We start from the raw sequence: 288,358 nt of genomic DNA on the forward strand, positions 1-288,358 counted from the left end.
AGACCGCCTGCTGCCAATTACCTCCAATAGACCGATCAGATCCCACAGATTAGGCCTCCTCCGAATTCCATCCGCCGGCCAATGCCGACTGGCGACTACCCGGAGGAGAGCCTTCTCTGTGGCTGCTCCGACCCTCTGGAACGAGCTCCCTGTGGAGATTCGAACCCTCACCACCCTCCAGGCCTTCCGCAAAGCCTTTAAAACCTGGCTGTTCCAACAGGCCTGGGGTTAAAGAGCTTTTGCCCCCCCCCTCGAATGGTATGGTTGTTGTGTGCTTTTAAATTGTATATTGTTCTGTTCGTCTTTTTTATCTCTTATCTGTATCTCCTTCCCTGACTTGGATTGTGAGCCACCCTGAGTCCCCTTCGGGGAAAAGGGCAGCATATAAATGCAATAAATTCAATTCAATTCAATGCCAGAATATCAATTACGCTTTCCTCATTCTTGAATTGACAGGAAAGCAATAAATTCATATGGTCAATAAAGATTTGAATCACTTCCCCAAGTAGTTTATTTCGGGTGATAATCAGCAGCCTTTTCTATGAGCCCTCTTCTGCTATCTGGAAAGCTACATCTACTCTATTTTTTTTGAATGCACAAATTAAAATTTGCAGAAATTAAATTAGTCATTGATATATAAAATGCTGAGAAATTTTTCTTAGTGTGACCTTTGTTTGTGTTTTTCCAAAAATTAAAATGTGGTTGTTAATGAATGCAGAATTAATTTTGTATGAGATATAAAATTCTACGGATTATAGAAGGATAAATGCCTGAGTGTGGCATCTGTGAGACTTGGTTACCTCTTTGTCAAAGGTAAGCAAAAAAAGCCATTGGGAAGCTGCCATTAGAGCACAAAATTGGTATCAACACAATGCAAATAACAGCAGAATGAAATGTGTAGGGTAGGCCTCGTACTGTGTGTTATAGTCAAAAGTGGACAAATAACCCCAGAAATCTGTCTCTCAATCTTGCTAGAAATTTCTTATTTATGTGATTTACCATCAGGATGAGCCACAGAGAGAGTGAATGCATGCGAAAATCAATACTAAGAGGGGGAATAGAAAAATGCGGTGAAGGAGGAAACTATTAGTAAAGAAAAAAATTTCTTCCATGAGGAAACTGTTGATGAAGCTCTCAATCCTGGTCTACCTATTCCAATAGTAATAGAGATATGAAGAAAAGTGGATGTGGTTATTCATTTGTGCTTGAGGTGACCCTTTGCGTGGTATTATACTGGTTCGGAGCGGTTCTTCCAAACCGGTAACGGAAATTGTGGGTGGCCCCACCCACTCATCTCAGCTCTATGGCATCCCATTTAGGTCCTTTTTTCGCCAAAAGGATGTGCATGAGCAGAGTGGAGGCACGTGCTCACATTTATGAGCAGATAAGGAAGGTAAATCAATACCACCCCTGGTGTTAATCCACTATTTGTGAGTAATGTCTCATAAATGAAAAGATTTAACTGAGAGGAAATGCAAACATTATTATTAGCAGGAACTCTTCTGCATATTTCTATGTCTCATACGATAACTTCCACTCTGCATTATACTATCAAAGTTAATAATGTTTACTTTGCCCAGTGTTCTTTCTTCCAAGCAGATGATGCTAGGAATACCAAGTAGGAAAGAAGGCAAAATCTTTCTCCAACTATCTCCTCAACAAGTCTTCATAATTGTCATAGTAGCAAGGCAAAGGATGCTCCTATTATATTCTTATTACACTTCTGATGATATGATATTTCTGTTAATTTCTTATTCTCACGTTCAACTAGAAACAAAAGTTGACCTGGATATATAGCAGACCATTTCAGAATCTGCCATGGTAGCTTTCATTTCCTTTGAGTTCATCAAACAGCCAAAACTGAGTATCAAAAGCAGTGAAATGATTGTCAGAAAAGGCAAATCAATATTTTAGCTTTCCTTCTAATGACACTCATTTTTGAATGCTGACGTTAAGTTAGTGGGAGCCTGCTTAACCTTCAAAAACATTCTGCAGTTTGTGCTCGCTTTGGCAGCACATATACTAAAATTGGAATGATACAGAGAAGATTAGTATGGCTCTTGCGCAAGGATGACATGCAAATTCGTGAAGCATTCCATATTTTGGGGTTGGGTTTACTTGACTGGGAGCTATATTACCAGGCAACAAGTCTGATGTGGATTAAGGAATGGATAATATTAAGAAATGTTAGGCTTTTGAACTTAGAGGGTCACGACTTGCTGCTGGGATGGCATGCATTCTTATGGTATAAGAGAACCAAAGCACATGGTTACTTTAGAAGACATTATTTAAGAGAGGCTTTATTATTAAACTGGGAGAAGGTTAAGAAATTACATTATTTAAAAATTCCAGTCGGATATTAACCATTGAAGCCTTTTCATATTCAATAATATACAAAAAGGAACAAACACTTAGATATGCTGAACTATTAAATTACAGTGGGTGAACTTAAATCCATTCAAGATTTGAAATAGGAAGGAATCAAAATTAATTGGTATTCATATGTGCAAATACATTCTAGATTCAATGAAGATTGAAAAATGGAGGGTTTTTATGATAAAATGACTGAATTAGATAAAATCTTAACAGGTACTGATGAAAAAGTAATTTAAAAACTTTATAGCTACCTGTTGTGGCCCAGCAGGAGCCGTTGGAGCTGCCACCAGACTCCGACAGTGAGGGGCCCTATGAGTCGACTCTGGAGGATGTGGAGGACCCTGGACAGGGTTCCGACTCCGAGCAGGGCGAAGAGAGGCGGTTGGCCACCAGGAGGTGCCTGAGCCTTGGACTAGTGGGGAGGAGCCAAGGGAGTGTGATCCGGATGTCATGCATTGGAGTAGTGGGGAGGAGCCAAGGGAGTTGTTCCTGGATGCTCGGCACTGAAGAGCTAATAGCCGTAAGGAACAGTTGCGCAGTTACAGGAGATAATTGCACTCAGCTGGTGGTAATTAGGCTCCTCTCAAGACTATAAAAGAAATGAGTGTGCACACGCCCTTTTGCAGGAGTCAACATATACACTTGTGCTGGAGAACTCTTGGGGCTAGCTTGGCAGGCTGGATTGCTGCCAAGTTTAGTCTGTGCTGGACTGCTGCCAAGGCTTGGACTGTGCTGGATTGCTGCCAATAGTAATTTAGTAATTTAATAAATTTATATGCTGCCCAATCCCATAGGATTCTGTTGCCAGTTGCCAAGGCCTGGACTGTGCTGGATTGCTGGCAACGTCTTGTCTGTTCTGGCTTGCTGCCAAGGTCCTGTCTGTGTGTCAATAAATCCTTGCAGTATCTTTGTCTCGGTGTGCTTTGGGTGTAGGATGAGGGGGGTCAGAACAGATTGACTCCTGCCCCAAATGAAACTCCATCAAGCTAGAATGGAGCAACTCTGTGCTGAGAATGCCCAGTTGGCTCAACAGATTGCTTTGCTGGCTGGTCAAGTCTCTCCGAATGTACAGCCTAAATGTTGGAGGTGTGGTTCTCTCGATGCTACATATTATCATATATGGTGGACCTGCCAAAAGGTTAAGGCATTCTGGATAAAAATATGGTGGGTTATGCAAAATATTTTTAAAAGAAGGATAAAGTTTACTCCTCAGTTATTTTTACTAGGTATATGTACTGACTTTACAGTGGTAGAGACTAACTTGATTCTGCACCTAATAACTGCAGCAAGACTGTTGGTGGCGCAATACTGGAAGAAGGAAGACTTGCCTACAAGAGAGGGAGGGGCATACAAAAAAAATTGTACTTCAATGTTTTAATGATTGACGAATGATGAAATATTTGTGTTTTTTAAAAAGAAATAAAACCTTTGGAACCAATAAGTCTCTCAGCTTCAGGGGCCTGCTAACCCCCCCCTCCCAGCCATGGAGGAAATGTCCAGTGGCTACACCAGACAATTTTGATGGCAAACAAGCTATGTTTGCAGTGTTCTTGGGACAATGGCAGCTGTTTATCAGCTTGAGAGCGGAGGACTTTCCCACCGACCGGACGAAGGTGGGATTTATCATCAGCTTGCTCTCAGGCACAGCAGCTCATTGGGCTACTCCATTGCTATCTCAGCCTAACCCTTTGCTGGATGATTTCCAGGGCTTTTGTAACCATCTCAGGCTGATGTATGATGATCCCATTAAGGAGGAAACAGCCACCAGACTACTCAAGTCGCTGCTGCAGGGCCGTGGCTCCTTGCAGGATTATGTCAGCAAATTCCGGCTGCTTAGTCAGGACTCAGCTTGGAATGAGCCAGCCCTCATGGACACTTTTCAGGACGGGCTGTCCGATGACCTGCGGGATGAGCTGGTGAGAGTGGACAGATCACCGATGTTCGATGCGTTGGTCCACTTGTGTCTCCGGATAGATGCCCGGCTGCAGAGGCAGAGGCCTCGCCGCGCATCCCAGGAGACCACTAGGGTGCCGGTCCCTCAAGAGACTACAGTTGCACGGGAGGAGCCCATGGAGTTGGGTGCCCGAGTGTCACACACAGAGATGGACAGACGACGTTCAGGGAGGTTGTGTTTCTACTGTGGGGATCCTGGACACCTGGCTGAGGTTTGCCCCAAAAAGAGTAGGGGGGCTGTGCGGCCTGCGGCCTCCCCTCAGTGATGGACCACCGTGTCGGGAAACTGGCGGGGCCCGACCTGAAGGAAATTTTAGGTCGGGCGCAGGCCGAAACAGAGGTGAACTGTCCTCCACGGCACATGGTTTCAGCAGTACACATCCTCTTGTCGGGTAGTCCGCAAGGAATTCCGGCCCATGCCTTGGTCGATTCCGGGGCTACCACAAACTTTATGGATGCGGTGTTTGCTACAGCGTACAACGTCCCTCTGTGTCCGGTGGACCCACCGATGCGGGTTGAGACTATTGACGGATGGTTGCTTTTGTCTGGGCCTATCAAGGCCGCCACGCCACACAAGACTTCAGCTTGTCCAGAATGCAGCCGCACGAGCGATTGTGGGTGTACCTCGGTACACCCACGTGACACCTATCCTCCGCGAGCTGCACTGGCTGCCTATTGGACTCCGGACACGCTTCAAGGTGCTAGTCGTTACTTTTAAAGCCCTACATGGTATCAGACCTGGGTACTTGAGAGACCGCCTCCTGCCAATTACCTCCCTAAGACCGATCAGATCCCACAGATTAGGCCTCTTCCAAATTCCATCTGCCAGCCAGTGCCAACTGGCAAATCCCTGGGGGAGGCCTTCTCTGTGGCTGCTCCGGCCCTCTGGAATGATCTCCCGTGGAGATCCGGACCCTCACCACCTTCCAGGCTTTCCGCAAAGCCTGGGGCTGATGAATTTCCAGCCCCACCTGAAATGTTGCAACTGTTGTTGTTTTTTAATCTGTCTGTCTTTTGTCCTATTTGTATCCCCTTCCCCCCTTGGTTGTTAGCCGCCCTGAGTCCCTCGGGAGTTGGGCGGCATGCAAATTGAATAAACTACAACTACTACTACAACTATGCAGCCTTTGCGCCTGATCCTCTGGGAGCATGAGGAGGCCATCCCATTTTACGTGGCTTCGGGCCTGCATTTTCCCGTGGTCTTGGGCTTGGCTTGGCTTCGGGCGCACGACCCTCAGATCTACTGGTCACAAAATCTGATCACGTTTCCGTTCCTGCAATACGTTGACCACACCCGGCAGGTCTGTGCGGCCCAGGTACCCAGCTCACCCAAGGTGGCCATGCCGCCGTGTTTAGCAGAGTTCATGGATGTCTTCAGTGAGCAGGAGGCGGATCAACTGCCGCCGCACCGGCCTTATGACTGTCCCATCGACCTGGTATCTGATGCAAAGCTCCCTACAGGTCGTCTGTACTCCATGTCTGAGCTGGAGTTGGCTGCATTGCGGGACTTTCTAGACAAGAACCTCGCCCGGGGGTTTATCCGGCCTTCATCTTCGCCCTTGTCTGCCCTGGTTTTGTTTGTGAAAAAGAAGACTGGGGATCTGAGACTTTGTTGCGATTGCTGTCACCTGAATGCCATCACACCGCACTATCCCTCGAGGCCGCATCCCGAGCGTCAGACCCAGGGGAAGGGCCCTGCGGTGAGGGATAGTGTTGTGGCTCAGCAGGAGCCGTTGGAGCTGCCACCAGACTTTGACAGTGAGGGGCCCTATGAGTCGGCTCTGGAGGGTTCCGACTCCGAGCAGGGCGCAGAGAGGCTGGTTGGCCACCAGGAGGTGCCTGAGCCTTGGACCAGTGGGGAGGAGACAAGGGAGTGTGATCCAGATGTCATGCATTGGAGTAGTGGGGAGGAGACAAGGGAGTTGTTCCTGGATGCTCGGCACCGAAGAGCTAATAGGCATAAGGAACAGTTGCGCAGTTACAGGAAATAATTGCACTCAGCTGGTGATAATTAGGCTCCTCTCAAGACTATAAAAGGAATGATTGTGCACACGCCCTTTTGCAGGAGTCAACGTATACACTTGAGCTGGAGAACTCTTGGGGCTAGCTTGTCAGGCTGGATTGCTGCCAAGGCCTGGAGTGTGCTGGATTGCTGCCAATGTATTGCCTGTGCTGGATTGCTGGCAATGGCTTGTCTGTGCTGGCTTGCTGCCAAGGTCCTGTCTGTGTGTCAATAAATCCTTGCAGTATCTTTGTCTCGGCGTGCTTTGGTGTAGGACGAGGGGGGTCAGAACAGCTACCTATTAGAGGTAAAGCTACAGGAAGAACAAGTTAAAGAAACTATTAGCTTGGGGGGGGGAATTTTGAGCATGGGATTGACCTAGAGAAATGGCAAAAACTGTGGACTCAAAACTGTAAAATGACAATATCAACTGCATATAAAGAGAATTTCTATAAGATGTTTTACAGGTGGCACTTATCCCCAACAAGAATAGCAAGAATGTCTAAGAACAAATCTGAAAAATGCTGGAAATGTCATCAGCCACCGGGCTCATATTACCACATGTGGTGGACTTATACTGAAGCTAAAAGATATTAGACTAAAATTCACATGTAGTTGGAGAAAATGATACATAAACACATAGGCTTAAAACCAGAACTTTTCTTATTGGGAATCTTGCCAGAAACATACAATAAAGACTTGAAATATTTGATGGTAAATGTTTTAACAGCTGCTAGAATTGTATTTGCAAAAAATTGGAAAAATGAGAAAACACCAACACAGGAGGAAACTATTCGGAAGATAATGGAATGTGCCGAAATGAGTAGACTTACATTTGAAATTAGAGAACAGGAGGATGAGCAATTTTATAAGGTATGGGATTTGTTTTACCAATGGTTGGATAAAAAAACCTGGAAATGAAATTGTTTATTAATGTACTACCAGAAAGTTATAGTCATTGTTATGAAAGTTTTTTTTTGCTATGAGAGTGTTTGATCATATGATATATAAAGGACAATAATGTATCAATGTATAAGAGTGGGATGATTTGAATCCTATGTATAATTGTAAGTCTTGTTTATGTTATACTGAAAAGATTTTTATATGTGAAATGGACTAATGATGATGTAATGAATAATTGATACATATATGAATTGAAACTACTTGGATTAGCAATGGGAAACTATTTCTGGAGTTGAATATGCCATACTATAAGTATTGTATACTCTATGGATCAGTGACGTGCGGTGAGGATTACGGTTGGTGAGGCAAGAGCGCGGCAACGGCGGGGACGGAGGAGGCGAGGGGCGAGGCGGCAGAGTGAGGCAGTGGTGAGAAGCAACGTCCCCGCCACTGTGTCCGACAGGCGTGTCGTGTTTATGTCCACCATAAACGCCAGACGCCTGTCGAACACAGCGATGGGGACGGAGGAGGCAGGGGCAGGAGGTGGTGGGCGGTGGATGTGACGGCGCCGGGCAGAGAGACGTGCACCGACCTGGAGCGGGAGTTCAGGCAGGCGGGGCCAGTGCGGCGGGCAGTGGCCGTGACAGCGCCCGGCGGAGAGACGTGCACCGGGCTTGGCTTCATCAGCTTCTCCCTACCAGAGGACTCACAATGGGCCCTGAGTGAGATCCGCATCTTCGGCGGCCTCCGGGTCATGCTGGCGCTGGTGCGGCCCAAGAAGAAGCGGAGGGCAGCAGGAGAAGGCGGTGGCAGTGGCGAAGAGGCCCCCCGGGAAGCGCTGGAGCCCCCAAGGCCAGGGCACCCCCCAAGAAGGCCCAGCTGATCATCTGCAACCTCAGCTTCAAGTGCATGGAAGAGGAGCTGAAGAGCGCCTTCGCTGCCTTCGGGACAGTCCTGGAAGCCTCCCTGCCCAGGAAGCCCAATGGGAAGCTCCAGGGCTTTGCCTTCATGCAGTTCAGGAATGTCCTGGAGGTGGGAAAAGCCCTGAAGGGGATGAACATGAAGGAGCTCCACCACCTCACCCCCCCTGCCTCCTCCATCCCACCGCTGTGTCTGACAGGCCAGGCGTCTTGTGTTTATGGTGGACATAAACGTGAGATGCCTGTCGGACACAGCGGCGAGAACGTCCCTGCTGCTGCCACGCTCTGCCGCCTCACCCCCCCACCTCCTCCGACCCCACCACTGTGTCCAGGCGTCTCGCGTTTATGGCAGACATAAACATGAGACGCCTGTCGGACACAGCGGCGAGAACATCCTTGCCGCTGCCGCACTCCGCTGCCTCGCCCCCTCCACCTCCTCCAATCCCACCGCTGTGTCCGACAGGCCAGGCGTCTTGCGTTTATTGCGGATATAAACATGAGACGCCTGTCGGACACAGCGGCGGGGACGGAGGAGGTGGGGGGGGCGAAACGGCAGCTGGCAAAGAAAGGAGAGAGGAGGAGGAGGAAAGGGAGAGGGGAGTAGGACAGGGCTCCCAGTAGGGGGAAGAGGGCTGCCCCTCTCTTCTCAAACAAACTCTCTCTCAAATTGAGAGAGAGTTTGTTTGAATGAAGTGAAGAAAGAAACACCCGCACACACACAAATTACTCACAATAAAAAATTACAAATTAAATTACAATAATTTTGAATTCCCCCCTCCTCCCTCTGTCTGACCCACATACCTTTTCCAGCTGTGTCACAGAGGATTTCAACTCTCCTCTTGTCCACCCGCCATGATGAAAATGTAAAAAATGGAAAAAATAAAAAGGCAAGACCTGCTGCTGCCAGAGAAGGAGGCGAGAGAACCACTGCCTCCTTTGCATAAGGAATTTTTCACCTTTTAACCCTTGCTCAGAATTAAGCAAGGGTTAAAAGGCAAAAAATTCCTTATGCAAAGGAGGCACGTGGTTATCTCCCCTCCCCCTGCAGTTAGCACTAAGCAGAGTCATTCTGGCAGCAACTACCTTAGCCTTTTTCCTTTTAATTTTTCTTTTCATCATGACACTGGTAGGCCCCGTCTCCCCTGCCTCCCCTGACTGCACGTCTCTGCTATGGATGATTAATATTAGCGATAACTTGAACACATAATGCTCAATGATAATGATGTATTTAGTTATGTTTTATGAATTTAGTTATGTGATCTTATTTTTAATTATAAAAACTGATGCACAAAAGTTTGTAACCAAACGACAGGCTTGAAGAAATTGAGGAAAGTTTTTTGTATGTGTTGTTTTGTTTTTGTTGGTTTTAAAAATTAAAAAAATTAAAAACAAATTCTGCAATAATATAAATTTTCTAAGTTTTTTGGACAAAAGATCAAAAGAGAAATAAAATCCTATATTTTTATTCAGTGAATCCTCATGCTTTTTACAAAATTATGTGTCAGTTTGTTTCTTTTATATCGTTGCACATATTATGTTTATTCTTTAAAATGTAATACTTTTTAAAGAATAAACAATGGGAAAAAAATCCTGGCAAATGTCAGTAGTGGGAAATAGAAATGAATCTCAGAAAACACCAGGAGTCAATCATTGCTCCCTCCAGCTGACCAACTGGAGGATCCAATAATCACATCAGTGTCTCCTAGTCTGAACTGGGATGGGAAAACTCACTTTAGCCCAATCCACATGGGAGGAGGAAAATAAATTGCATGTTTTCAACATATTATGAGGTATTTGTCCAATCTGTTTCAAAAATTCGGAACAGTTGCTATGAGAAGATTCTGCCCAGAACAAAGATTGGATTCCTTCTATTCTAAAGTTATTATAAACTGTGAAATCAAAATAATCCTATTGTATGTTGCTACTTTTGCAAATGGGTGCTGTTCACAATAGCTGTTGCTATTGCTGTTTTTCAGTCAGGGGTGTCAAACCTGTGGCCCATGGGTCATGATGTGTCATGCCCTGGCCATGCCCACCCCTGGTTTAGCAAAGAGGGGAACAGTTGTAATACATCACATGATGACAACGACATCACAAGTTTGACACCTGTGCTCTAAGTAGTATCTCATAGAAATAGCATGCCAGGCTTCCCTGTTGTCCATTGTCTCCCAGAATTTTCCCAAATTCATGTTCATTGCATCAATGACATTATATAACCATCTCATTCTCTTCTCCTTTTGCCTTCAATCTTTTCTAACATCCGGGTCTTTTCTGATGAGTCCTTTCTTCTCCTTTTGTGATGGCATAATCCTTTGTGCCAGAAGAGGTGGATAGTGCTACTAGAACTCATTTAGCAATGTTGAATGAATATCCTTGTAACTCTTCTCTGAGATATGACCAATCATGTAAAACTGACAAAGCTAAAAATGATAGAGTTTCATGTTTATTTCTCTCTACTTAGCTACAAACCACATAAGAGCTCAGTGTTTTGATATGTTGCATAGAAAACACCCATTGCTCTTTCAAATATATCACAGCTAAAGCATAAATAAATTAACTTGCTTCTCAACACTGCCAACTTGAGGCATAGCTTCTGGACCTTAGCCTAATACCTCTGGGGTTGCCATGCAAGAGTCTTCACTACTGTTTCTGAGAGCTAAAAAGGCTGAGGAAAGAGATAGATAATATAGGCTTCCAGCCAGCCAACAGGAGAGTAGAAAAATTTGGGCATCAGCCAGGACCTATCTTCCACCTTATTATTTCCTTACTGTGTTAGCCTTCTCATCAAGACAAACTTGGACAGGACAATAAGGCATCAGGAAGTGGGAAAGCGGAAGTGGAACTGTGATGGGAATTCCTACCAATGGGAGACCTCTAGCTCACAAATCCAGAGGAAATGCTACGAATCTTTACAACAGCAACTGAAGCTTTATCAGTTCTATTTATAAAAACTTCAGGCAGGTCTAGAGCTTCTTTCAAAACCTCACTGAAAAAGAGGTTTCAACTAAGCTAACTGAGGATGTTGGGAACCTCAGCAATGATATAATTCTCTTTTATTTGCTAATGTTACTTTTATACAGTATTTCCTAAACAGTTGAAAAGAAGAATAAGGATCTGAGCCTGGTGAATTCCTCAGGAACAGGTGCTTTGTTTTGAAAGGATGATTAGCCCCCTTGAACAAAGCAAGTTCTTCATGGTCAAGGTGTCCTTCAAGCAGGGGTGAAATTCTGCAGGTTCTGACAGGTTCTGGAGAATCGGTAGCGGAAATTTTGAGTAGTTTGGGGAACTGGCAAATGCCACCTCTGGCTGGCCCCAGAGTGGGGACGGAATGGGAATTTTGCAATAGCCTTCCCCCAGGAGTGGGGAGGGAATGGGATTTTGCAGAATCCTTCCCCTGGAGTGGGGTGTGAATGGGAATTTTGCAATATCCTTCCCCAGGAGTGGGGAGGGAATGGGGATTTTGCAGAATCCTTCCCCTGGAGTGGGGTGGGAATGGGAATTTTGCAATATCCTTCTCCTGCCATGTCCACCAAGACACGTCTACAGAACCGGTAGTAAAAAAATTTGAATTTCGGCCCTGCTTTCAAGTTTCAGAAGGTTACAAAATTCTGTCCCAAAATGTTGATTTTCAAATCTGGACCTTGAATATGAAAACAGAGGTGGCTACAGAACATAACAGACCTACAGTCTCATTTCTACTGGTACCATGAATAGTATCATTGAAGATATTAAAACTTTAAAGCAAGAAAACGGACCCCCCCCCCCGCGGCCCTTTTACCTCATTTTATAAGAAAAAATGACCTAGTACCATAGAGCTCCAGGAAATACGTGGCTAGAGAGGTAGCGAATGTTACTTCCTGGATTTTCCGGAGGGGAGGGGCATGGAGGTTGGAGGTCGGCTCGTGTGAAAAAAATGGTGGCAAAGTTTCTTTGAAAAATATTTTCCTGACTAATTTCACCATTTCAATTTGCTCAGTTCTTTGTATTAACATCTATATCATTCTTGGTTGACTTGGAGTGCAAGCCTGCTGGTAAGTGAGCTGGATTTTTTTCTTTTATTTTTTTTAATGTATTTTAAAATAATATTTTATTTATTGTGCATAGGATTTTTTTAAAATTCTGTGTGGATTCTTTTTTTAAATTGTCTTAGACTATTTAAAAAAAGATTCTATCCAAAATAAATTGAAGTGAAACCATGTTTAAAAATTCTATGCACAATACTTTGAAATATATTGTGCATAGAAAGAATAGTTTGAAATGTTTTACTTCAATTTATTCTGTGTGGATTCTTTTTTTAAATTGTCTTAGGTTATTTAAAAAAAGATTCTATCCAAAATACAAAATACCAGCTGCAGTTATTCACTTAATAACTGTGGCAAGAAAGGTGGTATAATGGGCTTAGTGATCAAAGTTACAATGGCATTGAAAAAAGTGACTGATGACCATTTTTCACACTTAGCGACCATTTTCACACTTAGCGACGGTTGCAGCATCCTCATGGTCATGCGATCAAAATTTTGATGTTTGGCAACAGATTCGTATTTATGATGGTTTCAGTGTCCTGGGGTCATATAATCACCTTTTGACAAAGTCAAATGGGGAAACCAGATTCACTTATGTTACTAACTTATCAGCTGCAGTTATTCACTTAAGAACTGTGGCGAGAAAGGTGGTATAATGGGCTTAGTGCCCAAAGTTACAATGGCATTGTAAAAAGTGACATGACCATTTTTCACACTTAGCGACCATTTTCACACTTAGCGACCATTTTCACACTTAGCGACCGTTGCAGCATCCTCATGGTCATGTGATCAAAATTATGATGTTTGGCAACAGTTACAATTTATAGTTGTAAATTGTAGTTATGTTAAAATAAAAAAAATATTACAATACTATTTTTGCGTTATATAAAAAATTTTGTTGCCCCGTATAATTTTTTTTTTAATTATTTTTATTTTTTATTACACAGACAACAATGGGAAAGGGAGAGGATGGAAAAAAGAAAAGAAAAAAGGGGGGGGGAGGGAAAACCCATCTTCACATATAATATGTTTTTGGACCTTTTTTTGCCCTTTTTGGCCTCCCCTCCTCCCCCTACCCCTTTTTTCCTTTTTTTTTTCTTCTCTCTCTCCCTTGTTTTATTTTGCTGTTTTTTGTTTCTTAAACCCTAGCTTATTGTGGTGCTTATCAAATATACAATAGAGAGATACGGGATGTATAAACTTAGTAGGGATGCACCTGTGATTAAACGCTCCGTATAAAATTTTTAATCAAGCCCCCCCCCCCCCCGGGTCAAAGGTGTCCCTCTTTACCAATCTGAAAATCTGGTCACCTTATACTTGGACTTCAACACTGCCAGACTTCAGATTGACTCTGGCTAACTCAAAATATAAAAACATAGATACAATAAATAAATAGAAAGACAATATGGGAAATAAGATGGCAAATCCAGACAACTATATCAGAACATATCTGACATATGACAAACACCACCAAAAAGGGTTCAACCCTCCAACCCCCAAATCTGGGGAAACAATAAGTTTTTTAATGCCTTCCAGAATGTAGTGAGGGAAGAACTTGTCTAGATTAGGAGTGGGTGGGTTATTTCATAGGGCAAGTCACATCTCTGAGAATATATACCGTATTTTTGGAGTATAAGACACACCTTTTTCCCTCAAAAAAGAGGGTGAAAATCTGGATGTATCTTATACTCTGGTGTGTCTTACACTCCAAAAAATACGGTACTTCCTTAGTTTCAAAAGATGACACTGTTGATGCTTACTGGCTGAATAGAAACCATAGAATAAGTGGTCCCTCAGATAACTAGGCTCCATACCATGTAGGGCCTTTAAATCAGCACCTTGAATTGTATTCCGCACAGTGGCAACCAGTGCAGCTTGAAAGCAGGGTGTCATATGGGTATGCTGAGGCATGATGAAGGAATGGTCAGTGGTTCACCACATTGCTGCATTCCGAACCAGTTGAGGCTTCAGAATGGCCTTCAAGGGCAGACCTCTCTAAAGCACGCTGTAACAGATGGAGCTGTGCAAAAGCTCTATTTACATTAGCCATGACTAATAATTGCTCTTTAAGTAAGAGTTGTGAGTCAAAAAGACCTTTGGTTACATGCCACTCCTTAATGGGGAAGTGCAACTCCACAGACCCAACTACAGGTTATGCCCCCACCTGTCTTAATGCACCAACATGGGGCCTGGATGCAAAAAACATGTGGCAGAACAAACACCACAAAGAATTCTGTCCACTTTCTTAAGAGTCACCAATACTTCTAAACTTTTTAAGGGAAGTAATTTCCTGGTCGAAAATACCAAAATAAGGAAGCCCAATTGTTTTACAGGAAGTCATCTAAATTAACATACTCTTTTTATGTATTCCTATAAAACAATAACTCAGGATAACAGTCAAAGCAAGGAGGAAATTTTGAAGGACAAGTAAGAAAAACTTGAAAAAGAACTTGTTTTGGGTATGTTTGTCTCTTGTTTTGGTTCATAATGCACACTTTGTTTTATTCCCCAGGCTGTATTATAGAAGGAAATAATACGTAATCTTTTTTTGCTTAGGCAAATTGGAAACCCTTCTATTCTCTAGAGCGCCCTCAGAAACAAAAAAGAAGAAGAAAAGCACCATTGTATTATCAACCCAGAAATGCTAAAAAGAAACTTACAATCTTTCCTAGCTGTCAGCTTAGGAAAGAATCAAATCAGGTTCTTGTTGAAGAGGAATAATTGTGAGCATTGCCCCTAGCACCTCTTCCACTACTTTAGTTAGGAGAAGCAATTAGTCTATGTAAAGTTTATGAACCATTACAGACAGAGATGGGGACATCTGGCCTTTCAAAATTGTCTATTAAATTTGTTGGCAGATAAATCAACTTCTTCAAATTTCTCTAAGGGAAGGAAAAGTCAGTCAACAAAAGGTCCAGTAAGGAGGAGGTCCTTCATAATGTTTTCTGTTGTGTTTATCTGAATTGTGGGAAGCCAAAGGAGGCTGCAGATAGTTTGAAAGAATTGAATGAAATGTGTTTGAATATCAGTAGATTGGATTGGTAGTTAAGCTGCTGGTTTGATGTCTGAGTTTGGCAATTTGGTTGCAAACTTTTCATCACCATTCAAGGAGACATTCAAGGAGTCAGTGCATTTTGAATTGTGCTCGTCTGTCAGAACACATGTCTTTAAATACCTAATTAAATTCAAGCCTAAATTTGAAAGGTTAATGCACAATTAAAGGAGGGTGTCAGCCTCTGCTTTGCTATCGCTTCGGCTGCCATGAAACGGGGAGGGAGGGCATGGTATTTGGGAGGGGTTACTCATTGTGCTGGAGGAAGGTTCTGGAGTTCACCGGCTGATCGGACTACGCATGCGTGGGTGTTCCCGCCAGGACTAACGGCACCGACATTCCATCTTCGTGATGCCTTTTGAAGTTATCTCACACCTGACACTTGGAAGAATTATGATTGGACTGGAACTGTGATGCCAAGGGGTGGGGAATGGGTTATTCTATATATCAATCGCTTTCGCGCCTAAATAATCAGACTTCGCTTCGCTATGCCTTTAATCATTCTTAATTAGTAAAAGTACACTTGATTTCCACACATGGAGTCTCGTGGTCTTTCTTTCCTAATTAATTAATGGAGAGGTGTTGACACTGGGGCTTTCTCATATACATCCGAATAAGTGCAAGGACATCTGATTCTACCCTCACAAATTTCTCTGAAAAGTTTTCAAAAGCAAATTCAGAAATGAATGAGAATGGAGGGGGAAATTGCAGGGATTTTTTTCTCTCACAATGAAAATGAAATACCAAACTAAGATTCTCTTAAAAGGTTAACACATTTTTACGGAGACATTTAACTGGCCACATCTGAAAGCCCTCACTGCTGATTCATAGCCTCTGACATGAAGCTCCTGTTTGTCATTTTAACAAGACAAAAGGTTTGATATTTATAGGAAAGTGATCCTGTTGGATGGCACAAAAGTGATGCGGCTGTCAGTAAAGTAGGGGCACATAAATTCATTGCAAGGAAAACATGCACATCAGGGGCGGGTTCCTGCCAGTTCTAACCTCTTCTATAGAAGAGGTTCCACAAATCTACAGTACCATTTAGATCCGGTTCCAGTTCCCTCCCCCTGCCCATCTGCACATCATCAAGATGAAGAACGAAAGGAGGAATTCTGGGAGTTGAAGTCCACAAGTCTTAAAGCTGTCAAGTTTGAACACCCCTGGGTTTTTTTTTCTAAAGAGTTAGGGTGCAAGGGCCTTGTAACTTGACAGCTTTAAGACTTGCGTGCTTCAAATGCCAGAGTTTTTGAGCCAACATTTTGGTTGCTAAGCAAGAGTGTTGTTAAGTGAGTTTCACCACATTTTACAAGTAGGCCATGCCCACCCAATCACATGACTGCCAAGCCACTCCCACTCAGTCACATGGCCAGCAAGCCACTCCCACCCAGTCACATGGCTGGCAAGCCACTCCCACCCAGTCACATGGCCGGCAAGCCACTCTCACAAAGCAGGCCACACCTACAGAAGAGGTTCTAAAAAATTTTGAAACCCACCACTGATTCACATGCAGACATATATCGTTCGAACAAAACAAAAAAGACAGGGTGGTATCAAGAGATAGCATGTCAGGAAGAATTCTTAACCCCCTTCTGCTCACAATTAATCCAGAGTCAGTTCCATGAGATGGGAAGTGGATGTCTCAGAAAAGTATTGCAAGGATTTAATATTAAATCCTTACTTTTCTAAGTATAAGTACTTAGTAAGTAACTTATGGGGAGCAAAAAAGAGAAATTCAAGGGAGGGTTACTCAAATAAATCAATGAAGAATGACAGGGGAAAGCCAGAAGATATACAAAAGGAAAAAGAAGAAAAAAGGTAGGAGATAGAAGGAGAAAAATAAAGCTGAAGAAAAATAGAACATCAAAGAGAGCAAGAGAGAAAATGGTTAAGGAGGAAAATGAAAAAGAGAGATATTGGTAGAAAATGAAATAAATGGATATTGTTGTTGAAATATAGCTAAACAGAATATTATTGTCAGGTGTGGATAACCAATTAAGTGAAATGCTTGCAAAATGAAATTTGATGATATATGCTACATACAAAAACTAGAAATAATAACTGAAAAATGAAATGATAAAATTGATATTTAAGGTATGGAAGGGCAAAAAACTATTATGTTTATTTGTTAAGAAAAATCAAAATACAAGATGATAATTTGGAAAGAAAATGTGGGGCCGAAATTAGAAATGATGTGATGTAAAGTTAATTATGTATAAGAGAAAATGTAGAGATGGGGGAAAACCCGGTCAACAATCTGTTTGTAAAGAGACTTTGAAGTTTGTAACAAAAAATTATTTAAAAAAATATTAAATCCTTTCTTTTCTGAGAAAGTAATCCATTTTCCACCTTATGGGAACTGACTCTGTGTTCATTGGCAAGAAGGTGTCTTCCCACACTGCAGTAGGCAGCAAATTATTATCCCCTTTTCCCCAAGAAGGGAATGTGTTTAAGAGCTTTTGTCTGAATGAGAATCTGAAATTTAAACTAGATTATGGCGTCTGTCCCTTTCCTCCATAGTAAAGTAGTGATTAAGGCACTAGGTCAGAAACCAGGAGAAGGTAAGTTCTAGTCCTGCCTTAAGCATGAATACCAACCGGGTGAATTTGGGCCAGTTACTCACTCTCTCAGCCCAAAGGGCTGTTGCTGTGAGGAAAATACCTCCTTGACCCATTTATAAATATAATATAGGAGGAATAAAGGTAAAGGTTTCCTTGTCTAGTCTTGTCCGACTCTAGGGGAAAGTGCTCATCTCTGTTTCTTAGCCGAGGAAGCAGTGTTGTCAGAAGACATTTCTATGGTCATGTGACCAACATGACTATACACTCAGACTCTGGAATGGTGTTACCTTCCCATAGAAGTGGGACATTTTCGTATATGCCAATATTAATCTATTTTCATTTGCATACTTTTGAACTGCTAGGGGGGCAGGAGCTAGGCTAGGGCAAGTAATTTGAGTTCACCTCTTTGTGCGGCACTTGGGTATTGAACCCGCTTTCCCGCTGACAAGCTCAGCATCTTTAACCGCTGATCCATTGTGGTCCAAAGGAGGGATATAAATAATAAAGTGATTGAATATCAATGTCCACTCTAGACTGCTTAGTGAGAGACATAGTTTTGAGTGTGAAACACAGATGCCTAACTTAATATTTTATTTGTGGATCCATTACAATGGTGGACGTGATTTCCTTTGGCCAGAAATACTACACCACAGTGGTGAACTATGATGAAATGCTTTCAGTACCTTTAATTGGATGGGCAATGGATTATGTCCTTACTTCATATATATATATATATATATATATATATATATATATATATATATGTATGTATGTATGTATGTATGTATGTATGTATGTATGTATATGTGTGTGTGTGTGTGTGTGTGTGTATATATATATACATATACCACACACACACACACACACATACATACATATATTTCCAATGGGATTCATGCATCTTGCTAAGCCAATTTGTTTGACCATGATTTGTTTAATAGATCACGTAAAGCTGAGTTCACACATTATGATAAATTGTTTGGGGGGGTGGTCACATAAGAAGTTAAGTCAAAATCAAACAAACCAGTTGTGGTATATGAACCAGGTCTTGATTTACACTAGCATTTTGTTTCTGTATGACTTGGTTCACAGATTTTACCAAACTATGCTTTGTTTAACTAATGCACCAAAGACAAATTCCTTGTGTGTCCAATCATACTTGGTCAATAAAGAATTCTATTCTATTCTATTCTATTCTATTCTATTCTATTCTATTCTATTCTATTCTATTCTATTCTATTCTATTCTAAGCTTTATTGGACAAACCATAGTGAGATGGCTGTGAACAATATACTTTCAGCACCCAAAAATAAAATACATTTTAGGTTTGTTTTTTTTAATGGCCAAAGCCTATCACTGATCTCATAGGAGGTATTTGAGGGTACATGCGTTATGGGTTAGTCAGATGCACATACTGTATACATCTAAATATAAATATTTCAAATTTGAAAATAGCAAGAATCTTTTATTGATAGAGCACACGAGAATATTCTGGCATACCAGAGTAAAGGTCTTAGATTTTTACCATTTGCAAAAATAAAATAAAAATAAATTAGCTGCAGAAGATGATTTGAACATACACAATATATGTGAACAATATTTGGATGGAAAATTGCCACCCACAATGTCAAAGCTTGCCCTGTGTCTTGGAAAAAACACCTGGATTTGACCAGCCCTGTGCAATATGGACAACACTGAACCAAATGAACAACACTGAAAAATAGTCCTGGTAGATGTACAGATGACCTTTAGAAGTGGGGCAAAGTGCCATCACTGAATTCTGACAGCAGAGCTGAATAACAAATTATCCAACATATAGTGACAGAGTGCCACAATAGAACCTAAAATGGAGACATTGCTGATTTCCTGGCTGTGACAAATGAAGCAAAAAATTATATCTCTAAGCTAAATGTATGTTTATAACATTTTAAATTTTATATTTTTATCTCTTGTGTTTTTAATTGAAATGTGATGTGAATGTACAATACAATAAATCAATGATTGACGATGATGATGATAACAACAATTTCCAATTGCAGAAGAGCAACATAAAATTGTCAGACGCTGTTGCATGAGTTCCTCAATTAAAAGGCAAGAGACTATCTTACCCATATTTAATCTGCTTGCCCAGTGGGAGAGGTTCCTCAAGGTCCAGTCCTATCATGAAGCAAAAGGAGTGTGGACTTCTCCCCATATGTTGAAAAATGCAAGCCCAGAGATGAGCCTAGTCTCCCCTCTTCCATATTCAAGATGTGATAAAGCCTTCCTTTTGGTTCTTGTCAATGGTCCATTAAGTAGATTTTGTAGCTGTGTTGAAATGGCTGAATTAAGACAATTGTAATGTCACTTTTCTATTTTATATTGCAGAGTTTTAAGATTGGGTTGTATAGATATTTTTGGAAATAAATCAATATTACTATTTATGTAACGGGACTTTCAAGGGTTATATTGCAACACATGTTTATCTATAAACCATGGTTTATAAATCACAATAGCTTCAATGCAGAACATGCTAAACTAATGCCGGGCATGGAAGTTTATTGAATACTCTGATACAAAAAAGCAGAACTCTGTGTGTGTGGGGGGGAGGTCAATTTGCATATAATAATTCACTTAATTATAATTTACCAAATAAACCATAATTGACTGGAGGTGAACAATATCCTAGGATATAAGTATAAGTATAATCTTTATTGTCATTGTACTTAAATACAATGAAATCGGTTTTAACCTCACTGGTGCAAAATTATAACAGAAACTAAAAAAGAAAGAAAAAAACTAGTGTGCATGGAGTGATTGTGGTTGTATTTAAAAGTCTCACAGCCCAAGGATAGAAACTATCTTTAAATCTATTTGTTCGACTTGCTATACTTTGATGTCTTCTTCATCTCTGAGTATCTTCCTTACCCTGCTAAAGCAGCGAGATCTGGCGATGTCATCCAGTGGTGTCAGAGGCCAACCAATGGTTTCTTGTGCCGAATTGATCACTCTCTGTAGTGCCTTCCTGTCTGCAGCTGTTAAACCAGCATACCATACTGTAACACAATATATGAGTTCACTTTCTATGGTGGACCGATAGAAAGAGGTCATCAGCCGCTGTTCCACCTGATTTTTTCGCAGGACTCTAAGGAAATGAAGTCTCTGTTGGGCTTTTCGAATCACCAGAGACGTGTTGTTTTTCCAGGTGAGATCTTGACTAATAAGCACTTCCAAGAATTTAAAAGAGGAAACCCTCTTCACACAGCCACCCTCGATATACAGTGGGGCAGGCTCCTGTCTGTGTTTCCGGAAATCTAGCACCTTTGTCTTACTAGTATTTAGTTGTAAATTTTATCTTGAGCACCATGCGGATACCTTCTGGGCTTCTTCCCTGTATGCTGACTTGTCCCCTTCAGTTATGAGACCCAGCACCATTGTGTCATCTGCAAACTTGATTATGATGTTAGATGGATCAGAGGATATGCAGTCATATGTATACAGCGAGTACAGGTAGGGCTGAGCACACAGCTCTGAGGGGAGCCTGTGCTGAGCTTCAGCGTGGAAGATGTAAAGGACCCAACCCTTATTGTTTGTGGACGATCCATCAGGAAGTCTTTGATCCATTCACAAGTGAGGGGAGGGAAATTCAGGTCAGTCAACTTTTCAATGAGACTGCCTGGTAAGATGGTGTTAAAGGCTGAGCTGTAGTCTATAAAAATCATTCTGACATAATTCTCAGATTTCTCAAGGTGGCTCAGTGCAATGTGTAGAGCAGTGGCGATGGCATCCCCTGTCAACCTGTTGCTTCTATAAGCAAACTGATGTTGATCAAAATTTGGTGGAAGACAGGATCTGAGGTGTTGTAGGACCAGTCTCTCAAAGCACTTCATCACTATAGATGTCAGTGCAATGGGTCTATAGTCATTCAAGCTATTTATGGCTGCTTTCTTCGGAACTGGGATAATTGTGGCTGCTTTCAAACATGATGGGATTCTAGCCTGTTGCAGGGAGATGTTAAAAATCCTTGTCAGGACCCCTGTTAATTGGTGAGCTCAGGTTTTTACCACTTTCCCCAACACCCTGCCTGGACTTGCAGCTTTGTTGGGATTTACAGCCTTCAGCTCAGCTCTCACTTGATGTTCATCCAGGGTGAGTGGCTGGAGGTTAGAGGGCCTTTGGGCTAGAGCCACAGAGACTGATCTTTTGACCTTAAAGTGGGCAAAGAAGCTGTTTAGCTCCTCTACTAGCAGGGCATTAGCATTGGCTATTTTTTTCGTATTGCCCTTATAGTTAATTAGGTGTTGTAGCCCCTGCCACACCTGTCTTGAGTTATTATCTTCCAGATACTTCTCTACCTTTTGTTTGTATTTCTGGTTAGCTGCCTTAATGCCATCCAGGATTTACGATTACTGTAAACTCTGATGTGCTTATTCACTATTGCATTGTCTCTGTGTGTTTTAATGTATGAGAGTACAGTGTCAGTGAATTCTTGCAGCTCTAAATGTTCAAATATACTCCCCTCGGTAGTCTCAAAGCAGGCCTGCAACTGGCAGAGTGCTCCCTCTGGCCAGATTTTGACAGTTTTCAAGACTGGCCATATCCTTTTCCTAAGGGGGATATACTTTGGGCACAGTAGCAGAGAGATGTGGTTAGACGTACCCAGATGGCAGAGGGGGATTGCTCTATATGCCTGTCTTAAGTTTGAGTACATACAGTATGGTCTAGAGTATTCTTACCTCTGATGGTACACTACACATGCTGCACAAACTTAGGGAGAACAGACTTTAGACCGGCTTGATTAAAATCTCCAGCCACGACAAAAGCGCCCTCAGGGTAAGTTTGCTGCTGCCTCTCAATGGCGTCATGTAACTTAGAGAGCGCTGTGCTAACATTTGCATCAGGTGGAATATAGACAGGAGTGATAACTATAACAGAAATCTCTCTAGGTAAATAAAATGGCTGACAAATGACAGTTAAGAATTCCACATCTGCAGTGTGTATAAACAATTCTACTGTTAGTACACCAGTTATTATGTGTGTAAATACAAAGTCCTCTGTTGAGGACTCGGAAAGTCCTTGACTTACAACCTGGCGGCTGGCCACAGGCCAGGCAACGCTCTGATTGGCTAGGGCACGGCATTGTCTGTTGCTAGCCGCTAGAGGTGCCCTGATTGGCTAGGGCCCTGCGTCATTCGTTGCTAGCCGCAGAAGGCGCGCTCATTGGCTATCCCTGCTTGACAGCCCGTTTAAATAGCTGTCAAGCAGGGATGGTGCTGAATCGCCTGTAAATAGTTTTTTTGAAATAAACCTCTTGTTCTGGCAGTCCTGGCTCTCGTCTCATCTTTCTGTCGATCTTCAAAACTGGCGACAAAGGTGGGATGCTGGCGATTCCAATAATCAGTCCCGAGGACGAACGAGAGGACAATCAGCCGCGAAGCCGCTCAAACTGCGGAGCATCCACCAGCTCTTTACTACGAACAAATTTTCTCCTTCCCCGCATGTCGCGACTTGAGAGATGGCAGCGCTTCCACCATTTGCCCCCTTTGGAACCTCCAGCGAGTTGTGGGCCGGGTTCCTCAAGCGCTTTGAGTGCTACCTCATAGCCTCAAAGAATCATAATCTGCCACTGGAGGAGAAGTGCAGCTTCTTCCTCAGCTGCTGTGGCCCAGCTATGTTCACCTCAGCGAGGACCCTGGCCTCTCCTCGGCCGGTTTATCAACTCAGCTGGGAGACGCTGATGGCGAAGCTCCAAAATCATTACACGCCCACACCATCGCGCATCGCCCGCCACTACGTGTTCCGCCAATGCGTGCAGAAACCAGCGGAATCCATCAGCCAATTTCTGCAATCCTTACGCGTAGCGGCAATTCAATGTGACTTTGGGGACTTGGAGGACAACCTCGTAGAACAGTTTGTCTGCGGGGTCAAAGACATTCACCTTCGATGCCGTCTCCTGGCTCACCTGGAGACCACCTTGCAGCAGGCTGTGGACGAAGCCAGAGCAGCCAAGTTCTCGGAGCAGTCCACGGCCGACATGCAGCGTCTGCAGCCTCTCCCGCCATCTCTATCTCCCCCGCCTCCTCCTCCTCTACCTCCTCCATGTCCTCCTCCGGCTGCTCAGGCTTGCCTCATCGATGAGCTGGTGCCACTAGTGGAACCGGACTATGAGCAAGTGGCTCAGCTCCGTGCCCAACCTCGGCAGCCTCCCCCTATGCCGGCTGTTCCAACCTCATCTGCGTGTGTGGGCTGCGGCGGCAGACACAACCGCTCTGCATGCTCCTTCAAGGGCACCATCTGCCGTCGTTGTGGCAAGAAAGGCCACATCGCCCAGGTCTGCCGTGCCTCGCGGCCTGCGCCTTCCTTCAGCAGCCTGCTGTTTCTCAACCGCAACCGCGCTGCCAGCCTCCGCGGCCTGCGAGGCGGGCTGAAGATTGCTACACTGTCACCCAGCCTGATTTTGTTGGGGAGACCGTCAGCCAGACATCCGCGGGGGCGAGAAAGGTCTCTGCAGCCCTTCACCTGGAAGGTCAGCCCTGTCGCATGGAGGTGGACTCCGGCTCCTCCCGCTCCCTGCTGTCCTGGTCCATTTTCTCCCGCCTGTGTCCCCGCATCAGCCGTGACCAGCTGCAGCCAGTGGACACCTCCCTCAGAGACTACCAGGGGACTCTTATTCCCACCCTGGGTTCTTTCCCCATTTGGGTTGACTATGGGGACTTTCACGACCGCCTGCCTGTCCTGTTAGGCTTAGATTGGTTCCCTCCCCTGGGGTTGTCAATTGGGGGGATCCATCGGGTGGGTGCCTCTTCCCCCTCTTTGGATGACATCCTCGCGGAATTCGCAGATGTCTTTGATGGCCGGCTGGGCTCCTACAAGGGCACCCCCATCTCCCTCAACCTCAATCCCCAGGTTGCACCAATTCGGCTGAAGGCTCGCAGGGTGCCAAGGTTGATGCCGAGCTTGATAAGCTGCTGGTGCAGGGCATCCTGGAACCCATCGACCATTCGCAATGGGAGACCCCAATTGTGGTCCCTGTCAAGCCCGATGGGTCGGTCAGGATCTGCGCCGACTACAAGTCAACCATCAACCTTGGCCCTATCCAGTCCCTGTTGTACAGCACCTGCTCCATTCCTTGGGGCAGGGCTGCACCTTTGCGAAACTGGATATGGCGCAGGCCTACCAGCAGCTCCCAGTGGATGACGATGCGGCATCTGCCCAAACCATCATCACCCATCGTGGGGCTTTTCGTTGTCGCCGCCTTGAATTCGGTGTTTCCATGGCCCCGGGGATCTTCCAGAGCCTCATGGAGCGCCTGCTCCATGGGCTCCGTGATGTGGTTCCGTATTTCGATGATGTTCTGATCGCTGCTTCCAGCTGCTCAGAACTCATCGAAATGCTCAGGAAGGTCCTCCTCCATTTTAGGGATGCGGGATTGAAATTGAAGCGCAGCAAATGTTCCTTTGTTATGCCTAGGGTGGAGTTCTTGGGCTTCTTGATCGACGCCCAAGGAATCCACCCTACACCTTCAAAGGTTGCGGCCATCAGGAACGCCCCCACTCCCTCCTCCAAGGCGAAGCTGCAGGTGTTCCTGGTGCTCCTCAACTTCTACGCACCGTTCATACCGCACAAGGCGTCACTTGTCGAGCCACTGCATCGGTTGCTCGACCGAGCCATGGCCTGGCGTTGGGCAGCCACGAAGCACATGCGTTCGCGGCTTCAAAGACATGCTTATGTCAGCGGCTGTCTTAGTACAGTACAGCGACAAGCTGCTGCTGACGTTAGCCTGTGACGCCTCCCCCTATGGTCTGGGGGCTGTCCTGAGCCATGTCCTCCCAAATGGCTCGGAGGCCCCCGTGGCCGTCTACTCACAGACACTCTCCTCTGTGGAGCGCAATTACAGCCAGATTGACAAGGAGGCTCTGGCTGCAGTGTCCGGGATTAAGAAATTCCACGACTATCTGTATGGTCGGCACTTTACACTTGTCACGGACCACAAGCCTCTCCTTGGGCTTCTGACCGGCGACAAGCTGACCCCTCCCATCCTCTCCCCCAGGATGACCCGCTGGACAGAGTTCATGGCAGCGTATCCCTATACGCTGCTCTACCGTCCTGGCAAGTAGCTAGGGCACGCGGATGCCCTTAGCCGCTGCCCCCTGCCTGTCTCCGATCAGGCACCGGTGCCGTCCTTGTCCGTTCTCTCGATCGCCTCCTCGGGCCTTCCCCTCACTGCTGCTGATGTGGCCGCCCACATTAAGGCTGACCCGGTTTTGGCTCATGTCTGCTCCTGGGTCCTCCGCGGGTGGCCTCTGGGGAAGGTGGCTGACAGTTTCCGGCCGTTTAAGGCCCGCCAGGATGAACTGTCCCTCCATAGCGGGTGCCTGATTTGGGGAGATCAGGTGGTGATCACTCCCATTCTGTGCTCTCAGGTTCTGTCTCTGCTCCACTAGGACCACCCAGGCATAGCGTGCATGAAGGCATTGGCGTGCAGCTATGTCTGGTGGCCCTTGCTGGACGCCGAGATCGTGGCCTGGGTTGGCCGCTGGTCTCCCTGTCAGCTCTCCCATTCCGCTCCCCCAGCGGTGCCTGCTCAAGAGTGGGAGGCTCTGAGAGGCCCGTGGTCTCGGATACATATTGATTTTGCCGGCCCCTTTCATGGGCAGACATTCCTGATTGTGGTGGATGCCTACTCTCGCTGGGTGGAGCTTGTCCTCATGACTTCCACCACAGCCGAGAGTACTGTCAGGGCCCTACGCCGGTTGTTCGCAATCCACGGGTTGCCGGACATGGTAGTCTCGGACAACGGGCTCCAATTCGCTTCCACCACTTTTCAGGAATTTGTGGCCTTGCAGGGTATCTGGCACGAGCCCACCACTCCGTACCATCTGGCCTGCAATGGCCGGGCGCAGCGTGCGGTCTGCTTGGCCAAGGAGGCACTTGGCTGGATGGAACAGGGCGATTGGCCGGCGAGGGTTGCGGCTTACCTGCTAAGCCAACACTCCACCCCCTGCCCAACAACCAACAAAAGCCCCGCAGAGCTGTTGATGGGTCGGTGCTTGTGGACCCTCCTGGATAGGTTCCAGCCACTCTATTCAGGGGAGCAGCCGTGCAACCTGGGGATTTTCCCTTCCCGGTCCTTCCTAGTGGGGGACTTGGTCTGGGCCCGTTCTTTCTCTGGGGATGCTAAATGGGTGGCTGCCTCTATTCTGTCCATAACTGGTCCCTGTTATAGGGTCGGACTGGCCGATGGATCCGAGTGGAGACGCCACGTGGATCAGTTAAGGAAGCGTTCCCCACTGAGACCGGCGTCCCATCTGATCCAGGGGCCCACAACACAGCTGCCTGCCAGCTGCTCCAAAGATTCCAGTTTGAGGCGTTTCCTACTCAAATGTTGCAGGACTTCCACCTGCCCGTTCTTTCATTCAATCCGAGTTCGAGTGCCCAGATTCACACCCCCGGGCCTTTACCCAGGCAGGCCCCACCTATCCAGACGCCTCCTGCTGGCCAACATACCCGTTTCACCCTCAAGCTGATCCGGCCCCATTCTCCAGTTACCACACTGGTACATCACCAGTCGCCGCCTCCCGGCACGGTGACTCCTCCCAAATTGCTGCACCCCCAAGGCCTGGCCTACCTGCTGAGTTGCGCCCGCCTTCTGGGCCATCCCAAGATGGCGCCACTCGGAGCTCCACTCCCTTTAGGAAGGAGCTACACCGAGCAGGACTCACCCCTCCGACGACTCCTGTAGAACTGAGGCGTTCTGGGTGGGTCAGGCAGCGCCCCGCCTATCTCGCCGACTACGCATGCTTCAACACTGAGCATGCGCTCTTGCTCGGGGGGAAGGGGTGTTGAGGACTTGGAAAGTCCTCGACTTACGACCTGGCGGCTGGCAACAGGCCAGGCAACTCCCTGATTGGCTAGGGCGTGGCATCGTCTGTTGCTAGCCGCTAGAGGCGCCCTGATTGGCTAGGTCCCTGCGTCATTCGTTGCTAGCCGCAGAAGGCACGCTCATTGGCTATCCCTGTTTGACAGCCCGTTTAAATAGCTGCCAAGCATGGATGGTGCTGAATCTCCTGTAAATAGTTTCTTTGGAATAAACCTCTTGTTCTGGCAGTCCTGGCTCTCATCTCGTCTTTCCGTCGATCTTCAAAATTCTCCACCTTTGCTTTTACCAGAGTTGCTGTTTCTGTCAAAGCAGTGTGTGGTGCAGTTAGTTAGCTCCACTGACGCATCCGGTACAAATGGATGAAGCCAGATCTCTGTGATGATCATCACACAGCCGTCCTGAATGAGCTTATTCGCTGCCATCCATAGCTCTAGTTCATCAGTTTTGTGGACAAAGGATTTAGAGTTGGTTAGAAAAATGCTTGGTAATGCTGGTCTGTGAGGCTGCTTCCGTAACCAAACTAGCAAACCAGCTCTGCATCCCCGCTTCTGCTTCCGCTCTCTTCGCTGCCTTCTAGGCCCAACAATGATCCATGAAGAGCCTGGCAGTCTTACTATGGCACTCGGTATATTATGAGACTGCTGGAAGTCGCTGGTAATATCTAGTCGACTAGAAGATCCAATCTTTAGTAACTCCCTGTGGGTGTAGACTAGTTTTTGCCTAACTCCACTGTCATATCTTCCTCCTTATTACCATTTTGAGGTGTCAAAATCTATTGAAAGTGAAAGACTTTTGCCATTTTAAGACCCAAATGTCTATGGTTCTAATTTTTATAATTCTTTTTGCTTGCAATGCAGCCGAGACCAATGTAACAAAGACTGAAGAAAGTCTACAGAACCCTGAAATAATTGATACAAACATCATCTAAAACTGTGGTTCTAATGGCATCAAAAAAGCAACTCTTCTAAAAGAATTATGATTGCATCTCAGATGTACCTTTTGATCAAACTGAACTGGGTTTTGTTCTGTGTATTGTATACAAAAGCATATTTCTCTCTTGCTTGCTACTTAAGATAATATTTAAGATATTATTTCTGAAGCAGAAAATTACTTCCTTTATGGTCGGTTGAGCAGAGTTTTTCAAGTCATTCAATATTCTAATATCGAATTTCAACTCAGTAAAAGATAGAGTGTATAAGGATGAAAACAGTTTATTTTAAAAAGTGATGTTCTTGCCATTTTCATGGAGAAAAACAATTCATTACGTTTAACGACATTATAGCTATTAGTGACCATCAGATTAACTAGAATCAGTATCCTACAGTATCCATTTCCCTAAGGAGCTAGCAGAAATCTTTAGGATCTGTTTTTAACAACTGTCAACAGAGGATAAATCCTTTTGATTCCACTTAAGATGGACCGCTGCATTTAACAGCACATTTTTGCAAAAACACCGCTACCAATTTAATTGCTTTCTCTGTGGTAAGCAGTTGAAATCATTCAGTCTTCCTGAATTAGCTATAATAGCTTTCTGCCATTCCATTTTTTCCCTTAACTGTCAAAATGCATCCCAAGAACAAATAAAAATGAAAAGTAGTTTGTGGTTTGTTTGGTAAATTTAACATTTCGTAAAGTATTTTTTTTGTCGAGATTTCCAAGAAACTAGAGCTAGAGGGCTTAATTAAGAAATACAACTTTGGGCAGTTGTTTCATACCCTTTAATAATAGAGATCTGCTCAAGATACTTCATTATGGTAATTTGTCTTTTGGGGGGTAGTTGTTGTAGAGTATCTTCATGAATTGGTGACATAGTCTTCCTAGATACAGACAGCTTCAAGTCTGTTTAATAACAACTAACAATTATGGCTCCCCCCACTTCTATAGTATTCTTACAAATTTCAATAATTGCTGGATATATAGTGGTATTCATATATAGTAATATCTCAGTACTCAACTGCTTCAAAACTCCTTAAATTTGGTTCTTGACGCATTTTGACATGAAAATGTTGTCCCAGTATTCAGCCTTTGTTTAGTACTTGATATGCTGCTATAGAAAGAGGGGGATGGCTGTGGGGAATGAACAGGAAGTCAGCCATGCTGGGAAGGTTGCTGCTAAAGGAGGGGGACAGCCACAGAGGGTGGACAGGACATCAGTGGGAAGTTTGCTGACATAGGAAAAGGAACTGACAGAAAGTTCTTCCTGGCCGAAACAAAGAGTTACATGGTAAGTCACATGTTTGCTTAGAACTTGTTCTAAACTAGACGGTAAACTAAACGGTTCTAAACTAGAACCGTTTAGTACCGGTCTCACCTCCCAGAATGAATTAACACTGAGTACCAAGGTATGCATTCTTAATGCTTTCATTTTTTGTGTGCCATGCTGACTTTAATCAGGATGTTTATTACAAACAGACTTAAAACGGCTAGTAAACCATCTCTATCAATGTTTGATGAGCTCCACAGAAGAAGGCTGTTATAACAAAGCATTTGCTTCTTAATAGGAAAGTCTTCCTTCTTTACCTTAGCCCAGGCTGACATTTGGGATAAATGTACTGGCTGTTAACTGGATGACTAGGTGTTCAACAGCAATCATGAAAGAAGCACCATAACAACACAGTCTTGTGATTTTTCCACTGCTGTTAAAATGCCTACAGGTAGTCCTCAACTTAAAACAGTTCACTTAGTAACTGTTCAAAGTTACAACAACATTGAAAAAAGGAACTTATGACTGCTTTGCACCCTTATGACTGTTGCAGTATTCCCATGATTATGTGATCACTTGGAAACTGACTCATATTTATGATGGTTGGCGTGTTCTTGGGTCGCGTGATGATCTTTTGTGAGCTTCTTACAAGAAAAGTCAATGGGAAAACCAGATTTACTTAAGAGCCATACGACTAACTTAACAACTGCAGCAAAACAGGTTGTAAAATGCAAAATTCACATAACAACTGTCTCGCTTAGTAACAGAAACTTTGGTCTGAATTGTTATCATAAGTCAAGGACTACCTGTATTTGCAGGGATGGCCAAACACTAACAAAAGAGCAACAAACATCCTATTTTACAAAGAGATTTATCTTAAACCAGAGTGAGAAAAAACAATCCCTTCACACGTTTTACAGAATTTGCACCTAGAGTATTTCACTATTTTCCATAGTTCCACTTTTTTTCAATACAATACAGTTCTTTCCTAATAGTTTTGAGACTTGTTAGATAAGACCAGCAAGTGCTGTACCCCGCAAATACTTGGAGTACAATTATTTTCAGCTTTCTTCAGAAGCCCATTGAGTTCAACAAAGCTTTTTTTCCCCACCAGCAGGGCATAAATCTTTTTGGAGGGAGAATCATGCAGAATATTTCACCCAAATTTGCATATGTATTTCTCCACAGTGAGAAAAAGTAGTTTACAAGTAATATAATTCACTTTCTGACTAACTTTTCTCCTGTCCAATAGAGAGCTTATACCAACTTAAAACTCTGAGTAATCATTTGATCCATTTGGATAGAAGTTCTTTTAACTTCATTTGATGGGTTGCAAATTGCACAGTGGTCAAACCACAAAGGAAATCATGGAAGGGTTCCCTCATGACTATAAACAAGCAGACTATACAGGCTAATTTTAGGTATACCACATGAAACATGATGACCTTATTGGTTTGGGACAACACCATTAAAAATTAACAAATAAAAAGATGTAGCATTTCATTTGAGGCATATTTTCACTGTGCAAAATATAGGATTGCATAGTTTGTCATTCAGCAATTGCCTTAAAAGAATCACCCAGCTTTTTGATCTGATGCCGGGTGATTGTTCTCCTATACAGTGGTCTAATTGCACAGCAATGGCTGAATGATGCTGCAGGACAGCACAAATTATTAGTGTGAAAACTGTATTTTCAGCTGTGCAACAGCCCTTTTCATATGTGAATACCCCCAAAGTAAAACAGCGGAGATGTTTTTAAAGCTCTGGCCTGAAATTATGGGATTCCCCTCTTGTTCTCATTATGGTATCTTAATATACACTGTATATTAATACAGTACTATTACTGCCCATTCCTGCTGAACTAAAATAGCAGTTCAACCAGGTGATCATTTAGCTAATATTAAAATGGTTTATCGCCTCTCTTGGAGTATCAGTGTGGCATAGTGGGCGAGGAATAGCAGGGATCAAGGAAAAGTAGGACATCTTCCCTTAATCAAAAAGCTCACTAAGTTAGTTGGGACCAATGACTAGCCCTCAGTCCAATCTCTTGTATTTATTGTTATCGGAATAAAATAAGGAGACATCTCTATCCCAATGTGTGCCATTGTGCTGCCAATACAGTTTCTACGCTAATGGCAGAAGAAAGATGAAATATAAATGCAACAACTAAGTTAATCTCACATTTAACAAATTGATCTATTACAATACCTGTACATTTGCAGTCATTTTCAGAAGTACAGGTAGTTCTTGGCTTCCAACAGTTTGTTTAGTGACCAACTGAATGGCACTGAAAAAAGTGACTTATGACCATTTTTCACACTTATGACGGTTGCAGCATCCCCATGGCCCTGTGATTTACATTTGGATGCTTGACAACTGACTCACATTTATGACAGTTGCAGTGTCCTGGGGTTCTATGATCCCTTTTTGTGACCTTCTGACATGCAAAGTCAAGGGGGAAGCCTGATTCACTTAACAACCGCATTACACAGTGATTCATTTAACAAATGTGGCAAGTAAAGTCATAAAATGGGGCAAAATTCAGGAAATCTTTTTACTTAGCCAGATAAATTGTGGTTACACGTTGAGGACTACCTGTGGTTTCCTTGGGGCAAAGGATAAGAACTGGCAACCTTAGGAGTAGTTGAGTGGCGATGCCTTCAGAGACTAAAGTACAAAAATAAAAAAATTACTCCCTTGCACCACTGAATTGCTACAAGAGTCCTGGCATAATTTCCTGATTTGAGCAGCAGGTGGACTTTTAGATGTCTTCCAGCTGTATGATTCTGTAAGCAGCCTTGCCATTGCTGTCTTGCTTAAATGATATTGCACTGGTCCCTGTGAAAGAGGTCAGCTTAGAATGGATTATCTTTAATGTTCCTTGACCTCTATTTCACATGGACTATCCTTATGGCCAACAAAAGAATGTGTCTAGGTTACAGCCTATTAAAATCTATCCAGTTCAATTCAGAAGGGTTAACCGGACTTTGTTTTTTCCTGTCAATATTACAATCTAAACTGGCTCTAAGGCAACATTAAAGGGATTCCTTAGGCCAAACTCTACAGTTATGCTCTCTTTTTTGGGTGGGTGGGTGGGGATGGGATTGAGAAATGTAAATATTGAGTATTCCAAGTGATAAGTCACAAGCTACTATACATCCAAGTGTTCACGTGTTTACTTTGACGTAACTGCCAATCTAATGAATCAACGTGGGTGTATTATGTATATACATACATACATACATACATACATACACACATACATGTATATGTGTACATGTACACAGGCACATACATACACATATATACAGACATTCATAGATGGTATATATTTATCATAATTCAAGGCAGCTTGTAGTGGCACTTGTGAAAGTATATATATATATATACCATATATAAATAAATGAATATCTTGATCAATTTACTCAGGAGATAACTATCAACATACATCATTGATATCAGTTTAAATAGGATGGCTTCCTTAGAACAGTCTGGCAATTGTATCTTAGTGAGAGTTGTGAGAAGGCGCTTAGGAAACTCTGACCTAATTCATAGAACTCTAGTCCTAGGCTGTACACCATGATTTTTAACTATGGCTGGTGGAACAGGACATTATGGCCTAATCTGAACACAGAGTAAGCCAGTGTTTTTCAACCTTTTCTATTTGAAGACTGGCAGATAGCTGGGGAATTCTGGGAGTTGAAGTCCATACAACTTCAAGTTGCTAAGGTTGAGAAACACTGCCTTAGGCCATGTTGTGTGTTCACATATAACCTTACGTTGAAGTCAAACAAGCTGAATGCAATGAGTAAATCCAGATTAAATTAGTTTGCCAATGCAATCCTGAGCATGTTTACTTAAAAAACCCCATAGGCCAGAAAAGAGGGAGGTACTGTAGGTGCTAAAACCCACAGGGTAGATTAATCAGAACTCCAGCTTCTCTTAAGTACAACATTTTTGATGAATGATTAAATGGAGAAGATTCCAAAACAACTTAAATGGCTGCAGAATGAAATCCAAATGGGTCCCGCCCCCCCTTTTAAACAAAAAACCAAAAAAACAAGACAATCATAGGGAATTGTACCAAATTACTCATACAGTGAAAAATGAATTGGCTTTGCAGAAAATGGTTGAAAGGTCAAGTAGAAAATTTGATATGGGAAAAGCCCATTTCGACAAATTTTTAAACCAAATGTCCATGATGAATCATTCATCTGTATCTTGTGCTTTGTCAGTTGTTTACATGCTTGTGGTTCAAGGAGAGAATTCCCTCCCTTTCTCCTCACATCCCATCAAAAGGAACTGCTAGCTGATTCTATCTGGAGAGGAAAAAGAACCAGCAGGGCTATGTGCTATGTGATAAAAGCCTGGGCAACGTTATTCACTTTTATAAAACAAAAGCAATCAATGAATTGCAATTTCAGTTGAACATCCTGGGGCACTCAAGTTGGCATAGGCCACAGAATAATTTCTGTATTTGAATACTTAAACTTCTGGTTAATACATTTAAAAAAAAACCCAGACGTACCTTCTTTCCCTCTTCCTATATGCATGTGTTTGGGTGTGCAATTCTTTAAAATCTTACTTATTCCATTGTATACATGACAAATTAAACCCTTCCGCTCCCCCATGCCCCTCTTTTAAGGACTTGGTCCTAGTTCACTGTTTGCAGTATATATTGCACTTCGTTTCACAGCCAAACTTTTAACCTCTTTTTGTGGTGAGCGGCTGGTCTGCCTTGCCCCCTCTTGGCTGGGGAAAGGCCTCTTGTGCTCCTTGTGCCAAGATGGCATGGGGAGAGGGCAGAGAGCCCACATGCCACTTGCTTTTGAGTTCCTTTCCCACTCGGTTGCATTAAGGCCTCCTAAATACTTTAGCTTAAACTGTTGTGACTCTCATGACAAGCTCTCTGTTTGTGCTAGAATGGCTTCTCTGTTCATTAGGCCTCAAATGGCTGAGTATATGCAAGATGGTATAAGCACAGTGATGATCAGACAAAGTACCCATGGTGTGACCAGCTCCTCGGGCAACACTGTCTTCCACAGCGGAGTTGCTGGCTGCGCCATTAGTGGAGGATGAATGGTTGATCTGAGAGGAGTTTCGTTGATTGCTCCTAGACCCTGATTTTTGATCCTCCAAGTCCTTTGTTTTGTCATAGTTCAAAACTTTCCACTGTTGATTGACTGCTTGCCACCTTTTAAAAATTCGGTAAACCGAGGGTCCTTCATGTATTATGAGACCTGAAGGATAAAGAATATATGGTTAGTAAAGAAAGGCAAAGGAACAAGGATCAGAATTTACTGTATTTCTCATTGGCTGGTTTTTCCCCTAGCATGCACAGCCTGGGGCAGCTTTCCCCAACCTGAGCTTTTCTGGATGGAATAGAAGTCCAAAGTTTGGGAAGGTGTTGAGATAGGGGAAGCTGTGCTTAGAAGCTTCTCAGAGCATAAATCTCCCAATGTCATTATTTGGTAAGGTTGGTTGCATAAGTGCTTCCCAAAAGAAGATTCCTAATGCTCATAATCAAAAGGCATTCAGCCTTTGCATGGTTCTCTGGGGGAAAAGGAACAAGACAGAATGGGTATAGGAAAACATAGTAGGGTTACATATAATAGACAATATCATCTTTCTTCTGTATAATTTCATGAATGAGGTAGAGTGACTTCTAGCGCTTCCTTGCCTGGAAGCAACCAAAGTCTTAATTCATTGTATTAAAATAGTGAAAGCATATTGCAGAACCTTGAAAGCATATTAATTGCCTAATTGCCCTACTAGATCAGATAAAGTGCCAGAGATGGCACGCAGAGCCCACTCAATAGGCACACGTGCAGTTACCAGCTGCTCTTCTGGTTTCCAGCACACACATTTGCCAGCTGGTCTTCGTGGGTTCTGGAGCATTGGAAAACCTCTGAAAAGTCCTGAAAAACATCCAAAAAACAGCCCGAAAAATGGCCTGAAAAAGGGCAAGAAAATGGGCATGCCCACGCCGGCCAGCTGGTCTTCGAGTTTCCAGTGTTCAGGCACACACACATGCACACATGTTCTGGTTTGGGCACTCGGTGCCAAAAAGGTTCACCATCACTGCTCTAGATCAGTGGTTCCCAACATGGGGCTCAAGCCCCACAGGGGGGGGCAGTTTGATTTTTACTGGGGGCAATTTGAACCTTATTTAAACCAAGTTAATGGCCTTTTAGGCTTGTGTGAGTAGAGTTCACTTTTTGAGTAAAGTAAGAATTATATGTCACCGGGGGGAGGGGGGCATCAGAATTTTAGAGATGCTTAAATGGGGCATGGCCAAAAAAAGGTTGGGAACCACTGCTCTAGATCATCTTTTTTCTTCTTCATCCATCAAAATATCTCCTGGCACTTTAAGTAAGGCATTTGTTCACCAACATTCAGTATTCAGAAGAACAATGTTTCAACATGGCATATATTAAATCCAGCCATCATTTTTTGTAACTATAATGGTAATTCCAAAAGAATGTGGGCCAAGAGAAGGACACACTTTCTCCAATTTTTAAGATGATTGCTTTTACCCTTTACCAAGTTATAGATTTACGGCTCTTGTTGGCTTTCTTCAGAGAAATATATGGGTTACAAGCCTTAAAGACGTAAATAGATTCTCATTCCATAGTCCCTATGTGAGTATACAATGTACAAAATAAGTCTTTTCAGAAATATTCTTCTAGATCATATTACTATTTCACTACCCAGCTATTTTTTTAAAAGTTGGCCATAAAACACTGCTGCATAGTTATAGATAAAATAAGTGATAAAAACTGCATCATGATATTATAATCCAAGCTCCATGACATACATATTTGTGGGGTGCAAGTCTAAAAAGCTGGTGTTTGTGATGCCATGCCATACCATACATTTTATGGTGTTTTAGTTATCTTAATTTATAGGGAATGTGCTTTGGTGAAATATAAGTAAAGGTTTAGCTAGCCTGAACTAGAACTGAGAGAGAGGGTTAAGAAAGAAAAGAGAAAAACGATATTTTGACAGAGTAAACATACTCAACAGATCCTCTGAATAAATGAGAGACTGAATATAATATCTCCCTATATGTATCTAAGGTACTATGCTAATGAGAAAGAATAGGAGGAGGTCAGGAAGTGGTCTCAATATAAAAATTATCTTAACACTGCGTAGGTGGTAATGATATTTTACATTATATTTGTAAATCTCCAGCATAAACTGAGAAGAGATTATGCCACATGACCAAATAAACTTGATTTTGCTTATGGTCAATTTAAAGAGTTTAGATATTCATCACTGGACTAACGCCCCCCTCCAAAAATATTTTCCCCCCTCTCAGAATATAATTTCTCAGGTCAGATTTTGATTGCATGTTGTTTTGTTTTTAAAAATTCCCATGTTGTTACATATACACTCTTAACTTCCATCTCTTTCCTCTGGAATATAGGATGATTATATAACTAACACTTTCCATGTATGTAGAAACAATAGTAGATTTGTTCCCAAATTCAAGGTCTGTAAATAACCAAAAACAGTATTAGTCAAACATGTCTAGACTTTAGAACCTAATTTTGTGTACCTACTCAAACAGCAGACCTCATGATGTGCCGGACTACCTCAAGGTGTGGAAAGTTGCAGTCCAATCTTTCTGGTGCTGAATATTTATACGTCAAAAAACAGGAAACGCTATGCTTTTAAAGCAAAGTTTGCTGATAACAAAGAGACTAACTGAGCTTCCTTGTGGCAAGCAGCACACAAAGGACTAGCAGCAACAGTCAGCCTAAGAAGCAATAATAACCTTAATTTCTCCCGGTGTTCAACTACCAAAACTTTACAAGTAACGTCACCTTAACTCCTTTCACAATACACAACTTCAGAATGCTGTGGCCGCGTATGCTATGTGCTGCTCCTATACTTTCAGTTTCATCTTTAGTACACAGCTAGTTATGCACATCATTAGGTGCAAACAACTCAAAACACTTTCAGAGATGCACATTTGTAGGGCTTGAACAAAACAGAGAATTTGTTACTTGTTTTGGATACCTAAAGTTTATAAAGCAGTGTCTGTTCTGAATGATCACTCAATTTATGTAAGCTCCATATCTACAGGGAAGGTGATTCTGCAAGAGACAGATGTACTATTTCAGTAATGTTTCCATTAAGAGAAACAACATAGCAGTTGCTAAATACATCAGGCATTGTGTATTCCAGATAAGAAATATAAGCCATAACTCACAAAGATCTGTGATATCATCTATCCATTTCCCATTCTGCTGAATAGATCCAACAGGTATGCATTTTAGCAAATCAGTAGTTCCCAGAATTCAAAAATTCATTTCAAGGAGCCAAATACTGATACTGAGGCAAGATTCTACCTTCAAAATTAATGGGACCATTCCTACAGATCAGTTAAGAGTTTGATAGGAAATTGTGAACTCAATTATTTAAATTCAAATACATGTTCTTAAGAATCTGCTTCACCAGATTATGGATTAGCTATTGAAAGTTCCATTAATTTTATTCCTAAAACTTATGACAAATATTTTATGTTTATTTCTTTGTTTGTTTCATTTTCTAAACAAGCGTATATGAATTCCATGCAATTTATAATACAGTGTTGATGAATGGGTTAGTATATGAACTAAACGCCTGTTTTCCCAGATAAATCAAGTTTCAAAATATTTACTAAAAGTGAAAAACATAACTTTCTTCTCCTTTGCCAGGATCCAAATTACTTATTGATTTCCTAGCACTCAGCTCAGGAAGCTGTAAAATTAAAAAGGAACAAGCAATGAAGTCGGCAGAAAGATGGAAATAAGAATGCCAATCTATTTGCACTGTAAAAGATGAAGATTTAGTAGGGACATCTATCAGTTTAACAATCATTAGCAAGAAGTCCCAAGATTTCATCAAAATAAGCAGCTTTAGCAAAACAGACCTCAGATTTCACCAAGTAACTGTGGCCTTTAATACTGAAATTGTGTCCAGATCTTTTTTTAACCTTTTGCTTCATTTATAGATATCCACCTCCATCTCTATCATCTCTATTATTTCTATCTATCAATCTGTTTATCTGAAAATTTTGTAGGTGGTCTTTGACTTACAACCATTAATTCAGCAACTGTTTGAAATTATGGTGGTACTGAATGAGGGGCCTCATGACCAGTTCACCAAATTATAGCTGTCGCAGCATCCCTGCTGTCATTTGAACAAAATTTGGGCACTTGGCAGCCTACTTGCACTTACCTACACTCACAGGTTGCTTCCACTCTTCCCACACCCTACCTCCCCCTCATCCATGTCCTTTTGTCCCCCTGCAATCTGCAGCCCTTGCCACCGTAGCTGACCTTCAACATTTTCTTGCCCCAGTTTCTGACAAAGTATGTGTGGAATGGTCCTTCATGAGGAAGTTGCTGGCCACATGAGGCTTTCTTTTACAAGGTTGCACATGGAGGTTTCCCCACAGGACCTGGGAGAGATGGTCTCATGTGGTTTCCTCATGGAGGGCCAGGACGAGCATGCCTCATCAGCAGTGGGAGCAAGAAGAAGACAACAGTCAACAGGGACAGTAGGGGTTTTGGAGTGCAGAGCGGGGAGGGCAAATATGGCTGGGTATAAAGCAAGGTACTGCCCAGATACTGTGGATTTGGGCTGTGGTGTTAGAGCTTCTTGGGGCATGGCGGCTTTGCACTGTGATGCTGGACTGTGTTGGGGCAGGTGCAATGTTGTGCTGCGCTAAAGCTCAGGAGCTTCTTTCAGGCCCAGACACATGGTACACCAGGAAGCCTGTGAGCAGCAGCATGGCAAGCAGCCCCAGAGCAGTGTGTTTCTAGACCTGCTTACTGCCCCACAAAACAAGGTGCAGGGTGGTCAAAAGGGCAGAGATCAGAGGTGGTATTAAGCAGGTGCTGACCAGTTTTGGAGAACTGGTAGCAGAAATTTTGAATAATTCGGAGAACCAGTATATACCACCTCTGACTAGCCCCGCCCCCATCTGTTCTCTGCCTCCCGAGTCCCAGCTGATCTGGAGGAAACGGGAATTTTGCAGTAACTTTCCCCTGGAGTGGGGAGGGAATGGAGATTTTACAGTATCCCTCCCCTGCCACGCCCACCAAGCCACGCTCACCAAGTCATGCCACGCCCACAGAACTGGTAGTAAAAAAAAATTGAATCCCACCACTGACAGAGATGGTGAGGAAATAGGCAACTGTAGGGAGCTGAAGAGGAGGCAGGCCCTTAATTTGGAAGAACCGAGGCTGAAGTTTGGGAGGGATCAAGCCTGGATTGGGGCAGGTCCTCACCAAACAACCAGTGGCATTCATTTAGTGGCAGCAACAGGGAATGCTCAGATTGTCATTGCTAAGTGATGTGGTCACATGACATCACATTTTAGAACTGCATCACATAGCAATGGAAATTCTGGTTCTCACTGTAGTGGTAAGTCAAAGACTATCTCTCTACCTCTACCTCTATCATTTCTTTATCTCTACCTCTATCTCTGTCCTATCACCTAATTCACTACCCCTATAACTACAAGTGAACTCTGATATGACCATAGGAAGTGGTAACAGTAGGGAAGTGTTTCACCATTGTTGGATATTATTTAACTTCCTACATTACGTTATAGCTCCAGGGCGCCAAGGTGGTCTCCCACTGAATCCCAAAACAGGTTTGACCCTGTGAAAGTCATCCTGGCTGCCCAGCTAAAACCAACAGGCACCTATATCTGGGGGTAGCAATACAGCAGCAATATAGTAAATGCTGGAAATTCGTGATTATATTTCAGTGACAACTGTGAAGGTATCATTTCATACTACACAGAGGAAGGCAACAGTGAAACACTCCTGTATTTTATATATACAAAGCACATGGTTAGCAATATAAAGTGACTGATGACATAGTCACAGATTATGAGTTGCTGAGGTTGCATGGCAGTCAACTTGCTACTAAGGAAGAGCTGAAGATCTTTTGGAGTACTGACACTATTTATGAGGCAGATAGATTAATGCCTTCTGGATGTCTAGTTATCAATATTGCAATGCAGAAAAAGAAAATCCAGAGAAACAACTATAGTGGGAATATGGAACAGAGAAGGCATGAGCACCGGAAAAGCAGAAAAAAGATGAAAAGAATTGACTATACATTAACATCTTAGGCATCAGTGAATTTGAATGGATTGAAATTGCACAGTTTCTGTCAGAAGATCACAGGGTTTATTAGTCAGGATGTGAAAAATAAAGCAGAAATGGCATTACTTTTATAATCAGGAAAGATATGGCAAAACCTGGGTACAATGCTGTCCAGTAAACTTTGTGGATATCCTTTTAAAATGATAGTTGTTCAAGTTAATGTTCCAGTCACTAATGCAGGAGAAGAGTTGGTTGATGAGTTTTATAAGAAGTTCAAACTGAAATTGATAGAATGTGCAAGGAAAATAGGCTGCTTATGACTGAAAACTGGAATGTTAAAGTAGGAATTACTTTCGGTCCGTTTAAGACAATTTTGTCTCCTGGGAGCTGCCTGGAACCAGTCCCTGCAGTTTTCTTGGCAAGATTTCAGAAGTGGTTTGTCCTTGTCTGCTTCCTAGATCTGAGTGATTGGCCCAAGGTTCCCCAGGTGGCTTTGTGTCTAAGGTAAGACTAGAACTCACAGCTATACCTAGTGGGCTTGTTAAAGTAGGAAATAGTAAAGAGGAAAATGTAGTTGGACTGTACCATCTAAAAAACAGAAGCAAGAGAATGACTTATTAGTTTCTGCCATCCAAGGATCTCCTCAGTGATAACATAGCTTTCCATCAACTCCAAAAAGGCTACATCTATAGACACTGATGAAGTATCCAGAGGTCAAACTAATTATATTATGGATAAAAAGAGATGAGAAAGCTCAAGTACAACAACAAAGATGTCAACAACAAAGATGTCAAAATCAGAGATCCATTGTGGTACAGATCATGAGGAGGAGGAGGAGGAAGAGGAGGAGGAGGAGGAGGAGGAGGAGGAGGAGAAAAAGTAGAAGAAGGAGGAGGAGGAGCAGGACTATCAGTTTCCAAGATAAAACTGGCTAAGGATAGATTGCATGAAGGAAAACCTATCTACATGGTAAAAAGGAGTCGATAGCACCTAATCAATAATCAATCAATATGCCAGATTGGAACAAGATGAGCATGGTTTTAAAACTTGAGGAGGAATAATCAATAACACAACTCATGCTGATGACAGTGTTCTGTTAGCTGAAAATGCAAATTGAGAAACTCTACAGTGGAATTCATGCTTGTATCGCAATTCAAATGTCAAATGCAAAGCGTCACCCAACACAACTCACCGTGAGAGAAATTCTGAACAGGTTGAGCTGATATTTTATATATTGACAGGAAGGTCACCAATCTGAATGCCAGTTGTGCCTAAAAGCTATGGAAGCTATTGCATTGGATGAAGTTTATACAAATGCTGATACTTAGCTGGACTTTAGGAAAGCAGGACTTTTTTTAATGAGTCTTTTTAACAGTAAAATTGATTTACTTAAAGTCAGATTGCCCTAACCTACCCTTAGCCAATTTAGGCCAACCTTAATTCTTGCGAGCACTTTGTTTTACTCGTTCAATTGACAGATACCACAGGCAATGCATTCAATACACATTAGGAAGAGTCCTTTATTGTGCTGTTTACGTATCAGTTATGGAGTTCTCTGCCATGGAGTGTGATGATCACCAATTGCTTAGGGACTCCGATCTATACAGGATGACTCTATCAATGCTCACTGATCATTATGACTAAGTGCAACCTCCAGGGGAAGGCTATTGCCTTTGCATGTTTCTCTAGGTCATGAATTTCACAGAAAGACCTTTTGCAGTGAAAAATAGGATGCTGGATTAGATGATTCAGCCCAACATTTATTTTCTTGGAACCATTTCTATATTTGTCAGATTGATTGTTTCTTAAAATGGAAGGCTTCTAAATATTAGCCTAGAAGAACATTTCTTAGAGAATTTACTCATTCTTGGCTGACAGTGAATTGAGAAAATAGATAAATACGTCACTGTGGAAATGCAGGAAGTTACATTTTGACTAAGTGATGATATGATCAAATTTGGGAAATTACGTGGTGAAGTTTTTAACTTTGGTTGGTATTTCACATAACCCTGAAGTACATAACTAGGCACTTTTCATTTAAGCAGTGTGTCAGCCTCTGTTTTGCTGCTTGCTTTTCGGCTGCCATTGAAACGGGGAGGGAGGGCATGGTATTTGGGTGAGGGAAATAATCTGTACAGGAGGACTGTTAATTGGGAGTTGTTCTCACCATTCGTTTGCGCATGTGGAAGGAGGGGAGTTTCCCGCCAAGGTCAACTGTCCGGTTTTAAGAACGAGGCGCTGAGGTAAACGGAACAGTTTTTATTAACGTGGAACAGGCAACAGAGAACTCAGAACACGAACAACAGAAGACCGCCTGACAGCTATTTATATTTGACAGCTGTCAGGCGGGTAGCCAATCGGCGGCCGGCATTTCTCTTGCTGGCCGGCTGGCGTGCCAGAGCCAATCAGGAGCCTGAGGCTCTGGCCACACCTGCCTGCTGCGTCAAGAGAAGGCAACACCCCTTCCCCCCAGACAGCGCATGCGTAGTCCTTTAAGTAGGTTGGTCTTCTGCGCACGCGCTGCGAACGCCTAGGGATGGGAGTGTCCATCATCGATGGAAGAGGAGCAGAGGAAGCAGATGGCAGGGGCCTCGGGTTGCGAGTGTCCCCCGGAGCGGAGCGGCAAACGGCTGCCATGTGGCCCTTCTTACCACACTTGCGGCAGAGAGCCGTTCTGAAACGGCAGGAGGCCGAATGGCGGCCACCACAGCTGAGACACACATCGCCATCCCAAGAGGGCAGAGATCGGAGGCGGTCAATGGAGGAAGCAGCGTCGGCATAGGGGTCATTGACCATCATTTGGCAATGGACAGCCGAGTGAGGCAGCGCTGGCAGGGCTGACGGAGGGAATCAGCGAACATCAGGGGTGGACTGGCCGGCCATCTCATATGCTCGGGCTTCGTCCACCGTGATTTTCATGGACAGTTCAGCGCGGGACAATATGCGGTGGTGTAAATTAATATCGAGCAGCCCATAAATAAACTGCTCCAAAAGGGCATCTTCAAGGTCGGCGAATTCGCAATTTATTGTGGCAGCTCTCAGCTCAGCCACGTACTGGCTGATCGTTTGTCCCTCACGTTGGATGCAGCGCCTGAAGAACTGCCGGCGCAAATACTTAGATGGCGTCGGCTCATAGTGGATCTTGAGCCTAGCCATGAGGAGGTTGAGAGGCATTGTGTGCACCGCGGTCGGCGCGGAAAGAGCCTTGGCGGTGGCAAACATTTCTGGGCCGCAGTAATATATGAAGGTGCCCCGTCTTCTCCCCTCAGGGAGATCGGAGAGGTCATGAGCCTGGAAAAAATCCTCGAACCTCTCGAGAAATGCATCCCAGGATTCAGCCTCTGACCGAAAAGCGGTGAAAACCAAAGAAGGAGCCAAGGCTGGGACGATAACGGGGTCCGTGTCGCTCATCCTCGTCGCCAGTTTTAAGAACGAGGCGCTGAGGTAAATGGAACAGTTTTTATTAACGTGGAACAGGCAACAGAGAATTCAGAACATGAACAACAGAAGCCCGCCTGACAGCTATTTATATTTGACAGCTGTCAGGCGGGTAGCCAATTGGCAGCCGGCTGGCGGTAGAAATGCCGGCTGCCAATTGGCTGGCCATGCCTGCCGGCTGCGTCAGGAGGACGCAACATCCGACATACCAACCTAATGATGCTTTTTGAAGATGTCTCCCACCTGACAGCTGTGGAGATATATGATTGGACTATGGACTGGGGTACCGAGGGGAGGGGAATGAATCATGTATTGATATCTAAATGCTTTCGCGCCTTTTTGCTCAGATCCAGCTTTGCTTAGCTTCTCATTACTTATAATCAGTAAAAGTACTCTTAATTCTGTAAAATGGAGTTGAGTGGTTTCTTTCTTGGTTATTAAGTGAAGGAGCCGTGACACAGTGGATGCGTTCTTATTTTGGGCGATATTATAATATGACTACTAATATGCCTCTGTTACAAAATGTATGGTCAATTCCTTCCACCCCTCCCTGAATTCTTCTAAATTTGGGAGCCAATAGAAAGATAATCTAAAACTAATTCAGCAACTTAACTATTTATTTTTTAAAAAACACCATAGCATTCTATTCCTTTACTAATTTCTCTATTTTCTTTCAGATCTACTAATCTGCAACATTGCAAATAAAAGTAAATTGAGGATTGTCTGTATCTTTTTATGAATGCTCTGTGAGCAGACATACTGTATGTACTGCTGTATAATGGTAAAATAATACTAAGAACATTTTATCAATTCTCACAAACACACAGGGATCCTAGGAATGTGCTGCCATTTCTGTGTATGATTATACTAGAATCTTCTCTAGGTTATCAATGCATAAGGGGGCATTAATGGGATTTCAGAAGAGGCAATAATGAATTCATACCAACCATACTCTTCCCCTTTGAAGCAGCCGTGTTCTATTTTCAGTTAACAGGGTAAAAAAAACAGAATGTATAGCTAATCTGGTTTATGCCAATGTTATTCATTATACTTCTCTATAATTTTCTTTTCTTCCTAAATATATACAATAGAAGAGAAAAAACTAAAATATCAGAATAGAAACAAACCTTAAGAATATTCAGTAGAAGAAAAGGTAATAAGAAAAAAATGGATTGTGGAATAATAACCAGTTTGGTAGCTCTAATATGCAAAGTTACATACTAAGATTCTATCATATATCCACATCACAATGCCATTTAAAAAAAACAACCCACAAAAATTGAATTTGGATTAATTTCAAGGGTAATCTTTGAACTTTGGATGTGGATTTTTTTTCTACCTAATTGAAAATGGGGCACTTTATTTCAGTATGTGCTTGAATCAGTGGTGGGATTCAGCCAGTTCGCACCTATTTGTTAACTTTCTAAGCAGTTCAGAGAACTGGTTGTTGGAAGAAATTTCCTTTTGTTTTTTCCCACTTTACAGGGCTAATCCTGTAAGGAAGGCAGGAAGGAAACATTCTGGTGTTGTTTCTAGCCTAATCTTTATTGCCCTGCTTACAGAAACTGCCTCTCCGTTTAACCATTATTGCATTGTAACAACTAAGGCGAAGCACCCCCCCCCCCCTGAGTGACATTGAGTTGGCCACACCCACACAGTCACATGACCACCAAGCCACGCCTGCCCAGCTGTTCATTAGGGCAGAGGAACCAGTTGTTAAATTATTTGAATCCCACCACTGGCTTGAAATGAATGGCATAGTTGGAGTTTATTTTAACAGAAAGGAATTCAGACCTATACAATACAATACAATAGCAGAGTTGGAAGGGACATTGGAGGTCTTCTAGTCCAACCTCCTACCTAGGCAGGACACCCTATACTATTCCAGATGTATCCAACATCTTCTTAAAGACCTCCAGTGTTGGGGCATTCACAACTTCTGAAGGCAAGCTGTTCCACTGATTAATTGTTCTGTCAGGAAATTTCTCCTCAGTTCTAAGTTGCTTCTCTCCTTGATTAATTTCCACCCATTGCTTCTTGTTCTACACTCAGGTGCCTTGGAGAATAGCTTGATTCCCTCTTCTTTGTGGCAACCCCTGAGATATTGGAACACCCCTAGTCCTTCTTTTCATTAAACTAGACATACCCAATTCCTGCAACTGTTCTTCATATGTTTTAGTCTCCAGTCTCCTAATCATCTTCGTTGCTCTTCTCTGCACTCTTTCTAGAGTCTCCACCTCTTTTCTACATCGTGGCGACCAAAACTGGATGCAGTATTCCAAGTGTGGCCTTACCAAGGCATTATAAAGTGGTATTAACACTTCACATGATCTTGATTCTATCCCTCTGTTTATGTAGCCTAGAACTGTGTTGGCTTTTTTGGCAGCTGCTGCACACTGCTGGCTCATATTTAAATAATTGTCCACTAAGACTCCAAGATCCCTCTCACAATCATTTGAAGACGTTTCTCTGTATTTTTTTTTTTAAAAATATGTCCATGAGTATTTTATTATCTTATTTATCAAACCACTTTACACATATAACACACAAAAGTTAGAAGGGGTCTACACTAACGTTTTATCACAGCTCTGGACTTTTTAAACAATGCACAGTTACAATAGCACCACCATTAATCTTGATCCAGGACCTGAGTTGCAAATGTCAAAAAGGCAGCAATTCCATTAATTACCCTTCACATCACGCCACAAATGATCAAATGCCACATATGAGTTTTAATTGGCTATCGATCTCTTCTTCTATTGCCTGTGGTCAGACAGTAATATCTTTGGAATTTATTGCATGACTCTGGTTTCACTCAGCAGTCAACAGCCCTCAGATCATGCTTTGCCTATGATTTCTATCTTGAGACAGATTATTCATTATTCTAAGACGGATCATTTGTCCGAATAGTTCCATAAATGGCAGTGGCTTTCTAGGTGGGACTCTATCCAAGGCTAGTTTGGAGAAGATAACAACTGAATCTGGATCCTTTTTTACATGTATAATAACTTTGTACATGTGACGTACATTATACGGTAGTACAGTGGTTAAAGTGCAGTACTGCAGGCTACTTCTGCTCATCACCGGCTGCCTGTAGTTTGGCAGATTGAATCTCACCAGGCTCAAGGTTGGGGCCTTCCATCCTTCCGAGGTGGCTAAAGGTGGACCCAGATTGTTGGGGCCAATAGGCTGACTCTGTAAACCGCTTATATAGGGCTGTAAAGCACCGTGAAGCAGTATATAAGTCTAAGTGCTATTGCTATTGCTATTGCTATTATTGCTCTGGATTGATCCTTCATTAGATAGAACTCGGGCAGTGCAGCTTTACAATTCTTCCTCCTGAGCCTGGTTGACCAAGAATCTCTCTTTGAGAAAAGGGTGGGCTATGCATAACTTGAAAAAATTTTCAGAAGCGCTTTGGCTCTTTGAGTCAGCAAAGTACCTCTCAGGAAGCCTGCCTTTTCCCAAGCTTCCGTGCAAAGATGTGGTTGCTTTAAGAGTTGCATTCATTTTAAGATAATTTCTTAAAGCAGAAGTCTGAAAAAAGGTTACTTTAATAATGTGCAGAGATCCTGTGCCCAGTTTACACAAATCCAAAGATTTTTTCTCCTCCCCAAAAATGCACATCCCTAGGGTAGAGTTGTTCTGCGTTCCCTGAAGCAGGGCTGGATTTAGTCTTAAGCCAAGGAGGAACCAGTATAAAAGTGCCAAATTTCAAGAGGTGACAAAATTGAAAAGTCTTCCCAAAACCAGTAAGGGTACACAGTCTGTGAATCAGCACACCCACATGAAGGTTAAATGTAATTTTGCAGAATTGTTGCCATATGAAAGCAATGACTGCTGTTGTAATTAAAATTACTTACTGTGCAAGTAGGGAAAAAATGTCTTAAGTTAAAAAAAAGAAGAAATTCCTGGGGCTGAAAATCATAAGTGTGAAGCTCAAAACCTCAAAGGAAAAGAAAAAACAAGCAAGGGTCTTTTTTCGAACTTCCTAACAAAATCAGAAGATGAGTCAAACAATAAGGGGAGGCCTAGAGCGCCAACATAGACAGCTCTATCCTGAAATTCAGGTAGTCCTCGTTTTACAACCATTTGTTTAGTGACCGTTCAAAGTTACAATGGCACTGAAAAACAACAACTTACAACTGTGTTTCTGGTGACTGTTGCAGCATCCCCATGATCACTCGATCAAAATTTGGGGTGCTTGACAACTGAATAACGGAATAACAGAGTTGGAAGGGACCTTGTAGGTCATCTAGTCCAATCCCCTGCCCAAGCAGGAGACCCTACACCATTTCTGATAGATGGCAGTCCAGGCTCTTCCTGAAAACTTCCAGTGATGAAGGCAAGCTGTTCCATTGGTTGATTGTTCTGACTGTCAAAAAAGTTATCCTTATTTCTAGGTTGAATCTCTCCTTGATCAGTTTCCATCCATTATTCCTTGTCTGGCCTTCAGGTGCCTTGGAAAATAGCTTGACCCTCCACTCTGTGGCAGTCCCTCAAATATTGGAATGCTGCTATCATGTCTCCCCTGGTCCTTCTCTTCACCAGACTAGCCATGCTCAGTTCCTGCAGCCATTCTGGGTACTTGAGAGACCGCCTGCTGCCAATTACCTCCTCTAGACCGATTAGATCCCACAGATTAGGCCTCCTCTGAATTCCATCCGCCGGCCAGTGTCGACTGGCGACTACCCGGAGGAGAGCCTTCTCTGTGGCCGCTCCGATCCTCTGGAACGAACTCCCCGTGGAGATTCGAACCCTCACCACCCTCCAGACCTTCCGTAAAGCCCTTAAAACCTGGCTATTCCGACAGGCCTGGGGCTAAAAAGCTTCTACCCCCTTCTCGAATGGTATGACTGTTGCGTGTTTTAAATTATGTATTGTTGCGCGTTGTTTTAATTTTTTGTCTGTATCCCCCTCCCTTGGTTGAGTTGTGAGCCGCCCTGAGTCCCCTTCAGGGTAAAAGGGCGGCATATAAATAAAATAAACATTCAAACATTCAAACATTCTTCATATGTTCTAGCCTCCAGTCCCCTAATCATCCTGGTTGCTCTTCCCTGCACTTTTTCTAGAGTCTCAACATCTTTCTTTTATAGTGTGGTGACTAAAACTGAATGCAGTACTCTAGGTGTGGTCTTACTAAAGCTTTATACTGGAATGTATTTATGACAGTTGCACAGTCCCAGGATCATGTAATCACCATTTATAACCTTCCCAGTCATCTTCCGACATGCAAAGTCAATGGGGGAAGCCAGATTCACTTAACAACTGCAAGATTCACTTAATTGCAGTGATTCACTTAACAAAAAAAAAAAAAAGGATTGTAAAATGGGGCAAAACTCAGTTAACAACTCTCTTGTTTAGCAACAGAAATGTCAGGCTTAATTGTGATCATCAGTCGAAGGCTACTTGTAACCTAATCGTAGAACCCTTTTCTCCTTCTCAGCGGTGAAGAAGGATCTTGGCAGAGGGAGACAAAGAAGTCACAGCACAGCGGTGGTGAAATTCAAATATTTTTACTACCGGTTCTGTGGGCGTGGCTTGGTGGGCGTGTCAGGGAAGAATACTGCAAAATTCCCATTCTCATCCCATTCTGGGACCAGCCAGAGGTGGTATTTGCCGGCTACCCAAACTACCCAAATTTTCCGCTACCGGTTCTCTAGAACCTGCTGAATTTCACCCCTGCAGCACAGTGGAATCTTGGGGGGTGGGGTGGGGCAGGTATGTGTAACACGGTCAACAAATGTTTAAAACATTTTGATTCTGCAGTTTTGGCCACCATCTTAACTTTTTCATCCTCACCCTCCTGAGGCGCTCCTGGTGCTGAGGTGTTATTGGCCCTTTTATAGGAAATAGGAAAATGCTCAGCTCCATCCAGTTGTCCTGACCCTACCCCGAATTAAGGATTACAGGATCCTAAAAAGGGACTTTTATAGGGAATAGAAATAGTATTCTTTGCACGGTGTCTTTGGTCGGCTCTGCTAACCCCCAGGTTGCTTTTCCCTTAGATAATTATGGCACTTACAAAAACTGCCAACTTGCAGGGAGAGAGAAAGCTGATTTATGTTGTTTTCCAAACTGCCAGATTCGGTAAAAATGTTTTTATAAATAGGTAATCTTCTGACTCAAAGAATGTGTATTTTGTAGGTGTATACATATCACATATGAAAAGATACAGAAATGAAAATGATGGGTGCTAGCGAAAGGTGACTGAAATGTTATTTACTCTGAGAGTTGTTGTTAATCAGAGTATTCTGGGTGGGCAGGACAAACAATCTGATCAGGTATGAGATGGGTTATATTCCTTATAACTTTCCCAAATATGGTGGTGGTGGATGGGTTGAAAAACACATTTTATAATTGGAGAGAATGTTATAAGCACTCAAAGAAATTACTGCCATAGGAGGTTTACTGCCCATTTACAAAATGTAGATGTGGTGAATCAGTCAAACAACACTGATCCACAGGACCAGTTCAAGCATGTCTCTTTTTTCCCCCTGGAAAGAGGAGTACATTTGCAAAGCATGGGCTGCTATCATAAGGTGACCAGATTTTCAGATTGGTAAAGAGGGACACCTTTGACGCGGGGGGGGGGGGGGGGCTTGATTAAAAATTTTATACGGAGCAACAAAAATTTTCATACAACGCAAAAATAGTATTGTAATATTTTTTTATTTCAACATAACTAAAATTTACAAATATAAATTGTAACTATTGGCAAACATCAAAATTTTGATCATGTGACCATGAGAATGCTGCAACGGTTGCTAAGTGTGAAAATGGTCGCTAAGTGTGAAAAATGGTCATCAGTCACTTTTTTCAATGCCATTGTAACTTTGGTCACTAAGCCCATTATACCACCTTTCTTGCCACAGTTCTTAAGTGAATAATTGCAGCTGATAAGTTAGTAACATAAGTGAATCTGGTTTCCCCATTTGACTTTGTCAAAAGGTCACAAAAAGCAAATACATGACCCCAGGACACTGAAATCATCATAAATACGAATCTGTTGCCAAACATCAAAATTTTGATCGCGTGACCATGAGGATGCTGCAACAGTCGCTAAGTGTGAAAATGGTTGCTAAGTGTGAAAAATGGTCATCAGTCACTTTTTTCAATGCCATTGTAACTTTGCTCACTAACCAGCCATGTTCCTGACTTAACAACCACCATGATTCACTTAACGTGGCAATAAAAGGTCGCAAAATGAGGCAAAAATCATTTAACAAACGTCTCCCTTAGCAACAGAAATTGGGGGATCAATCCTGGTCGTAAGTCGAGGATTACCGGTAGCTAATTGCAAAAGGCAACTTTACTTGGAACAGGTGAGATTGTGCCCGGATCCCTTTCATGCCAACATCCCATCCTGTCCATGGGGAGAACTCCACAGGCGGACAAAAGCCCCCAATCCCCTCTCAACCTCCAGCTGACTCTGCCATCCGCCATAACCACACATGCCCCTCAAAGGCAAAACTCAGGGGGCTGAATTCTACAGGGGGAGGAGTAAGGGGGGGATTTGAGGGGCAGCCCAAAGCACCATCTGTCTAAATTTGCATCAGGCAGGCAGTAACATTTTCATAGACCATGATCAGAGGAGCAGCTGATCCTATGGAGAGACTCCTCCTGCATTCAGTCCCAGGCCTACAAGTGGAAGTACCCCTTCCTTCCTTCCTTCCTCCTTTCACCTTCCTTCCTTCCTTCCTTCCCTCCCTCCCTCCCTCCCTCTTTCTTCCTTCTAGCCTTCCTTCCTTTCCATTCTTTCTCCTTCCTTCCTTCCTCTTGCCTATCTGCCTTCTGTCTTTCTGCTCTTTACATCTCTCTTCCTCCTTCCTTCCTCTTTCCATCCTTTCACCAAAAATCAGGATGTTTTATTAGCATCAGCATCATTCTGCTGAAAATGCCAAATTCTGTGGTACTTCTGGATGAGATTTAGAAAATTACAGAGACATGAGGAACCATTATATAATTTCACTTGGCAAAACTCTGATTAAAATAATAGCAACAAAATGTAAGGTTTTTTAATTTTAAAACTCTAGCAAAACATAGATTTATTTCCAGTTTAGTTAATTAATGTCATTATAAAAAGGAATGCAATTGATTAAATAAAAATGACTTTTTCTTTTATTAAGAATACTTATTCTACATTAAACTAGAAAATATTTCATAGGCCCTTCAACAAGTTTGTTACAAATTTTCAGGAATGCATGCATTCTTGAAACTGATACTATGTAATGTTAAAAAGCAGATGGCTAACTAAGTACACTAAAAACCATGTTTAATTATTTGCTACTTGAGGCCAATAGCAATGATGAAGAAATTTCTGTTATCCTCAGTGACAATATTTTTAGGGCCAAAAAATAAAACTCTGTATATTGGATCTGTTGAATGGAGAAAGGCCTGCCCCCCCTCCCCCAAATGAGACACTTTCCACGATAATAGGAGAGGAGAGCCTGGAGACAGCAATCACAAGGCAGAAAGTAGCTAAGAGAACGGGGCGGGGGTTGGGAGAAGGCATGGGACGGGCTCCCAGCAGCGGCTGCTCGGATTTGCCATTTGAGAGAGAGAGAGGGAGGGAGGGAGGGAGGGGGAGAACATGAGTGTGTGTATCCCTCCTTCCTTCAGCCCAACACTCTTGCTGGCATTCTGGCCAGACGAGAGGGACTGCAGAGGGTCTAGGGCAGCGAGTCATTCAATGGGAAACTTGCCTCTTGGAAGGAATGACCCGGTTTGGCTCCCACTTTCAACAATCGAACAGAGAAGCGAAGAGGCAGGAGAGACGAAGTGGGAGCCAAGCCGGGCTAGAGTGTTGGGCTGAAGGAAGGAGGGATACACACACTCGCGTTCTCCCCCTTCCTCCCTCCCTCTCTCTCTCTCTCTCAAATGGCAAATCCGAGCAGCCGCAGCTGGGAGCCCGGTCCCATGCCTTCTCCCAACCCCCGCCCTGTTCTCTTAGCTACTTTCTGCCTTGTGATTGCTGTCTCCAGGCTCTCCTCTCCTATTATCGTGGAAGGCGTCTCATTGGGGAGCGGGAAGCAAGCCTTTTTCCATTTCAAGGAGCTGCCGCTCCTCCCCCCCACCTCTTAGAAGTCCAGCCAGCTGCCCGCCAAGCTCTCCACGGAGACTCACCCAGAGTTTTCACCGCGATTTGCCTGGTGAGGGGAGGCGGCAGGTTGATGCAGACCAAATCCACAGTATAATAAATACAAGTATAATAAATACCTTCCTCCTCCTTCTCCTCACTGCGATCTGGATGCCCGACGCGCCTTCCTTTCCTCCGTGTTTGGCCCTTTCGCGTGGTGCCTCAAGATTACGAGCAATGCAGGGTTGCTACGTTAAGGGTGCCCAGTGCCAACTGGGAACTACTGCTGCTGCGGCACGCAATCCCTGCAGCAGTGGCTGGCTCTGCTCCCGGCCGCGGGCCCCTGCCCTGCCGCGTCCAGCGCGTCTTCAACAGCATGACCCGGCATCCCAAGCGGAGTCCCCCCCCCCCGCCTAGCTGCGTTGCCCACATGCACGGGGATTCAAGGTATCTGGCCAGATTCCTTGAATCCCCGCGGGTGTGGGCAACGCAGCTAGGCGGGCTCTGCTTGGGATGGCCAGGCTATGGAGGGCATAGCCTAGTCATCTCAAGCGAAGCTCCCTCACTCCGCCTAGCTGCGTTGCTTCCCTTCACATCTTTGGAACGGCTTGGCTCCTTTCTTTTTTTTTTTCGGGCGCCCCTCCGTTGGGAGGAGGTGGAGGATAGGCTCCAACTCTGCCCAGAGAAGGAGCCCGAGCGCTCCGGGGAAACGCGGCAAGCAAGCCAGCACTTCAAAGTCATGTTTCGCTGAATGGCGGGCGAGTTCTAAACTGCCGGCATGACTTTGAAAGGGCTGGATTGCCTTCCGCGCGGGCCGACGTGGAAGGCAAGCGGCAAGCCAGCCCTTCAAACTCATGCCGGCACTTTAGCGTGCCCCTCGGCCACCATTCAGCAAAATATGTTTCGCTGAATGGCGGGCGAGTTCTAAACTGCCGGCATGACTTTGAAAGGGCTGGATTGCCTTCCGCACGGGCCGACGTGGAAGGCAAGCAGCAAGCCAGCCCTTCAAACTCATGCCGGCACTTTAGCATGCCCCTCGGCCGCCATTCAGCGAAATATGTTTCGCTGAATGGCGGGCGAGTTCTAAACTGCCGGCATGACTTTGAAAGGGCTGGATTGCCTTCCACACGGGCCGACGTGGAAGGCAAGCGGCAAGCCAGCCCTTCAAACTCATGCCGGCACTTTAGCGTGCCCCTCGGCCACCATTCAGCAAAATATGTTTCGCTGAATGGCGGGCGAGTTCTAAACTGCCGGCATGACTTTGAAAGGGCTGGATTGCCTTCCGCACGGGCCGACGTGGAAGGCAAGCGGCAAGCCAGCCCTTCAAACTCATGCCGGCACTTTAGCGTGCCCCTCGGCCACCATTCAGCAAAATATGTTTCGCTGAATGGCGGGCGAGTTCTAAACTGCCGGCATGACTTTGAAAGGGCTGGATTGCCTTCCGTGCAGGCCAACGTGGAAGGCAAGTGGCAAGCCAGCCCTTCAAACTCATGCCGGCACTTTAGCGTGCCCCTTGGCCGCCATTCAGCAAAATATGTTTCGCTGAATGACGGGCAAGTTCTAAACTGCCGGCATGACTTTGAAAGGGCTGGATTGCCTTCCGCGTGGGCCGACGTGGAAGGCAAGCAGCAAGCCAGCCCTTCAAACTCATGCCGGCACTTTAGCATGCCCCTCGGCCGCCATTCAGCAAAAGATGTTTCGCTGAATGGCGGGCGAGTTCTAAACTGCCAGCATGACTTTGAAAGGGCTGGATTGCCTTCCGCGCGGGCCGACGTGGAAGGCAAGCGGCAAGCCAGCCCTTCAAACTCATGCCGGCACTTTAGCGTGCCCCTCGGCCGCCATTCAGCGAAAGATGTTTCTAAACTGCCGGCATGACTTTGAAAGGGTTGGATTGCCTTCCGCCCAGGGCGACGTGGAAGGCAAGCGGCAAGCCAACACTTCAAAGTCGTGCCGGCAGGCAGGGCTGGAGCGAACGAGCGAGCGTGCTCCGTCCCGGTGGGTGCATGAGCGGAGCACTTTTCCAGCGCTCCTGTGCCTGGAGAGCTCCCTCTGCATATGAGCCCAGGATCCGCCGTTTGCGCTCCCTTGCTCTGCCTCGCCACCCGCCTTCCCTATCTAGGGACTCCTCCAGCAGAAATAGCAGAGTCGCGTCGAGCGCCACTCTGCCTTTCTCTGCGCTCTTCCCGCCTGGACGCCCAGAGCCTCCCAGCCCGCCCGGCCTGGGGTGAGTCAGCTGCAGTGCAGCGGGCGGCGATCCCGCCACCCCCCCCGCTCACTCGCCCCGCCTGTCACTTACTCTGAGTTCGGAGAAGAAGCGGCGGCCCCAGGTGGCACTTTTCGCAGAGGTTTTCCCACAGCTTGTCCGGAAGTGGAGCTGGAAAGGCGAGCTCGCTCCCCGCTCACTCGCTACGCTACCCCGCCCATGCGAGCGGCAACGGATGGGCGGGGGACTCATGCGGCATGCTAAGCGGACTCCAGCCAATCAGTGAGCTGGCTGGGATGGAAAACTTTAAGCACGCCGCGTTTTCCATCCCAGCCAGCTCACTGATTGGCTGGAGTCCAGGCCAAACCAATCAGTGAGCGGCAGGCTGGGCTGGCTTAAATTTGTAGGTAGGTAGGATAGAGAACAGAACGATGAGCCAGCCCAGCAAGCTAGCAGCTGATGGGCGGGAGCTGCGAGCGCCAAAAAAAGTGTGCTTTTTAAAAAAGCGTGCGGGACGCGGGAAAATGCATTAAAAAGCGGGGGTGTCCCGCCAAAAGCGGGACTTCTGGTCACCTTATGCTATCACTCCTCATTCTTATTTTCCTCTTATTTACTTATTTTATTAAATATATATGCTGCCCATCACACTATCCAAAGCAATTCTGGGCAGTTTACAATGCATTTCTTAATTTCCATGAATGCTTATAAGGCTGAGATTCAATCCAAAGGCAATCATGGAAATAAAAATAATGTTTTAAAAACAGTTATAAAAAATAACTGTTTTTCTTGCCAGCATGCCACCCTGCTTTTTAATTAAAACAATCTGCAACAATTAAATAATAACAACAGCCAAGACTTAAGACATGAGGGTAGTATTCTCCAAAATTGATAGCCAGGGGAATCTCATCATTAGAAATCTCAAGTCTTCTCTGATTTCATGTGTCTATATGAGGAAAGGAATAACATAGAAACACATAGAGTAGCATAGAATAACAGGGACCTTGGAGGTCTTCTAGTCCAAGCCCCTGCTTGAGCAGAAGACTCTATATCATTTCAGACAAATAGTTGTCCAATATCTTCTTAAAAACCTCCAGTGATGGATCATCCACAACTTCTGAAGCAGGGGTGGGTTCCTACCGGTGTTGGTACCGCTTCACTTCACGTATGCTTTGCTTGTGCACACGCCAACTGCACATTGCTCGGCCACGCACAGTTCACTGTGAATTGTTTGCACATGCGCTAAGACCAAGAAAAGCTAAAAGAAATCATGGCAGCAATGGCAGCAGAGACCAGGGAACTGGTTCGGGGACATGGTGAGCCTGGGTCGCTGCCGGTTCTGCGACCCAGACCAAATTGCGGTTCACCCGAATCAGTGCGAACCAGTAGGAACCCACCTCCATTTTGAAGGCAAGCCATTCCACTGGTTAATTGTTCTAACAATCAGTAAAATTCTCCTTACTCCTAAATTGCTTCTCTCCTTGTTTAGTTTCCATCCATTGTTTCTTGTCTTGCCTTCTTGTGCTTTGGAAAATAGGTTGACCCCCTCTTCCTTGTAGCAGCTGCTCAAATATTGAAACACTGTTGTCATGTCTCCCATAGTCCTTCTTTTCACTAGATTAGACATACATGATTCCTGCAACTGTTCTTCGTATGTTTTAGTCTCCAATCTCCTAATGATCTTTGTTGCTCTTTTTTGCACTCTTTCCAGAATATCAACACCTTTTTTTATATTGTGGTGACCTAAACTGGAGGCAGTAAGTTGTCTAAACTAAGTAAGTTGTCAATGAGGTTCTCCTCATTTGCTCAATCTGACACCTTACTTAGTTCTATTCTGATTCAGGTCTGTCTAATTGCTTCATTGCCAGAGGCAGAGAATTGTTTCCGAGGGCACAAAACTTCTGTCTTATATTATCTTGTCAACCCAGCTACAGGGTTAATTTATGGTCCAACTCTCAAACACCTTATGCTTTGCTGAGTTGTGTCACCTTGAGTACTCCTTCCCCCTTGGGACAGCATGCTTCAGTTTCTGGAAGCATCTCATAAGACCAAAATCCACTGACTGCTTTGCTGTAGAAAGAAGACTAGATTCCTGGGACTATTTGGGAGCTGTAGGTGAAACCCTTCCACTTCAGATGAAACATAGTGAATCTTACTATTGTAAGCCGCCCTGAGTCCCCTCAGGGAAAAGGGCGGCCTATAAATGCTAAATAAAATCTAAAAAAAAATATCTAAAAATCAATGCACTAGTACATCTTTTTTCTTAATAAAGAAAACACAGGGGAAAGAAGGAAGCTAAGGGGAAAAAAGTCATTAAGAATAATTCTGTCAGGTTTTGAATCAGCCCCCTTCTACTAGCAAAGCAAAAATTATAGCTATCCTGCTATTTGAGCGTTCCTCATAAGGAGAGGGAAGATCTAAAAACATGACAAAGGAACAGAACCAGAGGTGGTATTCAACTAGTTCTCTCTGGTTCAGGCACACTGGTAGTGTTGTATACTGAAAGAAAGTCCTCGCAGTTACGAATGACAGCTCGGTAGCAGGCAGGCGCGTCTTAGCCAATCAGACGCGCCTGTCAGTTGCCGAGCTGCTGGTATATAAAAGGCAGGCTCTTCCAACTGTCAACTGATTCTTCAACTGGCAGCCGAACATACCAGTCTACCTGGAACTGCTTCGCTGCTTCTTCTCCACAGACTACCGGTCTAATCTTTGTTACAATTGTTTCTACCGTGCTCACAGCCGGTCTTCCTTAGATACTTTGTTAATAGTTACTGTTATATTAAATTGGTTACAGCGTTACCGAACCAGAGCCTCTGTCTTCATTCTTAAGTTACAATACTGGCGACGAGGACTGGGGACCTGTAACCAGAAGAAAATTCAACAGACACTTCTCTTCAAACCAAGTAATTCTTTATTATTATTTTTTCTTTCCCTTGTAATGGCTGGCATGCCAACTTTTGCCCCTTTTGGGGTGGGAAGTGAGACGTGGGAAGCATTCCTTGAAAGATTTGAATGCTTCCTGATTGTGAATAACCGTCAGGGCTACTCGCAAGCAAGAAAATGTGGTTTTTTCCTAACTGCTTGTGGTCCAGAGATGTTTGCCACCGCAAGGTCTTTTGTCGCTCCAAGAGCAGTTTACGACCTATCCTGGCAGGAGCTAACGGACGGTCTCCAGGCGTATTATGCTCCTACTCCCTCGCAAATTGCAAGACGTTTTGCATACCGCAGGCGTGTTCAAAAGCCTTCAGAAACAGTTAATCAATTTCTGCAGGCTCTGCGAGTCGCCGCAGCGCAATGCGAGTTTCCTGATTTGGAGGCAAACTTAGCAGAACAGTTTGTCTGTGGCCTGAAAGACATTTTCCTTAGGCGCAGACTTTTAGGTAAGCCTAAAGTCACATTGATATACGCTATAGATGAGGCTCGCGCCGCAGAGTTAGCAGATTCCTCATCAACTGAAATCGAACGCTACCTCGCGCAATTGACAGTTACTGGCGGTTTACCCGCCGCGCAAGCCTCAACCTCTTTGGCACCGCCTCCTCTGCAACAACCATCTTACATCACAAATCTCATTGATGAACTCGCTCCTCTGCCAGATCACTTACGCCAATTCCAAGTGGACAGACTTGGGGCACAGCCCCGCCGTCAGCAACCTCGTTCAACTCAAGCCATCAGCCGGCCTCTTGCAAGCTCTTCTACCTGCCTTGGCTGCAGCGGAGCGCACACCCGAGCGACCTGTCCCTTTAAGGCAGCGGTTTGCCGCCGCTGCGGGAAGAAGGGACACCTAGCCCAAGTCTGCAGAGCCTCCCTGCCTGTTCCTGCTGCAGCTATTGAACCACCGCCACCTTATGGTCCTCCACCTCCTCCAAGAAGTTCTCAGCCCCGCAAGCCTACACAGCGACAAGAAGACTGTTTTAACGTCACTCAAGATTCCTCGCCTCTTCCTGACATCTCAATCAACTCATCCTCAGAGGGTACGGACAAAATCTTTATCACCCCACTGATTGAAGGTCAACCATGCAAAATGGAAGTGGACTCCGGATCCTCCAAATCGCTACTGTCTTGGGACAAATTTTCCCTGTTGTGCCCCCATGTAAAACGCTGCCATCTGTCACCCCCTGATGCCATCCTAAGGGATTATCAGGGATCCAACATTGCCATTCTCGGCTCCTACGACTTAAGGGTTTCATATGGCAGGCATTGCGCCATTTTACCTGCATTAATTGTTCTGAAACCCTTACCCTCAATTTTAGGGTTAGAATGGTTTACCCCATTGGGTCTTTCCCTACAGGGAATTCATTTCACTGCGGACACGCCTTCTGATGTGGCAGCAGTCTTGTCAGACTACGCTGACATATTCGATGGGCAGTTGGGCCAATACAAGGGCAGCCCTATTTCCCTCAACTTGGATCCCCAGGTTGCCCCAATCAGACTGAAGGCCCGCAGGGTGCCTTTTGCCTTAAGGCCTAAGGTTGAAGCCGAGCTCGACAAGCTTGTGGCGCAGGGCATACTGGAGCCCGTCGACCATTCACAATGGGAAACCCCCATTGTCATTCCTGTGAAGGCCGACGGCTCCATTAGGATCTGCGCCGACTATAAGTCGACCATCAACCTTGGCCTTCAGGCAAACCCCTATCCAGTCCCTGTGGTGCAGCACCTGCTCCATTCCTTGGGGCAGGGCTGTATTTTCGCCAAACTGGATATGGCACAGGCCTACCAGCAGCTTCCTGTGGATGATGATGCGGCGGCTGCCCAAACCATCGTCACCCACCGGGGGGCTTTCCGTTGTCACCGCCTCCAATTCGGCGTATCCGTTGCCCCGGGGATTTTCCAGAGCCTCATGGAGCGGCTGCTCCATGGGCTCCCTGGCGTGGTACCGTACTTTGATGACGTCCTGATCGCTGCAAACAGCTGCTCAGACCTCATCAAAGTATTAAGGAAAGTCCTCGACCGTTTCAGGGGCGCGGGACTCAAATTAAAACGCAGCAAATGTTTCTTTGCTGTGCCCCAAGTGGACTTCCTGGGTTTCACAATTGATGCCCAGGGAATCCACCCTACCCCTTCTAAATTGGCAGCCATCAGGAACGCTCCTGCTCCTACATCGAAGGCGCAGCTACAATCGTTCCTGGGGCTTTTAAATTTCTACTCGCCTTTCATTCCCCACAAGGCATCACTAGCCGAGCCGCTACATCGGTTGCTCGACCGATCCGCGCCTTGGCAATGGGGCAGCCGCGAAGCGCATGCGTTCGCGGCTGTCAAATCCCTGCTGACGTCAGAGGCAGTCTTAGTGCAATATAGTGACAAGATGCCCCTGACTCTAGCCTGTGATGCCTCCCCCGTGGGTTTGGGGGCTGTTCTGAGCCACGTCCCGCCCAATGGCTCAGAAGCTCCCATAGCTTTTTACTCCTGGACACTGTCCTCAGCAGAGAGGAACTACAGCCAGATTGACAAGGAGGCTCTGGCTGCAGTGTCAGGAATTAAAAAGTTCCATGATTACTTATATGGGCGGCATTTCACCCTATTCACGGATCATAAGCCACTCCTTGGGCTTCTGGCTGGTGATAGGCCGACCCCTCCTATCCTGTCCCCAAGGATGACCCACTGGACGGAGTTCTTAGCGGCTTACTCCTACGCCTTACGCTACCGTCCGGGCAAGCAAATAGGGCATGCAGATGCCCTTAGTCGCTGCCCACTTCCGGACAAGGAAGTTAAAGCGGTTCCTTGCCTTTCAGTCCTGGCAATTGCACAGCTGGAGTTGCCTTTGACAGCTACAGACGTGGCTGCTCACTCTCGGTCTGACCCTACATTGTCACAACTATTGAATTGGGTCCTGAGAGGCTGGCCTGCGGGTGCCTTACCTCCGTAGTTCAAACATTTCAAAAACAGACAGTTAGAGCTTTCCATTCATTCAGGCTGTCTGTTGTGGGGCGACCGTGTGGTCATCCCAACGGTCCTCCGACAACAGATCTTGCAACGCCTTCATGAAAATCATCCTGGAGTCAGCAGAATGAAAGCTCTTGCTCGCAGTTTCGTTTGGTGACCAGGATTAGATACTGATATCGAAGCCTGGGTCGCCAAATGCGAAACATGCCAGCAGTCCCGACCATCCCCTCCTTCCTCTCCCTCCCGGGAATGGGAGATGCCTCGTGGACCATGGTCAAGAATACATTTAGACTTTGCTGGCCCCTTCCACGGACAGGTCTTTCTCATAGTTGTGGACGCGTACTCTCGATGGGTGGAAGTATTGCTCATGCACTCCACCACATCTGACAGTACTGTGCGAGCTTTGCGACGTTTGTTCGCAACCCATGGGTTGCCGGACACAGTAGTGTCTGACAACGGCCCGCAATTCACGTCCACAACGTTTCAAACCTTCCTGGCCGAGCAAGGGGTCCGCCACGCGCTGGTTGCCCCTTACCATCTGGCCAGCAATGGCCGAGCGGAAAGGGCGGTTAAATCGGCCAAGGAGGCTTTGGGCCGGCTAAACCGAGGGGACTGGCAGGCAAGGGTGGATGTGTACTTACTGGCACAGCATTCCACTCCCTGCCCCCTGACACAGAAAAGCCCCGCGGAGATGCTGATGGGCAGGCGCCTGCGGACCACCCTGGATAGATTGCATCCCGTCTATTCAGGAATTCAGTCTGGCAACCTGGGACATCCAACTCCCTCCCGCACTTTCAAGCCAGGGGACCTAGTTTGGGCTAGGAATTACGGAGGGGAAACTAGATGGGTTCCTGCAGTTATCACTGAAGTAACAGGACCCGTTTCCTACAGGGCTCGAATACCAGATGGATCCACCTGGAGGAGGCACCTGGATCAGTTAAGGCAACGAAAGGCATCCGGATCTACTCCTCAAGCCGACACGCAAGGGTCTGGCGTAGACGCAGCTCGGCCAGCCCTGAAACCGCAATCGCAATTTAATAATCAAAACACTCCAGCCTTCTCCAATTCAGGCCAGCCTAGCACATTGTTATCATCGAGGGGAGAAAACCCTGATGAGTTAGTTATTCCTTCTCAATCCATTCTCGCAAACCCCTTAGGTCAACATAGCACTAGTCCAACCCACTCAGAGGCCGCCTACAATCCGACACCATCCTCGGCCGCGCCCCCTTCGCCCAGCTTACCATACAGTTGCAATTTTCCACTCAGGGATTCAGGACCATCAGACGTCACCTGGAGCTTCACTCCCCGAAGGGAGGAGCTCAGACAGGGACGTCTTCTTGAGGATCCGCCTGCAATCCAATTGCGGCGTTCGGGGCGTGTCCGCCGTTCTCCTGCCTATTTAGAAGAATACACGTGCGCAAACATCAAGCATGCGCACAGCTGGGGGGGAAGAAGTGTTGTATACTGAAAGAAAGTCCTCGCAGTTACGAATGACAGCTCGGTAGCAGCCAGGCGCGTCTTAGCCAATCAGACGCGCCTGTCAGTTGCCGAGCTGCTGGTATATAAAAGGCAGGCTCTTCCAACTGTCAACTGATTCTTCAACTGGCAGCCGAACATACCAGTCTACCTGGAACTGCTTCGCTGCTTCTTCTCCACAGACTACCGGTCTAATCTTTGTTACAATTGTTTCTACCGTGCTCACAGCCGGTCTTCCTTAGATACTTTGTTAATAGTTACTGTTATATTAAATTGGTTACAGCGTTACCAAACCAGAGCCTCTGTCTTCATTCTTAAGTTACAATAGGTAGCGGCGGCTGCAGGAGGCTCTGCCCACCCGGCCCAACGTAATGTGTGGGTACTGCGCATGTGCAGAAGGCAGTGCACATGCGCAGACAAAGTGCATGCAAGCAAAGTGCGTGTGCATGCTCACATTTGAGAACCAATAGGAAAGGTAAATAAATACCACCGCTGAACAAAACAGTAAGAAAGTATTATTTGTATCACTGTTTGTTACCCCTGGCTACACAGTTTATGAATTTTGATTCTTGGTCCACATACATTCAATTTAACTTTACATACATATATACACGTTATATGGTATATATATCAAATAGATACATCTTATATTTGTGACCAGCAATATCTGTCCTTAAGGAGAGGTGCAACTGACCATTGCTTTCAAGTAGAGAAAGGTAGAGAGCACAACAGAAGCTACCAGTCAAAATGGCAGGTGTGGCTGCTCACAGGCTGAATATCTTGCAATGTGCCACCAAAATGTTTCAGAACAGGCCGGAATTTCTTAAAATGGCTTAGAGTTCAGCAGAGACCCTTGTCAGGGAAACAAAAACCACCATCTGATAGTCAGCAAGAGGAGAGCCTTGTGGAAGGATCTTTCTAGATATTCCTCCCAGCCTGTCTGGAAGGGGCCTGGGTCAAATGTCTGTATGAAGATTGAGAGAACTAACCTAGAATGAAGGTGAAATTTCCCAACAGAACAATTAATCAGTGGAACAGCTTGCCTCCAGAAGCTGCAGGTGCTGTGTCACTGTAGGTTTTCAAGAAGAGACTGGGTAGCAATTTGTCCAGAATAGTACAGGGTCTCCTGTTTGAGCAGGGGGTTGGACTAGAAGACCTCCAAGGTCCTTTCCAACTCTGTTGTTTTGTTATTTCTGTTATTTCAGTAAGAGCCTAGAGAACAACGACTTAAATGGTAAATATGGATAGGCTCTAAAAATGGAATATAGTGGTACAATTGTCAGAAGCATTTGCCTGAGGATATCTGTGATGGGAATGATTTGTAGAGAGGAAGATCTATTTCCCGACTTTGCTCATTAGAGACAAATTGGCTACACTGAGAAGGATCTTTGCTCTCTACAGTTCAAGCCTGTGACAAGCACCCTAGGGCAGGACCTTGTGACAACTTCACCAACTGCATTCCAATATATCTTCTTCTTCCAAAAAGATCCCTGTGCTTAACTTTCTTGCCATACAATCTCCTCTTAAGCGTGACACAAATTGAGTGAGCCTGTGTGTAAACTCTCATCCAGCAATGTTCTTTCACAAAAGGTCCTCACCTGAGGAGGTTCCATGATGTGCCATAATTTTTCACTGAACATTTTATGATTTAAGATGATGCATTTTAGAAGGGGGAAAAAAAAAACCCTCTCTATTTCATGCACTATTGGCTCCAAATGTATTTACAGGCATTTCCTTTCCAATCTGTTACTGCTTGTGGATGGAGAGAATAGACATTTATTTCCATTACTAAGGCAACAAGGCAATCACTCACTTCCATAATGTTCTACTTTGAGCGACAGGACCCAATTGGATGTGCCTCTCGCTACACAGAAAGGTTAGCTTGTCACATGGGAACCCCCTTTCATACAGGGCTCTCAGGATAACCCCAGGTACATGATGCAGGCACGTGAGCAGCTAAGCATTTTCTAGCTGCAACAGACTGTACATGGGAGTCTGCAGTTATGCCTGCTTTTGTAGATATCATGAAAGGAGTGTTGTGATTCATGCTTGCCATTTTTTCACACGTGTGCAAGATCACTACACAAAGGACGAGGTCTTGGGTTGCAGTAGTGCAATGTTGCTTTTGACCCTCATCTTCACCCTGAGGTAAGGTGACCAGATTTTCAGATTGGTAAAGAGGGACACCATTGACCAGGGGGGGGGGGGGCCTTGATTAAAATTTTTATATTTTGTCAAAAGGTCACACAAGGCGATTATATGACCCCCAGGACACTGAAACCATCATAAATACGAATCTGTTGCCAAACATCAAAATTTTGATCACGTGACCATGAGGATGCTACAACAGGCGCTAAGTGTGAAAAATGGTCACTAAGTGTGAAAAAATGGTAGCTAAGTGTGAAAAATGGTCATCAGTCACTTTTTTCAATGCCATTGTAACTTTGGTCACTAAATGAACTGTTTGAAAGCTAAAGCTAGCTTGCATTATAATGCCTTATGCTAGCTTATATTTTCAAGAGAGAGAAGCTAAACTCCTTATTAGAATTGAAATAGAAATGAATAGAGTAGAGTAGAGTAGAGTAGAGTAGAGTAGAGTAGAGTAGAGTAGAATAGAATAGAATAGAATAGAATAGGTTTATTAGCCAAGTGTGATTGGACACACAAGGAATTTGTCTTTGGTGAATATGCTCTCAGTGTAATCAAGAATCAGAAGCTACAACACTTAATGATAGTCAGAGAGAGAGACTCTCTCTCTCTCTCTCTCTCTCTCTCTCTCTCTCTCTCTCATACACACACACACACACGCACACTCCTCCTCTGGATTCACTGGGCTGTTTATAAATTTCCCCTCCTGTGCAAACACCCTTTCAGCCTCTTTCACCCCTCTTTCTGGATTTGCTCCGAAGTTTTTAAAATTACCTCTTCTGTATAGAGACCAGGTTATCAGCCACGTGAGACATACGCTGTGTTTCTATGGCACAGTAATCCCCTCCCCAAACAACACGCAATGCCAATTTAGAAGCCCCGAGCAGCCGAGGCAAAGCAGCAGTCCGAGGGGAGGGGGAGGGGCTGAGCTTGGACAGCCTCGGAGGCAGCTGCTAGCTCCGAGAGAGAGAGAGAGAGAGAGAGAGAAAGAGAGGGGGGGGAGGGAGGGGCTGCTCAAAGCAACAGAAGAAGAAAAAATCCATGAGGGAAGCCCGCGGTCTCCACATGGAGTAAAGTGTTCTCCTCCCTCAGCCATTGGCAACAGCTCCCAAGGATGCGCGGGTGGGAATGCGCTCGGCTCGAAGAATATACGCTCCCAGTTGCTAGGAGAGCCTCAAGGCGGCTGGAGGCTTTTTCGTAACTTAAAAAAAATCGGGACTTTTTAAAAAAAAACCAGGATGCGGGACAAATTGTTCAAAAGAGGGACTGTCCCACTGAAATCAGGACATCTGGTCACCTTACCCTGAGGTCACTGCTGAGCTTTCTAGCTCCTGTATCTCACCTCCTGGATGTCTTGAGACTATTCTAAGAAGGTAGATTACCTGTTATATGCCCAGGCAGCATCATAATCATTTCCTAAGTCCGTGATGGCAAACCTATGGCATGCATGCTACAGGTGGCACGCAGAGCTTGCAAATATGAGCCGTTGCCCCAGCTCAGCTCCACCGCGCATGGGTGCACGCCTCTCACCGTCCAGCTGATTTTCAGGTCTTTGTCAAGCATACGGGAGATCTGTGCGTGCATGCATGCATTGGGGAGGGGAACACGGGAGCAGTAACCCCCCCCGCACCCTGTTTTTGGTTCCAGGAGGCTTCAGGGAGGCCTGCTAAGCCCAAAATGGGGTGCAGGGGCACAGGGGGTGGGGAGAGCGTGTGGTGTCATGCATGCATGTGCGGGAGGTGGGGCATGGGGGGTGTCGCACGCACATTGCATTATGGATGTGAGCATGAGTGCTTTTGGCACATGAGAACAAAAATCACTGTCCTAGGGCTTCCTAACTCTGGCATGAAGCAACAGTCCTGCTGACCAAATAAGACTTTCTACCCGCCCCCCAAAAAAATTATTCTTCTTTTTGTATATAAACAATTTAAATTAAAAAAACAAACAAAATATTCAGAAATGCATGGCCCAGATCTTGGCAATATGACAGTAGCACACTTTCCCAGTTTTCTAACACTGCTATTAATTATTTTGCATGCAAGCCTGCTAAGCACTTAGCTTTGATACCTCACATTTCCAAAATTCTTTGGCCTTTGGGAAACAGCCGCACATATTTTATACCACGTGGAATTAAAAGCAGAAGCAATGAACTATAACTTCGAATTAAAATACCTTGCTAGCAGGATTCCTTTTCTGGCAACTATAAATGGAACAGAATCTCGTGATGCAATTTTTTTCTTCTTAAAATACCGCCTTACCTATCAGCAGTTTGTGATATATTTTTTTTAAAAAATCAGTAAACAACTTTACGCTGCATCTCTGTGCCAGATACAACTTTAATGCATGATCCAATTTTTAATGTTCTTCAGAAAACACATAAAGGTTGCAATCAAATGTAGCAGAAATTAAGAAATCACACCCAATTCTTAAATGCAATCAAAACATAGCTATTTTCTGCCCCCCCTCCAATTAAGTGCAGGCTTACTTTGCTCCTATGGCATCCAACTCATGGATGAAAGGGGAATGTTTACTTCCTGCTGACAGATGAGCTAACCAGCTGCTTCCAGCCTTTATCAAAGTTATGTTAATCATGTAACTTCCTGACAGCCACTAGCTACTCACTTACTTCCTCTGTGTTCCTATCAGCAATCAAACACATAAACACTACAGTTTTGCCTCTTTCCATTCCCTGAGAACCATTGGAAAGAGCTGCTGCTGCTGCTGCTGCTGCTGCTCCTCCTCCTCCTCCTCCTCCTCCTCCATGAGGCTGCCATGCTGCCTAATGGGTGCATCACCTCAAACAATCTGTGGTGGATAGCAGATGGAGGACAATAGTGCAGGGTGTGCAGCCTGCCTGATACCTTTCAAAATTAATCTCACCTCCATGGAAAAAAATTGCCAACATTGCAAGAAGACTCAACTGTTCATTAAATCAGTTTTTATATATGTTAATAGGAGGTAATACCATCTTATGTTTGGCTCTTGGGATAAACTAAAAGTGTTAGTTGGCCCTGCGCTTTGCTGTAGCTTTCTTAATGGAGAGCCACTATAGCGCAGTGGTTAGAATGCAGTATTGTAGGCTGACTCTATCCACAGCCTGGAATTTGATCCTGACAGGGCTCAAAGTTGACTCAGCCTGCCATCCTTTCCAGGTCAGTAAAATGAGAATTCAATCAATCAGAATAGAGGTGGAAGGAATCTTGGAGATCTTCTAGTCCAACCCCCTGCTCGAGCAGGAGATCCTATAAAATTTCAGAGAAGTGACTATCCAGTCTCTTCTTAAAAACCTCCAGTGTTGAAGCATCTACAACTTCTGAAGGCAAACTATTCCACTGGTTAATTGTTCTCACTATTAGGAAATTTCTCCTTAGTTCCAGGTTGGTTCTCTCCTTGATTAGTTTCCATCCATTGTTTATTGTCCTGGCCTCTGGTGCTTTGGTAAATAAGTTGACCCACTCCTCTTTGTGGTAACCTCTCAAATACTGGAATACTGCTATCATGTTCCCCTAGTCCTTCTTTTCTCTAGACCAGCCAAATTCAAATCCTGCAACTGTTCTTCATATGTTTTAGTCTCCAGACCTTTAATCACCTTAGTTGCCCTTCTTTGCACTTTTTCTAGAGTCTCAACATCCTTTTTGTAATGTGGTGACCAAAACTGGATGCAATATTCTAGGTGTGACCTTGTTGGGGGCAATATGCTGACATTCTAAACTGCCCAGAGAGTACCGTAAAGCATTATGGAGCAGTACATAAGTTTAAGTGCTGTTGCTACTGCCAGTACCCTGTAATTCCATGGCATCCAGGCTCCCAAAAAGAAAGGTGGTTGTTAGATACTAGTTTGCAACAAAATGGTTAGATATATGCAATTATACTAACTAAAATGTGCTTTGTTTCTGTTCACCATGGTATACAGTAGTCCTCACTTAATGACCGGTTGCTTAGCAACCATTCAAAGTTACAATGGACCTTTCCAGAGTTACCTAAGACACTTTTTCTAAGTTTTGAGGGACACACCTCCCTGCAAAATTACATGATTGCATTTGGGCACTTGGCAACCAGTTTAGCTGATTACAGCATCACATAATTTTTGGCTAGTTTACTTCCAGCAAAAAACACACACTGAGAAAAACAAAGTCATTTAACGACCCTGGCATTGGCTTCATGAGTATTGCAAAAAAGGTCATAAAATCAAGAGCGGTCACATGATGATCTGCTTAATGACCACCACAATTTATGACCATAATTCTGGTCATAACCACAGCTTTGAATATTAACTATCGTGTTTCCCCCAAAATAAGACAGGGTCTTATTTTCTTTTGACCCCTGAAATAAGCACTTGGCCTTATTTTTGGGGAGCTCTTATTATTTTTAAGGTGCAGGAGGTGGCGAGTGGCTGCTGCTGTGTTGCTATAATTTTGGGGAGGACTTATTTGTGGGGGTTATTTTAGTGCATGCGCTCAAAAGCCCGATTGGGCTTATTATCCGGGGAGATCTTATTTGGGGGGAAACAGGGTATTTCCTTTCTTATTTTATGGAATTTAAGAGAAAATCTATAGGCTATTCCAACCACTAGGAATTATCCAATTTGATTCTGAATTAATACATTTAGGTTTAATCTCATACTGGGGAAGAGTTTTAGATGGCTTACAATTAGGGGTGGGTTCCTGCCAGTTCTAACCCCTTCTATAGAAGAGGTTCCACAAATCTACAGTGCCGTTTAGAACCGGTTCCAGCTCCCTCCCCCTGCCCGTCTGCACATCATCAAGATGAAGAGCGAGAGAAGGAATTCTGGGAGTTGAAGTCCACAAGTCTTAAAGTTGTCAAGTTTGAACACCCCTGTTTTTTTTTTCCCTAAAGGGTTAGGGGGTGTAAGGATCTTGTAACTTTACAGCTTTAAGACTTGCGTGCTTCAAATGCCAGAGTTTCTGAGACAACATTTTGGTTGCTAAGCAAGAGCGTTATTAAGTGAGTTTCACCACATGTTATAAGTTGGCCACGCCCACCCAGTCACATGACTGCCAAGCCACTCCCACTAGGTCACATGGCTGGCAAGCCATTCCCACAAAGCAGGCCACACCTAGAGAAGAGGTTCTAAAAATTTTTGAAACCCACCACTGCTTACAATAGTTGACAAGAAGGACTACCAGTAGCAATGAGGTTGGTTAGTCTACTTTAATCTACATGCTTTAGTTAGCTCTAAGAAAACCACCTTAGTTTCTACTTTCTCTTTTTTTACACCTTGTCAAGAGGATATATAGCAACTGTTCTCCCCAAGGTCCTTTTAGAGTCAAATATTCCATTGGCTACTTCCCATACTTTGAAAGATTCATTGACCCACCTATACAGACAATATCCATGAAGCCATACATCCCATAACAGATCTGGAAGAGCAGGTCTTGGCGCTGCCACTTAGCGGACGGACTGAAAGTTGACCAGATAAGCCACGAGATACTGGCGATAAGGAAAAGGGAACCCAAGATGGCTGCTGCTATCTGAACTTTTTCGATGACGGTCAGAGAAATGGTCTGCCACTGCGTAAGGCCCCCGGCAACAGGAAGGCAGCAACAAACAAGCCAGAAAGAAAAAGAGAGATAAATGGAATTAGTTCTTGATTCATAGGCACCAAATCACACTAATTAACATCCAATAACATTTCCACATGGATTTTTTTTGGTACAAGTTTATAACAGCAATTTAAACAAAATGGACTTCATTGTTATGCAGTAGTTCCCAGAAGAAAGGGCAATTCTGAATTCGAGACAGCATCTGGAAAAAGACAGTATTAATTCCTGGCCTAGTTATCCCTCCAGCATTAGTGTTCCCTGTCCTGTCATTTTTCTAGACTTTTATCCTGCTGCTTTCTTAGTGATTGGTTAGGAATTAGTTGAATTCCATTGTTTTAAAAAATAATAAAACATTGATAATAATAGCCATGATTTTGTTGCATTATATTCTAATATATCTTAGTATTAGAGCTAAGTAGTATTAGAGCCAAGGTGGCGCAGTGGTTAAATGCAGCACTGCAGGCTACTGCTAGATCAGCAGGTCAGCGGTTCAAATCTCACCGGCTCAGGGTTGACTCAGCCTTCCATCCTTCCGAGGTGGGTAAAATGAGGACCGAGATTGTTGGGGGCAATATGCTGACTCTCTGTAAACCGCTTAGAGAGGCCTGAAAGGCCTATGAAGCGGTATATAAGTCTACTGCTATTGCTATATATTGCTATTGCTACTGCTATTCATACCTCTTTTGCGTCACCTTGATGTCCCAGCATTAAGCAAGGGTTAAACTATTTTTACTAAACAAATAAATATACTGTTAATTAGAGGAAATAAAATAGCATTTGGGACAATCCCTGGAGATCAGATTAGTCCTGACCCTGTTGGCTTTTGCATGGCCCTGAAGGCATAGCTGTGTTCCTGTGTTAGAAGGGAGCAAAGTGAATTGATTTTGCTGAAATATATGTAGTATATTGGTATGGATTTTTTAAAAATCTGATCTGCCAATAATCTATTTTTGTTGGCTTTTTCCTGTTTTGTTTCATTATTGTTAGTCATCCAGAATCATCATTTGTTTGAGATGGATAGCTATATCAATTGAATGCATGAATAAATAAAATAGACTTTTCTTCATTAGCTCATCTATTAACTTCTGTGATTTTTAATTCTGAAAAATGAGAAGAAGAAATTTACTTCCTTGGTTATGTTGGAGATATCCTACATCTCAGGCGTGGGTTCCGGCAGGCACTACTGCTGGTTCACTCATGTGCACACTGCACGAGCATGCACGTGCAATTAAAATTGTTCTGCGCATGCGCAGAAGCTAAAAACAAGATGGCGCCGTCTGGAGAACTAGTTCGGGTGTGTGGCAGGTCTGGGTTGTTGCCAGTTCCGCCAAACCACTACCAGTTCGGCCAAACCAGTCCGAACCGGTAGGAACCCACCCACTGCTACAGCCCAAACATACCATTAAAAGATTAATTAACACAGGAAAAGAAAAGCATGTCCTTGTTTTGGAGTACTAATAAAATAGCATTATGAAAAAAAAACCAAAGTAGTAGGCTGAAACAGTAGCACTCCTTGACCTTCGGCTCCTTTCCAAATTTACCATTTTCTCATGAACTGCCTCTTTTTGCTTAGGTGCCATCAGTAATTTTAGTAGGGAGCCTTCAGAGGTCATTATCTAGTCTTTGTCCCGAATTTTTAAAAATAGAATTGTTACACGGACTACAATGTAAAATTAAGATTATTAATTGCCTCTTCCTCATTCATTACAAGATAGGTGGTAAAAATCTCCCTTTCTCTCCCCACGTTTCTGCTTTAACCACTGTATTTGAACTGCAGGGGGCAGCAAAGTGATAAGAATAGCTTCACTTTTTTTACTGCCACCCAGTGGTCACCTGAATAAATGCAGGTTAGATATTGTATCTCTGCAATGTTTCTAGTCTTGGGATAACTTCAGGGCAAAGTCAATGGGGCAGGGAATGTGGAATCTGGTTTTCCTAAACTTGCATCATGCTCTCTACCCCATGACCTTGATACACTTGAATGGCTCCACAGGACCCCTCTCGCTGCCTCCCCTCCTCCCCATGGCACTCTTACACTCCTTACCTGGGACTCCCGTTACTTTCTGCTTAATAACCTCCATGTCTGGGTATTATGATGGTAACCAGGCCTGCTAGGATTCTCTTGCTAAGCAATACAGTTGTGTAACATTGCACTTTACAATGCATTGCTTAGCAATGGCAATCCTGATCTCAATTGTTATCGTAACCTGAGGACTACCTGTATCTTAAATGTTTCGTATCAAGCTAACATACAAGGGAGATAACGTGGAACTTAAAACTCAGGAGTCATTCTCCTTTTCATTCAGTATATCCTGTTTATTTATTTATTCCATGTTTATTGCATACAGTATAGTCCTTTGCTTATTTTTCATCCCAAAAGTAAACCGGGTTGTTGTGATAGCTTGATAATCAGGTGACATTAAATTTCTCTTTACAATTTAAAATTTTTCTCTATCCATAATCCTCAAGACACAATTTTAGTATTTTCCTAACATGCTACTTTGATTTTTTGAATTATGTTTTATCTTACTAGTTCCTTGCATTCAAATTCATATTTTATCGAACACTGAATAATTTATTTCACTGTAAAAAAAAAAAGCAAGGCAACAAAATTCACAGTTAGGAGTTTTATTAAAACAACACTTAGAAAACCGTGATCTAAATTATATGAAACAATCAGGATCCTTGCATTTGACTCTTTTGAAAATAACTTTTGTGTGCCTTGTCTTTGCTTATCCTAATCAAATGAATATAGAAGGGCTGCAAGGGACTTTGGAGGTCATCTAGTCCTAGGGCTTATAGGATTTCTGGATGGAAGAGAGAGGGAGGTCTAGCCCAAAAGGGGACCTGTTAGAATAGGTTGCAGAGAGCCAAGAGATACAAAGATCTATATCAAGACCAGAGACCCTGGGACTATTTCCATCTCTTGGAATTGATCTGAAAAACAAATAAAACGGCTTACAGAAGAAAACAATAAAAATGAAGGTGCATCTCTATCTGCAAAGGAAAGGGATCAGTTTCTCTCTTTCTTTTTGCTAAGATTCCTCTATTAAACATCAAGGTTAACTATTCACACTGGGCCAATAAATAATTCTGTTTTGTTCTGTTCTACTGTATTCCATCCCATCCTATCCCATAGGTTGTTTCATTCTAAATTGTCCCATAAGCCTTTCTCATTCCTCCTCTTGCTCCAATGAATATTGAAAGTACAGAATCATTCTTTGGCTCTTTGGCACACGTTTGGACCCAGGTATAACCTTTTGTTCTTTCATGAGCCTCCCAGTCTGTCATGCAGATGCACAGATAGCTCGCTTATTAAGATTATGTTCTGATTAGTTTCACCAGAGAGAAATGCAAGAACATTACCTGTCCCACAGATATAAGGGGATTTTTAAATAGCTACTTGGGCTAGAAAATGCTTATTTAGTTTGAGCATTTCAAGTTAAATGGCTACTTCACTGAAGCAAGGAGGAATTTTCCCAGTATGCTTTGCCTCATGTGCTACATGGCTATACAAAGCTACTGGGAAATGAAGATTTCTTGACACATTATGAAGTCACTGTGGAACCCATACAATCGGTTTTATTGGGAGGAGGGGGGTAATTGTTTTTTAAGTGGAAGCATTGTGCATTGCGGTAACCCAAGCTAATTTTTATCTCAAGCTGGGTATGTTTACAGCTTGCTATAATATCTCAGGCAAAACCAATTTCCGAGACTGAATTTGTACATTTCAAAATACAAGCAAGTATTATTTTGATCCTAACCCATGGAGCCTAGAAAAGGGCATTGAGATCATATTAAGCTCTACTGTTATTTTTGCTGGTTTAGAATACTGGTCAGATGACCAAAAATATTTGTTGTTAGTTGTGAAATGGTGACTGACCCATTGTGACCCCATGGACAACGTTCCTCCAGGCTTTCCTGTCTTCTACCATCCTCTGGAGTCTATTTAAAATCACGCCGACTGCTTCGGTGACTCCATCCAGCCATCTCATTCTCTGTCGTCCCCTTATTCTTTTGCCTTCAATCTTTCCCAGCATTAGGCTCTTCTCCTGTGAATCCTTCCTTCTGATTAGGTGGCCAAAGTATTTGAGTTTCATCTTTAGGATCTGGCCTTTAAAGAGCAGTCAGCGTTGATCTCTTCTAGGACTGACTGGTTTGATCGCCTTGCAGTCCAAGGGACTCATAGGAAGATTTTAACAGATGGTAGAGATTCTTAGTCATCCAGATCATGATTGTCCCAAAGGTGCTTTTTCAGGAGGCAACTGGACTTACTTGTTTTTTTCTTTTGAAGATGTTTCTCTTCTCATCCAAGAAGCTTCTTCAGCTCTGACAGGATAATTGAGGAATTGAGGAAGTCCAGTTGCCTCCTGAAAAAGCATGACCTGGATGACTGACAATTTCTACAGACTTTAGCTATACAATTTGGGGTGAACACCCTTTTAATGGTTTGGGAATAGGAATGGATTTCCAGAGGAAAAATTGCAGACTACAGGAATCAGGAGTACTACTCAAGTGACCCTGAAGACACAGATAAACCTCCAAGTGCTTCAGATTGAAACTATGCAGTGCCTATTTCCTTCCGATCATCTAAATTTTAAAGCATAAAATCTTTGTGTAATTTGGCAAGTTTCTTCTCAAAAATAATCATTACACTGTCTGGCAACGAACAAGGCTGAAAAACAAAACATCCACCCACTACTCTAAAACTGTGAAAAACATTGCACAAAACTCCTGTCACCCACCAATCAGAAATGTGCAAACTGTATTTCACACATGTGGCAACTTCAGCTACAAATGCAATTTAATACTATTTAATTTGTCAACACAGTTACAAGGACTTTCTATGTTTTTTTAAAAAAGACTTTCAAGATGATGTCATCAACAGTCACCCAATTCTTTCAAATTTCTCCCATTCAGATTTCGTCCCCTCAGAAAGATTGATGCTGCCTGTATAGTCTACCCAATTTTATTAACAAGTGTATTTATAGGAATGCTTAAGTTTGTATTCTCTTCTTATGGTGCTTAATACACTGCTCAGGGCAGCTAATAACAAGAATCAGTAAATATATGGGGAACAAGAAGAAAAAAAAGGACTAAAAATCAAGCAGCTAAAAGAAGGTATGAAGTGAACATTATATTTCTTCTAAAACAAAAAACTTCTGGAAGAAAAAGAATAGTCTCTTTGGGAGGACCCCAGCATTAATCAAGAAGACAAGATAGGGAACTTCTAAAGTACTGAGTAAGCCTTCATGGTATACTAGCTTCAGTGAATCTCCTTCACTGTCCCCTCTGATATTCTTCCAAAGCCATTTTTTCTTCTTTAACTACCTGATGTACTTGCAACATTCCATACCCACCTATTTGCCTTGGCAAGTCAACATTACTGCATGCGTGAAAGGCATGATTCATTTGCATTATTTTCCTGATCTTCCTATCCAGGGTTTTTAGTTCTGCTTGAGTCCAGTCCATTAATCCAGATTTGTATCTAATGACTGAAATTGCCCAGGTGTTAATTGCCTTGATGGTATTTCCCTCCCTGACTTTGGACTTCTTCATTCTCTTGGTCTATTCACTTCTAATGTTCTTCTTGACACTAGTGTCCTTGATATTCACAGCTTGAAGGATGCCCAGGCATTTGTACTGATCATCTTCAACCAGACCCTTCATGTTATTTCCAGAGGGAAACTTGATTTCTTCAGTTTTCACTGTTTTTTCCCTGTTGAGGGTGGGTGCAACACATCTGTCCATTGCAATATCTTGGCTGAATATATGACAGTGCTGAGCTGCAATTCTATTTCATAGAGTGTTTTTTTCACACAGCTTTATATTGTTCATGTAAAGGAGGTGTGATAGTCTGGCAGATGCGTTTGATTGCAATGGCCTGACTTGTTCAACATTGTTGACAGAGGAATCAATACAATAACAACCTATGTTAGTGGTCGTGAGTTAGAGGTGGTATTCTGCTGGTTCACCTCAGTTCAGGCAAACTGGTAGTGCGGGCAGCGGGAGGCTCCGCCTACCAACCCAGACATCATCATGGATGCTTTGCGCTTGAGCAGAAGGTTCTGAGCATGCGCAGAAGTGCCCTGTTCCAAACCGGTAGCGAAGGTAACAGGATTTTATACCTGTAGTGAGTCTATTATTATTAATCACATTGATGAAGTTTTGTTGCCAAATTTCAGCAGTATGATCTCTAGATGCTGCCCTCCTGAAACTCTTGGCAAATCCATTTCTGTTATTATCCCCATCAGTAGGCTTCTCATACAATTTGGGCCAGGTTAAATAATTAAGCCTTCTGGGGATATCCTAAGATGGTCAAGTGATGATGCTTGTTCTAGATTGAATTCTGAGTAGAATGAGAGTAACTTTTAATCAGTCCAAGATACATCAAGCATTTTTCTAAATTACTAAATCAAGTCCAAACCGAACCACAGAGCCACCCCACACATCCAATGAAAAACCTCTTCACTTATTTTCAGCTTCAACTGTTTACCTTTCTGTGAAATGGGCTGAACTTGGAGCAGAATCTCCACCACCTTGTCTTTTAGCTTAACTATTTACATTTACTTTTCTGTTTCTGTTTTGTCGCCAATAGTGCCCACCGCAATTATTTTATGAAATGATATCTTTCATGACAGAGTCAACAGACTGTTTTCAAACTTATAAAGGTACTAAACAAGACCCCAAAAGATCAAGATTGAAGAAGTCAAGCACAATCCTTTTATGTTATTTTTGTTAAATTCCTCTCTCAGTGGGATGGCATTTTTAATCTTTTTCTCTTTATTTTAAAATTAATTGTTTAGAGCTGTTTATTCTATGGAGTTAAGGGAAGCGGGCATGAGGAGAAACAAAGGAATATTTAGTTGATCCTGTAAATTAAGATGTTGATTAAACACTACAATGAACATTATTTGTGGAAAAGAGACCACATTCATTTGATCTATTGACTATTTGTAGACTTTGGTGTGTGTGTGTGTGTGTGTGTGGGAGTGTTGACATGTTATTGATCATTGACTCAGGTCTTTAATGGCATTCTAGTTCAAAATGACATATTCCTTAGTGGCAATTCCCCCCATTCTCATGCAGCTATGTGTTCCCGCATATATTTTTCCTCCATGAATGATGATGTGATATAGCAGACAGAGGACATATAAGAAAGATGGTTTCAAACTGCTGAGATCTGTTGAACACACAGCCACAAAATCTCCCTCCTACCCACCAGAGGTTATTATGATGACCCAATATTGACTTTGAACATATGTTTGCTTCCAACTCTTCGGAAGAAAAGTGGGATGCAAATTCAATTCATGAAATGCCTGCTGCAAATGAGGCAGAGGGCTGCTTCCTTTCATTAAGAATGACAATTTCCAGTTCCTGATACATTAACTCTGAATTCAGCGGGGAATTATATTCTGAACAAGTGAAATAGGAATAATATTGCTGAGGCCACTATTTTAAGCAGGAAGGCAGTTGCCTCCACACTGTGTGCCTCAGAACCAAGTGGAATATGTCTCAGGAGTCTCTGTATTTTAGCTGACTTGCAGTTTCTAATAGATCAAATTGTGCAGTTGCTATAAATTAAATTGACTGGGGCAACACAACGGCATGTATCCTTTCCACTAATTCAGTGCTGGCTTCTAAGTGAGCTACCTGGCTCTAGCTGGAGACGCAATGCTAAGAAGTCTGTAACATCAGGGCATGGGGCTTAACATTTTGCTTAAATATTACGAGTTTAGCACATTTAGCTATTTATTACAAACAGAAGAGAGTACCTGCAGTTCAGGGTTGAGCTTTGGCTTCTGGGTGCTCTCTGAGTGTGGCTATTTTCTTGCAGGTGTTTCATTATCCATAGCAGATAACATCATCAGTGCTACTAGCGAGTGGGTTTTGCTTCATTTTATAGTCTAGTGGCTAGGATATTCTAGGCCCGTGATGGTGAACCTATGGCACACATACCACAGGTGGCACGCGGAGCCATTTCTGAGGGCACGCAAAGTTTTGCCTTGTCAACTCCAGTATGCATGCATGTGCTGGCCAGCTGATTTTCGACCAAATAGGCAACCTGGAAGTCTGCTCCTAAAGTCTGGTTTGTGTGTTGGGCCATTTTTCGCCCTCCCCAGGTTCCTAGAAAACCTCTGGAGCCTGGGGAGGGCAAAAAATGGATCTACTGGGCCCCCGTAAGTTGGAAAACGGTCCATTTCTGGCTTCCAGAGGGCCTCCAGGAGACGGGGGAGGCCATTTTCACCCTCTCCAGTTCCTAGAAAGCCATGCGTGCATATGTGGGGCAGCAGGGGGGTCACATATGCATGCGCAGGATGGGGAGGTCACATACACATGCTCAGGGAGCACGGTGTGTGGGGGCATTAAATTATGGGGTTGTGCTTTTGGCACCCGAAGCTAAAAAGGTTCACCATCACTGTTCTAGGCTATTAATCCTTCATTCTGCTGGCCCTGGCTAAGATCTAGACCTGAATCAGAGTTCTTCTGTATTGTCCACTAAATGCAGACTGGTAATACTTCAGAAAATGGTTTTGGAGAATATGAACAGATGCTCCAGCCTTCAGCTCACCTCATCTATCCCAAATGTGGCTCATAGTGGTGCTTTCTTGCTTCACTGCAGAAATGCTGTGTTTTGACTTCTGCCACAGTATTTGACCATCCCGACAAATCGTCGAGATCACTTTGCAAAACAACAGAATTATCTGTAGTATTGAATAATTTTATGTCACCGGCAAAAAGGACGCAATTGCTTTTAAGTTGATCATATACATCGTTGACATAGAGCAAGAAAAGTGTGGGACCTGAAATGCTGCCTTGTGGAACACCGCTGTCAACTGATGCAGGGTTAGACAGCGAGTTCCCTATTTTGACTTTCTGCAGTCCATTAGACAGAAAAGCAGCAATCCACTTGTGCAAAGGTCCAGAAATGCTTTAGAGTTTAATTTCAACAGCAGTTTATCATGTACTACTGTATCAAAAACCTTACTTCATACTTAATTGGTTAGTAGAGGTGGCATGCATAAATGCACTAACGTGCCTGTCGTCCCTGTCATTGTATTTTCATTCTTTTATTCTTGTTCTCATTTTTGTTTGACAAATTCTAATAAATAAAATAAAATAAATTTGCTCTGAGATGAATCTTCCTAAGTTTAAAGGCGGAGAGAGGTTTGACCTGCTCCGAAGGGCCATCTGCAATGGACAACCCTTTTAGTCCTCAGCTGCTGGGCTTTTGGCAGGACTCTACTAGTATGGAAAAAAAAGGCATACCAGTTACATTCAGAACTCTACTTCTATTCCTCTTGCCAACTCCTGGAGAAATAAGGGGAGAGAAGAGGAAAACGGACTTCTTCTACTTCCCCGACTTCTCTTGCCAGCATTTTGGGAGGCAAGGATGGAACCAATTAATTGGTGGCCTTCAGCAGCCCATCATTACTGATGCTCAGACAGAACAGTTGCCAGCATCCAACATCATCCCAAGCCTGAGGCAGGACCTGAAATCCAGATTTTCCAACCGGTAAGGGCAGATTGGGCAGATTCAGACTGCGGTGCTGAACAGCTCTCAGTCTCCCCACCATTTCAGCCTCTGGGCCTACTGCTGACAATGGAAGGAAACTTTCATATGCACCAAAAGGATTCCCCTCCCCCACTGCAAACAGCAGATACTCTGATTCAGACCTGTGCAAGTTAGCAACTGTGAAACTAATTTTTACTGTGGATGGTGTGTCCCCTGATTAAAGCCATAGCTGGCAATCTTGTGGAGGCAAACGTTAGTGTTTGTTTTGCAAGATATTTTATTTCGAGATCTCCACTTATTTCCCCCCCTGGTCACCTTGATGTGTTTTCTAAAAAGTAACTAAAGTGAGTGGTCCGTTTCTTCACCACACGCAGGGCACCATATAGTGAAAAGTGACACACGCATAACCAACAGTGCAAATACAGGAAGCAGAGAAAAGCCGAAACGAGGAAAGGAAAGGACTTTGGAATAATCTCTAGTACCTTTACCTGCAGGGGGTTCTTTGTGCTTATGGCAATGACGTGATACTTGTAGTAACACAGCTCACAGCTCCAGCATCCCCTCTCGCTGATCCATTTGATCAGGCAAGGTTGATGTGTACATTTCACTGACCCATCACACCGACATGGACTCAGCAACTCACCCTGGAAAGAGAACATCACATACTTATTAAAATTCTTCACTGAAATGGCTCCCTCCAGGCACTTTTCTTCTTATGGAGGGGGTGGATTAAACAGTCATTGTGAATATGTAAATACAGTATATATTGTATAAATATATAAGCCAGTTTGGTGTAGCGGTTAAAGCACCGGGCTACAACCAGGTTCTAGACCAGAGGTTCGGCCCGGTTTGGCCGAGTAGGTAGTAACTTGGCCTGCTACAACCCTGAATGGTTCTATTGGCAGTGCTGTAGGTGGTGCCATCTTGTATTTTTACTTCTGTGCATGTGCAGAAGCATTTTTTAATTACTGCGCATGCACGTGTAGTGCATGCATGCCCGAAGCGGGTCCTTGAGCGAACCGGCAGTAGCAGAAGCTGGAACCCACCCCTGTTCTAGACCTGCTATAAACATGAAGTCAGCTTGTTGACTTTTGGCCAGTCACTCCTTCTCAGCCCTAAGAAGCAAGCAAGGGAAAACTACTTCAAAAATTATGTGGAGAAAACTGCAGGGACTTGTCTAGGGTGTCACCCGGAGTCAACACTCACTCAAAGGGAAAACAACAAACAGTTTAGATACAATGATGGTGTTTATTTACATAAGGATGGCTATGCTTAAGGGACTTTTCTCATGCTGAAATGCTACCACTCACCTTTCAATTGGAGGAAACTAGAGCAACTTTAAGTTTGTTAGCCTGCTCGGACTACCTCTGTTCTTCCTCATTCCCAGTCCTGCAATTTCCCTCCAATATAATGAATGACAAAATCTACCAGATTTAGCCCTCCCCCTCCCTTTGAAGCTGCTGTAGGTCAAAATTTAAATAAGAGAGAAAATACTACTAGGAATGACTTAGACCAGTTTCGCTCCTTGGCTGGGGGAGAAGACAGAGGGAAACTCAGGGGTCCATAGCAAGAAATGATATTGCCAAGGCATATTCACTTGAACCTAGCCATGCTGTTTTTTCCTGTGCTGTTTCTCTTCTTTCCTTTTTTATTGAGTCTAACTACACTTGGTTTCTTTTTCCGAAGAGAGCGAGGTTATATTTTTCTTAGCATGGTCCACTGGTCAGATGAGTTTGCTACTTTTGGCCATAAGAGATGGAATGTCATCTGACTCCATCCATCCATCCATCCATCCATCCATCCATCCATCCATCCATCCATCCATCCATAGTAGCACTAGTCTTAATGAACTGCTGGTAAGGTAAGGAGGCCACTCTTGAAATTGACAGAAGTTGAAAAATGGTTTCTACATGACTATGTAACCTGAGATCATGTGGTAGTATTTGCAAAGGTGAAGAGAGGAGGGGCAATTTATTTGAAAAGACCCTTTGATAGTGTGGGGTTGAGGTACAGTACGTGTTCATGTGTCTATATATCTGAATATGTGTACATGCAACCAGTGGTGGGATTCAAATTTTTTTACTACCAGTTCTGTGGGCGTGCTTGGTAGGCTGGCTTGGTGGACGTGGCTTGGTGGGCATGGCAGGGGAAGGATACTGTAAATCTCCATTCCCTGCCCATTCTAGGGGAAGGTTACTGCAAAATCCCCATTCCCTTCCGATCAGCTGGGACTCGGGAGGCAAAGAATAGATGGGGGCAAGGGCATTCAGAGGTGGTATTTACCAGTTCTCCGAACTACTCAAAATTTCCGCTACCAGTTGTCCAGAACTAGTCAGAACCTGCTAAATACCACCTCTGCATGCAACCCAACAATTTCAATGAAGATGGTGAAAGACAGGAAATGTTAACGTTGTTAAATTAAATAGTTAAACTGCTGGGTACAGGAAACTGGACTCTTGGAAATGGTAGATAAATATGGATAGAGATTTTGGAAAGAGAGGGGAAGCTTTCCCCAGGTCTGTTGATTCTAGGTTAATAGACCCCCAGCAGTCTAGGAAAAGTGGAGAAGAAAGGAAAGTTATTTGAAAGCAGCAGCCCCTTCCCTTGGCTGGCAAAAAGACTATGTGTGATCAAGAGGACAAGGTACCTCTTTAGAGCACAGATGTCAAACTCGTGGCATCACATTGCGTTATCACAATATTTTTCCCTTTGCGGAGCTGGGGTGAGCATGGCCTGTGACCCATCCAGGCCATGGGCCACCAGTTTGACACCCCTGCTTTAGAGGTAAAGGCAGGAGGCTCAGAGCAAACAATTCAGGTTCAACAACTCAAGCAATGTGGAGGGTCACAGGAGATGGACATTCAACTTGTGAAGGAACTGCCCATGGATCTGGTTGGAGGAAAAGTGGGAAGAAGGCCTAGTCAAGAAGATAATCAGAAGAGAACAGTTTTGTGGCACAAGTGCAATTACTGTCAGTGCATTTAAAAAAGAGTTGGGAGAGTGGGATAGTTTCAACATGTACTGGATTTTTAAAATGTCCTGCACCTTTTAGGAGACTATTCAATATACTGTGTGTAGGAGAGAGAGAGAGAGAGATTGGCCAAGCCAGGGGGAGGAATCAAACAAGGACTTAGTTTAGAATCCTTACGTGGGCACAAGAGGGTGAAGTCTGACCCCACTTGAATGCCATTGAACCTTATCTAGTTTCATTCAGGTGCAAACCATCAGTCAGAGAAGATAAAGGGTGTAGAATTGAGCAATAAAACAACTACTTGAACTTAAGTTGTTTGTGCTTGACTCTGTGTGTAAGAAGCTCTGAGCATTGAATTCAACACCCAGCATGGTTTAGAGTTCTTCTTATGCCTATTCCTATCTCTGTATCCTGTTTCTTAATGATAAAAGTAAAAACTGTAAGAAGTTCACAACTGGGTTATTTTTTTTCCTTTTTCTTAAAGGATGGCCCAGGGAACGAGGGGAAATCCCTCTTTCTGCTCGAAGATTTAGCAGTGGGCTTGATACGAATAAATTGTTTAAAACTGAAAAAGACTCTGTTTAGGGGAGTCTTTGAAAGAATTTAGTGTTCAAATACGGAACTGGCTTCTGTATTACACCCAGGGTTGTGGTGGTAGGAAGTTACACACACACATACTTACCCAACAATTATTTAAAACTTGGTTTGTTGCAGTGGTGGGATGTAACCAGTTTAACAACCGATTCGGTGAGTGCACACATGTGAACTTTGCATGTGCGCACACCTAACATGTGCTTGGTGCGTGCAGCGCTGCGTTTAAAAACCACCCATTTTAAGTTTAAAAGCTTACCTTCTATGTCAGTGCCAGTGAGTAAAACAGCTGACGTGCGGCAATCCGCATTGCTTGAGTTGTTGAACCCGAATTATTTGCTCTGAGCCTCCTGCCTTTACCTCTAAAGCTGAGCTAAAAAACAGGGAAATATAGAACAGGAAAGAGCAGGGGTGGGCGGATGGGGCCAACTGCTTACCGGACCTACTGGTTCGCCTGAACCAGCTGAATCCCACCCCTGGTTTGTTGCCCTTCAAATACACATCTCTTACCCAATTCAGAGATACTTGGGTTATTTTCCCATCTCATGCCAAGATAGCTAACACCCGGGATGCCTCACCCGACTGAAACCTCATTAATGCACACGGAACTTTGAGGAATTCTGAAGGAATCAAAACTCAGACTTGAGCCAAGGTTCAGACAGTCCCAATAACACTATTTATCACCCGAAGTAATTCTTTACTTCTCTAATTTATTGGCACTGGTGTTTCATCATCTGCAAGCAGCATGTGTCTTCATGGTTCAGTGTAAACACTGTAAGAGTCTACAGAGCAGAAGTACCGACGAGCGAGCTAAGCAATTTCGTTTAAATGAATATGAGGAGAAAACGTAAACCAGATCAGAAGGAAGAGGCCCAGCGTGACTTTCTCAGCTGTTGTGATTACTCTGCTGTGAAAAGAAACAGGAAACTTTCTAAAGTTTTTGCATTCCTAGATTCTTCTGCACACAAAGACTAGTCTCTTACTATTTTACCAGTAAGGGAAAGAAGAACAAAGAGGGTAAGGGCTTACACAATATTTGCTTCGCTACTTGCTTTCGGCTGTCATTGAAACAGGGACGGGGAGGCATGGTATTTGGGAGGGGAAGTCTTAAGTACAGGAAGGATTGTAAAAAGGGAGGTTTGTTCTCACCATCTACTGCGTATGCTGCAGATAGTGAATTTGCCCACCAAGGCCAACTGTCCGGCATACCAACCTGATGATGCTTTTTGAAGATGTCTCCCACATGACACCTGAGGGTTGTGTGGATTGGACTATGGGATGGGGTTACCAGGGGTTGGGAGCTGGGTCACATATTGATATCTATGATTATGCACGCTTTTGCCTCAGATCTTGCTTTGCTTAGCTGCTATCTACTCATAACCAGTAAAAGTACTCTTAATTCTGCAAAATGGAGTTAAGTGATTTCTTTCTTGGTTGCTGAAGGCTTGATACCCCTGTTCATTTAAATAGAGGTAGTCCTTGATGTACGGCCATAATTCAGCCCAAAATTTCTGTTGTTAAGTGAGACATTGGTTAAGTGTGTTTTGTCCCATTTTTCGACTTTTCTTGCCACAATTGTTAAGTGAATCACTGCAGTTCTTAGGTTAGTCACAATTGTTAAATGAACAATGAGAAAGCCAATTGTTAAGTGAATCCAGATTCCTCCATTGACTTTGCTTGTCAGAAGGTCTCAAAAGGTGATCATGGGACCCTGGATCACAGCAAAGGTCATAAATATGAACCCATTGCCAAGCATCTGAGTTTTGATCCAGTGATCATGGGGATGCTGCAAAGGTTGTAACTGAAAAACAGTCATAAGTTGAGATTTTTTTAGTGCCATTGTAACTTTGAACGGTCACTAAATGAACTGCTGCAGAGGTGGGTTGCAAATCCCGGCGCATGCGCATAAGCATCCAGCTTGGGGGGTGGCAGAGCCTCCCACCGCCTCCACTACCGGTTCGCCCAATCCGGGTCGAACTGGGAGCAACCCATCTCTGAACTGCTGCAAGTCCTGTGTATCACGCGTGAAATGCTACCGGTTTGGACTGGATTGCCCAAACCGGTAGTAAAAAATGCTACTGGTTTGCCTGAACCGGGACTAAAAAAAAATGCTATGGGTTTGGGCAAACCAATATTTCCGACGATCAGCTGTGATGTGCGATTTATATTAATCTAAATTGCGTAGCACAGCGGATTCCCCTCCCTCACAGTTCTATTTACAGTACCTTTGCAGGCATGCTCCGTAGCAGCCTCCGCCCATCCACCCAGATGTCATCATGTCTGTTTTTGAGGCTCTGCGCATGCGCGGAAGGTTCTCACTTTTGCATGTGTTCACATTTGCGAGCCGATAGCGAAGGTAAGTAGATTTCACCCCTGCTGTGTATGGATGCACATTTAGAATTAAGAACTATACAGTAGTTCAAATGGAATACAAGATCTTTCACCATAGCAGGGAAGGCACCATAGCAGGGAAGGCACTGCATTTTTGGCAGCAGGTACACTGGCAGAAGAGAAAGGAGTCCCAGGGGATTGTGGGAAAAATAGGCTTAGCATATGGCCCTTTATGCTAGGCATTGGCATCTTCTGGATGGGCAGCTGGTAATTGCTTTCCAATGAGTATAGTGCAAAGGATGGGATGCCAGTACGTGCCAGCTGTGCATATGGAACTATATATGTGCACAAACAGATCTCAGGTTATTTGGATTTCCTCCAAAATTCAATTAAGAGATGCGAACCATCAGCAGTCTTGGTAAGTCTCTATACTGGCCAACATTTTATGACCTGCTTCATTGAAAGCTTTTAAATGGTTTGCAATAAATTCCCAGGAAAGGACAATAAACAACCATGGTACCACTGTCCATTTTAAAGCCACGATTCATAGATCATTTTAAAGAACTAGATATCGATGTCTGACTTCAGAAACAAAATATTAATTCTTTTGCCAGAATTGAAACCCTGGCCTTAATTCTCTTTCACTATATTTTTCCCCCTGACTCTCTTGAGCATTGGAGAGCTTCCCTAGCTGTTACAATTGATATCCCTTTGCACGTTCATAGAGTATATGTTATAATTGTTCCTACTTCAAAGCCTGGTCCAAAAATGAACTCGCTGTTAAAAAAAAGCATGAGCTTTCCTGCCTGGGGGATTTGCAGTTGAACACGAATCGTCCTGGACCAATGTCTTCGGATGGTCCAAGAGAGTTTCCAATTATTTCAGCAAAGGAAAAAAAAAGGCTTATGCATGTTTAAATTTAATAATTCTGCTGCATTATAAAATGATTTGTGATCTAAATCCAACAGGGTTTTAGAACCAAAGAAGTCTCCTAACCTGATGAATATGTAGCACCAAATACTGATGTGGATAAAGAGGGGAGTAGATAGGCAGAAAAAAAATTTCTTACAGCTGGATGCAGAGAAAGTTCCTGAGTTTTACGCTCAAAGCTTTGATAATTTATTTGATGGATTTATCTCAAGTACAAAATACAACAACCCCAAAACCTACTGTGATTTGTGGTGGTAGGATGGAGCAACAAAGCCTTGAGCTAGGAATAAAATGTAATGAGTAGCTTTAATGATCTCCACAATGTATGAAAACCCATGCTGACTTTATAAAGAATGGCAAGTGGAAATGGGCCATTTTCTATGCTAAAAATATAACAATACGGCCTCTCACAACACTTCTTCTGCAGCCAATAACCATTTGTTAAGAAAGTGTCATCACTGAAGGTATTTGGGGATAAATGCAGGATTTCCCCCGCTTGCATCTAACCACAGCACAAATATATCTCGACAACATATGTCTTCTACATATCCTAATGTAAGGGTATGTGGGAATGATTTTGGGAGACAGGAAGAAGAGGTGTTGCCTAAACAGCCATCACACAAAAGTTATCTCAGCCCACAGAAGGAAAAGGGAAGTGGGAAGAGGCTTAGAAGAGATCCGGTTGTTTTGTTTCATTACTCAACCTAGGTAACATCATCAATGATACTAGATGATCAGTGGTGGGATTCAATTTTTTTACTACCGGTTATGTGGGTGTGGCTTGGTGGGCGTGGCATGGCTTGGTGGGCGTGGCATGGCTTGGTGGGCATGGCAGGGGAAGGATATTGCAAAATCCACATTCCCTCCCCACCCCACTAACCTGCTTTCCAGCTCCGTTCTCCTGTTCAGGGCAACAAAAGAAAATCAGCTGGGAGACTGAGAGACAGCGGGGATGGGGCCAGCCTATTTGCCAGTTCTCCGAACTACTCAAAATTTCCGCTACCAGTTCTCCAGAACCTGCCATAACTGGCTGAATACCACATTTGTAGATGATGCCGTAACACCAATGATGTTATCTAGTTTGGGTAATGAAATGTCTGCAAAACATCAACCAAACTCAGAGAGCACCAAGGACTCCTCATTTCAACCCTGAGCTCCAAATATTCTCCTTTACTAGTATCAGAATAGACCTTTCCTAGTTTTCTGGAAAGTAAAAATAGATGAAATGATATGTGAGAAAGATCTGGAGAAACAGGGTGAAGAAATGCTGCCTAGGGAACAGTCAGATAAGAGAGGGCATAGAGATGGATGAAAAGGCTCAGAAGGAAGTCTCTAACAGATTATGTTCTGTTTGGTTTCCCCCCTTTCCTATATAATCACTATTTAATCTAGATTTTTTTTATTCCGCTATTTTAACCAATAAAACTTTAAAAAATTCTGACAAAACTATTGGATTCTGCACATCCACATTCGTTGTATTTAAGTACAATGACAATAAAGGTTATACTTATACATGCTGGACTAGGATAGTGGGAGATCAAGTCCACAATGAACTATGACAGTTGTGAGAAACTGCAAGAGTAATATCACCTTGGTGTAGTTGTCATTTTTATCAGCCACTACTAATATAAATAAGTGACATATCTTTTTGCTGGACAGCTAATATCATTGCTTGTTCATTGCAGAGCCTGTCTAAAAGATCATCTTTCACTTAATCTAAATTTTCTTCAAAGAAACATACATTTGCTGTATGCTCAGACTGTGACTGAGTTCATACCTCACATACTGTATGGTTTGTTTAAAATACCATTTTTATCCATAGAATCAAAGGAACAAGGTGCAGAAAACTTGCTGAAGCTAAGCATATTCTAAGATCGTTTTTATTAAAGTAGAAATCAACCTGTCATAGAATCTTAAGAGTTGGAGGCGGCTATTCTAGTAATAGAAAGGCATTCACACAGAACTTCTCAGCAGCTTTTTGAAACAGCTTTGCCTTTTTCCAGGATACATCAGCTGCAGTGTATTGCCAGGAAAAGACATTTAAAGTTAAAACAATCTGCCACAGGAGCTACACACACGCTGTGATGTACTTTCTCTCTTTGGAACTTGAAAGCTACACTACTCTATTGGTGCATTTCTATAAAACATGCAATAAGACTTGTTTTTGACCATGCCAACCTAAAATTTGAAGATCTCTATAGGACGATTTTTCATTTTCTCAGGTACTGATATTAGAGTGGTTGCACTATAAGTCTCCAGGTGTGTCAAAATTTATTTTAATTTATTTGATTTGTCAATCGTTCACAAGAAAATAGGTATAAGAATAAACATGATTTTGAATGAAATGGGGGCAGTAGGACAGGGATGGTAGGCATGATGGTGCGCTTATACACGCCCCTTACAGACCTCTTAGGAATGGCATGAGGTCAATAATAGACAGTTTAAGGTTAAGGTTTTGGGGATTTGAAGATGTAACAAGAGAGTCAGGTAGAGCATTCCAGGCATTGACCACTCTGTTGCTGAAGTCATATTTTCTGCAATCAAGTTTGGAGCGGTTTACATCAAGTTTGTATTTGTTTTGTGCTCTTGTATTATTGTGGTTGAAGCTGAAGTAGTCATTGACAGATAAGATGTTGTAGCAGATAATTTTGTGTACTATGCTTAAGTCTGACTATAGGTGCTGTAGTTCTAGGTTGTCCAAGCCCAAAATTTCAAGCCTGGTGGTGTAGGGTATTTTGTTGCAAGCAGAGGAGTGTAGTACGCTTCTCGTAAAATACTTCTGGACTCGCTCAATTGTATTAATGTCCAATATACTGTGCGGATTCCAGACAGATGAGCTGTATTCGAGAATTGGTCTGGCAAAAGTTTTGTATGCCCTAGTTAGCAATACAATATTACCGGAGGAGAAGTTTCATAAGATTAGGTTAGGTGAAACCAAATTGTTTTTTTTAGAGAGTAGGTTGTTTGTCTCCAAGTGTAGGGTAATGGATTGGTTAATGATTGATTCCATGACTTTGCACATAACACAACACAGTGAGATTGGTCTTTTCAACTAGGCTGGGGTCTCCTTTTTTGAAGATAGGGATGAACGTTGCTAAGGACCATAGGTTGGGTAGGGAGCTAGTTCTGAATGATATCTCATAGATTATGCTTAGGGTTTCTGGCATGGCAGTGGAGAGCTTTTTTAAGAAGTAGGCACATAATCCATTGGGGCCAAAGAAAGGGATAGTTTTAGGTTACATAGTGCCTTTTCAACATTATCTTCAGTAAAGTCAATATGTAGTAGATCGGGCTTCCTGGGAGGAGCCTACTGGTGGAAGCAGCAAAAAATCAGCTGCCTCCGAATTCCTGGCTACGTACCTGATTAGAGGATCTTCCATCTGACGTCTTATCAGGTTTTCTTATCCTTCAGGCAAGAGGGAAAGAAGAAACTGTTTTGCTGGCAAATGCTCTTCGATTTTTGCAGCTTTTGTGCTTGCAAGGAAAGGGGGGCTAGCCCAAGGCAGAACGGCTGTCCGTGCTGGGAACTTCCAACTGCCTTGTGCAGGACAAAGTAGGTCTCTCCCACTCTGCTCTAAGTTTTGTTTGATTTAATCTTATCACGAGCTGAATCCGTTTACTGCGAGGACAATAATTGCTTATCAATATTTTAGCTTCTTCTCTTTTTCTCCTCCGAAAAATTATTTACTCAGAGGCTTTTAAAATGGCGCCGAGCAGGCTGGTTTCTCCGGTAATAACGAACACTTTTTGCTAATTCTCACAAGACTTCAAAAGAATTCAAAACAAAAGAGATAGCTTATCACATGTTTTGGTTTCACAATAGAAGAATTTTACTCCTTCATTAACTTTGCTTATTTGGAAGTTAAATGGTGATGAATCTGTTGAACGGTTTTGTTACAATGTTTACTCACTGAAACTTTTGCCAAGCCTTAAATTTCAAAATAAAAGCCTCTTTACTTAAAGCTGCATATTTAGGCAATAGAGTTTTATTAACTGCAGGCAGACAAATTTTGAAATGGCCTCAAAACCAAATATTAACTTGAAGACGTCACCCTCTACTTTCAGGGGCACATCCTCAGTGCCTGGTACAAAGCTGCAGCCTCCGCTTCCTACGCCCCCTGCTGGGGATGTGTTAACGAAAGAATTTTTTCTGAGTAATCTAAGCGAGGCTTTTAATGCACAGACAATTAAAATGGAAGATAAATTTAGAGATAATAGAGAGGAGAGAAAAGAGGAAATAAAAGAAATGAAAGAAGAAATTAAAAGTGAAATTAAAAGTGAAATAAAAGGACTTAAACAGGAGTTGTATGAGAAATTTGAGGCTAAGGTTGATAAAATTAGAGACGACATGCTGAGTCTTGTAACTGTATTAACAGAACATATTTCTGGAGTGGAAGATACTCTAGAGGTTCTTAATGATGCCAATGCTAACTTGACATTGAAAACAGAGGTGGTGGAACAAAAAGTGGAAAATGCTGAAAAAGAAATTATTATGATACAGTACCGACAAATGGAGTTCGCATTAAGAGTAAGGGGGCTGCGTGAGGAGAAACAGGAGAACCTGAAACAGATCCTATCGGAAGCTTTTGACCGCCTGATGGGAAGACCAGGGACCAACCAAGGCTGGCAAATTGACAAAGCTTACCGCGTTAACTCCTGGCTGGCAAAGCAGAAGCAGCTTCCTCGAGACATCGTTATATATTTTACTACAAGAGAGTTCAGAAATATGGTACTGCAAGCGTCTTATAACACTAAGCTTCAAATTGGCGGTCAAGACCTGGCTGTTTTGAAAGAGATACCACCTCAAATGTTAAGAGCCAGAAGAGACTACGCTTTTTTGGTCGAAGAACTCAGAAATCGTCAGATACAGTATAGATGGGATGCACCATTTGGCATCATATTTACATTTGATAAGCAAAGGTACCGCCTCAACTCTGTATGGAAAGCCCGAGATTTTTATTATAATATATTGAAGGCCGGACACCCTGCACCATCTGGACCTAGAGAAAGACCACAAGAAGGACAGGATAGACAGCAAACTACACAACCACCAGACAAGATGGAGCATCTCTCTTCTCTAGAAGTGCAAGGTGCTATGGAACCAAGACCTAGCCGCATGACTACTAGACGTATGGAGAAACAAGCTAAGAGGCAACAGCATCAACAATCATCGGCCATCGATCAAGGAACTACAACAACAAATCTGGAAGCAGTGGGAGGAGCTAGACCTAAGGTTAAACAGGCCGTGCAGGAAGCTCTAAAAATGCTTCAACCAACCAAAGATGACAACTAAGATTTTAACATGGAATGTCAACGGACTGAACTCTCCACAGAAGAGGAAGAAAATATTTCATTATCTTAAACAGTTTAAGAACGATGTAATTTGTTTGCAAGAAACTCATATCAAGTCAACTGATCAAAAATATTTGATCAACTCAAAACTTGGTCAACATTTTGCAGCTTCTGCTATGGAAAAGAAGAATGGTATAGTTGTATACTTAAGAAAAGATATGAAAGCTGAATTAATAGAAGCAGATCCCTTCGGAAGATATATTGCTTTAGACTTAATCTTAGAAGGGAAAAAGACATTACTTTTGGGAATTTATGCTCCCAATCAACAGCAAGATAGATTCTATAGAAATCTTCATGCTAAATTAGTACAGTGGGACTATAGTTCCTGTATACTATTGGGTGACTGGAATGGAGTGATAGATACTAAGAGAGATAAGAAGATTTCCCGCCTAAATACCAAGATGCGAGCAAAGTTACCCAAATCTTTCTTTGACATTATGGATGATTTTGAATTGAGAGATATCTGGCGAGAAAGAAATGCAGAGGAATATGACTTCACTTTCTTCTCGGACAGGCATCAATCCCTTTCAAGGATCGATTTTATTCTAACCACTAATGATTTGCTTCCTAGGGTCAAGAAAACAAAGATTGCAGCTAGAGTCCTTTCGGACCATAACCCAGTTTGGATGGAGTTGGGAAGGGTAGTGCAGGCAAGAAGGTCTTGGAGACTGAATGAAAATTTATTTAGATATGAAAACTATATTAATGATTGTAAAAAATTACTATCTGAATATTTTGTTTTGAATATGAATAAGGGTACATCTATGGAATTTGTATGGGATGCAAGCAAAGCGTATATGAGAGGAGTTTTGATGAATATAAATAAAACACATAGAAATAAGCAAGGGCTAAAACGAACAGAACTGGAAGAGGAAATTAAGAGAAAAGAGCTGGAGTTAACAAGGAAACCAGACGATACAAAGGTTAAGGAAGCTATTAACATATTAAAATCTCAATTTGACATGTTGATCTCTGACCAGGTAGCTACTAATTTATTATATGCAAAACACAATACTTTTTGTAATGCAAACAAACCTGGCAGATGGTTAGCTTATCAGATTAGGAAAAAAAGGAAAACTCGAAATATATCTAAACTGATTTACAGAGGGAAGGAGGTGTTCCAACAGGAAGAGATTCAAAGGCTTTCTGGGAATTTTTTACAGAACTGTATAAAGGGGATAAAATTAATGGTTTAGACATAGACAAATATTTAGACAAGGAGAAAATACCTTCAGTTAGAGAAGAACACAGGCAAAAATTGAATCAACCAATAACCTCGGGGGAAATCCTGCAGGTAATTAAGCAATTAAAGCCAGGGAAAGCACCAGGTACAGATGGCTTGACAGCGGTTTACTACAAAAATTTACAGTTAGAAATGGTAGAACCTCTTAGAGAATTATTTAATATGATTCAAACGGAAGGTAAAGTCCCTCCATCTTGGAAGACAGCGTTTATATCTTTGATACCCAAAGAAGATCAAGATACTACTCAACCCAAAAATTATAGACCCATTTCATTACTGAATGTAGATTATAAAATTTTTACTAAAATATTAGCAAATAGGTTAATGTTGGTCATTCAACAATTGATACATACGGACCAAACAGGTTTTATACAAGGGAGACAGATGAAAAGTAATGTCAGATTAATTATTAATGCATTAGAATATTTGGGAAAGAACAACCAGATCCCTGCTGCGTTTATATTTTTGGATGCTGAGAAGGCCTTTGATCGAGTTAACTGGCAATTTCTGCTGAAGATATTGCAAAAAATGCAGATAGGAGATAATTTTTTACAGTCAATTAAAGCAATATACCAACAGCAAACAGCACAAATCATAGTCAATGGAAGTTTAACAGACTCTTTTCAAATTGGAAAAGGTACAAGACAGGGTTGTCCTTTGTCCCCATTATTGTTTATTATAACTTTGGAAGTATTGTTGAATAAAATACGGGGCTTGGATGGTTTAAAAGGGATCAAGATTAGGCAGCAAGAATATAGAGTCCGCGCTTTTGCGGATGATTTGGTCATAATATTGGAACAACCGCAGGAATCCAGTATGGTTTTAATGAATACGATTAATCAATATGGTCAAGTGTCTGGCTTTAAAATAAACTTAGGAAAAACCAAAATATTAGCTATAAATATGAATATTAAACAAAAGGAAGAATTAGGAGTGATGCTAGGATGTGAGGTAGTTAAAAAAGTCAAATATCTTGGAGTTAACATTTTAACTTCAAATGGGAAATTATATAAGCATAATTATGAACCACTTTGGCATAGCATACAGACAGAGATGAAAAAATGGGAGAAATTGCACTTATCTTTGCTGGGCAGGATAGCGGCAGTGAAAATGAACATTTTACCAAAATTTTTATTTCTTTTCCAAATGTTACCTATACTTAAAAAAGATGCGAACCTTTTAGAATGGCAGAAGGGTATCAACAAATTTGTGTGGGCAGGAAAGAAGCCGAGGGTAAAGATGAAAATAATGCAAGATGTACGTGAGAGAGGAGGATTGAAACTACCTAATTTAAAACTATATTATGATGCAGTGGCATTATCTGTAATTAGTGATTGGATTCATTTAACCAATGATAGAATATTGAACATTGAGGGACACGATCTGGTATTTGGTTGGCATGCTTACCTGTTATTCAACAAAAAATTGGATAAGAACTTTAAAAGTCATATTTTGAGAAATGCTTTATTGCGGGTTTGGAAGAAATACCAATATAAATTAAATGACAAGATACCCATGTGGGCAATTCCTAGACATGCAATTGAAAATATGAATACAGCACAAAAACAGGATAGATTTACTTACAGACAGCTTCTTACCTCGGAAAGGGGGGTATTACAATTAAAATCTTTAGAGGTATTAAAAGAGGAGAAGGTAGTTCAAACATGGTTCCAGTATGGGCAATTACAGGCTAGGTGGAAAATAGATCAAAAAATTGGCTTTATTCAAGTTGAGGATAATCTGTTTAAACAAATAAGAGATCAAAGCTTAATGCATATAAAGAGGATATATAATGTATTAATACAGATGGATTCGGAAACAGAATTAGTTAAAGATTGTATGATAAAATGGGCTCAAAATATTGAGGAACCAATAATGTTGGATACATGGGAAAGAATTTGGGTAAGAAATGTGAAATTTACACAAGCTCAAAATCTGAGAGAAAATTTTTACAAGATGTTTTATAGATGGCATTTAGATCCTAAAAAGTTGGCTTCTATGTATCCGAATGTACAGCCTAAATGTTGGAGGTGTGGTTCTCTCGATGCTACATATTATCATATATGGTGGACCTGTCAAAAGGTTAAGGCATTTTGGATAAAAATATGGTGGGTCATGCAAAATGTTTTTAAAAAAAGGATAAAGTTTATTCCTCAGTTATTTTTACTAGGTATATGTACTGATTTTACAGTGGTAGAGACCAATTTGATTCTGCACCTGATAACTGCAGCAAGACTGTTGGTGGCGCAATATTGGAAGAAGGAAGACTTGCCTACAATCCAAGAATGGACATTGAAAGTAACAAACTTAGCTGAAATGGCTAAAATATCGGCATATCTTAAAGATCATTCAAATGAGAGATATAAACGAGACTGGAAAAAATGGATTGACTATATACAAAATAAATACGGGACTAAGAAATTCCAGTTAGCCTATGCTTAAGATCAGAAATGATTTAAACTGTTAAAAGTTAGTTCAGTAAGAAGAAGCTAAGTTCAATCTAGAATGTCATTAATTTCTTTATTTCTTTTTTCTCAATAGATTTTAGACTGTGTTAGTTAAAAATCCATACCGTGTACGGGTTCTGGGAAGTCGGGGGGGGAAGGAGGAGGGGGGATGGGGGGGGTGGAGGGAGGGAGGGGTACACACAACAAAAAAAATTGTATTTCAATGTCTTAATGATTGACAAATGATGATATATTTGTGTTTGTTTTTTTTTTAAAGAAAAATAAAAAAAGATTACATTTTCTTGCAATATGTAGTAGATCATTGCAATTAGATGTTGTACGACTAGGAAATGTGGGGCATGAACCATTGCTGTTTATAAAGACTGAATTGAACAGTGACGTGCGGTGAGCTTCATGGCTGGTGAGGCAAGTGCGAAAGCCCTGCCGAAGCCCCGGCGCCGCGTCCGCCATAGAGCGGGACCCTCACCAGCCATGAAGCTCACCGCACGTCACTCGGCAGTTCAAACTCTGCTCTGCAGCCCAAACTTTCTCCTCCCAGCAACTTGGCCTGTTGGACACAGTGGTGGCAGCGGGAGGAATGGGCTGGGTGCGCTGGCTGGCTGGGGAGTGGGGAACACTTTAAAGCCCTGCTGCCGCGTCTTCCCAGCAAGACTTCCTTTCGGCTCACAGTTTCCCTTGCCTGCCTTAACCAAAGCTTGGCGCCCTGCCTCTGCTTTCGCGCTCTCCCTCCCTCAGCTGTGCAGCAGCGTCGGCAGCAGCTCTCGGCCTACGGCGGCAGCGTCGTGCATGCTGTGGAAGGAGGAGGAGGAGGAGGGAACCAAAGAGAAGCTTTTACCGGGCGTGCGCCCCACAGCCAGGACCGTCATTGTGCCTCAAGCCAAGTTTCTTCCTGCAAAGCCCTTCGGGCGTCAGGCGGAGCTCTCGGGTTGCCCAAAGGGCTTTGCAGGAAGAAACGCGGTTTGAGGCGCAATGACGGTCCTGGCTGTGGGGCGCACGCCCAATAAAAGCCTCTCTTTGGTTCCCTCCTCCTCCTCCTCCTTCCACAGTCTGTGTGACGCTGCCACCATAGGCTGAGAGCTGCCTCCAATGCTGCTGCACAGCTGAGGGAGGGAGAGCGTGAAAGCAGAAGCAGGGCGCCAAGCTTTGGTTAAGGCAGGCAAGGGAAATCACAAGCCGAAAGGAAATCTTGCTGGGAAAACGCGGCAGCAGCGCTTTAAAGGGCTCCCCCCTCCCCAGCCAGCCAGCGCACCCAGCCCATTCCTCCCCCCACCACCACTGTGTCCAACAGGCCAGGCATCTCGTGTTTATGGCAGACATAAATGCGAGACACCTGGCCTGTTGGGACACAGCGGCGAGAACGTCCCTGCCGCCTCGCCCCCCGCCTCCTCTGACCCCACCGCTGTGAAGAAAGAAAAAAAAACACACACACCTCACAATAAAAAAATTACAAATTAAATTACAATAAATTTGAAACCCCCCCTCCCTCCATCCGATCCACCTTTTCCAGCTGTGGAAACTCTCTCAACTCTCCTCTTGTCCGCCCAACGTGCTCAATGTAAGCGTGCTCATAAGGCATGATTCTCTGCTCCCCAATCAGGAGGCGGGAGAATCAGTGCCTCTTTTGCATATGAAAGTTTTTGCTTTTTAACTCTTTCTTAACTTTTAAAAGGCGAAAAATTCCTTATGCAAAGGAGGCCCCGAGTTCTCTGGCCTCCTCCCATAGTTAACACTGAGAGCAGACACCAAGCCACTGTTACTTTGAATCTGGTAGCAACTACCCTGGCTTTAATTATTTAAAAAAAATATTTAAAATTCTTTCCTTTCCCTCAGGAGACTGGTGAGGCCCCGCCTCCCCTGCCTCTAGTGACTGCACGTCCCTGGAATTGAAGAACATGTTGAAAAGGTTGGCCTTAACGGCTTCATCGATACAGTCTATCCCATTAAGTCCTTTTATGGGTGGGATGGTTTTTGAGTCTTTAAGTTTGGTGTTTTCAAAATTATAGAAGGCGTGGATGGATTTTGTGTGTAGGAGGTTTTCCACTTTACGGCAGTGATAATTGGTGCATTCAGCCTTTAACTGGCGGCATAAGGTGTTGTATAGACTTTTAAAGTTAGCTACTTTACATTTACATTTGCTCTTTTCCAATCTTCCAGAATTTTACGCATTCTGCAGAGTTTCTCAAAGTTAACAGATTAAAGGTTGCATCAAGCCATCAGCAAGTTCCTTCAGTGCCTTGGGTGTTGGAAGGGGAATTTGAACTCATTCATTGTCAGAAGGTACTTCACAACTATGATTCTGTCAGGGTCAAGCCTCAACTCTACCCAACCAGTGCTAACAATCTTTTGATAGAATTAATATTATTTTCCTAAAAGAAAATCATTCTAACCTAGCATCTGCTACCCAATTTTTGGTTTTTCCTTTTATGTGGGATTGCTGTGAAAATTTTAAATTAACAGACAGTGTTAATTTGTGTTAAACCCACCCACAGTTTGGTAGATTTTGAATGCAATGGATGAAATTTTCATTTGACACTCCCCCAAATTCCATTGCATCTGACAAAGTCCAGATGAGGCATTAAAAATAACAATACACTTTTTAAAAAGATAAAATTGGTTTATGTATGCTTTTTATATCATTCGACAAATGTTGCAAACCAAGTAGTTCACACTGATTTGTATCATTTGTGTCAAGAATACAGGTATATGCCCCCTTTCACTTTTTAAAGAAGAACATTGTCAATATGATAAGTCATGTGATTATCAAAAACTTTGCTTGAATTTCAGTGTAGGACCTTAGATTGATTGATCATACAGCATAGTAGGAGAAAAAGTTTTCTGGACTGGTCTTCTTCAAATATGACGTTTTTAAAAGTGAACGAGTTTCCTACCTACAGAATTTCTACTTTGTGATTTATCATTTTTGTTCAAGAATTTGATTTATATGGAAAAGAATCATCTTCATGTGATTTATGCCAACATATCCTGTTCCCCGAAAATAATACATTCCTGGATAATAAGCCCAATCAGGTTTTTGAGTGCATGTGCTAAAATAAACCCTCTCCGGAAAATAAGCCCTCCCCGAAAATATTGCAACACAGCAGCAGCCGTGAGGTGACCACGCTCGCCGCCTCCTGCACCTCAAAAATAATAAGACCTCCCCAAAAATAAGGCCAAACGCTTATTTCAGCGATCAAAAAAAAAAAAACCCTTGTCTTATTTTCGGGAAAAGTTGGTAGTCAATTCGTGGCAAAGGTCTAGAAACATACAAAGACATTTTCCCACCAAAAACCCTTTCTGCCTTCAATCATACATTTATCATTGTGCTGTGCATCTTGTCTCTTACCTACCTTTCATACCTACAAATAGCTGCAGTTAGATATGGTTAAAGCCATAATCAACCTTTTGTCTAACTTCCCTCTTCATAGAAAGGAAAGGAACTCTGCTAGGACTAGATTGATATATTATGTCATGTCAAAGCTGATGATGGATCTTCAACCATACGTTCTTCTTCCTAGCGTATTTCCACAGGTGCAGGATCCATTTTTTTGATCACTGAATGCCATAGTCAGTTGCATCTCCAGGGCACAGGCCCGCAGCTTGCATATATTTGTTGATGGTGTCTTGCCATCTCAGTTTTGGATGCCCGCGAGGTCACCAGCCATTGACTTCTAGTTGGTAGGAAGTCTTGGCAACAGTGAAAGGTGCTGCTCTCTGGACATGTCTATTATACCAGCAGAGCCATCCTCAACCATAGGTTGAACACGGAGAAATTTGCTGTACCCAACATAATGAAGAATGCTAAAATAAGTTGTTTTTGAAATATATTATTTTTATTAAAAACTTTTTAAAAGAAAGATAAAAACTAATACAAACTAATATATACTATGTTTCCCTGAAAATAAAACAGGTTTTTATTTTCTTTTGACCCCCCCAAAAAATAAGCACCTGGCCTTATTTTTGGGGAGGTCTTATTATTTTTGAGGTGTAGGAGGTGGTGAGTGTGGTTGCTGCTGTATTGCAATATATTTGGGAAGGGCTTATTTTTTGGGGGGGCTTATTTTAGCGCATGCGCTCAAAAGCCCGATTAAGCTTATTATCTGGGGAGGTTTTATTTTTGTGAAAAAAGGGTAGTAAAAAAAAAGAAAAGAAAAATAAAGAAATCAAAGAGAAAGCTAAAAGCACAAATAAAAAAGAAAAACAGAAAAAAGAAAATCAGGAAGAAAGCAAGAAGAGGCTTCCAATATTCTTCACAGCCATTATAAATACAATAATATTTTAAGCTCTCTTTAAATCACGGTTGTATTCTTTCTATAACCTAATTCTGTTTGATCAAGAGCCTAAATCATAATTTCATTTTTTTTCTTTTTTATGCAAAATGTCTCCTGCCTTGGGTATGAAAGCCAGTTGGGTGACTTTGGGCCAGCCCCTCTCACTCCTTACAGGGTTGTTGTTGTGGGAAAGAAGAAATATTAATCATATTTGCCACCTTGTAAAAGTAATGATACACATAAATATAAATAAACAAATTCTTTCATAGTGTAATCCATGTAATAATTATGTCACTGTAATCATATATTGAAATAATCTTCCATGACTATTTTTCTAGTTTATTCATCAATTTTTTTTAAAAAAAATCTGGCTTCAATAGAATATTAATCTTTAAAATCATTTGTATCAATATAGTACTGTATTTGAATCCATTTCTTAAAGATGCTAATAATGTCTATCTCTGTCTGACATAACTGTGCATTAGAAATCCATCTGTAGAAAAGGTTGAGAAAATGCCTTCATTCTATGTGGAACATGACACAAAGAAGAATATATGTTCAAGGGAGATAGTATTTACGAATAAAGCTCTTAAAAAATGTAAGAGTACTTTTGTCGAAACATTTGAGTTACTCCTCCCAACTACTGTTCCCTCTAAGGTGCGCGCGTGCGCGGCCGCGCACGTTGCAAGAAAATCCCGCGCAGCAGTTTTTATCTGCCGCGCAGAGATTTCTTAAGGAAACGTGTGGAAGTCCTTTGCAGGCGGCTGCAACTGAATCCGGCAGTGCTGTTGCCTGTTGGAGGAGGAGGAGGCGAACCAGCCTGCCACCACCGCCCACCGCCAGCCCCCCTGCTCTTCCCGCCCCCTTCTCAGCCCCACAGTCCAGCGGTCGCAGCAGAAACTGCTCCGGGTTTCTGCTGCCGCTCCCCGCATTTTCTGGACAGGGTCTCGCAGGAAGGAATCCCCTCTCCAAGGGATCCCCATCCAGAAAATGCGGGGAGCGGCAGTGGAGACCCGGGGCTGCTTCTGCTGCGACCGCTGGACTGTGGGGCTGGGAAGGGGGCGGGAAGAGCGGCAGGGCTGGCGGTGGCCGGCGGTGGCAGGCTGGTTCGCCTCCTCCTCCTCCAACAGCACTGCCGGATTTCCGCCCAACGCTGCGGGGGCGCCAGCGGGAGCTTCGGCGGCTTCACCTCAGCCGCAGCGCTGGGCAGCAAATGTGTTGGTGCTGTTGGAGGAGGAGGAGGAGGAGGTGGCAGCAATAGCACCTGAGGACAGGACAAGAAGCAATGGAAACTTGTCAGGAGACTCAAGATGGAAATAAGGAGAAATCTGACAGTAAGAACAATTAAAATCAATGGAATCTTAATTCATTTGCTGCAGGTTTTCAAAAGACTGGACGGCCATTTGTCTCAGATGATATAAAGACTCCTGCCTTGGACAAGGGGCTGGACTAGAAGACCTCCAGTATCCCTTCTGATTCTATGATTTTAAAAACCACAAGCTTTTTACAGCTCGCTTGCAACTTTACCAAATTTAATTCAGCCATTTCCTTTTGTTATTAAATGGGTATTGCTAGTTCAATGCACATGCGCTCCACTTTTAAGATGCTGAAAAAATCCCCATGACCTGCAACAAAATTCATTCTTCCACTCTTATCTTGCCCTAACTTCTGATAGGTTCCTGAAATATAGATCTACAAAATTTAGTGAAAATATTTCTATCTATTTTAATACAGACTCGTAAAACAGATTGGGACAAATGAAATTAGTGCTCTGGGATAATAGCAGGTTTACTCTATTTGGATTTTCAGATAAAAGGTATCTTTTGTGCTAAGTTCTAACAATGTAGTTCTCTAATGTAACTATGAAACAGTCCAAATATATAATTCCCCTCAGGGAGGAATTCTGGGAGTTGAAGTCCACAAGTCTTAAAGCTGTCACATTTGAAAACCCCTGGGGTTTTTTTCCCTAAAGGGTTAGGGGTGCAAGGGTCTTGTAACAACAGCTTTAAGACTTGCGTGCTTCAAATGCCAGACTGTCTGAGCCAACATTTTGGTTGCTAAGCAGGAGCGTTGTTAAGTGATACTGATATTATATAACACTTTTAATTAAGCGGGTACCTTGAATAAACATAACTTTGAGTTTCAAATAATACTGATTTTGTTGTTGTCTTAGGTGACATATGTGAAAAAAATTCAGGTGCTCAGGCATGAAAATGTGCCGCTCAAACACTATACTTTTCTGTTCACACTGAAAAAAAATTAGAGGGAACATTGCTCCCAACCCTCCTTTTTTCCAATGGTTTTCCATGTGTCTATCACTTTATGGGAGTTGGCTTTATGTGAGGTTTAGGGGAAAATAACTCCTGCATAAAGTGTGAGAAGCCTATCTATGCCTTACTATCTCCAACCTGCACGCCTTCAATTGTTCCATTTTAAATGGGATCACTGATGCATATTTTAAACGTTCAAAGTCTAAAGTTAATGCTTTCGACATACAAGCTCCTTATAATATGCTCCTTATTGCCGATGCTTTTGCAACTTCACCAAATTGAACTTTACAGCTACTTGTACGGGAAGTTGTTAGCAAAGAAAGCCACTTGCTAATGGGCATTTTGGAAAACATTACATGGGTTGGAGCGCTGGAAAAAAAAAAAAAACAGCCGAAGAGAATTTCAGAAAGGGATACTTCTTAATGGCCTGCAATGCCAGCTCTCCATATACCAAAGAGTCAAATGAAAGCAGCTCAATGCTTCCCCTCTTTCTTTTGTGGAAAGCTGGAAAACTGTTTGATAATAGAACACAATGGATCATGGACGAACCTCAGCGGGTGCCCAGTCTGTATTCTTTCATGCTTGGTTTATGTTCCCACTTTCATAATAAATTATCTAAGAAGACAGAGCGAGTGGCGATGCAGTAGCTGCTTGGGTGGTTCCATCCAAATTTTACAACTACAAGGAGGTCTGCTTTTGCTGCCACTGTTTCACTGCTTTTAAAAGCAGCACAGCATCTGCTAACACATCCCAAGAGTAAGAGAACGGGAGGGAAATGAGTTTTGTTCAGCTGAGCGATGGCGAGTAGCAAATTTATGATGAGAGACTCTGGGAGAAGCCACAGGAGGCTTTCAATCCTGATTTCTCTGGCTCCCTGGTTGCCCTAATTCAAGGGCTGGATGATGGCTTCAATAAAGCTGTTGTACTAGTATACACACTTACCTCCAGCCATTGTTTGGATTTAATGGCCCATACTTACGCTGGGAAGAGCACCAGAATATTTTGTTGGGTTTAAAATAGTTAGCCTAACCACTATTCTTTTTTAAAATAAATGTTCATTAAATTTTATAATATAAAATACAAATGAAAGTAAAAATAGTAGGGAAGAAGGAAAGGGGAAAAGAAGAAAAAAACATTAATTACAATGCTTTTCAGCAGAGTAGGATGAAAATAGCATGGCACAGCCTCACATTTTACAGTACTTCTACATATTGCACACACTCGCTATTTCTATAATAACAGACTTATCTTACTAGCAGATCCCAAACTTTTTTGGTGTCTTAAATACAAAGTCTAGAAGCAGTTTCCAAATAGAAACAAAACTATTGTTTTCTTTCATTACAGAAGCTAATTTGGTCATCTCTGCAAGCTCCATCAGTTTTTCTGTCCATCATTCTTCCATTGTGAGGATTAATATCAGTGATGGGATTCAATTTTTTTTGCTACCGGTTCTGTGGGATGGCTTAGTGGGCGTGGCATGGCTTGGTGGGAGTGGTTTAGTGGGCATGGCAGGGGAAGGATAAAATGTAAAATCTCCATTCCCACCCCACTCCAAGCGAAGGTTACTGCAAAATTTCCATTCCCTCCCAATCAGCCAGGACTCGGGAGGCAGAGAATAGATGGGGGCGGGGCCAGACAGAGGCGGTTTTTACCGGTTCTCTGAACTACTCAAAATTTCCGCTACCGGTTCTCCAGTATTGGTCAGAACCTCCTGAATACCACTCTAATTAATATATAACCTACCCACTATTCTAAAGATCTCAGGGAACATTATAATGAAACAACAACAAAAAAACCCATACATTTTAGAAAACTAACACAATAATACAGAAATACACATTTGTTGCCATTTTAACATTCATACAACTTGGGCCCAAAGGACCAGATCAATTGAGGTAAGGAAGTTTTGCCTTGACTTCATCCATGAGGTCTTTCTTCTGACCTCTAAAAGGTAGGGATGAATAATCTGGGAAAGATAAATTAAGTCAACTTTGGAGGCTATGGGGACACCTCAAAATGCTAGTTGGCCTAGGGACCAAATGGGGGAATTCTACAATGGCAGTGGTTGCTGGAGTGATGGCAGATGCCACCTTCCCCAACCCCAGTTTGTGCTCTGCTTTCCAACTATCTATCTTTTTGGTTATCGTATCAATTTATTTCCATTGGGTTGTTTTTCATTGCCTATTTTATTGTTCTATTAGTTTATTTCTGTTTACACCTTTTTATGTTATTGTAAGCCACCTAGAGTAGCCCCACAGCAAGAGAGATGGCAAGTAATTTTAACAAATGAATAACAAATAAATAAAATATGGCTGCCTCGTGATTATCTTGGACTATTCACTTAAATAGGAGAACGAACCGATGTAGTGTAACTAGTGTCCTCTGAATATAGCTGTTATAAACCTCTATATCACTATTTGAGATCACAAAAAGAGAATCCAGCATTGAACTGTGGAGTCCTTGGTGGTCCCTAATGCATCTTCTTCTTGGTGCAAACAACCAAGCTCAGTGTCAGCACTCCTTCATTGAGTAATTAGGAAAGAAAACCACGAGACTCCATTGATAGAAATCAAGTGTACTTTTACTAATTATAAATGATCAGAAGCATAGCAAAGCGAAGACTGATTATTTAGGCGCGAAAGCGAGTGATATATAAAATAACCCATTCCCCACCCCTTGGCATCCCAGTTGCAGTCCAATCATAATTCTCCCAAGTGTCAGGTGTGAGATAACTTCGAAAGGCATCACCAAGATGGAATGTCGGTGCCGTTGGCCTTGGCGGGAACCTCCTCCGCATGCGCAGTCCGACAGGCAGCAGAACTCCAGAATCTTCCTCCAGCACAATTAGTAAACCCCTCCCAAATACCATGCCCACCCTCCCCGTTTCAATGGCAGCCGAAGCAGCAGCAAAGCAGAGGCTGACATCCGGCCGTCCTCCGGAAAAAGGCGGTCAGGCCTGGAAAACGACAAAACACAAACAAACAGACGAACAACAAAAACAGAAAAAGAAAAGGATGGGGGGAGAGAAAGTCAGGAAGGAGAGTCAATCAGGGTTTGTCAGGATAAGTAGAATAAAACTGGTGGAGCAGCTGGGGAGCATGGACGTGGGACTTGTCCATCCACTCGGCATGAGATGGAGTAAAATGCTTCCAAGCCACTAGGTACTGAATCCGATTCCGCCGCCGCCGAGAGTCCAATATTTCCCGGACCTCAAAATGCTGTTCACCATCAATCAATAGGGGGGCAGGCAGTGGGTCCACAGGTGGATGTAAAGACGAGAAACGAACAGGTTTAATGAGATTAACGTGGAAAACCGGATAAACACGGCTGAGGTGCTTGGGTAGCTGCAAGCAAACCAAAACAGGATTGATGACCTTGATTATGGGAAACGGGCCCACTTCTTAGACTTTTGTGTAGTTTGAAGGAACTTCGTGGATAAATAAACTTGGTCACCCACCTTGTACTGATAAGGTTGTGCATGTTTCTTATCAGCCTGTTTCTTATGCGCGCGATGCGCAGCATCCAAAGTACTAAGTGCCAAAGGCCAAATATGCCTCAACCGCTCACTCCATTCGGAGACGGACGAAATCTGTGGCTGCTCAAGAGGAACCTCGGGAATAGGAACAAAGTCCTGGCCAGATACAACTCGAAAAGGAGTGAATCCAGTGCTGCTATGTACGGAATTACAGTGGCGCAGTGGTTAAATGCAGCACTGCAGGCTACTGCTAGATCAGCAGGTCAGCGGTTCAAATCTCACCGGCTCAGGGTTGACTCAGCCTTCCATCCTTCCGAGGTGGGTAAAATGAGGACCCAGATTGTTGGGGGCAATATGCTGACTCTCTGTAAACCGCTTAGAGAGGCCTGAAAGGCCTATGAAGCGGTATATAAGTCTACTGCTATTGCTATTGCTATTGCTAATTATTATAAGCCACTTCCGCGTGCGGCAACAAGTCCACCCAATCATCCTGCTGGTAATTGATGAAACAACGTAAATATTGTTCTAGAACAGAATTAGTCCTCTCGCAAGCCCCATTAGTCTGAGGGTGGTGGGAGGAGCTTAAACCCTGGGCGGAGCCAATGCGCTTAAGAAATTCCTTCCAAAAAACAGAAGTGAATTGCACACCTCTATCAGAAATGATGTGATCAGGCACGCCATGCAAACGGTAAATGTGAGAAATGAAGAGTTTAGCAAGTGTCTTTGCAGAAGGAATCTAATGGCACAGAATAAAATGAAGTTGCTTGGAAAATAAGTCAGTTCGACAATAAAGTCCATAGAAATCTCCTTCCAGGGGGCGACAGGGCGGGCTACAGTCTGGAGTAAACCCTGCTGTTTCCCCGGCGGGCGTTTAGCGGCTGCACAGACCGGACAGCTGGCAACATAAAGTTCAATGTCCTTCTTCAAAGATGGCCACCAAAACTGCCGTTTCACCAAATGCAGCGTCTTCACTAATCCAAAGTGCCCCGCTAACTTGGAATCACGAGCCTGTTGGAGGACAACAAGATGAAGAGAGGCAGGGACGTAAAGTTTCGCTCCAATCCATGGCAAATCGTCTCTCATTGTGCATTCACCTTGATGCTGCTGGAACCAATCATTCTGGGGAAGGGCCTTTTTGAGATCGGAGAGAAAATCTTGAGACACTTCCACCTTTGAGTGTGACTGCTGCCTAGTAACAACAGGAGCAGTGAGGCTGGACGTGGGAACCACAGGCTGGATAACACTGAGCTTAGAGCAGTTGTATTGAGGAAGTCTGGACAAAGCATCAGCCATAAAAATTTTTCCTCCTGGGATGTACTTGAGTGTGAAATTGAACCGATTGAAATGCTGAACCCAGCGCATTTGCTTAGGGGAGAGGCGCCTGGGAGTCCTCAAAGCTTCCAAGTTCTTATGGTCAGTCCACACCTCAAACGGGTGCTTAGCGCCCTCCAGAAAGTGGTGCCACGTGGCCAAAGCCCAACGTACAGAAAATGCTTCCTTCTCCCAGATTGCCCAATGTCTTTCCGTGTCTGTGAGTATACGGGAGGTATATGCACACGGTTGCAAATTACCTTGGTCGTTAGTCTGAAGCAAGACGGCCCCTACTGCCACGTCGCTGGCATCAACTTGAACGACAAAAGGCTTGTCCATCTCCGGATGCTTCAGAACTGGTTTCACGGCAAAGAGTCGTTTCAACTTCTCAAAAGCAGCTTGACACTCCATGGTCCAATTCAATGGCTTGCTAGGCTTAGGTTTAGGCCCACCTTTGGACTTCAACAAATTAGTGATGGGAAGCGCAATTTTGGCAAAAGAAGGGATGAACTGACGATAGAAATTGGCAAAACCCAAAAATTTCTGTAATTGCCTACGTGTACGGGGCGCCTCCCACTCAGTGACCGCCTTGACCTTAGCGGGGTCCATCTCAATACCAGCGGGGGAGACACAATACCCAAGGTAGTCTATCTTCTCCTGGTGAAATTCACATTTGGATAACTTGGCATAAAGTTCAGCGGCTCGGAGCTTCTTCAGGACAGTGTGGACCAACTTGACGTGTTCGTCATATGTTTGAGTGTAAATAAGGATATCATCTAAATATACAATAACGCCCTTGTAAAGGTGGTCATGCAAAATTTCATTAATTAATTGCATGAAAACTGCAGGCACCCCCTGCAGGCCAAAGGGCATCAACCGGAACTGGAAACAACCCAGGGGGAAGTTGAAAGCCGTCTTCCACTCATCCCCCTCCTTTATGCGGACCCTATAGTATGCTTCTCTGAGGTCCAATTTAGTGAAAATACGGCCCTTTCCCAGTTGGGCCAGCATGTCCTTCATCAGTGGTAATGGGTATAGGTTCTGAGCTGAGATGCAGTTCAAGTTTTTGAAATTAACACATAATCTCAGGGAGCCATCTTTCTTTTCTCTGAACAACACAGGCGCTGCCACCTTGGGCCGTGCTGGCTCAATGAAACCCCTTTTCAAGTTTTTATCAATGAATTTCCTCATTTCCTCCATTTCCCTAGGGGACATTGAATATATTTGGGGCTTTGGAAGCTTTACTCCAGGCAAAATATCGATGGAGCAATCAGTAGGTCTGTGGGGTGGAAGTTTATCTGAAGATTTTTCACTAAAAAACCCCTTCAGGTCCCAATACTCTTTTGGAATCTTTTCTTCCCCCTCAATTTTCTCCTGGCCCCTGGTGGCCAATGCGGGGCTGGAGCCAGCAGGCTCTGGGGTGTCGGCCTCCCCGTCTGGGGCTGTACTGGTCCGAATACGCAGCCACCCCTCCCTCCAATTAATGCGAGGGTTCCATTTACGAAGCCAGGGGAGTCCCAAAATAAGGGGTCTGTCCATTCCAAGAGCCACAATAAAAGAGATCAATTCTACATGGGTGCCCATTTTCATCTCTAGAGGTTCAGTGTAGAAATGGGCTGGGCCACCCCCTGCAATGGATTCATTGATTTGGCAAAAAACAATAGGGGTTTTCAAAGTCCTCAATTTCAAGCCCAGTTTTTCAACCATTGCAGGATTAATCATACATCTAGAACAGCTCAAATCAAGGAGGGCGGGAAGCTGTTCTGTCTCCCCATCGGGTGGCACCCTTAACTCTATTGGGATCAACATGGGGCCTTTATTCGAACTCACCCAACGAGGCGAGGCATCGTCATCGGAGTCATCAGAAGAGCTGGTGGTCACGTCCGCTTCTTCTTCTGCCTCCTGCCGGAAACGCTGGAGGGTGTTTTCAGCAGCGAAAGCAGCCTCTTTCTTCCTCCCTGGGGCCTTGCTAGTCTTCCCTTCCCTTTTGGCAGGGGGCGGGGCGGTTGCCGGAAGTTTAACACGGCAATCCATGGCGCGATGGCCCCCTTTTCCACAACGGAAGCACGTGAAAGGCTTGGCCTTGCCGGTGGAGCTTCCCTTCCCTTCACCCCTGATGCGGAATGGGGCCCTTTGAGCTGGGGGGGGGGGTGATCTCTCTGCTTTCTCCTCTTTCACACGTTGAAGTCTAATCAAGTCGAGCTCAACGTCTGCTGCATTTTCATACCAAGCTGTAACTCGCTTGGGAAGGTGTCTGTTAACGCATTGTTGGTAAATGTCCTCATTTAATCCCAATGCAAACTGATCGAGCAGCGCCTCTTCAGACCAACCTCTCATATAAGAAGAAACCTGTTGAAACTCCTGAATATATTCAGCCACTGGTCTATCTCCGTTTGAGGGCCATAAATTTCACCTTCCCCCGTTTCTCAATCAGCGGATCATCAAATCTCCTCTTTAGTGCAGTCATAAAGACATCAAAATTCCTCAGGAGGGGGGAGTTACATTGATGTAAGCTGACCATCCAATTGGCCACTTTTCCTTCCAAAGAAAGTAAAACCATTCGCACCTTCATCTCATCTTTTTCTAAATCGGGCCCATAAATTTCCATATAATTCCAAATCTGTATAACAAAGAGACCCAGGTCCCTGGGATTTCCGTTATATTTTACTGGCAAGGGAGGGACTTTTGCCATTCTGTGTCTTCTGGGGGGCCCCCCTAGCAGCTCTGGCTGGGGGGGGGAGGCTGTTTCTGGGTTTGTTTGCTCCCATCCCCCCTCGGTCTCTTCACCCTCCCTAAATTTATGCATAGAGTACCTTTGTTCAAATTCTTCCGTTTGCTCTCTTTCTCGGGACCTCCGCTCGGTCATGGCTTCTTCCCAGTCGGTTGGTTTTTTCTTTTGTTTTCTCCTGGTAACTCCAGCATCCAAATTCTCACTATCCTCCTTTTGCCCCACTCCCAAAGTCCATCGGGGCCGAACTGCAGTTTCTTCTATCTTCAGCCCAGCTAGCTTTTCAGGTAAAGATGGTTCTGCAGTTTCTCTTCCAGTCTCCTCATCATCGCTCGCTTGCAATGACATTTTTTTCTCCGTTCCTTCTTTTGAGTACACCCCCCACAGTAAGTTGAGACCTCCTGGTGGGGTGTGAGTGAGTCTTCGCTTACTGTCAGCACTCCTTCATTGAGTAATTAGGAAAGAAAACCACGAGACTCCATTGATAGAAATCAAGTGTACTTTTACTAATTATAAATGATCAGAAGCATAGCAAAGCGAAGACTGATTATTTAGGCGCGAAAGCGAGCGATATATAAAATAACAATTCCCCACCCCTTGGCATCCCAGTTGCAGTCCAATCATAATTCTCCCAAGTGTCAGGTGTGAGATAACTTCGAAAGGCATCACCAAGATGGAATGTCAGTGCCGTTGGCCTTGGCGGGAACCTCCTCCACATGCGCAGTCCGACAGGCAGCAGAACTCCAGAATCTTCCTCCAGCACAATTAGTAAACCCCTCCCAAATACCATGCCCCCCTCCCCATTTCAATGGCAGCCGAAGCAGCAGCAAAGCAGAGGCTGACACTCAGAGAGCATCAAGGACTCCACTATTTTGAGTTAATTCCTACTACTATTCCTTGATTAAAGTAGTGCAATGAGGGATATGATAGCTGCCAATCTGACTTCATTGTCCTATTGGTTTAATGGACTAACTCTGACTAAAGGTTTTATTTTCAGGCTCAGAATCAGCAAAGTGAAAGTGAACAGGATGCAGTCCAGGAGGGAGGAGAAAAAGGGAGATGAGAATTTGTAAAATTGGCAGCAGATCTGAGGAGGCCTCTGATCTTCTAGCAATGCAAGGCAAGCCATCTTGGCAAAGGATCACTGCATGACTGAACATTTTATATGAAGCTGTTGGAAACGTGCCTGGAGAACGTTTGCCAAGCAGGAAGAAATGCTACAGAAGTGGAACATTCCATCTTTAAAATCATCTTTGAATGAAGAAGAGCACAGCTTATCAAGGGAGAGAGACTGGCTGAACACCCCAGCTTTGGGAGTTGAATGAAATCATAGCAGCGAGAAATTTTTGATGCAACAACAACCACAAAAACTTAACCGAAGTAGCAATGGCAACACCAACAACTAAATGTAATACAGACATGGATTACACAATAGATTTTTGTTGATTTTTGAAGACTGGTCAAATAAATGCCATCCTGCAATAGTGCTCATCAACTACTGGCAAATATTCTCCTTTTCTCAAGACATTAGAAAGGAGGGTAATAGACTCCATGTTTTAGGTATCAAATACATTTTTTGGATTTATTTCAATCTGGATTCAACCTCTGCTTGGATCTTGTCAATTCTTAATTCCCTGATGGGTGATACTCAAAAAAGGGGAAATTTGAGTTTTTCTTGATCTTTCAGTGGAATTGGATACTATCAAACATGGCATCTTGTCTGGCCCATTCTGTAGAATGGGTTTTGTTACGATAGATGGTATGGTGTTTTATTTCTATCTATTATCATTCCAAGAAAATAATATTGCAAGATTTGCTTAATATAACTTTTGCAATAATTCTCCCATACTGGATAAACTCCTACTAAAAGGAGTCATACCAGGTTTTAAAATAAGCATCACTCATATAATAACCACCCTCAGATCTATTTCTGTGTCAACTGAGGTAGGTGATCCTATGCAAAGGATGAGTCAGAGCTAGAATTTAGAATAGACTGGGTAAAATTTTAGTTGACGCTTCGTTCATTTATTTATTTATTAAATCCATATGCCGTCTGACCCCCAATGACTCTTATCATTAAACTCTAAAGTAGCACATGATCACAGGAGGTACTGCTAATTTCTTTGGTAGTAAATAGTTTAATCATATTCTTTACAAAGTTATGTTTTTGAGCCCCCTCATCATTGTTTACAGCAGTGTTTCTCAATCTTGGCAACTTTAAGATGTATTGTGTTTGATGAATTGGCTGGGAAATTCTAGGAATTGAAGTCCACATATCCTAAAGTCATCTAGATTGAAAAGCGCTTAAGAAAATCTCAATGCAGACTATGGCTACCAAAATTGTAACTAGTACAGCCAGTTTTTTTTCCTATCATATCAATTTTAAGAACTGTACTGGTTCTCTGTTTAGCTTGGAATCCAATGAAAGATACTAGGATTTACTTTTAAGGCCATACATGTCTTAAGATCCCAATTCTTAGAGCCTCTTTTGTAAATCCAATATAGGAAAATTATTCAGGTCACTGTCTTCATTTGTTATTTGTATACCCCTTTTTAATTATTAAGTTGGTTAGGGCATTAGCCAATATATAGATTATATATGAAGTGTAGCATTTTTTCCATATTACTCATGTAGCCTGCTATTTTTAAATCCACTTTCAGATCAGATTCAGATAAAAGTAGAGACTCTTAAAATTAACTTCTGGATTCTCCCTTCAAAAATATCCTTCCAAAAGTCCAATGTTAAAATATTTTGCTTCATTCTATATTAATAGGTTTCTTTTTAAATTTAATTTAGTTCTTTCTACTTCTCTTTACAGGTAGACCTTGATTGGTCATTTAACAACTGTTCAAAATTACAATGGCCTTCAAAAAAGTTAGGACTCATCCTCAAAGTTACAAGTATCACACCATTCTCACAGTCACATGATGGCATTTTGAGTGTTTGGCAAAACCATCTGGACCTTTAGTCCATCCAAAATCAAACTTCTAATTACCAGTATCCTTTTGCTGTTTATTCCAAACTAAAACCCTTTAAAAACCCTCTTAAACTTGTATTTAAAACTTCTTTCACTGAGGATTGAAGGAAATTCACCTTGTGTGTTCCAGATTTGTCAATCCAAAAATGCCTAAAAGCTGAAAAGCAGTTAACAAGCAATATCCAAAAATATTTAGAAAAAGAAGTATGTGAACCCAGTGTCCTTTTGAAGGTGCTGGATATCGTTTCAGCAAGTTGGGTATTCCCTCATCTCCCAGAGCCCTAACCCTACTAGAGACTGCAGTCTGCTGATGAGGAGCAATTGTCTGGAGCAATTATGGATGATATCCAGTCCTCTCCCTTGTCCAAAATTACAAAAAGCCAATCTACTTGCTCACTCTTCATTCCGCCATGATCTTCACCATTTCTTTTCCAAAAGTGGAATTTTAGAATATTTTGTTTAAGCTCTTACATGGGTGCCTTCTTTTAAGTACGAGGCGCTGAGGTAATGTTTAACAGAATCTTTATTGTGAACCAACTAACAGTAATTTTCAGAACACGCGGGCTGGACAGCGCCGCCTGACAGCTATTTATACTGATAGCTGTCAGGCGGGTGACCAATGGGGTAGTCGCAATTCTCCCGCCGGACGGCAGCCGCACCAGGACCAATAAGTGTCTTACAAGGCGTGGCTTGGCTGCCAGCTGCGTCGGAAGGACGCAACACCCCTTCCCCCAGATAGCGCATGCGTAGTCGTTCAAGTACTTCGGTCGACTACGCATGCGCTGGGAACGCCTCAGTCTGGGTGTGTCCACCAAAGACGTCGGAGGAGGAGGTTCGTCGGAGTGACGCCGCTGATCTGGAGGCCCAGCCCCTCACCTCGTGCCGAGATTTAAAGGCAAGTGCGCAGCCCGGTGGTAGCAGGTGGCGAGCCATCGGGAAGGTCGGGGCGAGCTGTTTGTGGCTGAAGACCGGTGTTGGGCATTGCGGCCGGAGTGGCAAACGGGTGGTTGGCCGGGCGGCTGGGCGGTCATGTGGTGGCGCAGCTGATTTACATGGTGCTGCCAAACTCGTCCGTCGCAGAGTTGGACCCTGTAGGAACAGGGCCCCATTAGTTCAAGCACCATGGCCGGCAACCACTTCAGTTCGCCCAAATAACTCTGAGCATAAACCCCCTCCCCCACCAAGAAGGACCACGGGGCGTCTGGTCGGGGAACACACAGGGGTGCGAAGTGGGGGTGCAGCCGGTCCAGTGTGGTACGGAGCCAGAGGCCCATTAGGACCTCGGCGGTGGATTTTCCAGTTGAGGAACACGGGGTAGAGTGTTGGGCCTGGAGGTAGGTGAAGAGCTGGGCTGGCCAGGGCAGGTGACAGAGGCAGGCCAGGCCTTCCTTGGCAGAGCGAACAGCGCGCTCTGCCATCCCATTGCCAGCGGGGTGATAGGGCGCCACCGGGGCATGGCGAACCCCCAGGCTGGCCAGATAGAATTTGAACTCGGCAGAGGCAAATTGGGGTCTGTTATCGGACACGAGGACGTCCGGGATGCCATGGGTCGAGAAAAGGCACTCGAGGGACTGGATGGTGGCAGCAGACGTCAGGGAACACATGGGAATGACCTCCACCCACTTAGACAGCGTGTCCACTACTAAGAGGAAGGTGCGACCATCCATGGGGCCAAAGAAGTCTGCATAGAGGCGGCTCCAGGGGGCGGAGGGGGTTTCCCACTCCTGGGAAGCTGAAGCAGGAGGTGCAGGCCGGACGGCCTGGCAGGGAGGACACCGCTGCACCCAGCCAGCGATGTCCGCGTCCATGGAGGGCCACCAGACATATCCGCGGCCGAGGGCCTTCATGCAGACAATGCCTGGGTAGCCCTCGTGGAGGCGACTCAGGACTAGCTGGCGAAGGGCAGGCGGGACAACCACCTGGGATCCCCAGAGTAGGCAGCCCTGGACAAGTGAGAGTTCAGTGCGGTGGCGGAGGAACGGCAGGAACTCGAGGGACCGAGAATCCGCTGCCCAGCCCTGGCGGATGGCATCCATGATGTGCCGAAGTAGCGGGTCAGAGGAGGTGGCCTGGGCAATGTCGGAGGCAGAGAGAGGCAGCTCCAAGTCATCTACGAGGAAGACGCTGGAGGCCACGGAAAGGGCAGGGTCGGCGTGGCCCATATGCTTTCCAGGCTGGTAACGCAGACAGTATGAATAAGTGGCCAGAAATTCGGACCAGCAGGACATGCGGGGTGACAGGATGGGAGGAGTGGTCTAATCCCCTGCTAATATGCCCAGGAGGGGTTGTGGTCTGTGAGGAGGGTGAAGGGACGGCCATAGAGGTAGTGGTGAAAACGCTCACCCCAGCTACGGCCGCCAGGTCCTCCTTGTCCAGGTGGCTGTAATTCCGTTCAGCCCTGGACAAGGTGCATGAATAAAAGGCGATGGGGGCCTCCGAACCGTCGGGAAAGGAATGGCTCAAAATGGCCCCCACGCCATAGGGAGACGCATCGCAAGCCAGCAGGAGGGGCAAGTGCTCGTCGTACTGGACAAGCATGGGGGAAGCTGTCAACAGGCATTTGACAGCCGCGAGCGCATGCGCTCGCAGTTGGACCAGATCCAGGGAGCGGAAGAATCGAGTAGGCGGTGAAGGGGCTCCGCCACTGAAGTCTTATGCAGAATGAAAATGGCGTAAAAATTAAGCAGCCCCCAAAACGCCTGAAGCTCCGCCTTGTTGGAGGGGGTGGGGGCATTGGTAATGGCCTCTAATTTGGCAGGAGAGGGGTGGATGCCCCGGGCATCTATGCGAAAGCCCAGGAAGTCAACGGACGACACTCCCAGTTGGCATTTGGAGCGCTTCAGGTGGAGACCTGAGGCGTGAAATCTGGCCAGTACCATATGTAGGGTGGTGATGAGTCCTGATTGGTCAGGGGCGGCAATCAGGACATCATCAAAGTAGGGCGTCACACTAGGCGCTCCATGAGTCCCTGAAAAAGACCAGAGGCGACGCTGATGCCTAATTGCAGGCGCTTACAGCGGAACGCGCCCCGGTGCGTGACAATGGTCTGGGCTGTGGCCATAGTGTCGTCCACTGGCAATTGCTGATACGCTTGGGCCAGGTCCAATTTTGCAAAAATCTTGCCCTGGCCCAAGGAATGCAGCACATGCTGGACGACTGGCACCAGATACAGGTGGACCTGCAGCGCCTTGTTGACTGTATTTTTGTAGTCCACGCAGATCCTCAGGGAGCCGTCAGACTTTAGTGGGAGGACTATTGGGGTCTCCCAAGGGGCATGGTCCACTGGCTCTAGAATGCCCTGGGAGATAAGTTTGTCCAATTCAGTGTCGACCTTTGCAAAGGGCACTCTGTGAGCTTTGATGCGAATAGGCGCCACCAAAGGGTCTAAACTCAGGGAGATGGGAGTGCCATTGTAACAGCCCAGGGCATCACTGAAAACGTCAGCGAATTCAGTGGCGAGAAGGTCCAAATCACAGGCCAGCCTGAGGGAATTGACCCCAGCGATGGACAGGCCGAAGGCACGGAACCAGTCCAGTCCCAGGAGAGAGGTCAAGGGATTCTGGACCACTATGAGGGGCAAGGGACCCTGAAACTGTCCATACTGGACCGGCAAGGTGACACAACCCAGGACAGGAATGGAAGTCCCCTGATAGTCCCTGAGGTGGCAAGGGGCAGAAGAAAGTCGGTCCCGATGGAAGCTGCCTCAGAGTGTCCCAGGAGATGATGGAGCATGAGGATCCCGTGTCCAGCTCCAGGGTGCAGGGCCGGCCGGCCAGTAAGACGCAAAGGTGCATCTTATCCCGGCCCCCTGATGCAGTTGAAGCCAAGTCCAGCAGCCAGTTGGGACAGAGCCCCTTGAGTTCCGAGACGGCGTAGCACCCTTGGCAAGAAGAAGAAGGAACGGACGCAGGCCAGCACCCAGCAGGAGCTCTGGCAGGCCATGGCACTGAGGCAGGAGAGCGGCAAACTGCAGCGATGTAGCCTTTCTTGCCACACTGTCGGCAGAGGGCGGCCCGGAAACGGCAGGATGAGCGAGGGTGGCGACTGCCGCAGCTGAGGCACGCCCCAGCATCCCTGAAGGAGAGAGGCCTGAGGCGATCCACCGCGAGTGGTTAGGGTGCAGTACTGCAGGCCACTTCAGCTGACTGTTATCTGCAGTTCAGCGGTTCAAATCTCACCGGCTCAAGGTTGACTCAGCCTTCCATCCTTCCGAGGTGGGTGAAATGAGGACCCAGATTGTTGTTGTTGGGGGCGATATGCTGACTCTGTAAACCGCTTAGAGAGGCCTGAAAGGCCTGAAAGGCCTATGAAGCGGTATATAAGTCTAACTGCTATTGCTATTGCTATTGCGATGTTGAAGTCAGGCCGAGGGTCTTCTGGATCCAACTGGCAGTGGACTGAAGACGGAGGAAGAGATGCCGTGACCGAAGGAGGGAAACAGCGGAGATCCAGCGTGGACTTGCCGGCCATCTCGTATGCTCATGCTTCATCAATGGCGATCTTCATCGAGAGCTCCGAGCGGGAGAGGATGCGGCAGTGGAGGTTTATATCTAGGAGACTGTATATAAACTGCTCCAAGAGCGCGTCATCCAAATCTAGGAACTCGCAGTCAATGGCGGCGGTGCGAAGCGCCGCCACATACTGGCTTATGGAGTGGCCCTCCCATTGTATACATCGATGGAAATATTGGTGCCTGGCATAACGGGAGGGAGCTGGCTCATAGTGGACCTTGAGGCGAGACAGGAGGATGTCGAACGGAATCGAGTGAGACGGCGAAGGAGCTGACAGGGCGTGGGCGGTGGCAAACATCTCCGCACCACAATAATGGAGGAAGACGCCATGCTTCCTCCCCTCAGGAAGATCAGTGAGGCCATGGGCCTGCAGGAAGACCTCAAATATCTCGAGGAAGGCATCCCAAGACTCTGCCTCAGGACGGAAAGGAGTGAAGGAAGAAGTGGCGGCAAGAGCCGGGACATGCACTGGGACAACGTCACTCATCCTCGTCGCCAGTTTTAAGTATGAGGCGCTGAGGTAACGTTTAACAGAATCTTTATTGTGAACCAACTAACAGTAACTTTCAGAACACGCACGCTGGACAGTGCCGCCTAACAGCTATTTATACTGATAGCTGTCAGGCGGGCGACCAATGGGGTAGTCGCAATTCTCCCGCCGGCCGGCAGCCGCACCAGGACCAATCAGCCTCTTACAAAGCGTGGCTTGGCTGCTGGCTGCGTCAGAGGGACGCAACACCTTCCTTGTGGGAAATATACACAAATTGGTAACAAAGAAGAGGTTCCTTTGGTACTGACTCCCTAAAATGGGAAATCTTGTTCCAAAAAGTGTGCCTGGAGTTGTATTTATGGCACCTCATTCAAAAGTGTTTGGTTGGGGGGGGGTATAATTTGGGGGAAAAAATCAATTTTCAATATATAGTTCCACTACTATTTTTTTTTAGTTTTGATGATTTTGTGATTTTACTTAACAGTTTATGATATATGGGTTGTTCACAGTTCTAGAACCTACTGAATGAAGAGTGGCATAACAAAAGAGAAACAGTAAATAATAAAAGTTTGTGCCCCAGCAGAAGATAAATCATATTTCACAGAAGACAATATTGCTTTATTGTTGCTTGAACAAACTCTTTTTGATAGTTCAATAAAAGATTAAGGTCTAGGTAGGATTTCTTAAAAATAAATGTCACGGCTGAGACGGGTGTCTTTGGGATGGCAGACATGCCCTTTTAATTAAATCTTATGTGCTAATAAAACCAACTAAGGGGGGAAAATCTGAAAGCTATTTTTTAAAAAACATAGAAACAAATGTTAATGTCTTAGGTCTTAGTTCTTCTCCTGACAGTGCAAGAGTAAATTGAATTTTTATATCTGTTTCTTCCTAGGTCAGTAGAATTTATCTCTATGGCCTTATCAAAGAGAGTTCAAGATGCATTTAGCTCTGAGTTGGTTGAATTCCAAGTTCTTGCACTGCATTGCCTCTTTGGATAGGTTGTCTTGTAATACATGTTTTTTTGTGGATGCCTCTGAAAACTCAACATGTCAGGGCTAATATGTTCTAACATTTCTTTTAGTACAGAGGTATGTTAGATCCTGTGATACTAGAATGTTCATTTAGCTGGGCCCTAGGATTGGTGATTCTGGGTCAGGTGCCCGATTCTCTTGATTTTCTTATTGCTAGTTCTTACTGATATTGTTGCCCAAAGTTGTGTGTGTGTATATATACATACATACAGTACATAGACAAGATTGCAGGCTCTTGTTTCTCACAATTCTTTATATTTAATGACACTATGGAAATTGCCAGAGGACTATCGATCTGCTCTTAAGCAGAGATCAGTCTTCTGTAAAGTAGAACTACACTGTTAGTATTATAAATATGGACCATCTTGACTCCATTCCAGAATTTGCTTATTCTGTATATTTGACATTAAATATCATTTAATAAGGATCTATCATTGGTAGGAGAAACTTGACGTTCTCAATGTCCAAAGTCTTCACAATGTGTCACTGTGTCAGGTGAAGCTCAAGAACAACATAGAACAATCCAGTCAGATTTTTGGCTCAATTATGATCGTAAATTGAGGACTACCTGTATAAGGTTCTTGGAGAGACTCAAATACTTACTATTTTCCATATCAGCATTGAGTCAAATCTGTTGTCAACTGAACTAGAGACATACGGTATGTCTTTCATGTAATCATTTTGCATTACATATTAAGGGGTGCTAGACAGAGCTATGTGACAGCAGATCTAATGCAACTAAAAAAATGATATGGACCATAGAAATGGTATTCCATAAATACTAAAAACGTATACAGGAAGGAGAGCCTTCAGTTTCAGCTGTCCCTTGAGCATCAACAATTGCTCGACTTCCTAAGTTTCCCCACACTACTGGAAGCCTTTCTTGATTAGGACACCCACTCATGGAAAAGTGTGTTGAGTTTTATACCATGGTTTCTTATTCGGACCTTGAGATCAGCATTCAAAGGACAGGGCAACACTAAGTATAATTGTGGTAGAACTAACTGCTCCATTAGTAGTCTGCACTGTACAATGAATTCTTGGGAAGTACTTGGGAAACAGCTTAGTGAGAGACAAGAAAATAGGCAAAGAAGAATGCTGATTTAGCACTGCTCTTTCAGTATCCTTAAATATTTTACAAAGCAACCTATCCATATTTTCATGCTTGACCTAGTTGGCCTGAATCCAAGATATTAACAGGGAGAAGAAGCAAGTGCACCACAAAGCATCTGAGCAGCAATTTATATTAGAAGAAGGCAAGAAGGTGAGGAAAAAAAAAACCCTTACGTTTTCTTTGTACTTTATATCTGGAGGGCAGGATTTATTTAAGACCAGAGAGAACTCTGGTAACCTTGCTACATTTTTGCTGGACAGCAATTAAGTCAGTGTTCAAAATGGGGCAGGGAGGGGGAACAGTTTAAAGAAACCTTTATTTTCTCAGATATGTTTTATTTTTATTTACTTTTCACCTTTTTAAACTGCCCATCTCCCTTTTGTACAATCCTTTATTGGCGGTGTACGATAAAATATTAAAATATAAAAACGGCATATAAAAATTAAAAATTTAAAAAGAGGCAAGGATGATTAAACCCTTTTAAAATTAGTTTAAAAGGCAAAGGGAGGACTCTCAGGGTACCCAAGTGAAGCTGCAGAGCCATGGTTTAACTCCTTTTCAGAAGAGGGTAGGCCTGCCTCACCTTGGGGGGGGGGGGAGGGACCCACACGATATTCAACAGGGAGGAGGCAACCACAGAGAAAGTTGTCTTCCTAGAACCCACCAGTCAGAATTCTTTAATTCTTTAATCAGTGTTAATGAGTTGATAAGATGAGGTGAGTTGCAAGTTAAATATAATGAAGACACATTGCAGACATTTTTAAAAAACCATCCTGTACATTATTTCTAACTAGTTGAATAGCTGTCCCGGTATCTATTTATAGGGGGAAAATGTTTGGACCAAACGTAATTTCTAATGTTGCATTTTCCCCCTTATCAGAGGGAAAATCCTTGTGGATTTTGTGGATCCTTGTGGATCCTTGTGGAGTACTGTGAAGCCATTACCATGGCAACGCCACTACGCTGTACAGTAGAAGCCATTTTAAGGCACAACAGGCTGTATCTTAGCAGGTTTCTTACCCCCATAGTATTTGTTTCCAGAGAGTAGGTCATCTGTGTACCATGTTTGGTTGAAATTGATTGAGATGTTACAGAGTGATGCTGGAACACACACACGTGCGCACACACACACACACACACACACACACATATTTACAGGTAGTCCTTGACGTACAACCACAATTAAGCCCAAAATTTCTGTTGTTAAATGAGACATTTGTTAAGTGAATTTTGCCTCATTTTACAACCTTTCTTGCCACAGTTGTTAAGTGAATCGCTGCAGTTGTTAAGTTAGTAACAAGGTTATTAAGTGAATCTGGCTTCCCCATTGCCTTTGCTTGTCAGAAGGCCGCAAAAGATGATCACTTGATTCCAGGACACTGAAAACATCATAAATATGAGTCAGTTGCCAAGCATCTGAATTCTTTTTTTTTTCTATTTTTTTTCTTCCTCACAAATTTTTTATTTTCATTTTCATTTTCATACACTCACATGTATACTGTACATAGCCAACACCATACAGCATTAAACAAAATTGCATCAATTCCTCTTGTCAACAAGGCCCCAGAAAATAGAAACCCAATATAACTCTCCCGCTCTCCATACACCTCTTTCTTCCACCACCCACCAACTTTCTATCTTCCCTCCATCATCCCCCTCTACCCTACTTCCCCTCCCGCTCTACCACTCCTCTCTCCACATCCACTCCCCCCTTCCTTCTCACCTTTCCCTCCCACCCTCTCTCCCATCCCTCTCTGCCCATCTTTCTTCTTTCCCACTCCTCCGCTCCTTGGTGTATTTCCACTACATATCAATATACTTGGCCTATCCTATTTTTAAAGAAAAATTAAAAAAGAACAGTATGCATGTGAAGTCACATTACTTTGAGATCTAACACATCTTGTCTAACCTAATATATTCCCTCCCCCCACCCTCCCCCCAACTCCCCACTCCCCCCCCGACTTCCCAGAACCCGTACACGGTATAGATTTTTAACAAACACGGTCTAAAATATATTGAAAAGAAAAGAATAAGAAATTAACAACATCTCTACATTGAGCTTAGCCTTAGCTCCTTCTTGCTAAGCTATCTTTAAACAATTTAAATCATTCCTGATCTTAAGCATAGGCTATCTGGAATTTCTTAGTCCCATATTTATTTTGTATATAATCAATCCATTTTTTCCAGTCTCGTTTATATCTCTCATTTGAGTGGTCTTTAAGATATGCAGATATTTTAGCCATCTTGGCTAAATTTGTGACTTTCAATGTCCATTCTTGAATTGTAGGCAAGTCTTCCTTCTTCCAATATTGCGCCACCAACAGTCTTGCTGCCGTTATTAAATGCAAAATCAAGTTAATCTCTACCGCTGTAAAGTCACTACTTATACCTAACAAAAATAACTGAGGAGTAAACTTTATCCTTCTTTTAAAAATATTTTGCATAATCCACCATATTTTTATCCAAAATGCCTTAACCTTTTGGCAAGTCCACCATATATGGAAATATGTAGCGTCAAGAGAACCACATCTCCAACATTTGGGTCGTGAATTCGGATACATAGAAGCCAACTTTTTAAGATCTAAATGCCATCTATAGAACATCTTGTAAAAATTTTCTTGCAAGTTTTGAGCTTGTGTAAATTTCACATTTCTTACCCAAATTCTTTCCCACGTATCCAACATTATTGGTTCTTCAATATTTTGAGCCCACTTTACCATACAATCTTTAACTAATTCTGTTTCCGAATCCATCTGTATTAATACATTATATATCCTCTTTATATGCATTAAACTTTGGTCTCTTATTTGTTTAAATAGATTATCCTCAACTTGGATAAAACCAATTTTTTGATCTATTTTCCACCTGGCCTGTAATTGCCCATACTGGAACCATGTTTGAACTACCTTCTCCTCTTTCAATACCTCTAAGGATTTTAGTTGTAGTGCCCCACTTTCCAAAATGAGGAGCTGTCTGTAGGTAGTTCTATCCTGTTTTTGTGCTATATTCATATTTTCAATTGCTGGTCTATGAATTGCCCACATGGGTATCTTGTCATTTAGTTTATGTTGATATTTTTTCCAGACTCGCAATAAAGCATTTCTTAAAATATGACCTTTAAAGTTTTTGTCCAGTTTTTTGTTGAATAACAGGTAAGCGTGCCAACCATATACCAGATCATGTCCCTCAATATTCAATATCCTATCATTGGTTAAATCGATCCAATCACTAATTACGGATAATACCGTAATCTGAATTCTGATCACATGACCATGGGGATATTGCAGTGATCATAAGTGTGAAAAATGGTTATAAGACACTTTCTTCACTGCTGTTGCAATTTTTAATGGTCCTTAAACGAATTGTTGTAAGTCAAGAACAAATTGTATTTTATATCTTCTGCATTTAAACCACATTTTATCCATATATATTGTAAACCTTCCTGCAAAAATAACTAAAAGAAGAAGGTCCCTTTCAGCAATGATGAGTTCCTCTATCTCCCCAAAAGGTGATGCACACTTTGTATCTAAGGTGAGCCTCCATCCATTTACCTTAAGGGAGATACTCATCTTCCTGACCTTTGCCGAAAGAGGCAGCAAAAAAAGAGAGGGCTTTCAGTACTTTTCAAGCTCTTGTAATTCTGGAGCTGACATGTAAAGCTGAGTTCTTATCTGCATGTTAAATATCACAGCAACATCAAATGGAGCCTTGCTTGTGTTTGGCATTCAGCCCAGGTAAAACGTTTCCTCACATTTCACTTACATTGCTTCTCCATGATCTGATTGATTATTCAAGAGTCACCAAGTAAACCTTAATGGGCTGGATTTACACTGTCCCTTAAGGCGTACCTCATTCCCCACAGATCACATTGGCCAGGTTTATGCAGCATCTTAAATCAAAACAGAATCAACAGAATCAACCTACTTAATGTGATATGTGAACTAAACTAGTACCATACCTTGCAGTCAACACCCCCATGCTGGATAATCAATATGATAGTGTGTAAGAACTAAACATTGGCATAAATTGACTGTCGCGTTTTGTGCCTATTTTGCCAGATATTTAGGTATCTTACATTTATCAGCATCATGCATTATGATCCTTATACATTCCAACATGTAGACAAACTTTTATTAAGGAAAGTGGACAAAGCAAATTGAATTTGCACCCAAAAGAAATAAATTTATCTCTCTGATTTGCTAAGATCTAGTAATCATAAGTACAGACTTAGTCTAGAAGGCAACCGGAAGTGCTAGAATTGCCATTGTTAACTCAACACAGTCATGTGACATTGCACTTTACAACTATGTTGCTTAGCAATAGAGTTGCTGGTCCCAATTATTGTTGTTAAGTGAGGCCAATATAATATACTTTATTGTGATATTCCAAAATTCTATTTTTATGGCACCTACAGAATATTTGATAGGAAAGCCTTCACGAGGTTTGATAGATTATGTGTCATAAGCCTATTCCTTTTCAAGAAACTTGATAATTATTCCAGAATTTGATAATTCTTTGCAAGAATTGCAGGAGAGCCACCTGAGAGGAAAGCCAAGGCTGGGCCTATCTTTAAACAAAGGAAGTAGACATCTCAGATATCACGGGAATGGAGAAGAGAAATATGGTCAGTGACCTGCCTTGCCAGGTCTCATCCAGTTTGCTGCTTTAAAATCCAGCTTGTGACTATCCATCGCCAATTGCTTTTGAACATTACATGAGAACAGATGCCATTTTGCTCCTGCCTCAGGCAGAGCAACGATTTGGTCCGAATGTAAAAAAGCAGCAGAAATCTTCACCTACCAAATTAAAAATTGAGAGGCTTCCATCTGGGTTTCTTCTGGTTTAATCAACATGGCTACATTGAGATTAAAGATGCTCCCACCTAGTACTTAGTTGATCTCCTCCAAGTAATGCCCAGCCAGAATGAAGTCATAACCCAACTTGGCTAGAAGGCAGCACACTGATTAAAGTTATAGTCTAGAAAATATAAGAGATGCTTGTTCGCAGCAAGTTGATATTTAAACGTTGCTTAGTTGTCTTTTAATTTATTGAGCTGTAGTGTTAATAAATGTTCCCAGAATATATTCTGGCCAGACGCCACTAGTACAATCACACCACTTTACCACTGATTTTAATACCTGGCTACCATGTCCTATTTGGGCTGAGGTGGCGCAGTGGTTAAATGCAGCACTGCAGGCTACTTCAGCTGACTGCAGTTCTGCAGTTTGGCTGTTCAAATCTCACCGGCTCAGGGTTGACTCAGCCTTCCATCCTTCCGAGGTGGGTAAAATGAGGACCCGGATTGTTGTTGGGGGCAATATGCTGATTCTGTAAACCGCTTAGAGAGGGCTGAAAGCCCTATGAAGCGGTATATAAGTCTAACTGCTATTGCTATTGGGAAATACAGCCTCCCCACCAAATTTCTTTAGAAAGGGCCTGGTGTCTTATGAACCTGTGAGGCTTCATCCCTAAGAAAGAATGTGGAATGACTTCTGAGCAGTTTCCTTTATTGTTCCTCATGTATAGACAGAAATCTTGTCAAACTAAATTAACCATTTGCATCATTATAGATACAACTCCTAGAGTGGAACTGTCTTAGCTCTCTTTTTCCTGATCAAATTACCTAAGCTTTGCTGCCTCTTTGTCCTCTGGAATGCAGTCTCCTCGCTCCTGGGAATCCAGACTACATTTCACCACACAATCCTTGTATCAGGAGAGAATAAATAATGTTTTATGACATCATCAATCACCTCCCTACTAGCCAGGTGAACTGTTCTTACCTAGGCTTCCCAAGATCATGAAGCAGACTCCTAATCTCAATAAAACCTTTTTTATTTAGGTTAAAGGGAATTCCCCTCCAGCAAAGTCCCGGCTAACAGTCTTTCATGAGATTTCACAACTACTGACCTTTATCAGGCTTGGAGAGTTTCCAGGTCGATATCTTCCAAACGTCACGCTGTAGCAGCAATTACTTGGCAAGAAGTCAGGCATAGATCCTCACCCTAATGAATTGAACTAATTGTCTCCTGCAAACTCCCCTCCCCTTTCCATCCTCTTTATTCTCTATGGGAGGGGCCATTCACCATCCATCTGTCCCTTTACTCCCGAGTTCCTTAACTGTTCCCTTCTCCTGGAAGCTCTGTGCATGCACACATCGGGAACAGCTGTTCTTCTTCCCCCTGATATCCGACACCGAAGGCAGCTGATAACTGTCAAATGGCCCTGGCTCCATCTCTGCCTCCAACGCAGAGCACTCTTCAGAGCCTTCCCCAGACTCCAGGAGTAACCCATGTTCCTCCCCAATCTCCTCACTTTCTGAGTCTGCTACCAGCTCCACTGGCCGCTGGCAGGGGACAACATAAACGCAGTCAAAAGGGAAAAATAGGTTGAGATAATGAGAAAGAAAATGGAAGTTCTTCAGGTTTTGCAGTCCAGATGCAGTATGCCTATTGTCTTTCCCCTCCTATCTTCACAAGCAGCAAGAAGCAAGAAGAAGCAGAGAGCATTGGCAGCAATCATAGGGGAAGCTACCAGAACTAAGAAGTCCACTTCCAGCACATAATGCTTCACCTATAGAAGAGAATATTTGTAGCTCAGAGATGAACTATGGTGTCCTTGCTGCTCTCTCACCTTGGTGCTCTTCTTACCCACATTTCATTACCAAATTAGGTAACATCATCAGTGCACCAAGAAAGCCATCAAGCTTAGAGACCACATAGAGTTTTTTCATACATTCTGCTGCATGACAGTGGAGGAGAAGGAGCAACTAAAGGGAAGTCTGTCACTGCATTTAGTTGCTCCTTTCTTCCTTCCAAAGTGCTGTTGTGTACTGCAACTTTTGGGCTCAGTGTTTAGACTACAAAAATCTAAACAACTATTAGACCTGGCAGCAAAGAGTTACAAAAAATGCTAGCCATAATAATGTACTCTCTTTCTATATGGATGCATTCTTTAAAAAAAATTGGACAGGTGGAATAAAATCATTGTAGAGTAGAATGACCTTACACAAACCAGAGAGAATATGCCAATTGATACATTATGTCTTATTCATAAGGGCTTCCATTCAGACAATACTTATAATGAATTAAATTACTTTACAGAGACCCAAATTTCTTTAGAGCAGTCCAGTTTTACTTCTTACTTCTCTTTCCATGAATGCAGGTCTAATGCCTCTTAAAAAGACAGGATAAAGTCTCCCTTGAGTCAAGCTCAGCTCCTGGTGATGCTTTTCTTGGCAACCGTGTGGAAATGTTTTCTCGTTGCCTTATTCCATGAATGCATTTTAAGCATGATTCAGATTGACCCATGGAAAATACCACAGCGCAGTGTTTCTGGGAAAATGGAGGGAAGGCCAGCCTGAGAATAAGAAAACCTGCACTGCTCTTTCCCAAGACAGCAAAAACCTTCCACAGAAATGCGTCTGTCTTCACCACTTCTATACTTTTTCATGCTTCCTAGTGTAGAGCAATCAGTGAACAGAAGTTTAGATGCAGCGTGGAAGGAGGAAAAAATCATTTCGTGTCAACAATGGAAACAATCTAAGGAATGTATAGATGATCCTCACAATGTAGACCAGAACTTTTGTTGCTAAGCAAGGCAGTTGGTAAGTTAGTGACTGATTAGTTAGTTACTGATTTTGTGACCGTTTTTGCTGTAGTTGTTAAGCAAATCCAGCTTCACCTGTTGAGTTTGCTTGTCAGGAAAGTTGCAGAAGGTAATTATGTCACCTCAGGACACTGCAACCATCATAGGTAAAGGTAAATGTAAAGGTTCCCCTCGCACATATGTGCTAGTCATTCCTGACTCTAGGAGGGGGAGGTGCTCATCTCTGTGCCCCCCTCCCATGACAAGTAATGGGAGCTCACTTTATTATTCGGCATTAGGGATTCGAACTGCTGAACTGCCAATCGTTCTGATCGACAAGCTCAGCATCTCAGCCACTGAGCCACTGCATCCCACCTCAACCATCAAGTATATGCCAATTGCCAAGTACCTGAATTTTGATCTGGTAATGGTGGGGACGCTGCAAGAGTCATAAAGCCATTGTGCAAAACCAGACATAAGTCACTTTTTTCACCATCACTGTAGCTTCAAACGATCAGTAAACAAATTGTAAATTAAATATTACCTCTAATAGGCAACTGTCACAAGGCTCTGTAGCCTTTTATTGATTGTTGCAAACTAATTTGTAGTCCCTTTAGTAAGCAGAGAGTTTTTGCAGCATGCTCCTTATCCTCTGTACAGCAAGCATGTTTCCATATGGGAAATTAATCTTTGGAGCACCTGAAGTGGAAACTGATTGGAAGCAAAAGCAAATTAGGACACACTGACTAGGATTGAAAAGAAGATATTGAGAAGATGAAGTCAAATTCTCTGAATGGGGACAGCCGCTTCTGTCCAAGTTGCATTTCCTGAAAGATTGCTATTATGTATATATGTATACCTTATTATATCAATCATTCAATATTTCGCATGACTGATTTTGGAGCAGGCGTTTCAAGAGAAGTTGACAAAGTACAGAGTGTTGACAAATGCATACTGAACTTCATTGTTGGATCACAATGATTACCATGGAAAAGCACAAACACCAGGCTGTTCCATTAGGAGTCTGTCCAAACTCCATCTTGCATGGGAGATAATTTCCTTCCTGCATGCTGGCAAATATGATGCTAAGATGGCTAACAGCTCAGGCAGAGCATATGTTCTGTTTGAAAGCCCATATGCCCCATTGATCAGGTCCTGTCCTAAAACTCTTCCAAGCACCTACACAGACAAGAAACAATCTCAGTCTTGCCTACAGAAGCTTCTTCATCTGCTCTAGCTTGGTTATGATTTGAATAAATTCAAGGACAAAAATCCTACCTACATGATTTTCTTTGTGTGCTAATCATTCAGTTCCTGTTGAATCTTGAACCTCAGGACTAAACTTTACCATGGCTTTGGGATATTTTTGAAAGACACTTGAAAAAAAAGGAGACAGGGGAAACCTATGTATTAACTACAGCTTGTAGTGAAAGGATTTCATGATCTCTTGCTCCCTAAAGTAAAACTAAAATCCTCTTTGAACCGAGCTCAACTTCTGATGACTCATCTGGATATACTTATCTGGTTTTCTTGGCATGACACAGAAGTAGCTTGTCACTGCCATCTTCTACGATGATTTTTCAACTTCCCAGGCTACCTGACATCTTGAACATCCTAAGCAATTCCTATCTAAATGCTAATTGGTGCTGCACCTTCTTAAATTTCTAGACCAGCCAAATAGAGTCAGGTGTAATTGTCACTTGTTAAGGTTTCCTTGGGGTGGTCTTCAATTTTTTTAGCAAGGAGTTCTTTTCCCAGTTGCTGGCTGGGCGTGACCATGGTGGGTGTGGCCTAGTCTGCCTCCTACACCACAGTGGGGGGAGGGGCGTTTTTACCTTCCCTGGACTCTAGAAGCCATCCCAGGCTCCATTTCCAGCCTTCCCGAACTTCCTGTAGGCCCATTTTTTTGCCATCCCCGAGCATCCATACATGCCCTGCACTTACCTGCATCCAAAATGAGCTGTGTGAAGACTCCTGGGAGGGGAGGGCCCAGCCAAGAGTAGGATTTGGGGGTTCTTCAAACTGCACAGAATCTTAGCTAGAGGTTCTCCCGAATCCCTCTGAATGCCCAGCAGCCCACCCCTGTTCCCACACTGCCTTGACAAAAAGTTGCTCATTTGCTCAGAAAAGTCACATTTCTCCACACATAGCCACCTTAGAACATCCTAAACTATACTTTTCCTTAGATAAGCATCTATCTTATCTATCTTAAATTTCTTGCTGTTCAGCTTCATATTATGAGTCTGATTATAGTACTGCAAAAGAAATGTCTCTCTATAGTGACTGTTCATTAAATACACACAATGTTGATAATGGGAAGTTATCACTGTACAGGTAGTCCTCAACTTATGGCCACAATTGAGACCAGAATTTCCATTGCTAAGCAAGGCAAATGTTAAGTGAGTTGTGCCAAATTTTATGACCTTTTGGCCATGTATTTTAAGCAAATCACTGTGTTTGTTAAATGAATCGTGTAGTCGATAAGCAAATCTGACAGGTTGCAAGTCACTTTTTTTAGAATGCCATTGTGATTTTGAATGTTCACTAAATGAATGGTTGCAAGTCAAGAACTACTTGTAAGTGGCAAATACGAGGAAAGATATTCTATGAGGCAAAACATTCAATGAAAGACTGAATTCTTGCCATCGGTTCTAATGCAGATATAACAGCACACCTGTGCTCCCAATACCTTTAGTTCATAAATTAGAAGAAAAATTAATTCAAAGTGGAGAGGAGAACCCTGAGTTCCCATCAGGCAGCTCTGAACCTTCTTCATCCTTTCTGTCTATTCTAGCAAGACCAGCGGCATGACAGCTGAATTCTTTTGTTTCCTCTTTATCCTAGTTACGTTATCAAAATAATAGCTGCAATACAAAAGGGAATCCGAAATAAGGGAAAGCTAATAGGCTTTTTCTCAATAATTGTTTTATTCCCAGGAAACCCTTACTATGGTATAATTTAATGGAGGCAAGACAAATGTGCCTATTCACTCTCCACCGTTTCTAAATGTACGCAGCTGATACTACAATGTGGAGCTTAACCTTAGCATAATTGAATTGAAATAGCATGCAGTTCTCTGAGGCAGGCTAAGATATGCATAATAAATAAAAAGGGTGGGGTGGGGAGAGGAGGAGGAGGAGGAGGAGCTGTAGTTGTCCTCTTTGGTTTTTTCTCCTGAAATGGGAGGCTAAATAATATATGAAATACAGAGAGGGTCTGGATACTGCATGGTAAGATTACTCCTTTATGGGTAATTTTTGCATGATTTGTTCCATTATTTAATGATTGTGGGGCTTTCGCCCAGTGCAGTGCTCTGTCAAGAAGTGTTCTTTGCTTAAGGGTTGTTCTTTTTCCAGATGAAAATTAGTTTCTCAAGAAATAGCAATAGCTGCCAACCATATACTGTACCTTAGACAAGATACATTTAGCCATTTGGACAAAAGTTTCACTATTCCTTCAGTACAGCGCAGGGGGTGGGTTGCTGCCGGCATTACTGCTGCTTCACGCACACCCATGGCACGCTACATGTGCATGCGCAGTTGTCTGTAAATTGTTCTGCGCATGTGCAGAACATTATAAAATGACTAAAAAACATGCCGGCAAAGGCATAGGCAACAGGGGAACCAGTTCAGGGCTGCGGCCAACCTGGCGTCCCTACTGGTTTGGCAACCCAGTTGCAATTTCCACTACCGGTTCGTCCTAATCGGCGCGAATCAGTAACAACCCACCTCTGGTTCAGCATAGATTTGCTATTCCTCTGTTTTGCAAACATTTGACATTACTTGTGTGTGCCCATGGGTTTCTCACAAAAACAATTCAGCCCATAGTACCAATTCCCATTCATTCCTCTCTCCCCACAAAGATGGGAAGGGCAAAGGTTAGGAATATTGTCTTCTTCCTTGATGGCAAAATGAAAAAAAAAAAAAAAAACGAAAAAGGCTCAGAAATGGTATCAAAGGCAAAGGTTAGGAGGTTATTTTACATAAAGGATTATAGAAGTCAAGTAGGAGTGGTGCGGTGGCTAGAGATGGAACTCCCATTTCACAATCAGGAGGCTGTGAGTTCAATCCTAGGTAGAGGCAGATATTTCTCTCTGTGGGCACAATGAAAATATATCTGCTGAACAAATTCCCACATTGGCATCAGGAAGGACATCCAGCCAGTAAAGACTCTGCTAGCTGCATTCAGTTGCCCAGTCTCCACCCCGCAAGACAGTGCTGGATTAAGGCTCACTGATGCCCTAAGCACTGACAAATCTTGGTGCCCCTCCTTTGTACATATTGTACAAATCTTCATTGGGTTTTTTCTTTATTTCTCAACTTTGTGGTGCCCCCTTTGGGCCTGGTGCCCTAAGCACAGGCTTTGTCTGCTTGGTCAACACACCACTGCCTCAAGGGATTATGGGGTTATTAAACAAAGATGATGATGATGATTGTAGAAGTCAAGTATAGAGGCCAGAGTTTTGGATATTTCGTGATTCCTGCATGGAGCCTTTCTGAATGTTATTGTTGCTGTTTGGTCCAGTGGTTATGTTTTTAACTGTATATTTAAATGATCTATTTGAAATATTATAAGATGCTGAGAATGTTTTTGGAGTTGGGTGGCGTTCAAAAACCAACAAATAAAGTAAAAGTAAAGGAGAAGCAGCTTGAACAGATAGCAGTGAGTGAGTCGTTTGTTTTGTTTTCCCAAGAAAGCAAAGAGCAGCCAGGCGTCCTGGTCTCTTTTATACTTTTAGAAAAATAAAGTTCTTTTCTGACTTTAAACAGAACAGTCAATTTACCTTCAGGTATTTTATGAATACTCTGAACATAAATCTGTTGGAACAAAAGCACATCCTACAAAACAGACAGTAAAACAAATTTGATTTATAGCAATCTGCACTTCCAATCTGTTTTTCCTGAAACATTTTACTGACTGTGGAGATAGAATGACATAGAGAGACAGGAGGATAGAAAGAAAAAGGAAATAAGGAACCGTAGAATAGATGAGGAAGAAATGAATATATTTTGGATTTGATCCTGCCTACCTCTAGTACTAACCTCTGACAGATTTCCTTAAAAGGAAGGTAGTTCATAAGGGGAAAAAACACTGGACAAGTGAGAGGCTCAGGTTAAAAATTCACAATGCTCAGTGGATGATCTTGGCAATGTCTTCTTTCCTGGTGATGTTCAATGAATGTAGCATCTTGATCATATTCAGGGGTGGGCTTCAAAATTTTTAGCAATGGGTTCTCTGCCTGGTTGCTAGGTGGGCGTGGCCATGATAGGTGTGACCTAGTTTGCCACCAGCATCACAGAGGGGGAGTGGGATGATGTTTTTGGGAAGGCAAAAACGGCCTCTCCGGGCACCGGAGGCTGGAAACGGTCCCATTTTTAGCCTTCCGGAACTTCTGGGAGGCCATTTTTCATCCTCCCCAGGCTCCAGAGGCTTTCCTTGAGCCTCCGGGTGGGCGGAAACAGCCTCCTCTGGGCTCCCCTCGAGGCCTTCTAGATAAGGTGACCAGATTTTCAGATTGGTAAAGAGGGACACCTTTGACCGGAGGGGGGGGTTGATTAAAAATTTTATATGGAGCAACAAAAATTTTCATACAATGCAAAAATAGTATTGTAATATTTTTTTTATTTCAGCATAACTACAATTTACAAATGCAATGGTCGCTAAGTGTGAAAATGGTCGCTAAGTGTGAAAAATGGTCATCAGTCACTTTTTTCAATGCCATTGTAACTTTGGTCACTATATCACCTTTCTTGCCACAGTTCTTAAGTGAATAACTGCAGCTGGTATTTTGTATTTTGGATAGAACCTTTTTTTTAAATAGTCTAAGACAATTTAAAAAAAAGAATCCACACAGAATAAATTGAAGTAAAACTATTTTTAAAAATTCTATGCACAATATATTTCAGAGTATTGTGCATAGAATTTTTAAAAATGGTTTCACTTCAATTTATTTTGGATAGAATCCTTTTTTAAAATTGTCTTAGACAAATTTAAAAAAAGATTCTATCCAAAATACAAAATACCAGCTGCAGTTATTCACTTAAGAATTGTGGCAAGAAAGGTGATATAATGGGCTTAGTGACCAAAGTTACAATGACATTGAAAAAAGTGACTGATGACCATTTTTCACACTTAGCGACCATTTTCACACTTAGCGACCATTGCAGCATCCTCATGGTCACACGATCAAAATTTTGATGTTTGGCAACAGATTCGTATTTATGATGGTTTCAGTGTCCTGGGGTCATATAATCACCTTTTGACAAAGTCAAATGGGGAAACCAGATTCACTTATGTTACTAACTTATCAGCTGCAGTTATTCACTTAAGAACTGTGGCAAGAAAGGTGGTATAATGGGCTTAGTGACCAAAGTTACAATGGCATTGAAAAAAGTGACTGATGACCATTTTTCACACTTAGCAACCATTTTCACACTTAGCGACCGTTGCAGCATCCTCATGGTCACACGATCAAAATTTTGATGTTTGGCAACAGTTACAATTTATATTTGTAAATTGTAGTTATGTTGAACTAAAAAAAAAATTACAATACTATTTTTGCGTTGTATGAAAATTTTTGTTGCTCCGTATAAAAATTTTAATCAAGCCCCCACCCCCAGTCAAAGGTGTCCCTCTTTACTGAAAATCTGGTCACCTTGCTTTTTAGGATGCTGTCTAGATTTGCCATAGCTTTCCTCCCCAGGAGCAAGCATCTTTTAATTCCTTGGAATTGGGTATGTCTAGTTTAATGAAAAGAAGGACTGAGGTATTGTATTGTGGTTGCTGCAATTAATATACTTAATAACTCCATTTTTATTCTTTATTTTTTAATAATAATTTTCATAACAGTTGCTCCTGTTTTTGTAATTACTGTTTTATATTATTATTTTAGTGGATTGTTGTCACCCCTGAGAGTCATTTCTATTGAGATGTACACATTTGAACAATAAATGTATTTATTTTCATATTTAAGGAAAGGCATCATCTATAAACTAAGCAAAGGTGTAGCTTCCAAGATGTGCCCTTGGGATCTTGAAGTTGGTGGGAATCTACTCAGAGATTAATTGAGGAAAGCTTAATAACAGGGAGTTCTTAACTTAAATCCACACAGAATAAAACTATTTTAATAAATCCTATGCACAATAAATAAAATATTATTTTAAAATACATTAAAAAAGAAAAGAAAAAAACCCACTTACTAGTAGGCAGAGGTTCCACCACAAATGCGCGAACGACAAAAGCGCGCCTGACTAAACCGCGGTGACAAAACTGCGCTGACAAAACCATGCGACGAAGGAGCAACAAATGTGCCCTGAAGCGCGCCAACAGCGCGCCGACAGAAGCGCGCTGTAACCTAACCCTAACCCTAAACCTAACCCTAAACCTAACCCTAATGATGTAGATGTTAATACAAAGAACTGAGCAAATTAAAATGGTTAAATAGTCCCAGGGAAATAGTTTTCAAAGAAAAAAAGAAGAGCACCATTTTCCCCACATGACACGAACAGCCCTCCAAACTCCATGCCCCTCCACTCCGGAAAATCTAGGAAGTAACAGTTGCTTTCCTCTCTAGCCAGGTGTTTCCTGCAGCTCTATGGTAATGGTTCATTTTTTCTTATAAAGGGGGGTAAGGGCCGGGGGGGGGGGGTCCGTTTTCTTGCTTTAAAGTTTTAATATCTTCAATGAAAGTAGTGAGACAGAGAGAGAGGTTAGTTAGACAGGATGTCTTTTGTCTTGCCCCGGTTAGGATTTCTTGCCTCGGTTAGGATTTCTTAAGCAAATCCACTGGGCTTTCAACATACATGAAGCCAGAAAAATATCAGGACTTTTTTAAAACGCGGAGGGACACATGAAAAATTGTTATAAAGCATGCTTGTCACGCTGAAATCGGGACATCTGGTCACCTTACTTCTAGAGGCTGGAAACAGGCCTTTTTCTGGCCTTCAGGAACTTCCGGGAGGCCCATTTTTCGCCTTCCCAGAGTCTCCACACGGGCCCTGTACTTACCTGGCATTCCAAATGAGCCACATGGAGACTCCTGGCAGGGGCAGGGAGGGGCTAGCCAGAGTTGGGATTTGCGGGTTCACCAAACTGGGCAGATCCTTAGCTAGAGAATCACCCGAACCCATGCGAACCTGCAGCATCCCACCCCTGAATATATTCTTTGCCCTTAGGATAGTTTCTAATCTATTTCTCAGCCTTTATTTTCCTGATATTCTGCAGCAGCAGTTTCTTCCTTTTTTCTTCTCTGTCCCTTTCTCTGCTCTCTCCCAATTGTTTCAGAAACAAATCCAGAAAAGATGAGGACATTTCTGAGTTCTTAACATTGGTTATTGGTTATCTGGCCAATAACTGCCTCCAAATTGGTATTTTTGACAAGGGCATTTTATCACAAAACCTTCAGAAGTGTGATGGTGTTAATTCCTTTACTTAAAAAGGAAAAGGTTAATGTTTTCATGGGTATATTTATAGCCAAAAATGTAGAAGGATCAAATCACCAGCAACCTTTATTTCGCCTAGAGAAATAGAGATGGAGAGCCCAACATCTCATCTCCCGCCCAGACTCTCTTTCTACATATATTTTGCATTGGAGTATGTAGGGGAAAATTTAAGAAAATGATTGCCTTTAAATTATTATAACTCCTTAGCTACCTCCCAACTCAGCCTACTCACTTCTAGTGTTGACCGTCAACATGCCACTCATACCCTGGTGCTATAACACATCCCTCCCTTCCTTGAGCAGAGGAAAACCTTCTTCTGAAGCTTGGTTGAACAATTCAAATATATACATAGATTAGATCAGGGGTGGGTTCCTGCCAGTTCTAACCTCTTCTGTAGAAGAGGTTCCACAAATCTACAGTGCCATTTAGAACCAATTTCCAGCTCCCTCCCCCCGCCCGTCCCCACATCATCAAGATGAAGAGCGAGAGGAGGAATTCTGGGAGTTGAAGTCCACAAGTCTTAAAGCTGTCAAGTGTGAACACCCCTGGGGGTTTTTTCCTAAAGGGTTAGGGGTGCAAGGGTCTTGTAACTTGACAGCTTTAAGGCTTGCGTACTTCAAATGTCAGAGTTTCTAGAGCCAACATTTTGGTTGCTAAGCAAGAGCGTTGTTAGGTGAGTTTCACCACATTTTACAAGGTGGCCACACCCACCTGGTCACATGGCTGGCAAGCCACTCCCTCAAAGCAGGGCACACCTACAGAAGAGGTTCTAAAAAAATTTGAAGCCCACTACTGGATTGGATGACAGAAAAATAATTGAAAATCAGATGACCAGCATTCAAAGTTTTAAGAAAAAATATCAAGCCATCCTTCTAATAGTTCAGGCAGAAAGGTTAGTGGCTTTAGATTCCATTCCTGTGTGCAAGATGTCGATATAGTTCCTAGATATCTTTCTGGAAAGTAGGAAGGAACTGCTCCTGATATCAATTCTGGTCTAAAGCTTAGAGAAACTGATTCACACAGAAGTGTTAATACCGAAAGCATGTTTGAAGATAGGTTAACTTTACAAACCTGCAATGACACATTAGAAAGAGGATAAGGTTAGATTTTGGACTGTCATCCAGGTCTATCCCTTTAGATAGCAGTTCTACTTTAGATAGCAGTTCTAATGTCAAGGCCAATTTCATCTGTATTAAGAAGATGGATTTTGTTCCTGCAAATTTCTAACTTAATCTACTTTATGTTTCTACTGCAAAGCATATTGTGAAATGTGATGTACTATGAGATGAGGAGATAGTGATTTTAGCTCTTCCTTTATGTGTTGACAAAGCGTTTAAAACTACTAGCTATATTTCAGATGAAGAAGAAATTCGTAATACAATTTATTTTAGTAGGATAGACTTTGACATTTTACTCATTATATTAAGATGTAATAGTTAATAATAAAGTGCTGTATGTAGCTACTCTTTTAACAAGAGCAGAGCACTCGGGCCACCACAGGCACCCCTGACATGAGTGACATCAAGCTGGCCATGCCCCCCCCCCCAAGGTCAAACACAGCCCAGATGCAGCCCTCAATGAAATTGAGTTTGACACCTCTGCCTTAAAACATTAACTCATGCTATGGTCACTTTATGTGTGGATTATTTGTGGATTACTGTGATGCATTCTATATGGGGCTGATTTTGAAAACCACCTGGAATCTGCAACTGGTCCAGAATGCAGTAGCATGTGGTTTACCCATGTAACATCTCTGCTCTGGATGCTACTTTGGTTAACAGTTGGCTACCTGGTGTGATTTGAGATGCTGGCTATTGTGTATAAAGCCCTTCATACCAAATGGTCTGGTTACTTGATGGATTGCCTGTCTTCACAGCTGCTGTCTGCTGTCAATTAAGCAATGGCACTTATTGGGATCTAGGAAGTGTTGTAACACCTGCTGTATGGAATGACATGCCCCAGAAAGTCAAATCCACACCGCTGGCTTTATTTAGATGAGCTCTTTTCCCACTACTAGAATAGCTCCTTGTGGGCTGTTTTTTTCTGGACATCAGTTTTATATTTTTTATTCTGTGGATTTGAAAAAAAAGTCTATGCCATATGCCGCCCAGAGTTGTAATTATGTTTGGGTGACTTATACATTTAATAAAATTAAAACTGAATTGAATTTAGAGCCAGAGAAGGCAAGAGCTGATGGTAATAATTGATGGACAGCTATAAAGCTAGCTATAGAAATGAGACTGTCAGCTGCAACAATGAAATGGTTCTGAATAGAAAAATCTTTCACCTTTGAATCTGATCTTCAGGTTCCTTACCAGGGACGTGCAGTCACTGGAGACAGGGGAGGCGGGGCCTCACCAGTCTCATGAGGAAAAGGAAAGAATTTTTAAAATAATTAAAAAGGCCAAGGTAGTTGCTGCCAGATGCCAAGTCAAAGTGACTCTGAGTCTGCTTAGTGCTAACTGTAGGGGGAGGCGAGAGAAGTATGGGCCTCCTTTGCATAAGGAATTTTTCGCCTTTTAAGAGTTAAGCAAGGGTTAAAAAGCGAAAAATTCCTTATGCAAATGAGGCACGTGATTCTCTCGCCTCCTCCTGCAGAGGGCACTTTGTTTAGAGGCTTTTTAAAAACATTTAAGCAGAGTCATCCACGTGGTGACTCTAGCAGCAACTCTCCTAGCCTGCCTGGCCCTGGCTAGACCAAATCTTGCATTTTTGACGCAGCTGGAAGGTATGTGAGTCAGAGGGAGGGGGCAGGGGGGAGGAATTCAATATTATTTGTAATGTAACTAATTGTAATTTGTTTTTATTTTGTGTGTGTGTATGTGTGTGTGTGTTTACCCGCCTCTGCTGGCACGTGGGCTGGCACATTTATTTATTTATTTTCATTTTTCTTTTTTTTTTTTAAAGTGCCGGCATGCCTTCCGGGCCGAGTGAAGCAACAACCTTCGGACAGGAAAGGAAGTGTGTCTTGTCCTCTGGCAGGGCACGAGGACCTTTCTGTGGGCTTCGACTGAGCTACCCTCGAGCAGGAGGTAAGCGGCCGCCCGCAATCCAAACTTCGAGGGAGCGAGCGAGCCCCACCAAGCACTTCCTGAGCAGCCGAGCCAAAACCGAGAAGGCGCGCGCCGGCAAGCAGGCAGGGAGGCCGGGCACGCGGATGAAGACGGGACCTTAAGCCAAGGCCCCAGATGGCCCCCTTGCTCAAAGGGTCCTACGGGAGCTCAGACCGGGACCGCTCTTGGGAAGCCTTCCAGAATAACCCCGGCTTTCTCGCTCAAAAGGTACGACTGCAGCCCAACGACTGCTCTCCCTCAGCCCACTTTTCTCGCGTGTCCTGGGGTCCCACCGCTGCTCCCCCCTTCTTCAGCTTTTGACGGGAGAGAAAAGACGAAGCGCGGAAGGCAGGCTGTTTATTAAGGCCCCTTGGACGAGGCGCAGCAATGGGCAGAAGAAGGCAGTTTGGTGGCTCCCCGTTTGGTGAAGAGTCCCAATTCTGCTTTAAAAATCTTCCAAAGACGGGGAGTTCTTAATAGAAAACTTTCTATTAAGTTAGAAAACTTTGGAGCGGGTCTCTCCAAATTCTCCCTGGCTCTACGACCAAGTGGGGATGGGCGAGGGGTGTTTTGTCCAGATCTGGAGCAGGAAAGTTTTTGTGTGGTGCGAGGGGCAAAGTTGCAGTCTTTGGGAAGGGGGTGGGGTGGGGTGAGGGAGGAAGGGAAAGAAGAGCCGCGTTTTTTCTTTCTCTTTCTCTCTGATGGATATTGGTGCTTCCGTCTCCTAAGCGACAGCATAAACCAGTGTCCCGTGCAGGGAAAATTGTCCCTCCGGCCATGGGACAAGTCGAGAAGGGAGAAATGCAGCATGGCAGATTCGATCCCCAGTAAACAAGGGTCATCCTGGAGGGCGGAGAGGGCGAGGGAGGCCTGGAGGTGACGGGCGGGCGGGTGGCGAAGCGAGGCTGCTCGGGCGGCTGAGGCATGGCTTTAAAGTGGCGGCAGGTACCCAGCGGCAGGACTTTAAAGTCCTGGCACCGTCCACCATAGAGCGGGTCCCAGTCCCACTCTATGGTGGATGCGGCGCCGGGGCTTCAGTGGGGCTTTTGCGCTTGCGTCACCGGCCATGAAACTCACCGCACGTCACTGTTCCTTACATAGGTGTATTAAACAGGCACATACATACACACCATACACACACAACATATACCAATCTATGCTGCAGAATCCACAGTATATGTTTCCTTATGGGATAATTCCAAAACAACTAAATCTTATGAAGGCCTTTCAACATTAGACCTAGAAAACAGTTTTGGAGTTTCAGGATTTCCTTAGTTTGCTACTCTCAGACAGGAGCTTTTACAGTACTTCTAAAGGATTCAAGGAATGTAAAAAATGGTTAAGATATATCTCTGCCCACAGATATATCTCTGCCCAGTTCGAAAGCATGAAAATGTGAGTAGATAAATAGATACTATCTTGATGGCAAGGTAACAGTGGTCCGTGTTTTGCTGCATGCTCTGCACTCCGGCGTAATGCCATGCTGACCAAATGACCGTGGAAACCTCCTAGGACCGTGATGGCGAACCTATGGCATATGTGCCACAGGTGGCAGGCGGAGCCATTTGTTAGGGCATGCCAGGCATTGCCCTGTCAGCTCCAGCATGCATGCACACCCTGGCCAGCTGATTTTGGCCTTCTTTTTTTACTGCTTTTCACTCTCCGGAGGCTTCGCTGAACCCTCTGGGGGGCAAAAAAAATCACCCAATGTGCAACGTGCAACCCGGAAGTTGAGGAATGGACTTCCAGTTTACGTGTTAGGCCATTTTGTGCACTCTGGAGGTTTCAGGAGGCTTCCCTAAAGCCTCTGGAGGGCGAAAAATGGTCCTATGGACAAAGCCCCCTCCAGAGGCTTCAGGGAGGTCTCCTGAAGGCTCTGGAGAGAGAAAAATGGCCGTATGAGCAACCCAGAAGTTTGGGAACGGTGACTTCCAGTTTGTCAATAGGGCCGTTTTTCGCCCCCCAGAGCCTTCAGGAGGCTTCCCTGAAGGGTGAAAAATGGCTTTATGGCACACCCACACATGACCCCCCTGCGCTCCCCCGGCTTCCGGTTTGTCTATAGGGCTGTTTTTGCCCTCCCTAGGCTCCTAGAAAGCCTCTGGAGCCTGGGAAGGGTGAAAAAAGGGCGCCAAAAGCAGGGGGAGAGTGCTGGTCATGCACGCTGGGGAGGTCGCGCATGCATGTGTGGTGGGTTTGCATGCCCAGCATTATGGGTGTGGGCACACCCACACATGACCCCCCTGCGCTCCCCCCGCTTTTGGCATGCAATCCAAAAAGGCTAGCCATCACTGTCCTAGGATAACACTGGTGCCCTTGGCTAAAAAACGGAGATGAGAACCCAATTTTATGACTTTTTTTTGCAGTGGTTATTAAGTGAATCATGCAGCTCTAAAATGAATGGAGTTTCCCCCACTGACTTTGGTTGTTGTTGGAAGCTGACTGAAAAGGTCACAAATGGTGATCACATGTCTACATTGTAAATATATACTGGTTGCTAAAGGCCTGTACTTTGATCACGTGGCCAGCTGATTTTTGGGTCTCTGACATGCATATTGGAAGGGAGGCTCAGGCGGGAGACATGCAGCATGTGTGGGGGGAAGGGGAGGGTCACACGCATATGCAGAGGGCAGCATGAGGGGGTGCAGCACCCCCCCAGCCCATTTTTGGTCCCAGGATGCTGCAGGGAGACCTGCTAGCCCCAAAATGGGGCACAAGGTTCCATGTGTGCATGCACAGGGGACAGGGGGAGCGCGGAGGTGTCACACGTGCATTGCATTATGGGTGATATTGAGTGCGTGCGCACACTTTCATCACTTGGTGACAAGAAGGTTAGCCATCACTGCTCTAGTGTTTCTAGACATGCAGTTTTCAATTATTTTAATAGCCAGGAGAATGGCTGGAATTTTTGAAACTGTGATTTAAAACTTTGATCACGTGACCACGAGGATGCTGCAATGGTCGCTAAGTGTGAAAATGGTCGCTAAGTGTGAAAAATGGTCATCAGTCACTTTTTTCAATGCCATTGTAACTTTGGTCACTATACTACCTTTCTTGCCACAGTTCTTAAGTGAATAACTGCAGCTGGTATTTTGTATTTTGGATAGAATCTTTTTTTAAATAGTCTAAGACAATTTAAAAAAAGAATCCACACAGAATAAATTGAAGTAAAACATTTCAAACTATTCCACACAGAATAAATTGAAGTAAAACTATTTTTAAAAATTCTATGCACAATATATTTCAAAGTATTGTGCATAGAATTTTTAAAAATGGTTTCACTTCAATTTATTTTGGATAGAATCTTTTTTTAAATAGTCTAAGACAATTTAAAAAAGAATCCACACAGAATAAAACTATTTTAAAAAATCCTATGCACAATAAATAAAATATTATTTTAAAATATATTTAAAAAAATAAAAGAAAAAAACCCAGCTCACTTAACAGCAGGCAGGCACTCCAAGTCAATCCAGAATGATGTAGATGTTAATACAAAGAAGTGAGCAAATTAAAATGGTGAAATTAGTCCCAGGGAAATATTTTTCAAAGAAAAGATGGATTGACTATACTCAAAACAAATAGAGGACTAAGAAATTCCAGATAGCTTATGATTAGAGACCAGGAATTATAAATTGTCTAGAGCTAATCCAGCAAGGAGGAGCTAGAGCTCAATTGAAAGACGTTATTAACTATCTTTTTGGGTTTTTTTTAACTGTACCTTAGATTGTTTTTGTTAAAGATTTATACCCTGTATTGGTTCTGGGAAGTCGGGGGAGGGGGAAGGTTGGGGGAGGGTGGGGTGGGGGGTTGGGAACTAAACATTTGTAAAAGTTTGTTTTTTCAAAAATGCTCATTAAAAAAAAAAATACCCCCCCCCCCCAAAAGAAAAGTTCTCACATATTGTCACGATTCATGCCCCTTGGCCTTAGGTTTTTGGACTCTAGCCTTGAGGGACTATATCAGCAAATATTTGTTCCAGCAATATCTAATTCTGGAATGTCTTCCTCACAGATTAAATTACCTCCACTTTATTTTCTCTTTTAAAAAAAGGTCAAACTACCATTTCACTGGAAAATTTTGTCCCCACCTTGTTCCAATTTTCAGGCTGCTCTTGAATATTGCAGTATTGTAGCAGCATATTTTGGACTGATTTTTTTCTTAGCTCCAGTGTTTCTTGCTTCTTAATATCATCACATTTAATATAAAAGTCTATTGTATGTTGCTCCAAGCTTAGAAGGTTGAAGGTATAAATTACATCAGATATAGGTAGTCTTTACTTATGATGATTCAATCAGCGACTGTTTTGAGCAGTCCTCAAAGTTCTGGCCATTGCATCATTTTTGGTGGCCATGTGATTGCCATCTGGGCACCTGGCAACCAAACCAGAGTTATAACTGTTGCAGTATCCCATGGTCACATGATTATCACTTGTCACCTTCCCTGTTGGTTTCTTCCAAGCAAAGTTAATGGTGAAGCCCACAGGGAAGGTCACATTTTGCCCTGGGAAATTGCTCACAACCTCCCATACTCAAAAGCAGCCACTCCCAGTCCTGCTATGCTTGTGGGTCACCTGTGCAGCCTTCCCCACCTGGGTCACAGCCTCCTATGGTCCTGCCACAGTTGCACTGCATGTTACCTGCGTAAGCATCCAGGACTTGCTGCGATCCTCGTTTATGAATAGCAATGAGGATTGCTTGGATTGCTATCAGTAAGTGATGCGGTCGCATCTTAAGATTCCAGTCCCAGTTACCATCATTAGCCAAAGACTACCAATATTGCAGTATTTCCCAGCTTGGCCATCTCAAGTTCTGTGAAGTTCAACTCCCAGAATTCTCCATCAGAGCCATAACTAAGAATTCTGGGAACTGAAATCTATAGTTCTAGGCAGTGGTGGGATTCAAATAACTTAATAACTGGTTCCCTGCTCCTCCTCCTTCCCTCACACCTGCCACTCCATTTTCCATTTCTCCGTTGCAGGGCAGCGCCACAGAGCTTGCCCCATCCACCACCGCCCAGATGCCCTCGCTTCCCTCAAGCATTTCTCTGCTAACCTGATTTCCAGCTCTGTTGTATTTCTCTGTCATGTTTCTCACCATAATGTGCAGGGAAATAAAAGTTTGTGGGACTAAAAAAAATGTTCAAGCAATTCCAACTTCACAAGATCTTTTTTTTCCTTTTGTTTCCCTGCACACGGCAGTGAGAAATCCGATGGAGAAACATGACAGAGCTGGAAATCAGGTTGGGAAAGAAATGTGTGGGGGAAGCAAGGGCATCTGGACACCAGGCACTGAAATGGATCCATTTCTTTCCACCAGCTGCCCAGGCTCGCCGGAGGAAAGGCCGGTATCTACCAGCACTTAAACACGGCAGCATTCCAGGTCTTGCTGGGAAGGGGCAGCCAGCACGGGTGCTGCAGGCAGGACACCTGCTCACCTCAGCACTATCCCTGATCCTTTGGCACCCTCCCGGTGCTTTGGCCCTGGGCTGCTGCCTTATACATAAGGTGACCAGACATCCCGCTTTTGGCGGGACAGTCACGATTTCGCACAATTTGTCCCGCAGTGTTCTTAAAAAGTCCCATTTTTTTAAAAAAATTTATCTTTACCAATGTAAAGAGGCTGCAAGGGCAAGGCCGTAGCAGATGCGGGCCGCCAGCGGGTCTTACTGATTTTCTACGATACATACAAGTTGCCCACTACGTCCTCCATATTCAGGGAGAGACACTTGCTCCCGCGCAGCACAATCACGCTGCAGGTTTTCAAAGCCACACTCTTGATTGGCATGCAAATGTCACGAGAGACGGCTTCCGAAGGAGGACAAAAAGCACTGTAGCTGCACCTAAAGAATAACCGTCTCTGTAGGAACAAGAATGTCACTCATCCCGGGAACTTGCACAGCCTGTTTCCTAGGACCTACTAAGTGCAGTACGGACAGTATTTTGCGCCGGCCGCACTCGGTCCCCAAGCTGTCCCATGCCGTGTTCTGCTGGAGCCAAATGGCAGTGGCAACAGCAGCAGGAGAAAGCCTGAGCTTGTCGAGCCACCGCGCCGAAGAGTCCCCGGAGGAGTCAAGAGCTTTGTGAGAGGGTGATTGCAAGCAACTTCCACCTGAGGGAAGGCGAGAAGGCGTGGGGAGGGAGCTCGGACGGCTGCCACAAGTTTGCTGCGGGGGGGGGGAGAACTATCCCACACCTCTTCTTTCTCTCTCTTTTTCCTTTTTGTCCTTTCTCCTCCTTCCCCCCAAAAAGAGAAAGAGAAAGAGGAGGTGGGGGGGATAGTGGGATCCTTGCTGCTTTATTTTCTGGATTAATTGGTGGAAATGTGCTCTCATTCATGATCCATTCCTATGACTTCATGTATGTCCTGGAATAAATGTACAATAGTTATTGTTTCTTTTTCCATCATATTTTTCTTACAAAAAGATGAAAAGGACTGTTGATGGAGCTACCTGGCATTTGGAAGGCAGGATTGCTCAGGTAGTCCTCGACTTATGCCTGGTAACTGAGTGGTTGTTCAAAGTTATGGCAGACTCTCCCTCCCTCCCAAAAGGTACTTACGACCTGGTTCAAAGTTTTGACGCCTCATGTCTCCCCTCCATAACTGACCCACATTTGCAGCATCTTGTGGACATATGACTGTGACTTATATTTTTAAAAATTCTATGCACAATACTTTGAAATGTATTGTGCATAGAATTTTTAAAAATAGTTTTACTTCAATTTATTCCGTGTGGAATAGTTTGAAATGTTTTACTTCAATTTATTCTGTGTGGATTCTTTTTTAAAATTGTCTTAGACTATTTAAAAAAAGATTCTATCCAAAATAAATTGAAATAAACCATTTTTAAAAATTCTATGCACTATACATTTCAAACTATTGTGCATAGAATTTTTAAAAATTGTTTATTTCAATTTATTTTGGGTAGAATCTTTTTTTAAATAGTCAGGAGTCATTGACACTGAATTTGCACTTTTAATAATCAGGAAGCACATACTGAGTTTCTTTGAAAGAAAATCCAATAATTTAAAAATCCAATAATTTGTTTCCTAGTATAATTTGATTGCTTATTAGTAACCTATGACTATCACTAAATGTTGTAGCTTATGATTCTTGATGAATGTATTCTATTTTATTTTTCCTTATGTACACTGAGAGCATATTCACCAAAGACAAATTCCTTGTGTGTCCAATCACACTTGGCTAATAAACTATTCTATTCTACTCTACTCTATTCATTTCTATTTCAATTCTAATAAGGAGTTTAGCTTCTCTCTCTTGAAAATGTAAGCTAGCATAAGGCATTATAATGCAAGCTAGCCTTAGCTTTCAAACAGTTCATTTAGTGACCAAAGTTACAATGGCATTGAAAAAAGTGACTGATGACCATTTTTCACACTTAGCGACCGTTGCAGCATCCTCATGGTCACGTGATCAAAATTTTGATGTTTGGCAACAGATTCGTATTTATGATGGTTTCAGTGTCCTGGGTTCATGTGATCACCTTTTGTGACCTTTTGACAAAGTCGAATGGGGAAACCAGATTCACTTTTGTTACTAACTTATCAGCCTTTTGACAAAATATAAAATTTTTAATCAAGCCCCCCCCCCCCCCAGTCAATGGTGTCCCTCTTTACCAATCTGAAAATCTGGTCACCTTACTTATACACAGTCCTCCACCTGCTGTATAATAAGATTTATAATAATATTTTTGCCTGAGTGACATGGTCGAAGGCGCTGCATCTCCGTTTGGTTTCTATCACTCTTGTATTGGACTTTTGGGGAGGGTTTCCCTCCCCCCTCACCGCCTGGAAAGGAGTTGAATGAAAACCAGAGGGGTTCCGGAAAACACAGACTTAGCATAACCAGTTCATCGCCGAACACAACAAAAAATTAGGTGTTGGTTCTGTCGAACCGCTGCAAACTGGCTGAATCCCTACACTGGCTCTAGGACTCCCTGGCTAGCAAAGGCTGATGTAAAATATTACTTTGATAAATGTATGTGGATGTATGTGAGATCTGCAATTGCACACTTTTCTGCTTTCTGACCTGTAAAAAGGAAGTTAAAACGTATAAAATATACCACATTTATTATCACTGTGGCTGGGAAATATATCTCTTGTAAACCCTGCAGAAATGTTGCTTTTGGCAGCATTACTATAGAGGAAACAATTAGAATGGTAGCTCTTAAAAATCTATTGCCACAAGAGCATCACAACAATTGCAAATGTCAACCCTGGGTGAAACCACCCAGCTGGCCATTTAAAATCACTCTGCTAGTGGCAAAGAACAATTCCCTCATGACTCCAATTTAAAAGGGGTCAGATTGCTTGCTTCTGTTCTATAGTGGTCAAAAGGGAACACACTCCCCCCCCCCCATATTGCTCTTTGCACACCATGGAGAGATTCTGGATCAGAACATTTTATTACAATTGCCTTCCTGCTTTGAAGGGGGAATTGCTTGCCAGAAGCTGTCTGAAATTTTCAGTGCTGACCTGATGACCACTGAGGCTTCATCACTGGCCAGATAGAGCAATGGCCGAATAGGTACATCTCCTCTTTAAATTAAACCAGTTGATACCAATCAGTCCAGGAAAACCTATGTTCTCCCACCCCAAAAGCAGGTAAGGAAGAATTTTTGGAATAGCGGATGGTGTTTGAGTTTAGAAAGATGTGCCATTTTTGTTAATCAACCAATTATATACATGATTCTAATATCTGAACTCAAGTATTTTGTATGCAACAGTGTACAATACTATTATGTTACGATATGTCAGTGGTGGGATTCAATTTTTTTTTACTACAGGTTCTGTGGACGTGGCTTTGTTGGCATAGCAGGGGAAGATTACTGCAAAATCCCCATTCCCTCCCCACTCTCAAAATTTCCACGACCGGTTCTCCAGAACATATCAGAACTGGCTGAATACCACCTCTGCGATATGCCACTTTAACAAGTTAGGTTACTAAGTGATAGAAGCCAAACAGCTTTCTACTGCTTTTTCATATCATCACAATTGGTATAGAGACAGTCCTTAGCTTATGACCACAATTGAGCCCAAAATTTATGTTCTTAAATGAGAAATTTGTTAAGTGGGTTTTATAACCTTTTTTGCCACATTTCTTAAGTGAATCACTGCAGTTGTTAAGTTAGTAACATAGTTGTTCAGCAAATCTGGCTTCCCCATTGACTTTGCTCATCAGAAGGTTGCAAAAGGTGATTACATGATACTGGGACACTGCAACCATCATAAATATGAACCAGTCGTCAAATAGCCAAATATCACATGACCATGGGGTGCTGCAATGGTCATAAGTGTGAAAAATGGTCATAAGTCATTTTTTCAGTCCCGTTGTACCTTCGAATGTTCATAAATGAATTGTTGTAAGACGAGGATTACCTTGCATTCCCTACTCCACCAGGTGAATCAACTGCTTATTATATTTTGCCATTGCTGCTTTTATACGTTGATACAAACCAGACTGGAAGCACAGGGATTGAGTATTTTCTATAGAGTCTACAACTCTGATATTCCGTTCATGTTATATTTGCTTCCAATACATTCCAGAATTTTCCTTTACACTTATGGACTATCCTAGAAGCCTGCCATGAATCATTGAGTAAAAAACTCGGAAATGCATCTGACTTTTTCTGTCTATGTTATCCTCTCCAAAATAATTGGTATGGGGATCTTCATCACATGTTGCTTTTCAGGATACTGTATATACTCAAGTATAAGCCTAGTTTTTCAGCCCACTTTTTGAGCTGAAAAAAGCCGCCTCGGCTTATACTCGAGTCAGTGAAAAATTTGCCCGAAATGGAGGAGAAAAAGGGGCGGGGCCATGCTGCTGGGTGACGCTCGTGAATGGCCCAGCGCCCCTGAGTTTCCCCTCCCTCTGTGTCAGTTTGCCGCGCAGCGTGCACCGCACCATCCCCCCTCCTCACGTTCTAATGTAATGCAGGGCTATCTTACGATTCCCCTTCCTCCCCCTCCTGCCGCTCTGCAACGATGTCCCACCTCCTCCTTGTTATGGCAAGCAGCCACATAGCGATGTCCCACCTCCTCTGGTACAGTGATCCAATGATAGGAATCACTGTGCCGTGTGTCATAGGAGGCGGGACATCATCATCACAGCGGGACATCAGCATCATGAGGTGAGTGAAGTATTTCATTGAATACACCAGTATTGTGTGATAATAATTTGTTATGCAGAGCAAATTTTTACAATGGCTACTGTATATTTAATGGGCACAGGCAGGCTGTATATGTTATTCAATGGGCAATGGCATTATTGGTATCTATTTTTATTTTTGAAATTTATCGGTAGCTGCTGCATTTCCCACCCTAGGCTTATACTCGAGTCAATAACTTTTCCAGTTTTTTGTGGTAAAATTAGGTGCCTCGGCTTATATTCGGGTCGGCCTATACTCGAGTATATACGGTAATTCACTCTCACTGAGTAGTTTTGCAAAGCTGCTGTTTCTAACTGATTGCAAGCTATTTTTTTTTCTAATTACCAGTTATAGTGGTTTTACATTTAATATTGTATCCATTCTGGATCTTTATCACACAGCATTGGAAGGCTTTTTTGCATCCTTAAAAAAGGTTGACTATTGCTTTAACAAACAGAAACCAATGGCTAATTTGTCTTTTGCCTAAAAACCTGCATTTTTAATGCTTCCAAATGTTCAAAGAACTGCACATACGATGGGGTTTTCTTTTAATTCTTGCCATAACAGCATAGGACAGTGATGGCTAACATTTTTGTCGTTTAATGACTAAAAAACCATGTGCTCCCCCCCCCCAATTTTTGGCTTCCAGGTTGATGCAGGCCCAAAATGTGGCATGGGGGGGGGGCTCGTGCTGTGCCCCCATGCCCCATTTTGGCTTCCAGGTTGGTTCAGGAGGCCTTCCAGGTCCAAAATGGGACACGAGGGGCCACGATGTGATATGAGCATCCCCCTGGACATGTGACCTGCCCCCTGTGCATGAGTGGCAGAGACCCAAAGATCAGCTGGTCGGTGGGAGGCATGCGTGCATGCGTGGTGGAGCTGGACTGGGGCGACGCTGGCATGCCCGCAGAGAGGGCTCTGTGTGCCACCTGTGGTACCCATGTCATAGGTTCACCATCACGGGCATAAGAAATATAATTATCCACTCCTTTACTAAGAAACCATGGCTAGCTAAACTATTGGTCCATTTATTTTGGTAGAAGTCAAATTTGAACTGCTACTTTTTGGGTAAACAAGACCTCCTATTCCACGCTGTTCAGTTTTTCTACAATTGGGAATAATTGGGGGATAAAAACAACAACAACGATGTACTTTGCACTTGTATCAGTTTATTTTCTGGCACCAAAACCAGACTGTGGGTAGAATCTTGCCTTTGGATAGAATTGAGATCCTTCCTGGATTGAGGAATCAGACTCCAATATATTCCTAACCCACTCATTGGCTTTCCTTCAACTGTCAATGCCTTAACATCATCGACCGGGAGAGGAACAGCATGGAAACTTTAATTTAGAGCCTCCCTCACACATACAGAGTATTCCACTGCAATTAACAGACTCTTGGCATCTCACATCTTAACACAATTTCTGCCTATGCATCATTTCAACTGTCATAGCAGGAAAGTGGCAATTAAACTTTTCATTTTTTTTATTTTCTGTGTTTCTGAAATCATAATTAAAACTTGGGTTTTTCTGCTATGCCCAAAATGCCCAAATGTTTTGACATTTTTGTGTCAAACATCTACAATACTCTAAAAAAGATTATTATGAAGCAGCTGGTTCCTAACTCTTGGAATTCTCCCAAAATAACTTTTCTGCATTCTTGCCCCTTTGTTTTACAATCCATACTGTATATTAATTCAATAAATAATTAGCAGGTGAAGCTAGGCAAAATCACATCAGATACCTGTACAATTAGCACAGGAGCCCCCCAGGGCTCTGTGCTCTCTCCTCCTCTCTCTATACCAATAATTGCATCTCAAATGATCCATCTGTTAAACTACTGAAGTTTGTAGATGATGCAACAGTGATTGGTCTCATTCAAGACAATGATGAAACCGCATACAGTCAGGAGGTTGAACAACTAGCCTCGTGGTGCGACAGGAACAATCTGGAATTACACACACTCAAAACCGTAGAAATGGTGGTAGACTTTAGGAGAAACCCTCCCATACTACCACCTCTTACAATACAAGACAACACAGTATCAACAGTAGAGACCTTCAAATTTCAAGGTTCTATCATATCTCAAGACCTAAAATGGACACCTAACATCAAAAACATCACCAAAAAAGCACAACAAAGAATGTTCTTTCTGCGCCAATTCAGGAAGCTCAAACTGCCCAAGGAGCTGTTGATACAGTTCTACAGAGGAATTATTGAGTCTGTCATCTGCACCTCTATAACTCTGCAACCCAACAAGACAGACACAGACTTCAGAGGATAATCAGAACTGCAGAAAAAACAATTACTGCCAACCTGCTGTAAGGTTCCAGCAGTTTTCCCGAGCCATTGAGATGCCAAAGAGAGTGAGGCTTGAGATGAGGCTTGCAAAAAAAAATATCAGCTTTTATTTATGGCCATAGCAAAAGCTGGGTGACAAAACTATAACCAAAACACCAAAAAAATGCATGTAAGGAATAGTCACACCTTGGAAGAGTGGCTCAGATTATTATATACATTTTAGGCAGATAGAAACAAAGTTTATCCAATCAGAGACAAAGTTTGTTACCAACGTGATCTTTAAAGTGTTTTTTTGTTCAAGCTCCTGTCTCTGTCTGGCTTATCTGTGGAATATTCCTATAACCTTGTGTAGGAGGTGGCTGCCCCCCTTTGCCAAGTTGTTTTCCGGCAGAATGCTTTCAGGATTTATGAGCCAGGAAAACTCCCTGATTTGGTTCCTTTATCTATGCAGCCCGTGCAACAGTTTCTTCTGTTTTCAAGAATGTCCCTAGCTTTGAAGCCAAGAATAGAAGCGAGATGCAACAGTGAGATAACATTTACAGTCCAGTATTAAGGTTAAAATTTCCTAGGCTAGAAAACAACTAATTTCTGGCAGTATACAATAATATAAGAAGAAGCAAATATAGATTCATATTGATTCATATACTCCTTCACTGCCTTCCATTGAGGACCTGTACACTGCATGAGTCAAAAAGATTTACAGACCCCTCTCATCCTGGACATAAATTGTTTCAACTCCTGCCTTCAAAACGATGCTATAGAGAGCACTGCACACCAGAATAACTAGACACAAGAACAGTTTTTCCCCGAATGTCATCACTCTGCTAAACAAATAATTCCCTCACCACTGTCAAATCATTCAGCTGCATTACTATGCAGCATTACTAAGACTGCATTACTATTACTAATAGTCTTCTCATCATTCCTATCACCCATCTCCTCCCACTTATGACTGCAGGATTGTAACTTTATCACTTATATCTTAATATTTATACTGATATTTATTGTTTCCTGATTGCTTATTTGTACCCTATGACTATCATTAAATGTTGTACCTTATGATTCTTGACAAATGTATCTTGTCTTTTTATGTACACTGAGAGCATATACACCAAAGACAAATTCCTTGTGTGTCCAATCACACTTGGCCAATAAAGAATTCTATTCTATTCTATTCTATTCTATTCTATTCTATTCTATTCTATTCTATTCTATTATTCTATTCTATTCTAATTCAGGCTCTCATATCTTCTGTTCATCACTCATTGCCAGTGTTTTCTGGCTTAAATGCTATAAAAAAGATTGATTGTTATTACTGTTCTGATGTTTGATTTAAAATTGCACAGTATAATTAAAACAAAAACACCAAATTGATCGATTCATTTTATTATTATTATTTTCTGCCTCTATAAAGCTGTTTCATCCCTTCCAACCTGGTTGCCGCAACCTTATCTCTATATATAATTAACACTCTAGCATCAATCATTCTTGAACAGCAAGGGCAATTAACCAGTGGAACAGCTTTGCCTTCAGACGTTGTGGGTGCTTCATCCCTGCAGGTTTTAAAGAAGACACTGGACAGTTACTTGTCTGAAATGGTATATGATCTCCTGCTTGAACAGGGGGTTGAACTAGAAGACCTCCAAGGTCCATTCAGCTCTATACTGATTCTAATTCTGAAAGAAGCACAGTTTCCAGACAAGGTATTTATTTTGCCATTGCATTCATTAATTCTCCAGATATTACAGAATTTGGGTGGTAGAGAGAGAAATATTATTGTCTTCTACTTTATATATTTCCCACCAGGGCTTCTTTTTCTCACTACAAAAAGAAAGTGCATTGAAGAGGACAGGACAAAGGGCTTTCCCCCACTGCTGAGCAAAAGTGCTAGCCATCCATCCTTGAGTCGGCAGGAAATGATGCCAGCGAGCCACTGACTGCCCCAAATGCTGATCCCTATTCTGCTTTTATGGTATCTGTTCGCACTTGCAGCCAAATGGTGCTGCCCTGATTCTGCAAGAGGAGAGACTTGCAGTTCCTCAGTTTATGCTTTTCTTCTTCCGCAGAGTGCTGACAGCAGGAAAAACCTCCACCGATCATGATGATGCAGGAGGAACTGGGCGAGCCTGCTGCAGGGCTCATCATAGGTTTCCCTGTGCCACCGTTTCTCTACACCTTATTGTATTTTAAACAGTGCTGTATAAAATGGAAAAAAAATCAGGAAAAGGATATTGAACGAGGCTTCTGGAATTCTTTCCAACCTCTTAGTAGCAGTATGGAAGACTTGTATATTTTTGTCTCAAAGGGGCTTTCTCAAAAGTCAACTAGACTTTCTTTGTTTTTGCTTGAAGATGTAAAAAGTTAGCACCCACCCCCTCTCCTAGAAGAATAAAATATTTTGAGAAATATTAAAAAGGCAGAATATTATATTTTCCTGGATGAGAAATGGAGAAACATGTTCTAGGAAAGCAGCCCCCACCGTTATTAATAGCCCTCAGCAGATGTCAGCACTTAAGAGATAAAGAGATAGCTAATTCTATTCATAAGCAAATACCCTCATCCCATATCCAACAAAGGTAGAATTAGCCTATGTCATAATAGGAATTGCTGAACATCCTTTCAGAACAAAAGCCCCTTCATTGCATCATCTCAGCTGCACCACATCCAGCAAAATCCAGCCAAACTCAGCTCAGACAAACTCCTAGGATTTATACATGGCCCCATGGGAGTCAGACAACAGCCAATAGAATACATGATCTTGCATAGGAACAGCAAGCTCAAGTGCAAAGCCCAAGAGAAAGGTATAAATATTCCCCACTCTCAACTCCATGTAGTCAGCTGCAAACTACAAACATGTGGTCCTGTTCATCAATAAATGAACCCTCTTTCCAATGAGCCTCCATCCTCTATTTTGTCTTCAGTGGCTTTCTCCCGGCTTGGAACTGAACCAGATGGATATTTCTTCCAACAAAGATGTGTTGCTTCTCATTCAAGAAGCTTCTGCTTTACTCTCATGGGTTGCCTGTGGATGTTTTATGTACAAGTGTGTTGGGTTGCACAAACAGATTGCATTATGATCTGCTTGAGGTCATGTGACCAGAAGGAAGGGGCTTAGAGAAATCAGCAGCAATCCTAGCCTTAATCCAATGGCCTCTGAACCAGGGAATTTATTTCTGGTTGTATTTTGGCCTGTAGTCCTCAGACAGTTTTCAGCCCATTATTTGGACCAAATTCTTTTTTTGCAGCTTTACCCACCATGCTAAAGTTTCTCACATCCTGTTGGGTTTTCAGAGAACTGTTTGTTGACAGACAGAACCCCAAGCCTCTTTTCATAATTTCTCTCATACATTTCACTGGTTTGAAAAGAATAATTAAAATAAGCCCCAAACAGAATGAAAACATGGGGAACTGAATTACTGAGTGGGACTTTTACTTAAGTCTTTACTCTCCCGTATTTCTTCTCCCCTATTTACTTCCAGACTGCTTCCTGCTCTTCATTCAGAGGCAATATTGGGGTGGGTTGTTCCATTCATTCCAATAATGCCATTGTAGAAAGTTAGCACCCATCCCTTTCCAAGAAAAATGAAATATTTTGAGAAATATTTTTAAAAAATATTCTCTCCAAAAGAGAAATAAAAAAAAAAATCTTAAAGGAGACAGAAACCCAGAGCCACAGCTCTCTGCCCCATGCAGATTTGTTAATATATTCAAGACAGGATATTTTGAAAATCCCTGCAGCAAAGTCTGAACAAAGGCAGAGTGATATGATAAGCTCTCATTCAACATCCCAACCAGGACAAAAACATTAAGCCATAATAGGAATTGCCCAATGCCCTTTCAGAACACAAGCACCTTCATTGCATCAGCAGTCCAAACCTCAACCAAATCTGGGAGTTCAAACAATCTATAGAGCCAGCTATGATCCCTACATAACTCCTACAACAACCAATAGAATACATGCTCTTGCACAGAAATAGGAAGCTCAAGTGCAAAGCTCAGAGAGGGTATAAAACCCACCTACTCTCAACTCCATATGGTCAGCTGCGCAGAACCCATGTGGCTGTGCTTCATCATTAAACCATCTTTCCAATCAGCCTCCATGTTTCCAGTGTCTTTCACACGGCTTGGAACTGAACCAGATGGATATTTCTTCCCACATCATTTTTCAGCCTTGTATTTAACTCATAAGGGCCACAGAGTTAAAAAACTTACAGGACTTCTGGCTGAGCACTACTGCCCAATTCTGAGAGGCCACCAGGGCAGCACTGTTGTGCTTAGCTCTTTGGGGAAGACAACAAAAGTGTAGAAACAGACAAAGGTGACTGTTCTCCAGTAGGAAGGAAGAACACTACCAATCAGCAGGTCTCTGACCTCACACATGTGTCAGTCATGATGTTTCTGTCACATTTAATGGTTGGAAAAAAATATCAAATTTAAATACCTTGGGATGGCTGTTAGATGCTTTAAGACCAGTCTAGTTAAGGTAGATTTAAACCTGCCATCCCAACGGGCTTGGTATATGATGAAGTCAATGTTGTGGGGACTTGTTTGTATCACAGTGAGTGAAATCCCAGAATCTTGAGTAGTGCTGCCACTTTTCCAGAGTTGCTTGTTCTCATACAATTTTTACACAGAGCCGAGGTGGCGCAGTGGTTAAATGCAGCACTGCAGGCTACTGCTAGATCAGCAGTTCAGCGGTTCAAATCTCACCGGCTCAGGGTTGACTCAGCCTTCCATCCTTCCGAGGTGGGTAAAATGAGGACCCAGATTGTTGGGGGCAATATGCTGACTCTCTGTAAACCGCTTAGAGAGGGCTGAAAGCCCTATGAAGCGGTATATAAGTCTACTGCTATTACTGGCTCCAACAAATCCTGCCTGTTTGTCAGCTAAACCTATTTTAAGTGTGTTCAGCTCGCAACTCTCTGTGATCCTTAGCACTCTGTACGCTGAGATTACAGAGAGCTGCGGCACACTTATCATTTGCGGAATACTGCAATGGCTAAAAGCTAAACAGAACCCTCAAATAGCTCTTTATTTCTAAGCATCTGCTAGTGTTAATCTCCTGACATTGATCCAAGAAAAATCTTGCTTCATGAATTGGTAATGAGGAGTTAAGTGCTCTCTTGATCAGGCACAAAAAAGGAGTTATGTTGACCCCCCCTGCTCCCACCCTTGCCTTAACTTGAGACTTGACTGCTTGTTTCCTTTCTAATCCCTGTAAACTGAACTTTCATAATTGTAGGGAATAATAATTTACAGAGAACACTGAACATACAAATCTGCTAAACTTTCCATAGGACACATTCCCTCTTCCAGAACATTTAACTGTAAGTACGTAAGTAAGTAAGTAAGTAAGTAAGTAAGTAAGTAAGTAAGTGTCAGGGTTCTAAATAGCATCCAAAAGTAAATCAGAGTCCATGCAAAGTATTGCTCAAAGTTCCAATTTATTAAGAGAGCCATTGTCAGCACCTCTCCATTTAATAATTAGGAAAGAAAGACCATGAGACTCCATACGTGGAAAATCAAATGTACTTTTACTAATTAAAAATGGTTAAAGAGCGGTTGCATAGCGAAGCCTGATTAATTAGGCACGAAAGCAGTTGATATATAGAATAGCCCATTCCACACCCCCTGGCATCATAGGCCTAGTCCAATCATAAGTCCTTCAAGTGTCAGGTGTGAAATAACTTCAAAAGGCATCACGAAGATGGAATGTCGGTGCCGTTAGTCCAGGCGGGAAACACCCACGCATGCGTAGTCTGACCATCCTGAGAACTCCAGAACATTCCTCCAGCACATCGAGTAACCCCACCCAAATACCATGCCCTCCCTCCCCGTTTCATGGCAGCTGAAGCAACAGCAAAGCAGAAGCTGACAGCCATGTTGGCACATCTGGGAAAACCTGCACCTGAAACCTTCCCGGTTTTCCCCACCTAGTTGAAAGGTCAAGATCTTGCCCCCACACCCACAAGCCCATCACATGGTCCAATCTTACACTGCCATGCTGGCAGTTCCACCCATCTAGTTCCGGTCAGGTGCAGAGGTACAAAGTCAAAGAATGACCTTGGCTTTCTAGAAAGAATTTTGTTATTACTACATCACATCTCACTCCTACAATCCTCCTTCCCATTTTCTCACAATAGAAAATGCATGGTAGAATAATAGAAAGTGTGGCAGGCCAAAGATCTAAAAGAAAAGATGGCTGCAGGCCTGACAGGAAGGAAGGAAGGAAGGAAGGAAGGAAGGAAGGAGGGAAGGAAGGAAGGAAGGAAGGAAGGAAGGAAGGAGGGAAGGAAGGAAGGAAGGAAGGAAAGGAGGGAGGGAGGATTGTTTTGCTTCCAAACAAATCATTTCTGAATGTCTGAAGGTTGAAGGACAGCTGAAATTATACATACCAAGGCTACAACAATGTGTAACACATATAGTAAATTCTTAATAGGAATAGAGTAATTTTTAAAGGCAAAATCTCATAAATGCAAAACAATATATTATAGAATTAGCCTATTAGCATTTTTATATATCCTAGTTTAGGTGAAACCTCCCTCTTACTTGATCTCTTTTAAATCCTGTGACTCCTCTTCTATTTTACAAGGGTGACTTGATCAAACCCAACGAGAGATGCCTCCCCACATTATGTTCTGAATGATTCTTCTGATTGCAATTCTGGATTTTCTAGCTGTCTCTTTGATAGATCTTGTGAACACTTTAACATAATCTCCAAGTCTTTGTGTTCAATGCTACATATACTTCCATGTAGTTTCCTCATTTCTTGGAGTTTCAATCATCTCATGTCTATCTCTTTGCAACTGTTCAGCATTCTGCTACCAAAGTACTTCATATCACCTTACATGAAACCACCTTACATGAAATAAATGTAAATATTTATTTTTGCTCTAACATCCCAAGACATCGCTCTTTATGTTTGTGTCTCTAGTACAACCAACTGTTTGAAGATCTATTCTTTGAAAATATTCCCACTTACATCCCGGGTGTTAATGTCAGCATTTCAGATAGCATCCAAAATTAAATCAGAGTCCAAGACAATGTACTGCTCAAAGTTCCAATTTATTAAGAGAGCCATGTTGGCACATCTGGGAAAACCCGAATCTGAAGCTTCTCAGTTTTCCCCACCCAAGTTAAAGTTCACAATCTTGCCCCCACACCCACAAGTCCATCACATGGTACAATCTTTCACTGCCATGCTGGCAGTTCCACCCATTCAGTTCCGGTCAGGTGCAGAGGTGCAAAGACAAAGGATGACCTTGGCAATCTAGAAAAGAATTTTATTTTGGCTACATAACATTCTACTCCACACTATTCCCCCCTCCTATAGAAATAGCATAGTGGAATAGAAGTGTGGCAGGCCAAAGATCCAAAAGGAGCATGGCTGCAGGCCTGACACCAGGACAATCTGGTGTCCATGTATTCCTTAGTACCTACCAGCTTTTGTACCCCACAGAATTAACTGAAAAACTGGACAGTAGCAGCAGCAGCAGCAGCAGCAACAACAACAACAACAACATAATCTTTATGTACATAGGTCAATTGGTATTCTTAGAAAATAAACATGGCCAGGAGTTGCTGCAGGATGTTTTGATCAGAAAACTACCCCCAAAAAAGACTGAAATAGGATATTACAGCTTTTACAGCTAGGAGGTTATATAGATTTCAAGGAACATCATCACAAATTCAGGTTTTTATAAGTGGAGGTTGTGGAAGTGGCAATATATATTGTGACAGCCAATTTCCCAAGACCATATAGTTGACAATTTGTGAGTAAACCCAAAACATTATTAAATTCTGTTAATGTCACTACAGTTTCCAATACTTTTTTATTTTGCTGCATCTCGAGCTGTCCATAAGCTTCATCCTATCTTCCAAAACATGTCACAAATTCCCTTGATTTACAGATCCTTCGTGAGGGCACCATGGTTCAGCAGTTAAAGACACTGAGTTTGTCAACTGGAAAGCTGACAACCCGGATTTGAGACCTGACCATCTCACAAAAACGGTGAGCTGCCATTCCTTGCCCCAGTTTCTGCCCACCTCGCAGTTTGAAACCATGCAAATGTGAATAGATTAATAGATACCACTTCGGTGGAAAAGTACAACATTCTGTATGTCTTTGGCATATAGCCATGCTGGCCACATGACTATGGAAAATGTCTCCCTCGGCTAAGAAATGAGATGACAACTATGCCCTAGAGTCAGACATGACTAGACAGAGAAACCTTTACAAATCTTTCTCCCAAACCCATGTTTTCCTCAGGGCTATTATATATTCACTTTTATTTGCATGCAGTTTTGCCTATAACTAAGTGTGAGTAGCTGGAACAACCACATCTTGATTTCCAGATTATCCCACTTCTGTCTCTTCTTCTGTTTTCTCTGCATTGATTCATTGTTTAGTACCCTGACATACCAACTTCACTGATAATGTTTTAGACATAAATATATTTGACTGTAATCTAGTATGTGTATGTGCATGCACACACAAACACATCTATGTCTAGATCTGTATCTACGTTTATGCCTGTGTCTATATCTAATCTGTATCTATAATTCCTTTAAAATATTGGTTTTAGCTGCCGAGAGTCAAATTTGTTGCTACTGACACAGGCATAATTTCAGTAGCTATCCTAATGAAAAATAGAATAAAATGGATAATTTACTCCCTGGAGCAGAGAGAGAGAAAAAAAATCTATGAAAAGACAAATCCTGCTGAGAACAAAGATAGCTTGTTAAATTGTTTGACTATTGTTGTTGGGAAATAATGCATAGATTATGCAGCACGTGCTTGGGAAGCAAAGATGCAGCTATCTGGGGAATATCTATATAAAGCAGGCTTACTGTGGTGTAGACTGAAGAGAATCGAAGCTGTAGTCAAGAAACAAGTTCCTGCATTTATCTTTAAATTTTGCTGGTGGTTTTTCTTTATTAAGGAAACTTAAACTTTTTCTGGATGGGGGCTATCTCCGAAACCTTAGAGGTGGAGAACTGATATTCAGCAGCATGACTGCCAATTTTAAAATGTTCATTTTAGCTGTTCTTCAGGCAATCATCAAATTCTTACTGGACTTTGAAATACCCTACCTGTGATTTCTGTATCTAATTACCATTTCAAAGTATAAAAGGCTATTTAAAGTCATTTAATTTAGTCCAAGTTGTTTATTAAGATAGATTTAAACAACCTATTCTTGCAGAAGGAACATGTAAGTGTATTGTATAAATGTTGTAGGTTATTTCCTCATATAAAGTAGAACTGGGAGGAAGATGGTCCTTTTCCTTGCTCAATAGGGCTTACTTTTCCTTTTTAGCACATCCCTTTCATTTATGCAATCTTTAAGTATATAGGCAACAAGCACCAAACACAAAATTTGTCTTGGAAGAGTGGCTATTTACAACTTGTGTAAGGGAATGGCCAAAAGTACATAGTACATAGTACTAGGTAACATCATCAGTACTGGTAGGGAATGAAGTTTGTTCTTATTTTATATTCTAGTGGTTTGTCCTATCAGTGTTGGTGGGTGTGGGTTTTATGGTTCCTTGTTTGGGCTACTGTTTACTGTTAGCTTCTTTGGCAATTCCTTGATTGGGGCACTGTACTGCAAATGCCAATCCACTACAAAAACTAGACAACTGGATCAAAAGACCTCTCAGCTATCTCACCAAGAAAGGTGAAACCACCAAAGAAGACCAGTGACAAATGAAAAGTAGTTGACCCTTCCTCCCATACTTCTATGAAGCCCCCAAAATGCACAAGCTAGACATACTCTCTATTATTACCAGGCACCTCAACCTACAACATAGTCAAAGAATTGACAAAAAAGCTTGGACACCTCACAGAGGGAAGCAAATCCTCCATCAACTCTCCACTGACAAATAGATGAAGTTGAAATCATTGTCTCATTTGATGTCCCAGTACCGTACACCCCGAAGTAGCAAAAAAATCCATGACAACCCTATTATACAACACACCTGACCTAACCAAAATATACCAAGATTGAAATACTTAGAATCACATATCTTATCAAACTTTGCCTATGTATGTTCAGTTTCATGGACAAATATATCAACAAATCAAAGGAACATTATCTTGCTGGCATTCTTTTATTATAGTTCTGGTCCTTGTTGAGCCATAACTGAAAGGTAATGCAGGAAGTAATCAAGCATTTCCTATTTTTTTTTCTCTTTAAGCTTAACAGCTTTATGGAAGGAATCATCACTACCTGTAACCTCTGCTCCTCCTACTTTTTTTCATCCTTCCAGCAAGCCTCTAAACAAGCAAACAATCTTTACTGTCCTAGAACTGCTTTTCTTGAAACAGTCCCTTGTGATTAATGCAGTGCTTTAATCTCCCAAACATGGAGGCATAGACAAATCTAATAGGCCTTGCTTCCACTAACTAAAGTTCCACCAGGTCTATTGTTGCTGATGTCTTCCCACTTGAATTAAATCAAACTTGGTTGTACACCCAAGCATTATAGTAAATATTTCTATGTGACTAACATAATGTTTAAGTCTACAATATGTTTCCATGAGACAGTCCAAGCAGAAGAGGAGGTAGGGAACTCCAAATCCTGGGTGAGATAGAAAGAAGGACCACTATTTAAGGAAATCAGTAGTGCAGATTCTTCCTGGTTCCATACATTTATCTCAAAATAGAGACATGATACATTAATAAGATAATATGGTCAAAGGTGAAATAGTTTAATAATATGAAACGTGAATAGTGAATAGCTATTCAATCTTGATCATTATTAAGATTGAAAATACTTAATCTTATTTATAATGAAGTATTTGGATGAGAAAGTTCTATCAAAGATTTAAAAGAACCAATCAATCCTTTTCTCTTGGTTTTGATTACAGCAGCTTGATCATTTGATAATATAATTTTAAATATGGCCATGAAGACTCAGTCAAATCCTTTTAGCACAGTCAGTTCACCAAATAATCCCATCTACCATTCTGCTTTCAGGACAGTTTTTAAATATATTGTATTGCATTAGTAAGTAGATAATTTCTGCAATGTGCTGGCAGGTCAGAAAAGAAAAAGTTTTGCACTAATCACACTCAAATCAGTGATTCTGTCCCTTTCCATTCAAGTCTTAAAGCTGTCACTTAGTTTTGGCTTTGGGCAAGTTTTTTTTTTTAAATTTAATCCCAGGAGTCATCCAGGGAGTCTATTTTCAAGATTTTAGGAACCCATGTGCAGGAAATATTGTACTTGAAAACTGTAGCAGCTTTCTTATAACTTCACCATATGATGTATGCATTATGTGCTAATTAATCTCCTATAACGGCCGTTTCCTCCAGACTAGCATCCCAACTAAGCTACAAACTTTTTGGTCTATACCAAATAATACAAGTACTCCAAATCAGTTATACCTGACCCAGTGGTGGGTTTCAAAATTTTTTAGAACCTCTTCTGTAGGTGTGGCCTGCTTTGTGGGAGTGACTTGCTGGCCATGTGACCGGGTGGGAGTGGCTTGCCAGCCATGTGACTGGGTGGGCTTGGCCAACTTGTAAAATGTGGTGAAACTCACTTAATAACGCTCTTGCTTAGCAACCAAAATGTTGGCTCAGAAACTCTGGCATTTGAAGCACGCAAGTCTTAAAACTGTCAAGTTACAAGACCCTTGCACCCCTAACCCTTTAGAAAAAAAAACCAGGGGTGTTCAAACTTGACAGCTTTAAGACTTGTGGACTTCAATTCCCAGAATTCCTCCTCTCGCTCTTCATCTTGATGATGTTCGGATGGGAGGGAGGAGGGAGCTGGAACCGGTTCTAAACGGCACTGTAGATTTGTGGAACCTCTTCTATAGAAGAGGTTAGAAGTGGCAGGACCTATGTAGTGTACTTCAAAGACAAAGCCTAAGAACAGAGGACAATATTGTCTTGCGCCAGTGGAAGAGATTAGAAGTCTTTATGGTAGCTATAAATCTCACCACAGTGCAGTAATATGAGAAACAAATAAACTTGCTTCAAAAGATGAAGTTCCAGACAGAGAAATCCAAGATCCAGGAATCAGAGCTAAGTATAATCTTCTACCACTCAATCAGAGAATCAGAAACTTCACATGGTCAGAAACTCAGTTCCAAGGTTAGAAAGTTTGTTTGCCAATAAAAGTCCAACTGCCAAAACCTTCTTTTATAGTCCTGACTCAAACAGACTGGTTTTCCTGGGTCATGCTTCCTTGTTTTGAGGGAGACTTATTGCTTCATGGGGGTCTCATTGAACATCTTTGTTCCATTTGCCTGATCTTTTGGCATGCTGGGATGGCCCACTTATTAATTCAATGATCATAGGACTTTCAGCCAAAAATGCAAAAATAGCCATGCATAGCCTTTAGGAGGCTTCCAGAGTGCTCCTGGGGACTGGGGAGGGCTAAAATGAGCAAAAATGGGCTGGATTTTGCTCGTTTCCCCGCCCTCCCAGTCCCCAGGAGCACTCTATAAACCTCCTAAAGGTTATGCATGCCTTTTTTTTTTACAGAAAATAGGCTCGTTTTTGGGGGGTCCCAGCCCCCAGGAACACTCTATAAGCCTCCTAAAGGCTATGTATGCCTCTTTTTTTGACAAAAAACGGGCCAATTTTCGTGAAAAACAGACTGTTTTGGGGAGATCTGCAGAGTGAAAAAACATTTCTTTAAAAATTTGCCTCTTCAAAATCTTGGTGTGTCTTATACTCTGGTGCATCTTATACTCCGAAAAATACAAATACAGTACATTTCCTTCTCATCCTCCTCCCTGAGTCCTCTATGTTTGATAGTCCTGTATTGAACTTTGTCCCAGACCTTGGGGTAGGTTGGTAATAGATCCTGTCTGGATTTTTTTGTTTATAGGTCTGTCTTTGAACCATCTACAATTTTTTAATGAAGTTGTTCTTGCTTTTTAAAATGTACGTTGCCCAGACTGGTTAAGAAATGGGTGGCCACCAAATTGCTCACATAAATTATTACATGCAAAGCAACAGGAACAATAGTTAAGCTTCAGGCTAGCTTACACCTACAAAAGCCAGGTCGAGTCTAGATTAATTGATTAGGCCAGTTAACTTAATTTCTGAAGTTCACATGACATTCTTCCTCCCTATCACTATGACCCAATTAAGTACAAACATGGCCCAAATGTTTTGCTCAGTGGTGGGTTCCAATTTCTGTTACTGCTGCTTCACTATGCACACATGCACAGTGGTAAAAAGCAAGGTGGCGCTGTCTATGGCGTTGCCGATAGAACCAGTTTGGAGGCATGGCCGGCCGAGTTACTACATAGTTGGCCGAACCAGTCCAAACTGGAAGGAACCCACCTCTGGTTTTGCTTCTACAAAACGTTATACTTCTACAAAATATATAGTTTAAGTTTCTTTAAAGTAAGATCCATCCATCCATCCATCCATCTATCTAGCTATCTAGTTATCGCCTATCTACCTATTTTATATAGCGATCTATCTCACAGGCAAGTGATTCATCACTGGCCAGCATTTCTAGCAATTGAGGTCTGCTGGAACTTGTAGTTCAGCAATATTTGGGGGAACCATAGATTCCCTATAGCTGCTTTAAATAAGCTTGCAGACTTTTTCAAATACCTTTGAAAGTTTCCTTACATTTTAAAGTTTCTTATTATAGAAGGGATCTATCATTACTAGTCAATCTAATTATCGGTTGAAGAAACAAAGCACAAGCACTGTTCTTGCTCAGCACCAACAAGTCTTTAATAACAACAGTCACAGCATCAGTGTAAGTTCACAAAGGTAAAAGACAAGTCACATAGTTTATGTATGGAAATTATACCTCAAGTTAACAAATCCTTTAATTTGCTTCAGTCTCTAGTTTTGTTTCTAAAGTCAATGATTAAATCAATTAGTTGGAGGCATGTTGAAAACAATTGAGAAAGATCTGATTAATGACAGCCTTTTCCATTGCTCAATTGTTTGGGTTGACATTGCAAGAAATATGTTGGAGTTACTTTCATAATGGCGGTAGTGCTCAGAAGATGATATTCATCCCAGTTGCTGTGCATATGTCTTACTCCAGCTTCTTCTTTGTGTTCAGGCACAGATTCCAGTCATTGTTCCTTTACCTCCCCTCCCTCCCTTATCCATCAATTGCTTAGAAATACAGAGGTGAGAACAATTCTTCCCCCTCATCATCCCCTTGATCCTTTGCTTTTTCTCAACTCAGTTTTATAATTTGATCCATTTCCTAATCTTTGCTCCATCTCATCCTGTCCTCCCAAGCCTCCCCCAGGCGGATTATTTTCCGGTGGCAGCACCTAACTCGCCTTGGCCAACTCCCCACCCCTCATGCTAAGAAGGATTGAAATGGAAGACCATTTGGATAGAATACCACTATGAAATCTTAGGGCCGGACTGGGAGGTTGAAAAATAAGCAAAATGAACTTGAGCTTTTATTACAGAAGAGCAAAGAAGTTTTTATAACTAGTATACTTTATGGGAGTCTTATACATTTGTGAATGTTTGCATTTGGGAATGCCATAGAGAAGGGATATCAAACTCACAGTATTACAGTGGCATCACATGACGTATCGGGACTTTTTCCCCCTTCGCTAAACTGGGCGTGGGTATGGCAAGTGTGTGATACATCTAGTACGTGGGCCAGGAGTTTGACAGCCCTTCCATCATCATCTGAGTTAAAATAAGTAGAAGGACAAGTAAAAATAATACTGGTGGCGTCTTCTGTTACCAGACCAATGGAGAAAATATGGATTATGCTGTCCACAAGCAGATTGCACATTTCTCAAAGTGTTATGAAGTTGTAATGATAAGAGATTTTAATTGCTCTAACATCTGTTGGGAGATATGAATGCATGGTCCTTATGGGAATTCCTGAGTAGTCTTGCTGACTTTATCCTTCAGAAGATAAAGGCAAAAAGGTTCAGCCATCCTTTAATGTGCTTTCCTTCAGTCTGTGAAATAGCACAAAAATATGCCAACATAATATGATCTGTCCCAACAGCCAAATCTGCCTCAGTAAATAGACAGGGGTGTGGTGCTATCTAAAGTTTTAATGTAAGATAAATGAAGGTCAATAATTGAGGACCGCAATTTCTCTCCCCCAGCAGTTCCAATCCCACTCAACAGATCCTGGAAAACCTGGCACACTTTCCTCCATCAGAAATCTCTAAATGCCATTCTTGACAGTCTAACATTCAACAATCATCATCTTCTTCTTTCAACGACCTCAGAATCCTTTGTGGGCTAGAGTCTGGGCAACTGAATGGAGCTAGCAGAGTGTTTTAATGGCCAGATGCCCTTTCCGTCGCCAATGTGGAGTTTTGTTCAGCAGATATATTCTCAGTGTGCCCAGAAAGAGAAACATCTGTTTCTACCTAGGATCAAACTCACAACCTCCTGATTGTGAGATGAGAGCTCCATCTCTAGGCTACCGCACCACTCCTAACATTCAACAATCCTGCTAAAACTAAAATAAATAAAAGCTCTATTCTTTCAAATTGTCCACATATTAAACCACTGACATGGAGATGCTCTCCAACAGTGGACGGTCATTTCGGCTAGTTCTGAACCTATGACTTGCACTGTTCAGGAGAGCCGTAGACCCATGTCTCATATCCCCAAACAATGGTTTTTCAACTACCTTTGGTTTTTCTACAACCCTTTGTATGTTTTCCAACCCTTGCTTTCACATTGTGTGTCCAATATATGTAAGCTTTGTATGGAAGTAAGAACTTCATAACTATTTCTTCCAGTGAGCAATTTGGTTTTCCTTCATCCCATGCTTAATAATCTGTTCTTCTGGTACAATTCTGAACAATTTTCTCCAGTCAGAGGTGTTCAAAGGCATCTGTTTTCTTTGTTCAAGCTTTCTGATGGTCCAGCTTTCATGGCTATAGGTTACAACTGGGAAATCCATGACCTTGACAGGTCGTGTCTTTCTTGTCAATATGATGTTTCTGCACTTTCTTATTTCATCTAAGCTTCTCATAGTCTTTCTCCCACATAGCAGATATCTCTTTATACTAGCTCATTCCTCTCCTGCAGGATCTCATTAAAAACCTTCCACCAAGGGCAATTCATCTTCTTTACTTTATTCTGTAAAATCCATTTGCTTGGAGGTGGGTTTGTTTGGGGGGGGAATGCTATGATAGGTCGTATTTCTTTCTCTAGTGGATTATTTTCAGCTGATCCTTTTACTACAATGTGCCCATCATAAATGACTGTTCTAGACATGTGCATTCCCAATGGTTGAGCTCATAAGGCCATTGAGATGTACAAGGACTTTTAGCATTAAAAGGTAACAATCCATGAAAGGCATCTTTACTTTTGGGTAATAAATTGATATAACATTGATGTTCTTATTTAAATAAAAGCTGATGCAGACAATGCAAAAGCCAAGACCTGGAAATGAGCATCTGGTTCTCTTGTAGCTTTACAATACTAATGAGGTATACTGTCATGTGTAAAAGATCAGGTCCACACATGAAGGTCTAATTAAACTGATTTATTGCTACTCATGGCCATGTACAGGAATATTCTCAACTAAGGGTTAGCATCTGCTAGGAGTTAGATAAGGGTCAAGGGAATTCAAGGGGAGTTGGATTTAGTCTGCATATGGCTACTACATAGAGATTCTAGGATGATCCCACTTTTGACCCCACCCCAAGTTCTGTCACTCCTTCTCCTACATTTACTACTTCATACAGTTGCAGCTTCTCTTCAGCATGCCATTTTTAACTCCCTACCTTTACCACCATAAGCACCAGAGGTGGGTTCCTACTGGTTCAGCCGAGTAGCTAGTAACTGGGCCAGCCATGCCCCCAAACTGGTTCTATCAGCAGCGCCATAGGTGCCACCATCTTGTTTTCTGCTTCTGCACATGCGCAGAAACAATTTTTTTACAACTGTGCATGTGCGCATAGCGCATATCGTGTGCACGCACACGCAAAGCTCAGCAAACCAGCAGTAACAGAAGCCAGAACCCACCCCTGATAAGCACATTTTGGGGGTTCCAGGTTCCTATAACAATCTTGGAACAAATCATCCTGAAACCCTGTGAAAACATTGGGAGTGGAGCTCAAAAGCAGAGAAACAAATAGAGATGCCAAGTGATCCACTGAAGAAATTGAGTGCTGCAAAGCTAGAAGAGAATGAAAGAGACACTGTGATTTAAGAAATGGGTAAGAAAATGAGCAATGCCCTTATTAGCAATAAGTTCCTCTCGTACTGATGTTAGGAAGCTGCCGTTAGATGGGCTGAAAGAGGAACAACTTCATCCTGGCCCATTAGGCTGGCAAAAGGAACAGCAAAGCAAGTAGCACCACAGGGCCTCCTCAGAGCCTTGAAGATCTAAATGCATAATCAGCAAAGGCAGACTTTATTATTGGCTCATCTCCTCCCACCTGCCCTGCAGCTGGTTGCTCAAATAAAGAAGAAAGTTGCTGAGCCCCTTTCCCCCCCTGTTATACTGTACTCTAAACATTCCTCCAGTTCAAGAGGATGTTCTAAGCAACAATGCCACACTGTTTGTCCTTCTTAATATAAAATATTTTCAGCCTTATTTAAACAAACATCCAGCTGGCACATGTGGGCTGCTGGCCCAGACTCTTTAGAGGAGGAAGAGCAGAGGTGGTATTCAGCCAGTTCTGACAGGTTCTGGAGAACTGGTAGCGGAAATTTTGAGCAGTTCGGAGAACCGGCAAATAGGCTGGCCCTGCCCCCATTGCCTCCCAGCTGATCTTCTTTTGTTGCCCTGAACAGGAGAACAGAGCTGGAAAGCAGTTAGTGGGGTGGGGAGGGAATGTGTATTTTGCAGTATCCTTCCTCTGCCACACTCACAAAGCCATGCTCACAGAACTGTTAATTAAAAAAAATTGAATCCCACCACTTGGGCAGAGGATCCTTTAAAAGCATTTCTCCACTTACTCACCTACCAACCCTGTCACATCTGGAATGAAGAAGTGTTACTGATATGTATATGTATACATACATACATACATACATACATACATACATTCATACATACATACATACATACATACATACACCATATATATATATATATATATATATATATATATATATATATATATATATATATATATATATATATATATATATATATAGAGAGAGAGAGAGAGAGAGAGAGAGAGAGAGAGAGAGAGAGAGATGATATAGATATGTGTTGTGACTCAGCAGTTCTGCTGAGAGCTTTTTCAGGATCAAGATTCATTATGCAGCTGGGGGCGGGTTTGAGGCAAGTTTGGAGATAAAAGGACGGATGCTGCCACGCCCCAGTTGCTGGAGTCAACATACATTCCTTCGTTCCTTTGTGTGTTCCGTGTCTGGTACAATATTGCTTGCTTATTACTCGTGACTATGCCTGTTACATTTGGATAAATGCTTTGGTGTTTTCATTTAAATCTGCGAAAGAACTGCCGAGTTTGTAAGAGCTTTTGTTTTGAAATTCTTATCGGAGTTTGGTGTTTATGTTATTTTCTGGGCTCGAAGCCAGTTTGAACTGAAAACTGATAAAGAAAAGCCTTCCTTTTAAGTTTTGCCTGCGTTTGTTAACGAGCCGTGGAAGGGGGGGTCAGAACAGATATGTATGGTACGAATGGCCTGCTAGGGAGAACGGGGCCGTGGGAGGGGAGGAGGGGTCTATGGGGATGGGGACGAGTCGGAGCATCCCGGATACGTTTGGGAGAGGCAGGTATGACGGGAGTTACAGGGCTGGGAGGGTTCGCTATGTCACAGCGATCCCTCCTTCCGGCCCTGATAGCTCAACTCAAGGACCAGGTGGCAAGAGATGTCAGGGCCCTGGTCTAAGGTTGCTATTGCTAAATGCCAAGTCTGTGATTCATAAAGCTCCCCTCGTCCGGGACTTAATATTAGATGAGGGGGCAGACCTGGCATGTATTACTGAAACCTGGCTGGGCCACGAGGGAGGAGTCCCCCTCTCAGAAATGTGCCCAGAAGGGTTTCAGGTGCTCCACCAACCATGACACCAGTAAGGGGTGGGGGAGTGGCAGCCATCATTCAAGAGTCATTAGTCCCTCGTGGGATCCCTGCTCCGGAGACTGTCAGGTGTGAGTCCCTTCTGGTGAAGTTGGACCTAGGAGGTCAAGTGGGCCTGTTTCTAACGTACCTACCTCCCAGCTGCTTTACAACAGCCCTTCCTGCGCTCCTTGAGTCAGTAGCCGGACTGGCGGTCGAGTTCCCCAGACTGATAGTACTGGGGGATTTCAACCTGCCATCTCTCAGCGAACGCTCGGATGGAGCACAGGAGTTCATGGCTTCCATGACAACCATGGACTTGACCCAGGTAATTCAGGATCCAACTCATACAGCGGGTCACACGCTCGATCTCGTGTTTCTCTCGGGGCAGTGGAGACGTGATCTGGAATTGAAGGGCATAGAGATCTCGCCCTTGTCATGGTCAGATCACTTCCTACTGAGGCTTGATTTTCGGAAACTACTCCCCCACTGCAGGGTGGGGGAGCCGATTAAGTGGTTCCGCCCCAGGCGCCTGATGGACCCTTTGGGATTTCAGACGGCGCTTGGAGAGATACCTGACTCCCTTGCCCACAATCCGGCAGAGTCTTTGGTCGCTGCTTGGAATACAGTGGCGGCTGAGGCACTGGACTGGATTGTGCCTTTGCGGCCTCTCTGCGGCAGTGGATCCAGGAGGGCTCCTTGGTTCACTGAGGAACTCCGGGAGATGAAGTGCCTAAAGCGACGTTGGAGGGCTAGTAACTCCGAATCTGACCGAACACAACTAAGAGCCTTTATTAGGACTTATTTGGTGGCAATACGGGTGACAAAATGCGCTCATTTTTCCGCTCTTATTGCGTCTGCAGAATCTCGCTCGGCCGCCCTGTTTAGGATAACCCACTCCCTCCTGAAAGGGAGGGATGCGGGAGAACCCTTACAGGGAAGAGTTGAGGAATTTGTTCAGTTTCTGTCAGACAGTCACTCGGATTCGGACGGACCTGGCCTCCACTTGGACAGTACCAGCGGAGATGCCTTGATCGGATTTCATGGAGCGAGTTTCAGCTCGTCGCTCCTGAGAAAGTGGACAAGGCCATGGGAGCGGTGAGTGCCTCCATCTGCTTACTGGACCCGTGTCCCTCCTGGCTGGTCTTGACCAGTAGGGAGGTAATACGAGGCTGGCTCCAGATAATTGTTAACACCTCTCTACAGGAGGGAACTTTCCCGCACCCTCTGAAGGATGCGGTGGTAAGACCCCTCTTTAAGAATCCTTCTCTGGACCCAGCTATCCTTAATAACTACCGTCCAGTCTCCAACCTCCCTTTTGTAGGGAAGGTTGTTGAGAAGGTGGTGGCCTTTCAACTCTGACGGTCCTTGGATGAAGCAGACTATCTAGATCCCTTTCAGTCGGGTTTCAGGCCTGGTTACGGCACCGAAACTGCTTTGGTCGCGCTGATCGATGATCTCTGGTGGGCCAGGGATAGAGGACATTCCTCTATCCTTGTGCTTCTTGACCTCTCAGCGGCCTTCGATTCCATCGACCATGGTATCCTTCTGCGATGGGGGTGGGAGTGGGAGGCACCGTTTTACGGTAGTTCTCCTCCTACCTCTCGGACAGGTCACAGTTGGTGTTGGTTGGAGGACAGAGGTTGACCCCTAGGCCCTTTAAATATAGGGTGCTGCAGGGCTCGGTCCTGTCCCCCCTATTTAATATCTACGTGAAGCCACTGGGTGAGATCATATGCCGGCACGGGATTAAATACCATCAATACACGGACGATACCCAATTGTATCTGTCTGCCCCGTGCCAATGCAGTGAAGTGGTGGAAGTGATGTGCCAGTGCCTGGAGGCTGTCAGGGTCTGGATGGGAGCGAACAAGTTTGCACTCAATCCAGACAAGACCGAGTGGCTATTGATGTTGCCTCCCAAGGATAGTCCAGATATTCCATCCCTTAGCCTGGGGGATGAAATCTTACACCCCTCAGAGTGCGTCCGCAACTTGGGTGTCCTCCTGGATTCGCAGCTGATGTTAGAACACCATCTGTCGGCTGTGACCAGGGGGGCTTTTGCCCAGGTTCGCCTGGTGCACCAGTTGCGGCCCTACCTGGACCGGGAGGCACTTCGAATGGTCACTTATGCCCTCATCACCTCAAGGCTCAATTACTGTAATGCGCTCTACATGGGGCTACCCTGAAAAGTGTCCGGACACTACAGTTGATCCAGAACGCAGCCGCACGAACGATATCAGATGGTATTTATACCTATGTTACACCTATCCTCCGCGAGCTGCACTGGCTTCCTATCAGTCTCCAAACGTGCTTCAAGGTGCTGGTCATCACCTTTAAAGCCCTACATGGCCCTACCTGGATATCTGAGAGACCGCCTCCTGCCACATACCTCCCAACGGCCGATAAGATCTCACAGGCTGGGCCTTCTCTGGGTGCCGTCGACCGGACAATGCCAGCTGGCGGCCCCTCAGGGGAGGGCCTTCTCTGTAGCTGCTCCGACCTGTGGAATGATCTACCCGTAGAGATCCGGACCCTTCCCACTCTCTCGGCCTTCCGAAAAGCTACTAAAACCTGGCTATTCCGGCAGGCCTGGGGCTGTTGACTTCATGAACGAGGTCCAGCCCCACCCAGATGTAGTGCATGGTGCGTTGCTTTTAAATTTGTTTCTCTTTTTCTATTTTTAACTCTTTATCTTAATTCTTGTTTTTGTAAGCCGCCCGGAGTCCTACGGGATTGGGCGGCATATAAATTTATTAAATTACAATTAGATATAGATAGAGATAGAGACAGAGATAGAGATAGATAGAGAGAACAATTGTGAGTTGAGCATTCTGAATTATCCCTCTTCTAAAACAAATTCTCTCTTATCTATTAATAAGCAGTCTAAGAAATAATGGACTTTGTGTATATAATCAATGAATGCTTCTGATGACAGATTGCAAGTCAAAATATAAAGTGTAACTTCTTTATTTCCATGATTAGTGGTAAGATTAAGGTGACCAGACGTCCCGCTTTCGGCGGGACAGTCACGATTTTTAATAATTTGTCTCGTGTCCCGCAGCTTGTTCAAAAAGTCCCAATTTTCCAAAAGAAAGAAAACAATTTTAAAAAGGACGCCGTTAAAAAAAATAGTTTTTATTTCTCTGAAGTGTCGTTCCCAATGTGGCCTTTAGAGGGCAGCAGTTTCCCTCTCTCCGCTCGGCTCCCTCCCCTCCTGCGCGTGCTGATGCACACCGTTTTTCTGCAGGCAGTGCGGCAAGGAGGAGGCTCGGTCCCGGGCCAAGAGGCTCAGCCGTCGAAGGTTTTTCTTTCTTTTTTTTGCCCGCTTCTCTCGGGCGCCGCTCTCCCTGCAGCCATTTCTCCCTCTTTCTCCTTTTTGTCCTTTCTCCGCCTTCCCCCCAAAAAGAGAACGAGAGGGAGAAAGAGGAGGTGTGGGGCAGATTGTGGGATCGCTGGTTTCTGAGCTTGGTGAGCAAGGATCCCCCACCCCACCTCCTCTTAAGGAAAGAGGAGGTGTGGGGTAGATCATGGGATCACTGGTTTCTGAGCTTGGTGAGCAAGGATTCCCTACCCCATCTCCTCTTAAGGAAAGAGGAAGTGTGGGGCAGATCGTGGGATCGCTGCTTTCTGAGCTTGGTGAGCAAGGAATCCCCACCCCACCTCCTCTTAAGGAAAGAGGAAGTGTGGGGCAGATCGTGGGATCACTGGTTTTTGAGCTTGGTGAGCAAGGATCCCCCATCCCACCTCCTCTTTCGGAAAGAGGAGGTGTGGGGGAGATTGTGGGATCGCTGCTTTCTAAGCTTGGTGCAGCAAGGATCCCACTATCTTACTATTTTATTTTTCTTCATGTACACTGAGAGCATATTCACCAAAGACAAATTCCTTGTGTGTCCTATCACACTTGGCTAATAAACAGATTGCAAGTTCTATTCTATTTTACTCTACTCTACTCGATTCATTTCTATTTCAATTCTAACAAGTTTAGCTTCTCTCTCTTGAAAATGTAAGCCAGCATAAGGCATTATAATGCAAGCTAGCCTTAACTTTCAAACAGTTCATTTAGTGACCAAAGTTACAATGGCATTGAAAAAAGTGTCTGATGACCATTTTCACACTTAGCGGCCATTTTCACACTTAGCGACCGTTGCAGCATCCTCATGGTCACATGATCAAAATTTTGATGTTTGGCAACAGATTCGTATTTATGATAGTTTCAGTGTCCTGGGGTCATGTTTGACAAAATATAAAATTTTTAATCAAGCCCCCCCCCCCCCCGGTCAATGGTGTCCCTCTTTACCAATCTGAAAATCTGGTCACCTTAGGTAAGATACTTCATATATGCAAACAACTCAAATTGAAGCCCACATTCACCATTTGAACCCACAGTCTTCCTTTTCTAACGGCACCATTATATTTAGATCAGTAAACAACTTGCCGTTCTTGAGAATGGTAATTAGTGCTGAAAGGGAGAAGACAAAATGGTTAGCCAAAGCCATTTCCCAAAACAGTGGCAGCTGTTAAACAATCCTTTTTATCTGCGCTCCCTAATTAGAGAAGAGTCTTAAATATATTTTCTGTGCCATGTTAAACAAGCTAATTATTGGCCAATATCATCTGGAATGTTTTCCCCTCTTTTTACACACACACACACACACACACACACACACACACACACACACACTTTAAATAAATGTTAAAATGCATTTTACAAAAGCTAACATCCAACTCAAGTTAATAGAAAAGAATAAGCTGCTAGCAAAATATATTTCTGTGCATTTCATTTTGTTGATGTTGTGTATATATGGCAAATGTAACAGATGCCTACAACGATTTTGTAACTTCTAAGAGGTAGAGAGGAACAAACTGGGTCTTTAAGTTAAATCTCAGCAAGATACTTTCTTTTGTCAATTTTTCCTTCCCTGATGATCTCAAATAGTGTTGGATTACAAATCTAATCATGCCAACACAATAATCATTGGATGCACTGGAGGCGGATTACATGGTTTATAATGCAACACAGTTGGGGAGCATTAGTTTAAAAAAACTAAGAACATGGCATCCAGTCCCATCACTTCCTAGCAAATAGAAGATGAAGAAAAAGAAGCAGTGGCACATTTCCTTTTCTTGAGCTCCAAGATCACTGCAGATGGTGAAAGCAGCCATCAAATTAAAAGACCCTTATTCCTTGGAAGGAAAGCTACGGCAAACCTAGACAGGATATTAAAAAGCAGCAAAGGTCCATATAGTCAAAGCTATGGTTTTCCCAATAGTAAAGTATGGCTGTGCGAATTGGACCATAAGAAAAGCTGAGTGCCTTTTGAATTGTGGTGCTGGAGAAGATTCGGGAGAGTTGCTTGGACTGTAAGGGGATCAAATTAGTCAATCCTAAAGGAAATCAGAATCAAAATAGAGCTGGAAGGGACCTTAGAGGTCTTCTAGTCCAGCCTCCTGCTCAAGCAGGAGATCCTATACCATTTCAGATAAGTGGCTGTCCAGCTTCTTCTTAAAAACCTCCAGTGACGAAGCACCAACAACATCTGAAGGCAAGCTATTCCACTGGTTAATTGTTCTCACTGTTAGGAATCTCCTTAATTCCAGGTTGCTTCTCTCCTTGATTAGTTTCCATCCAGTCTTTCTTGTCCTGCCCTCTTGTGCTTTGGAAAATAAGTTGATCCCCTCTACTTTGTGGCAGCCTCTCAGATATTGGAATACAGCTATCATGTCACCCCTAGTCCTTCTTTTCTCTAAACTATCCAAACACAAATCCTCCAACCGTTCTATATATGTTTTAGCCTCCATGTCTTTAATAATCTTAGTTGCTCTTCTTTGCACTTTTTCCAAAGTCTCAACAGCTTTTTTTGTAATGTGGTGACCAAAACTAGATGCAGTATTCCAGATGTGGTCTTACTGAGGCTTTATAAAGTGGTACTAATACTGATTGTGATTGTATCCCTCTGTTACAGCCAAAGACTGTCTGTAAAGTTTGGGACAACCAAGTATTGTATTAGCTTTTTTGGCTGCTGACTCATGTTTAAGTGATCGTCCATTAAGACTTCAAGGTCCTTGACGGACTTCCTGGGCGGGACTTACTGATGGTAGCAGCTAAACACAGCTGCTCCCGTATTACCAGTTGCGTTATCTGTTAAGATGATCATCTATCAGACATCTGACAGACACCTAAAGAGCCAAGGTGGCACAGTGGTTAAATGCAGCACTGCAGGCTACTGCTAGATCAGCAGGTCAGCGGTTCAAATCTCACCGGCTCAGGGTTGACTCAGCCTTCCATCCTTCCGAGGTGGGTAAAATGAGGACCCAGATTGTTGGGGGCAATATGCTGACTCTCTGTAAACCGCTTAGAGAGGCCTGAAAGGCCTATGAAGCGGTATATAAGTCCACTGCTATTAAGTCCACTGCTATTACCTTCCTCTTCGGGAAAAGAAGGGAAAGGAGAGAAATTTTGTCAAGCAAATGCCTTTCTGATCTTTGCAGCTTCTGTGTCTGTGAAGGGGGGCCAGCTGAAGGCAGAACTGCTCCGTGCTGAAATTCTCCGGCTGCCTTGCAGCCCCAAGTAAGCTTCCCTCCCACTCAGTTCAAAGATTGAATTACTTGATTTCAAAACGAGCAGAATTCGTATGCGAGAGCATTAATTGTTTATTTAAATCCTAGCTTCTTTTATACAAGATCCTCTTCCGTTATTTTATCTATTTAAAGAGGTGTCTAAAATGGCGACGAGCCAGTTGAATTGCTGAGTAACATTGTTTATCTAATTATACGGAGTTTCAAAACTTCAAAGAAAGGGAGTGAATTTTGCCTCACAGCCGGCCAACAGATCTTTACTAATTAGTTTCACTTTTAAAGTTTTAAAAGACTCTTTGCTAATATAGAGACATTCAAAACAGAGGTGAATATGCTGAACTGTTTCATTACAATGCTTATTTTTTGAAACCTTCTGCAAACCTTCTGCAAAGTCCTACGAAGTTTATAAAAAAAAAAAGTACCTCATTCCACAACTGTATAGCGGGCCAGTAGAGTTTTCTAATTGCTTGAAGATAAAGTTTGGAATGGCATCAAAACCAAATCCTAATCTGAAACCGCCCTCTTCCTCAGCCCCTAGAAGCACAACACCAATACTTGGTACAAAGTCACAGCTACCGCCCTCTATGCCCCCTACTGGAGAGTTACTAACGACAGAACTCTTTCTGAGAGAACTGAGCGAAGCTCATAACAAGCTGACTAACAAACTGACAAACAAAGTGGAAAACAAACTGAAAGAGTTCAAAGAGGAAATAAAAGGGGAGATAAAAGACGAGATAAAAGAACTTAAGGCTGACTTGTATGAAAAAATTGATACCAGGGTTGCTAAAATGAAAGATGATATGCTGGGACTTGTAACTGTACTGACAGAACATGTTTCTGGAATCGAAGATAGTCTAGAGGATCTTAACGAAGCTGATACCAATTTGACATCCAAAACTGAGGTGGTGCAACAAAAAGTTGAAAACGCTGAAAAAGAAATTATTATGATACAGTACAGGCAGATGGAGCTGGCATTAAGAGTAAGGGGGTTGCGTGAGGATAAACAGGAGAACTTGAAACATATTTTTTCAGAAGCTTTTGATTGTCTGGCGGGAAGACCGGGGTCTAACTTTGACTGGCAGATCGATAAAATTTATCGCGCTAATTCTTGGGTGGCAAAACAGAAGCAACTCCCCCGAGATATAGTTATATATTTCACTACAAGAGAGCTCAGAAACATGATACTACAAGAGTCTTATAACACTAGGCTCCAAATTGGGGGCCAGGATTTGACTGTTTTGAAAGAAATACCACCTCAAATGCTAAGAGCCATGAGAGACTATGCTTTTTTAGTGGAAGAACTCAGAAACCGTCAGATACAGTACAGATGGGATGCACCATTTGGTATTATACTTACATTTGACAGGCAAAGATATCGTCTCAACTCCGTATGGAAAGCCCAAGATTTTTATCACAATATTTTGAAGGCGGGACACCCTGCCCCTTCTGGATCTGGAGAAAGACCACAAGAAGGACAAGACAGACAGCAAACCACACAACTACCAGAGAAGATGGATCATCTCCCCTCTTCAGAAGGGCAAGGTGTTATGGAACAAAGACCCAGCCGTATGATTACCAGACGAATGGAAAAACAAGCTAAAAGGCAACAACCTCAACAATCACTGGCCATCGATCAAGGAGTTACAGCAACAAGCTCAGAAGCCGTGGGAGGAGCTAGGCCAAAGGTTAAACAGGCCATGCAGGAGACTCTAAAAAAGCTTCAGGTAACCAAAGATGACAACTAAGATTTTAACATGGAACATCAATGGACTGAATTCTCCACAGAAGAGAAAGAAAATATTTCACTATCTTAAACAGTTTAAGAATGACATAATTTGTTTGCAAGAAACTCATATCAAATCAACTGATCAAAAATATTTGATTAACTCAAAACTTGGTCAACATTTTGCAGCCTCTGCTATGGAAAAGAAAAATGGTTATAGTCGTATACTTAAGAAAAGACATCAAAGCTGAGCTAATTGAAGCAGATCCCTTTGGAAAATATATCGCGCTAGATCTAATCTTAGAAGGGAAAAAGACATTACTTTTGGGAATTTATGCTCCTAATCAACACCAAGACGGATTCTATAGAAATCTTCGTGCTAAATTAGTACAGTGGGACTATAGGTCTTGTATACTACTGGGTGATTGGAACGGTGTGATAGATACTAAAAGAGATAAGAAGACCTCTCGCCCAAACACCAAAATGCGAGCTAAGCTACCCAAACCTTTTTTTGACATGATGGACGACTTTGAATCGAGAGATATTTGGCGAGAAAGAAACGCAGAGGAATATGATTTCACCTTCTTTTCTGATAGACATCAATCCCTTTCAAGGATTGATTTTATACTAATCACTAATGATTTGCTTTTTAGGGTGAGGAGGACAAAGATTGCAGCTAGGGTCCTTTCGGATCATAACCCAGTTTGGATGGAATTGGGAAGGGCAGTGCAGGCAAGAAGGTCTTGGAGATTGAATGAAAACTTATTCAGACATGAAAAGTACATTAATGATTGTAAAAAATTGTTATCTGAATACTTTGTTTTGAATATGAATAAGGGTACACATATGGAATTCGTATGGGATGCAAGCAAAGCGTATATGAGAGAGGTGCTGATGAATATAAATAAAATACATACACATAAACAAGGGCTAAAACAAACAGAATTGGAAGAGGAAATTAAGAGGAAAGAGTTGGAGTTAACAATGAATCCAGGCGATACAAAGGTTAAGGAAGCAATTACAATATTAAAATCGCAATTTGATATGTTGATCTCTGACCAGGTAGCCACTAGTTTATTATATGCGAAACACAATACTTTCTGTAACGCAAACAAACCTGGCAGATGGTTAGCGTATCAGATTAGGAAAAAAAGGAAAACTCGAAATATAACCAAACTGATTTATAGAGGGAAGGAGGTGTTTCAACAGGAGGAGATTCAAAAGGCATTTCGGGAATTTTTTACAGAATTGTATAAAGGGGATAAAATTAATGGTGTAGATATAGACAAATATTAGATAAAGAGAAAATACCCTCAGTTAGAGAAGAGCACAGGCAAAAATTGAACCAACCAATAACCTCGGGGGAAATTTTGCAGGTAATTAAGCAACTAAAGTTAGGGAAAGCACCAGGTACAGATGGTTTGACAGCGGTTTACTATAAAAATGTAGTTAGAAATGGTAGAACCTCTTAGAGAATTATTTAATAAGATTCAAACGGAAGGTAAGGTGCCTCCATCTTGGAAGACAGCGTTTATATCTTTGATACCCAAAGATCAAGATACTACCCAACCAAAAAATTATAGACCTATCTCATTACTTAATGTAGATTATAAAATTTTTACTAAAATACTAGCAAATACTGTATATACTCGAGTATAAGCCTAGTTTTTCAGCCCACTTTTTGGGCTGAAAAAAGCCGCCTCGGCTTATACTCGAGTCAGTGAAAAATTTGCCCGAAATGGAGGAGAAAAAGGGGCGGGGCCATGCCGCTGGGTGACACTCGTGAATGGCCCAGTGCCCCTGTGAGTTTCCCCTCCCTCTGTGTCAGTTTGCCGCGCAGCGCGCACCGCACCATCCCCCCTCCTCACGTTCTATTGTAATGCAGGGCTGTCTTACGATTCCCCTTCCTCCCCCTCCTGCCGCTCTGCAACGATGTCCCACCTCCTCCTTGTTATGGCAAGCAGCCACATAGCGATGTCCCACCTCCTCTGGTACAGTGATCCAATGATAGGAATCACTGTGCCGTGTGTCATAGGAGGCGGGACATCGCTCCCGCGGCTGCACAGGACATCATCATCACAGCGGGACATCAGCATCATGAGGTGAGTGAAGTATTTCATTGAATACACCGCTAGTTTACTGTTTTTCTTTGAAATAAATATTCAAAAACATTATTGGTATCTATTTTTATTTTTGAAATTTACCGGTAGCTGCTGCATTTCCCACCCTAGGCTTATACTCGAGTCAATAACTTTTCCAGTTTTTTGTGGTAAAATTAGGTGCCTCGGCTTATATTCGGGTCGGCCTATACTCGAGTATATACGGTAGGTTAATGCTGGTTATTCAACAATTGATACACACTGACCAAACAGGTTTTATACAGGGGAGACAGATGAAAAATAATGTTAGATTAATTATTTTTTTTTTTTTTTTAATATAAAGATTTTATTGGTAAAAAGAAAATACAACATCCATAACTTGTAACAAACAATACAACTACATTTCGCGATATTCCCATACTATCAAATCATTATAAACATCAAAGGTTAGGTATCTTTCCCTCCCTCTTTTCTTCCCTCCCCCCCTTACTTCCTTCTCCCCTGCCTTCCCTCCTTTCTTTTCTCCTTTCCTCCTTTCCTTCCCCGTCCTTTCTCTCCCTCGGTCCCCCCCTCCTTCTCACATACCTTTCCTCCTTCCCTGCCTCTTTCCCTCCTCCTTCCTTTTATAGATTAATTATTAATGCATTAGAATATTTGGGAAAGAACAATCAAATTCCTGCTGCGTTCATATTTTTGGATGCTGAGAAGGCTTTTGATCGAGTTAACTGGCAATTTCTGTTGAAGATATTGCAAAAAATGCAGATAGGAGATAGCTTTTTACAGTCAATTAAAGCAATATACCAACAGCAAACAGCACAAATCATAGTCAATGGAAGTTTAACAGACTGTTTTCAAATTGGAAAAGGTACAAGACAGGGCTGTCCTTTGTCCCCACTATTGTTTATTATAATTTTGGAAGTATTGTTGAATAAAATACGGGGCTTGGATGGTCTAAAAGGGATCAAGATTAGGCAGCAAGAATACAGAGTCCACGCTTTTGCGGATGATTTGGTCATAATATTGGAACAACTGCAGGAATCCAGTATGGTTTTAATGAATACAATTAATCAATATGGTCAAGTGTCTGGTTTTAAAATAAATTTAGGAAAAACAAAAATATTAGCTATAAATATGAATACTAAACAAAAGGAAGAACTAGGAGGGATGCTAGGATGCGAGGTAGTCAAAAAAGTCAAATATCTTGGGGTTAATATTTTAACCTCAAACGGGAAATTATACAAGCATAATTATGAACCACTTTGGCATAGTATACAGATAGAGATGAAAAAATGGGAGAAATTGCACTTATCTTTGTTGGGTAGGATAGCGGCAGTGAAAATGAACATCCTACCAAAATTTTTATTTCTCTTCCAAATGTTACCTATACTTAAAAAAGATGCGAATCTTTTAGAATGGCAGAAGGGTATCAACAAATTTGTATGGGCAGGAAAGAAGCCGAGGGTAAAGATGAAAATAATGCAAGATGTACGCGAGAGAGGAGGCTTGAAATTACCTAATCTAAAACTATATTATGATGCAGTGGCGCTATCTGTAACTAGTGATTGGACTCATTTAACTAATGATAGAATACTGAATATCGAGGGACACGATCTGGTATATGGTTGGCATGCTTATCTGTTCTTCAACAAAAAATTTGATAAGAATTTTAAAAGTCATATTTTAAGAAATGCTTTACTGCGGGTCTGGAAAAAATACCAATATAAATTAAATGACAAGATACCCATGTGGGCAATTCCTAGACATGCGATTGAAAATATGAATACAGCACAAAAACAGGATAGAACTACCTACAGACAGCTTCTCATTTTGGAAAGGGGGGTTCTACAACTAAAATCTTTAGAGGTATTAAAAGAGGAGAAGGTAGTTCAAACATGGTTCCAGTATGGGCAATTACAGGCCAGGTGGAAAATAGATCAAAAAAATGGTTTTATCCAAGTTGAGGATAATTTGTTTAAACAAATAAGAGATCAAAGCTTAATGCATATAAAGAGGATATATAATGTACTAATACAGATGGATTCGGAAACAGAATTAGTCAAAGACTGTATGATAAAGTGGGCTCAAAATATTGAAGAACCAATAATGTTGGATACATGGGAAAGAATATGGGTAAGAAATGTGAAATTTACACAAGCACAAAACCTGAGAGAAATTTTTTATAAGATGTTCTATAAATGGCATTTAGATCCTAAAAAGCTGGCTTCTATGTATCCGAATGTACAGCCTAAATGTTGGAGGTGTGGTTCTCTTGATGCTACATATTTTCATATATGGTGGACCTGTCAAAAGGTTAAGGCATTTTGGATAAAAATATGGTGGATTATGCAAAATATTTTTAAAAGAAGGATAAAGTTTACTCCTCAGTTATTTTTACTAGGTATATGTACTGACTTTACAGTGGTAGAGACTAACTTGGTTCTGCACCTAATAACGGCGGCAAGACTGTTGGTGGCGCAATACTGGAAGAAGGAAGACTTGCCTACAACTCAAGAATGGACATTGAAAGTTACAAACTTAGCCGAGATGGCTAAAATATCGGCATATCTTAAAGATCATTCAAATGAGAGATATAAACGAGACTGGAAAAAATGGATTGACTATATACAAAACAAATACGGGACTAAGAAATTCCAGATAGGCTACGCTTAGGATCAGGAATGAGTTAAACTGTTCAAAGTTAGTGTAACAGGAAGAAGCTAAAATCAATGTAGAGATGTTATTAATCTCTTTTTTTATTTCTTTTGTCTCAATATATTTTAGACTGTGTTTGTTAAAAATCTATACCGTGTACGGGCTCTGGGAAGTCAGGGGGGAGGGAGGTGGGGTGTTAGGGGGGAGGGTAGGGGAGGGGTGGACATATACTATGAGTTAGATTTCAATGTAATGCGATTTCACATGTATACTGTTTCTCTTTAATTTCTCTGTAAAAATAGGACAAGCTGAATACATTGACATATAGTAGAAATACACCAAGGGGAGGAGGAGTGGGATAGGAGGAAGAGGGGTAGAGAGGGCGGGAGAGAGGATGGGAGGGAGGGTGAGAAGAAAGGGAGGGAGTGGACTGGGAGAGAGGAGTGGTAGAGGGGGAGGGGAAGTAGGGTAGAGGGGAATGATGGAGGGACGATAGTAAGTTGGAGGGGGGCGGAAGAAAGAGGTGTATGGAGAGTGGAAGAGGTATATTGGGTTTCTATTTGAGTTTGAGTTTGAGTTTTATTTTATTTATATTTCTGGGGGTATTGCTGACAAGAGAAACTGCTGTGATTATTGTTTAATGTTGTATGGCCCCGGTTATGCACAGTATATATGTGACTGTATGAAAATGAAAAATGGAAAATAAAAACATTTTAACAATTAAAAAAACAAAACTTCAAGGTCCTTCTCACAGTTACTGTTTTGAACCTTGACTGTTCTTTGGAAGGACAGATGCTGAAGCTCAAATACTTTGGCTACCAAATGAGAAGAGAGGACTCACTGGAAAAGACCCCAATGTTGGTAAAGCAGTATGGTAGAAGATGAGATGGTTAGATTGTGCATTCGATGCAATGACCATGAAATTGGGCAAACTTTGGGAGATAGTGGAGGACAGGGAGGCCTACTGTGCTACAGTCCATGGGATTGTAAAGAGTCAGACACGATTTAGCAACAACAACAAAATTTTAGGAAGGTTGCCTTGTGTGGTTACCATAAATTATTACAACTTTTCAAAAAACAATTGATTGTGCTTTAGTGAAATCGCTGGTCTGTTAATCAATAAATCAACTGCTAAAAACAATTATTAGATATCTATTAGATGAAAAACTACTGAACATACTGTATTTAAAAATAATAATCTATTTGGAAATACTGTATACATATTAAGGTTACTGGTTTGCAAGAGAAGATTCAGGAAAGAATTACTCAATGCTTTAAAGACTCCTTGACCACAACATGACAACTGAGCCCTGAAAGCTGGTCGTAAGTCACTGTAGTCATTAAACGGTCACCATGTGACTTAACTAGATTTTATAACTGTTTTTACAATGGTCGTTAAGTGAGTCGCTGTGGTTGTTAAGCAAATCATGTGGTTAAGTGAACTACATGGTTCTCTAGTAAATTTAGCATATCCAATGGGCAGTTTTTACTATTTTCTGATGGGAAAAAAACCACAAATTACAGTTAGTCCTTGACTTAAACAGTTCACTTAGTGACCGTTCAAAGTTACAATGGCACTGAAAAAAGTGACATGAACCATTTTCCGCACTTATGACCATTGCAACATCCCCATGGTCATGTGATTTACATTGGGATGCTTAACAAGTGATTCACATTTACGACAGTTGCAACTTTGTGACAAGCAAAATCAATGGGGAAGCCAGATTCACTTAACAACTGTGTTAGTAACTTAACAACTGCAGTGATTCACTTAATAGCTGTGGCAAGAAAGATTGTAAAATGGAACAGAACTCACTTAACAAATTTATCACTTAGCAGTATACATTTTGGGCTCAAATGTGGTTGTAAGTTGAGGATGACCTATATGGTCACATGACCATGAGATGCTGCAACTAGTTGTAAGTGAGAACCAGTCACCAAACACCTAAAATGTGTTTACTAGGGGTGAGAGTCCAACTGTTGTAACTTCAGGGATCGGTTGTAAATAGTTTTTTAAAAGTCTGTTGTAACTTTGAATAGTCGGTACGTGAGGACTATCTGTAATAGTTTTGCTTTAGCATAAGCTGTGGAAAAGAGTTTACTGAGAGGTACTTGAAGCTAGCAAGTATAAAGTGAAAATTAAAATAATTCGTCAAAACCATCAAGACCATGCATTTCCATTGATTGCTCTATTTTGGTGTGTTGCATGTTGGGAATTGGGGATAGTTCACATTATTTATTTTATACTAGCAAAACTTCCTTTTAGGAGGCCTGCATAAAGGATAACTATAATAGGCTGCTACTGGCCCAGAGTCATTGGATACGAGATGGGTGGGAAATAATTTTAAATTCACATTGTGTTATGATCTTAAAGGTATTTTTTATAAAATGATGTATCATTGGTCATGATGCCAATGGAATTAGGTTTGGTGGATATCTAAAGAAGCTTTAAAAAAAATTCAAATGCATACATTGATACAGAAAATTTTAAAGATAAATATTCAGTTGAAGTCATTAAGGGATATATAATTAGAAAAGAGTCATGAAAGATTTTTTTTCAACATATGATTGCTGCTGCAAGAATTTCATATGCACAAAGATGGAAAGGTTTGGCATGACCCACTATAGAAGAATGATTGGTAGAATGGACAGAACTTGCTGAGATGGTCAAATTGACCTCTTTGATCAGAGGAAGATCATTATTGACATTCATTAATGAGAGGAAACCACTTATGGACTTTTTGCAAAAATATTTTATGACTTATGGTTTTGATGATTAGAGAAAATAGGCTATAGAAAGAAGGGAATTATGATATAATCTTACAGAGAGGGGTTTTATTAGAATTGTATCTATAAGTGCTGAGAGGAAGATTGGGAAGCCTTTGACTTATGACCACAATTAAGCCAAAAATTTATGTTGTTAAGTGAAACATTTGCTAAGTGACTTTTGCCCCCTTTTTTATCTTTCTTGCCGCAGTTGTTTGGTGAATCATAGTAGCTGTTAAGTTAGTAACACTCTGTTACTAACAGAGTGTTAAATGACTCTGGCTTCCCTTTGCTTGTCAGAAAGTCACAAAGGGTGATCACATGACCCCAGGACTGCAACCGTTATAAATATAAGTCAGTTGTCAAGTGTCTGAATTTTGATCACATGACTAAAAGCATACTGCAACGGTTGTAAGTGTGAAAAGCAGTCATAAGTTTTCTTTATCTCCTTTTTTCTTTGACTTCTCCTTTCCTTTCCTTTTTTCAATTACTATATTTTTCTTTGAATGTATTTACCGTAATATATGTATATTTTAATGAAAATACTTTTAAGAGTGACATTTATAAAGATTAATATATACTGTACCACTACCTTCCCTTAAGCCCTCAGAGCAAAGAGACACAGATGTGTGTCTGTGAGTTCAATTCTTAGCTGAGGTTTGAACCCTCAAAAATAACATCAGGCCATCTGCGTCCGATCAGTTCCAATAGGATACAATGGATCTTGTGCTGCATTTTGGTGGTCACTGTTATTATAAAGATCTTTCTTTAAAAAAAATCAGGGTGTATAAAAATTGCAGTGACTGATAGAGCGTTAAGGGAAAATAACTTTCATGTTTTAATGCTGTGTTAGAGTTTCCCCAATCAATAAATTGGGAGGGGGGGACTTTTCAGTTTTCATAATTCTACTTGTGACAGAGGCAGGGGTGGGCTGCAACCGGTTTAACAACCGGTTTGGTGATTGTGTGCTTCGCGCTTGCAACGTTCAAAATACAGCGATTTGAAGCTCAGCTGCTTATCTTCTAAGGCAGTCCCATTAAGTAGAACAGTGGAGGCACAGAAATCAGCTATGCCACGCGAATCAGCTGAGCCAGAAAGAAGGAAATATAGGATGGGATAGGGTGGGGATGGGGGGGGGGGGAGCAACTGATTGTCAGAACTACTGGTTCGCCGGAACCAGTTTGAATTGGCAGCAGCCCACCACTGGACAAAGGCAATGAGAAAGAAGAGTTGAAGCTGGTCTGCAAATTCAACCTGTAGGGTTCAAGTGTAGAGACTGGAGGCAGGGGAGGCGGGGCCTCACCAATAGCAATAGCAATAGCAGTAGACTTATATACCGCTTCATAGGCCTTTCAGGCCTCTCTAAGCGGTTTACAGAGAGTCAGCATATTGCCCCCAACAATCTGGGTCCTCATTTTACCCACCTCGGAAGGATGGAAGGCTGAGTCAACCCTGAGCCGGTGAGATTTGAACCGCTGACCTGCTGATCTAGCAGTAGCTTGCAGTGCTGCATTTAACCACTGCGCCACCAGTCTCATGAGGAAAACGAAAGAATTTTTAAAATAATTAAAAAGGCCAAGGTAGTTGCTGCCAGACTCCAAGTCACAGTCGCTCTGAGTCTGCTTAGTGCTAACTGTAGGGGGAGGCGAGAGAACTATGGGCCTCCTTTGCATAATGATTTTTTTGCCTTTTAAGAGTTAAGCAAGGGTTAAAAAGTGAAAAATTCCTTATGCAAATGAGGCACGTGATTCTCTCGCCTCCTCCTGCAGAGGGCACTTTGTTTAGAGGCTTTTTAAAAACATTTAAGCAGAGTCATCCACGTGGTGACTCTAGCAGCAACTATCCTAGCCTGCCTGGCCCTGGCTAGACCAAATCTTGCATTTTTGACGCAGCTGGAAGGTATGTGGGTCAGAGGGAGGGGGCAGGGGGGAGGAATTCAATATTATTTGTAATGTAAGTAATTGTAATTTGTTTTTAGTGTGTGTGTGTGTGTGTGTGTGTGTGTGTGTGTTTTACCCGCCTCTGCTGGCGTGTGGGCTGGCACATTTATTTTTATTTTTTATTTTTTAAAGTGCCTTCCGGGCCGAGTGAAGCAACAACCTTCGGACAGGAAAGGAAGTGTGTCTTGTCCTCTGGCAGGGCACAAGGACCTTTCTGTGGGCTTCAACTGAGCTGCCCTGGAGCAGGAGGTAAGCGGCTACCCGCAAGCCAAACTTCAAGGGAGTGAGTGAGTCCCGCCAAGAACTTCCTGAGCAGTCGAGTCAAAACCGAGACGGCGCGCGCCGGCAAGCAGGCAGGGAGGCCGGGCGTGCAGATGAAGATGGGACCTTAAGCCAAGGCCCCAGATAGCCCCCTTGCTCAAAGGGTCCTACGGGAGCTCAGACTGGGACCGCTCTTGGGAAGCCTTTCAGAATAACCCCGGCTTTCTCACTCAAAAGGTATAGCTGCAGCCCAACAACTGCTCTCCCTCAGCCCGCTTTTCTCGTGTGTTCCACCGCTGCTCCCCCCATTCCTCAGTTTTGATGGGAGAGAAAAGATGAGGCGCGGAAGGCGGGCTGTTTATTAATGCCCCTTGGACGAGGCATAGCAATGGGCAGAAGAAGGCAGTTTGGTGGCTCCCCGTTCAGTGAAGAGTCCCGAGGGTTGCCAATTCTGCTTTAAAAATCTTCCAAAGACTCCCTGTCAGAAAACTTTGGAGCGGGTCTCTCCAAATTCTCCCTGGCTCTACGACCAAGTGGGGAGGGGTGAGGGGTGTTTTGGCCAGATCTGGAGCAGGAAAGTTTTTGTGTGGTGCGAGGGACAAAGTTGCAGTCTTTGGGAAGGGGGTGGGGTGGGGTGAGGGAGGGACGGAAAGAAGAGCCGCAGTTTTTTTTTCTCTTTCTCTCTGCCTGGAGGCGACGGGCGGGTGGGTGGCGAAGCAAGGCTGCTCGGGCGGCTGAGGCATGGCTTTAAAATGGCGGCAGGGCCCCTGCGGCAGGACTTTAAAGTCCCAGCACCGTCCATCATAGAGCGGGTCCCGGTCCCGCCGCTCTATGGTGGATGCGGCGCCGGGGCTTCAGCGGGGCTTTCGCGCTTGCCTCACCGTCCATGAAGCTCACTGCACATCACTGGTTGCCTGGGCCCTCAGCCAAAGGATTCGTTATCTCAGTAATTGAACAGTGGCAAACAGTCAAGCCTGTGTTCTGGTTTATTCACAGGCCGGGGGGTCAGAACAGATAATGGTATTTAAAATATGGGAATAAAGATCCTAATTGAAAACTAGGATAACCTTCCTAGTGATCAGAGCATTTTGGCAATAGGAACAAATACCAGTAGAGATGGTATATTCCCATCAGTGAATGTGCTCAGTGGGTGGACAGTTCTGTACTGAAGAGGTTTTAATCTGGGTTTTACATGAAGCAAGTAGTTGGTTTCATAGGCTGAATGTTTTCTTTCAATACTATGACCTAAGACATATCAAGAGTCTATGTAACTAATACAATCTCAAAAGATCACTCAACTATACACACCCTTTCAGAAAGCGTGGCATATCAAATGCACAAAACTCTTAAAGTTAAACCACAACAGAAGAAACCACAGAGATAGTAGCTGTGACACCCTTCTTGTGGGATATTTATTTTTATTTATTTAATTTGCATCCCACCTTTATTATTTTTACAAATAATTGAAGGCAGCCAATGTATCCAACATACCTTCCTCCTTCTATATTCTCCACAACAACAACAACCCTACGAGGTGGGCTGGACTGAGGGACAGTGACTGATCCAAAGTCACCCAGCTGGCTTTCATGGCTAAGGCAGAACTTGAACTCATGGCCTCCTACTTTCTAGCCTTAGTGCCTTAACCACTAAACCAAACTGGTAGGTAAGAAGCTACAATACTTGTAGTATTTTAATTAATTCAAAGCTTCATAGGTAGGAGACAGCATGACAAAATTCCCTATGGCTAAGCTATAGCTGGCTCAGAAGCTTTTCATGCAATGAATTCTTGCTAAAATTATGCTTACCTGGCTTTCAAATGGCTCTTATCTTACAAATACTGCTTAATACATAGACAGAGTAATCCATCCTCAATTATGCTACTCTGAAGTGCGGGTTAAGATAACAGTTCCATGCCCTACTGAAGTCAACAGTGCTTAAAGTTCAGCTTAGTGAAATATACAACTGAACCTTTATTTAATATCTGCTGAAATCCTGGACTGCATTTGTTTTGATTCAGTGTAAGCAAAAGAATAATCATGTAAAAATGATAACACCTTTCATGCATTCTCGAAGAGCTTATCAAAGATCTATATGGATTGTTTCCCATCTCCGTGTTTGACTCTCATTATCACCTTGGCACATATCAAGAATTGGAAGTGGATTTAAAAAGAGAGAGAACTTTTATTCATTGTTTTACTTGTTACATATATTTTTAACCTTATTTACAGAACAGGGTACAAAAGTTGTGGTTACAAAATGAATGGAACAGCATATAGGTAATCCCTGTCTTTTAACCATTCATTTAGTGACCATTCACAGTTATAACGGCATTGAAAATAGTGACTTATATCCAGTCCCTATACTTAACAACCACTGCAGCATCCCCATGGTCAAAAATTTAAGCAGTTGGCAACTGGCATGTATTTATGACACTTACAATGTCACAGGATCATGTGATAGCCATTTCCAGCCCGCCCCGTCAACTTCTGACAAGGTAGGTGTCAGGTTTCCAAGTAATGAACCCAACCAATTCAGTAACTCTGAGACTTTCGGCTTTATTGAGCATATCATTTCGACACGTTTGAAATCAAAACGCTCTTTCAGTATAATTAAAGAATAGACAGCTCCCTCCCTCCTTGTCACAAGTCATATTCTCCAATTAGGTGTTCTGGCATCTCCTTGGTAACCTCTTCCAGCCTCCCCCCACCCCCCAGCACCTGTTGGGATGACCTTGGTTCCCAAAGAATAGTAGGTTGTTGATGTATGGTCTGACATACCACAGCTCCCTTCTCTCCACCAAAGTGTGTCAAGCTGAGAAACAGAGAAAATGGCTGTGACAGGCCCAATCCGTTTCAAAGTTGACAGTAGGTTAAGCCGGATTTGCTTAATGGTATGGCTCACTTACAATGGCAGTGATTCTTTTAACAACCATGGTAAAAAGGTTGTAAAATAGGGTGCAACTCTCTTAACTGCCTTGCTTAGCAACAGAAATTCTGGTCCCAGTTGCGGTCATAAGTTGAGGACTACTTGTATATGCCGAGCAAAGAAATTTAAAACAAAACACGCAATAATTGTTCTTTCAAGGTCTCAATGTTTTGATGGAATTTGCTATCCAAATAATACAACTTAAATACAATATATCAAAATGATATATCAACTATTTCATCTTAAGTTAACATGGCTGCAGGTTTTTTTGGGACTTGAAACCAACATCGTCAGAGTTATGATCTGAGATATGGAAACTGGTTGATATATGACCTTGAATTTAAAGTCACTGAGAAGGCATTCAGAAGCTGAATGAAAAACACAGAGAGCATTCATTGTGGCAGTCATATTATTCATGGTTATTCTAGATTGACAGCTCCAGGACAGTTCAAAGCAAACAGCATTTCATATAGAATTTTCCTTCATATATTTTCCCCCTTATATTTACAATACCCTAGTGCCTGCAAGATTAAATATCCTCAGGAGTTATTTTGTTCTTTCCAGTTTTATGCATGGTAAAGACCTAAGCTCTGGAATGCATCCATTTTTGTTAAATAAATTAACTTTAGAACAGAATTTTATTTATTAATTAAAAAAATACACTGGGTAAACCAAGTTTAATTCTTTGGGGGATCCCCAAAGAGAGATACAGCTCATTGCTAAGGTTATCTGGGGATAGCATAATTATTACATTTTAGAATACATGTCTAAATGTTATAGGTCAACCCTTTCAGTTTTGAAGAAACAGGACAGAAAGTATTTTTGGACTTTGGTGTTGGAGAAGACTATAGGAAATGATCAGGCTGACCCCTCCCTCAGGCTCAGTATAGTCATCTCCTATATCAGTGATGACAAACCTTTTTTTACAGCATGCCAAAATTTCACACACACACACACACACACACACACACATGTGCCCACTCAATTTCCCCGCCCACCTGCGCATGTGCACACACCCACACCCGTGTATGTGCACACAACCCTTCTTCAGGCTCCGGAGGCTTTCCTGAAGCCTGGGGGGGTGGTGAAAATGATCTCCCCAGCACCAATGGAGGCCCTCCGGAAGCCAGAAATGGATCCTTTCAGAACTTCCAGTTGGGTCGTTGGGGCTGTTTTTTGCCCTCCCCAACCTCCAGAGGCTTTCCTGAAGTCTGGGAAGGGTGAAAAATGGACGCAACAGCCCAACCGGAAGTTTGGGAATGAACTTCCGGTTGGCCGGTTGGGGTTGTTTTTTGCCTTCCCTGAACCCTGGGGAGGACTGAAGGCTCCCCTGGCCCTTTGGAAGAGTGAAAAATCATCTGGCCGGTGCACACATGGGCCCTGGAACTGACAGCTGGAGTGCCACCAAATATGGCTCCGTGTGCCACAGGTTCGCCATCATATCACAGCATTGGAAGAAATATTTTAGCTCCATCTTTACTGTAACTTCTGGAATAAACCCCTAATTGAACCTAGGGTAAATCTATTACCAGATGGCTCTCTGTCACATCTTCAGAGATAACATAAACTTGTTCGACATCTGAAGCTGAGGAAAGCTCCAGAAGGAGAGGAAACTATCTTCCCAAAATCACTGAAATCTAATTAAAATGGTGAGTCCTGTTTTTACTCTTGCAAACCAGAAATCAATCAAATCAATCAAATCAATCAAATCTATCTATCATCTATCTATCTATCTATCTATCTATCTATCTATCTATCATCTATCTATCTATCTATCTATCTATCATCTATCTACAACCACCATCCATCCATTTTTTTTCTGCAAGGATTTTTATTGGGTCATTCTGGTATCCATTTGCAGGTAGGGCTCCAGGAATGGGAAATGGAAGGCTGTTTCATCCACCAAAATGTTTGGGGTACCACTGGGTAGGCATATGCCACAATGTTGGCCAGGTTTTGATAGACAGTATGACAACATAGAGTGTATACTGTCCTGAGTCATGTGTTGACTGGGAAACCATATAATTTTATTTAATAAATAAAATACATTAAATTTTAAAATTTTAAAATAGAATACATTTTAATTTTTTTAAAGAAATATTTTTATTTTTTTTAAAAGAATACATTTTTAATTTAAAAATAAAACACACTTTCAAGTTTAAAAAACATTATCTATTAAATATCATAAGCAAACTCTATCAGGGATCTTTATTGAAAATTCTTATAATGGCTGCTAGAGAGAATACTCTTGAAATTGAACAAGCAAGACATTGAATCAATGCCCAAGTCTAAACTATTTTCCTGGAAAATATGCCAACTCCACTAGAGAAGTGGTGTGTACAATCTTTATAGATTTCAAAACTGCATTTAGTTCCATTATTAGGTATCAGTTCTGGGAGAAATTTGTATCATCAACTATTAACAGACATTCTATTTTCTACTCTGTAATTAATGAGTTATGCTGTTGGTTTGAGCTCCGAGCTTGGCAATTTGGTTGCAAACGTTTTGTCACCATTCGAGGAGACATCATCAGTATGTTTGGAAGTGTGCTCATCTGTCAGAACACAGGTCTTTAAATACCTTTTTATGAGATGCAAATTAGTCTGAATGTTCTTTGACCGGATGTTTGTATCTCCTCGAATGGTGACAAAACATTTGCAACCAAATGCCAAGCTCGGAGCTCAAATCAACAGCCTAAGTACCAACCTGAGTTACTAATTTTCAAACGCATTTCAACCATTAATGAATTATAACCAGGGGTGTGTTAAAGGAGGCTATTGGGATCCCACATTAAAAAATGTTACTTCTCAATTTTTTTTCCAAATATAGCACCTGATTAGCAATATCACTGTGTGACTTAAGTGAGCAGTAGTCGAATGGAACAGAAGATGAAGATGATACAGAATAACATCAAGGAAAAGGAATCTGTGGTATTCAGACTAGGGAGTATACACAGATGACTACAGCTAACCACAGTATCAAACCCACAAAAGGGGCATTGCAAAGTCATGCTCCCAGCCCTGCCATTTTGTTATTTTGCATTATGACACCGCATGCCATCACAAGGTCACAATGCGCACTTTAGCACTGTCCTTTGTGGGTATCAATGGTGGAAAGCTATTAGAGGGATGTAGAAGAAGAAAGGAGAAAGAGAAGAATGAATAAGAGAGCGATTGCTGAGCAAGAAGATGGACTTGCTGGCAAAAGAAATGTGATAAAGAAGTAGAGAAAAAATGAAGGAAGAAGAGTTTATTAATGAGAAGAACAAATGTGGATTGGGGAGATAGTTGCATTATGGAAGAACAAGGAGATAACAAAAGGTTATTTACAACACTTTTTGTTATCCTTGTGATTTTGAAACAAAAAGACCAAAAAATCCCCACTATTGTCTTTTCTTAAAGTGAAGTGAATCGAATCAAAACCAACCAATTTATCACTACAGTACAGAATGACGGACCATTGATAGTGATGAATACAGAAGTCTCACTATGAAAAGCAGCTCATCCAAAATTCCATTTATTGGCATCAAATCCACCCACAATATTTCAAGAGAAAATATAAATGGTTAGTTGTTAAGAAGAAAACTTGGGCAATCATATGTTTAAGCATTCTTGTTTGAGACCATAAAAAAGCCCAAAATGTCAACCTGTCCAGTGAATGAAGAAGCAATTTGATGGGTGCAAATAACAAAGCCTCACAAAGTTTAATAGGGGAGGGGAAGAAAAGGAAAAACATAAAAACCCCACATTTACTATTAAGTGAGCATTTACCATTAATAAAAGTTTCAGAAGGATGAAAGTGTTCTTGCCTTCAATAATTGATAACAGAAAAGAAAAGACATTACAATTCATATTTTAATATAGTTTTCAAGCTATAATATTGATGATGCCTTTGAACTGCAAAAGAAAAATAGGACTTCATATTGACAATCATCTTCCCTCACAGTTTTCAGCAACTCATATTGTTCAACATATATTTTGCCAAATAATAAAAAGCAATGAATAAATAAAAATGCAAAAGACTTCATCGTAATTGATAAAGCCTTAAGAGGTATGTTTTTAGGGCTTAGAGTTGACTCAGCAGCTGAGCTGAAATTTAGTTTTATGGATCTAGTTGATTTTTCTTCTATAACAGCTGAGAATATAATCAGGGTTTAATTTAATGTTTAAAACTGCAATTTTGATGAGCAATATTTATGTTAAAGATCTCCTCAGACTTTCTCTGATGATGCCAGTACAATATTGGGGAGAAAATTGGTTGCTTTTCAAAAACCTTGTTGAACATCTTCCAAATATTACCATAAAGCCTTGCTTAAACCAGCATTTGCAATTGGCTCTGGATGATGCCATCCACAATAAATTTTAAAAGCGCCCAAATATTTCTAAAGAAAATATATTCCATTGATCTTCAACCTTATGTCAGATTCAAAGGTTAAAATGAATACATTTGACAGGTTCTAGATGAGCTTTAGTCAGCACGAAGGAGAAGACAAGAACTTGCTATAGATAGACCTCACTTATTTACTACCTCACCTAGTGACCATCTGAAGTAGAAAACAATAGCTTTGCCACCAATCCCTGCATTTATGACTGTCATAGGATCCTAAAGACATGTGATCACCATTTGGGTCCCTTTTACTTGGCCTGCTGTTGCGGTCATGTGATCACCATTTTTGTGTTTCACATCTGGCTTGCAACAAGCAAGTTAATATAGAAGTTGAAAATAAAATCCTAAATTGTGGCCACATGATGTTTTGCTTGACAATCATGGTGTTTTGCTTAGCGACCAAAAGCATACAAGCGAAGTTGCATGCCTGTTGTGATCACGTAATGTTTTGCTTAGCAGTCATGGTGCTTAGTGACAGAATTGCCAGTCCCAAATGTGCTCGCTAATTGAAGACTACTTGAGTTTTTAGTTGATTAATAACTATAGCAATGGCAATACCACTTAGACTTATATACCACTTCAACAGTGCTTTGCAGCTCTCTCTAAATGGTTCACAGTCAGTATATTGCTCCCAACAAGCTGGGTCCTCCTTTTACCAGCCTCGAAAGGATGGAAAACTGAGCCAACCTTGAGCCAGTGAGACTCGAACTGCCAAACTGCTGGCAATCAGAAGTCAGCAGGTTTAGCTTGCAATACTGCATTCTAACCTCTATGCCACCATGGCTCTTCATGACTAATCATTTGGAAATTTCTGCGCAGTCAAATGTTTGAATCAAATCTTACGAGTTAAAAGCTGACAACATCTAAAAGAGCCATAATTAATGCAGTGCAGACTTTTAAAGAGAGTTTTGGTAAATCCAAAAGACAGGTTTTCCAGTGGTCAAATGCAGAATTTCAACTGAGGGCCTCAAAAATAACTATTCAATGAAACTCTGCCTTTCCTGAGGGGGGGGGGGGGGAACATATACAGTGTCTAAATGTCAGTTGACAGCCTGATTTTTGTCAGCAAATTATTTATGCGCAAACTTAAAAACAATCAGCATGAAACAACACTAGTAATTTACAATATTAAGAGCTTTTAGATCTTTTTAATTTGTTGGAATCAATACATGGAAATATGACAAAATATTTTCATTATGGCTTGAGGGTAAAAAGAAATCAGCTATTAAATTTTGAAATTGCCTTAATGACTTCAGGGATTTTGTGAATATAAATCTGGAATCAAAATTATATATTCCTTTAAAAAAAGAGTAAACATAATAGAAGTGCAGAAGCAGGACAAGGCTGATGAATGATATTATTGCATATGAAAGAAGCTAACAGTTAGTATAAAACAAACTTTCTTGGATTAACTTCTCGGTAGCTCCCAAGTAAAATTTAAAGTGCTAGTTTTGATCTAAAGATAAAGGTTCCCCTCGCACATATGTGCTAGTGGTTCCCAACTCTAGGGGGTGGTGCTCATCTCCATATCAAAGCTGAAGAGCCAGCGCTGTCCAGAAACGTCTCCATGATCATGTGGCCAGCATGACTAAATGCTGAAGGCACACGGAACACTGTTACCTTCCCATCAAAGATGGCCCCTATTTTTCTACTTGCATTTTTACATGCTTTCGAACTGCTAGGTTGGCAGAAGCTGGGACAAGTAATGGAGCTCCTCTCCGGTTAGGGATTCGAACCTCCAACCTTTCTGATTGACAAGCTCAGCGTCTTACCTACTCAGTACATGGGGATTGCCTGGCAAATGCAGAATGAGCATAACAATGACAAAAGATTTTACGAGAAACTATTCTTAAACTCCCATCTTTACAAAGTAAAAACCAGAAGTGTGCCACTCTGAAACAATCTCCTAGAGTTGTTCAGATGGTCCCTCCTGATGGTATTCAGACGATACTGAAGATGACTTCTTCTGTTGAGTGTTCAAGTTACACTTGATCAAACATTTTAGGTTTTTTATTGATTAATTGGATGGGGAAGAATGGATTCTTTAATTTTTATTGTAGTTTTTAAAATTCTATCAAATAAACCGCAGAGTTGATTCGGACTGATGCAAGATATATATTTGACAAACAACAAATAAGCTTGAGTGGCAGTAAAATCCCGCCCAGACTCACTTTGTAGGGGCAATGGGCAGCATTAAAAAAAATTAATGGAAATAAATAAATTAAATAAATTAAATAAATTAAATAAATTAAATAAATTAAATAAATTAAATAAATTAAATAAATTAAATAAATTAAATAAATTAAATAAATTAAATAAATTAAATAGAATAAATAAATAAATGGCAAGTCTGGCAAATTGTTATGTAGAACGTTTGTCAAGATTTGGAACTTGAAATTTGTTGAATGACCAACACCACAGTTTACTCCAAAACTTTAAGAACCATCAAAGAATCTGCTTGCTGTATGAAATCTGCTGGACCAAAACAATTATTTCCAAAGCCCAGAAGAAGGAGATGCATTCCAGAAGATAAGAGGCAAACTCAGTCCAGAAATTTTGCATGAGAGAAAGAAGGTGAAGACAGGCCCTCCCTAATATGTCACAGATTATATTGCATGCAGATAGTGGTATCTTCAGTCTGGAAAGATTTTGTCTATAGGTATGAAACAATAAAGAACTCAGCTTAGAAGAACTGGCACTTGTCAATTTTGAATCATTTTTAGGGACTCTTTGGTTACAATGCCTACTTTAAGGTATCTTCCAGAAAGAGAGAATAAATTTTATACAGGTTAACTTTTAGCAGATCGATAAAAGAGCAATGACTCGAGTGTGACCAAATTCTTCACAGTTGCTTGTTCTACCTGCTGTCTTCTATTAGAGGACTGAATAACTTTAAGTATCGCTGGGTTGGCTTGCTTGTAAAATTTGTTGAATGTTTATCATACATATATTCTTTTGTGACTAAACATCACTGGGGTCAAATGACTGTAATATTACAAATAACTATAATAATCTCAACTCTTCCTCTCCTGTCTATATCTCACATGTATTTATTATTATCTCACTATGTCATATTTTCAACAGATATTTTTAAAAGTCATGAAATTTGAATGCAACCTTTACATTACTTGCTCTAATTATTTTGTTTACTACTATTTTACAATATATACTTTTTAAAACCGAATGCCTCTAAAAAGCAATTTTCCATCAAATGCTCCTTTTTGCACACAACTTTCTAAAATACCCTTAAATAAATATTATTGAAAGAGATGAATCAGATACTTCTGAAGGTATACCTGTTGTGGTTTGCATGCTAATTATGTGAGTATTATAAAGGAAACGGGGAAAAGGGGGGGGAATGACACAAAAACATTATTATCCTTTAGGACAACAAAGTAGCTTACCACAATGGTGGATTTAATCCACAATAGGGAATCTAAAGCAGAAATGAATGACTTTTTGCAACAGTTGGGAGAAGAAGACACTTTTAAAAACCCGTATTTCCAGTTTCTGGATGCTATAGGAACCAGGTAGATGATCTGACTAGGGAGAAAGGAATTCGCTCTGCCCCTTGTTTTTGTAGAGCAGGGGTCTCCAACGTTGGCAACTTTACGATTTGTGGACTTCAACTCCCAGGATTCTTCAGCCAGGCTGAGGAATTCTGGGAGTTGAAGTCCACAGTCAGAAAGTTGCCAATGTTGGAGACCCCTGTTGTAGATTATGGAATAACAGAGTTGTCCCAAGCCTGCTGCCTGGGAGATGGATGTTTGTTCACTTCTAACCTAAAATCACTCTATTTGACAGTAACCCAGCAAAAAGCCAGACCTGCTTGCAAATGGCACTGGGCAGGTGAATGGATCAGGGTCGGAAGGGTGTGTCGGCTCTGCCATCATCCCTTTAGAACCTTGGCAACTTTAAGACTTGTAGACTTCAACTCCCACAGCAAAGCTGACTGAGGAATTCTGGCAGTTGAAGTCCACAAGTCATAAAGTTGCCAAGGTTGGAGACCCCTGTTGTAGAATATGGGATATCAGAGTTGGAAGGGACCTTGGAGGTCTTCTAGACTAATTTCCTGCTCAGCAGCAGAATCTAACCCATTCTGGACAAAAGGCTGTCCAATCTCTTCTTAAAATCCTCCAGTGATGGAGCACCCACAACATCTGGAGGCAAGCCATTCTATTGATCAATTGTTCTAACTGATAGGAAATTTCTCCTTAGTTCTATGTTGGATCTCTCTTTGATAGGTTTCTATCCAATACTTCTTGTATTGTAAGGTTTAATAGAGGTTTAATACACTTATTTTACATTCATCATTCATCATTCATTCATTCATTCATTCATTCCGTCTTGTAAGACACAACTCTGGTCAGTTCTCAGCAACAATACAATGTAAAGATTTGGGTAGGAGGCTTAAGCAAACAGAATTGCTAGATTCACAAATGATGGTAAAAGACAAAGCATCACTCTATTCGGAGTCCTAAAACACCACATAAAATCTTACCAGTGTATGTTAACTCTAACAATCTGTTAGCAATGTTTTTGTGTATATGAGGTCCTCTATTAAACAAATAACAAGAATAGAAAAACATGTTACCCCTAAAGCGTAAACATGTTGGTCTGGGTGTTATATTGTCATTTGTAATTGTTTTACTATTTTAATCCTAACTCGGCACTTGGTTTATTACAGGATGTTCAGAATTTTCTGACTGCAACAGCATAGAAATTGAAAGAAACAAATAAAAATATAAACAGAAAATACAGACTTCAAGCATTATCTACTGTAATATCCATACACCCTATTTTTTTTAGTATAAGATGTTCCAAAGTATAAAACGCACCTAGCTTTTGGGGGAGGAAAACAAGAAAAAAAATCTGCATCTGCCTCCCAGCAATTTGCATTCTTGCAGCAAACAGCCAGTTTCAGTTTCAGTACAGCCTGATTAGCACAAGCAGCTGATTGTCAGACCTCCCAATGATCAGCTGTTTCAGGCTACAGGGATTACTGTGGCCTATTGTTGCCTCCATGTGCCCCATTTTCTGCCTGTTCCAGGCAGCGGAGCTCAGAATAGGCGGAAAATGGGGTACGCAGAAACTCAAAATGTGGTGCGCAGAGACCAAAAATGGGATAAGGGGGCCAAAAATGGGGTGCACAGAGATGGCAATAGCAATGGCAATCCTTGCAGCCTGAAACAGTTGATGGTCAGGAGGCCATCCAACCAACAATCAGCTGCTTGTGCTAATCAGGCTGTGCTGAAACTGAAACTGGCTGTTTGCGTTTGCTGCAGGGAGGAAGAGGCCAAAGGGTGGGGGCTGGTGGGTGGGCATGGCTACATTCGGTATATAAGAAACACAAATTTTCACTCTGTGTTTAGGGCGGGAAAGTGCATCTTATACTCTGAAAAATACGGTATTCTAAATTAATTCTCAACCTGTGGTCCGCAGACCCCTGGGGGTACCGTGATGTCATCACAGGGATATGCAAAGGCTTGAAGAAATGTTATGGTTTAAATCGTGACTTAAATCTTGGAGGTCCGTGACCATGGTCTGTGGCCACAAAAGGTACTTAAACGGGGGTCCATGATGAAGAAAAAGTTGAGAAGTACTGCTCTAAATCAATATTATAAACCATTCATTTACAAAAGAAGATTAAACTTAAAAATAAATAGGAAAAAATGCCAGCTAACTAAGGGTGGGGTTATTACACCTTCTAATATACAGAGTTATCTTGAAGAGTAACTTAGTACTACAAAAGAAGTCTATGACACGTGAACTTGATCATACTTATACCATATTCATTGATATTTGGGCTGCTGGACTGTCTTGATTTGCTGAACCTTTAACTAGGGCCTTCGTTTTTGACTTCTAGACACTTCTAGAAGTATCTCTTGCATTGAGTAATCCTTTGGGGAATTTGATTTTTGACTTAAAATGTGGTGTGCTGCTTTTTCTTTCTAGCCCTGACTCAAGTTATGAAAGGAAGAGAGGCTGTTAAATAATAATGGCTAAAGTACACGGACTTATTTTGCCTATAAGAGAGATTTCCAGATATTCTCATCTCCTCCAGTAACCCAAGTTAAAGGGGCAGGCCTTCTCTGATTACAGATATGGATTGTGAGATGGTATCTTAAAATATTCATCCAGATTTTAGGCAATAATTTGGAGAAAAGAGCATATCTGACCTCTCTTTTTTGAATCATGGGTTTTCCTCCAAGGAAATGGGATTTTTTAGAGTATTTATACTGTTATAATCAACTGGTAAATTTGAGAGTGATGTCAATAATCTGACAAATTTTCATCTACTCAAAACCAATGTTTTTTCCCCTATTCTGAAAGCTTGCTTGTGCCTATGTTTATCCAAAGGAGAAAAAACACTAACACCCGACAGCTGCCTTATGCTGCAAACTATGGTAGTGTAACTTATTGCCTTGCTACAGCCCTTTTGTCTATCAAATTAAGATTAAAGACTCAAGCATTCACCTTGTCAGCAAGGTCTAATTCTTTTACATTGGTGGCTGCACACAAATTGGTGGTAGTAATAGTATTATTATGGTTTGTTGCACATCCGCCAGAAGTTTAGACTGGGTTTTTAAATTATTAAATGGTTCATTGCAGATGTTTAGGCTGGATTTGGCATTTTTATCTGCCTATCAACTTGTTTCTAAGGACCTAGAATAGGTAGGTGGTGTTTGATAGCACTGCCCAATCTTTCTTGGCATTGCACCAGTATAATCATAACTACTGGAACCACCATGGCTGATTTATGCCATAATCTTTCAATTTTGATTTTTGAATCTTAATACTTTGTGATCTTCTCCAACTTTTTGTCTATGAAAATATCCCCTGGTATTGTCCCACAAATTATGCACCCTATCTTCAACAACAGTTACTGTATATTGATGTGTTATGAATCAAGACTTTATCAACCTGTATTTGGAAATTCCATAATTTTTAACTTTTCATTTTGAGCTATTTTTTCAATTCTAAGTTCCCATCAATTTTTCATTATGGGTATATAATTTTTACTCTACTCTGGTAAATCATTTTAGCAACTGTGTTGTGTCATTGTTTATAATCAGTTTGTAGGATCTTCTTGCTCCAGATAAGTATATGATCTATTTTTTCTTCTGCTTCTTTGCACAATGAATCATTTGATGATTTTTTCAATTCTGGTCTTGAAAACATTAGTTCAAATATCTGATTCTTGTGCAGCCAAAATCAACCCTTCAGGTTTTTTTTAAATAACAGTTTTAGTTGTAAGCCATTGCTAGATTTATGATTGTTATTTATTTAGCATATTTTGTATATATTTATCTCAACACATCCCATTATATATTTTTGTCTAAAACATATATGTGTTTGTGTAGACACACACACAAACACACACACATACATGTACAATATGTTGCACCCTCTCCTTCATTGTCACTAACGCCAGTTCATCAACTGTGACTTAGTGTCTTGATAGTATCACCAACTATTGTTTTGCCGAAATTGGTTGGATGACTTCAGACAACATAAAAATTGCTAATATGGAAATGATCTGAGTTCACAGATTATCCTCACTTGCAGTGTGGAATATTTGGGTTTCCCGTGTTGTGTGAACCCAAACCATTTTATTTTTACGCAAAATGTATCACGATGTGTTAACCCAGACAATTGTAACTAACTTAGTAAATTTTGCTTAAAGAAACCAGGCTTCTTTAATTAGATGATTTGATTATTCTAATTTGAAAGAAGGAGTAGTTAGGGGCTAGTAAATTCTTATGAGGAGAGATATATTTGCTGTTATAAGAGAAACATTATATACCATAGTCAGTAACAATTGTTCTGTCTCTGATTTACCTCTTTCAAGAAAGATACAATATAATATAGAGAATTACAGAAACCAAGTTTCTACAACTATCAACTATGTGTGTTAATGTGATAACTAACTGCAACTAAGATGAAGTTTACTCCTAGCAGAAATCAAGTAGCTTTGCATATACAGTGTACAAAATCAACACAATATTCAACTCCAAGGTGATGAAAGCAACTGCATCCACATCATGATTTTGCATTTCTGAGTACACATATCTCAGCACAACTTTCATCTCTGAATTAATCAGCAGTTTGTACAGCACCACAGCCTCCTTCAGGCAAGCCTCTTACATAAGCTCTTCTTCCTCCTCCCCCCCCCGCTCCCACAATGGGGATGATTCTCTGACAGGGTTAAGGCTTATACCAGCAAGCATCTCTTGCCACTGCTGTATCAGGATTAGCTCTTTTCCTGTCTGCCTGGTGCACCCAGCCAGCATAAGAAAGCTGTGAGCACAGCAGCCTTGCCAAGCAGACATCACCGAAGAACGGGCTGCTCTGGTATCGCACAGGATCGGAAAAGCTACATAGAGACGGTCCCGATACTTCAAAAGATCCCCCTCAAAGGTCCACGGGGAAGCCGGCCCTACTTCCACCTTTCGTTGCTCCACCCACTCGTCACCCCAGTGCGCATCCCATATCAGAGACCGTACGCTCACGGGCTGATGAACTGCAGCGCAGGATGCAACAGAACAGTCCGTGGTGGAAGTGAGTCCGCAGGGTCAGAGTTCTCCAGTTTCCTAGACAGAGCATGCGACCTTTGATTCAATGCCCCAGGAATGCACATCACCTTGGGCGAGCTGGATACCTGGACCACACAGACCTGCCGGATGTGGTCGATGCATTGCAGGGACGGGAACATGACCAGATTTTGCGACCAGTAAATCTGAGGGTCGTGCGTCCGCAGCCAAGCCAAGCCCAAGACCACAGGGAGATGCAGGCCCAAAATCATGTAGAATTGGATGGCCTCCTTGTGCTCCCCAAGGATCAAACGCAATGGTTGCGTGGCGGCCTTGATAGGCCCAGACAAAAGTAACCGTCCGTCAATAGTCTCAACTGGCATCGGTGGGTCCACCGGACACAGAGGGACATGTAGGCTGCAGCAAACTCCGCATCCATAAAGTTTGTGGTAGCCCCAGAATCAACCAAGGTGTGAACCGGAATTCCCTGCTGACTACCCGACAAGAGGATGTGTCCAGCTAAAACCAGGTGCTGTGGTGATCTGTCCACCGCAGCTTTGGCCTGCACCCGACCTAAAGTTTCCCTTAGATTGGGCCCCGCCCATTTCCCGACACGTTGGTTCATCGCTGAAGGGAGGCCACAGGCCGCGCAGCCCTCCTACTCTTCTTGGGGCGACTCACAGCTAGGTGTCCAGGATCCCCACAGTAAAAACACAGCCCCCCAGCACGCCGTCTGTACATCTCCATGCGTGACACTTGGGGTCTGGCAGCACCCAACTCCATGGCCTCCTCCCATTCAACAGCAGTCTCTTGAGGAACCAGCACGCTAGTGGTCTCCTGGGATGCACGGCGAGGCCTCTGCAGTCAGGCGTCTATCCAGAGGCACAAGTGGACCAAGGCATTGAACGTCAGAGGCCTGTCCACCCTTGCCAGTTCATCCTGTAAGGTATCGGACAGCCTGTCCTGAAAAGTGTCCATGAGAGCTGGTTCATTCCAAGCTGAATCCTGGCTATGCAGCCGGAATTCGCTCACATAATCCTGTAATGAACCACGACCCTGCTGCAGTGACTTAAGATGTCTGGTTGCTGTTTCCCCCTTAATAGGATCCTCAAACATCAGCCTGAGTTGGGTACAAAAGCCCTGGAAGTTATCCAGCAAAGGGCTAGGCTGAGTTAACAAGGGTGTAGCCCAATGGGCAGCTGTGCCTGAGAGCAAACTAATAATAAATCCCACCTTCGTCCGGTCAGTGGGAAAGTCCTCTGCTCTCAAACTCAGAAACAGCTGGCATTGTCCCAAGAATGCTGCAAACATGGCTTGATTGCCATCAAACTTATCCGGCATAGCCACTAGGCATTTCCTCCGTGCCTGGGGGGTGGGGGGGTTAACAGGTCTCTGAAGCTGAGAAACTTGACCAGACAACACAGCAATCTGCTAAGCCAGCTGGGCATTCTCAGCACGGAGTTGCTTCATTGTAAACGGAATGGAGGTTTGTCTTGGTAGGAGTCAATCTGTTCTGAACCCCCTTCTCCGTCAGGAACGAAAGCCAAAACAGACTTACAAAAGAATGTTTTAATCAGTCCAGGCTCTCGTTGGCTGCAAGCCCAAAATAAACAAAGAGATAATCACTCTGGCAAAAAGTCCTAGACTCCGACGCAGCACTGCAAGCAGGCTTCCCACAGCAACCCACTTCTCCAAGTTGGTTTCTGTTAATTCGCGAACGTGAACAAGAACGTTGACTCCTGCCACCAGGGCGTGGCACAAACAGTCCCTTTTATAATCAGGAGAGGATCTTAATCAGCATCAGCTAAGCACAATCATCTCCTACAATTACGCAGTTGCTCCTTCCGTCGAGTAACCTTTCGACAGGGTGCATCCTGAAACAACTCACAAGTGTTTTCCTGAACACTCCCTCTGATCCAATGCTCTGCCACCATCTGGTGGCCAACCAGTCTCTCCTCGCCCTGCTCGGAGTCAACACCCTGTCCACGGTCCTCCACCTCCTCCAAGGCCGACTCATAAGACCCCTTGCTGTCGGAGTCTGGCGGCAGCTCCAACGGCTCTTGCTGGGCCACAACACCAAAGTGGTAGCTTGCTTCTGACTTTTAGGATCAACCAACAACAATATAGAAATCAACAGTCAAAAAATAGCCACATACTAGTACTTTATCAAGTACTAGTAGAGTAGCTATGAAGGTCTTGGAAGAGATACTCAAATGATGGGAAGTGTCTATACCTACGAAGATCAGAATCATGCACTTATCTGTGTGATCACCCAATGGAACATAATCAATCAACACAAAGAGTAGGCAGAATAAGAAATAAAGGAATACAGACCAAATCCCTAACTCTCCATCTGTTCCCAGGTGTTTCTTACAGGTAATAAGCTGGGAGGCACTGAGGCACCTTCGCATGTCAAACTTGAGGCCTCGATTGAACCTTCACAGAACTTTCAGTTTTTACCTTTCCTCTCTTTTACCCAGCCTGAATATTAGCAAAAGACAATGGGTAAATTCCATATTAAGTACCAAGCAAACCTCCAAGGAAGTCCCTAGGCTGGGAGAGAGTGAACTTTGCATACTTTGCTTCTTTTGCAGAGTTATCTCTTATGCCGCCCACATGGATTCTAAAGAATATCAACCTCCTAGAATTAAATGTGTTACTATTTTGAATCGAGAGCAAGCAGTCTAAAGCGAGATATTGGGGAAATTGCAAGTGTTGCCTTAGAAATCCTGGGAATGATTTTAAAAAACATAAAAAGAAAAAGAAGAGGTTTGCCATAACTACCCACACAAAGCACCACAATTTATATTTTGTTTCTTCTATGCCTTGTTTAAAAATTGTGCTGAGTGATTTTTTAAAAGAAAAAGCAACATAATGAGAGTTTTATTGTTTTTTTTTACTGCTTGCTTTCTTGTTTTATTGGTTGTTGTTTTTTCACTCTGGGAATTACAAGAAATCTCATTGTCGGTGACAAAGATTTAATAATAATAATAATAATAATAATAATAATAATAATAACAACAACAACAACAACAACAACAACAACAACACTTTACACTTCCAGCCTGACTTTCAGTTTCTGAACCCTACACTATTAGGGATATTATTAGTCTGACGATGGTGATGGTGATGGTGATAGTATTGAACCTGGATATTGCTCAACATCAATTTCAGCATATTCCAGAAAAGATAAGAAGAGGAACATCTCAATGATAAAAAATGTTATTTTTCTTTAGAACAGGGTCTCCAAACTTGGCAACTTTAAGTTTTGTGGACTTCAATTCCCAGAATTCCTTAGAATTCCAGCTGGCTGAGGAATTCTGGGAGTTGAAGTCCACAAATCTTAAAGTTTGGAGACCCCTGCTTTAGATCAAAAGCTGACCTTTTGTATTTAACATGTCCTACTTGAATTCTTAGATCATATTTCACACTAAATGAAGCTCCATGTAGGTCCATGATACGCTGATGCTCATAATAAATATACGTTTAGAGGTTTGACATCCCTTACTAATATATATTCCATTTTTACAAGTCCTTTTCTTGTTTTTGTCTTTGAATGCCATTCAAATGAAACCAGAGAAGAGAAAAGGGCAGGACCGAGAGTAAGAAAGACTTCATACTCAAGTCTACTGTATGAATTTGACAAAATGTATAGGAAGACATCCCTATTTTATGCTCTGCTGGCTTCCAGACTTAAAGAAAGCTTTGATGGACTTGCCCTTTCCACCATAAATGAGAACCAACCAGAGGACATTCACTGTAGAAGGAAAGTTTATGCACTGCTACATTTACAATTTTGCCACCCACTGAAGTGAAGGAAGCTTTTTTCTTTTCTTTTTTTCCTTGTTACTTCTTGTTTTTCTGATGACCTCTTTGGCTTCCTTCCAGATGAGATGCAGACCTATTGAGTACAGAGTTACACTTGTCAAAGCGTCTTAATTTCTTTTTTAATCCAAGCTAAACTTTGCCAACATGGCAGGCAAAGCTTTTAGAATGGATATGAGCCAATAATATGAGAAAATAATAATAACAACAAATAGCATCGCTATTAATGAATCAAACTTTCCCATTAATTCTGCTGCTAAAATGCAGAAGCTCCAGAATGCCTGCATTGGGGGAAAATGAGAAAACATCCGTACAATAACCATAAATAATTTGAAATGGATCTGCACAGGTGCCAATTTTTTCCAACTTTGATGTACCCAGAAAGCTATTGATGCTGAATCTCTGTAGGAAGATGAAGAGACAAAAAATTTTTGGATTAGGTCAGACTTCTTGCCAGTAGGAGAACTACTCCTATGGGTAGCAAAGATTTAGTGCTTCAAGTGAAAGGACCAGCTTTATTGCAATCCCATACTGTCAGGTGCTGCTTCATTTAATAATCAGGAAAGAAACCACTCAACTCCATTTGTTTGAAATTAAGTGTACTTTTACTAATTACAAACGAATAGTAGCAAAGCTAAGCTGAGTCTGGTTAATTGGGCGCGAAAGCAATGAATATTATGTATAGGTCAATCCCCTCCCCTTCGCACCCCAGTCCATAGTCCAATGATAATTCACCCAACTGGGAGATATCTTCAAAAAACATCATCAGGGTGGAATGCTGGACAGTTAACCTTGGCGGGAAACTCCCTTCCTCCACATGTGCAATGAGATGGTCAGGACAGCTTCTAGAATATTCCTCCAGCACATAATGATTCCCCTCCCAAATACCATGCCCCCGTCCCCATTTCAATGGCAGCTGAAGCAGCAGCAAGGCAGAGGGTGACATCCGGCCCTCCTCCAGAAAAGGGCGGTCAGATCTGCAGAAACAAAAAGAACACAAACAAACAGACAGACAACAAGACAAAAAAGAGAGAAATGGGAAGGGAGAAAAGAAAAAAAAGGAAAAGGAAAATTAGCAGACCATCCAAGAATCAGGGCTTGTCAGGATAGGCAGAGTAGAACTTGCGGAGCAGACGAGGAGCTCGAACATGGGACTTGTCAACCCATTCAGTGTGAGATGGGGGAAAATGCTTCCAAGCCACCAGGTACTGGATACGGTTCCTCCGCTTACGAGAGTCCAAAATCTCACGCACCTCAAAATGCTGCTCACCCTCAATCAAAAGTGGGGCAGGTGGAGGATGAAGAGGAGTTCTCAAGGAAGAAGTGTGTTCAGGTTTCAGGAGATTAACATGAAAAACAGGATAAACTCGGTTGAGGTGCTTAGGTAACTGGAGACGGACGGAGACAGGGTTGATGATCTTGATAATTGGAAACGGGCCAACATATTTGGGGCCCAACTTCTTCAACTTCTGAGTCGTTTGAAGAAACTCAGTGGATAAATAAACCTGATCACCAATTTTATATTCAAGGGGTTTAGTCCGTTTTCAATCAGCATGTTTCTTATGAGCGCGGTGCACAGCATCCAGAGTCCGGAGTGCCAAAGGCCATACGTCTCGAAGGCGATCACTCCACTCGGACAGCGAAGACACTTGCGGCTGCTCGCAAGGAATCTCTGGAATGGGCACAAAATCCTGCCCGTATACCACACGAAAAGGGGTAAAGACAGTGCTGCTGTGCACGGAATTGTTGTAAGCCATCTCAGCATGAGGCAACAATTCCACCCAATCATCTTGTTGGTAGTTGATGAAACAACGTAGATATTGTTCCAACACAGAATTAGTCCTCTCATAGGCCCCATTGGTTTGAGGGTGGTGGGAGGAGCTTAACCCCTGGGCAGAGCCAATCCGCTTCAGGAATTCCTTCCAGAATAGGAGGTGAACTGAACACCCCTGTCCGAAATGATGCAGTCGGGTACCCCATGTAAGCGATATATATGTGAGATGAACATCTTAGTGAGGGATTTAGTGGAAGGGATCTTGGAGCAAGGAATGAAATGAACTTGCTGGAGAATAAGTCAGTAACAACCCAGATTAATGTGTTTCCTTGACTTTCTAGAAGTTCAACAATGAAATCCATGGTGATCTCCTTCCACGGGGCTTCTGGGCGAGCTACCGCCTGGAGCAACCCCTGGGGCTTACCCGGAGGGCATTTCGCTACGGCACAAACGGGACAACTAGCTACATAAGCCTCAATGTCTTTTTTCAGTGAGGGCCACCAAAATTGCTTCTTAACGAGGTGCAGGGACTTGACGAACCCAAAGTGTCCAGCCATCCGGGAGTCATGAGCCCGTTGGAGTACAATGGTCCTAATGGACACAGGGACGTATAACTTTGCCCCAATTCAAGCCAATCCATCTTTTATAGTGCATTCATCCATGTGTTGCTGGAACCAGTAATCCTCAGTAAGGGCCTTTTTTAGGTTAGAGAGAAAGTCTTTTGTGACCTCCGATTTAGAAGTTGTTTGACTTCTAGTGACAACAGGAGCAGCCAGGCTTTTGTGGGAATGACAGGCTGGACAATACTGAGCTTTGAACAGTTGTACTGAGGGAGTCTGGACAAAGCATCAGCCATAAAATCTTTTCCTCCCAGAATGTATCTTAAAGTAAAATTGAATCTATTGAAATGCTGAGCCCAGCGCATCTGTTTGGGAGAAAGTTTTCTGGGGGTTCTCAATGCCTCCAAATTTTTATGGTCAGTCCACACCTCGAAAGGGTGCTTGGCATCCTCTAGAAATTGGTGCCAGGTTGATAAAGCCCAACGAACAGCAAAAGCCTCCTTCTCCCAAATAGCCCAACGTCTTTCCGTGTCGGTCAGTTTGCGAGAGGTGTAAGCGCAGGGTTGTAAATTACCTTGGCTATTTGCTTGAAGTAGTACAGCTCCCACTGCCACATCACTGGCGTCAGCCTGGACCACAAAAGGCGCGTCCATGTCCAGGTGCTTTAGTCCATGTTCCTCTGCAAAGAGGCGTTTCAACTTCTCAAAAGCAGCTTGACAGTCCATAGTCCAGTCCAACGATTTGCTAGGCATGGGCTTAGCCCCTCCTTTCGATTTAAGGAGGTTAGTTATAGGGAGAGCTATCTTAGCGAAGGAGGGTATAAATTGACGATAGAAGTTAGAAAATCCCAAAAAACTCTGTAATTGCTTACGTGTACGTGGGGCCTCCCATTCGGTGACAGCCTTGACCTTAGCGGGGTCAATTTCTATCCCCTTGTGGGAGATTCGATAGCCCAGGTAATCAACTTTTTCTTGATGAAATTTGCACTTGGACAATTTGGCATACAGTTCTGCCGCTCGGAGTTTTTTCAGAACCGTGCAAACAAGCTTCATGTGTTCTTCACATGTTTCCGTGTAAATAAGGATATCGTCTAAATAGACCATTACGCCTTTGTAAAGATGGTCATGTAAAACCTCATTAATCAGTTGCATAAAGACTGCTGGCGCCCCCTGGAGGCCAAATGGCATTACTCGAAATTGGAAGCAACCAAGGGGGCAGTTGAAAGCAGTTTTCCATTCGTCTCCCTCTTTAATTCTGACCCGATAGTATGCTTCCCTTAGGTCCAATTTAGTGAAAATCCTCCCCTTCCCTAGTTGGGCCAGCATGTCCTTCATTAGTGGTAAAGGATAGAGGTTCTGAGCAGATATGCAGTTCAAGTTTTTGAAATTAACACATAATCTGAAGGAGCCATCTTTCTTTTCTCTGAACAATACTGGTGCAGCTACCTTGGGCCTTGCTGGTTCAATGAAGCCCCTTTCCAAGTTTTTATCAATGAATTTCCTCATTTCCTCCATCTCTCTAGGGGTCATTGAATATATTTGGGGCTCTGGAAGCTTTACTCCAGGTAAAATATCAATGGTGCAGTCTGTGGGTCTGTGAGGGGGTAATTTATCAGAAGATTTCTCACTAAAAACATCCTTGAGGTCCCAATATTCCTTCGGAATTCTTTCCTCCCCCTCAATTTTCTCCTGCCCCCTGGCTGCCAGTGTGGGGGCAGTAGTATCAGAGTCTGGAGCCTCAATATTCCCATCAGAGGGTGTGGCCGTCCGAATCCATAACCACCCCTCTCTCCAGTTAATGTGTGGGTTCCACCTACGGAGCCAGGGGAGTCCTAAAATAAGGGGCCGGTCCATCCCTGGTGCTACAATAAAAGTTATTATTTCTTGGTGGGTACCCATCCACATCTCGATGGGTTCAGGAGAAAAATGAGCAGGACCACCCCCCGCAATACAGCCATCTATTTGGCAAAAAGCAATAGGGATTTTTAAAGCTTTTAGTTTCAATCCCAGTTTCTCAACTATTTCAGGGCTTATCATGCAACACGAGCAACCAGAATATAAAAGAGCCATAAGTTTTTCTTTTGTGCCAGAAGAGGGCACTCTAAGCTCAACTGGAATAAGCATGGGGCCAGAGCGGGAACTTACCCAGCGATCAGCATCTTCATAGTCACTATCGTCAGATGAGCTGGGACTTCCGTTTCCCCCCTCCTCTGGCTCAAAGCATCGAGAGGTTTCTTCCCCAGCCAAGGCGGTTTCCTTTCTCTTGCCTGGAGTCTTCTCAGGTTTCCTCTCCCTCTGGGGGGGGCGGAGCGGAGTGAGTCAGCTTGACCCAGCAATTTACAGCATGATGCCCCTCCTTCCCACAGCGGAAACAAGTGGAGGGCTTGGGTTTGCCTGCAAAACCTCCCCTACCCCCCTTTTTCACTCTTTGGGAGGGGTTTTTTAGGGTGGTGGTGGAGGGGATTCCTCCACTTCTCCCTCTTCCATGCAACGAAGCCTGGTTAAATCAAGCTCGATATCTGCAGCATTCTCATACCAAGGTTCCAAGCGGCGGGGAATGCGTCTGTTTATGCACTGCTGATAAACATCTTTATTCAAGCCATCTGCGAATCGATCCAACAAGGCTTCTTCAGACCATCCCCTCATATAGGCTGACAACTCCTGGAATTCCTGCACATATTCAGGCACAGTGTTTTTTCCCTATCTGAGGGTCGTAAATTTTAACCTAGCTCGGCGCTCGGTGAGGGGGTCGTCAAACCTTCTCCTCATTGCTGCCATAAAGTCATCAAAATTCCTCAGGAGAGGGGAGTTACTATTATGTAATCCGACCATCCAGTCAGCTGCTTCTCTAGGGCCATTAACACTATTCTCACTTTAGATTCATCAGAGTCCAAATCAGGCCCATATATTTGCATATAATTCCAGACCTGAATAATAAACAACCCCAGACCACTGGGTTCTCCATCATATTTTACGCTTAAGGGTGGGACCTTAGCCATCCGGCGTCGCCTGCCCCCCCCTCCCGCTCTCAGAATGTCTCTAGCCGCAGGGGGAGAGGTCGGTGCTGGGTTTTCTTGCACACATCCCCCTTCGGCCCCTCCAGTCTCCCTTAAGCTACGCAACGGGTACCTTTTTTCTAGTTCCTCTGCTGGTTCCCTTTCCACAGCACTCTCTTGAACCCGGCGTTCACTCCATGCCTCTTCGAGGAGTCTCATGGCTTGGGACATTTTGTAGTCTTCCTCCCTAGAGTCACTCCAGTCAGCAGCTGGTTTTTTTGGTCTCCTTCTCGTGACTCCAGTTTGTAATTCCTCAGGTTCCTCTTTCTGTCCCACACCCCAAGTCCACCTGGGTTGAACAGCAGGTTCCTCCACTCTCAGGTCAGCTAGCATTTCTGTTAAAGATGGTGCTGCCGTTGCGCCCATTTCTTCTTCCTGGTCGCTTTCATGTAAAGACATTTTTCTTTTCCTTCTGTGAGGGCACCCCCCTCGGAGGTTGCTCGCTCCGGGTTGGGTGCAAGGTGAGACTCAGCTTAATGTCAGGTGCTGCTTCATTTAATAATCAGGAAAGAAACCACTCAACTCCATTTGTTTGAAATTAAGTGTACTTTTACTAATTACAAACAAATAGTAGCAAAGCTAAGCTGAGTCTGGTTAATTGGGCGCGAAAGCAATGAATATCATGTATAGGTCAATCCCCTCCCCTTGGCACCCCAGTCCATAGTCCAATTATAATTCACCCAACTGTCAGGTGGGAGATATCTTCAAAAAACATCATCAGGGTGGAATGCTGGACAGTTAACCTTAGCAGGAAACTCCCTTCCTCCACATGCGCAATGAGATGGTCAGGACAGCTTCTAGAATATTCCTCCAGCACATAATGATTCCCCTCCCAAATACCATGTCCCCCCCTCCCCATTTCAATGGCAGCCGAAGCAGCAGCAAGGCAGAGGCTGACACATACACATTGTTACCAACCCAGCAATAAACTCTGAGAAGCCATCCTACCCCATTGGTAATAGTCTGCCCCCCTCGTTTCTGCAGAAGAAGTCTACTTTGCATCCTATTGCCAAAGAATTTTGGCTGGCTGGGACCAGGAGAAGAGCCTTTTCTGCTGTGGCTCCTACCCTCTGGAATCTTCTCCTGCTGGGTAAAGTCCACCCCCACGTTTTTAGTCTTCCAGAAAAGCATAAAAACTTGGTTCTGCCATTTGATCTGGGCCCCAACAGGGATGTGCTATGTTGATAGTGGCTGACAGTGGTAGAGAAGTTTCCCGCCCTCAAATCGGCCACCATCTTAGTTTTTAGCTTTTCTATTTAACTCTCTTAATTTTAATTTCCTTGTATTATCTATTTACTATTTATTATATCGTAAGCTGCCCAGAGTGTCTGTATCAATGAGAGAGGCAGCATACAAATTTAATAAATAACAAAAAAACAAACTCCTGGATGGAACTTTTGTCATGTAACTGGACTAATGTAGATTTGATTTTAAACTGATACAAAGAACTCACATGAGTGCCCTGAGACTTTAATATTCACATTTTACAGAACAAAGAGACACTGAAAGGCATTTTGAAATCCTGGTGACACATTCTGTGTGACTATCAAAATCGGTAATATGCACTGCTATTCTGACCAATGTTTCACAAAGAGACTACCTCTTCAAAATCTCCATTACGATTGCTTCATGGAAAACAATTTCAGACAAATATATCTATCACATTTTTTAATGGAAAAATGTACTTATACTTCCAGAGAGGTAGCCGTGTTAGTTGATTATAGAAGAAATAAGGCATTTTAAAGGTTAGCAATATTATTTCATATAATATTTGTTGAACTAGAGTCTACTTCATGACAAACGTATCTGGGTCTGGTTATCCACGAAATTGCTTTTGAGTCAAGCATTTTCAAGTATTTAATCATGGGTCTGGAAGATTATGTCAAGCGTAGGCTGAAAATTCTTGAAAATGGTAAATGTTCCACAAGACGCTTTATGCAACATAATACACGTAGAAAGAAAGGAGGTTGGGAACCACTGGCAAATGGACTAATAAGGGATGCATTCTACTGTTTACAAGCATCAAATCTTTCTAGGTATATTATTTTGGGAGGAAATTGATCTCATATACTCAAACAGCAGATGTGTGTTTGTGTGTGTGTATACATATACATATACATATACATATACATATACATATACATATACATATACATATACATATACATATACATATACATATACATATACATATATATATATATATATATATATATATATATATATATATATATCTTGAAATAGGTCTATATTAGTCTCCCTTTATTTATCATCACAAATACTACACAAATGTAACAAAGACAACAGTAAAATATTGGGCTTTCTGTCTGGATGGTCTCTTGTGATGAGCCGATGGACAGAGAATGGAAGCAGTTAGCTTCCTCCCATAATTGGGGCATACCAGAGGTTGTGACTTTAAATATATACCTTTCTCCCTGGCTCAGCTGATAACGGATCAGAGCCTGTGGCTTAGTGGTTAACACATCTGCCTAATATGTAATATACCCCAGGTTCGAATCCCAGTAAGGGTATGGCTAGTTGATGAGAGCTAAATAGCTTGAAATAGATCTATACTAGTCTCCTTTTATTTATTTATCAGCACAAATACTACATACATACATACATACATACATACATACATACATACATACATATATATATACACACACACATACACATACACATACACATACACATATATATGTCTTTTGAAGTCTACAAGTCCCTAATATATTGTGATCCACAGATTAGGAAAACCACAACATTTGCTGAAATTATATATGGGCTATGCACAGTTTGAAAATAACTTGGACAAAAATGCTTAGATATCATAACAAGCGCAGATCTTCTTTTCATGCCCATCAGAAGAGATTTCAAGCATTTCCGAATCATTTCCCAAGCATACACAACTCTAATAAATAAGTTATTATTTGGGGCTAAGAAATCAACGCAAACAAGCCAAAGAATACAGAACATGGAAATAGCCAAAATACATACCGTATATACTCGAGTATAGGCCGACCCGAATATAAGCCGAGGCACCTAATTTTACCACAAAAAACTGGAAAAGTTATTGACTCGAGTATAAGCCTAGGGTGGGAAATGCAGCAGCTACCGGTAAATTTCAAAAATAAAAATAGATACCAATAATGTTTTTGAATATTTATTTCAAAGAAAAACAGTAAACTAGCGGTGTATTCAATGAAATACTTCACTCACCTCATGATGCTGATGTCCCGCTGTGATGATGATGTCCCGTGCAGCCGCGGGAGCGATGTCCCGCCTCCTATGACACACGGCACAGTGATTCCTATCATTGGATCACTGTACCAGAGGAGGTGGGACATCGCTATGTGGCTGCTTGCCATACCAAGGAGGAGGTGGGACATCGTTGCAGAGCGGCAGGAGGGGGAGGAAGGGGAATCGTAAGACAGCCCTGCATTACATTAGAACGTGAGGAGGGGGGATGGTGCGGTGCGCGCTGCGCGGCAAACTGACACAGAGGGAGGGGAAACTCACAGGGGCACTGGGCCATTCACGAGTGTCACCCAGCGGCATGGCCCCGCCCCTTTTTCTCCTCCATTTCGGGCAAATTTTTCACTGACTCGAGTATAAGCCGAGGCGGCTTTTTTCAGCCCAAAAAGTGGGCTGAAAAACTAGGCTTATACTCGAGTATATACAGTACTTCAAAAATGTAATAATCAGTCTAGACCATTCTTCCATATTTGGATGAAAAGTTATAAAGTTCAACAGTTCTGGAACATAGTTCATTTTAGAATGAAACAAATTTTAAAGACTGAATAGCTTTTCTTGGCACCTAAACATCATTAAACCTTGTATCTCTAAAAATATCGTTTGTTTTGTATACGATAACAGAATATTTTGCATCTATTAGAAATCATACAATTTCAAAAAATATCAATTGTTCATTCTGTTTGATGTTTCTTATTACACTGTTTTGTTAATCATTTATTTTATAATGGTTTTGAAGTGCCAAATTGAGATAATATCATTTTTATATGTAATACTAATAAAATATCATTTGAAAATTCTTATTTGATTTTATAATAGTCTATAAGTTGCTTTGCACTTTCTTTTTGCTTTTTAAAAAATATCTACCTTGATTCAGCTTTCAAATCTATTACAATAAAATGCCACATTTAAAAAGAAAAATAGAAAAAGATATTTGGGGACGCAAGCAAAGAATCAGTTTGCAGTTCTTCAAAGCAGCTATGTCTTTCCTCAGAATGATGTAGCCATCTTCTGCAAGTGCTATGAGATCCTGGAAAATGATGCATCTATTTTAAAACATTATACACAGAATCTGACTTTCTATTACCAATCTCTTTTGAGGTACCTATTTCCAAATGGTCCTAAAGCATAGATGCAGTACTTGGATATTGATCAGAGGTGGTATTCAGCATGTTCTGACCAGTTCTGGAGAACCAGTATCGGAAATTTTCAGTAGTTTGGAGAACCAGTAAATACCACCTCTGACTGCCCCCACCCCCATCTATTATCTGCTTCCTGAGTCCCAGCTAGCTGATCAAGAGGAAATGGGGATTTTGCAATATCCTTCCCCTAGAGTGGGGAAGGAATGGAGATTTTACATTCCAGCCCCTGCCATGCCCACCAAGCCATGCCCACAGAACTGGTAGTAAAAAAAATTGAATCCCACCACTGATATTGACCCTTCACTCACTTAGTTATGTAATAGCTTTTAACTGCTTAGGGAAAGGAAAGCTCAAAGCAATATTATAGGCTGGCATCAGGCTATGATATCTTTTTTCCTTACTCCTTTTACCCAACATTGTCTTTAGTTGGAACCACTGGCTTACAAATAAAAAATTTAAACCCATGTGCAGAGCTTATGATACAAACAAGTCAGTAGCTTCAAATCTGCCATGTTTTTCAACTGTCAAAATGCTTAAAATCCCTACAAAATCCTTGGCTCATTATATAATAATTCCTTTAGAAGACAGATTAGGAAGAAACAGCCAGAAATCTTATTTGGGTTGTTTTATAAAGAAAATCAAAACAAGATGGCATCTTTTCCTGTCAACCTTTTCAATGGATACATAGTTCCTCCCTGAAAGTTTGCATTTCTAATCAAGAATGCTGGTCTTTTCTTTCAAGATATGCTAAGATATGCTTTTCTTTACAACCATCAATCCCTCAATGGGAAGAGGAAGGACACTTTTGGCAGGACAGTCACGATTTCACACAATTTGTCTGGCATCCCACTATCCTCCCCACCTCCTCTTTCTCCCTCTTTCTCCTTTTTGTCCTTTCTCCTCCTTCCCCCAAAAAAGAGAAAGAGAGGGAGAAAGAGGAGGTGGGGGGATAGTGGGATCCTTGCTGCTTTATTTTCTGGATTAATTGGTGGAAATGTGCTCTCATTCATGATCCATTCCTATGACTTCGTGTATGTCCTGGAATAAATGTACAATAGTTATTGTTTCTTTTTCCATCATATTTTTCTTACAAAAAGATGAAAAGGACTGTTGATGGAGTTACCTGGCATTTGGAAGATAGGATTGCTCAGGTAGTCCTCGACTTATGCCTGGTAACTGAGTGACTGTTCAAAGTTATGACAGACCCCTCCCTCCCTCCCAAAAGGTACTTGCAACCTGGTTCGAAGTTCTGACGCCTCATGTCTCCCCTGCAGTCACTCCATAACTGACCCACATTTATAGCCATTTGCAGCATCTTGTGAACATATGACTGTGACTTACATTTTTAAAAATTCTATGCACAATACTATGAAATGTATTGTGCATAGAATTTTTAAAAATAGTTTTACTTCAATTTATTCTGTGTGGATTCTTTTTTAAAACTGTCTTAGACTATTTAAAAAAAGATTCTATCCAAAATAAATTGAAATAAACCATTTTTAAAAATTCTATGCACAATACATTTCAAACTATTGTGCATTCTCATGGTCATGTGATCAAAATTTTGATGTTTAGCAACAGATTTGTATTTATGATGGTTTCAGTGTCCTGGGGTCATGTAATCGCTTTTTGTGACCTTTTGACAAAGTCAAATGAGGAAACCAGATTCACTTATGTTACTAATTATCAGTTGCAGTTATTCACTTAAGAACTGTGGCAAGAAAGGTGGTATAATGGGTTTAGTGACCAAAGTTACAATGGCATTGAAAACAGTGACTGATGACCATTTTTCACACTTAGCGACCGTTGCGACCATTTTTCACACTTAGCGACCATTGCAGCATCCTCATGGTCATGTGATCAAAATTTTGATGTTTGGCAACAGATTCGTATTTATGATGGTTTCAGTGTCCTGGGGTCATGTGATCGCCTTTTGTGACCTTTTGACAAAATATAAAATTTTTAATCAAGCCCCCCCCCCCCCCCCGGGTCAATGGTGTCCCTCTTTACCAATCTGAAAATCTGGTCACTTTATGGAAGGAGGAACAAATAAGTCCAACCTTTCTTTATTTTCTAATAAAGACTTGTTATCTAACAAAACTTTTTCTTTGTTGAAGAAGCTTCGGAAATAAAAAGCTTGCGGGTTCTTTTGTCGAGAGAAGTTTACCTAATAAATGGCAAAGTGCGGTAAGGCTTTGTTAGTATATTCATATTAGGAATATAATGCCATGGAATATTATATTTCAGTTACAGGTATTTATTTTAAATCTCCTCATAAACATCTCATCTGATTTGTTTGAGATTTTTTTTTTAAATTTGATTATATTATTGTGTCACAATCCTTGGTATGCCCAAATATGGGAGGGAGCATACTGCTTCCCTTTTCTGTCTACCGGCTCACTCTGGGAGCCATCAAGGCAGAAAGCCATTTTTTTATGTTGCCTTGTTACATTTGTGTTGCAATTGTGCTAATAAATAAATAAAGGGAGACTAGTATAGATCTATTTCAAGCTATTTAGCTCTATCAGCTAGCCGTACCCTTAACTGCCTAATATGAACTATAGCCCAGGTTCAATTCCAAGTAAGGGTATGGTTAGCTGATGAGAGCTAAATAGCTTGAAATAGCTTGAAATCTTATATATATATAAGATTTTTACAACCCCTGGTAAGCCCCAATTATGGGAGGAAGCTAACTGCTTCCATCATCTGTCATTCGGCTCGTCACAAGAGTCCATCACGACAGAAACCCAATATTTTTACTGTTGCCTTTGTTATATTTGTGGTTTTTTTTATTTTTTTATTTGTGCTGATAAATAAATATTTATTTATTTATCAGCACAAATAAACACACACACACACACACACACACACATATATATACCCAAATATTGGGTTTCTGTCTGGATGGTCTCTTGTGACGAGCCTAATGACAGAGAGTGGAAGTGTGACCTTCCTCCCATACTTGGGCATACCAGGGGTTGTGACTTTAAGTATATACCTCCCACCCTGGCTGGCTGATAAGGAGTCGTTCTCTGTAGCTCAAATGGTTAACTCCCTGCCTGGGAGGCAATGGAGCACAGGTTCGATTCCCAAACTTGGGTATGGCTAGCTGATGAGAGCTAAATAGCTTGAAATAGATCTATACTAGTCTCCCTTTATTTATTTATCAGCATAAATATAACAAATGTAACAAAAAGGCAACAGTAAAAAAATATTGGGTTTCTGTCTGGATGGTCTCTTGTGACGAGCCTAATGACAGAGAGTGGAAGTGTGACCTTCCTCCCATACTTGGGCATACCAGGGGTTGTGACTTTAAGTATATACCTCCCACCCTGGCTGGCTGATAAGGAGTCGTTCTCTGTAGCTCAAATGGTTAACTCCCTGCCTGGGAGGCAATGGAGCACAGGTTCGATTCCCAAACTTGGGTATGGCTAGCTGATGAGAGCTAAATAGCTTGAAATAGATCTATACTAGTCTCCCTTTATTTATTTATCAGCATAAATATAACAAATGTAACAAAAAAGGCAACAGTAAAAAAATATTGGGTTTCTGTCTGGATGGTCTCTTGTGACGAGCCTAATGACAGAGAGTGGAAGTGTGACCTTCCTCCCATACTTGGGCATACCAGGGGTTGTGACTTTAAGTATATCCCTCCCACCCTGGCTGGCTGATAAGGAGTCGTTCTCTGTAGCTCAAATGGTTAACTCCCTGCCTGGGAGGCAATGGAGCACAGGTTCGATTCCCAAACTTGGGTATGGCTAGCTGATGAGAGCTAAATAGCTTGAAATAGATCTATACTAGTCTCCCTTTATTTATTTATCAGCATAAATATAACAAATGTAACAAAAAAGGCAACAGTAAAAAAATATTGGGTTTCTGTCTGGATGGTCTCTTGTGACGAGCCTAATGACAGAGAGTGGAAGTGTGACCTTCCTCCCATACTTGGGCATACCAGGGGTTGTGACTTTAAGTATATACCTCCCACCCTGGCTGGCTGATAAGGAGTCGTTCTCTGTAGCTCAAATGGTTAACTCCCTGCCTGGGAGGCAATGGAGCACAGGTTCGATTCCAAAACTTGGGTATGGCTAGCTGATGAGAGCTAAATAGCTTGAAATAGATCTATACTAGTCTCCCTTTATTTATTTATCAGCATAAATATAACAAATGTAACAAAAAAGGCAACAGTAAAAAAATATTGGGTTTCTGTCTGGATGGTCTCTTGTGACGAGCCTAATGACAGAGAGTGGAAGTGTGACCTTCCTCCCATACTTGGGCATATCAGGGGTTGTGACTTTAAGTATATACCTCCCACCCTGGCTGGCTGATAAGGAGTCGTTCTCTGTAGCTCAAATGGTTAACTCCCTGCCTGGGAGGCAATGGAGCACAGGTTCGATTCCCAAACTTGGGTATGGCTAGCTGATGAGAGCTAAATAGCTTGAAATAGATCTATACTAGTCTCCCTTTATTTATTTATCAGCATAAATATAACAAATGTAACAAAAAAGGCAACAGTAAAAAAATATTGGGTTTCTGTCTGGATGGTCTCTTGTGACGAGCCTAATGACAGAGAGTGGAAGTGTGACCTTCCTCCCATACTTGGGCATACCAGGGGTTGTGACTTTAAGTGTATATATATATATATATATATATATATATATATGAGATGTGTGTGTGTGTGTGTGTGTGGGGCAGCAGATGTTTCTCTCTCAGAGTGCAGAGAAAATATATCTGTTGCAAACTCCATGTGGTTTCAGGAAAGGCATCCAGTCAGCAAACATTCAATTCCAGCCAGTCACTTAGACTCTATCACAAATTAAGGGATTACAAGGTTATAAAAAGGAAGTTTACATGTACACTTCCATTGTTTTAAGATATTTTGCTTGAGTTATCGGTATGGAAACTATCATCACAAAAATCTTACATCAATAATCATATATCTCCAGTTAATTTTTTGGTCATGTGAATCGTCATTCTATTACTGTACATGGATTAGCTTCAGAAGTGCTATCAGGAGTACCCACTCCCAACAACATAGCAGGTACCACCATTAAGACTCCCTCCAAAAGACCCAAGTGTCACAGATGTGTGATTGTATAGCATCTTCAAAGACTCTTATTCACTAAATAGAATCTTATTCTATTATTTGTTGCTGTCAAAGTAGAATTAGGACTAACATCAACATTAGTTAAAGTAAAGCAATAGCAGTAGCATTTAGATGTATATACTGCTTCACAATTCTTTACAGACCTCTCTAAGTGGTTTACAGTGTCAGCATATTGCCCCAAACAATCTAGGTCCTCATTTTACCAATCTCAGAAGGATGGCTGAGTCAACTTTGAACCGGTGAGACTCGAACTGCCTAACTGCTGGCAGCTGGAAGTCAACAGAAGGAGACTGCAGTACTGCATTCTAACCACTGCGCCATCACGGCTCAAAAGCAGTTGGTACTGGCAAGTGTTTTTGATGCCACAAAATGGAATTATAAATGGTTGGGTTTTTTTCATTCGTCGTTCTTGGATTTTTACTGTCAGGGATTAGGAAAAATACCTGTGGGATTTTCTGTCTCATTATGCCAAATGAACTCTGCTCACCTTGGATACGGAGAGGCTGTTTTTGTAGAAACATTGAGCTGCAAATTGGCTAGCCACATTTCAGTTTGGCATGTTGTACAAACCCAGGGCATTTAATTAGTTTATGGTTTAGTGTAATTATGTTAAAAGTAGTTGACTTTAGTTTAGTGTAGAAGCTAGAAATTGGAATCAATCATGCAAGGTGTGATTATAATGACCCTGGATAAGCATGCTGTTATAAACATAAGCAGATTTGGGAGTTTGTTCCATCATCTCAGATCCCCAAATATTCATAGATAACCTTTGTTAAAGTCAGAGGGTCTTTCACTTCCCTCTGCTTTCCACTCATTCTTGAACCAGCAGGAAACAAGGCCTACATGAAATTAGCTGCTCCACTGCTGATTTTCATTCTGTATCTGCTGCATCTAATCTGAAGGATGCTGTCCTGATTGTCCATGTGCAAAGGATTGTAAGCAAAGGAACCAGTTGATTCCTCTGGCTTTGCTATCCTTTTTTCAGCAACTCATTAGCCCCTAGGAAAAGCAGCTGCCAATACCTGCAGCAAGAATGAGGCTGGACTGGCTGCAGGGATCTGCCCGTCTTTTTTTTTTTGTGGCTCCACTCTGTGCCATTCTTCCAATACAGGCGGCTTTCAACTTATGATTGCAATTGAGTTCAAAAATTTCCTTACTAAGCAACACGGTTGTTAAGTGAGTGTTGCCCCATTTTACAACTTTTCTTGCTGCACTTATGAAGTGAATCACTGCAGTTGTGAAGTTGGTAACATGGTTGTTAAGAGAATCTGGCTTCCCAAATGACTTTGCTTGTCAATAAGGTTGCCAAAGGTGATCATATGTCCCAGGACAACATGATCCATCATAAATACATGCCAGTTGCCAAGTAGCTGAATTTTAATCATGTGACCACACGGACAACGACAATAAGTGTGCCAAGTGTAAAAAACGATAATAAGTCAGGTTTTTTGAGTGCTGTCGTAACTTTGAACGGCCATTAAACAAATGGTTGTAAGTCAAGGACTACCTGTAGCTCTTTTGGTCATAATCCAAGTTGAATAAAAGTTTTTTAAAAATGGAGTCACAAAAAATGATGAGTCACAAGCCACCCTTTTGTTTAGGATTTCTTTTTCTTCTTTCCTTCTTTCCCCTTTTCCTTTCCTTTCCTGTCCTGTCCTTTCCCAAACACTTTCTTCCATCTCCATTTGGGAGGCAGAGAATAACAGAGTTTGATCAATTGCTTCACAATTTTACCCCTGTACAAGGTCAGCAAAGTTTACAGAAATCAAATAGCTGCACTAACTTTCAACTGAATGGTTGCAAATTCTGATAGGGGTGTTTACATTGATTAGCCATCAATTATTTCCACCACTCCACAGAAGATATAAAATGGCAACATTCTCGTGTCGGGCTACCCGGGATGACATGTATATGTGGCAGGGAACTATTTGCACATGGCTAGAGCAGGGTTTCCAAACACAAACCATAACCACAGCAGCTCTATTGCTCTTATTGGTATCCAAAGGAGCATCAGCCATGAATGTAGTGTCCAATGCTTTCAGCAGATAATAGTAAGCAAGTTTGATGATTCATCAAACTAAATTACCAATTAGCACCTCTCCTACCCATCCCACCCACATTCTGGAAGATCTCAATAGCCAACCTCAGTGAATGGAGTAAAATCCAAATCTACAAATCCGTAATATCTGAGAAAATGCTCAAAACTGTAAATTCTGCAATTTACCATGTGAGGTTGATGCATAGGGAGCCAAGCGGTTCTTCAACTTCTGACAGTTCCTCTTAGCTAACCAAAATAGAAGGAAAAAGGATATTCAACACCCCTCCTTTTTTTTTGAATGGCTAGTGGCATTAGCCATCTAGGGATATGAGAGAAACCCTAGGCATACTGAAGAAGGAAACAAAGCAAGTATGTTTAAAACAGCCAGCAATACTCAGAATGTCTGGGTTTTTTTCTTTATCATCACCCTTAACAGAAAACCTGGCAGACTTCCTAACTCCATTTTTATCCTCCTCCTCTCCATAAACAATCTAATGCTGCGATGATAAACCTATGGCAAGCGTGTTCCACATGGCATCCAGAGCCCTCTCAGCGGGCACGCGAGCCATCACTCCAGCTCAGCTCCACCGTGCATGTGCCTTCCACCGGCCAGCTGATTTTCAGGTCTCTGCTGCTCATACAGGAGATGTGCATGTATGCATGGGGGATGAGGGGAGCACAGGGGGCTGCATCCCTCTGCGCCCCATTTTTGGTCCCAGGAGGATTCAGGGAGGTCTGTTAGGCCCAAAATGGGGCACGGGGGGGTTGCATACGGGGGGGAGGTGTGGAAGGTTGTACGTGCATGTGCAGGGCATGCACGTGTGTCTTGTGCACATTGCATTATGGGAGTGCACGTTCAGCACGCAATGACAAAAAGGTTAGCCATCACTGATTTAGTGAGACAAGATAAGCTGAAAGAGTTTGACCGACGCAAGTTCATTGTCACTCGACTTACACATCCTTTAACCTTGCTTAACTACATTGAATACCATGCAATTGGCTGAGTTTGTACAGTAGGTTAAACCGAAAACTGTATCTGCCAAACATAATATTTGGGTTCATAGAAGTCAATCCAAAGCTAAACAATGACATGATGGCTTAGTGTGATGGCTATGAAGGTATATGAAAATCAGAACTTGACTCTTTTTCGACCAAGGTCAGAATGTTAGCATTTGCTCTTCATGACTTATTTAGAGACAAGATTGAGGTCTTGGTATTAATATCAGAACGAATAGGCAGACTCCTGTCTTGACTCCTTTTTATGGAGGTCATTGTCTTATATAGTGAAAAGAGAGAAAACATCCCATGAGGTTCAGATAGAAAAGAGATAATAAATCAAAACTAAATTTGTCAATGTAGATAGAGGGCAGGGCCCAGCAAAGTGCAGGAAATTGAAAATCTAAGCAACCAATCAGCTTACCTCTCTCTCAGGTAAATTTTAAGAAATAGAAGGGGACACCAGTTCTACCATGCCTTTGCAGCCTTGGCTTCAGCAGGTAATAAATCAACCCAGGTCTGGAATATTAGTTGTGAACCTATAAGGTTAAGGAGTTGGACTCTTTTCTGTATTCTGTTCTCCTATTGTCTCCAATCTTCAGTTAGTTCCTGAACCATAATCTCTATAATAAATAGTTAGTACAGGTTGATTTACAACCATCCATTTAGTGACCCTCCAAAGTTATAACAGCACTGAAAAAGTGAGTTAACAATCAGACAACTATAGTAACATCCCCAGAGTCATGTGATCAAAAGTTGGGCGCTTGGCAACTGGCATGTATTTACAAAGGTTTCAGCATCCCAGGGTGACATGGTCATCATTTATGACCTTCCTAGCCAGCTTCAAACAAACAAAGACCATGGGGGAAGCAGGATTCACTGAACAACTATGGTGATTTATTTAACTATGGCAAAAATGGTCGTAAAATCAGGCACAACTCATTTAACAAACACCTTGCATTTAGCAACAGACCTTCTGGTTCCCATTGTGGTCAAGGGCTGCCTATATCTTCTTCTGAAATCAGTAGTCTCATTCTGATGGGGAATGTTGCCTGCCTGTATCCCAGCCACTTTGCTAGCTACAGAAGATCAAGAAGCAGACAGAGAAAATGACCTACATGTCTTCTTCTAAGAAGAAGGTGCAGAGAAGATTTCTTTTCTGCAAAAATTGTTGGCACCAATGACCCCCCCTCCCCCCACTGACATCTCTTGCCCATCAAGGGAAAAAAGCACAATAGTAAAAACTACAATGGACAGGCTTAGAGATCCTCTACATCCATGATGGTGAACCTGTGGCATGCGTGGCAAGTGGAGTCTTCTCTGCGAGCATGCAAGCTGTCGCCCAGCTCAACTTCACCATGCATGCACGGGCGCCTCCCACCAGCAAGATGAGATGGCCATGCATGTGCAGAGGGGGGGGCATGGGTCTTATGTGTGTGGAGGTGGGGGAGCGTGTGGGGATACATTGCATGCCCCATTTTTGGCTTCAGGAGGCTTTAGGGAGGCCTGCTAGGCCCAAAATGGGGCGCAGGGTGCTCGTGCGCATGTGCAGGCAGAGCACGGGGGTCACATGCATGTGGGGGTGGGGATAGTGTGAGGGTGTCATGGGTGCATGCGCAAGGGGACAGGACACATTGCATTTTGGGGCTGGCCACACACACACATGCATACACGCTGTCACACACATGCGCACAATTTCGGTACGCAAGGAGAAAAAGATTATCCATCATTGTTCTACATCTTTCCCCATGCTCAAGAGAGAATCCAGAGATCCAACCAACTCTATGCCTATGCATACGTATGCAAATGTCTGCGCCACTACAGAATGCAGTACATCTAAGCTACACAGTTGTCTGTGTAAATTCCATTGTCTCGGCCTTTCTGAGTAACAGCCACTTAAGTTTCAGTCAGAGATCTTTCCAAACATCGACTACTAGATTCATTGTTTTAAGCTAGTGGTTTGCATGGAGGCTATGGATACAAACAATATACTTTGCTACCAAGCTATATAGATTCCTCTCCCTTTCTTCAGCCCATGCATAAATCCTGTAAAGCTCTGTCATATAGATGCATCTTCAGGAACTTACCTGGGTTCACCCAACAAGCTACACCAAACAAAAGAAGCCCCTTGATAGATAAGCAGTCTTCAGTTATAGCCATGGATTATAATTTAACACAAATGTGTAAATTGAATTCATTATAGTTTATTCAACAAAAACATGGTTAAAATCATGGTTTAACAGAATGCAAAGAACACCCCAATAACATTTATGGAATCTTGTATTGGTGTCTTATGTTGTTCTACACAGGTTTTTAGGGAAAAGGTGTTCAGGATCCTTTCAGAATTTTTCCCCCTAGATATAAGGCCCAGTCTACCCCAATGATACAAATTTGGAGGAAGTATTAGAAAGGGTTTTTTGTTTGCACATTTCCATTGTGATAGGAACCATTTAGGAATAAGCATGACAAATCAATTTCTTACAGTGGGGAAGGAAACTGCTAAAATCTCAAATTTAATCTACTCTTTGTCCAACTAAAAAGTCTATAACAAGTGATAGAAATCTGTTGGCTGTTACATTAACAATTAATAGGATTAACCTGTTCAAGTCCAGGCTAATTTTATGTGCTGCAACTTGAAGAGCTTGCCTACCAAATGCTATGTTTGCTATGGCTAAGATTGAGTTTGCCTATTGTATTAACAGCCCACGTTAAATAATCTGAAGCTAGTTATTCAAGAAGACTTTTGTCAATTTCTGAATCAATCTATTTAAGATGCAATTCATTTCTCTTCTAAATACCAGTATTCTACTATCCCAGTGGATCTTTTTTAAAATATATTTTTGTCCTGACAGTTATTCCAGACAGTTATTTAGAAAAATAATAAAACAGGACAAAAAAGGCAGCGTACCAGAGGTGGTATTTTGCCAGTTCGCATCGGTTTGAGCCAATCAGTAGTGGTGGCGGTGGGTGGCTCCGCCCACCCACCCAGACATCATCATAGACCTTCTGTGCATGCCCAAACGTGCCCTCCCGTTACTGAACCAGTAATGAAGATAATAGGGTACCATTACTGCAGTGAACATATCTAACATATCATAATCTCCCTTCTCCTATTTTTCCTAGGAAAACAACCCTATGAATTAGTTGGGCTAAGAGAGAGAGATTGGTCCAAAGTTACCTAGCTGGCTTTCATGTCTAAGGTGGGACTAGAACTTCAAGTCTCCCAGATTCTATCTTGGTGCCTTAATCACTAAAACAAATTGGCTTTTAACCTTTTTATGTCATGAATTACTTTTAGAGACTGGAGAAATCTACAGTCTACAAATATATTGAAATTCATGGACAGAGACAATAGTAAAAGACAGCTGATTATGCTCAAACATAATTACCAAAATATGAAAAAATAACATGTAATATAATGACATGCGTCTTTGTTAATCCATTAACTCAATAATGGGACAATAACTATACCTTTTTTGGGAGGAGGGGTATTATGATATCATTTTTGGAGACTAAAGGCCATAAGTTACTTCACTGCCAACTGCATTATTGAATGAAAAGCTAAATTTCAGCTAACTTCCAAGGGATCTGTGATTTGCTGGTCAAGAATCTCTGTATTATTCCCTTCTTTGAAAGTTAAACAACCTTTTGGGATTAGTGACACATTTAGAAATTTTCTTTAGTCCTTTGAATGATTTTTAACACATCTTGTAATCTTTTTACAGCGGGAGGAGGGGAGGTAACATTTCCAAACATTTCCAAATAAAACTCTGGGGTGCAGCCACCCAATAGTTTAATTTTCTAAGTGTGACGCTAATACAAACCTAGAAGCATTATTAGTAATAAAGATGATACTAGCAAATTTGTCATATGCCATCTTCCCATTGATTTTTTTAAATTAAAATGATGTAAGGAAAAGTACAAGAGCAGAGAGTTTCATATATTTGATATGATATATTTGTTATACCCCAGAGTTTTAACAAAATTATTTATCACAAAACCTTTTTCTTAATCTGCATATTAGTCCAAACATCTGCATTTGGTTATTAGTCAATGTGTAAATTGCCTTGTAAAGCTATGAGATATGATTTGATGAAACAAAAAGACTTACTTGGCCCAGGGTTTTAAAAAAAAGTCCACAGTACAACTGAATTGTATAGAGGTGGGAAGCCTTCTGGTACAGCTGAACAACAATTCCCTATTTTGCTGTAAAATATAACTACTCGATGACAAGGGTGATTTAGTAGTCAATTGTTGTATGTAACATGAGCATCTATAAATTATTGTGCCTATTGCTGCATATTTTTGTACTATACCTACTATTACTACTTATAAATAGTTGTAAACAGTAGTCCCCCGCTTACCACTATTTGCTTAGCAACTGTTCAAAGTTACCACAGCACTAAAAAAAGTTACTTAACAATCAGTTTTCACACTTAGCAGCCATTGCAGCATCCAACAATTTGAGAGCTTGTCAACCAACCAGAGGTGGGTTCCTACCAGTTCGCACCTATTCGGTAGAACCAGTTCGTCAAATCTACCGAACTGGTTAGAAGAGGTTCCACCAGTGAACCCGGAAAGCAGGCCACACCTACAGAAGAGGTTCCCAAAATTTTTGAAACCCACCACTGCAAACCAACATGTATTTACAACTGTTGTAGCATTCTAAGTTTGTGTGATTGCCACTTGTGACCTTCTCAGGCAACTTCCAACAAGCAGCAACAATGGGGAAAGCTGAATTCGCTTAACAACCACACAATTCACTTAATGACTGTGGCATAAAAGGTCATAAAATCTGGTACAACTCACTTAACAACTATCTTTCTTAGCAATGGAAATTGTGTCCCAATGTGTTTGTGGGTCAGGGACTACCCGTATGTAGCCTAATTTGTTCTAATTAAAATATATGGGGAAAGGTTTTATAGCTAGTTTGCTGCTAGTTCACTAGATTTTTAAGATATGAAAATCTATTAAGTACACAAACACTCTGCTGAATGATCCACTGGTTAGTATTTTATAGAGCCATGATGGTGAACTTATGACACGTGTGCCACAGGTGGCATGTGGAGCCATATTTGCCGGCATGCCAACCCTCAGCTCTAGCTGATTTTCGGCCTTCTGGGGGACTGGAGGAGGTCATTTTTTGCCCCCCCCCCCCCAGGCTTTAGGAAAGCCTCCGGAGCCTGGGGAGGGCAAAAAACAGGTCTGACGGACCTACTGGGAGTTTGGAAATGATCTGTTTCCACCTTTTGGAGGGCCTCTGGGAGGCTGGGCGAGGTCGTTTTTGCCCTCCCCAGGCTTCAGGAAAGCCTCCGGAGCCTGGAGAGGAGAAAACATCCCCCCACATGGGGTGGGGTGGGCGCATGCACAGGTGGGTGGGGCACATTCCATTGTGGGTCTGGGCACACACACGCACAATTATGGTACGCCTTTACAAAAAGTTTAGCCATCACTGTTATAGAGCAAGGCTACAGTGTGCATCTATCACCTGAAACAGAATAAAGTCATTGCAACACAAGTTAATTATTTCATGATGATTCTGAGATACTAGTGTACACAGAGTATTAACTAAAAACTTCTCAGACTATCAATAATTGTATTCATTTTATGAAGTTGCATTGCTGCATTGCTAATTTTTAAAACTTTTAAAATATCTGTGTTTATTTTTAAAATATGATATGATATATTCAACAGGTACTCTTTATTAATAAAAAAACTGAAACTCAGTAAACCAACCCGTGAAATATTATCTAAGAACAAAGGAAAATTCAGGCTATTGCCATTCAAATTCAGGAGACTCCTCTGTCTCTGTGGAGTTCATCTCCATCTGTAAATTCTGTCTCACAAGTTTTTAAACAACTTTGAAAATCAACTCAGGAATATTACAATATATAACCATTCATGATCAGAGAAACATCCCTTTTAATACAAAACAAAAGAAAGTAAAGTATGACTCCATGATACAACAAACTCCATTGATTTCAAGAATTCTTATGCAAGTATGTGCCAGATTGCCAACAAGGTACACAGTCTAACAAAAAATTATCCTACATGGAGCACTTTGAAATTCAATTGAAATTGCATAGATATATGAATCTCCCTAGACTGTAGATCTCTGATTGTAAGCTCTGATACCTGATATGAACATTGGGAGATTCTTTTGCACAATCTTAATTATTCATAATTTCTGAAAACGTGCCTCCTAAATATTTAATAGTTTTCATTAATTTTCTTTTCATATAACATTTATCTGGCTATTTCTTTATTTTTATTTTATTTTGTAGACTTCAAATATGGGTTAAAATGGAATTGATTATTGTTAAAATGCAGACTTTCCATGCTTTCTTTTTTAGCATTTAAATAGCTATTTGGTAGTCTATTCTGATCAATTAACTGTAAATTTATAGTTGAAGATTATAAAAATTACATTTCATTCTAGACAGTTTTCCGAATCATGAAATGGCATGCTGTTTTCAATTGTTTCAGTACAGTTAGGAGTAGCAGAAAACCGTGCCTTTCTCCATCCAGATACACATCCATCAGTTCAGCAAAAGTTATGGAAATATCTAGACACAACATGAAAACAGCAACCAGAAGACACAAATAGGATTTAAATTGGAATGATGCTTGGTTGTATCCGAGGGAGTTCAAAGTTGAAATAAAGTTGATATTTTTATATCATTGATCTAGAGAGATAACACAAGCATATTAACTTTTAAAAAGGAATATTTTAAACTTCTTACAATAAATGGTGTCAGTTTCCCACACACAAAAAATCCACAAAAGAATAAGCCTTTTCTTTCATCCAGACCTGCCAGAGGGAAGTACATTCCTTAACTTGCTGTGAACTAGCATTGATTTCTTCTTCCAATACCCTCCAGTTGTATAGGAACAAATCTGCTATCATCCCCTGGCAGCATTTTGAAGGTTGTGGATAATGGATATCATAGACTAACACAACTTAAGTGAGAACACCAAGTGGAGGGAGACGGAGAAGTGTAATGGAAAAGTGAAGTGAAAGAGAACTTCCATTACCAAATCACCTATCAAAATCGATCCCTTCTCCTATAAGCTCCTTGACTTTAGCTTTGTGTATACTGGCAATCACACAAATGCTTGGCCTTGGGGTTACAGCCTTCCTTCATTTGTACATGGGTGTCCTGAGCTTTTCTTGTTTCTATGCCATGAGCTTTTTCTTTCTATTTAAAAAGTTACAAGATGAGACATTCTGCTGTCTAGTTCTTCTTCCCCAAACTTTACAGGATGGACAAGCTTGGCAATCCCTACCAGTTGGTGTCTTAACGTCCAAACCTTAAGGCAGCTTTGGGAAGGAATGAAGCTGGAGGTGTCCCAAGTGAAGTGGGGATGGGGAAAGAGAAAGTAGAGAGATGACTTCAGGTAGAAAGATGTGAAAGTGCCAGCTCACACCTATTAGATAGACTTTACCAGGGACCCCACTGGTTTCATATGTACACTCACCTGCTCTGGTCCCTGAAAGCAGATCCTGCAGAGAGGCGTTCTCATTCCACTATCCAAACTGCTCCCCAGAGAATACCCATCCTCTGCCTTCCCTTTGCAGAAGTCATTGGAGGAGGTGCTACTCATCACAGTCGTGGAAAGCTCTCCCTCTCCGCCAGGGCTTTCCCACTCTTCTTCGTGGGGGCTCGTGACGCCCCCTCCTCCTCCTCCTCCATCACCACCACCACCCCCGTCCGTCGGCGCTCTCCGAGGTGCCCATCGCCCTCCATATAGCGTAGTCAGCGTGTTGTTATTAGATGCCTGTACACTCAAGGCTTGGTCTGTTCTGCTCATGGGAGGGAGAGGCAGCGGCGGGGGCGGAGGAGGGGCCGGGGGTCTCCGCAGAAGGAAGACCTTCAAGTCATTGAACAACATGCGGCAGCGGCACTTGAGGAGACCCTGATGGTGCAACATCTGTCTGGGGATCAACAGTCCAGAGCAACAGTACCAGAAAACGACCACGCGAGTTGGTATTAACATGTGCCTTCTCTTTCAGACAGTCGCGGGCAAGAAAAATGCAGACCGGTAGAGGGCGCACAAAAACAAGAGGGCTGAATTGGTTCACTTCCGCTTCCTTTCCCTTCCCTTCCGTACCCTCACCGAGACAGGCTAGTTTGCTAACAAAAGTGGAAAATTGGCAGGAGGATTATTATTTTTTGTATATTTCACAGCATGCGGGCAAAGATAATGACTTTTTTCCTTCCTCCCCCACAACTCTCTCCTTTTTAAAAAGCCAAGTATTAAATGTCAGTCTTCTTTTCACCCAGCTTTTTAAAAAAAAAAAAAAATCCGAGATTTTTTTTGTAACAAAAAGAATAAAATAAAATAGGAACAAGCGTTTTACCCTTTACGTGCTGGGTAAGCTCGTTCAAAGAAATATCGAGAAGGGAACTGATAATTCCAGAAGCAGAAAGTGGATGAGAGAGAGAGAGAGAGAGAATTCAAGTCACTAGAAAGTGTGGAGAGTAGGGAGGAAACGGTTCGTTCAAAAGTATTTGACATATCAAATAATCTTATTACTAGTTTTTAAACTTAGTAGGAACATTTAAAATGTGCTTTTGATGGAACAACGGTAGAGACGATAATTATTAAAATGCAAAAATAGTTTCTGTTGCTATCGCCATCATTAAGAATAGGAATATCAAAACTTGATTTCATTGACCCAAAGGGGGGTGGGTGGGAGGAAAGGACTTTTTTCATGAAGAGTGGGAGAAACACATGCTTAATTTTAATTCTTCATAGGGTTCCATTTACTACTTTATTAAAATATTCTGAATAGAAATAGAAAAAGTCCTGAAAGGAAGTGAGTATGAGAGGAGGTTAATTTTGACTCCCAAGATTGACTGGATTTTGCTTTACCTCCCGCGTTCGAGGAACTGTCTGGACCACACACAACCACTGGGGGGGGGGGGACACAAAAACAAAACCCGGAGATTGGGGAGGAGACCTAAAAACTGAGTTATTCCAAAATCCGCCTTGGATTTGAAACAAACGCACATCCGTCGAGATCTAAGAGATTCTTTTGCATGAAATTGATTCAGCGAAACGTGGATCTTACATTTTCACGTTTCCTTTCCCCTTTTTCACAAGACAGGAACGTCATCAAACTCAGTGACAGTCCTTACAGACCATTGTGGCTGACGCGGAAGAAAAGGTGCATTCAGCAGATGCAGGGATCTCCTTTTGATAAATAAGGCGCCGCTACAACTCTCTCCCGTTGCATCTGCCTCGTCCTCTCCTATCCTCCTCTTCTTCCTCCTCCTCCTCCTCTTTCTCCTTCTCCTCCTCCTCCTTCTCTGATGCTTGTTTTCGCTCAATGGCATTGACGCTCAACCATTGCAAGTCTTTAAAATAAAAGGAGGAAACACACAAACCAACAGCCGTAGATCGGATCCTCACTTTGCTAGGTAGGATTGCCAAAAAGAAGACGAAGGTTCGCTAGAAAAACGACGCGCCAGACTCAAACCTCCGCGACAAAGAAGCAGGAGAGGGAGGTTGTTTCGCTTGCAGCTTGTCTACCTCCCCTCCCTGTCTCGGCAGTTTGGCTTCTCTTGGTCGGCAGCTTCCCTCAACTCTCCATCCGGCTTTCCGTGATGATGTGGCTGTTGCTACCTCCTTGGGATGCAATGGGAAAGAAGGATAGTTTTGCGGTGGGGATGTTGAAGAAGGGCGGGAGTGAGCGAGGCTGGGTGGGACGTGGTTCTTTCTCCCCTCCGCCTCCGCCTCCGCCTCCTCTTCCTCCTCCACCTCTTGTCCAATCCTTAAATAAATAAAGCTAAGACAGAAAGGAAAGGAAAGGGGAGGAGGAAAAATTCAAGTTGCAACCCAGGCTTGGTCTCCCGCCCCACGCCATCTCCACGGGTGGCAATCGCTGTCAATAAGCCGTTTGTGGTGTGCACGGGGAAGAAATATCTTCTTCCGATAGAAAATGTGCCTGGGAAATTTGCGGCAGTAGCGGAAGGAATTGGGGTGGGGGGAGAAAAGAAGAAGAGTGGAGAGGGCGCCGCTGATTCGAGCGGCCGCGATTTCAGCACTCAACGCCTCTGGACAGCTCCCCTCGCATCTCAGCACCACCAACTATGGGGAGCTGACGCAACCAGCCCAGGCGGAGTCAGAAGGAAGGAGTAGGGCCAGACAGGCCAAACCTTCCCGAGTGACCCTCCGCTCGGCGAGTCGCTCGTGTCCAAGCTAAACGTACGTTGTTTACACTTCACATTTCCGCCTGCTTACATAGCGTGACGGAACGGCTCCTTAAAAAAAAAAGACGGGGGAGCAGTATTTGCTTATATGGCAAATATTTAGGCAAGTGTCTATGGAGATTCTCAGTCATCCCGCTCATGGTTGTTCCAAAGGTCCTTTTTTTTTCCCTTCGAGAGGCAACTGGACTTTCTGGTTTCAAAATGCAACTGGACTTTCTGTTGCCTCTTGAGTCCAGTTGCCTCTTTTTTTGGGGGGGGGGGAACCTTTGGGATAGGCAAGTATTTGCCTATATGTGGGATGGAGTTTTCTCCGCGGTGGTGCCTAACGGCTCTTTAAATCCGGTTTCTGCCTGTTGCTAACTTACGTGTGGCGGGACTTGCGGTCCTTCCTTCGGCCTCCGCCTTCAGAATGAGGTTTCTCAACGTTTGCTCACCCGTGTATCCGTAAAAGGAGTGCATTTTGTACCTGTGTGTCTTTAGGACGTTACGAGTTCTGCTAACTGCTTGTCCGTGGTTAATTTGAGGAACAGGCGATCGGGCAAAAACTGGACTATTTGAAGGGGAACGCTAACATTCTCCAGCAGTTATTTGGGATTTGGGATATATGGGAGATCTGTAACATCGCATTTTTTCCATCAAGTTTTTTATTGTATAACAAATAAAAATTACTATTTTTACCAGTGATGTATGCATTTTTGTCCAGTATTTTTTTGCTTTTGGGCATGTCTACCACATATGATAAGCCAGTTTTTTTATGGCATTTCCAACATTTTGCAAACATATCCTTAAACATCTTGGCTAATCTTGACAGTAGAACATGCCATATATAAAGATTTTATTTATATGCACATAGGTAATACCTCATTTTAACCACTGTCCACCAAGGCTTCTTACCTATTGATATTTGATTTGACAGAAAAACAGAGTTGGAAGGGACTTTGTAGTCATCTAGTCCAACTCCCACACACCCAAGCAGTAGACCCTACACTATTTCTGACAGATGGCAGTCTAGTCTCTTCTTGAAAGCTTCCAGTGATGAAGCACCCACAACTTCTGAAGACAAGCTGTTCCATTGGTTGATTGTTCTCACGGTCAGAAAATTTCTCCTTATTTCTATGTTGAATCTCTCCATCAGTTTCTATTCATTAGTCCATCTGGCCTACAGGTGCTTTGGAAAATAGGTTGCCCCCATCCTCTATGTGGCAACCCCTCAAATATTGAAACACTGCTATCATGTCACTCCTGGTCCTTCCCTTCAGAAGGGACTAGCCATGCCCAGTTCCTGTAACCATTCTTCATATGTTTTAGCTTCCAGTCCCCTAATCATCTTTGTTGCTCTTCTTTGCACTCTTTCTAGATGGACTAAAGTAAAAAGGAGTACAACCAATGGGGTGGAGGTAATGCAATGCAATATCTCCACAGCATCTGTGAGCTCTCTCTTAGGCTGCTGTTGAACACAGATTTAGTAATCAAGAGTCATAAACTCTGCTCAGGAATAACCCAGGTGACAGAGAAAGGATGTAGGGTGAAGTGGGAAGGAGCTCCATGTGTCTAAAAATAATGGACTATTGCATTTTTGGGAGAGCCCAGCCCTATAGTTAAAGGAAGATGGATTTAAAAGAAAAAAGAAATAAATTGTTCTGATAAACCTAATCTACAACTAGCAAACACCTGATTCCTCCTCTATTTCGGGGACATTTCCCCATGCCTTACTTCTATCCCTTTCTTTCTCTTCTTTCCTTTTCCCCTTCCTTAGATGAGGGTGCTGATTTATAATCATATGGCCACCTTCAAATGCTCAGGTTTGTGATCTCTTATGCAACAGAAAGATCCAAGAAATGTGGTCCGATTCTTAAGCTCCTCATACACACTACTTACATCAATAATATAAAGGGCGGTAACCTGAATGTTACAGGCATGGCCATGACAGAAAGAGAACGAAGTTTGAGATACCTGTATAGTGCATCTTAAGGCCAATCTAATAGGAATGTAGCTGTAATATTCTGAGTAGAAGACTAGATACTAGAAGTGTTCCTGTGATATTTTGGGGACAAACTGATGGCAACATCTCCTAATTCTTTGGTTCTATTTTAACAGTGACATTTCCAGAGGGCAGAACTACCTGAAAAGCCTAAGCTATTAAATATGCTATTCCTCCATGCTGGGTTAAAGAGTCATACTCCAGTATGAGATCCAGAAACATTTGTAGAAGTGGAAAGGAAAAAAAGAGGCATGTAGGGCCCTTTAAATCCAGATGAAGCACAGCAGCTATGGAAATTGATGGTTGTTTTCCTACTGGTAGCTAATACTCCCTAATGGGAAACAGAATCACAGAATCTAGAAGTCATTGTCCTTAAACTGTCCTGGTTTAAAATGTTACGGGTAGCACACCAATTGTAAGCCTCATCACCCAGGCAGAATGGAGGTTATTGTTCTGTCAAAGTGCACAAAATATGCTTGGATGGGATAAATGGACATTAATGAGGCCAGGAGGACTTAGTGCTTCCACTATGAGAGTGTATTGATCTTGGATTTATTTTTGTGTGACTTTGTCCCCTATTCTTGATTTGGCTATCAGTGCTTCGTAGTACAATTATCTTTGATCATCTTCAGAAATATTTTTTCCCAAAAAAGGAAACGATTCACACTTCTGTCATGAAGGTTGCTGCAAATTATTCCATGGATATGCTTTTATACTTGAAAAAAATTATTCTGCTAGAATTTAGGATATTTAGCCCAGTAAGTGATAGTACTTTAGGATTCTGCTAAATCACATGACTTGATTTAGTAATTTAGAAGACTTCAAAAAGATTTATTTATATAATTTAGTAATTTTCATTTAAAGACAGGAAAAACTTTGACTATAATAAAGGCATTTATTTTGTTGGAAACATGCTGTCCTTTTAAACTTTGTTTCTTTATCACAGAAACTGATAATACTGATTTTGGTGGTGAGAATATATGAAAAAATAGATGTATGATCTGATCACAGAATACATGAACAAATATGGTCGCAAAATATGTTGTGCAGTTGCTTTACAATGCCATTTTTACAATGGGCATGCAAGGATGCAAGTTAATGAAGAATCAATAAAATCAACCATCTTCACAAACCAAATATATCAAATTACCTCACTGTCCATCCAAAAGAGGAAATAAGTTGAGGATGAAAGATAGTCATAAATCTTTCATAGATATCTTCAATATTGTAACTAAAAAAAAACTGAACAAAAATTCATTTGAATAAGGGCATGGAGGGAGAGAGGGAGGGAAGGAGGCAAGAGCAGAGAAATATAACAAAAAGTTTGAAAAGAAAGGCTAAAGAAAAAAATGTATCAGTCCCTTGGCTAAACAGAAGAATAGTTTTTACTGTCTTTTGAAGGAATGTGGCTCTCTTTATATAAGTAAAGAATGATGAGACCAAATCAGCATTATTTTTGAATTTATTTTTTTCAGCAGCATTTGGATATTATGTGGCCTCGCTCTTGAAGTTTGATTATTTGGGATGCACCTGTCAGGCTCCGCTTTGCTACTGCTTTGGCTGCCATTGAAACGGGGAGGGGGAGCATGGTATTTGGGAGGGGAATCATTGTTGTGCTGGAGGAAGATTCTGGATTTTGAACTGACTGCCTTACTGCGCATGTGGAGGAGGAGTGTTTCCTGCCAAGGCCAACGGCCCAGCATTCCATCCTGGTGATGCCTTTCAACGTTATCTCACACCTGATGTTTGGGAGAATTATGATTGGACTGAATACGGGATGCCAAGGGGAGGGGAATGAATTATACAATATATTATTTGCTTTCGCGCCTAAATAATCAGACTTAGCTTTGCTACGCTTCTTTTCATTTATAATTAGTAAAAGTACACTTGATTTCAACAAATGGAGTCTGGTGGTTTTTTTTCCTGATTTGCGAATGAAGAAGGGCTGACAATTAAGCTAAGTCTCACTTTCACCCCACCCGGAGCTACAACCTACCGAGGGAGGTGTCCTCACAAGAAGAAAAGAAATGTCTTTGCAAGTGAGTGGCCAAGAGGAAACTGAGGGGGTGACGGCAGAACCATCTTTAACTTTTCTCTATAAATGTGTTTTTATTTTTATTTTTTTTCCATTTTCATTTCGTACAGTCACATATATACTGTGCATAACCGGGGCCATATAACATTGAACAATAAACACAGCCATTCCTCTTGTCAACAATACCCCCCAAAATAGAAACCCAATGTACCTCTTCGACCCTCCATACACCCTTTCTTTCACCCCCCTCCAACTTTCCATCTTCCCTCCAACATTCCCCTCTACCCTACTTCCCCTCCCCCTCTACCACTCCTCTCTCCCAGTACACTCCCTCCCTTCCTTCTCACCCTCCCTCCCATCCTCTCTCCCACCCTCTCTACCCCTCTTTCTTCTATCCCTCTACTCCTCCCTTCGGTGTATTTCTACTATCTGTTAATATATTCAGCTTGTCCTATTTTTACACTGGAATTAAAGAGCAACAGTATACAAGTGCAGTTGCGTTACTTTAAAATCTAACACATACTATATATCCCCCTCCCCCCTCCCCCCTAACACCCCATGTCCCTTCCCTCCCCCCGACTTCCCAGAGCCCATATACAGTATAGGTTTTTAACAAATACAGTCTAAAATATATTGACAAAGGAAATAAAAAAAAGAAGTTAATAACATCTCTGCATTAAACTCAGCTTCTTCCTGTTGCACTAACTTTAAGCAGTTTAGATTATTCCTAATCTTAAGCATAGGCTATCTGTAATTTCTTTGTCCCGTATTTGTTTTGTATATAGTCAATCCATTTTTTCCAGTCTCGTTTATATCTCTCATTTGAATGGTCTTTAAGATATGCCGATATTTTAGCCATCTCAGCTAGGTTTGTAACTTTCAATGTCCATTCTTGAGTTGTAGGCAAGCCTTCCTTCTTCCAGTATTGTGCCACCAACAGTCTTGCTGCCGTTATTAAGTGCAGAACCAAATTAGTCTCTACCGCTGTAAATTCAGTACATATACCTAGTAAAAATAACTGAGGAGTAAACTTTATCCTTCTTTTAAAAATATTTTGCATAATTCACCACATTTTTATCCAAAATGCCTTAACCTTTTGACAAGTCCACCATATATGAAAATATGTAGCATCGAGGGAACCACATCTCCAACATTTAGGCTGTACATTCGGGTACATAGAAGCCAGCTTTTTAGGATCTAAATGCCATCTATAAAACATCTTATAAAAATTTTCTCTCAGGTTTTGTGCTTGTGTGAATTTCACATTTCTTACCCATATTCTTTCCCATATGTCCAACATTATTGGTTCTTCAATATTTTGAGCCCACTTTATCATACAATCTTTAACTAGTTCTGTTTCCGAATCCATCTGTATTAGTACATTATATATCCTCTTTATATACATTAAACTTTGATCTCTTATTTGTTTAAACAAATTATCCTCAACTTGGATAAAACCAGTTTTTTGGTCTATTTTCCACCTGGCCTGTAATTGGCCATACTGGAACCATGTTTGAACTACGGAACCATCTTTAACTGAAAGGCTGGCTGGACTAAGAATGGAAGAGCCTGCTGTTCGTCCCCGATGGACTTTGGGTGTGGGACAAAAAGAGGAGTCGGAGGAGTTGGATGCTGGAGTCACGAGAAGGAGACCCAAAAAAAAGTCAGCAGATTGGGGTGTCGCTGGGGAAGAGGATTACAAACTGTCCCATGCCATGAGACTCCTCGAGGAAGTTTGGTATGAACGCAAAAGCCGTGAAAAAACCGTGGAAAGGGAGCAGGCTGAAGATCTTGAGCAAAGGTACTCAATGCATAGGGTAAGGGAGGGTGAAGAAGCCGAAGGGGGCTGGGGGCAAGAAAACCCAGAACCAGCCTTCCCACTCCAGCTAGGGCCGCTCAAAGAGTAGGGGGGGCAGGCGATGCCGAATGGCAAAAGTCCCTCCCTTAACTGTAAAATATGATGGTGACCCCCAGACTTTAGGGTTGTTTATCATTCAGAAACTGGAACTATATGGAAATTTATGGACCTGATTTAGAGACTGATGATATGAAAGTAAGAATGGTCTTGATGGCCTTAGAGAAAAAGGCGGCCGAATGGATGGTGGGCCTACACAAATGCAATTCCCCTCTCCTGAGGAATTTTAATGACTTTATGGCTGCAATGAAGAGGAGGTTTGATGACCCGCTGATTGAGAGACGCGGGCGGGTGAAATTTATGGCCCTGGAGCAGGGAAATAGATCGGTAGCAGATTATATTCAGTAATTTCAACAGTTGTCAGCCTATATGAGGGGGTGGTCAGAAGATGCTTTATTGGATCAGTTCGCTGAGGGATTGAATGAAAAAATATACCAGCAATGCGTTAACAGACACCTTCCTTGCCGGGTGACTGCTTGGTATGAACACGCAGCAGATGTTGAGTTGGATTTGGCCAGGCTTCAATACATGAAAGAGAGAGAAGCGGAGAAATCCTGCCCCACCAGCTCCAAAAGCCCCCCTCCGCCCCAGAAGCAAGGGAAAAGGAAGCTTCGCCAGCAAAACCAAGCCTTTCACATGTTTCCGCTGCGGAAAGGAAGGCCATCACGCCATGAATTGCCACGTAAAAATGGCTCAGACCGCTCCACCCCCTCCCCGAAGAGAGGGAAGAGCAAGCAAGGCCCCAGGCAAGAAGAGAGAGGCTGCGAACGCCGCTGAAAATATTCCCCAGCATTTCCAGCTGGAGGAAGAGGGAGGATTTAGTTCCAGTTCGCCTGACAAATCAGATGACAAGCACTCTCATTGTTGGGTAAGTTCGAACAAAGGCCCCATGCTTATCCCAATTGAACTAAGAGTGCCACCTTCTGGCGCGACTGAAAAACTTTTAGCTCTACTGGATTCAGGCTGTTCTCGCTGTATGATAAGTCCAGCAATGGTGGAAAAACTTGGCTTGAAATTGAGAACTTTGAAAACCCCTATTGTTTTTTGCCAGATTGATGGTTCTATTGCAGGGGGTGGTCCTGCTCATTTTTCTACTGAGCCCTTACAGATGAACATGGGGACCCACCAAGAATTAATCACTTTTATTGTGGCACCTGGGATGGACCGGCCCCTGATTTTGGGACTCCCCTGGCTTCGTAAATGGAACCCTCACATTAACTGGAGGAAGGGGTGGTTACGCATTCGCACTAGCGTGCCCCCTGAAAGGGAGGTTGAATCTCCAGACGCTGCTGATTCTAACCCCACTTTGGCAGCCAGGGGACAGGAGAGGATCGAAGGGGAGGAAAAAATTCTGAAAGAATATTGGGGTCTAGGGGGAGTATTTAGTGAGAAATCTTCTGATAAACTCCCCCCCCACAGGGCCACTGATTGCACCATTGATATTTTGCCTGGGGTGAAGCTTCCCAAGCCCTGGATATATTCAATGTCCCCTAGGGAGATGGAGGAGATGAGGAGATTCATTGACAAGAATTTGGAAAGAGGTTTTATTGAGCCAGCTAGACCCAAGCTAGCGGCTCCTGTGCTATTCAGAGAAAAAAAAGATGGCTCTCTCAGATTATGTGTGGACTTCAAAAATTTAAACTGCATCTCTGCCCAGAATCTGTACCCATTACCATTGATGAAGGACATGCTGGCCCAACTGGGAAAGGGTCGCATTTTCACTAAACTGGACTTGAGAGAAGCATACTATAGAGTCTGTATAAAGGAGGGAGACGAGTGGAAAACAGCTTTCAACTGCCCCCTTGGCTGTTTCCAATTTCAAGTGATGCCGTTTGGCCTACAGGGGGCGCCTGCGGTCTTCATGCAGTTAATTAATGAGGTGTTGCATGACCATCTCTACAAAGGCGTTATCGTATATTTAGATGATATCCTTATTTACACAGAAACATGTGAGGAACACGTAAAGCTGGTTCGTACTGTGCTGAAAAAGCTTCGGGCCGCGGAGCTTTACGCCAAATTGTCCAAATGTGAATTCCGCCAGGAGAAGGTTGACTACCTAGGCTATTGTATTTCCCACGCGGGTGTGGAGATGGACCCCACTAAAGTTAAAGCGGTCACTGAGTGGGAGACCCCTCGTATATGCAGACAGTTGCAAAAATTTTTGGGGTTTGCCAATTTGTATCATCAGTTCATCCCTTCTTTTGCTAAGATAGCTCTTCCCATAACTAACCTATTAAAGTCCAAAGATGGGCCGAAGCCCAAGCCTAGCCAGCCGTTGGATTGGCCCATGGAATGTCAAGCTGCTTTTGAGAAGTTGAAACGCCATTTTGCTGAAGAACCGGTCCTCAAGCACCCTCACATGGATGCGGCTTTTGTAGTTCAGGCTGATGCCAGCGACGTGGCTGTGGGGGCCATATTGCTTCAAGCCAATGACTAAGGTAACTTACAACCCTGCGCACACATCTCTCACAAACTGACTGACACAGAGAGACATTGGGCTATTTGGGAGAAGGAAGCATTTGCTGTTCGTTGGGTTTTAGCCACATGGCGCCATTTTCTAGAGGGCGCCAAGCACCCGTTCGAGGTGTGGACTGACCATAAAAATTTGGAAGCTTTGAGAACTCCCAGGAAACTTTCTCCTAAACAGATGCGCTGGGCTCAACATTTCAATCGTTTTAATTTCACCTTGAAGTACATTCCGGGGGGGGGGGAGGGGAGACTTTTATGGCTGATGCTTTCTCCCGGCTTCCTCAATATAACTGTTCTAAGCTCAGCGTGGTCCAGCCTGTCATTCCCACGACGAACCTCGCTGCTCCAGTGGTTACTAGGCATCAAGCACATTCTAAAGTGGAGGTGTCCCAGGACTTTCTTTCCAATCTCAAGAAAGCCCTCCCTAATGATGATTGGTTCCAGCAGCACATGGGTGAATGTACCATGAGGGATGACTTGCCCTGGATTGGGGCAAAACTTTACGTTCCTACGTCTCTTCGACTAGTTGTTCTTCAGCAAGCTTATGATTCCTGGATTGCGGGGCATTTTGGTTTCGTGAAGACGCGCCATCTCGTCAAGAGGCAATTTTGGTGGCCTTCTTTGAAAAAGGACATTGAAAGTTATGTTGCCAGTTGTCCCGTTTGTGCTACTGCTAAGCGCCCGCCGGGGAAGCCTCAGGGACTGCTCCAGACTGTAGCTCACCCCATCGCCCCTTGGAAGGAAATCTCTATGGACTTCATTGTGGAACTTCCTGAGAGTCAGGGACACACCGTTATTTGGGTAGTTACCGACTTGTTCTCCAAGCAAGTGCATTTCATCCCTTGTTCCAAGATTCCGTCTGCTAAGACTCTTGCTAAGATTTTCATCTCCCACATTTACCGCTTACATGGGGTGCCCGACCGCATCATTTCGGATAGGGGTGTGCAATTCACCTCCGTGTTCTGGAGGGAGTTTCTGAAACGAATTGGCTCCGCCCAGGGCTTAAGCTCCGCCCACTAATGGGGCTTGTGAGAGGACTAATTCAGTTCTGGAACAGTATTTGCATTGTTTCATCAACTACCAGCAGGATGATTGGGTGGATTTGTTGCCGCACACAGAGGTGGCTTTTAACAATTTTATGCATAGCAGCACTGGCTTCACCCCTTTCCGGGTGGTATATGGCCAGGATTTTGTACCCATTCCTGAGGCTCCTCATGAACAGCCCCAAGTGACATCTCTTTCTAACTGGAGTGATCGCCTTTGGCACGTTTGGCCTTTGGCACTCCAAACTTTGGATGCTGCGCATCGTGCGCATAAGAAACATGCTGATAAGAAACAGACTAAGCCGTATGATTACAAGGTTGGTGATCAAGTTTATCTGTCTACTAAGTTTCTTCAGACTCCACAAAAGTCGAAGAAGTTGGGGCCTAAATATGTTGGCCCATTTCCTATTGTCAAAATCATCAATCCTGTTTCTGTTCGGCTGCAGCTGCCTAAACACCTCAACCGGGTTTACCCTGTTTTTCATGTTAACCTCATAAAGCCTGTTCGCACTTCATCTTTACGTCCGCCTGTTCCACCACCGCCCGCCCCGCTGTTGATTGATGGTGAGCAACATTTCGAGGTTCGCGAGATTTTGGATTCCCGTAAACGCCGGAATCATATCCAGTACTTGGTGGCTTGGAAGCATTTTCCACCCTCTCATACCGAGTGGGTGGACAAGTCCCATGTTCGGGCCCCTAAATTGCTCCGCCAGTTCTATTCCACTTATCCTGACAAACCCTGATTTCACCTGTTTCCTGATGAATTTTTCTCTCTTCTCTCTCTCTTCCTCTCCCCTTTTCCTTTTTTTTTTTGTGTTTTGTTGTTCGTCTGTTTGTTTGTGTTTTGTCGTTCTGCAGGTTTGACCACCTTTTTCTGGAGGAGGGCCGGATGTCAGCCTCCGCTTTGTTACTGCTTCGGCTGCCATTGAAACGGGGAGGGGGGCATGGTATTTGGGAGGGGAATCATTGTTGTGCTGGAGGAAGATTCTGGATTTTGAACTGACCGCCTTACTGCGTATGTGGAGGAGGAGTGTTTCCCACCAAGGCCAACAGTCCAGCATTCCATCCTTGTGATGCCTTTCGAAGTTATCTCACACCTGACATTTAGGAGAATCATGATTGGACTGAATATGGGATGCCAAGGGGAGGGGAATGAATTATACAATATATTATTTGCTTTCGCGCCTAAATAATCAGACTTAGCTTTGCTACGCTTCTTTTCATTTTATAATTAATAAAAGTACACTTGATTTCAACAAATGGAGTCCGGTGGTTTTCTTTCCTGTTTTGCGAATGAAGAAGGGCTGACAGCACCAATCTGAGGATCTCTGGGATTCTTATATTCATCAAGAAATTCTTATCTAGGTGTTGGATATAATTGGCATTTTTATTTTGGGAGCTACGGAAGATTTGAATGCTTTGATTGTTTAATCAGTTATTTTGTATTTAATTAGTTGTACACTGTTTTGAACTAACATTCTCAGTATGAGAAACAGTTTTCCAAAGTGAATTCAATAACTAATACATAATGTGTGCCATTAACATGCATATCACAGAGAGCTGAACAAGACAGATAGGATTCAAGTATTACTTAGAATTTGTATTTTCTTTTGTGATTTAAGGAAAAATAAATAAATAGGTTTTGATGAGGAGAACCATGAAAACCATTGAGGCTTCTGCATTGATGCCTGGTTAAATAGATTTTAGAAACACCACCCCCAATTGCTTGGCACAGTTACATTTGCTATTCATTTACTGCAAATGTGTTATATTCCAATATGCTGAAAAGTTTGAAATGCTTCATCACTGAGAACGTTGAAAACATTGTAAAATCTTATCTTCATTTGACTGTTGTTTGGCAAAAATCCTTTGGAAGTATTTCAAATATATTTAATTTTGGTAAATGCATAGTAAGGTAAAAAAAACACAAAAACAATAACTAAATACAACAAAGGCAACATAAAGGTAATGGAAAAGTTAAAAATTAAGATTTAAAAATGAAGACGGGGAATTGGACACAACAACTTAAAACAGAAGGTAAAATAGAAGAAAAATAAATATATATAATAGACTAAAAGAAAAAAGAAGAAATACACTTTATTCTTTACTCTTTTAATCTATTATATATATTTTATACCACTTCATAATATTATTTCAAGATTTGGCCATCTTATGTCTTCTTATAGAAATAACTTCAGAGAGAAAAAGATAGCACCTCTGCCAATGATTGTAGAGATCTGATCTGTGAGTTGAAAACAAATTGCTTCTTCCATATAGATTTAGATTTAGATTTCCATTTAGATTTTGCCAGGAAGTGTGTGTCTACACATATGTTGGTGTTAAAAAGGCAGTGAAAAAAAAATACATGCCTTAGATTTATTTTGACGGACATCATCTCTCATAAATGGAATCATACTATATCTCTGTACAAATACTGCTTAGGGTAAGGCATTGAAACAACTTGCCCCCCCCTTGCCCTCAAGGCTCTACAGTTTGCTAGACAAATGAAGTTGTGTCAGTGGTTTATGGGCATAAATGATTTCCAATCTGGATTTCCACATCTGAAAATTGACTATCATATTGAAATCTATCTGTTGTACAATGTCAAAGACTCTTCAATGGATTTCGGCTTTAACTCTCTGTAAACCTATAAGCAGCAGAAAGTAGAAAGACAACAGTAAGACTGGTCAGCTAAGACTCTTTTCTTTCCAACTTGATGAAAAGCCATAATGAAGAATCAACAAGACCAGGGAGCCATTGGGAAAACAGGACTTATACTAAACCAGTAAGTCAAGCGCAAATGCAGACTCTCACTTGCAGTGGAACTATGCCAATTTCCATGTGGATTAAAGCATTTTAAACACAGCACGAGGTGTGGAAGAGTGCTCGTAAAAACCTAAATTGGAGAATATCTGAAGGCTTTAAATCACTGTATGTGTATATCTGTGAAACATATGGCATCTGAGGTATACCTTTAGCTTTAAATAATTTAATGGTGGAAAATAAGCCACTTTTCCTTTTACAAGGAGACTAAAAAAAGCTTCTGATGCTATTGTTAGCTTTGGCAGAATAGCTCTTAATTTGTCCCCATCAAGCTGCAGAGGTTTGAAAAATCCCAACATTTTTTAAAAGCTGGAAATTGTTCAGTTTTATTATTTCCAATTTGCAGCAAATTTATTATTTCCAATGTGCGTGTTTGTATAGTCTTTCCAAGAAAACCATCATTTTGATCTTAGGGTGATCGTAAGCTCTTCCTTTTTTCTAAGAAATCTGCCCCAGACTCCTGAGGCCCAATTATCTAAGCAAAAGAACTGCTGCATCTTTAGCATATAGCAATATTTCCAATGCTTGTCACTAAATTTAGGAGGATGGAATTCATTTTGGTTAAGCAGCTAATATCAAATCCACATAGCTGTTAAGCAAATTGGGGGCCGGGCTACAATCCTGTTTCACTCTTTGATGGGCTATTATGTCTGCAGTAAGGTGGACTGCTCTATCTCATCTAACCTGGGTAACTATTTTCAGACAGCGTTCAATTTGGAAACAGTAACTGCCAATCAATAGATGTGTGGCATAGTTTCTACCAGAATTTATTGCTTACTATCAAATGCTGCTTATAAAATAGCATCAAATGCTGATTTGAAATCAATAAAGGAAACTTATAAGGGATGGCACTGCCCATGTGTATTGCTCTGTTAAAAAATAGTAAATAAACTGATCTACTGCTGATCTGGTCTCCCTAAATCCTGCTTGCTCATAAACTAGGAGTTTCTTCTAATCCAGCCAATCCAATAATTTATAATTATTGGTACATAATAAGTGGCACAGTGATTAGAATGCAGTACTGCAGGTTACTTCTGCTGATTGCTGGCTGCCTGCAATTTGGCAGTTCAGCTCTCACCAGGCTCAAGGTTGACTCAGCCTTCTAAGGTCAATAAAATGAGGACACAGATTGTTGGGGGCAATATTCTGACTCTGTAAACAGTTTAGAGGGGGCTGTAAAGCGGTTCCACAGAACTCTTCCCATATAGCAGCTGGAATCTAAGTGCTATTGCTTTTGCTATAGGAGATGACCAGGCTGAGCCTGAGGGAGGGGTCAAATGCATCATCAGTCTCAATTCCCTTTGCACCCACAAAAGATCTAAATCCAGCCCACCTTGAATTCCATTGACTCTTATCAATTTGCTTTGACTGTTAGTAGTTCAGATTCTTATAGAGAGCTTAAGCTTGCAATAAACCTTTATATTCATTTGAGCTGCCTGGATTTCCTGGTTTCTTACTCTTGACAAATGGTATATTGCTTATGAGGCATGCTTAATAAGCTAACTGGATAATAATGTCAAGGACTTTTGCTGTTGCCATTCTTAGTTATAGATCAGATCCAGTCATCTGGCATTTGGAGTATATTGTTGATATGTGTGAAAAGGGAGGATAAGACAGGGGCCCATTGATTAACATTTCCCTTTAATAACTGGGGATATTATTATTATTATTATTATTATTATTATTATTATTATTATTGTACAATTGTATCACAGCGGCCAGTTGTTTCGCCGGATTTGGCATTGGTTACTAGTCGGGCCCCACCCAGGGGCCTAGGACATCGTAACGTATTTTCGTAATATGCGTGCAGATCCAAGCAGTGCGGCTTTTTGCATTTGACTGATGGTGATTTTGTCAATTTTAACTGTTTTAAATGTAATTCCAGTGCTTTTGGAATAGCACCCAGTGTGCCAATTACCACTGGAATTATCACTGCTGGTTTGTGCCATAGTCGTTGAATTTCGATTTTTAAGTCCTGGTATCTTGCGATTTTTTCATGTTCCTTCTCGGCGACCCTGCTATCACCTGGTATTGCGATGTCTATGATTGTGACCTTATTTTTCTCAACCAGTGTGATGTCTGGTGTATTATGCGCCAGTATTTTGTCGGTTTGTATACGAAAATCCCACAAGATCTTGACCATCTGATTTTCGGTGACTTTTTCAGGCTGATGTTCCCACCAGTTTTTTGCTGTTTTGATATTATAATTTTTGCACAAATTCCAATGGATCATTTGTGCTACTGAATTGTGCCGCAATTTATAATCAGTCTGCGCGATTTTTTTTATAGCAGCTGAGTATGTGATCAACAGTTTCATCAGCTTCTTTGCAAAGTCTGCATTTGGCATCATCAGAGGATTTTTCGATTTTGGCCTTAGTGGCATTTGTGCGGATAGCTTGTTCTTGCGCAGCCAGGATTAGTGACTCTGTTTCTTTCTTTAATGTACCTGTTGTTAACCATAACCAAGTTTGTTCACTGTCCACTTTATCTTTTATTTTTTCCAGAAATTGGCCATGCAGTGCTTTGTTCTGCCAAGTCTCCATTCTTGATTTTATCACATCTTTTCTGTATTCTTGTTTCGTCTGTTGGGCCTTCAGTAGATTTTTGTTCTTTACTTCGATTAATAGATGTTCTTGACTTTCTTTTAAATAATCAGCCAGTGCATGTTTTTCTTCTTCAACTGTTTGCTTCACTTGTAATAATCCTCTGCCACCTGATTTTCGGGGCAGATATAGTCTATCAGTATCACCACGTGGATGTAAACTGTAGTGCATTGTCATTAGTTTCCTGGTTTTTCGGTCCAAAAGGTCCAAATCAGCTTGTGTCCAGTTAACTATACCAGCTGTGTATCTTATAACTGGTATTGCCCAGGTATTTATGGCCTTGATTGTATTTCCACCATTCAATTTAGATTTCAAAATTTTCCTAACTCTGTTGGTATACTCTCGCCTGACAATAGTTATTATTATTATTATTATTATTATTATTATTATTATTATTTATTTGTCTTGTATGCCGCCCACTCCCGGAGGACTCCGGGCGGCTCACAAAAGACAAGGGGAAGGGGGAAAACTGGACAAAGACAACATATTTAAAAACAAAAGCCAACATTCACAATTTCCGTGGAGGTAGATGTTTCTCAGACCCCGCAGCCTGCTGGAACAGCCAGGACTTGGTGGCTTTGCCGAAGGCCAGGAGGGTAGTGAGGGTCCGGATCTCGATAGGGAGCTCGTTCCAGAGGGCCTGAGCTGCAACAGAGAAGGCTCTCCCCCGGAGAGTCACCAGACGACATTGGCTGGCAGATGGAATCCGGAGGAGACCTAACCTGTGAGATCGAATTGGTCTGAGAGAGGTAATCGGCAGGAGGCGGTCTCTCAGGTACCCAGGTCCGATGCCATGTAGGGCTTTATAGGTAGTGACCAGCACCTTGAAGCTAATTCGGAGACTAATGGGTAGCCAGTGCAGCTCGCGGAGGATAGGTGTAATGTGGGTGTACCTTGGTGCACCCACAATCACTCACGCGGCTGCATTCTGGACTAACTGGAGTCTTCGAACACTCTTCAGGGGCAGCCCCATGTAGAGCGCATTACAATAATCCAGTCTTGAGGTCACAAGGGTGTGAAGGGCCTCCCGATCCAGGTAGGGCCGCAATTGGTGCACCAGGCGAACCCTCTCTGAGGGGTGTATAATTTCAACCCCCAGCCTGAGAGATGGAATAGTTAGCCAATCTTTGGGAGGGAATATCAGAAGCCACTCGGTCTTGTCTGGATTGAGTGCCAACTTGTTTGCTCCCATCCAGACCCTAACAGCCTCCAGGCACTGGCACATCACTTCTACTGCTTTGCTGAGTTGGCACGGGGCAGACAGATACAACTGTGTATCGTCTGCATATTGGTGATACTTAATCCCGTGCCGGCGTATGATCTCACCCAGCGGCTTCATGTAGATGTTAAATAGGAGGGGGGACAGGACCGAACCCTGCGGCACCCCATAATTGAGGGGACTTGGGGTCGATCTCTGCCCTCCAACCAACACCGACTGCGACCTGTCCGAGAGGTAGGAGGAGAACCACCATAAAACGGTGCCTCCCACCCCCACCTCTCGCAGCCGTCGCAGAAGGATACCATGGTCGATGGTATCGAAGGCCGCTGAGAGGTCAAGAAGCACAAGGATAGAGGGGTAACCCCTATCCCTGGCCCGTCATCGATCAGCGCGACCAAAGCAGTTTCCATGCTGTAACCAGGCCTGAAACCAGACTGAAAGGAGTCTAGATAATCGGCTTCATCCAAGGACCGTCGGAGTTGCGAGGCCACCACTTTCTCAACAACCTTCCCAACAAAGGGAAGGTTGGAGACTGGGCGATAGTTGCTCAAAATGGCTGGGTCCAGAGACGGTTTCTTCAGGAGGGGTCTCACCACCGCATCCTTTAGGAGGGGCGGGAAGATTCCCTCCCGAAGAGAGGTGTTAACAATCGTCTGGATCCAGCCGCATGTCACCTCCCTGCTGGTTGAGACCAGCCAGGAGGGACACGGGTCCAGTATACAAGTGGAGGCACTCACCGCTCCCATGGCCTTGTCCACTTCATCAGGAGAAGCCCATTGAAACTCAATCCATAAAGTATGCTCAAGACCCTCCCCCGGTACCTCGGCTGGTATCGTGCAATTGGAGTCCAGCTCTGTCCGAATCCGAGCGACTTTATCCATCAAATACTGAACAAATTCCTCAGCTCTACCTTGTAGAGGGTCACCCGCATCCCTCCCTTTCAGGAGGGAGCGGGTTATTCTAAACAAGGCGGCTGGGCGCGATTCGGCGGATGCAATAAGGGCGGCAAAATGCAAACATTTCGCCGCCCGTATTGCCACGAGATAGGCTCTGATAAAGGCTCTCATCAGTGCTCGGTCTGACTCAGATTTACTGGCCCTCCAGCGGCGCTCTAGGCGTCTCTTTTGGCACTTCATCTCCCGGAGTTCCTCGGTGAACCAAGGAGCCCTCCTGGATCCGCCGCCTCGGAGAGGTCGCAAAGGCGCAATCCAGTTTAGAGCCCCCGCCGCCGCTGTATTCCAAGCAGCGACTAAGGACTCCACCGGATTGTGGACGATAGTGTCAGGTATTTCTCCAAGAGCCATCTGAAATCCCATTGGGTCCATCAGGCGCCTGGGGCGGAACCACCTAATCGGTTCCCCCTCCCTACAGTGGGGGATTGGCTTCCGAAAGTCAAGCCTCAGCAGGAAGTGATCGGAACATGACAAGGGCAAGGTTTTAATGCCCTTCAACTCTAGATCACATCTCCACTGCTCCGAAAGAAATACGAGGTCAAGTGTGTGACCCGCTGAATGAGTCGAACCTCGAATTACTTGGGTCAAGTCCATGGCTGTCATGGAAGCCATGAACTCCTGCGCCCCATCAGAGCGTTCACCAAGTGTAGGCAGGTTGAAATCCCCCAGAACCATACGCCTGGGGAACTCCACCGCCAACTTGGCTACTGACTCAAGGAGCGAGGGGAGGGCTGTTGCAACGCTTTGGGGAGGTAGGTACGTTAGCAACAGACCCATTTGACCACCAAGGTCCAACTTCATCAGCAGGGACTCACAACCGACAAACTCCGGAGCAGGGATCCTACGAGGAACTAAAGACTCTCGGACGATGACAGCCACTCCCCCACCCCTTTTTTGGGGTCGCGGCTGATGAAGCACCTGAAATCCTTCTGGGCACATTTCAGTGAGGGGGACTCCTCCCTCTGGGCCCAGCCAGGTTTCAGTAATACATGCCAGGTCTGCCCCCTCGTCTAAAATTAGGTCCCGGACAAGGGGATCTTTGTGAACCACAGACCTGGCATTTAGCAACAACAGCCTGAGACCAGGGCCCTGACAGTTCTCGCCACCTGGCCCTGGAGTGGAATTAACAGGGCCGGAAGGAGGGATCTCTGTGATGTAGCGAACCCTCCTTCCCCGGTAATGGCCAGCCCTGAAGTTCCCGTCATACCTGCCCCTCCCCATAGTGACCGTAATGCTCCGGCCCACCCCCACTACCGTACACCCCATAACCCCTCCCACAGCTCCCGCACCATCCAGCAGGCAATCCTTAACACTCATTCTGGGACGGGAGGTAAGTCTGGACCCCCACCACTTCTGCAGTGGCACTCAGTGGAAGAGGCACCAGGCAGTACTCTCAATCCTCTCATACACACACAGTCACTCACCCATGCAGTCCCCACAAATATTAGTTAAACACAGAAAATACAACAATATGAATTTTAAAAAGTGGGTACAAACATCAACCAAGCATACCATTCACTCTACATTCCTAAAAATTCGTGGAGCACTGCGCTAGTGCGATGTTAGACAATGGTGTGCAGATGGAGGGCGAGCTGCTCCGCTCTTCTCCCCTCCTCTGAGTCCTAGAGAAGCTCCCAGGTCCACAGGTCCAAAATCAGTGGTGTGAAAAGCGGGTGTAAGCAGAGAGGGCAAGGAATAAGGGTCCTGTATTGGCAAACAGTAGCTTTCCAGTCCTAAGCCCTCCAAATCCAAAAAGAAATTTGTGGCCCCCGTATCGGGGAGTAATTCTTCTCCCTCTCCTAAGATTGAACAGGGTCCAAAATCCGGGGGGGGGGGGGGCAAAGTCTGTGGGGCCAACGTCTGGGACTGGCCCGAGCTGCTCCGGAAGACGGGGTAAAGGGCACCAATTCCTACAGAGCCAAGTCTTGACCCCTACGGCTGCCATCATCTACCACTCCTAGTCCTGTTCCAACCTTAATCTAATCCTAATTATCCTACTACTAATCCTAATTCTAATCCTAATGCTAACCCTAATTCTAAGCCTAAAGCCGAAAACTAACACCAACCCAATCTAAACTCACCCAATCTAACCCTACACCAGCCTAATCCTAATCCTAACCCAAGTGTAGCCTAGCCCTAACCCCCACACTAACTCCACCCCCAACCCTAGCCATGGCCCCAACCCCGGCCTCCACTAGCCCTGCCCCGAGGCCGAAGAGCCTTGACCCCTACGGCTGCCATCATCTACCACTCCTAGTCCTGTTCCAGCCTTAATCTAATCCTAATTATCCTACTACTAATCCTAATTCTAATCCTAATGCTAATCCTAATTCTAAACCTAAAGCCGAAAACTAACACCAACCCAATTAGATCACAACCTGGGGCTTTCCAACTTTTTAGTTGATCAATTAGGTTAAGAATTTGTGTGGGGGAGACCAGGATAGAGGGAAAGTGCAAGGAAAAATGTCTGTGTTATATCATGTGCTGATTGGCAAATAGAAAGAGAGAAGCTATATATTGTTCCACAGAACTCTTCCCATCTAGCAGCTGGAATCCTAGTCTCCAAACACTGCTTCTCCTCAAGCAATAAGTAAGCAATTAGCTTCCAAAATAGGAAGGTATTCTTATCTTCCACAGCCTGAAAACTCACTTTTAATTTGCTTGAGCAAAAGTTTTGGTTCTCCCCGCCCCTTATTTTAATTAAAATATTATAAAGCTTCTTCTGGACAATTAACTGATTTCTGGCATGGAACAATTGCTCAATCTATAAGCTTTAAAAGCTGTCATTAATCCTGTCCTATACATCCTGATCAAAGCAAGGGTTTGGGGATTATCAGCAGGTCTTCTCCTAGCATGTTGGAAGGATATTTATAAGGACTGGGTAGTGCTTATGAGATCTTTATATATGACTAGGGCTACTATTGGATTTGAGGTTGATTACTGGCAATCCTAAAAGCAGGGAGAGTTTATCTTAAATTAGTGATTGTTGTATCACCTGTGCCCACTTTGTGGTTCATCAACTTAGTGGCTAATTCTCATTACTCTTAACATTGACAAGGCAAAGTGAGCAGAGGCTAAAAGCTCAGGAGAAGCAGAAAGGTGGGAGGGGTTACCATATGGCCAAAGTCCAACTTTAAATGTGACTATTTTATTAAACAGATTGGGTGAGGTCAACCCAAAATCAATTGTATTCAACCCTCAGATCTCCAGCCCATGAGCTCAATGTCAGAATTGCTTTGCCACACCCATGGCTGGATTTAGATGAAAAGAGGCCCTAGGTTATTCCACTTATGAGGCCCTTTCACCTTCCATTTTTAAGTTTGTAAATTACATGAGAGACAATAAAATACACCATTACTGTGATATATATCAATATATATCAATATATATAGCTGGCCTCCCGACGGAGGGCGGCTCTGCTCTGCGGCAAAGGCAACGAGGCCAGCCGCCTCCCCGAGCTGCCCCCTTGCCCTCACCTGCCTGGCCGCTGGTGGGCTCCGCGTCGATGGGGCGGCTACTGGGAGCGGCCGCGCCTCTCGCCCAACCGCCGGTGCCGGGAACATGGGCGGGCTCCCCAACTGCCGTGGTGCTGGAACGATCTTAACCAATACATTTTTATGTTTGTTTATTAGTCATATGCGTAGAATTTCTCCTTATTTTTGGTTCAGTGTTTTAGTGTTCACTGTTTTTAGAATAGTGTAATTTTAATTTTGCTAACAATTTGAATGTAGGCCCCTCTTGATCTTGAGGCCCTAGGCTGAAGCCTAGTTAGCCTATAGGAAAATCCGGCCCTGGCCACACCATTTAATATTCAGAAGTGGAAACTTCTGGCAAGCTGTTCTGTACTAATCAACAGCCTGCCATATTGATTCTGGGATCCTTGGCATGATAACACCTACTATCGGAATACCCTTTGGGAAGGGAAAACTGACTGCCACAGTAGGAAAAGAAAATCGAGTCATTGGGACTAATCTATTAATATTACCTACTACTGGTATTATATAGTTTAGGTTTAGGTTTATTAGATTTATATGCCGCCCTTCTCCCAAGGACTCAGGGCGGCATATAACATTAAAAGAAACACATAATACAAAAGTTAAAAAAAATTAAATAGAATATCCCAAACAAACCCAATAAGAATTGACAATAACATTTAAAAAAAATTGAATTAAAATTAACGATGATCAATAATTTATTTTGTTTGTTCAGGCCAGGCTGGCTTGCTGGAAAAGCCAACTTTTTAGGGCGCGTCGGAAGGATCAGAGGTTGGGGATTATACGAAGCTCCGGGGGCAGCTCATTCCAGAGGGAAGGCGCTCCCACAGAGAAGGCTCTCCCCCTGGGGGTCACTAGCCGACACTGTCTGGCTGATGGCACTCTGAGGAGGCCAACTCTGTGGGATCGCACTGGACGATGGGAGGCTACCGGTGGCAGTAGGTGGTCTCGCAGGTACCCTGGGCCTAAGCCATGGAGCGCTTTAAAGGTCATAATTAGTACCTTGAATTGCACCCGGAAGACAACCGGCAACCAGTGCAGGCCGCCTAAAAGGGGTGTAACATGGGAGCACCCCACAAGTGACGCACCTCGGGTCGAACCCTGCCCTCCAGTCAACACAAACTGTGACCGATCTGACAGGTAGGAGGAGAACCACTGGGGAAATCAACCGCCAATCCAGCTAACACATTCAGCAGCTCCAGCAGGGCCGATGAAACATAGTAGGGAAACCGGTATGTAGCAAAAAGGCCCACCTGAACTCCAAGGCCCCATTTTACAAAAAGGGACTCACACCCGCCTATCTGAGGCACAGTGACCTCCTGAGGTCTGAGACTTTCCCTAATAACCACCGCCACCCCCCACTCCTGTCCTGGGCTCTCGGCTGGTGAAACGCCAGAATATATGGTCACCTTTGGGTGGCCAAGCTTGGAAATATAATTTTATAGTTCATCCCAATGGTCCTTGGTCAAGCAAGGCAGTCTGCGAGATGGAAGATAGACATTAACAATTAGAAATTCTTGAGGGGAGACTTAATTATAGATGCTAAAGCTAAGTTCTCACAAGATTCAGGCTCTTTATTTATGGGCTCAATGTTGTTTGAAATCAATGGGCAAAATCCCTTGGAGATGACCTCTGAGACCTTCTGTTGTTACTTCAAGAGAATATACAATGAAACACTGCAGCACCAATGGCTCCTTCTGCTTTCTACAGCACTTTCTGTAACAGAACTGAGCCATAGATACAAATTAAATCCAAGAATGAGGGGTCATTCATTTTGATCTGCCATCCCATACTGTTCAAGGAAACTAGAGACAATCCATTGTGGTTAGTTCCTGGTCAATCTACCAAGTGTGCCAGGCAGTGACTAAAACATAATGATCAGCCAACTTAAACTCTGATATTAGGAGACATGCAGTTAGGTATCTAATGTAGGAAACCCCACATATTTTCTGAGGCTGGACTAATAGCAGAGATGTTTATCTGGCTGTTTTGAAGAACTGTCATTGTCAAAGACAGATGTGGGTTTAAAGCTTGTTTTTTGGAACTGAGATCTACCACTAATGAGATCAGGAATGCACTAATATGAACCACAGCTTGCATGGTAGGCTGGTCTGGGATAGTCTGTTTTTCAAGATGTTTTGGGTTATTTGTGTTCTGGAAGTTTTGAGAGCAGCTTGCAAGCCTAAGCAGATTTAGGATTTTCTCTGAAGTTCAGGTGGTTTCTAAGGAGTGGAGTTGTCTATTTAATTAATTTCATAGCCTGACCTTAAATTCTAGACAGTAACTTCAGCTGCTGATCTTTCCTCCTATTGTAATGGAGTTGGTAGAATAATTAACTGTTGTCTATTCTGCTAAAGGTTTAGTGTTCTGTCTGTACCAGCACTAAATTACAGGATGCCTGCTAGTTTATGGCCTTAAATGAAATAGAGTTCATATTTAAATCTGGAAATAGCTCAGTAGGATAAATACAGCTAAGTCACAGTTAATGCATGTTCGGATAACACAATACCTGATTTATATAAATTGTAAATTGTATAATGAAAACAGGTTGTGTTTAATGCAAACCAATATTCAGTTGATGCAATGTTAGTACATAGGCGCGGCTGAGGTTACCAGGATATCGCTGGAGTTTTAAATACAACTATTTCAGCCTATACTCATCTATCTTCATGTGTGCAAAATAGATAAAAGAAAGATTCCTTCATATAAAAATATTACAAAAAAGGAGAGACTGTCAGAATTTTTCAAAGAATCCACCTTATTCTTTACGTAAGAAGTGTTGCAAAATCTGTTTCAGGGCTGCTTATCAGAAAACAGCATATTGGGTCTGGTGACCAAATATGGACTGTGAGGATCCTGCCTCTTTGATGGAATTCTGACCTAAGCATTGATTCCATTTCTCAAATCCACTTTTTGACAAAAATGGTTGAAAGTTGACCAAATGGTGCTGTCACAATCTACATAATTAGAAAGCTGTCATTAGCCATCGGGTCTGTAATAGATTTTCCTGGCAGCCTGTTGTTCACAATTAAGATATATCAAGGGCTCTATAAATTCTCTGTCTTAATGGAATTGCTTAAAGAAAAGTAAAACTTAGAAATTTGGATGGATTTTCTCTTTCTAAGAGAACTACACTACACCTAAGTGCACTGAACCATGGAGGGATTAAAAAAAAACATGAATCTGGCAGGTGCAAGATGTTTCTTCTTTTACTTGAAACTACTGTGATCCTCACTGAGCAAGTGTGTTCTACCGGGATTTGTGTGTATTAAAGATGTGCACATTTTAAGCCTAGATACTCAACTTTCCCTATTGACATTCAGACTGTTTGGCCATTAGACATGATGGCTATGTGCATCATGTTAGTTTATACTAATACTTCCATGGTGAAAGGATTTGCTGGTAGCATTACATTGCTTGGGAGATGCCCATTTGGGGGTCCTTTTGCCTCCCTGTGAAATTGCCCACTGAAGTGGTACCCATTTATCTACTTGCAATCACCTAGCAATCAAACCACCTGATTGGGGCAAGCTGGAATGTGTGACAGAGCTCACCCCACCCCACAGCAGCAACAGATTACAAACGCAAGGCTGCTGATAATCAGCCTAGTGTTCTAACTACATGAGCTGGATTCGAGGTATGGCTTGGTTAAAATACACAAAAGAACCAGAGATTGTCTTTAAGATTACATGTTTATTCAGCTTCAACAAAGATGGGCCCCTTTTAAAGAAAGGAAGCCCTGAATGACAAGAAATCCTTACATTTATACTATTGCACACATTAGATAAGGAAGTTACCCAGAGAGGCTGGTGCACCATAAATAAGGTAAGAGGAAGTAGAAATTCCTAGAAATAGCTAAAGATGCTCTTTTGGGTGTTTCCCTAAAGACACTGCATGTTCTTGAATGAGTTGGCATCTTGGATGCTTTTCCTCGTGATCTCCCATGACTCTGAATCCATGACTCTGAAAGTACCAAGCAAGGGGAGCCATCTGCACCTATACTGTATCCTCAGGGCCTGGGTCAACACCACTACATTCATCATGTTGGTTATAGGAGAGAGAAGCAATCTTTGTTGTAGAGTGGATAACAGAAAGTGTCTATCTCCAAGTTAATTTTTACAGTCCTTGAGTCCCACCTTCATATGACAATGTGATCTTCCATCCTTATGAAGTGGAAATCAGTCACCTGTGGTGGCTAAGGTGCTCAGTTAGAAATCAGGAGACTGAGAATTATAGCCCTCCCTCAGTATGATATGTAGAATGTCCTTGGGAGACAGAAGGTAGAGCTACAGACTAGACAACAGGTACAGAACTTACAGTTGAACTTACAGAAGGGTGTGGCAAACATGTCAGAAGAATATCTCTCTAGTTTCTTGGACAATACAGGCAAGATAGGAGCGATGTACCTTCACCCTTGCAAGTTTCTGTTATTGTAACATTACAATAAGGTAGAGTTAGTTTTTCTTGATGTGCTTCTTGTCTGGACTATCTCACAAGGCTGATACTCAGGCAAGAAAGCTGGATGAGTGATTTTGGCTCAATAGATCTATCTTAATCAAAGCCCACTTTAAAGGACTGCTCTTCCAAATTCTTCCAAACCCAGTGAGTTTGTTCTTCCAAATGTTAGGTGGTCTTGGTCTCCCAAAGGTTGCTTACATTTTTATATAGAAGAACAAGAGGAGGATGGAGACTCATTGGTTTTTGTGTATTGTTAGCAGTCTTCCCAGAAAGTATAATTTGCTGTGTGTGTAGATGCGGAAATAGTTATTCACTATCTTAGCTGAGTTCAAGAGATTAGACTGATAATAGATTAATGAAGGATCAGCTTATGAAGATCTATTAGCCATCTCTTTCAGTCACTGCTGCTGAGAGAAAAACAGCAGGGAAGAGCTGCATTACTTTGGAAAAATGTGTTTCTGGCCTGTTGGTAATAGCATGCTGGTCACATTAGCCTTTGGCGAGACCCAACCATGTCTTTTTTTAAAAAAAATCTCAACAGCACTTTGTTTTCAGATTTTTGATTGTGCAGTCAAGAAGTCCTGCATCTTTTATCCAATGAAGCTCTGCCTAAGGGTTGGGAGAGGGTCTCCCACCTATTTGCATCTAAGTGTGTATCTATTGCAACATTTATAGGCTACACTTTAAATTTAGGAAGTACGGTAATTTCTGGATGTACATTTATTTTATTTTTAAAAATATGGAGATTCCCATAAATGTTATTTACAGGATGAGAAATAGCAGGTATCACATTATTTTTTATATTAGCTCATTCATAGTAACAAACGACAATGCTAAAATTGCCTTCAAATTTGAATAGAATCCTGGAGACTGCATCTGTGCATTCTACTTCGCTGCATTACGGGTTTTGTCCACTATCACAATTGTGGAATTCTCAGGAAGCCCCTTCCAAATATTAATTGGAGTTAAGCCTGCTTAGCTCCCAGATCACCCAAAATTAGCAAGTGCTGCCACCTGCTGAGGATTGCTCTTTCAATTGTGCTAATGCAGCTTGCTTCACTGTTGTATAACTAACAGCTTGGAATGAAGTTCTTTTAATCCCACTGACTTTAATTAGATGAACTCCTTTAAATGCAAATGTTCTAGATAGACTAATTTGAAGAGTGATCAACTTGAAAGGGCAACAAAAAAGGAGAAGATATTAATGAGCTGCTTCTAATATTATTGTTTTAACAACTGCCATCCTTACTGGTCGGGAGAAAATACGACCAGATTCTGCCTGCCAAATTCTCCCTCCATCCTCTCAATATTATGTAAAGCTCTAGAGTTCCATAAATTTAAGCTGGATGTAAGGATTTGCATCCCCTTCATGGACACTTTCCTAAATAAGCATTTTCTCTCAGTCCAAGTGATGAAAACCACAGGCCTTAGTTAAAGAGCTGCATGAAGTAAGGTGGAAATGGACACTCTATTATTCAGGTGGGCTTAATATGTTCACCTGAACCAGAGGTAGTATTCAGCAGGTTCTGACCAGTTCTGGAGAACCGGTAGCGGAAATTTTGAGTAGTTCGGAGAACCGTAAACGCCACCTCTGGCTGGCCCCGCCATGCCCACAGAACCAATAGTAAAAAATTTACTATCAATGCCCACAGAACCGATAGTAAAAAACCACTGACCTGAACACGTTATACTGAACCATAACATAGTTTGTGGGTTATAGCTTAGACCACGGGTATCAAACACGTGGTGTCATGTTGCTGTCACGTGACATTTTGTGATGTTTTTGTTCTTATTCATGGAGCTGGAATGGGCTGGCCTGCGTGTGACACATCTGGCCTATGGGCCACCAGTTTGACACCCCTGGCTTAGGCACTTCTATGAACTGAACCTTGGAGGTTTGTTCAAGAAACTTTGATTAAAACTCATAGTTCTTTATGTACTGAGCCTATTTATGTACTGATCCCTCTAGATGGCTATTATTTAAAATCAGCCCTCTATTGCCAAACTAAACATGGTCTAATTTAATGGTCCAGGGACTGACCGTGAGATGAACTCTCTCAAGAATTCTGTTTCTTGAGTCCTCCATTTGGTATACCACAAAGATTTCTTTCAGGCCATTGTGCTACCTCCTGACTTTCAACAACCCAGAAAGTTTCTGTTCCGCTTGTTTCATTTAATGGGAGAGAGGTAACCTTGATTGCTTTGTTCTCAGCTCCATCCCCCTGGCATGTCATCTTTAAAGTTACTCTTCTGAAGGCTCCTGATCATCGAGAGCCCCATCAGGATTCCAGCTCATGTTGTGTCACAGCAAGACTTTCAATGTTTTCACCGGATAAGGATGCTCTTAAGGAAAATCCTGAATGTGATAATTAAGCTGAGTGTATCAGACCAAAAGCAGTGAGTTGAAAGATTTGGACTGCACTTTGCTCCCACTGAGAGTTTTATCTGCTGTAGGCAACATTGATCTTGCTGGCTAGTAACAAGGCATGGCAGGGAAGGCAAAACAGAGTTAGCTTAGCAAAATCTTAGTGAGGTTTTAGCAAAGATCTTAGATGGAGTCAGCAAGTGACAGCACCTAACTAATCCCTCCTCAAAAGTTAAGTGAGGTCAGATCTAGTTAGCAACTCTACTTTACATACAAAAGCAAAAACCTGCTTTGAAGCACATAGGGAAGCTAAGTTAATGCAAACTCATTACTGAAAACTCTCCTTTGTGCAGAAGAGAAGCAGATAGTGTCTCATTTCAGTAAAAAGCATGGCGTGTCTCTGGTTCCTGTAGCAGGGTATAGAAATACAGTACTGTGTATGTGTAAATGCTATCGGATAGACTACAGGTATGGGACCTGAATTCAGAAAGTGCATGCGTGAATGCATAAGAGACTTTGGTTTAATCCTTGGCAATTCAAGAATGTGGCAGCAGCTGTCAGGAGGGCATAATCTTTTCCTTGGAAGAAACAAATAGGTTGAATTCACACATTCTGTTCAGCCATAATTGTTCTTTTTGTTCTGGTTTAGTTTTGGCTGTTGCATGAACCCAATCAATTGTGGCTGATTTGATCCATCATAATAAAAGAAACCACAGTAACAGGGGTCTATAAAGTAAATAGGTATGGTTATTCAATCGGCCCTCTTATGATTCCCCCCTCCCTATCAGCTCAAAGCATTCTTAACCTCTTACTTGTAAAAAAAAAGGGAAGGGGGAAGCTTGGGACCATTCCTGTGAACTTTTTTTGAACCATCCTTTTTTTTTTAGCTGAAAGCTAATTTTTAAAATGGTATATAGGTTGTCCTTGGCTTACAATCATTTATTTCATAATGGTTTAAAGTTACAATAGCTACAAAAAGTGATTTATGACATTTTCTCAAAGTTATAGGGAGCCGAGGTGGTGCAGTGGTTAGGGTGCAATACTGAAGGCCATTACAGCTGACTGTTATCTGCAGTTCAGCGGTTCTAATCTCACCGGCTCAAGGTTGACTCAGCCTTCCATCCTTCCGAGGTGGGTGAAATGAGGACCCAGACTGTGGGGGCGATATGCTGACTCTGTAAACTGCTTAGAGAGGGCTGAAAGCCCTATGAAGCGGTATATAAGTCTAACTGCTCTTGCTCTATAACCATCACACAATGTCTGTGATTGAGTGATTAGGATTTGGGTGTTTAGACACTGGCTTGCATTTATGATTTTAGCATTCTGTAGTCATGCAATAGTGATTTGAAACCTTCTCAGTTGGTTTCCAACGAGGAAAATTAGTGAGGGAAGCAGTGGTGGGTTGCAGACAGTACGCCCCGGTACAGGCGTACCGGAGCCTGCCCGAAGCACCAGATACCGTTCCAGTACGGTGTTCTGGAGGGCTCACCTGCCCGCCCGAGCTCCTTATTGGTCTTTTAAGTCTTCAGCGCTTCCATGCACGGCGCATACAGCGCCTGTGTGACGCTCTGCTGAGCAACTGGAGCGTCGTGGAGGCTCGTGGAGATGCTAAGATGCACGCGCATTGCGCACATCCACATGGACGCCGCTGGGCCCATTCCAACCGTACCGGTTGGAACGGGATCTGGAACCCACCACTGGGGTAAGTCACATTCACTTTGGGCCAGTTTCTCTGTCCAACATTTAAACTATAAGAAAGTAAAGTGGAGGCAAATATAGAATAAAAAGAAAAGTTCTCCAAAACTGGTGAAGAATTCTAATTATGTGCCAGTTTGGAGTGAATAGCTCATTTCAAGAAGAAAGAAAAGGTCAACCACATGCAATTCAATGAAATACAATAGTGCTGAAAAGTTTGTGAATATTTTTGCATTTTCAATATTTCTGTATAAACCTATCTTAAAAAATGATCTGTTCTCCACACAAGAATTACACACAATTGAACAAATGGATGAAACATTTACGTGTTCATTCATCTAGTGACAAAAATGATCCAAAGCTCCATATTGGTCTGTGTGGAGGAAAGGTTATTGTAAATATGATACTTTCAACAGTGGATCTGGTTGTTTATTTCCTTCCAATCAATTGTGGGATTTTTTCTTATACATTTTTAAAAGGTAACTATATGTTCCAAAGATTTTTTTTTACAAATATATAATATAGGATCATATTTTAAATACAAATTATCCTAAATGAAAGTTATAAATATCATGGTACATGTTTATAATGACATTTGAGAATTTGTTGAAACATAATTGTTTCCTGAACATTTGTGTTCATATAGTGGGAATTCGCTTGATTGAATGTTGCAGTTTCTTATACTGTATTTTTTGCAGTATAAGACACACTTTTTTCCTCAAAAAAGAGGCTGAAAATCTGGGTGTGTTTTATACATCGAATACAGCATTTTTTTGCCTCTCAAAGCCCGCCCCCTTCATCAAAATGGATCTGGGGAGGGCAGAAATGAGCAAACAACGGGCTGTTTTTTGCCCCCCCCCCAGCAGCATTCTATAAGCCTCCATAAGGTATGCATGCAACTTGTTTGACAATTTTTTTTTTTGCGAAAAATGGGCCATTTTTTGCTCGTTTTTGGCCCCCCCATGCCCCCAGGAGCATTCTGCAAGTCCCCCCCAAATGGGCCCCATTTTCATGAAAAACGGGCTGTTTTTGGGAGGTTTCCAGAGTGCAAAAACTTTTTTTCCCTTTTCGGAAAATTCTTTGATTGATGAGAATTACATTGATCAAGTGCTGTGCCAGCAGAAACAAAGTCTTAGGTGCTGCAGATTGTCAGCAATTTCCTTCTCCAGCACATGGATAAATACACTTGGAAACATCTACCTACCTACTCTCTCTCCCTCTCCCTACCTATCTACTGTATTTCTCTCCTTTTCTCTCTATTTCTTTCTCTCTATCCCTCTGCTACCAACCTACCTACTCTATCTCTCCCTTCCTATCTACTGTATTTCTCTCTCTCTCTCCCCTCTATCTACCTATGTACCTACCTACTCTTTCTCTCTCTCTCTCCCTCTCCCTATCTATTTACTGTATTTCTCTCTCTCTTTCTATTTCTCTCTATCCCTCTACCTACCTACATACCTATCTACCTACCTACCTACACACACACTCTCTCTACCTACCTGCCTACTGTATTTCTATCTATCTATCTATCTATCTATCTATCTATCTATCTATCATCTATCTATCTTTATCTATCTATCTATCATCTATCTATCATCTATCTATCATCTATCTATCTATCATCTATCTATCTATCTATCTATCTATCTATCTATCTATCTATCTATCTATCTATCTATCTATCTATCTATCTATCTATCCATCCATCCATCCATCCATCCATCCATCCCTTTATCTATCTATCTACCTACCTACCTAACTCCTCCCTCCCTCCCTCCCTCCCATCCTCCTGTATTTTTCTTGCTTTCTATCCCTCTCTACCTACTTTTTTTTAAAAAATTGCCTCTTCAAAACCTTGGTGTGTCTTATATTCCAGTGTGTCTTTTGCCTCTTCAAAACCTTGGTACGTCATATACTCCGGTGCGTCTTATACTCCAAAATTACTACAGTAATTCTCTGTAGATAAAAAACAAAACAAAACAAACATCCTTGCTATGTCAGATATAAACTCTGACTTTTCTCCCTGATTTGATGGGGAAAAACCCATCATTCTATGGATAAACATTCATAAAATATATATACTTGATCATTTTATTTCTCCTGTGCAGGATAATTCAAACACATGAATTCCCATCACATATAGCCTTGCTGACAGTCCAGAATGAGCACTTTAAATTGAAATGTGAAGAATTAAATTACTAAATGGAAGCTTGCATCCCTTATTTCCTTCATTTATAAAAAATAACTTTTATAATGAATGCCTTGCTTTTGCTTTGCAAAAGGTGATAGATATTTTTCATAAAATAAAACACAATGCAAAAACAAATGTTTAGGGTAAGATGCTCAAATAACGAGTTGCCCCCCCACCCAAGTATTTCCAGCCTCTCCAGGTACAATCATTGCTATTACTATTAATCTTCTCATTGTTCCTATCACCCATCTCCTCCCACTTATGACTGTATGATTGTTACTTTGTTGCTTGTATCATTATGATTTATACTGATTGATTCCTAGTATGATTTGATTGCTTATTTGTACCCTATTAAAGCAGCCGCAAAGTGAGATTTGGACATTAAGTGTGAAACCTACTGGGTCAGGCTGGACAGCCTCTTAGAACCCCTTTACTTCTATATTAAAAGTCACATAGACAAGAGTTGGAACTTGCAATAGAATAAGAGGGACAGTTAGAAGTTACTTAAAGGAAGTGTCCCCATTCACTAACCACAGGATGTTCTCGCCAACGTCCCTATGTCGAAACTTGTGTTAAAAGTCCAAACCACAAAGTTCAATTAAAGTTCGTTAATAACACGTAAGCCATACCTGAAACAAAAGAAGTAAGATCCCATCTCCTTATAAGGTTTTCGTTTTTCTCCTCAAGGTAACCACTAAGAAATGTGTTAAGTATTTCCGTGTTGCAATGCTTTTGAGAATGTATAAGAATGTGTGCTTCGATAATTAAGGTTGTTCAGAACTTGCAATGTTAGCCATGGGCTAGCTTTCTGAACCTGGCTGCCAAATAAACTTTTCCTGTATCCTGAGAAGTCTAACACCTGTCATTTTCTGCAACACTATGACTATCATTAAGTGTAATACCTTATGATTCATGACGAACGTATCTTTTCTTTTATGTACACTGAGAGCATATGCACCAAAGAAAAATTCATTGTATGTTCAATCACACCTGGCCACTAAAGAATCCTATCCTATCCTATACATATTATGTTGGTACAAATTATTTGCCCTATTCCTTGTAACTGAATAGAGGTTGTACAACGCAAAATAAATGGACACCCAATAGATGTTATTCCACGGACGTGGTGTAGATCAAGAACCTCAGATATCGTTCCTTCTAATGCGACTTTTCAGCAACCAGCTTTAACTTTAGTCCTAACGATCCCTTTCTCTCCATGCTCGATCCGTAAACTTTATTAGGACGTGGCCCACCGTAGTGCCTGAGCGGAAACAAAACTTCACTTCCCATGATGCATTGAGGCTTTTTTTCCCGTGACGCTTTCCTTAATGGACGTCGCCGCGAGGGGGTTGGCGATTTGTGACTTTTAAGGTTCTGTTGGGAATTGTAGTCAACGGCTAGTAGGAGGCTTGAAAGGCTTCAACCCGGGAGGTGAATCCTGGAGATGGGACCACGAAGTTACCGGATGTTTCTCGTGCAGCGCAGCTTCTGCTTGTTGGTGGGAAGTAGGAGCTGGGTGCGGCTTAATTGCTTAAAGGGGTGGACGGGTGGGGGGAATCGGGGTCAATGCTTTAGATAGAGTCACCGGGACCCAAGCAAAGTCCAAAGTAAATGCTTAAAAGACTTTTAGGGTCTTGCACTCTTTCGTGAAGCAGTGCGGCTCGGATGGATGTAACCCTGAAAATAAAAAGCCTTTATTTAAGCTAGGCACGAATATTATATTTGCACATTGAGCTAAGTAGTGGCTCTTGAATTAGGTTTTGCAGAATAAACTGATTTTGTGCACAACCCATAATACCACAGTGGCTGGTTCACCAAAGCTAAAACCAAGCATAAAGTCCATTGACACTTCAAAGAGGAAAACTGCTTCTTGGCTCTTCCCTTTGGCATGTTGGTATTGTAAGTCTTGAATTGTTTCAAAATTTATTCTGGTTTGTTGGCTTGCAGGGTGACACTGGAGGAAAAAGATGTACTATTCCAAGAAAGGCTGAGCCTTACTGAGATTACTTTAAATCGATTGAAGAACTGCTAGCTTTTGCAGCCTTTTAAGATTGTCATAAGGTATGTTTTAATATTTACAAATACTTAAGTGTTTTGTGGCCTGGGTTGCTAATATTCGTATAAATTTTGAATTTTTGAAACAGTTGAGATTCTTAACAGAATATGTAGGTCAGCTGTAGCAAACTTCCTATATGCCAAAACGTCAGAAATCAAACTTGAATTTTGCCTCCTTTGGATTTGAGGTCAGTTTTTTTCTTAATTCCATATTTGAAAAAATTGGTTGTGGCTTTTAGCCAAATTTACCTAGAGTTATCTATCTTAGTTGCAATTGTAAGGGGCATTACATCAAGCTATATCATGTCTTATTTTATTTGGTGAATAGTTCCTTCCTGTTACCACCTGAGTATGAGAAGCGGGAGAAAGTACAGCATAACCTGACATGCAAGATTTGGTTATTATAGCCAATCTTAATAAATTTAATCTTGGCTTTCATGCAGGGTACATTTTGTTGTCTGGTCGAGCTAGTGGGACTGACATTCAGTTTCTAGAATTGAGGCCTCCCCCTGTCTTTGGAGGGAGAGACTTAAAATATCCTAGGGTCTCTGAAATGCCCTTCATAAATTATAGGATTGCAACTTTAATATTTTTATTGTTGGATTCAGTTGTGATTGATGTGGTGGCCTAAGTGGTGAAGATGCTCACTTCCCATTTGGAAGGTTGAGAGTTCAGTCCTAGGTAGCAGCAGATGTTTCTCTCTCAGAGCGCAGAGAAAATTTATGTTATGACCAATGTTCCCTCTAATTTTTTTTCAGTGTGAGTGGAAAAGTATAGTGTTTGAGCGGTACATTTTCATGCCTGAGCACCTGAATTTTTTTCACAGATGTCACCTAAGACAACAACGAAATTATTTGAAACTCAAAGTTATGTTTATTCAAGGGACCCGCTTAATTAAAAGTGTTCTATAATATCAGTATGACTTATAATACTGCAAGTCTGCAATATTAAAATACTTGTATAGGGGATCCCCGGGATCCCCCGAAGAGATCAAATCACAACCAGTATGCCACCTTCTTGGTATATTGTTTTTATTTTCATTGAGTTTTTAAAAATGAGCATTATTTCACCCTTTTTTTATTTTTGATTGGTATCTGCAATTTGTGTTAATTCTGTTCATACATATAATATAAATGAAAAACCCAGTTCTCTTAAAAATCTTTTAAGTTCTTTGTGGTGCTCTCTTTTAGAATTGGCCAACTAATATTTCTGTTCCCCCAACTAATGCCAGGCAGAGTTAACTGAAAAAGTAATTTTTCATGAAGGGACATTTTCCTAGTATTTATGAATAGTTCATATTTATATCTGCTAGGTTCAGCAGAGGATGACCAATTATTCTAAAGCTATTATTGTTGCTTGTATCTCCTAATTTCAATATTTTTCTTGATACTCAGTATATCTTGCAACTATTTGCATTTGGCAAATAAATAGGGTAAGTGATTATGCTTTTTAAAGACTTTAAGTAATTGATAGTAATTAGTATTTTGCATGTTGTGCGCAAAAGTATTGCAAGAGTATTCCATACTGGGGGAGACATTCCCCAAAACACAGCAGGAACAAAAAAGATAACATTCCCTTCCCCTCTCCTAAAAATCTTTCAATTGGAAAGTTCACAATAATTACATGCACTAACCTCTTAAAGGAGCCGTTGCAAATACCCATTTTTTACCATTTTACTGAAATGTGAAAACTCAAGATAAATGTTTTTAATTCATTGCTAAGGAGGGAGGGGGCAGGGGGTGTTTATTGTTTACTACTTTATTGAGGGCTCCAGACCGTCACCCTCCGTCTTGCAAAAAGCATGATCTCACACCCACTAAAACCTCCCCCTCCGCCTCAGTTCATACCAGCATTATCCCTTTCTGCAGCCACTTTTCCTCCTCCCTCCCCAAAATTCACCCGCCAACACCAAGAGGAACAGGAAAAGAGGCGCCTTCTCTGCCCGGTGTCCCATACCACTGTGCCCTGAAAGCCAGGCGGACCCCCGTCAAAGCAGCCGGTTAATGAGCTTTCCCACTTGAGTCAAGTGAAGCCTCTGCCAGGAGAGGGTGGGCACAATCCAATCCGAATGGGAGCCAACACCCGTCGCTCATTCCCTGCTGGCTTTAGATTGTCCTGAGAACCGGCAAGTGTGAGCAAGAGAGGGCAGGAGACGCCTGCTTTCTCTCCCCGCCGCCTAAATCTGGCGGCGCAACCAACCACAGAGCAAAACTTTCCCTGCCTCTGCCCCGAGAGTGGAGAGGTATAACTTCTGTGACACAAATCAGCCTGGGTGCTCTGCAGCTTGGAGCAGAATCGGCAGGGACTCCAGCCATTATGCAAAGAAAGCCCAGGAGCGCAAAAATTAGCGCCGGGAGCGGAGAGTGGCCTCTCATCTAACAGGAAGTGTAACATTGAAAATCATGTGCGGCACTTGGAAACTTCTGCGTGGTGTTTCCATATTATGTGCGCGGCCGCGCAAGCGCGCACCTTATAGGGAACATGACTCCACATAGACATCAGGAAGGGCATCTGGCCAGTAAATGTTCAGCTCCATTCAATCATCCCAAATCTACCTCAAATTAAGAGATTACAGGGCGGTAAAAGGAAAAAAAGTTGGATTCAGTTAAAATAATACTTTTCCCTCTGATTATTTATTTGTATCTATTTTACAGTTTTAATATCTTTTTGTTTTTCTATTTCATACATTTTTGCAAGAATGAATGAATAAATAAATAAATGAAAAAAGAATGTGTTAAGCACCATCTCAGAAGAAGTATTTCCCCTATTTTCTAATAAAAAGGAGATGCTACTTCTTTAAAGAAGTGGCTAGCTGCATTGCCCATGTATGTTATCTATTTAACGAAGTGTGCTATTTGTTTCAAACATGTTGGTTTTATTTTACTGTGCAATGAATCACTTAATAGTTGCTATAAACACATGATTAATTAAGGTTTCTCTGATTTGTTAAAAGAACTGGTTTTTATTGTAGTTTCATCTCCAGTTCTAGTGACTTTTGGTGAGCACTCACAAAAAAATGTTGCCTAGACTTACTGAAGAGCAGAAAAGGAAGATCGAGGAGAACCGGCAGAAGGCTTTGGAAAGGAGAGCAAAGCGACTGGCAGCTCAGCAGGGTGGTGTTGCTATGAAGCTCTCTGACAGGCAGAATCTTGATAGCTGTCAAGGAAACCTGCAGCGGCCTTTGAAGAAGCAAAGCTATGACACCATCCTTGGTAACCAGCACCTCCAGGGCCCTGGCAGCCATTTGATGCAGAGAAGTCCTCGGATCTGTTCTGATCACTGTAGTTCAAATCAGCAGGCAACTGTTTCACATGGAGGCCAACAAAAAGATGATTCAATGGACTCTAGCCCAAATTTATACAGACAGTTGGATAGCACTAAGAAGCCCTCATTAGCAGTGCAAAGCTCTCTGAGTAATTCTCATTGCCATTCTCCGGAGAGTTCTTGCAGACAAGGTCAGATAATCCAATATAATTCTGATCCATTGCAGTTGCCTACATGTGGTGCAGCAGGCCAGAATACTGGAGACCAGCATCAGACTATTTTAGATGCTAATATGAATTTACACCCTGTACAGAGTCAGAACAAATCTGTTGGCAAGCAGGGTCTCCTTAAACAGGCAACATGGCTGGATGCAGGTGGAACCACTGCAAGGGATTGTCCAATGCAGTCAGGTACCAGAAATCTAGACTGTGCCAAGAAAAAAGGGAGTAATGAATTACAGTTTTATGGTACAAAACCCCTTTTGGCTTCTGTAAAAGGGGGCAGAGAACAAAGTTCTACTGTTTCTAGGGTTCCAGGCAATGTGCCTGAGATGTCTGAACAGAAAAATCACAGAATTCTCAAAGGAAAATGTATAAACCATTCAGAAGGCCGATTCAGAGTTGAGATTGGATATAACACAGAGCTCATTGAGATATTCAGAAGTTTACCAAGCAAAAAGTATGGTAAGTGTAGCTCTTATTGTTCAGTTTGCTGTGTTTTTAAAGACCTTTCCCATCGAGATTGTGCTAAATATTGTGAATCATGCAGAAATAGCTTTATTTTTATTTTTTGCCTTGATTTTGGCCATGGAGGTGCAGTGATTAGAATTCAGTATTGCAGGCTAATTTAGTAGTCAGTAGTTCAATCCTGACCAGCTCAAAATTTATTCAGCCTTCAATCCTTCCGAGGTCAGTAAAATGAGGACCCCGATTGTTGGGGAGCAATATGCTGATTCTGCAAACCCTTAGAAAGGACTGTAAAGCACTGTGAAGCAGTTTATAATCTAAGTGCTATTGCTATCTATGTTGAAAAGGTTCCAAAAATGGTCTGTTGTGGGTGAGATAGTTTCAGGCCATATATAAACTTTAAAGGCACAAAAACAGACTTCCTTTCCCACATACAGGTAGTCCTCAACTTATGATTCCAGCCCAAAATTTCTGTTGCTAAGTAAGGCAGTTATTAAGTGAGTTGTGCCCCATTTTACGATCTTTCATGTCACAGTTATTAAGTGAATCCCTGCCATTGTTGAGTTAGTAACACACGGTTGTTGAGTGAAACTGGCTTCTCCATTGACTTTGCTTGTCAGAAGTTTGCAAAAAGGGATCACAACATTGCAACCATCATAAATACATGCCAGTTGCCAAGTATTCAAATTTTGGTCATGTGATCATGGTTGCTATAATAGTCTTAAGTGTAAAAAAATGTCACTTTTCAGTTGTAACTTGTTACTAAACAAATCGTGGTAGGTCAAGGACTATCTGTACTATAGTCGCCATTGGGTGTAGAACAGTAGCTGAAGAAGAAAAGCAGCTATGTCGTGAAGGTTGGAGAATCTTGTCTGTGCAACTGTTTTAATGGGTAAATGAGAGCGCCATACAGCAGTGATGAAGAAGAAGTACCTATCAGCTTAAAACGTTGGCTGTAATAAACTCTTAAATTCAGTTTCATGCTAGATTAAAGAGCATTTTTCCTTAATGGGGATGATGCCCAACATCTGTGACTTCCCCATTTCAAAATGCGTATTTTATTAATCATGTCATTGCAACTAATAAATGTACAATCTTTCTGTTTATTAATCTAAGTATATATCTATGCACATCTTATTTCTTATTCCTGCTGACTCCTGTCTGGAAGCAGGACTCATGCTTATTTATGATAATCAGGGCTTGAAGTATATTTAGCTTTTTGAAAAGAAAAAGATCTGTACTGTTTACCATTGTTGATATCTGTAAAAGAAGGAAAAAATAAAATTATGTTTCTGGTATAATAGGATATCTTTGTTAACAAAGAATTATGATTAGGGTGCAGAGGCCTGGGAGTACCAATCGAGGTAGCACTTTGACAGACTAGAGCAGGCATAATGAAGATTCATTTACATCTCCGCTAAGGAGATACATGTGTATTTCTAAGTACAGTGGCCTTTTCTAAATGGCACTTCTACTCATAAAATTAGACCACTCATATGATAATATGTGTTGTCATTTGCAGTCATGTATATTGTCTCTGAGAATAAGGCGTAAAACACTATTATATCTGATTTGTTTTACAATGGCGAGTGCTATGTGGAATTTAAAAATATTTTATTCAATTTAACTACAACTAAAGGTTTATATATAATAAAATTTAATAAAATAAGTTACCATATACAAGAGACTATCTATCTATATCTATATCTGTATATCTCTATATATCTCTACATTATCTATCTATCTATCTATCTATCTATCTATCTATCTATCTATCTATCTATCTATCTATATGTCAAACTTGGATGACTTTCTCTGCCTTGGCACGTCAATTGTGAACTCGTGCAAAGGATCATCTACATTTATTCAAATAATCTCTTTACAGTGATCTCATAAATTATAATAATTAGTCTCTGGCTCTTTGTAAGTGTAGTACATGGTTGATCTATATACACTGTACATTCTAAATAAGTTATCTTGATACAAAGATTTCTTATGCCAGTGATCTTACATTTATTGTTCCTTTGAGTTAGTGTTCACCCCTTGGGACTACCTGAACAAGTCCATGCAGCAAAATCTCTTGCCAAGATTTTGGAAGTGGTTTGCCCTTGTCTACTTCCTATGACAGAGGTGACTGGCATAAAGTAACCCAGTGGTTTCATGTCTAAGGTGGGACAAGAACTTGCAGTCTTCCAATGTCTCACCTGGTATCCTAACTAGTACACCAAATTGATCTTCTTGGTATGTTTTAGCCTTTCTAAGTACAATATAATATTCCTGACTTTAAATTATTATTTTTAACTTCCTTTTACTTCAGATCCAGAAACAAGGATGTGGAATTTCAGTCTTGAAGACTATGGCGAGCTCAGTAAGTAATTAGTCAGTTGGAATTCTGTTTTGAAATCCTCTAAATTTGGAAGAGTTTAGCAGAGAAATGTGGTTTTGGAAAGCCTATGAGATGATTAATACCATTAGCTTAATTAGTGGTGGAAATCATTTATATTCATCAATTTATTCAAAGATACATACACATACTTTTATCTGTAAAGGAAAGTTATATTCAAAGAAACAGACCATAGTTTTGAAAAATAGATAGTTTAAAATGACTTCAACAGTTTTGTTTAACTAGTTGGAAATTTACCAGCCTTACAAAAAAAACCAAAAACCCAGAGGTTATAGCTTAATATTTCAAAGAGGCGACTCTGCAATATTGGAAAATTTCAACTAGCTGTAAAGTTTTATTTTTTTAAGTACTATCCAAATCATAAAACAATGCTGAATTCAGAGTAGAGTAACAGTATGATACATTTTCTTAGCCTCCTCAGTGGGCAGTGGTGGGCACTGATAATAATCTCAGACCTGTTCTGTTTTTCTTCTGCATTTGAAAGTCTCTGGTCTGTCTTCGATCCTTCTCTTTTCCATTCTTCTTGGAAGTTGATGGTTTTATTCTGATTATCTGTTTCGTCTTTCTTTTTCTCTTCTTTGAAATCTGCTTTTATCCCCAGTGGAAAAAGTAGAGCAATTTCCCTCCGTCTCTTTGACATCCCTGGAAGGAATGGAGAAAATGACCAGCGGTGGAGAATCATCTTCTGCTAGCCAAAATTCTCAGCTGAGATCCCTCTTGAAGACATGTACCGGCTGGCAGAAACCATCAGCAACCCTCAAAGGAAGATGCATTCTGATTTCCTATTCTCGGTTTGAAGTAGATATTGGCTATGCTGCCAACATCATAGGAGTGTTCAAGCAAGTGAATTCCAGGATTTATGGTAATTAAGATAGCTGTTATCTGAACTTGAACAGTACAGCGGTGGTTACTATATCTTAATATAGTCTTTGTTTCTGTTACTTAGAAAGCTACTAGAACTGATTAAAAACCATATGAACATTCTAGTTTAACTTTGCATTTGTGATACTGTTTTTGAAATCTGGTTACTTCTCATAGTTTTCCTCTCCCCCACCCCCACTGTATTTCTTTGAAGCCTGATGTTTGTTCATTCCTATACTTACCCAGATTCTTTACTATGATCCTTGCAGATATGAAGACCAGAAAATGGAATTTCTTACTGGAGGATTACCTAAGGCTAAGTAAGAAATGTTCTTTTCTTAGTGTCCACAGATTTTTGAAAGACTTGTTTTATTTTATTGATTAAAAAGTCATGTAGCCACCCACCTTATGTACCATAACTCTGGTCGGCTCATGCAATACAATTCTTAACATGTGCCTCTAAAGTAGAGATAACTGACATTTTGCTGGAATTCTCTGATTCTTTAATTGAAAATGATTGCTTACAGCTTTCACATGATGGCACTAGAAGCAATTATATGATTGACAGGTTAATTTTTTAAAAAACTTCTTTTTATAACATAGGAGTCCTGTGTAGGAAGACTTTGATGGGGATATTTTGACTAAATTTTATTCCGAAGTCATTCCAAAGTTTATTCTGCTTCTCTTCAGTTCAGTTTGAAGCAAGGCTCTGCATCACTTTGAAACAAGTCTTGCAAACAATGCAGTTGTCTGCCAAAGTTGGCACAGTTGCTAATGTGTCTTCTGCTTCTGTGTGGGGTGACTGGAAAGGCCCCATTGCAGGGGTCTTGAGAAATGGTGTTCTAGAGCAGTCAAACTGCTGAACTTGATAGAAATATGCCAGCTATTGCTTTTTGTGTGGAAGAGAAGACAACACACTAATCAGGTTCTCCTTGTTTTCTTGAAAATGTTATCTACCCAATTATTTAGAATTAGTTCAATCCAGTGCACACTTTGTTTTTGCTGCTGTGTTTAAGTAAGGAACTGCGTGAACATCATCTATTTAAAAAAGCAGTTTTCTTTGTGGCTAGGGACGTAAGTATGGGAAATTGGTTTGATATTCTTTTGGTTGCTTCAATGCATTGTCTTGGATATGTTTCATCCTTTTACTAAGAGTATCTCCTCCCTCCCTCCCTCTCTCCCTCCCTCTCTCTCTCTCTCCCCCTCCCTCCCTCCATTCTATCTCTATATTCAGCTATGCACATTTAGCTATTACCTAAATTGCTTCATTGTATTAAGATAAAAGATCATTTGGAACGAAAAATAAAGCATCTCCTGAATGAATCACTCCAGCTTCTGAGACATTCTAATTTCCTCCTCTTTTGCAAAGCAGTAAAAAGGATGTAATAGCTGCAGTTTGCCAGCATATAATTCTAACGTGTGGCTTTCTGAGCAGCGTAACCTTATGGGGTCTCTGTTTCAGCAGAGACAGCCTATTTGTCTTGTTGTAGTGTAGTGTAGATCAAAGCAAAGGAAGCATACTTAACACTTAGCATACGTATCCTACAATTACAAATATAAATCTTTTCATATATTTTCGTGCTTTTGCAATAAAGGATTTTGTCTGGATAGTAGGAGTCTAATCTGGCTACTTTAGAGAAATAAACAGCCTGTAGTTTGCTGTCAGTACTAAACCTCTTATGATGACAAAGAGAGTTCAGATTTGAATTCCTGAGTAAATTGTCAGAATTACTTTTTACTTTTCAATTTCTGTATTTCAGGACTTTCGTTTCTTTTGTCAAAAAAGGTTGAGAAATGTTTGGTTGAAAGGCCTAAGACAATGCAGCAATATTTTCATTGTTTAAAAATAAATTGCTAGAATTAGGGCTTGACATAAAATAATGTTTGGATTTTGGGAGGTTTGGAATCCTTTCTTAATTGAATATTCACTTACACCTATACACTTACACTTCACACACACACACACACACACACACACATCACTTTCTAGGAATTGAGGTAAAGAGGCATAATCTTTGTACTGATTTTCATTTCATAAATTATAACAACCTTTAAGCTCAGGTTAAAGGTTGTTAGCTGACCAGAATTGATGTATTAGATGGGTGACTTTATAGATTTTCTTTTTTTGACCAATCTGTTCTGTCTATATTCTTTCCAGTGGAACTAGTAAAGAGCCTTCCAGATGTTCAGCTGAAACCACTACCCAAACCAGTAATAATGGCCTTTGTGACGCAATTTGAGAAATCTCTCTCAAAAGCAACAGATCCCCCGGAAGCAGACCTTGTAGGAGTGGATCCTAAACTTGTGACGAGCCTTCTGCCATTCCAGAGAGAAGGCGTAGAGTGAGTCAAGTCCTCAGTCCTCTTCAGAGAGCATGCCCAACCTATGCTGGACATGTTGGACGTGACACACTTATAAGCAACAGCCTTGCCTTTTTGTTTTATCGCCTACAGTTTTGCTATCTACAGGGAAGGTCGTTTGCTCCTTGCAGATGACATGGGTTTAGGGAAAACTATCCAGGCAATCTGCATCGCTGCTTATTATAGAAAAGAATGGCCCTTGCTGGTGGTAGCTCCTTCTTCTGTGAGATATACGTGGGCTGAGGTAATGTCTTCTTCTGCAGAGCTTTGCTTATCAGTGGTACTTAACGGTAGCTTTTATATTCTGAAAGATGGTGGAATTTTTTTTCACTAGCTTAAAGTCTGATAAGACCATAGGAAAGTGCTATCCTTGAATACTGTTCCTTTATTTCTGTTTTGTTTTCATTAATTATTTGAAAAAGGCAGTAATTTTATTTTGGGTTTTCAAAATAGATGTTTGAAAAGTAAGGGGATATTATTTCACCTTTTTGAGTACATTTTAAGAACAGCTCAAGGTTTTTTTTTTTTATCGTTGGCCTTTCCATTCTGCATTTGGGACTTACCTGCTTTTAAAAGAGTGACCTGAAAAATGTTACATGTTATAGAAGCTGTGGTGGCACAGTAGTTAGAAGGCAGTATTACAGGCTAACTCTGGCCACTGTCAGGAATTTGATCCTGACCAGCTCAAGGTTGACTCCTCCTTCCCTCCTTCTGAGGTCAGTAAAATGACCCAGATTGTTGGGGGCAATTATGCTAACTCTGTAAACCACTCAGAAATGGCTGTAAAGCACTATAAATCTAGGTGCCAAGAGCTAAGTTACATATACCTAGTTTATGGCTTAATATTGTATAAATAAGACCACTGTGACTTGTTCAACAAATCATGATTAAAACAAACTGTTGTTATGCAAATCATCCTTATCAGGTTGAACATTTTGGATGGAACGCCTTATAGCAATGGGGGCGCCCGCCACACCTTTTCAGTCCCAATGCAGATTGGGGCATTTCTGTGAAAATGTCTGCATTGTAAGGCATGCTTTAAGACAAGAGAATGTGATATTTTAAGGAAATACTTATTTCTAGAAAGGGAAGAAAAACAAGAAACAAAGGCTCAAAACTAGCTTACCACCTGAAAAAGTAATGGAAGTGTATTATTATTTTTAAATGTTGCTGCTTTCAATTCCACATTTATATTTTGACCAGCTTCAAGTATTTTTTATTTATTTTATATAAGAAAATTTATACGGCGGCCCAACTCATTCTTGGTGACTCCAGGCAGCTTACAAAGATAAAAACCGAATGTAAAAAACAATAAAAAGCAATGATCGCTATATGATGCAAGGTGAATACAGTTAGGAATTGCATAGCAATTTGTGGACTTAAAAGTGAGCTATATAAAGTATAACATTTTTTTTAAATTAGCTATAATCTTTAAGCTATTCAAATGGGGAAAAATATTTTATTTGCCTTTATTTTTCCCCTACTTTTTTAGGCTTTCCATAGATGGCTTCCTTCTCTCAACCCTGACACTATCAGAGTCATAGCAACAGGCAAAGACCAAGTCTCGGCAAAACTGATTAACATCGTCAGTTTTGACCTTCTCAGCAAGATTAAGAAGCAGCTCAAAAACCCCTTCCAAGTTGTGATTGTTGTAAGTGGCCTTCAGGAGGTGACCTAATTTTGATGGACTGTTACAGATAGTGGTGGGAAACCTGTTTCAGCATAATGGGAATAACATGCAGTTGCTTCCTATGCATAATCTGGATTTTAAAACTTGTCTCAGCTGTTGGTATCCTGATAGGATAACTCAGCTGAAAGCTAATATTTGCATAGGCTACGTTAATGTTTTATGTTAAGATTTGAATCTCTATGTAATGACCATTTTCAGGTAATGTAGTTAAACAATTGTGACAAACTGCTTAAATTGATTGCTGAAAAAATAACTGTAAGCAACTTTTTTTTGTATTTTTAGAAATATAAAAATTTATCTCTAGTCTACTGTAGATGAAGGATGACCATGAACTCTGTTCTTGTATTGTTGACCTTGCATGTTAGAAGTGTGTCCTGATCCTCACAAGAGTGCACAGGAATTATTCTGTCTTACCATCAAAGAATGACTTCTTAGAAACTGACTGCCTGCCCCTGGTCAGTATCTTCATGTTAATACAGAATAAATATAGGTAGTTCCCAGTAATAGTTGTGACTGGGAACTCTGTTGCTAAGCGACATGGTCATAAAGTGTGACAGCACATGACCCCAGAAACTAATGGTGACAGTTGTAGCAATCCCCCATTGCAGTCATTAATCTTGTTCAGTTTATTAGGCCCAATAACTTTACACAATCTCTATTTGCAACTTCCTATTGGCCTCCCCACTGTCTTCGCTTGTTGGAAGCCAGAAAGCCATCATAATTTCAGGATGGCTGCCAAGGGCTCAAATCAGGCTCACGTGACCCTGCAACAGATGCAACTTTGAGGACCGGCCCTCTCCTCCTTCAGCTCTATTAATAACATCGAACAATCACCGGGTGAATGGTTGTTAGCCAAGGACTACCTGTACTACATGAAGCCCCTGGGTGAGATCATATGACGGCACGGGATTAAATACCACCAATATGCGGACGACACTCAATTGTATCTGTCCACCCCGTGCCAACTCAATGAAGCAGTAGAAGTGATGTGCCAGTGCCTGGAGGCTGTTAGGGTCTGGATGGGAGCGAACAAGCTTGCACTCAATCCCGACAAGACCGAGTGGCTATTGATGCTCCCTCCCAAAAATGGTCCAGCTATTCCATCCCTTAGTCTAGGGGGTGAAACCATACACCCCTCAGAGAGGGTTCGCAACTTGGGAGTCCTCCTGGATCCACAGCTGACGTTAGAACATCATTTGTCGGCTGTGACCAGGGGGACCTTTGCCCAGGTCCGCCTGGTGCACCAATTGCGACCCTACCTGGCCCTTCGGATAGTCACCCACGCCCTCGTGACCTCAAGACTGGATTACTGTAATGCGCTCTACATGGGGCTGCCCTGGAAGAGTGTCCGAAGACTTCAGTTAGTCCAGAACACAGCTGCACGAGCGATTGTGGGTGCACCTAGGTACACCCACGTTACACCTATCCTCTGTGAGCTGCACTGGCTGCCCATTGGTCTCCAGACACGCTTCAAGGTGCTAGTCGTTACCTATAAAGCCCTTCATGGCATCGGACCTGGGTACCTGAGAGACCGCCTCCTGCCAATTACCTCCCAAAGACCGATTCGATCGCACAGACTAGGCCTTCTCCGGATCCCATCTGCCAGCCAATGTCGGCTGGCGACCCCCCGGGGGAGCGCCTTCTCTGTTGCAGCTCCGGCCCTCTGGAACGAGCTCCCCGTGGAGATCCAGACCCTTACGACCCTCCAGGCCTTCCGTAAAGCCACTAAGTCCTGGCTGCTCCGGCAGGCCGAGGGCTGTTGAAGTATCCAGCCCCACGGTAACTATGAATGTTGTTGTATTTTAAATTGTTGTTTGTCTTATTTATTCCCTTCCCCCTTTTTATTGTAAGCCACCTGAAGTCCTTCGGGAGTGGGCGGCATACAAGACTAATAAACAAACATAACATAATTAGGGCAACGTGTAAATCCGTCATATAAACAAATATTGTTTAGTGATGTTCTTGCTGACTATCTTGCAGAGTTCTGAGTTTGTATTTCACTGTGAAATAGCCCCCATGGAGTGCTCTGCTCTGCCATTTTTGTCTTCAATTCTCCCTCTGCTGGTGACTGTTATTAGCATAATCTTATCACTAATCAAGGTGGAGAAAGCAGGCATCTTAGAGTTGAAGGGGGGTCTATTATCCTTTCTCTGCATGGCTGCTTACTTGCTGAAATGCAGACAAGATGAGTACACTTCCAGAGACGTTTCCAATTTCCTCATTGTCCTGAAGCTCCGTCTCCTAACGGCACTCAGGAGAGAATTCATTACCGGAAGGGAGCTCTCAAATGGCAGGTTATTATCTACCTGGTGAGCCTTTAACAGCAAACCAGTTGGTTCCTAATTAGATTTCCTCCTTTCTTATATTTCTCATTAACCCCTTTATTTGGAAAGGTTGGTATAGCAGGGGACTGACAGTTATTCTGTATATAAGATGAGGTAGGTCTTGTGATAATAAAAGAATAGTAATAGTTTAGAAGGGTTTTTCTTCCACTTCCCTTGTATCATTGGCTGCGATTGTTGATTGGAAAACACAGACTTGGGTGATTGTTATCAATGATTTACATTTCCAATAAATCACCTTGTGTTTTGTTGGTTTTTCATTCACCTTATTGCTGGGCCTATTGAGGTTGATCTATTTCTGGGCTCAAAACACACAGTGCATAAAATACTTCAGAGCTATTTATTCAAAACCAGCCCCCAAAGCAGTTTTCTTACTGTTCAAAATTTATTGTGTTTCCATTTCTCCAATTTCAGGATGAATCCCATTTTCTTAAGAACAGTAAAACGGCTCGGTGTCAGACTGCAATGCCTCTCTTAAAGGTGAGTATACGAATTGTGAGTGTAGAGACTGTTAGGCCCTGTGTGTTCAAAAGCCTTGTGTGTGTGTGGGTGTGTGTTTTGGTTAGGCACTTATGAGAAGGTTATAGATATTAAACAGCAGCATTACAGATACAACTCAAGAGTTAGAGCTTAAACATCCCCCTGAAGAATATACTGAAATGGCTTTGACTCTAAAGCCTTACCTCATTATACTGTCTCCCTGTGAACGAATGTAAATAGGACACCAGATTTTTTTCCCCCTATTCACAGTTGCTCATTATGATTCTTTGACTCAAAAGAAAAGATTCAAAGGTTATTTCTTGTGGGCAAGCACTCTTAGGTCTAAGGTCCAGTTTTTATGTTGTGATTAACACAACAGCATATGTTTTTGCCAGAGGTATCGGATATGGAAAGGTTTTAGATAGATAAAGTACTTAACTTTCTCTTGGTATTTGACGGGTAAGGTAGAATTTGGTGATGTCAGCTGCCTCGTGATTCACTACTCTTTCCAGCCAAAATAAAGGGTCATGTGGTAAGTCACATGGTTTGCTTTTAATACTCATTGTGTGTCCTGGAATGAATCCCAGGCAAGTACCAAGGTACCACTATATATACTTTTTTTTGAAAAATGTCATTTAGATGAAAAAAAAAGATTTAATTATTAAGTTCTGAGATATGGAAAGCAATTTCAGATACTGAAAAAAATTCCTGGACAACCAGTAAGTCACCAAGCAATGTTTTTAAGCAAAATTAACCTGAACAATAATGATCCATCAGTATTGGTTATCTTAGTCACTAACAAAGCTAGCCCATCTTATCTGGATTTTGAAGCTAAGGTGGATTGGATTTGGCTATTTGCATAGGAGGCTACTCAGAACTTGTAGCTAGATTTAAATTTCTTTTATTTCCCAGGAGGAAAAGCTGCCAAGAAAATGGCATAGTTGTGTCTACGTAGTCACTTGAAATTAAATTTGTCTTGAGAGGATCTTTATCTTTTCCTCTTTATTTTCTATAAATATTGATACGTTAATATTCACAAAGTTATTATTCACCAATTAAAATGAAAACACCAAGTTCCTCTTCTAGGACTATTTAATATGGGCCTTGTAAGTATTAAAAGTAATGTGAAAATGATGGCATGCAATCAAAACGATTAAAAAGCAAGGTTGAAGTTTCACATTGAAACTGTTGAAGAGCAGATATGAAAATTGCATTGGGGAAAGGAAAATTGGCACCATTGTAACATTAAAAGTTTATCTTAACTTCAGGATCAGTTACACATTGATAGCTTCTTAAGATAAAGTGGTGTTTTTTACCATCCATTTTAAATATTTTGCTAAGGAAAATGCTTTTGAGCAGTTATATATAGACACTTCAAATAGGCCCATGTATATAAGTCTAAAATTCCATAAGTTTCAAAACCAATTATGAACAGAAATATTTTTGGTATATCCGCTGTAGATTTCTCAATCATCCATGATAAAGTATTGATGCTCCCTTGCTAAAGATTTAGGCAGCTATATGAATGTTATGAATGTATAATAAAGTCTCCTGAGTTGGTTTCATATCCCAAATTGGAATATGAATCAAAAACAGTTGGAATTGGACAGAATCCAAATTGAATAAAATAAATAAATGCACTCTCATCATTGAAAATACAACTTGCACAGTTTGCGGCTGGCAACAGCCCAAATGCTCTAAAGTGCACAACTAGGCCATGCATAGATTATCTACCTACTTTTCCATCTCTAGAACAGTTACTATCAAAAGTAATTATGTAGCTTCCAGATCATCTAGATCCAGAGTTTATGTCCTGTACTTCTGTATCCTGTTTTATTTTATTTATTTCAAGACTTACAGTATATGGCCTCCCAATTCACACAAAAAACCCCCCCAACTCTTGATAGCATACAACAATGAAAAAAAAAAATCATATCCCAACAACAAAAACAAAACATATTGGGGGAGGGAGCAATATGCACCAGGATATGTTATCATTCTTCATCATCATAATCCTATCATCATCATCATCATCATCATCATCATCATCATCATCATTTTTAATGGCAGTTTGCAACAGGATATCCAAAATTTTATGTTTAATCTTTCTATAACTGTCTTTTCCTGTAGTGTGTTAAAATTGCTTTGTTACTTAGAAGAATTGACTGATTGTCCTTTGTTGATCATTTAAATCAATCTCAACAAATACACCTACTCAAGATTCTTCTTTAGATGCAGTGATCCTTCTTAGATGCAAACTGTTTAATGGCATATCTAAAGTCAATGTATTGACTCACTCCTTTGTTCCTAGGATAAAGTTCAAAATAGACCAGTGGAACATATGATTCTATTGCATTGGTACCCAGAGGTGGTAGAAATTCTTACTCTGTAGTCATTTATCATCAAGCTATAATCACATGGATAATTCAAGTTAGACAATGGTGATGAATATAGAACGTGAGTTTAATGCCGGTTCAGCAACCCACAGCTCTGTAGCAGCATTGACTCTTTCATCCTTCTGCTGCAGCTCCCTGTCACTCAAAATATGCATCACAACTGCCAATGTGTGATACCTGCCAGCATGCAATTTTTTCATCTTTTTGACCCTTGGTAAGCCAATCATGGATAAATCCAAGAAAAGAAAAGTTTCAGAAGAAAACAGAACGTTTAATTCAACTACATATGCTAGTTCTGTGGTCGCTGAGGAAATAGTTAGGCACGGGAAGCGTTTTGTGGCTCCCGGTGTTTCCTTTTCTGTAGGAAACAGGTCCAAATGGCTCTTTCAGTGTTTAAAGTTGCCGACCCCTGGTTTAATGAATTACAAGTCTCAAAATTTTCAGTGGCAAATAATTAGTGAAATTTATATGAAGATGCATATTAATCAAACATTAAGTTTTATTTTTAATGGTGTAATGCAACTTTCCACTTCCATTGACTAACATTCATCCACTGAAATACAGGAAATAATGACTACTGAATTAGTTTTTCTCCGCATGTTTAATGGCAATGGCTTTGGAAAATATGAACCCTGTGTGCTATGCAACTATAGAAAGAGCGTTAATATAGCTTCTGAAAGCGTGTTTGCAGCATTGGCTTACCTCTGAAAGTAAAAGCTACCATGAATCTGATGTGTGTGCGTCACTGTTCCCTCTAAGGTGCGCGCCTGCGCGGCCGCGCACCTCGCAAGAAAAGCCCGCGCAGCAGATTCTATCTGCCGCGCAGAGTTTTCTGTAAAACAAACGTGGGGAAGTTCTTTGCAGGCGCCTAGAACTGGCCGCCTGCAAAGGACCTCCCCAGACTTGTTTTGATGAGCCGCCAGTCCTCTTGCTTCTTCTCCTTCACCAGCAAAGCTCCCGCAGTGGTGCCTCTCCCTCCACGCGGAGCACCTGAGCTGGCCCCCACGTTATCCCTCCCCCTTCCTCCTCTGCCGTGCTTTTGAGGCCGCGGGAGCTAGTAGGAAAGCGGCGGAGGTGGAGGCGGCGGCAGGGATAACCCAGAGCCCAGCTGAGCTGAGGTGCTCCGAGCGGAGTCAGCTGGGCTCTGGGTTATCCTTGCCGCCGCCTCCACCTCCGCCGCTTTCCTACTAGCTCCCGCGGCCTCAAAAGCACAGCAGAGGAGGAAGGGGGAGGGATAACGCGGGGGCCAGCTCAGGTGCTCCGCGTGGAGGGAGAGGCGCCGCTGCCATGGGTGGGGACGCCAGCGGGAGCTTTGCTGGTGAAGGAGAAGAAGCAAGAGGACTGGCGGCTTTGAAATGCAACCCCCTGGTCCCGCCGGCCGCGGATTTGATTCGGCGTAAGTGGGGGCCGAACACATGCTGAGCCGACTTTGCGCAGTGAGGCGGAGTAATTCAACCCCCCCCAAAGAACGTGTGTGTGTGTGTGTGTGTGTGTGTGTGTGTGAGAGAGAGAGAGAGAGAGAGAGAGAATTGGATCAAAATTGGTGGCCAAAGGAGTGGAGGGAGGGAGGGAAGGGAGGAAGGAAGCCCTGCCCCCTATGAAAAAAACTGAAGATGGAGCAGTGAATGAATAAACCATAAAAGCAACAAACAGTTAATGCGTAAGTAAGCTGAGGAGCAAGTTCTCAACTAAGGAAGAAATATAAGAAAGAAATATAAAAAGCTCAATATGCCAAAACACTTATTTTAGTCTTCATTTAATTACTTGTATTGTAGTCTGATGTAACATCTTTTTAAAGTTAACGTTAGTTAGAAAAGATAGGGTACAAAACTTAAATAATAAAAAAATTGTACATTCATTTTGAAAAATAAATGCAAGACTTGATTAATTTCATATCTTTATTTAAAA

The 288,358-nt window shown here is 42.3% G+C and overlaps 2 protein-coding genes and 1 non-coding gene across 8 annotated transcripts in view; 2 read left to right on the top strand and 1 right to left on the bottom strand.

Annotated features, from left to right (window-relative positions):
* Positions 1–1,998: 1,998 nt before the first annotated feature.
* LOC116523776 lies at positions 1,999–2,105 on the top strand. Its single transcript, XR_004257136.1, has one exon. It is a non-coding gene; the product is annotated as a U6 spliceosomal RNA (small nuclear RNA).
* Positions 2,106–34,729: 32,624 nt separating this feature from the next.
* On the bottom strand, positions 34,730–234,449 carry MARCHF4 (membrane associated ring-CH-type finger 4). Its single transcript, XM_032225552.1, has 4 exons — positions 233,931–234,449; positions 80,753–80,908; positions 70,522–70,714; positions 34,730–35,091 (listed from the first exon to the last, which is right to left on the bottom strand). The coding sequence occupies exons 1-4, from the start codon at positions 234,447–234,449 to the stop codon at positions 34,730–34,732; spliced, it is 1,230 nt and encodes a 409-aa protein (XP_032081443.1).
* A 34,814-nt stretch (positions 234,450–269,263) lies between these two features.
* SMARCAL1 (SWI/SNF related, matrix associated, actin dependent regulator of chromatin, subfamily a like 1) overlaps positions 269,264–288,358 on the top strand; it is a 32,469-nt gene continuing 13,374 nt past the window's right edge. Inside the window, exons 1-10 of one of the 6 annotated variants that reach the window (XM_032218729.1) lie at positions 269,264–269,343; positions 269,860–269,973; positions 272,951–273,914; positions 276,235–276,285; positions 276,923–277,183; positions 277,452–277,502; positions 279,341–279,524; positions 279,636–279,786; positions 281,035–281,193; positions 283,989–284,054. In XM_032218729.1, coding sequence (XP_032074620.1) covers positions 272,984–273,914; positions 276,235–276,285; positions 276,923–277,183; positions 277,452–277,502; positions 279,341–279,524; positions 279,636–279,786; positions 281,035–281,193; positions 283,989–284,054 — 1,854 coding nt within the window. In that variant the 5' untranslated portion in view covers positions 269,264–269,343; positions 269,860–269,973; positions 272,951–272,983. Of the gene's footprint in view, positions 269,429–269,859; positions 269,974–272,950; positions 273,915–276,234; positions 276,286–276,922; positions 277,184–277,451; positions 277,503–279,340; positions 279,525–279,635; positions 279,787–281,034; positions 281,194–283,988; positions 284,055–288,358 lie in introns of all 6 variants that reach the window. The other 5 variants (XM_032218699.1, XM_032218718.1, XM_032218709.1 and 2 more) reach the window with 5 other exon arrangements.

This window comes from Thamnophis elegans, chromosome 1 (genome assembly GCF_009769535.1).
Source record: "Thamnophis elegans isolate rThaEle1 chromosome 1, rThaEle1.pri, whole genome shotgun sequence".
Classification (NCBI taxonomy): Eukaryota; Metazoa; Chordata; class Lepidosauria; order Squamata; family Colubridae; genus Thamnophis; species Thamnophis elegans.

Bases quoted from the DNA above. Each gene is read 5' to 3' on its own strand.
- MARCHF4 (XM_032225552.1), bottom strand. From the start codon at position 234,449: ATGTTAATACCAACTCGCGTGGTCGTTTTCTGGTACTGTTGCTCTGGA. The intron at 70,715-80,752 runs GTAAAGGTACTA...GGCCTTACGCAG, and splicing joins GCACAAAGAACCCCCTGCAG to TGGCAGACCATTTCTCTGAC. The intron at 35,092-70,521 runs GTGGGTCAATGA...TTTATCCTTCAG, and splicing joins CATGGATATTGTCTGTATAG to GTCTCATAATACATGAAGGA.